We start from the raw sequence: 244,223 nt of genomic DNA on the forward strand, positions 1-244,223 counted from the left end.
GTCGAACCCTCAGGAGATTCTGATAGCGACAACTAATAGTTGATTTAATGCGTTGTGGTTGAGAAATACTAGATGTTGTTGTGTACGTGGGAAAAAACGTCCGGCTGACTGGTCCGGCCGGCTGACTGATGAACCACGTTAATTTGTGTTGCAAAATGTTGTCCTGATCATGTCCACTCAGTGTATTCCTCTTCTGCCGAAGCTACAGAAGCGGCGCCTCACCGAGTTCACTACAAATCGGTTCACGTTGAAGACAACCATCCATGATACCAAGACAGCTTTGGCGTACTCGGTGGTTCACGCTCTGAAACTCGACAGAGACGCGCACTACTCCTTTCCGACTGTTTCACAGACACTCACCTTGTGATCACAGGTCACGCCTCGAACACAACAAGCACAAGAACTCCCAATTAAAGCCTTCTAGCAATCATCTATTTTCTCTATCTCTACTTAGACTCTACGGGACCATACCAATCAGCAAACCCAAGATCGAAGCCCCACAAAGGCGTGTTGATGCGCTTCGCCTTGCCCTTCGCCGCCAGCCCATTGAGCAGCTCCAGCTCCTCCTTGGACAGCTCCACAACCTGCCTGTTGCTCGTGATGCGCGCCTCGCTTACAGACTTGGGCAGCGCGACGACGCCCTGATTCACGTGATAGCTAATCAGCACGGTGGCCGCCGAGGTGTTATGCTTGGCGGCGATCTGCTGGATCTCGGAGTCGGACATGATGGGGGCGCCTGTATTACAACAACCGTTAGCATTATAGCTTCAGACCTGGGAAAGATATCGCAACGCACCGGTTGATCCGAGAGGCGAGTACGCCTCCAGCAGGATGCCGAGTTTCTCGCAGTACGCCCTGAGCTCGTGCTGCGGGAGGTACGGGTGCAGCTCGACCTGGTTGACGGCTGGCACAATCTTCCACGTCTTGCGCAGGTCTTCGAGGTAGGGGATGGACCAGTTAGCGACGCCGATGGCCTTGACCTTGCCGGAGGCGTAGAGCTCCTCCATCTGGCGCCAGGTCTCGCTCTGATCCCAGGAGCGGTCCACCGAGCGAGTGCCGTCGGGGTTGACGGGGAGGAGGTCGCTTGTTTCGTTCTGGGATCGGTTAGAGGATGGGCATCGTGAGGTGTGTTGGGGTGGGAGGGCTACGTACGGCGACCAGACGGACGGGCCAGTGAATCAACTGTTTGACGTTCTGTTAGCAAAGCCGATTGTGATTTTGGAGTGTGATGGAACCCACGTAGAGATCGAGGTAATCGGTGCCAAGGGCATCAAGCGTCTTCTGCAGGCCCTCCTTCGCGTTCGTCTGGTGGGTGTTCCACAGCTTGCTGGTGATGAAGATGTCCTCGCGCGATATACCGCTGTCCTTGATGCCCTGGCCGACTTCGTTCTCATTGCCGTAGATGCTGCGGAGGGGAGATCGTTAGCGGGTGGATGAAGCTTGGAGCTGGAGTTCTCGGATCTTACAGAGCGGCGTCGATGTGGCGGTAGCCGTCCTTGAGGGCGTAGGCGACGGCCTTGCGCACCTCACCGGGCTCAGACTTCCAAGTTCCTGTTGTTTGGAAGATCAGCACTTGGTGCCTTCTTGCTGGAAGGGCTTCTAGAGGAGCGACGTACCGAGGCCGACGGCAGGGATGGTGGCGCCGGTGTTGAGCTTGAACGAAGTTGACGACATGGCGGCCTTTGCCTGTTCTATGTAAAGAGAAGAGATTGAGTGAAGAGTGTATGGTTTCGACCAGAGAGAACGCGTCGGGTCGTGAAGGGATGGGCCAGGGGGATACTCCTGGACTATAACGCCGCGACGGAGAACCCGCTGTCGTCATACGCCGACCGCGGGGCATTGTCGGTTTCCTCCCCTCGTTCTCCCCTCACTTTCCCCTCTTTACGCAAAGATTTCTTTGCGGAGTCATAATCAACTGGAGATGCCGAATAGCGACAGGTCGTGACCAAATTTGCGGCTGGTCTGACGCAGGAAGTCAGAGCGGGCAAAATTGCCGATCTCCCAGCGGTGGGTCAACACAACGCAAAAGGGAATTCGCTCCGCAAGGAGGAATTCCGCCCGCACTTAGACAGGAGTCAGACTTAACACCGACGACGATCTCAGACCCTTGGAACTAATACATATCTCGGATCGGCCAGCTCAAAATGTCCCCCAGCAGCGAAAACGTCACAGAGCCATTCTCGAGCTACATCGTGACCAATACTCGTTCTTTTCCCTGACGACCACCTCCCGCTGTGCTCTCGAATCATCACCATCATGGCCGTCCAAAACCGCCTCAAGCTCTGCCTCATCGGCCTCGGCCGTCTCGGTGCTCTGCGCGCCAAGATTCTCGCCTTCGAGCAGCCGCGCATCGAGCTCGTGGCCGTGTGCGACACCAAGCCCGGCGCCGACAAATGGGCCGCCGCCAACCTCCCGCCGTCGGTCAAGTTCTTCGCGACGCCGGAAGAGTGCATGAAGAACAGCGGCGCGCAGGCCGTCTTGATCTCGACGGCGACGGCCACCCACGCGCCTTTGATTTGCCTTGCGTTCGACATGGGCCTGGTATGTCCCGTCGATACGCCTGCAATGGTATTGGAGAGATTGCTGACGATGACCATGTAGCATGTAATGTGCGAGAAGCCCATCTCTGTGGACATCATCACCACGAAGGACGTTGTAGCCAAGTCTGCGGCAAACCCCCACCTTAAGTTCCTGCTCCCCTTCTCACGGAGATGTAAGTTTCCCTCGGCAGGTCTAGTAATGTAACTCGGCTCACACATTCGACAGATGACGAATCTTATCGCGTCACGAAAAAGATGGCGGAGAACGGCCAATTGGGGGAGATCCACGCCGTAGAAGCTTCTTGCCTCGACCCTCAGGATAAGAACGGTACGACTCCATCCTATGACTCCAGAAACATCAGACTGACCTCTTCATAGCCTTCTACGTCACCTTTTCCGAGCAGTCGGGTGGTATCTTCGTCGACGCAGGCATTCACCTAGTGAGAATCCCCCTTCGCAAACCTCAACGCAAACCTAGACTAACCTGTCTCAGATCGATGCCGGCCGTTACTTCCTCGACGTCGAAAAGAACATCCCCAACCCCGCCAAGCAAGTCAACCGCGTGGTCGCCTTCGGCCAGCAGTCCGTCTACGGCGAGCTCGCGCGCTTCGGCGACGCCGACAACGCCTGGGGCCTCGTCGAGTTCGCCAACGGCAAGATCCTGCACACGCGCCTCAGCCGCACCATCACCAACGGCTTCGAGGCCGCCACACGCGTCTGCGGGACCAAGGGCCACTCCGTCATCAACGGCAACTCGACCCTCAACCGCGTCGAGATCCGCGACGAGCACGGCGTGCGTACCGCCTCGACCCCCGACGCCTTCGCGTTGTATGACAAGACCTTCATCAACGACATTGCCGAGTTCGCTACTGCGGTGCTGGATGACCGCCCGCTATCGTGCTCGCCGGACGATGCGCTTGAGGCAGGCAAGATTGCGTGCGCGCTGCAGCACTCGTTCCGTCTTGGCGAGCCGGTGTACTTTGATGAGGCGGGGGAGCCGATTTTGAAGCCTCTTCCGACGAAATAGATGATATGAATAGAAAGTTACAATAGAGATATTTGTTCTAAAATTGGTACCATGATTGATGATTTGATCGGATGTTTCTAACTCTATCCTCTTTCCAAAGGTATCCTTGTCCCCATTGTCGTCGTATATCTTGCTCTACTGGTATTTGTCATGAGTAAAGATTTAATTCCTGCCGCCAAAGCCGAGGGCTTCGTTTGATACTCTTACTAAATTGTTTCAACCTTTGAAAGGTAAAGTGATGACTTGACGTCTTTATGCAGCGCATCTAACACGGTGAAAGTTGTGACAAGCTTGCTGACTGGCAAATACCCCTAAAGGCAACAAGAGGCATACTAGAACGTAACGAAAACCTCTGATCTCTTTCTGGCCTTCTTCCCTAGCCCATATTTTACCAGAATCAATGCTTGGTTGCACATGGTGTTTCCAGTCACATATTTGGACATGCCACTCATGACCTTAGCTGTTGGCGAGTTCGCGGCAGCTGTTGGATTATGTGGGGTTCTCATCATCCAAGGTACATCCTTTTGTCCTAAAATTCTACCAATGAAAGTGGTTGTATCTTGTCAAGCTTCTGCAATGGCTCTGTATTAGATGAATTGACGTATGTCTTTTGCCGAGGTTCTGGGTAATATCTTCTCCGTCGTAGGGGCCGCCGCATATCCGAGCTGCGGCTCAAAGAGCGCACTTTCGCCCCGCATGTTGCTTATTGGCCCATATGGGACCTCAGGGGCGTATTGACCGCCGGTTTCGGGTGAGGGACTTGTTTCCACATCGTGATATTACGCGGCACGCTCTTTTTTCGATTAGTATTCGACCACATGATTCTAATCTCCTGCAGGAACTGTCATCCCAAAGTGGTCTCCCCTGCCTAATCAGCCGCCGAACCTACATCATTACTGGATGATATTGCCATGCACCCACCCCATGGGGAAACTAGGGTCATGATGGGGAAGACAATCTTCTCTGCCTTGAAACCAGACAGTTTTGACTATGTACGGGGTATTTGCCTCCGCAGGAAAGCTGCCAGGAACCGGGGTCCAGGCGCCTGGGAACTGGGCTAGCGCGGCATCCATCGACCGAACGTGGGAATTCACCCCGTTTATGAACACCAAGTCTCCAAGATGCCAAAACCCCAGATTTCCCCAACCTTCGTCTGGATTTGCGGGGTCCCCGCTACACCACGGCACCGGCACACAGTGCAGAGCCCGGCCCCTGCCCATTCCCATGTTAATGTTATCATCAAGTCGAGATAGGATAGCTCCGTAATTACATATAAAGCTCCGTGTCCACGCACGTCCCGTCAAAGGCTCTTCCCCGTTCACTGCAGAGTCATACGAACTCCTTCCTGGGTTTTCTAACCACTTCCTCTCCTTCTCAATATCACCTCCTCTCCTTTAAGCCAGTCGACATGGCGGACGCCAGTGACAAGTCCGCGGCCGAGGGTCCCTCAGGCAACGGGTACGCTGAACACGATGATAACCCAACCAAGGCAAAGGCAACCATCGATATCGACGTCCTTGCGGAGAGCATCCCATATGGACCCAGTGGTGTGAGAGGCATCTTCTCTTCGGGGCCTTACATGTTGTCTGCGGCATTCTTGGCCTCGCTCGGAGGGTTCTCGTTCGGCTACGATCAGGGCGTCATGGGCATCATCAACGTTCTCCCGCAATTCCACGCCGTCATCCCGGAAGCAGAGAACGAGTTCAACAAGGGATTCATGACGGGTATGCTCCTGCTCGGCGCTTTCATCGGCTGCTGGTTCTACCCGTACATCTCCGACCGCTGGTCTAGGAAGAAGGCGCTCCTTCTGAGTTCCATCATCTTCTGCATCGGTGGTGTCATCCAGACCGCAGCATATAACTACGCGACCGTTGTTGTTGGGCGAACAATTGGAGGTATCGGGACCGGAACACTTGCTCTCGGCGCCCCAATGGTGAGTTATGCCCCGGCGCGTTTAGTTGTGTGAGACTAATGTAGTCACTGCGACACAGTACATCTCCGAAGTCTCCCCGCCTCATCTCCGCGGAACGCTGCTCGTTCTCGAATCCGTCGCCATCGTCGCAGGCGTCACCATCGCGTACTGGATCACGTATGCTTGCAAGGATATCGCCGGCGAGGCCTCGTGGCGCGTGCCGTTTGCTCTTCAGCTGCCCTCGGCCATGATCCTCGGTGCTATGATCCAGCTCTTCCCCTACTCGCCCCGCTGGCTTGCGATGCAGGACAGGCATGAGGACTGCTTGAGCAGCTTGTGCAAGCTCCGGAAGCTCCCGGCGTCAGACGAGCGCGTGCAGGCCGAATATCAGGGCATTCTCGCCGAAGCCAAATTTCAGGCCGTCATGCTGGAGCGCCGCCATCCCGGAGTCCGTGGATTCAAGTTGGAAGTGGTGCAGTGGCTCGATCTATTCACCATCAAGAGCTGGAGGCGGACAATAGTTGGCGCCGGTGTGTCCTTCTTCCAGCAGTTCCAAGGTGTGAACGGCTTCATCTACTACGCACCAACCCTCTTCAGAAACATTGGCCAATCCGACGATATGTCGCTCATTCTCTCCGGCATCTTCAACGCGCTACAGATCGTCGGTGTCTTCATCGCATTCATCCTCATCGACAGGGTTGGCCGCAGACCGCTCGCCATCTACGGCGGTATCGGCAACATGATTTGTTTCGTGGTCATCGCAGCCCTCGTCGGCACTTTCGACAGCAGGTGGGGCGAGAATACCTCCGCAGGCTGGGCGTGCGTCGCCATGGCCTTCCTCTTCATTATCATCTTTGGCGCCTCGTACTCGTCCCTCGGATGGGCTCTTCCTCCCGAGGTGTTTCCCAATGGTATGCGCTCCAAGGGCGTTGCGTTCTCGGTGGCTGTCAACTGGCTTTCCAACTTCACAGTGTACGTATAAGCTACATCCTCGCGAGAATCTGGCTTGATTGAACTGACATCGGTCACAGGGGCGTCGTTACTCCGCCGATGATTGAGAGCATTGGGTTCGGTACCTACGTTTTCTTCGCCTGTTTCTGTGGCTCGGCTGCAGTTTGGGCTTTCTTCCTTGTTCCTGAGGTGAGTTTCTATTCTCGCAACGCAACAATGAGACAGGTCCCGCTAACAGGATGTTGTAGACTATGGGCAAGACCCTTGAGCAGATGGACGAAGCGTTTGGTGACTTAAGTGGCCATGAGGAACAGGAGGTCATGAGAGAGATTTTGGGTGGTCAAGCTGTTACAAGCAAGCGGGACGCTGTTTGAGATGCTGGACACGATGTACTATCTATTACTAGTCCAGGAACTACCCAGGAGGCGATGGCAGATCGACTCATCGTATCACAGTTAGTTGTGAACTTGCATCATACCAGTACTGCACTGATTAATACGAAGTATATTTCGTTTTGCTGAATTCCATTACTATTCAAGATCCATTCAAAGGAATCGGATCCCTAAAGGAATCGGATCCCAGGTTCTACGATCTTCATTGTCGATCCTCAATCTCACACCACATGCAGTGTTTCTTGAGATACTACAGAAACATTTAACCTGAAGTCTTATTGGAGAGACTGGACTGAGCTTGTATGCTTTGTTCAACATACTGATAACCGCCTCGTGTCGTCCCATCATTCTCTACTTATTCAATTTCATGCAGCCCCGAACAACACCAGAATATGCCTTCGCATGTATGAAACCGCCCCGTTACGTCGCTGAATACCCGCCATCAACAAACATAGTCTGCCCCGTGACCGCAGCACTGGCGTCGCTCGCCAACCAAACCGCGACTCCTGCGAAGTCCTCCACGATCCCATTCCGCCCAATCATCGTCCTCGATGCATGTTTCTCCGCCTTCTCTGCATCAGCGAGGACCCCCGCCGTCATCGGCGTCTCAACGATCCCCGGGGCGATAGCATTACAGAGAACGCCTTTCCGAGACCAGGCCTCCGCTTGGGACCTTGTGAGGGCAGCCAGTCCGCCCTTCGCGGCGCCGTATGCCCCGCTGTTCCCAAAAGCACGAAACGCCTGCTGGCTCACGACGTTGATGATGCGCCCCCTCCCCCGTTCCGCCATACCGGGCCCGAATGCCTGTCCCAGCGCAAAAGGCGCCGTCAGGTTTGCTGCAATAGTGAAGTCCCATTGTCCCTGGGTGATGTGCGACAGCGGAGGTCGGTGAGAGACGCCTGCCGCATTCACCAGTATGTCTGGCACGCCATGCGCCGACTTGATCCGTGAGATGGCATGGTTCAGATCCGCAAGATGAGCCAGATCAGCTGATATTGATGTGGTGGGAACACCGAGTTGCTTGAGTTGTTCGACGGTCGCCGCGAGAGGGGGTTCTCGGCGGGCTACGAGTATGATCTTTGCGCCTGACTGGCCCAGGGCGAGGGCGATTTCTTTGCCGATACCTGAGCTGCCGCCTGTTACAACTGCGGTCCTGCCGGCGAGACTGAATAGGCGAGTAAGATATGCGGGCAATTTCTGTAAGTTCTTGGCCATTTTCAGTCGAAGTTTTGACGCCTTCTTCCAAATCTGTCGGACAAAATGGTGCAGGACGATTTTGAGGTGGATGTTCGAGCGAAGAGGGGTTCAAATGGCGAAGCGTTAAAGAGTGATCGCAACAGCCGTTGCCGGCAGGAAAGCCATCGGGAAATGGCGGTTCGAGCCGGGCGATGTCGCATGCAGCTACCGGCGGCGTGTGAACCTAACGGCCTACTAGGGCGGCCTTATCACAGAACCTGGACTTTTCAGCCAAGCTTCACGTGGCGTTGGACCAGTCGATATATCGCGAATGTCGCATTAGGCGACTGAATTTCATCAAAAGTTGGGGTAGAGGGGGTGGGCATGCATGGCTTACAGCTAGCCCAAAATGAGGGGGTCGGCAGAAACGAACTTGGCTTCAACGCCCTGGCAGCAAATGCTACCCATGGTCTAGATACTCCTGCGGGTAGTTTTGCAGATCGTATACTTGATCATGATATCAATGATGAATTATGACAAAAAGAAGCCCAGAGTCAAGTCCGCGTGGTCTGTTGCTGGAATCGGAGGAGCCCGCGATGGATGCCGTTGGTGGCGACAGACGAGCCGTTTCCCATTAGCGCCATGCTTAATGCACGCGATAGCATTCGGCAGAATGCAGAATGCAGACGGCGTCAGGCGAGGTTTGCAAGCGCTCAAGTAGAAATGCGGGGGAGGACGGAGAAAGTCGCTCGACACCACAGATCTTTATGCGGTGATTGATACGATCTGGGCTCATGTTTGCTGGCTGAGCAATTCTTCCGATGCTTTTGAATCAAGCCTTGCGAGAATGTCCAGGAGCGAGGAAAGCAAAGAGCTCGCTCGGCCTCGAACAACATCATTTTCGACGTTTTGCGAAAGCTCCAGCAGAATGCTTCCAACGACGCGCATCAGTTCAATCTTCAAGGATCATGTTAGCTTGTCATATGGCTGAGGTTGATACTACAAGGACACTCACACCAGGCTCTCCATTGGTTTGAATGTACTGAAAAGGGACACTCGTCAGACTATGCACGACGTCCCTGGCAATATTGATCTGCTCCATAGCCAGTGTCAATGGATCATCATTGAGTCCAATAAGACTCATCAGGCCATGCTCGATGCATTGCCGAAGTACCATGATCCTAACGCCATGAAACATGGCAACAAGCCGAGATTTCTGCGTCCAGAAACAAGATCGTTGGAAAGCAACATCATACTGAGCGTCCAGATCGACCGTGTCAGGCGAGTTAAGCCAAGGAGGCAAGTGGTCTAAAAGACTCATGACTTCGATGTACATGTTGGTCATTGCTTCCTCAGTGTCTGACGTCGTTTCTGCTGTCGAGCTGTTGAGAGTGGTGTTTTGTCTCTTCGATCTGATTGCCAGAAGTAGACGACCGGCTGATGCCCAGCAGCGTTGGATCAAGTGGAATCCCACCATAAGGGTGTCCTCAAACGAATCCGGCACATTCCTCATGCTCGGATCGAGCAGAGGAACTCTCGCCGGGTCGCTTTCCTGGATGGTCATGGTTGAGTCGAACAAGGGCTCATGCAAGGTGACGTGCCGATTCGCCAGAGAAATTGCAGCTTTGTCGCACACATAGAGCATCCAGAAACTGTTTCGGAGAAGGGTGGATTCCAACGGGTCGGAATTCGACAGAACATGCTCGTCATGAAGTCGAAGGTGTTGAGCCAGCAGACCGCCTTGGCTTAGAACATGCCATGCCAAGGGCGTCTTGCCAGCTGAATGTTGGAGTGCTGCCGACTGGAAAAGGCGAATAGCCAAAGAGCTTGAATCGGGATACTGTGTGTCGTAATCTTCATACACCTTAATCATCATTCTTGATGCCTGCAGAAAAGGTGTCGCAACCAGATCGCGGTATGCCAAGATTGAGTCTGGGTAGATAGAAGCAACGGCGGCGCACAATGCAGTGAGTAGAGTGAATGGTCTCATGGCAGCAACCCTTTCTTTGTCGGCACCCTCATCGAATACAATGTCATCAACATATGACGCGGATCCAGGAACTGGAAAGTAAGCAGCAGCCATGGCTCGAAGAGTCGGAACATGGCAAATTGGGCACACTGGGAACATGTGCAATACATAGAGAGAAATGCACTCGTCGACGACTTGTCTGATTGTTGGTAACGGCAGTATTGCAAATATTGCCGAGAAGAGATCGCCTCGTATTCTTGAAGGCGTAGTTGCTGAGTCTATCATGAGGTAAACTGGAGTAGGTGTAACGGCTGGCTCACAGTGAGTTGTTGATGTATAGGTAACGTGAGGTCTGCCATTGTCACCACTTCTTGTATGCGGTGAACGAGAGGTCCTCTGCCTGGCAGGCGGCGGTTCTTGGGCCTTTGCACGAGGCGTCTTCGGGCCTCTCATTCGAGGGATCACCTTGAAGGTGCAGTCTAAATTTGATATGCTGCAGTTTGCGCATGGCTGAGTTGCATCGCACTATCGCTTGTCAGAAATAAGCAACGATCGGGTCTCAACTGAGGCGTGCTCAAGTCTATGAAGCGGGCGAGTGAAACAAACTTACTTTCACCTTTCGTTGCCGACATGCATCACACGCTCTTTTGGACAGTGCAGAACTCGGTATGGGCATCGCGACGCTGGTGATGGATGCGAGTAGGTGCAGCAATTTCGCCGCGGAGGAATTCAAAGCGGGGGTATTCGGAGTTGAAGGTCGGAGAATATGTCACCACAACGGGCGGGATTTGTTCATGCCAGCTACGGTCTAAGTGCATTTACGAACTTTATGCAACTAACACCACCATCGCGGGATGTCGACTGTTACGAAAATAAGACTTAGATACACTCAGAGTCCCCGTCACTTTTAAGGGGTTCATCGTGAAAGTAATTAAATGCTTGGAATTCCTCTATCAAAGACCTTGCCACCTAAAGTCTTCCTCAAGTTCAATTTCAGCGCTCAGCACTTCGTCTTCTGGGTCGGCACTCTTGGAAACGATGATGCGAAATGTTCCTCTCCCAGCCAGCCACTGCTCCAACTCTTCGTTCCAATATGACAACGCATACTTGTCAAGAGTGACCTTGGCAGTGACTGTGTCTCCATTCGCAACCCAGACTTTAGTAAATCCCTTCAACTCTTTCCGAGGACGGTCAAACACTGTCTCGATATCTTGAACGTATATCTGAACAGTCTCTGAACCATCTCGAAGTCCAGTATTGCGCACGTCGACGATAACCTCAAATGACATCGCACTACAGTTATCGAAGCGAACCTTCTTCGGCACCTGCAGGTTGGAATATTCGAAAGTTGTGTACGACAGGCCATAACCGAAGTAAAACAGCGGGTGCGTCTTGACCTTCTCATAGTATCGGTAACCGATGAACACGCCCTCGCCATACATGATCTCCCTCTGGCCTTTTCCAAAGGTCAAGAAAGCCGGTGTATCCTCAATACGCTTTGGAAAGGTCACTGATAGACGGCCGCTGGGGTTGACCTTACCAAACAGAATGTCGGCCATGGCATTTCCTGTCTCCTGGCCGCCAAACCAGGCGTGTACAAGAGTTGCACCTTTCTCGATCCAGGGCATAGCTATGGGACATTCGGACTGAGTTACAATAATCTGAGACTAGCACGTTAGGGATCGAGTCCACAGTCGCGGAGATTAACACACTTACAGTGTTGGGGTTTGCCGCAACAACCCGCTCAATCAACTCATCGATCCCCGGCGGCAAGTCAAGAGACTTCCGATCAACGGCCTCACTCTCATAGTCTGCATTTAGTCCAGCTATCACGATGGGTATGTCGACGGACTTTGCCAGTCTCACAGCTTCATCCAAAGCCTGCTCCTTGTCAATCTTCTCACAGCAGCCGATCCTCAATCCACCTGCACTGAGAGCACCAACCCCGGGAATTGCGGCTTCGTTTCGAAGCACTACGCAGACTTCATAAGCTTTTCCGGCCTCAACTTCAACGTCTGCAGTCAGTTCCATGCTTGCTTGGTTGAACATAGGTGTATGCATCATCTTCTTGGGTTGGCTGGTGAAAAGATCGATGACTTGCTTTCCGTCGACATACAGTCTTCCCTTTCCTATAACGCAAAGTCCGAGTTGGACTTTTGCCGTCTTTGTGGCAGTCAAGCACGTCTTCACACGCAACCAGTACGCGCTGGGGACGTCCTTTGGAAGACTATCGGCGAAGTACATCTGCGCCTGTGTCGTCGTTGTAGTGTACACAGGCGTTGCATCTGGGTTCTCTTCAAAGTTCTCTTCAAACCAATCAAGGATGTAACCAGGCTGATTTGTACCAGGAACAGTCACTTTGGACGATAGAAGAGGTGTGAAGAGATGGCCTGCGATCGATTAGCATAAGCATGATAGCTCAAGCTAGCATCACTTACCATGGCATCCTATAGCTGTCTTCACTCTTCCCTCCCCTACGATGTCAACAATAGCATCCAACGGTGTACTGACATAGTACGGTACTAAGTCCGCTGATCCACCACCACTTACGGCAGGCAACCGAACAGCAGGTCCAATTAGACCAAAGATCTGCTCGGAAGACGGATTGAGGGGCAGCACAGACCGTTCGTTCTTCAACAGAACTATTGAGTCGTTTGCCACCTTCCTGCACACCCGCCGTTTCTCTTCAGTATCACCTTGTATACGCTCGTCGCGCCGATGCTTCAGTGCTGGCTGAACCTTGTTGATCAGATTCAACAGACTTCGGACCCGCTCATCAATGGTTGCCTCCTTGACCTTGCGGCACAAAACGGCCCACGTGAGCAATTCGCCCCTCCACCTTGCTGGCCCGGGCATCTCAAGATCAAGCCCGGCATTCACAGCCTCAGAGGTGCTGTACGTCCCGAACCAGTCACTCATGATAAGTCCATCCCATCCCCACTCCTTGCGAAGGATGTCCCCCAAGAGCCATGGATCCTCGCTCGCATGAGTACCGTTAATCCTATGGTACGCCGTCATGAAGCACCACGGGTTCGCGTTTTTGACGGTAATCTGGAAGGGTAGGAGATGCATCTCACGCAGCGTTCGCTCCGAAACTCTGATTGAGTCTTCAATAGACATAGTAGACTGGTCATGGGCGGCATAGTGCTTGATGCTAACCCCCACACCGTTTGTCTGCACGCCGCTGATGTATGCAGACGCCAAGGTGCCGCTCAGGAATGGGTCCTCAGCGAAAGCTTCAAAGCCACGACCGATGAGCGGAGACCTTTGTAGACAGACAGTAGGGGCTAGGATAACATGACAGGCCTTCTCTTTGGCTTCGGCTGCGAGTATCTCGCCTACAGAATGCATCAGTTCGGTGTCGAAGGTAGCGCCCATAGCCGTGGCTGAAGGCAGCAGACACCCCGGAGGCTTGAATGGTCAGAGACGGTGAAAGCTTCAGGCAGAATCCCACGTACTCCATTGAAGAAAGCCGTTCCTCGAACGCCATGTGGCCCGTCGGAGGTCTGAAAAGGTCAGCAATGCCCACATATTACTGGTGGCGCCATACTGTGATACTTGGAATTTTGAGGCGGTCAATCGCATGTGTCGTCCAGGTGTCTTTGCCCGCGAGAAGTTTAATCTTCTCCTCGAGAGTAAGATCCATAATGGTACGTGGCACGTTGATCAGAGCTTTCGACATACTGACGGTCGAGCGGTGAGTTCGGTTAAGACCGATGAAGCAGCTCTTGCAGCAAGGGGTTGGTCATTTCCAAAAGGCTCTAGTAATGTGTTCAGACTATATACTTGTAGTCTTCTCAGATTCTGTCATCGAAGTTTCCCCGTGGAGAAATTGTGGTATGCGTCAGCCGAAGCCTCCACAATTTCTCCGCGGCGGTTTCCATGACAATTACAAGTTTGGCCAAGATCACTCATGAAAGCAGGAATGAGCCGCTCGTAAATCATTCATTCGGTAATCTCTGGTCTTTTACACAACATGAAATATCAATGACTCAATGTCCCGCATTGAACGCAGCCTCCTCAACAAGATGACTGACATCCGCCGTTTTGTTATTTGCCCTTAATCAAACCTAGGGAATGCACCGGAGCGTCACAAATTGACTCTTTGGGGTGACCCACCACACCCAAGAGAAGCCCCAGATGAATCCTATGGTCTTTCCAATTTTCCCGCTCAGCGCGTGGTATACCCTTGGGCAATACGTTTTGAGATAGTGCAGGAACAACGTCTCGAAGGCAATGATAACGAAGTTTGCCACCCACGAGAAGACCTCCCACCAAAAGCCGCACGTAATACCGGCCAGGTAATCCGTGTAAGCGTGGAAGAAACCGCTGATGGTAAAAACAAGGCAGTTCAGCAGCCAGCGCTTCTTGCCCATGAAGGGACCCCTGCCGAGCCCGACGGCCTGCATCATAATCTCTCCAGTGCCGCAGACAGTGCGGTAAATGAGGCGGTCAAAGTACTTGCTCCAAAACCGGCGGATGTTCCATGCTTGGCGGATGTCTCCGAACATAGGGGGCCATTCCTCGGGTTCGTCGATTCCAAGGCCGACAAAGAATAAAGCGCACAACAAGTGAGCTCGGTTGTACCAGTTGTATGCTGCCCACATAGATTCGAAGGCGAAGTAGACACGAACCCAAAACTCGCGAGGCTCGATATGGTCCCCCCTAAGGAAGCGACGGATTATTGCCGACTTGTGGTCCTCTATGTCCGTCCAGACGAAGCCGAGGTATCTGTCGATGACGATGTCCTTGGCGTTGTCTACGATGATGATGAGGAGTATTCGACATACCATTTCCAACATCCACCGAAGACGATAATTTCTCCATATCTTCAAGGCGTGAGTGCTGAATCTCTTCCAAATCTCTACGGCGACTTGCTTGTTCGCCGTATCGGTGACTGGGGCAACCTCGTTGTCTTTTCTGTCGTTCTCGGTGGTGGCCTTCTGGGCTTTTCTTGCGGCCAGTTCCTTTCTCTTCTCAATTACAGCCGATGGGACCTGTCTTTCCTTGTCTTGGTCTTTTATGAGATGGTATACAGGGGCTTGCCGAGCGGTATTGATAAAACGTCCGTTCCATGCAATCTTGTAAGTGGCGCGGGCACGCTGAGGCCATGGGAGTCTCTTCTGCTCCTCGGTGAGAACGAATCCTTCGCGAAGAACCATGACTACCGCGCCCATGCATTGGATGATGATGCCCTTGAGTAAAGTGTCCTTCAAGGCATAGTTCATGTTGATTCCGCTGACATATCGCAAAATCTCGATGCCGGTGGCGCAGAAGGCGAGCACAGAGGGTAAGCGGTACTTCTCCTTGCAATTGACGGCTACGACACCGCACGTCAAACCAACGAGATAGACTAATGCTGGCCAAACCCAAGCTTGCCAGCCTGTGTGATTTGTCGCGGTAGGCAGCCTGTATGACCTTTGTGACATATTTGCGGCATATTGTTCCGTTAACATCCGTTGCACTTCATCGTGGGTGTAGTTGGAGGCTTTCGAAGTGATATTCTTGGCGATCGAAGTCACATTCTTGACGATGGTCTCCATGCCGCCGGTATGTTTAAGGGCTGTCGAAGTCACATTCTCGACGATGGACTCCATGTCGTCAGTTGGTTCTTGTTCGACTCGAACGTCTGTGTTAGTGCATAGATTCAACTGAAAGACCAGAATTGGCAGTTTGCTTCCCACGCGTCTTGGGTGGTGAACGACAGTTGAAAAAGGCAAGCCCCTTAGGACGCAGGTAGCAAAGCTCGAGCGTTGGGTGCGGCGAGTCGACATAGGTTCTTATAATAGTCACCATCAATAACCTTAAGAATATTGGCCATCTCCGTTCAGTTCAGCCATCACGGTGCCTCGTCTATAAAATTGAACTTTACATTCGTGTAGGTACACCCACATCCACCGGGTTCCACTAACGCCCCCTAGCCCGCGAGAGTTTGACCCGGAAGCCACGTCCTCAAATCCATGCCTGGCTACTCCTCGACACGACACAGTCTTCCATTCTCATGAGGCAATCCATCGGCAGTCTCAATTGTCCAAAATTCGCTGCCCACTGCAGTTGCAGCATAAAACACATCTTCAGGGTCCCATTTCTTTTTCAGCTCAAGCAAGCGAGTGTATTTCTCGTCTCCGTAGAAAGATTGCTGAAAGTTTGGCTCCATGCGATCTGACTCCGCCAAGTAAGAGCCAGCACCTGGGGAGACGTCTCTCCAGCGCTGCATGTGGCCATGAGTAAATTCCTCTCTGATCTTGAGAATCTGATCTGCGGTGGCGTTGATAGACCACGATCCCAGCTGTATTGCGAATAGAATGTTATCGCGCCAAGCTGGATTTACCGCGTTATCAGGATCGTCCGGGCTAACCATCTTCATATTGAAGCCAATGAAAACATGATTTGTCTCAACGGACTTCCGGATAGCATCAAAGGTGGCTTGTTTCAGATCTTCAGACTCGAAGTTCTTTCGGGGGAAGAGGCGAGAGCCACTTTGGATATTCACCTTCGCCACTCCCTCCAATGGGAAGAAGTCCTTCCACGATGGGTAGAACGAGTCGTACTCAGTAATATTTGGGGCCAACTTAATTCCCATGTCCGCAAGGTCTGTGAGCCATGGGCCCAGCAAAGACTCCACATCCTTTAGGGTTTTATTGGGAGCGAGAAATGGTGACATTTGAAGCGTAAAATGGCCAGGGCCCGGGTTATTCGCCAGAACTCGGAAATAGGAGTATGTTCCTGCATCTGCGTTGTCGATAAAGTAGTCAAAGTAACTCCGCACGCCCGCCCAAAACGTAAGATTCGAAATGCCGTCTGCCGTGGAGAATTTGAACGCCGCTGCTGTGGTGGTCATATCCGGAAATGCTTTGACAGTTACCGATGTCGCGACTCCAAAGGTAGAGCCACCGCCCCCTCGAAGAGCCCAGAAGAGATCAGAGTTCTGTGTATGATCGGCTGTTATGAGATTCCCGTCTGCCGTCACAACCTCAAATGCCAGAGCTTGGTCTGCACCTGTGCCATAGAGAGAACTCAGAGGAGAATGGCCTCCGCCTTGTATGTATCCTCCCATTACTCCGACAGTCTAATAGAGGTTGTCAGTTGGATTTCTTGACTGGAAATGCGATAGTGAAGAGGAAGATGTTTATTACATACCTGGCCCTCTCCCCCAACGACGACATTCCCGTGCTTGTGAGCTATTTCGTAAATCTCAAACGCCTGTACGCCAGTACCACATTTGAATGCAGCCCCAGCATATCCCTCGATCTCATCTGTTACCTCTGGGATGTACTCGACATCCTTCAAGTAATGCGTCCAGATGCTCAAGGATTCGCCGCCTCCAGACTTGCCAGAAAAGTCATGGCCCGTGTTTTTAACCACCAACCGGATCCCAGTTTCCTTTGCAAACCTAACTCCCTCCTGTATGTGCTTCGGCGAAGTCGCATTGATAACATACCACGGGTATCCGCCCATTGAGCAGTTTCCAGAGTCGTAAACATTGGGAGGAAGACAAGTGAGGCCAGAGTACACAGGCGAGAACATCTCGATAGGGTCGTCGAGATGAGTGTACGAATTGTTCCAGTTGGCTGACATGGTCGCACATGCAGCTGCATCGTACTCAGTCCCCGGATAGCATGCTGCGGCTTGCGGTCGCGGTTTGAGGAGACGATTGTCGACTCGAGCATTGAGCGATGCCCAGGCTTCGTCGGAGGGCCATGCATCATCGCCGGGGTACACTTTGCAGTGGCCCTCTGCAGCCACAACCCCTACAAGGGTCAAACAAATCAAAGTTGACCGTACAATGACCATGATCAATAGATGTTTGCGATCCTCTGCTCTAAAACACCGATCACAGGTTTACAAGAGTCTTGCTCTTATTTATGAAAACCATTCGCTCCCAGAGCATGAACCGACCTTCGCGAGGGGTATTCCCGACGTTGCACAAGAAATGCAATCCCCTCTGCCAAGCTGGCGATCTTCGCCTCGGCAAGCTCACTAGCACCGGTTGCCTGAGCCTTATTCGCCATCCTATGCATACTGAGGGGATTCTGGTGGAGGAAGCGGCATTAGTTTAGAGATCCTGCTGACAGCATGTTTGGTCAAAACAAAGGAATTTGCTTTTTCTACTTGCAATTTCCTAAACCACATTCCTGTTCAGGCATGCACACCGATTTACCTAGTCGTTCTTTTTGAATCTTCCGGGACTTACTCTTAAGCTGTCGGGGCTAATGCCCGGCTGGTCGCCTGAGGTTTGCTTTGATAATCCAGCTACATGCACCTGACCACCACCTACGGTGACCTTTCAGACTGCGCAGATTTTTCCCCCGTGATTCAACGTAGGTTTGAGGCTCTTGAAGAAGTTGCATCCCGATTTACATACTGCCGAGAAACCTTGGATATACATTTAAGACCATCTAACAAATGGGAAGTTCACAAAACATTATCCATAGCCACCAGCTATTCCCACATCATCAGTCCGGATGGATGCACTGCTATACATCTTGCTAGTCTATTCTTTTCGCACGGAAGCCAGCTCTGAAAACTAGCGCTTTCTCGTATGTGTAACTATGCGCTCAGTATGAGGGAGAATCTTCACTGCAAACGCTGCTGAGGACTCAATTGACGCGTTCTCAGACAGGTTCCGTCAGGTGCCACACTGGGCATGTTTCCCTCGCTCTATTTTCTCCCGGAGTTTATTCGTGCACGATGCGGTGCATTTGGATCTGTAAATTTTATACGCGTATCCTCTCGTCAGGCGTCGTATTACTCACGAGAAGTTGCAGGGTTCCCCACCAGAAGCGCCGCCGAACATATGTCAACTGGACTACGGACCTTATGTATCAAATCAGAAGCAGCAAGTCAGGATCTATCGTCCTTTCTTCCACCCCATGAGCATGATAAGGACCGAAGGCACAGCCCTCTGGAGGTGTCCTCGCCATGCTTTCTCCCGACTCCATCTCGATGCCTTGACATTCTAGCTGTTGATCCACGCGCCGTATTCGCCCCGAGTACGACATCAAGTACTGACATGCATTCACCCCAGAATTACCTAAATTTCAATCGCAACGCTGAATCGAGCTGCATCTGCCGAAGTACCCCAGATTTGACTATCCCCAATAAGTCATAGGACTGGGTTAAATGTAGACATGCACCCGTCAGTCATGTGTTCGCTGCTCTCTCCCCGTGTCAACATGGCTGTATGTCTGACAGGACATAAAAGGCAATAGATGCCGGACAATCTCAAACTTTTGCCTTGCTGTTGTCGTTTTATCGCTCTACCTGGCAGTCACCATCGGCCATTCTTATTTTCGATATTTCAAGACATACGTGTTGTAACAAGATTTGCTTTTTGTCTTGTGATTCATTAACCATGCACTATTTGCTTTGGTTGGTGCTCATCACCGGTATCAGCCATGCGTCAATTTCCTTGGCTTCGCTCTCCGGATTCGATGACCCATCAACAGAGTACCGCCCAAAGTTTCGGTATTGGTAGGCACCTTTTTCGCTCTCACTTCCTTTCACTGGAACACTTCTAAGTTTTTTCAGGCTCCCAGATGCCTCAGTTCCTCATCAGTCTGTCGTTGACGATGTTAACCATCTTGCTGAAGTTGGAGCTGGAGGCCTAGAGTTCCTCCCGTTCTATAACTACGGTCTGGGCCCGGCATTGACTGATTGGTCCATGTACGGATTCGGCACAGAAGCTTTCAAAGGGGTGCTGGCGGCGGCTTTGAACGCAACTGCAGCCCATGGTCTGCAACTCGACCTAGCCCTTGGTGCCAACCAAGGTGCCGGTGTTCCCTCTGTGGTCGAGACCGTGGGCCTCGCCAAGGAGCTCGTGTATGGAAATATTACGGTTCCGTCGGGGAAGCTCTACTCAGGGCCAGTGCCAATGCCCGACGTACAGTACAACATGCTCACCGGCTTCATGAACACACCAGAGCCGTGGGGCGCCAACAACCTTGTGGCGGTCGTGGCCGGGAAGATCGTTACCGAAGTCCACTTGACGGAATACTTCTACATGTCTATTCTCGAGGAGGATACGTTGGTTGACCTGACCAACGTCACCAATCAGGGCACGCTCTCGTGGATCCCCCCGGAAGGGAATGGAACCTGGATCGTTTTCGGTATCTACGATCGTTACACAAACCAGAGAAGCTGTGTCTCCATCGCGAATGCCACGACGGCCCTGGGTAACGGTTCTTGGATAGTGGATCACTGGAGTTCTGATGGAGCCAAGAAAATGACAGACTTCTGGGACCAACAGATCCTATCAGATGATACGGTCGCTTCTCTCGTCAAGGAGGCTGGCGAATACGGTTCGTAATTCCTTGTTGACCTCAAGCCCAATGCTGACTCGTATCTAGTCTGGGAAGACAGTATGGAGATGCAGGCCGCTTTGCCGTGGTCCGATGGACTAGCCTCTCGTTTTGAGTCCTTGAACCGTTACAGCATCACCAAGTACCTCCCCATCCTCTTTCATGCCACGAACGCATGGGGTGGGTACCTGCCGCCGTACAATGTCACCTACACCCTGGGTGAGTACGCTACTGATGGGGGGCCTTACGTGCAAGACTACAAGTCAGCCCTTGGCCAGGGATATCTGGAGTATTTGGAGCACTACAAAACCTGGGCCTCAGCCAAAGGCTTGAAGCTCTCCACGCAGCCCGCATACAATATGCCAGTCGATATGGTAAGGGCTTGTTCTTAATATTTCCTTCTTTTCCTGTTGCAAAATGTTGTATGCTGACATGAAGTTGTTCAGACTCAAGCAGTAGCTCATGTGCAAGTCCCAGAATTGGAGTCTTTGGGTTTCTCCGAAAGCATCAACGAGTACCGTCAATTCACCGGAGCAGCTCATCTAGCTGGCCGCAACGTCATCTCAACTGAGCTCGGAGCAGTTCTTGGAAGTACCTACAAGCAGACCATCCCCAATCTAAAAGCCCTCCTTGATGGTTCATTCGCCGCCGGTGTCAACAACGTCGTTCTACATGGCTACGCATATAGCGGGCAGTATCCTGGGACAACATGGCCGGGCTACACTCCCTTCCAGTACGAATACTCGGATATGTGGGGTCCTCGACAGCCGGCTTGGAGACATCTCAACGACCTCATGACATACTCTGCAAGGAATTCAATGATCATGCGGCAAGGCATTCCAAAAGTTGATCTTGCTTTCTACTACTTTGAAGTTCCATTCAAGTTTGGCGCTAGTGTGTACAACAAGAGCGATCTTAATGAATTTGGTAAGATGAAGCTTTCCGTAGAAGTAATGTTCGCTGACAGTTCTCAGGATACACGTTTGAGTATTTGGGCCCCAGCAATCTCGTGTCTGACCACGCTCAAGTTGTCGATGGAATTCTTGCGCCAGAGGGACCTGGATACACAGCCTTGATAATCTACAACCAGTCACAGATCACGCCCAACGCATCTTCGGCACTTCTTGGCTTCGCTCAAAGTGGTCTGCCGATCTACATCGTAGGGACTATTCCGAATGTCACCATCGGGATCAACGGCCAGGAAGAAGTATCGTCCAGCATGGACGAACTCCTGACCCACGATTCTGTTCGTTTTCTTAGCACGGAGGCATTTTCTCCCTCTCTGCTCATTGTCGACGGCGTTTTACCGCGTGCCAATACACATGGAAACTCTAATGCGTCCAACCTCTACACATTTTGGACATCAGACACTTCCTCCCAGAGCAATTACGTCTATCTATACAACACCGGCGAAGATGGCACCTTTGACATCTCGCTTTCCGCGCGCCCAAATACAGCCCCATTCATTCTCGGCGCTTGGACTGGAAAAAGGACCGCTCTGGCTGTGTACCAGAACACCTCTACAGGCATCACGACGAGGGTCGGGCTGAAGGCACATCAAACGCTCATACTTGAACTCTCGGTATCCACTGAAAACAACCTCTTCGTCATTGAACACTCACCGAACGTCGAATCGATCCACATTCCTTCGTCGGAAGACCTTGACATATGGCTCCATGGATCTGACGAGGCATGGCTGAAATTGAGCAACGGAACCCAGATTACTCTCCCTCCTGCGGCCAGCCCAGCTCAAGCTGTCATTACTCTGAGCCCTTGGCATCTTGTCGTGAACTCATACGGCCCATCCGCCGACAATGACACCCTGGAAGGCGAAGTTACTACTATTGATGTTGGTCAGCTGGACAGTCTGAGGCCTTGGACGAACATCTCTGGCATCGAGCACCTTAGCGGGGTTGGCACATACTCCACCAGCTTTGAATGTGTTGTCGACGACCAGGCAGCCGTGACTATCAACTTTGGAACCGTGTTGAATACCTTGAGAGCTTGGGTAAATGGGAAACAGCTTGCGCCGGTTGACCCGACAGACCCCGTTGCTGATATTTCGCGTTTCATCATTACAGGCAATAACACACTGAGAGTTGAAGTGACAACAACCCTGTTCAACTCAGTCAAAGCAAACGTAGACCGAGTCTTTAGCATCGGCTTCGGTCCGCAAACACCAACGTACTACACTGAGGCGGCTTGGCAGAAGTTTGGTCTCATAGAGCCTGTAGAGCTTCGGTCTATCAGGACCTTGACTGTTCCATTGAAATAACTACTGCACTATATCGATACATTGAAATCAACTACTGCACTGTGTCCTAGTCAGGACTCAGGACATGGACCATTCCATCGAAATAAACTACTACACTGTCCCGGCTGTGATCCTTGCTATTGACTCGTTGGATCACCTCTTGTCGAACCCTTCCTGTCTCTTCCCTTATGTACAATCTTTTCTGTCCAATCTTGTCAGTTAACCCTCCTGCTGGGATACTGAGTTGAGCCTTACAGATGTATTTACCTCATGTCTCCATCACTCTGGTGCGATAACCCATCGTTCAGCCCATAATCGACTCAAGTAGAAGAACCGAAGTCAGGTCCAGTTGAGGACGGATCAGAGTCGAGATTTCCCAATTCGGGATACAGAGGCTGCAGAGGCTGGTAGTTGGGTGGGCTCGAACCGCCGGATCCCGACATCTCATTCAATTGCGTATTCTGCAATGCGGGCGTTTGGTTGGGGCGTGTTCTCAAAGGCATAGGATTGGGGGTATCCATATTCGAGTGAGAATTCTGCGGCATAGGGACTTGTTGCGGCACTGTTCCCGAAGTCTGAGGGACAGCAGTATTCATGTTTGGTGCATGATTCTGTGGCATGGCCGTCTGTTGCGGTGCTCCTGGCTGAGGCTGTAGCCTAGGGGAATCCGTCCGCACCCAACTAACGACATTTCTGCGTCTGTGTACGGGTCCTTTTGGACACTGGAGTTCGACGTTGATCCGAGATGGGCGCATGCGAAGAGTTCCCTCGAAGTAACCGCGAATGACGTTGAACTCTCTGTTATTCACACCCTCGACGTAATGTCCATAGTACTTTGTGCGGCCTATCTCGGTCCGGACAAATGACCAGGAAAGGCGCCTTTTGGCTTCCGCTGGCGTTTGTCCTCTGTATCCCCAGAGATTGTAAACGTCTGGGACGGACAAATTCGTACCAATGAAGACCTTCCTCAAGTTATTGTTGGCTGTCATGATGGTTGATGGCGTATGTGTAGGACTGTTACAAGTGGTCGTGTCTCGGTCTGGACTCTGGGGTTTTCAAAATAGTCTTGAACATGTTTGAGACAAGCCTATAGGGAGTGTGCACAGTTGAAAACAAATTCTTTATAGGGCGGGTTGAAAATTCTGTTCGCCTTTCCCGCGACCCATGCGAACCATCTCCACAAGTTCGCCTAGCCCTGCCGTTTAGACTTCAAGGACAGACCGGCTAGTACTGAGAACGAGGCTTCAGGACCTCAAGGTAGATCCGCTTGAGCTTGGGTTGGCTGCCTGGCTCCAGGTTTTGGCATCGTCAGGCCTTCTATACGGCAGGTGTGTGTGATCTTTGCGCATGTGTATGAGCCCGTTCCATGGTTCCGCCTTAGCACATTGGTCGAGCCAACGATCCATCGGGTGGCTTAATGACGACTTCTTCGGCTTCTGGACTCCCTTTTCTAAGCAGGCGTTCGTATTCTGCTGGTTTTCTTGCATTCTGTGGCGCATGTTAGTACGCACCAGACTCAAAGACTGGAGTTGGACACTAACTTGGTTATTATCAGGCTTGTCTCGATGATGCCATGGCTAGGTTTGGGTTAATTGCGTGATGGTTGTTATCTGTTTGTAATTCATGAACTACTCAAAACTCTGGAGCCTTTCCGATATATATGCTCCAGAATGTATTTGGCCCCAAACCGAGGTACCAATGGACTGGGCTTGTTTGGGATCATGTTCTTTGGGGCCAATTTTTGCTGGGGCCGGTTAATGTGGCATTGTGAGAGCGTGGGGCCAATTATTATTTTGACTGCCATTCACCTCATACTTGGGGCCAGTTTCCAGTCTAAACTTCTTGCTGATTTCGGATCGACCTCTCTCAAGATTCCAGTAATATTGGTCTTACATCCTGCATTTCAACATGACGTTGGTGGATCTGATCGCCACTGGCATATTGTCGGCCAAGCAAAGTTTTCTGCCTGACCTGTTCCAACGGGACAAAACATGTCAGCAGATATGTATGATCACAAGTCCAAACTACGAATTTCTATCATTAGTAAAAGTGTAGCATTTTCCTGCCTTTTTGTTCGAATTAGGTTCAGAAATAGTGTCTGAAGCTTGGAGAGCCAAAGACATATTCCTCTTGAAGGGCTAAACTCTTAGACTCGCTCCCTTCCCTTCTAGAAACTTCAATCGACAATTGATGTCATGGTCACCCAAGACACATTCCGCAAGGCCATTGGCGCAGTCCTTTTAACTCTTGTCACTGCGCATGTCCTCAGGCAAGCCGTCCATAGCGACTCGTTATAAAACAACCACGATATCCCACATCCAAGAGCTCGCCGTGCATCTAAAAAAGTGTTTTCCCCCACTTGTATCGCTGCTCGAACTTCTTCATAACTGTAGGGTTTGTGAATCTGTTGCTGAGGATGTATCATGACCTGGCTGTAGCAAGCCGCTCGAAAACGTCAGAAAGAGGCGTCAGACATCCGACGAGAACTATTATGCAAGCAACCTTAACAGTCACTATTGTATTGAAAGCTTTGCTCTCCGAGATGTCAATACCGCATCCAGAATGTGTTTGTGAGATTGGAGGAAGGTAGGTAGGCCGAGATAGAAAGCAGCAACTTTTGGGTAAGAGCTACAGAGCTGCGGTTTTGGCAATTTCTCAAAGCCACACCTCTTTTTCTTCCATTTTCAGTCGCAAAAGCTCGACATACCAGCGATCGCAGCCAGCCACAAAATCAGTGAGAGTAAATGAGACGTGGCACGGAAACGCCGGACTTTGATGCTAGCGGTGAAGGCCCTCCAAACTCCGAGCCAATCATGTCTCAGATTACTAATGATTTCTCGAAGATTCGCCCCGACTTCACCGAATAGCGCACGTTGCTGACCTGACGACTCCGCCCTTCACATTGGTTCGGCACCTTCAATCGCGGGGGAACCACTACCGTTGTTGGCATCGCTAAGTCTCAGCCCTACGAAAGGCAATCACGCAATTCGTTTTCATACATCATCATGAGCGGATCAAGTCTGACGTCGGCTACGGCATTCTCGCCGTCGCTGGAGGCCATCAAGTTGGCCGCCAGCATGTACAACGCTGCGCGCGAGGGCAACAAGACGGTGCTGAAGGAGGCTCTCGAGGACGGGCTTCCGCCCAACTTGACGAATGAGAAGGGAGACACCTTGGTGAGCTTCCCCGAGCGCCATGCTCGGCAGTTTGCAGCTTCACTGCCGGGGGCTTCGGCATATGGAAAGCACGGATGGCGGTAGCTAACATTCGTGGCAGTTGATGTTGGCGGCATACTACGGTCACGCGGACACAGTGAAGCTCCTGATCCAACATGGAGCAGACCCTAACAGGTTGAACGACAAGCGTCAGAGCCCTATCGCGGGTGCCGTCTTCAAAGGCTTGGATGCAGTGATCGAAGTAAGTGAGAACGTCAGAGAAATTGCCCGGCACTCAGCCATCGTGAAGCATCAAAGAAATGTTGGTGCCACGGATATCGGAGCTTGACGGCTGACGAATTCGGAATAGGTCCTCTTGGATGGCGGTGCTGATCCGGACTACGGCAAGCCTTCGGCCATGCAGTGTCTGTCCATGTTCAACGCGGAGGCGAAGTGGAAGGACAAGTTCGAGTCGGCACCAGGCCGAGGCAAGGCGAAGGCCGTCCCGCAGGACGGCGCCGAGGAACGCGCGCCTGAGAGATTCAAGGCATGAATGCCGGTGGGAGAGAGATTAAATCCTCCGCACTTTTGATCACTGACTCATGGAAACTTTGTGACGGATATGGCTTTTCGGGATTCATCGCGCGAGCTGGAGTTGGGCAAGACATTCATTGATTTAATTCAAAAACATGCAATTCGTCTCATTCTAGACGAGTAGATGCTTCATAGACCAGAACGGTCTCACAATAAAATACAGCTTGGGAAGATCATGGCCATGCCACGTCCAGTGTTTGACTTATGACTGGCGCATAGGTTTGTACAAGTCCTGCACGTATCCTAGTTGACTCCGCAAGCTCCAACAGGAGAGCAATAACCCGAGCAGCATTCGCCGTTCTGTCTGCAGGCTGTGATTCGCGCTACGTTAGTAACGAGTAAAACATGGACCAGAATTGCTCCAAGATATCTGAATAGATCGCATGATGACCTACTGTCTCCAAATTTCTTCTTTCCAACACACGAGACAACTGGGCCACGACGGGCCTCGAGCTTTGCAGGGACTGGCTCATTTTGATTGCCCGCCGGGACAGCCGCAGCGAGGGTAGCGAAAAGGAAGAGAGCGTTGATGAACTTCATTTTTATGTTGGTTAAAGAAACAGGATTCTCTTTGTTGTGAGCTCTGGGTCAAGTATGAGAAAGAAAAGCTTAGGTGAGATGGCAACGTTCCAATGCTGAACAAGTGATCCAGAGGCTAGATTTAATTATAGATTTCACGGTCCTTTGCAACGACGCGCTACGATCGGATACGATTAATTGCAATCTCAATTGCAGCAGAACATGCCTAGCTGAAGGAGATGATTCATGTTCATAAACCTTCACAGATTAATTTTGACCGACTACCGTGGACCTGAAGGCTGTAGTTGCGATTGACCTCCGCGTCGATTTAACCGGCGATACAGCATTACGGCAGTTTCAAAATGCCTACGTGTACTGCGCGCTCATTTGGACTGAGCCCATGCAAGCAAGCGCGAACAGCCGCCGGCGATGTTCCAGGCAAATATGTAAGTCGCCGCCGGACATCGGCGCGCCCTAATATTACTGGAGATGCGCCCTGGTCAAATCGCGTGCCAGGATGTTTCACTTGGAATCTGCGCATCAATTGACCCTCCTTATACGACGTTGGCATAGCCTCGATACGAATACTCGTCTTTCATCCACCAATGCCAAAACATCCGAATGTGGGAACCTGTAAAACTCTAGGCGCCGGAGGCTAAGGTTTGATATAGGCGCTGTAGAAAAAGACCTAGATTTGCTGTCTAGCGCATTTATCCAACAAGCTTTCATTCAGTTAAAGTATATGCGGGCAATCATAGAGTTCGACTAATCAACTTGTATTCTTCCGGTCCCCATAATTCGATGTCGTTCTTCAGTTTCCTTTTGTTGCAGAAATGGCTTATAGTTCCCGCGGCCCCCGAATAAGCACGGGATTTGAATTGCGCGGCCAAGATTCTTGGATCACCGGGTGATCTGCTCTCACGTCTGCCGGAAGGCTGCCGAAAAGACACATAGTCTCGGTGTTCGATTTCATCTATTAGACTATTACAGGTAAAGTCGCTCGCTGAATTCCTTTAACAAATACACCCTCACACATCATTCTCAGAGGCCTTTGAGTAAATGTTCAGCAACGAGAAGAGCTCATCTGCGAACTCTGAGCCACGCAAGAGTCGATTTTCACCTGATCAATTGAGTAAAGGTCTATTTCGAAGACAATGAGTACGCACAGTGAAGCTTCTGGTCCGTTCTGGACGCCAGTTCGTCCTGTAGATCAAGGTTTGGGGACCACATCAGCTTTGCAGATCACAAGCTTAATTCAGAAGGAACTGGTTGCTTCTTACCCCGCACGCGCATTCAATTTCTTGGTCTTTTTGTCTGGTCAAGCCGACTGGCGCCTGTCGGCAACATTGATTGGCACAGGACGAGGACTACCATGAACCCTGTCATCCCTGCGCGACTACATTAGGTGTTGCTGGTTTCCAAACCTAGACAGCGGGAGAAATCACAGATTTCAACATCAGGAGGAAAGTAAAGTAAAGAGCACTCTATGCCTTAACATACGAGTGAGCTGAAGACACACAATGCACAATGTGTCTCCCTTCTAAGGGACGTATGATTCGGGCGCGGAGACATGATGTTGGAATTTATCAAATGAGTATGGAAGTTCGTGAGAGAACTACGGCAAGATACCACTAGATCAACTTGAACCAAACAAGCGCTACCCACTAACCTTCTTTGGCCTACCCGCAACACCTCGTCCTGCTTGGCATACGTTGACATGCTTGATCTGCTTTAGATGGTTGCTTTCTGCACCCTCTTTCTCACAAATACACCGGAAGTTGGGCCTGCGGTACGCACAAGTCTTTCCACGAGAGATGTTGTTCAGGTGTCTTCGATAATGATCCTTGCGAGGAGTTGAGTAACCCCGCATCGACACTCGTATGACTGGATTGCTTCTTCGGTATGAGCCTTTGAGCGATAATGACGCCGGAGATCTTTTGGGCTTGAGAAAGACCGGATGCAACTCATTTTGCATGCAAATCTTTGCTTATGGTCGATTTCGGGAAGTAAAGCTGGGCCTCGTGTGCTTGGCATAGCTTGTGGGCTGATAGGTGTTGGTGAAGAAATCGACGATGTCAGGAGCTCAGGCTGACCTGAGCTGTTGTCAAATGGCGTATCTGTGCTGGTCATGCTCATTTCCAGCCTTGGCTGATCAAAACATCTTGCGGCTGCGGGCATGAAATGAGAGCAGTGAAAAGACGGCGATGCGGGTGAAAAAGTTGGAGTCCCAGTATTATTTCCCAAAGTATCCAAATATCTTGAAAAGGACCAATCCTCCGCCAGAAATGACGCAGTTCTGACTCGATGTTCTGTTGCGTGCTTGCAATCGATGAGGACGAGATGTTGTCACTGATCAATTGTTCCTGCACCAACAGGTTATCGAAGGAACTTTCCCCATCTTCAAGGGCGGCTGCGCGGTGGTCGACTGAGTGTGAGGCTTGAAGCAGCGTATCGACAACTGGACATGGTGAATGATCAAAATCAAAATTAAAATCAAAACAAAGTTCTGGATTTTCGTAGAAGTGTGTAAGAATGGCAGAGCTTTGCAAGTCAGGTTCTCGACTAGGCGGAATGTGACAAGCGCGGGGTTCCGAGGTCCCCGCTCTTTGACGTTCGTGACGGCAGAGGTATGCAGGGCGCTGAGAATCTGCAGTGTCTCTAATAGAAAGCTTCGCTAGAAGCAAAGAGCGGTGATTGTGATTTGTTTGAGTTAGTAGAGCTGGTTACAGCTGAGGACGAGTATGTGCTCGGGGTTTGGGCTATTTATGAACGGTGGCATCGCGCTTGCGCCGGTTTGGTGAAGGGCATGGTAAACTGGCCCCAAATCGCTTGGTATTGTGATAGTTCAATACAGTGAGATCTGAAACTGGCCCCATAGAGGCTAGTTGCTCTTGTTGGTGCGGGCTTGGGTCTAGCACTGGGAACATAAGTGTCAGATTGCAGCCTTGTATTCGATAAGCCCGAAAGACTGGCCAATACGGAGACGGATTGTCGCCTTTTTTGCACTTTCATCAAAATGAGGCGACTCGCTTACGTTTGTCTAATTCTGGAATGCAACTCATCGGCAGCAAAGAGATTATTGGTCCATCGTTCGAACCAGGCAGACCCGTCATTTTCACACTTGACGACTTCTGCGTTGATATCCATCCTCGAAACCTCAAAGCGGCTACGGCTGGAACTTCCAAAACCTTCAACTATCAAAGAGATCAATGCATGCTCCGTTTGCTTTGAGCAAAACCGAAAAGCAATGGGCAAAGAGGCAGCACATAAGAGACAGGGCAAAGGTACGAATTAGGGATGACTGAAGTAACTAAACGTTCTATCTCCAGATGGGCGGATGAGGAGTTTTGCTACATGTTTTGCCATTCAATATGTCAATCATTCACTAGATTAGAAGTCGCCCATGCGCTTCTGACAGCAGTTGTGCTGTTTGCGGGTCTCCTCTTATGTGGTACCGACCGTCAGGAACGACCCTTTGATGATCAGAGGGCACTGCAATGTGGTGCAAATGGTGTGTACATAGCCTACTTTTCTCTCCCAAAAGTAAGGATTAAATCTCATAATTCATATCATAGACCATTTTCGAGCCGCTGAACAGACGATTCATCATGTGAGGTTACGATCATCGTGCCACGAGGAGCAAAGGCTGTTTCTCAAGCTCGGGCGTCGGAAGATGCTTAAAATCTAAAATGGCAAGTTACCTTGGGAACAACAGATAGTCAATCACAGTGAAAGGCAGAAAATCAGGATAGCTCTATTCAATCTGGCTGGACAGTATGACCCTCAATTAGTTAGTGCAAACAAAAGACCCAAGCCTCCTTGTCCCCATAATACGGCGCGACGTCACTAAGGTATCTTACCTCGAATATGCCGCATGATCAATGCTGCGTTAATATCTATAGATAATAGATAGAGTCATTCTGGCTCTCTTTGAACCAGGTTGCACTGCCATGCTTTCCAACAGTCGCTCTCCACCTGGTCATACAGCCACTTACAGTATACAGTTCCTGGTCATTCAATCGGCGTGGGAATAACGGTATCAGCAGCTCACCTCGTAAATACCAAGCTGGCATCCGCTGATGCCGTATGGGCTCTAATCGGATGATGTTGCTGAGCCCCGTCGCGAGATCCTGGGCAACAGGTACTGATGTTGATGGGATGCAAGCTGTCTAGGTTAATGTTGTCGGGAGCGCGTTTGTGTCTTTGATTGAGGGCTGGGCAGGGTAGGGTAGCGAGACATACGTGTAGGATTGAGAAAGGCGGCAAACTCAATTACAAAGCATGTACCGCTTGATACCTTTCAATTGTGACAGAACCGGGCGCCAAGAGTCAAGCGTGGGAAGCTGAAAATTCGAAATCATCAACCCGTCTCATTGAGGCCTGGGAAATGGACCATTTAGCGGCCCCACAGCTGCCTCAACGTCTCCTGCGAAGGCACTGGCGCTGTAAGTACTGTCGCTAAGTGGCGCGAACGCTGGCCTCTGCTTTACTTATGAAGGGCTCTGGAAGAGCTCTGCTGGTGGCTTGATTATGTTCATCATCATGAGTACCAACGAAAGGCTCCTACTAGATATTTCCAAGACACCCATATAGTTAGCCTCCCACTAGCGACGGTAACGGGCCGCTCCGGCAGTCTTCGATGCGGTAAGCTGCTCGAATGGCTGATTTGTTCTTTTGAGTAGGCGCGTGGCCCTACGCACAAAAGTCAACACCAGTCCATTCCATTTTGAGGCATTTATCTTCCAGATTGTGCCCTGAGACGCTTTTTGATACCAGATCTAGCGGAAGATTCGCCAAACATTGAGATGGACATGACAAGAAGGAAGTTGTAAGACATGCAGGCTGTTTGGGTAGTAGTTCAGTGGTGCCGGATACGCGATGTGACGGATGACGTGAACCTGTCTTACCATGTTGGGATAAGACTCAATCCAGACATGGTGTTTTAAGGAACTTGACTACCACAAAGTTTAATGCAAGTCGATTTGAAACATTTTCGTAAAATATCCAATCTGATTAGAGTGTGAACGTACCGAGACGGAGCGGATCAGTTTGATGTTTTGACAAGAGCCATCGTCTGTTCTGTTCGCAGTTGAAAGCTTGCAGCTCGCTTCTATGGTAACCTGATCATCGACGATCAACGCCACTTCGAATCAATAAGAACCGTAACAGCTGGTACTATGTGCTTTACACTGAATAATGACGATGCAGGAGAGAGACTTCAACACTGCTTTCTCTAGTAGTGTGGATTATCCGGATCAGGAATCTCATCTCCGCTAGATACTGAGTTCTTCATTTCCAACATCTATAAAGTTGAGAACAAATCAAGCAATGATAACATTATTTCTCACCCAAAATCATTCAATCAATCACTGCATCACCTTATTTGTTTCCCTCAGCACCTTCACAATGGGTTTTCAATTCGATAGTCCTGCCAAAGACAACAACGACGCTTATTACTATAATGATGGTGACATCAAGGTCATTCGGGTTCCGCTTTCGAACGAATTCTATGGTGACCTGCACATGAACCATGAGCAGCTACAGGAGTGGTTCGGCATTAGCAACGATAATTTGCCTGATCTCCCGGCATACTACATCAGCCCCCGTCTTGACCGTACTTCAGGGGATTCAAGCGGAGGCTGATGGAGAGTCACTGGAGACATTGTGGCGTACAAACTGATCGAATGGGTTCCGTCCGTCGCAAGGATTCGAGACTTTCCCAAGAATAGCCTCGTCACGAAAATCGACAATGAGCGGGTGGAGATTACCAACACGAAATTATATGCAAAACCAGGATTCGCTCTGGAGATCTCAGGTGGGGAAAACTTCATGGAAATGAAGGCGGACGCCAAGGCAACAGCGGATGCAAGTGTCAGTTTCGAGCGTGAGGAGTACACTCAGGAAGGAAAGGTTGGCGATGAACCGCTTGTCGAAGTTGCAGTCGGACTCATGCTTCGCGTTGAAAAGGTTTACACCCACAACATCAACATCTGGGCCGATGGCCGAGGACAGGTCAACTCAATGAGCTGGTCTGGTGGTCCCGGGTGGGACGACATTCGGATTCCCTCGCGAGCACTACGTAGGGTTGGCGGTCTCCAATTCTACAACTTCAGCATGAGTGGGACTGGACATTCCTCTGGACTCTATGTCCAAACTCTTCCTGTATTTAATGACAAGAAGGAGTTGGAAGACATACATATTGCACTAAGTAACAAGGGTTGGAAAGACTGGTATGCCTATACTGTTGGGCAGAAAGGAAAGAGTTCGGGACGCCATCTGTTTGCTTACCCGAGCTACAAGCCGTCAACGACTATCATGCCAGTCAACAAGGCGCCTCCCAAGGCTCAGTGAACTGGCACTGGTCTATACATGCTGCATTGGTCACATGTGCAAGCACACGGTTGCCTTTTATTGCATTTACCACCACACTCATTTGGCAATAAAACTCCAGATCCACAATCAGGTACATAATTTAAGCCTTCGATAGCCTTTCATGAGGTCGTAACTTCTGAGCGTTCAACTCCGCCTAATTGATGTGTATGTGTCACAAAGGTTAGGGCAGATTTAACATAGTCCGATTTGTGATAGAAGAATGCCTCACGTAAAAGCCGCTTGTACGATCATCATTATGTTATATTTGTCTCCTAACATACCTGCCATCTAAAGAAGCCTTGATAGGTCTTATTGTTCCTGAGAATTCCAGTTTAAAAAACAACATGTTGAATGAGGTTTGGTTCTCGATGATGGCTGAGGCTTGGGTGATGACCAAGTTCGGGGAAGCACAGATAATCTAATGTCAGGCCTCAAAAAGCGTCGCTTTGAGAACAACCTCGGCTTGGTGGCAATTCTCTTCAGAAATGAAAGTAGAACGGCCAGACTTGATCCATGGATTTGCATATCCAAGAACGTACGAACTCAAAATGCGGCACCGATTGAGACTCGCGAGACCTCAAGGACGACTGAGTGCGGAAAGCTTAGTGCCTGGCTGGCACTAAGACCGTCCTGCTGAGCGTTACGTTCAAAGTTGCATTGGCCCCTGAATTAGAATTAGCAAGACTTTGCCCCAACCGCGACAAAGAGTTGAATAGTTTAAGAAGAGAAAGAAAAAGAAAAGAAAAGAAAAAAGAAAAAAGCAAAGAACAAAAGATAACAGCGCGGAACAGGAAAGATAAGTGAATAAGGCGGTCGTCAATCGACGTCACAGCAAACGTCAAGCGTGTCAGACTGCATAGGACATTGCTTAGTTGTATTTTGAGTTATATTCAAGGTATCATGTTCGTCGTCTATTTACACACAAGGAAACAAATGCATGTAACTCTAGCGCTTTCTCTATCCGTCTAGTTCAATGCTCCAAATCTAAGGAAACCCAGCTTGCTGACAAAAGGAATAGAGTAGAGGATCGGCAGCCATCCCAGAGTGTAGATGTGGAAGGTCATGCGGTCAGCCTTGGTGGAGTGGTCGAAGAGCAGGCGGAACGAGACGTATCCGCCCATCATGACCGGCATGATGTACTCAAGGGGGGTGCACTGCCAGTACGCGCACAGGGCCATGGACCAGAAGACGATGAAGAAGGCGGTGAGGAAGCGGCAGGGGACGTCTCCCATGGCGAGGGGCAGGGTGCGGCGTCCACGAGCTCCGTCGCCCTTGATGTCTCTGAAGTCCTGGATCTGAACGGTGGTGAGGGTGTTGAGACCGAGCAGGGCGCACCACTCGTAGCCGGCGCGGGCCATGTTGTTGGAGTGGGAGGCGACACGGGTGGCGCCGAGCTGGCCGGTCGAGTAGAAGAGAGCATTGATAATGTTCTTGCCCCACCAGGAGCTAGCGCCGACGTAGTCGTAGACCCAGGTCTCGGCCATGAAGGCCAGGGCCTCGGGGAAACCGCCGAGGGCGATGCTAGCGACAAGGAGGAGGACGGTGGCGACGACGTACCACTTCTGGGCGTCCTCGATGCTGAGACGGCCGGAGGGGATGGCGCGCCAGGGCTTGTTGATCTTATCTTCTTCGACGGACTCCGGGTCCTTCTGGTTGCTGAGGTCGAAGTGGAAGACGTAGAGCCAGATGTAGAGCAGGGCCCTCGGGAAAGAGGCCGCGACGTCAGCCCAGCTGGGGGACTTGACGGTGACGCCCCCGGACGCCAAGCTCAGCATGGCGAAGAGGACGACGGGCAGGACATAGGCCTTGATGTTGCTCTCGGTGATGAGGTGAGCAAGAGACAAGGCGTCCTTGACCTTGGAGATGGCCGACGTAGGCAACCTCGCGATGGAGGACGTCGGGCTAAGGGTTTGGACAGCCATGATGCTTTGCGGGAGGGTGAAAGATGACGACGACGACAGAAGTTCAGAGACTCGGAAGTCGAAGACGGAAGGGCCTGATGATGAATGAAATCATGAAACAACGGCGCCAGATTGCCGATCCGAAATCCTCCTTGGACACGCCATCTTCCCAGTTCCCTGGGTCTCTTCATCATTTATAGTTCACGCCAGGTGGATTAATGTGGATAGTCGCAATATCTCGGGAGACTCTGAATCGACCTACCGCTGAAGCCGCTCACAAAAAAGATACGACTGCGACATGGTAATGCCGCCATAGGTCCGCCAAGACTGGGGGGTGTGGACCTCATTTGGCGTGTCGGCCCATCTGGATTCGAGGTTTTTCCCTCTCTCGCTCTCTCTTCATTTTGTAGAACCGATCGTTTCGGGGTTGCGCTCCGCGTTTGTTATATGGTTATTGTATCTACCGTCTGCTAGCTTCTTCGCTTGTTACTACATATAAGATCGAACGCTTTTCCATGATGTTTGGTTCGCGAGTCTGTGCCTTCTGAAGTTCTGCCTCTTCTTCTCTCCCTGACCTTGCTGTCTGTCCCAGCCCCCCGGCTCTGGTTTTGATGGTCACCGTTTTGGCAGGGTAACCAACCCGCTTAGGGTTACATGCTATTGATGCCGGTCGAAGGCATCACGGCATCCTCGGCGTCGGCGGCTAACGTTGCGGCACGCACGGTCTGCGATTCGGGATTCCGCAGAACACATGCGATGATCAGATGGAATCGGGAAGTTTGGTTCGCCCGCACATCCACCTCGATCCTTCTGACTTCCTGATTGATCCCATTCGTTTGGAACCCTTGGCTCGACCCAGAGTTCTTCAACGGTTTAAAGCGGGAAGAGAGTGCGGAATGGGGGCTACTTGCGCCACGTAGCGCCGAAATTTCTGCTATGGGCCGGGGTTGTTCTCGTCGGGGCTCGTTGAAGTGTCGGTGCACTGTTTGTGGAACCGGTAACGGTCAACGGACCAGCCTCCGGTCGACGATAGTCGTCTGCTCCTTGTCTTCTGGCCATCTCACCCCTGACTCTCCCACCATTTTCCTTGCTCTTTCCCTTGCCCTCTCGCCCTCTTCCCTGCTCTTCCCCTCTTTGCTGCTCCTTCTCATCCCCTTGCTAGCCTCTGAGCAGCGTGGTTGACAACTTTGACACTCAAACTGTTTTCATGGATTCAATCCCCCTCACTCCTGAAGTGTGGCAATCTCTCACGTTAGTCCGATGTTGGGATGCGAGATTTCTGACTAAGCCCGAGGTCACGTTTCTGATCCTAAATGCGGGATCCAACGGTTCTAACCATCTCTGCAACTAGTCGCTCTCCGTAATTAATTCTTAGTGGTGTCGAGAGACCCCAGACTCGAACGTCAACATATGCACACGAGCAATGAGCAACTGCAGTCACAGTGCAGCATCTTCCGGCTTCCCCCAGGGCACGAACCGTATCCGCTGTTGTGAACATCTTGGTTGGCCAAGGAAAATCGATACGGATATGCAAGGGGGGGCAAGTGCCGCTGAAGAATTTCTGTGGCGCCTCTTGGGGGTTGCGACGAATGCGGGGCATTTCTGCATCGTTTCTGCGTGTGATGGGTGTCACACTCTGTTGGTTCCAATATGATCCGTCACATTGAGAACCAACACGCGGTGATGTCTGCCCGACACCGCCAATCAACAGGTCATTGACTAGGGAAAAGCGAACTCGTCGCATGAGAGGATAGATAACCAAATATTTGTTGTCGGCTGTCGTGGCTATTCTTTTTTTTATCCATGAAATGGCCCATGCCGCCCCCAGCCCCTTCTCAGCTGCTGCCTGTTGACCTGCATGAGATGCGAAATGCGCAAAATGCCTCAAGATAACTCAGCACTTGCCGAGGAAAGAGTCGTTGATTGTCATTCAAGATCCGACGACCGGCGTTTCTCAACAATGACGGGCTCGAAGTTGCACGTCTGGCATGGCAAGACACGTGGAACATTCGAACATTCGACGCGTCTATTAATACACTAGTAACACTGAGAGGCCCCCAGGGCAAGGTCAAGGCCTCGATGCGAGCAAATTGGGCGGTGGAGTCGGCGTTGCACTGGCACGTTGCACTGGCACGAGTCTCATCCCCCGGGATATGAGACGATTACGCGAGAGTTTTGGCATCTCTGCCTTGTAGACGACCTCTGTTCGAATCAGGCCAACGTCGAATGTTTTCATTTCCCCTTTCGTGGTTCAGGCTGGGCGTTGAAACCCAAGTTGGCCAAGATCATCAGAGAGCGCACGGTCAACCAAACTGCGTACCTTGTTTTTGTTCAGAGCAAAGAGTCTTGGAAGCTGCACCAAACTCTTGACAAAAGAAGACGGCCGGCGGAATGCGGATTGCTCGTATTCAGTAATTGGCAATCGCGTTTACCGACTCTGATCGTCCTGTTCCCAGCGTTTGCCACTTCACGGTGGCCGACCATGCGCTTCGGTATCGTCTCGGCTTCCGTTACAGAGTGCCAGTAGACGCAGCTTTATGCTAACTCTAGGGCAGCCAATGGCCTCCTCTTACTCCAGTAACTTCAAAACCATAAATCAAGCTGATGGGGTTGTCAAGACACGATTTTTGACAGACGAATGCATGCATTCAGTGTAGAATAGCTAGCTCACCCTCCTTGTCGTGAATTGACTCTTCTGTAGTTCCGTGTCTTATGCCAGTAAGTGGACAGGCAAAGGTTCAACGGAAACTCGGGAAACGTTTCTCGAAGACTGTTTCATTCTCGTTATTCCTTGTAGCATAGCAGTATCTTTATAATGTATCCTGATTGTAGGAGAGAGCGCTAGTCAACGTGCCTGTTTAGGAACCCTTTTATGAACAGCGTCCACGCATTAGGCGAACTTGACGTGGTGCCTTGGCGCAGGAACTGCGAAGTTTTCTCCTGCGTCATATTCTCCTAGGTTGAATGATGCGATAATATGTAGCTCCAAGGATGCGTAAGAGCCCGTCTTCCAGATTCTACGTTTGTTGTATTGAGATTTCAAACGCTGGCAGTTGAGAAATCGTTTTAACAAAGGCCGGACTCTCAGTTATACCAAGACTTTGTGTCTATATTACTTAAGTTTGTGAAGTCTAATTTGCCTAAGCCCAAATGGTCTCACACGTAAATTCTCGGGTCCAACAATTTCCAATCTCTACGTGGCAATTCTATTGTCATATGGACTTTGAATAGAGGCATTGTGAGATATCGAGTCGTATTGAACGCCACGGCGGCAATTTTGCTGCAATAAAAGAATAAGGCGTACCACATACTTAATGATTTGTTTACGGCGCCGCCAAACGCTTAAGCCCTTTCTGTCACCGGTCGTTATGATGTGTGATGTTGTTTTCGGAGACTGAGGTGGTCATCCGATGCTCTTTAGGCCACTTGTATCTTGGTTTAAGCTAGTCTTGTAGCTTTCTGAGACGGCAAATAGATACGTAAGTCGTCGATTTGTTTTTTTTTGTTTTGATCTCCTATCTATCATGTATTGACAGCGTTTCAGTATGTGCTATTGAGAGCGCCGTGGTTGCATGTGGTTTCCGTTGACACAAGCCCAGTAGCTTGGATGGTCTTTCCACAGAGCAAATACGCCCTAAACAGAAATTGGCTCATTGCTACTATGGGACTGAAACAGTTTTCCAAGACTCAAAGAGTCGTGCATATCCTGCTGTGCAATATTTCTTGAGAAGCCACTAACTTCAAGGCTTAATGGCCAGCCAAGCTGTCGACAGACTTTTGTCACGGCCTGGAAGAAGCCAGCCAAGACTCTGAAGTCTCTACCGGAATAACTCTCGCCAGTATAAACGCGTCAAATACAATCGCCCACAACCGGTCTCCACTCGATACGTTTAGTCAACCGTGTGCAAGCCTGCTTTCAATACCAACGCGAGTCCCCATCGGCGATCATGAAGACGCTAGAGCGCTCCGGGCCTTCCCACCGCAGAGGCCCCATAGTCTCAAACTTAATCGATCCCGAGCGATCCGTCGACAGCTCGAAATCCTGTATACACGCGAGTTGCGCTCATCCTGAGCTTGAAAATGAATTTGAGGGCAAAAATGACGTTCGGCTACATTGATAAGTCTCACGAACCAAAGATATCAAAGGTGTGTGTGTATCTCGCGAAGCCGTGTCCAATAGAGGGTTGCTGCCAGATGCTCAACCCATGTACAAAGAACCGTCGATATCTGGATATGACCGTGAGACGGCCTGCGATTTCCTCAGTGATGAAAGCACCGTAGCGAAGTTGGTCTGATTCATCGTTCAACAGGACAGTCTCAGCAGTCTGGGAGTATGGGCTGAGAATCTGGTGAGCGACACCACTTGGATACTCCGAACCAAGCCTGCGAGAAACTTTCGTATGAGTTACATTGTTTTTTGGAGTGTCTCAGTGGTGTAAAATTCATTAGTTCTGCTCGTCGTCTTGTGAGCTCCTTCCTCATCATCGCATCTCAGTCACTCATTTCATTCGCTCCCTGAACCTGGGATGATGCACTCTCATTACACTCCTTGGGGATCATCTCATTTGATTCATTGATTACACCTTCGTTATTTCAGTCTGAGCCGATCTTTGGTTACGTCGACCTTTCTTTTAGCCACTTCGGCCACAGTCATGCGCTTTGAGATCTCCTATTCGGGCGGGTAATCAGCATACACGACTACGAGGACAACGACGGAGACCACTGGAACTAGTACGACTGCGATTAGGATGGAGACGGTAAGAGGAATTAGAGTATGAAATTAAAAGAATGATAGAAAAAGACTATTGAACCAAAATAGTGACTACTGGGCCTGACTTAGGTAGTTCTCCGCCAAAAGATCAAACTTCTACCCCTTGGGGCTCAACTGAGCAGAGATCTGAACCCCCCTGCGGAGACAGAAGACGGCGAGCCTACCTACCCATATCGCTTTTACTGCGCGTGAGATCAATGGCAAAAGGGGTCTCAAGTTCAGGGTTAAAATACCCACGGGTATCCCTATGGGTAGTCATTGATGGGTATCCATGGATAGGTCTCTTTCCCCCATGAGTACCCATCAAGAAGACCCCAAGATCGGGTATAACCATGGGCACCGTGGCATTGGTACTTTCAAGCCTACCAGCGAACGTGATATGTAGTCAATTGAACACCCTCTTAAAGAGTCCCTTACCGGATGAGACATTGGTTCAGCCCACAAAAGATAGAAATACTAGAAACGACTCCTGAGTCCGGTGTCAACTCGGCACATTGTTCCCCTTGGTCAGCTCCTCGACAAAAGTGGTATTTGGTGGCCAGTGACCTTCGGTCTAGCTTTGAGGATTCACGGACACAGAAACCGTCATACTAGCAACATCGACGCTATTGTCCAAACCAGCGTGCCGAAGCTCAAGTCCACGCTCGAGAAGAACAAGAAATTCGTTCTCCGAGGTCACCTATGACCAGGCACTGCCCATCCGAAAGACTAGCACAGCCAATGATCCATGGCGAAGCCCAAATCTGTCAAGTTTGACATGATCATTGCTGTTGAGAGATTCTCGGCCCGTGCTCTCAACTGGCTCCTGTGAACACACAAATATTGACTTTCTACATCCTAAGTACGTTCGTTAAAGCACGAAGAACTTTTCAAAGAAGACCTTAGCTAAGAGGAAGCTGACCATCTACCTCCCGTGAACCAACAAGATCAACAGATCCAAGGTCAATATCTTGGTCGCGACTCGCCGCCAACTGTTCATCATGCATCTTGTCCGTTTGAAGTCTCTTTACCAACAGAACTCGTCACTTGTATCCTTGGTGTTGGAATGGTTTCCGCAGTATTATGAATGAAGGGAACAGAAACGACAATACAGAACAAGACCCAACTCCGATTTTTCTGGGCTTGGAACACACAAAATATACAGAATAAGATTTGCCTCATAAACTAGATAGACGTAACACCGGTGTTTCTTTCACACAACGCGGTCCTGCAAAAGCTTATCCTGTTTAAACAAATCACATCAGCGTGAGACGACAGCATGCTTCCCGACTTTTCACGCGGGAAGGACACGGGAGTGACACAAGTTTTCAATCATGACAACTGAACGTTGAAGAACGGGGTGTGAGCTTTCCCTGAAATGATTTGGAAGACAACAGAGATGAAGCGAATAATCTGCCTATGATGGTTTATTGACGTTGGGCAGTAGCTTTGGGATAGCCTGCTTGAGTAGGTCCTTGGACCTGAAATTGAAATTGACACAGACGACATAGTTTCCCCTTGCCAAGCAAGACTCGCCTCACTTCTACAGTCTCGTAATAGCCCCGTTTCCTTCATCGCACTCTGCTAATCGTGAGGGCTGGATAGTCATGCACGTACTTGGACCTCCATGGCTTCGGCAAGTAGCATCATCGACCTTGCTATTGAACGATTGCATTACCCATTTCCCGTGATTACTATTCCAAACATCGGAACTTTTCCACGCGAGAGCAACGTGTGTTTAAAGTGTTGCTTTAAGCATCTTTGATGCTGGTCTTTCCGCTGCGATGACACGAGTAAGGGCCTGCGCTTGAAGCTTTTTTTCGGTGTTTTCCGACTGGTGGGGGAGAATCCGAGTGGTGTTTGATCGACGACGTGGTTGACACTCTGCTGAACTGGTCACTCTTCGAAATAAAGGAGGGCTCATGGACTAAGGCGCATTGGTAGATCGTCAATCTAATTACTGGGGTTTATCAACTGTTGATGGGGTATCCCATCGCGTGCATAGGACGAGTCCTGGTCCGGGAGCGCCTTACGAGTCGTGACATCTTTATTTGACTTCACGCCAAAAGCGCGGTGTGTCTGTTCCACTCGTAGAATCTCTCATGATTCAAGCACGAGGAGTTCTTTTGGATCCGGGCCTCGCGTGGCAGTGCCGGTTTGCGTGCGATTGCTTGGTTATTCATGCTCCCATTTCGCACTGAATGTCCGCAAACTCCTTTCTCCTAAAGCCCCGATCGTTCCGTTTGAAGTTTCGTATAAGTACTCATGGCCGACGTTTTTTGTTAAAGTTCTGTCTCTTTATCGCGTGTGCGAACAACATCAATTCCGATCTCTATCATTCTTTAAGAGAGATCTGTCATTCATTTCCAAATCGTCATTCTTTTACGTCCCTTGAAATATGGCTTCTACTATTATGAAGGGGGCGGCGGTTGCGCTTGCGCTCGCGCATCCCACCCGAGCCGCTGTGTTCCCTGAGAACATCTTCAACCGTTCTGAAATCGAGGCCATGTCGATGGAAAAGCGTGGCTCAATGGCACCCTATAGATTGTGGGATGCCGCAACCGTTCCCTACATCCTGGAGGGCCTCCCCCACGACTTGTCCGACTCAATCAGAGGTGCCATGAGGCAGTGGGAACAGTCCACATGCATCCGCTTCGTTCCCAAGACAAACCAAGAGGCTTGGGTGAACTTCAAGAAGGTGAGAATGGTTTCGAAGTAACTCAAGATCGCCATCTCACAGTTTTAATTTAGTACGATGACGGCTGCTATGCGCAGCAACTTGGCGCCCCTTACTCAGGCGAGATGATTGTGAACCTCGACTACCCCAATGCCTGGGAGAAGTTCATCAGTGTCGGCACCTACAAGGCTTGCTTGGAAGCTGGCACTCCTGGCCATGAGGTTCGTGACAAACATCTTGTGTGCTTGGCTGAAGACTCAATTGACTCGTTTCGCACAATAGCTGGGCCACGTTATCGGTCTCACCCATGAGCACCAGCGGCCCGACCGAGACCAATACATCCGCATCCTGCCTGATCGCATCGACAAGGACCACCTGGATCAGTTCGACATCTGGACCGGCGCCGACACTTCCGTTCCCTTTGACTACAACTCCATCATGCTGTACAACTCCAAAGGCTTCGCAAAGGACACCAAGTGGACATGGCTCGTCGGCGAGAAGAGCATGAAGCACACCATGGAGACGGTGACGGACAAGAACATCGACCCCTGGGACTCCCCCACGGACAACGACTTCACGGCCGTCAACAAGGGCTACGGCTGCGAGGAGTACTACACCCGCAAGGTCGCGGACTGCCTCGCGGGCTCTCTCCCGGCCAACGGCGACTTCTCGTCGTACTCCTTCATCCTCGACTACTTCACCGAGGAGTACATGCGCAACAACGGCTACACCCACGTCGGCGTGCACCAGAACTGCCGCGCCAACAGGAACGACATGGACACGGACAACTGGGGCTTCACAACCCTGAACGGCTGGGGTCCCCGCGCGCAGTACAAGGTCACTACGAACCGCTGCAAGAAGGACTACGACCGCCACGCCAGCCGCTACGAGGTCGCGCTCTGCAAGGGCGACAACGAGGACGCCTGCGATATCAAGTGCGGCCTGCGCCGCGTGTGCCCATTTGACGGCAGCGGCAAGCAGGTCGACAGCAAGGCTATCGACGTGACGGACAACACCCTCTGGGTCTGCCACCCGCACTAAATCCAGGCCCCCCGCTGTTCGGACAGGGGTAGCCCGGATTCAAAACCAGTGGGCAACAGGAGGTCCTGCGGCGTTCCCGTGAAATTTGATCGGTGGGCTGGTTAAGATGCCGCGCAGAGATTCCTCTTCGGCGGACAGGCTTTCTGGAAACCGAAGCTTCGATTTAATCTTGTAGATAATATGAGTTCAAGTCCATATTTCATGTTCAAACAGTTCATCGCATCTTTCAGTGTCGAAGCGTGGTCCCAGCGCCCGTGAGAATGTCGATACGAATTCCGTATGATGTCTGTACCATCGGAAATGCAATCCCGTTGGTCATGATTCGTCAATTTTTCAATTCGAACAGACTGCTTGAAGTTGCAATTTCTTTCCGCTCTCATGCTAAGATTGAAAGCGATCCGTGTTTGTGCGGCTGCGCCTGTGTTGGCCGGGATGGAGCTTGCCCAGAGCGCCCTATGAGATTAAGGATGGTCCAGCTGTGTCATGCTAGGGCTGTCTATTTAAACTTTTCGCGCTTGAGAAGAGACGAACTGCCCCTAAGATCTGGTTCTGTAGTGGAAAGAAGGGGCTATTTTTGGTCATGTCCCGCCTGTCAGGCTGTCACAGGGCTGCCAAGAATTAGGGCCATGCATCCATCATTCATCACACCTTGTGTTGACGACGGGAGCCTCACGGACAACATGGCATTTGCGAAGCCGAATTGGGGATCCTTGTGTATCGATACGATTTTTCGTTGTCATTAATGTGTATTTCGTTCTCGCGTAATCGCAAATTGGTGAAAGAAACCCCACAAGAATTCCCGCCCGGATGGTGAGGAACAACCCTGGTCTAGCAATGGATGTTTCCACTCTACGGCACATGACGAGACTGACGCCTTTTGTCTTATACAAGGACATACCGGCGACTGTACCATCTCATCACCAGACTGGTAACATCACATAACCCTTGCAATTGGCGGCATACGAACGCTACCGCCAGCTTGGAGGTGGTGTTCTTCAGCTGAGGCCGTGATAGATTAACCTTGTTTCAGAGACAATGCCACTTAAGACAACTACTTAACGACGACGAGACGAGGTTGCCCTCTTTAACTGTTGTCGGAGAGTCTGGAATCAGCTTCTCTTTTTGCGATAACGAGAGTCTAAGTGCAATGCTGAAATATTCGGGCCTTCAGTAATTCAGGACATGATGCATTCAGAATCATGCAGCTGCCCGCAAGGGTAGAAGCAAACAAACGCAATTATCATGAAGCATTGAATCTCCTGCCAAGGCCCTCCATCTAAATAGGTTCCGATAGGAAAGCTTGGCAGGAACCACAGATTGGACTTCTGTAGTTCCATACTGTCTGAGTGCATCTAGTAGGAAGACTGGTTGCTGCTGTTGTTATGGAGCAAAGTGATTCTCGTTGCTGGTGTCAACCAGCCCCTATTTTGATGGTGAGGATATGGTTAACCAGCGGAGACAGGCTGGCTAGGAATCATCATGAAAAGTCTCAGTAGATGAGGCAGGAGGAACAGTTCGGTTCCTGCCGTTGCTCTCAGTCTCATGTAGGCCAGCCCTGCTCCCTGCCGACCTCGTGGACAGGTTGTGACGGTAGCCTGCTGACATCCAGGGACACAACTAAGCAACCCCTGCCTTGCGCATACACCCCTGATACTGAATCATCTTCTCAAGGTGCAAGCTTAATCGACGTAAATTCGGGGTATCATCATTGTACTTTGTTAAATCAGCCACTTCTCAGCCTTGTTGGGTATCAGCCTCCTCAGCACATCAATCTGCCGCGCCTGCGCCTTGTGCTTCAAATCTGCCACGCCGCGTCGATCCGTCCGTCTCTGGCCGTTCGCATACACCACGGTGAAGTCGGGAATCTTCTCGCCGGGCTTGATGACGGTGAGGGGCGATATCGTGCAGTTCTACAGCCGTCAGTGTCTCTCTTCTTTCATACACGACGTCGCACCAACCTTGCCAATGATAGCTCCGTGGCCGATCCGAGATCGGACTCCGATCACCGTGTCCGACCCGATCTCTGTGCCTCCTGCCTCGACAACAGCTCCGACTTCCACTATCACGTAGTCGCCGAGCGCGATGCCTCCGCTGGCTTCCTCATCTCCAACTGCGCCAATGTGTACTCGCTCGTGGACGATGCAGCGGCGTCCCATCAGGATGCTGCCGTTTGTAGACTCGAGCTTGCATCGAGGGTGCAGCACGCTTTCGGACTGGATCGTAACTGAGTGCGTCCCGACAAGAATGGCGCTGTCGGACACGGTGAGGGAGGAGGAGAAGTTGACTGGTGGTCGCGGGCCGGTGTTGGAGACGGCGGGCAGCATAGAATGCCGCTTGTTAGACGACATGTTGAACGTTGTGCGCTGGATGCTCCGGCCCAGATGATGTCTATCTTCGTGGCGGTAAAAGACGCATTCTTGAGCTGCGCGACGATCGCAGGCCCCTGCAAGATGCCTGTTATCGACGCGTCGATAATTCGTAATGGACGAGCAGTGACTGACTGCCGTGGGGCAGCGACAGCTTCTCTTCCCCAGAGCCTTCCCCAGTGCATAACCCCGGTTGATGCATGGATAACCTGCACGTGACTGTCTCGCTGACTCAGCGACCCGCATTGGCCAATCAACGCCAACAGAAACTAAGCATCATCGACCCGGCCCTGCAGAGCTTCGCTTCCCACGACGACGAAATCCTCCGACCGACCCAACCGTCCCCATCCACCCCCGACCTCTCCCCTCCAAACGCCCACGATGGCTACCCCGAAGCGGTTACCAGCGCAGGCCGCGCAGGCCGCCCGAAACTTCGCGACAGTACGAACCTATGGCGGACTCAAGGACCAGGACCGTATTTTCCAGAATCTGTACGGCCGTCTGCCCCCGTCTCTGGCCTCGGCGAAGAAGATGGGCGATTGGCACAAGACGAAGGAGATCATTCTCAAGGGCCACGACTGGATCATCAGCGAGGTCAAGGCCTCTGGTCTGAGAGGACGTGGAGGCGCTGGCTTCCCCTCCGGATTGAAATGGGTAAGGTCGCCACAGCGCTTTGGCTTGCGGATTATTTGCCGCGGCAATCAAGGGAAGGCACCGCCGGGTCACAATTGATGCTAACGCATCGCCAAACAGTCATTCATGAACTTCAAGGACTGGGACAAGGACAACAAGCCGAGATATCTGGTCGTCAACGCCGATGAGGGTGAACCCGGAACGTGCAAGGACCGCGAGATCATGCGAAAGGACCCCCACAAGCTCATCGAGGGATGCCTCGTCGCCGGCAGAGCCATGAACGCCACCGCCGCCTACATCTACATTCGCGGAGAGTTCGTGCACGAGGCCGCGGTCCTCCAGAATGCCATCAACGAGGCCTACGCCGACGGTCTGATCGGAAAGAACGCCTGCGGCTCCGGCTACGACTTTGATGTCTTCATCCACCGTGGAGCAGGTGCCTACGTCTGCGGAGAGGAGACTTCCCTCATCGAGTCCCTCGAGGGCAAGCCCGGAAAGCCCCGTCTTAAGCCTCCCTTCCCCGCCGCCGTCGGTCTTTTCGGCTGCCCCTCCACCGTCGCCAACGTCGAGACCATCGCCGTCGCCCCTACCATCTGCAGACGTGGTGGCAGCTGGTTCGCAGGCTTCGGCCGCGAGCGTAACCAGGGCACCAAGCTTTTCTGCATTTCCGGCCACGTCAACAACCCCGTCACCGTCGAGGAGGAGATGTCGATACCCCTGCGCGAGCTTATCGACAAGCACTGCGGTGGTGTCCGCGGCGGCTGGGATAACCTCTTGGCCGTCATCCCCGGCGGTTCTTCCACCCCTATCCTCCCTAAGACTATCTGCGACAACCAGCTCATGGACTTTGATGCCCTGAAGGACAGCCAGTCCGGTCTCGGTACTGCCGCCGTCATCGTCATGGACAAGAGCACCGACGTCGTCCGCGCCATCAGCCGTCTCTCTCACTTCTACGCCCACGAGTCCTGCGGCCAGTGCACGCCCTGCAGAGAGGGTAGCAAGTGGACCGACCAGATCATGAAGCGCTTCGAGAAGGGCCGCGGCCGGCCGCGCGAGATCGACATGCTCCAGGAGCTTACCAAGCAGGTCGAGGGCCACACCATTTGCGGTATGTTTGACTCGCCTCCATGACGTCAATGATGTCAACGATTTTGATTGGACCCAATGCTAACGTGACCGGCAGCTCTCGGCGAGGCTTTCGCCTGGCCTCTTCAGGGTCTCATCAGGCATTTCCGCCCCGAGCTCGAGAAGAGGATGGAGGAGTTTGCCCAGCAGAATGGCGGCGCCAACGCGCTGGCCGGCGGCTGGGACCCCGATGCCCGGGCCCAGGGCAAGTTGGTTGCGCCGGGACAGTAAAAGGCTGAGGGGTTTCGCATGGTGGTAGACTCGCGCCAGAGGGCTTGTATATATTAGTATCGTACATTGTGATAGAGCCCTCACGCGCAGGCGTTCCTTTGTTCAGACAGACCTGGCTTGTACTCTATCAGCGATGTGTTTCAATTCGTTAAATCATGTCTGTTCCTGGGTGCAACGTGAATGTTCGCTTATCCATCCTGGCGGTACACCAGAAGGCCACAGTCGCAGGCACAAATCTGCCGCAGACATTCTTCAGTCCATCGGCGTTAAGCTTCCCACCAATCAGAGGACCGCATTTGATCAGCTGGCATCCGCTCCAGCCAGGATCCCGGTCCACAGCGCCGGACACCGCACGCCTCAAACTCGGCTCAACCCGGTCCAAAGACCCTCCGACCACGGCCACGGCGGGGCGCCTCTTTGTTGTTCAACGACCACCGGGCCTGAAGATTTCACTTGACCGCCTCACAGGAACGTCGGATGAGAATTTGATCAGACACACTGATTGATTGAGGGAGCATTGCAGCGACTTAGTGATTTCTTTCAGGCCCGACCGGAGGGATATCTCAAGATGACCTCGTTCAAATATGACCAGTTCGTCGCCTTTGGCTCGGATAGCGGTGAGTTACTCAGTCTCACTCATTTTTCTTCACCGAACGTTGCAATTTTGGGTTCACTTGAGAACTCAATGAGCACCGTCAGATCCTGAAACGAACCTTCAATCCCCATGCAGAGATATCCCATCTCATCCCGCTCGCTCACGCCCCTCAAACCCCCAATCTCCCCCAAACCGCAAAACTAACATCCTCCAGCCGGCCTCGAGCGCATCCTCCGCGGCCTCCAATCCCTAACGGCAATCCTGACAACCTACCCCTTCCTGCTCGCCCTCCTCCCCGCAGCAGGCCTGCCCCTAGACGCGGCCCTGATCCTCGCCGCCCTCGGCCCGCTCAAGGGCCACCTCAACCTCACCCGCCGCTTCATCCGCTTCTTCTGGTTCCTCAACTCCTTCGGCGCGTCCTACAACCTCTACACCGCCGCCCCTTCCCAGGGCCCCGGCGCGGGTAAAGGCGCCGAAGTGTGGCTTGACATTCTGCGGTTCACCCTCCTCGGCCTCTACGGCGGCCTCGAGTCCCTCACCCTGCCGGACCTGCTCGGCGTGCCCGGCCTCGCGCCCTTCGGCGCCGCGCGCACGAAGGCGTTGAATGTGGAGGCGCAGCGCTTCTGGTTCCTCGCGCTGGCGTGCGGTATCGCGGCGAATGTGGTGAGGATGACCAAGGCGTTTGCGTACGCGCCGGTCCCGCAGCACGGCGAGGGTTATGGTACGGGCCAGAGCCCCGCGGTGGATACCGACAATTTGGGAGCAAAGGAGAAGAAGGAGGGAGAGGGGGAGGAGCCGGAGAAGATGGACCTGAACGCCGAGCGGCAGCGGTTGAAGGCGTTGGTGGTCAAGAGGCGCGAGGGGATGAGGAGGTGGCGGAGGCAGGTCGCGTTCAAGGTCAAGACGCTCGGCCGCAAGGTGGTGTCCGACACGCTGGACTGCCTCATTCCGGGTGTCATTCTGGGGTGGGTTAATATCGGGCCTGGGGCTGTTGGAATTGCGATGCTTGTCACGACGGTGCTGACGAGTAGGGATATTTGGGAGCGGTGCGGTGCTGACGTTGCGGTTAAAAGGGGTCTGACCCAGTAAACGTACACGAGGATCTATTTGCATGGTTCATGGTAGATGTAGATTATAGATTTATAGACTATTTGGAAGGATCTCTGCGCACTGCCGGCACACACACGCTTCCACCTTGTCTACTTGTCGAGATGGCACTAGTCTTGAACAAAGCATCCTGTCTTCACTCTTGATGTTTCCGTGCAGGTAACGCCGGCGCAGTTATTGCCAACTACGAGTTACCATCAGATCGCCGTGTGAGCAGCGACAGACATGGCAGGCCTGCCCCGCTCCGGGCTCTCGGGCAAACGGATGCGGTACTTGTGCGACCCGGCGTCCTCATCGCCCTCCTCATCGTGCGAGATCCGGATCCTGGCCCGCTTCAGGAGGGTAATCTGCTGCGCTACGGCAATCACGAACTCAAACGACCTGTTTCCCACCAGTCAGCAAACCTCACTTTTCTCAAAGATCACAGACAGGAAAAGACTCACGCGACAACCAGGGCGATCGCCCCAATGGTATGAAACGTCTCCCACGCATACCACCGCCCATTCCCGTTCACATTCGTCACCGCAATCCCAAACGTCGTCGAGCCGAGCGCCAAGTCCACCACCGAAAACAGCAGATCCCGCCGGTTCCACTTGCGCGGCACATCCCCCGCAAACCCCATCAGCAGCATCCCAGCCTCCTCATCATCGCTGTCGTCCGGGTACCCGCTCCGGCCAAAGATGCACTTCACAACCCCAAAGTCGAGCGTCACGCCCTTGCGGCGCCCGTGGTGCTGCGCGGGCAGGATCTCCGCGAGGAGCGAGAAGGCGAGCCAGAAGAGCTGGAAGAAGGCGACGACGATGAAGAAGGTGGCGAAGGAGTAGTGCCGCCGGCCCTCGAACTCGAGGACGAGCAGGACGATGGCGAAGACGAGGGCGAGGGCGCGCAGGATGGCGACGGTGCGGAGGACGAAGTTGGCGGCTGGTTTTGACGGGGCGGCGCCGGTGGGGGAGGGTGGCGTGGTGGGACGGTAGACGTTGGGGTGCAGCGGACGCGGCGAGACGGCGGTGGGCGGCGCGGGCGCGGGCGCGGGCGAGGTAGATGTCGGCGAGGCCATGGTTTTGTAGGTGCCGAGACACTTGATGGATGCTTCTCTGGAGATTTCGATGTCGATCGGGTGGTAAGGGTAGGTGTCCTGGGTGGATGATGGGATGGGGTTGTTGAGCTGATTATGCATTGACACGGACTCATCTGATGAACACGGCGGAGGGCGGACTGGTTATATAGCAGATTCCTCTCACATCACTGAGGCTTTGCGATTCAAGTACGGCGTTTCAAACTCGTAGATGGATGGAGGGAACCAAAGTCCTTCCAAGGAGGCAAGCTGGCAGTGCCCCAATTCCAGACTGAACCCCAGCCCCTCCCGTCGAACAAGTCGGAGCCGCAAGCGAGGTATGCAGGAGACAGAAAGAGAGCCGCATCTTTCGCCCGGCTTGACTGCACCACTCTATTGGAAGCATGTCGTCAAAAGCTTGGTGCGGAGGTTGTAGCCAGTGAGGTGTTGTGAAATCTCGGTGCCTGGAGTACGTGCAAACAGCCCCTCCCCTGTGTTGTTGTTGGTGTGGCGCAGGTCGCTTATTGGACGCGAGCGGCGGCTGCGGGGTGTTGGGCGGTGCAAGGGGGCGAGCGACTCTTTTCAGTTCACGCCATTGTTTGACGTTGGCTGTTGTTAGTTAGCGGTCGAGTGTCTAACGGGCTGTGTTGCTGTGATGGTGGTGAGAATACGGCGTTGTCTTCGTGGGAAGCAAGTTAGTGTGGTGATCGACGACCAAAGTCCCCCCTGCTTTGCCTCATTTTCAGCCATGCAGCGTTGGGGTTGACACGCGTACTTCAGCAAAAGGCAGAATCACTTGCCGAGCGGAAATCCAGGAGGAATCGAAAGGACTTGAGATAAGGCTGAAAAAGTGACGATCAAGGCATGTCAGGCGGAGAGCGTGATAGCATCGCTGGTGACAATGACGGCCAATAAATTCATACAGATCTGCTGCCAGACCCATTGATTTCATGTGCAAAGGCGTCGTCCAAGTATATCCGTTCAATGTAGTCCATCTTTCCCAGTGTATGTGCCTTCTCCTTCTAACAGTCGTTACCCAGTGGTATCTTCGCTGATGACATCAAAAAATTGCATCCGTCGTGTCCAGACCAAACGCTGCTCTAATTCCCTTCTCTTGTCAAATCATGCAGAAACCGGCGGGATATGCTAGTTTCAGGGCATTAATGCTGTTGCCTGGCATCAAAAAGTCTCCGAGCGTCTCGCATGCAGTTGGGGTGACGCAAGCAAGACAACCGCTGTCCAAATCGGCTCCAACCGATCGCTACCGTCGCCCGGTTACGCGATAGCTACCCGTCCCGACTGAGACCTTCCACCCGTCATTGACCAGAGCGGCGATAACACCCTGCCTCAGTCGCGAGACGCCTCCGGCGCTATGGAGGCCGCGGCCCGTAACAATCGTGAAGCCCTCCTGAGCCTTTCGCGCCCTGTACTCACCCAGGTTGTTCCACCAGTCCCACGCACTCTCCCGTGCGATCCGGACACCATCGGCCACCTCCACACCATGAAGGTCGATCTCGTTTGCAGTACGCGTGCTGCCGACGTGTATGTCGGCAGCAGCACTCTTGGCCTTGGCGAAGCTTCTTGCTTCCTCGCGGCCGCGCTCGGCGAAGAATCCTGTCGCCTGTCTGTACAAGTGGCCCTTCTTGTAAACCTGGCCGGCGGTGCTGAACGAATGGGTGCTAGCATCGCGGTGAATACCGGCGGTGTCCATTGCTTGTTTGTAAGTGCGGGGCCCAAACGTTGGGCTGTTCATGAGCGTCGGGCTGTTAAGCGGTCGCCCGGTTGGAGACATGAGTGACGTCTTTGGCGATGCAACCTTTTGCCAGCCCTCTGACGAACCCTCCAGTTCCTCATTCGCCAGGGGGGCCAATTTGTAGCTGATATTCAAGCGCTGTGCTGGAAGTTTGCCAAAGTACCGGTTCAACAAGGCAGCAACTTCCTCGGTCCATTGATGGTCGCTACGGGTGACTTCGACGAGCGGGGACAGCAGACTTTCAGGTATATGGCGGTACTGCTTCTTCAACTCGTGTACGTGTTGCTTTCCATAGGCACTGTCACTGTCGTCGACAACTACCCCTTGCTTGATGTACCGTTCCAGGAACTCGATAATGGTGCCTTCGACGGATCCCTTGTGGGAGTCGAACACGTCAGAGACTTCTTCAAAGGGTAGGTCAAGCTTCTCCACGATGAAGAGGATCTTTTCAACTCCTGGGACGAGTTAGTTTCAGCCCTTCATCAATATGCTGTTGAACTTACTGTCATTATCTTCATTGTTTGGCGAGCTGTCATTAATGCTGCTTGAGCTGGACGAGAGATCAGTGCGCAGGTCCTTCTTCTTCTTGCCCTTGCCCCTCTTCTTGCCGGATGGCTTCGACTGCTCCGGCTGGAAGAACCCATCGATGCCTTTGGGCCGCTCGCTGATGGACTCGAGGAACTGAATGTTCAGCAACGTCTCCAGAGCGGACTGGAAATCACCTTGTGCCTTCTTGAGAGCAAAGCTGACGTCGTGGGGTTTCAGGTCGGAGAACATCTCCTGCAGCTGCAGCAGCTTCTCTTGCTCCGAGTCGCGGTCGAAGGTCTTGATGCGCGGGACGTCATACTCCAGCTCGTCTGGGGGAGGGGGGCTCGTGACGCCGGTTCTCGCCGAGTCACAGTCTCTCAGGTGGAGACCGTCAGAGATGTTGGTCGAGCTGTCTCTGGTGTCCGTGCCAGCGTCATTAGAGCTGAGAGCATCGGGAACACCACTGGCGTTGAAGCCGCTGGCCTCTTCAGCCAGAACGTCCTGCGCAAGGCTCTGCAGCATGCCCCGGACGTCGTTGAGCTGGCCGGCATCGCTGAGGTCCAGCTCACTTGCGATTGCAATAACAACTGTGGGGTCTAGGAGGGGAAACTCCGCCTGGGATGCGGTTAACAACAGTCTAGAAGATGTTTGTAGCTTGCAGTGTGCACGCATCAGCCATGGAAGACTTACCACCAGGTCGTCGAGTTTTGATGATGATGCCATTAGATACAGGCAGGCTTCAGGGTTCGAAGTATTGTCGCGAAATCCAAAGAAGCAAGCTACTCATACTGAGACGGAGAAAGACACTGGTGTTTCACTGGGTTGGTCGGGCCAAGACGATAGAGACTGGCCGATCGCAACAGAGGGCGGTTATGCTGTGGTCCTTTCGACGTGTAGTACGATGCGATACAAGTACAGCAAACAGCAATGGACGGCGATGAGGTTGGTTGGGGTTTTGATGGCCGACGCCAGTGAAGTATGACGCTGCGGGGCTTTATCCGATTGTGGGTGCAGACGTCGAAATTTGAGCCGGACTCGCGCTACCAGGCGACTGGAAAACTCAAACACGCGCTCGCGGAAGACGTCGATGATTCATAGGGGTGTCGAAGTCGAGGTGCATGTTTCCCCAGTCCGATTTGTTCAGGGCAGAAAGTCAATGACTCTGCTGGTTCCAGGAGGATGGGTCACGCCGTCATTGCCTTGGGTCGCCTCGATGAGTCTCAGCACGGAGGAAAAGCCATCAGCCAGACTGAAGCCCCGCCATGGCACGTGCGGTGCTGTGGCTGGTGGGAGATACGTGGCTCATACTGCCCGCTTGATGTGGCTGATGCCAGCAGTGCGGCGCCCAATCACCAGCTCGCGGAGTGTTTCTCTGAGGTGCACCGTGGCACGACGTCAGTGGCCCGCTTTTGTGGAGAAGCTCCCATTTGGCTCTAGTGCAACGCTAGCGGGTGCCGTCCCGAGGCCGAGCAGCGGGCAGCAGCAGCAGTTGATCGTCTCGTCCGGCGTCCATGTCCGCTGAACTGAATCTCTGGCAAACGCAGCAGCTACGACCGCAACTGCAACGCTCTTTTCTTTTTGGGACTTGGGGCAGCTGGGATGCCATCGGTTGTTATCTATGCTATGCCACCTACCTTACCCATACTTACCACTACCAGTTACAACACATCACTTCACACTTCACAGCCTCCGCAAACAAGAAATAATGGCGGCGATCACGGCTCTGCAGCAGGGAGTCCTCTGCGAGATCCGTCGCTCCCGAGTGCCTACCTAGTGCCTAGTGCCTAGTGCCTGGTCGTTTCACGGTTTCACTGCCCACCACTGCGACTAATGCCGCCTTCCACGTCTGTCTCTGCCTCCGTCCCTGTCCTTGGATGGAAGCTTGTCACCGGACGAAGATCTGCTGAGATACAATGCGCCGCGTGTTTATTTTCCCAGTGAGACATGCAGCTCCCACACAACTACCTTACACAGAGACAGACACTTACATGGTTGAACATTCGTCAGCGGGAGAGCCAAACCCGAACAAGCTCACGCCAGTCATTAATCTCTGCGGATACACACACACCTTCACGTCGCTTCAACTCATCTCCCTTGCATGACATGACCTTCTGGGCCCGCCTCGTCTCCAGAGGCTCAGTCTCCCGTCAGTACCAAGCAGTTTCTCGCTCGCTCGCTCACCTCATCACCTAGGTTATCTGGGCCCATACCGAGGCCGCGGAGTCCAGAACCGTACCGCCGCACGTCCAAGCAGCAGGGATTTCCCAATGCGGCCGGCCGAGGATCCCGAACTCAAGCATCAAAAAGTCAACCTGAACACGCAACGTCCAGCCTCGCGCCCACTGCATCAGCATTAACACATCCCCAGAGCTTCACTTTCAGATCTACCCGGGAAACATCTTTACATAGTAACAGCCCACCACCGCCGCCGGCATACTGTATGCACACTGACGGTTCCTGCTGATCGTCCCGGCCGACATCCTCCGGACTGGACGACACCCAACGCTGCCATCCTGCCCGTCCGACCCCTTGCCCGCGATTGGATCCCCAAAATCAGACGGCCTCGACCGTTGGAGAGACTGCCCCTGTCCATCCGGCCCTCCCACTCGCCCCTCCCTGACGGTTGGTTCGTGGCGAGCATCACACGGCCCAGGCGCAAACCTGTTGCATGGTCGAGCCCGGCATACGCAGACGAGGGAGGTCCCGGCGCAGCCTGCATCCCAGCGTCAGCCCGCGTCCCATCAACCTTGGTTTTTCTTCTCCCCTTCCACCGCCGCATTAAGCTCCAGCCGGCTAGCTCTAGCTAAGGTATATAAGCTTGTCCCGGTCCGGATCGCCCATCCGTCTCAGAGTATCACATCGCGGGCGCCCAGCCTTATCGAAACCACCATGCCATGTTCATCGGCAACACTGGAGTCTGATCCCGAATCCCAACGACCACCCCCTCACGACGCCGCCGGACTCGGCTCCATCTCCCCTCCCAGTTCGGTCCGCAAGAGGTCCAACATGAGCTCCGAAGTCAGAAAGAAGTTCATCAATTACCCTGTGCCTCTAGCCGGGTAAGTTGTCTCGATTGGCTCTGTTTTGTTGTCAGGCTTCGCCCGTCTTGACCATGTGTTCGCCGCGATGCACGAACCACCGTTCGTGTCGAGATCGTATAAAAGCGCAGGAGACTGACTCGTCTTCGCCAGGCCACCCATTCCGTATAAAAATGAGCGAGGAAGCAATCCGCCCCTGAAGGGCTGGCTCTTGGTGCTGGCAGCATGGGCGTAAGTCCGTCACGCGGCATGGCACGTTCAAGTCTCTGACCGTCACAGCATGGAATATCTCTGGTTCATCCGCGCCTTCATCTGGAGCAACGCGGGCTTTGGCGGCGTGCGGAAGATCCGCAAACACATTGAGGATGCGGAACCGCGCTACGACCCAACCGTCCTGCCCTACCCTATGGACGAGGCGAAAGACCCGGCCGTCCTGCACCGCGAGAGCGCCGTCAAGTCCAAGCCGCGGCCTTTCAAGTATTACTCCGCCGCCGACTATCACGAGATGTACCTCTCGGGCGAGGTCACGCCACTCGCCGTTGCCCGCGCCATCCTGCCCCTGATCCGCCGTGACACCGCCCCGCCAGGGGAGCACTCGATCGCGTGGTTCGACACAAAGGTCACCCAGGTCCTGACCGCCGCCGAGGCCTCGACGAGGCGGTACAAGGAGGGAAAGCCCCTTGGCCCCTTGGATGGCGTCCCGACAGCGGTTAAGGATGAGTACGAGATGGACGGCTACCGGACTTGCCTCGGTTCCCGCAACGACTACACCACACAGGTCGAGCCCGGTCAGTCGATCAACAGCTGGTGCGTCAAGAAGCTGGAGTCTGCAGGCGCTGTCATCCTTGGGAAGCTCTCCATGCACGAGTTTGGCCTCGGTACGCCATACTTCCCCCCTTTTTTGCTACACGGTACTAACTTTGTCAGACACAACCGGTAACAACCCCATCTATGGAACACCCCGCAACCCGTACAACGCGGGCTATTACACTGGCGGCTCCTCATCCGGGGCCGGCTATGCCGTAGCAACCGGCCTCGTGCCCTTTGCCCTTGGCTCCGATGGTGGCGGCTCCATCCGCATTCCGTCGTCTCTCTGCGGCGTCTACGGCCTCAAGCCCACCCACGGCCGTATCTCCTTCCACCCCTGCCCGAACCACTCTAACTCGTGCGCCGTCAACGGGCCCATCGCCGCGGACATCGAGTCCCTCGCCACCTGCTTCGAGACCATCGGCGCCCCGCACCCGGACTCCAACTTCATCCAGGCTTCCCCCTTCGTCCTCTCCCCGTCCGAGAAGCGCGGCAAGATCCTCGGCGTCCCCGAGTCCTGGTTCGCCCAGGCCGACCCGGCCATCCAGCGCATGTGCCGCTCCATGATCGCACGCCTCGTCTCACGCCACGGCTACGCCACCGTCCCCATCGACATCCCCTTCCTCGTTGAGGGCCAGTCCGCGCACGCCATGACAGTTCTCACCGACGGCGCCACCCTCCTCCCGGAAACCAAGAACCTTACCCACGGCAACCGCATCCTTCTCGCCATCGGCCGCGTCACCTCCGCCATGGACTACCTCCTCGCCCAGAAGCTGCGCGGCCTGCTGATGCAGCACCTCGCGCACCTCTGGCAGACGTACCCGGGCATGATCATTGTCACGCCCACCACCGCCTGCGCCGGCTGGCCCATCATGTCCAAGTCAGAGCTCACCCATGGCCTCTCCGACGGCGACCGCACCATTCGCAGCATGGAGTACGTCTGGATGGGCAACTTCTGCGGGCTGCCCGGCGTCACGGTGCCCGCGGGTTACGTCGTGCCGCACGACCGGCCCGGCGGCGGCAGCGAGGCCGGGCCCGACACGGATGGCAAGATTCCCGTCGGGCTGATGGGTATGGGCGAGTGGACGGACGAGCACAGTCTGCTCGAGTTCGGGCTCGACGCCGAGGAGCTGTTTGCTAAGGAGCGGTGCAGGCCGCCTAACTGGGTTGACGTCATTCAGCGGGCCAAGGACGAGATGGCCAAGGATGGGGAGGCTGCGTTGGTAGACATTTAGATGCCTGTCCTTCCTTTTTTTTTCCTCTGATATACCAAGACAATTATCCTATGGTTTACAGCGCATCATGCGGGTCTAAATTCATGCTTCATTATGGGTGAACAGTGGTGATTGTAGTGATGAGGGGTAGTTGTTCGCTGTCACAGGTTTGGAGCAAGGATGTTCCCTCGCGCAGGATCTTACCCCCCTGGGTAGATCAATGCGAGGTAACCATGCGGAAATTGCCATGGAAGGGCTTCAGGCTTGAAGATAGCTTCGGGGCCTAGAACTCAGGCGGGGAGGCCAGATGTAGAGCATATTTCACGCTTATGCTCCCTGTTCTCCTTGACTTCAACCGAGGATAGAGAGAAAAGGAAGCATTGGAGCATCGAGCATTGCCCCGGGTCATCTTAACCGGAGCTTGGACACGATATGCACGTAAGCTGCCTCTGCATAGTGCTTGTTTGCTACACACCAGATGAAAGGCTGCGTTCCAGCTAGAGAGGGGGAACCGGGCTGTGGTTAAATGCAGCGCATGTTCTCCTGGCCGCACAATGCAGACGGTACACGGCTTGAACGGGCCGGGGCTTCTTAACGTTGTGATAAAGTTTGGTTTGCTTACTACGTCCGGACGGATAACGCAAGCTTGGGCGGCCGAGCTGTGTACCATGCGCTGACCGTGCCGTTGCGCGGTGATGCTGCGAGGGAGGCACGGCCGGCGGGGTTGAGAACAGATACTGGGTAAAGGGGCGGTTCACTTGAGAGGGGCAAAGGAGCACCGATGGATCTGAGGACGCGGGGATCTGGCTGGTTGGTGGTGATGTGCATCGACGTTGGGTTCGTTCGTCCGTGCCGAGGAACGGTCGCCGAGCTCCCGCCCGGAGGGATTGTTCCTTCGAGGGAGGCAGTCAGGATGAACGCGGTGCTTGTGCCGTGTCGGTGCTCCCTGAGCTCAGTCGCTCAGGAGCAATTGGGTTGATGGGTCAGTATAGCAGATCGTCGGCCAAAGTCCAGTGACCCCGGATCGTGGACGGGGGTTGGTAATGACATGAGCTTCATCGAACGATGTTGTTCTACTTCTTCTATTCAGCGGCGGCGGCGATCCTGCCGTGCCCGGAGATCGCCCCGCGAATTCGGGATCGGCACCGGAGGTTCAGCGAAAGGATGAGTATTTTTAGAAGACGTTTGCTCTCCAGACGACTACTTCTAGCTGGGCGGACTATAACTCGTAGACAATAACTACAAGCTGATTAAGTTTTGTTACTGTCGTCTTCATCGTCATTATCGTTGTATCATTGTCACTCACAAAATCATCACGCTCCCCTCATTGTTACGCATTATCATCATCCTCCCGTATCGCAAAAGTCTACACACACACACACACACACATATATATATATATGTACACCGTCAACTTCCCAATATTGCATCGCAAATGCGCTTTCGAGTCTCCGTCCTTTCAAGACTCAAGCGTTTCATGGTGGTACTACCTTACGTTACCAGTGCTCTGACAAGCTGGAAATCGACATCGCGGCTGTCACGCCGTGATAGGGACATCCTCCGGGTCATATCTGCATGAATCACTCGGAGTCAGAGACGAAACACCAAGAGAAGTAGATTTTGTGAAAGTAGCAGTTGTAAGTCGTGTTCTAAGGCGCTGGTTGATGTACATCGCAGAATGCTCAACATGCAATAGCAAGCTTGATTTGCTTTCTCAGTAGTTACATGGCCAGTGAATACACTAGCCTGACCTACTCCTCAGCGCAATAGGGCTTTGTCGTTATTTTAATATATATTCAAGCTTGAACGGTCCATTTTCTTGGGTCTCAGTGATGTCAGATCTTTTGGTCGTTCATTATGCAGCCTTGAAGGCACCCTTAAGTTGTACCATTCCATCAATCCATGCCAATGTAAGGAATCTACTTGGACAAATCAGTAGACAAAAGCACCGCTCTCCTCCCGCTAGGTTAAAGTATTCGCCTCACATTAAGAGGAAGTGAGCGACGGCGAGCCTTCTAGAGTCAAGGCGTGACATGCCATCTATCAGGCTTGCTTGCAACGAGCCAAATTGCAATCGTCTTGGACTTTGGATAATGCGTTCGATCAACTGAAAGGACCAGTGAAGAGACACACATTCGGGTGTTGAAGCCATGAAGACTGAGTCCAGTCCCTAATTTTCAATACGTTTGCATGATGCGCGATAGCTGACGATGCAAGGGGCTAATCTCAACTTATGGTAGTTGAACCTTACGACGTAGATTCTAAATTACTTATAAATTCACTATCAAAGACTCAACATACGCTGCCCGACAAAGAGAATGAACATTTCGACGTCACGCCAGTAACCTAGGGTTCTACACAGACCGTAGAATACACCAACGCCTACATGTACCTGAGAACAACTCGCGCAATGCCTATTAGTGTGCATGCACCTTGATCCGATCTGAATAATTCCTTAAATAAACAACCAGGGGAAATGACTAGCAGTAGCCTCAAGAAAGACTGACCGCTGCAGTCTCCAATGGATGGGCATCAGACCAGCGTTCTCTCGGTCCGACGGACCCCGGAAGGACATCACCAAAGAAGTCCATTGGGTTCATGATTACGTAAGGAGATAACGAGACGCAGATTTACGCGCTTGAAAGGATTTCCTCTCGGTGTGTTGGTCATTTGAATATCAGGGAGAAGAGCTGAGATATGGGGAGTTTCCCCAAGGCACACCTGCTCGTCAACGCAGGTTGACGTGGAAGTCAGGTAGGATTGTATAAAAGCTAACCTCAGCCGTGAGCCCATCTTCCACCACACAGAGAATCGCTCTCAAGCGTCGCAAATGACCATGTTTGTGACTGTCCATGCGACATGAGATATGAGATTTGCATTGCTTGCGTCAAATGATCCGGCCTACGTGGTTATTCGTGATATCTGCAGAACGAATAACAGTAGGACGATGACAGATAAGACCGCCGGTGAGTTCGACACTAGTGATGCGTTCCTAGTGGGATTCGGTGGCTGTGGCTGCAGGTACGTTGTCAATGCTATTAACGAGCCTTCCATGCTGAAATGCGCGGACTTTATTTCTGTTCCGTAAGCCAAACTGCAAGAATTGCACAGTTATAACAAATCAGAAAAAGCACGTCGTAGTGGAATGATGCTATCCCACGAGGGAGGTCACGGTGTGGCCTTTCTTCATGAATACGGGAGCGAGGCTCCGTTTAAAGGGGCTTTTGACCTTCTCTTTTTCGAGCTTGATAGACCCAATGGACTGTGAAGAGATTTTCTGATCGGAAAATGGGAGTTTGAGGAGCAATGATGTAAGTTATAATGACTTCTCGGCACAGAACCCAAGGGAAAATTGTGAGTCTTGTGATTCGGTAGTGTCAGGTATCAACTTCATTGATTTGCGATCACGAATACTCATGAGACGGTGAAGATTGATAACAGCATCGAAGATACGTTTGTTTCAATTACATCGTGCTTCAATACCTCTGTGACAAATCAAAGTCGTTCAAGTCCGCCCTACTGTGGTGTCCATTGGGAGAGAACGACGGTTTTGCGGACTTATTTGATAATTTTTCCAAAAATAAGCTTGCTGTTGAAGCGGCGACGTATTCATCTTATATAGATACGGGCTGTCCGCTCTTGCGTCTTTTATCAGGCCTACAATATGAACATTTCTTCAATCGCTCGGGCGCAGGGCATCCTGTTCAGTCACATGTCCACGTGTGTAGCAAGAAACTCCCTTGTTAATATTTCCCTGCAAAGTAAGCAGCATATGTAGCCGCGCAGATATAGAAAAACGAGGCAATCTCATTTAGATATCATCTATTCGGCCTGAAATCCGAGTTGAGATAGCTAGTTTAGCTTCAACGATAGCGGTATACGTAGCTTGATTAAGCATCCAACGAGAGTTGTGGACGTTGAATCTCCTTTATCTCACGCCAAGACATGGGCCTAGGATGCATGCGAGGTCAATGTTTCCTGTGTCTAGCTCTTCCATAGCTCTGATAAGCCTGCTTGAAGAGCAATTAGATTGGCCAACATAGCATAGGCTAGCAAAACAGGTTCACCTCGGACTGGATGACATGACCAACCACAATGTAGAACAGCACCAGGCACGCCAAGTCTAACGCAGGGCCGTTGGCGATTGTGCGGCCCCTGGCACGCAAGTCTGACGTACTAATGACCTCGCGGCGTATTCTTCGCAGCCTTAACGCAGGCTTTAGGCGCAGGATCTAGCTGCAAATGATGGCGCAGGAGAACAATGGCAGCACAGACGTGGAAAGCAGACGGGAGGTTCGTCCAATCAAGTGCAGGGCCGTTTCCAGACACGGCAGACAAGTGATTCAGAGCGGGCGGGCTCGTGTTTTGCAGCCCGAGGTTATGTGCGTGCCGCTCCGCAGCCGAAAGACGGGCATACGGAAGGCGATGCTCGCGACAACTCTCGGGATGCGGAATTGGTGGCCTGTTTGGGGGACTGCAGCTTGCTTAGTTGTTGAATGATGCAAACCAAGCAAGCAATGAGTCTGCGACGTCCCAACAAAATGCATGAAAAGGTAACGGTTGAGAATGAGGGGTACACTGGGCGCACTTAGGAGTGGTAGTGATGTAGGTAGCAGCAGGATCCCGGCGTGTCTCCAATTCGCCTCCAGCTTTCTCGCGTGCAGTGAGTGCATGTTGTAACCCGATGGACTTCTGGGGGGAGCTTCTCCGTATTTTTAGTTCAGCTCCCCCGCATTGTTCAGCGCTGATGAGATGATCCGGGCTTTTTTGCTGCAGAGATAAGGTACCTACTGAAGTAAGCCTCAGTTGAAAAGGGTCCTGTGAGGCTGGCCATTAGCAAGATTTAGCAGAGGAAGAACAGGGAAAAAGAAGAAAGCAAGACGCCCAACACGCGTGAATGTGTCTTAGAAGCAGGCAGAAAAACAGCGAAGAGACAAGAAGAGCAGGTGGATGCTGCTGTGGAAGGTGGAAGGCGGAAAGGGCCTCTTCTGAAGAGAGGTGTCCCAAAAGAGAAGGGCACCATGAGAGGGGCCCCCCAGACCGGGACCAATTGGCTTCGGGCCTAATTTGATCGGCGCATTCCCTGGTCGCCAGAGGCCACATCCCTCCCAAAATTTGGGGAAACTTCCCTTTCGTCACTTTCCCGTTTTCTTCCCATCTCCTGTTCATCGCCTGTCGCGAACATCACCAGACGACGACGGCGCTTGACAGTCGCCCGCTCTCTTCCCCTCCTCCACCCGCCTCTCGTCGACGTCGCCGCCTCATCCGTTGCCTTTACTCTTCTGACGACTGACTGACACGGGCTCGAATACTTATCTGCCGTCACTGCCGTCCAGCCCGAAGGTTCCCGTACCACCGAGGATGAGAGCCTAAGGGAGTGGCGCAACTTTCGAGCGAACCACCGGCGCGCACGAGAGTTTTTCTTCCCTTCTCTTTTTCATATATCGGCTCCCCTCGCTGAACACTACCCATACGAATACACGCGCCGTCGCAGATATGCCCGACCACGCTGGAACGGCCGCCGCTGCGGCGCCGCAGAGCGTGTCGAACCCGACCCCACCAAAGGAGCTCTATCCCATGGTGAACTGGAAGTACGACCTCTTCCTGTGGGTTCTTGGTGTCCTCGTCGACCTCTTCTTCCGCGAGGTCCACCCTCGAGGCTCCTGGAAGGTTCCCAAGACGGGTCCTATCCTCTTCGTCGCCGCGCCCCACGCGAATCAGGTTGGTGACTCCCCTCCCTGTCGTTCCTGTTTTCCACGCTGTTGGGGTGGTTCATGCGACCTCCCTGTTGTCTTTGGTCTGGAGTCTTCCACCCGGATACACTCGACCAGATAGCTGCACTTCATCGCAGCCCATAGCTCTTCAACCTCCTGCGCGCTGCAGGTCGAGACCTCGAGAATGATCTCTTCATGATCCCTGCACCTGCCCCAGTTTTCGTCCATCACATGCTAACCGATTTTCTTCGCTTCGCAGTTTGTCGATGCTCTGATCCTCCAGCGCACCCTTCGCCACGAAGCCGGTCGCCGAGTCTCTCTGCTCATCGCCCAAAAATCTGTCCATGGATTCATCGGCTGGGGTTCGCGCCAGGTCGGCTCCGTCCCCGTCGGACGCGCCCAGGATGCCGCCAAGCCCGCCTCCGGTGTCATTTACCTCCCGGATCCCATCAATGACCCTACACTCATCCGCGGTGTCGGCACCAAGTTCGGCCAGGGCGAGGGTGAGGTACACGGCATGCTCTTCTTGCCCTCTGCTAAGAAGCAGACGGGCGCCAGTGTGGATATTGCGCAAATCATTGGTCCCGAGGAAATTCGGCTCAAGCGCCCGTTCAAGGGCAAGCTGCCAATGGAACAGCTGACTGGCCGTGACGATATCGACGAGAATGGAAACTTCACCAACAAGAACATCAAGGGCTGCGCCGAGGGCTTCCAGGGCACCAAGTACAAGCTCGCCCCCCATATCGACCAGACCAAGGTGTACGAGGCCGTCTTCAACCGCCTCAGGTCCGGCGGCTGCGTTGGTATCTTCCCGGAGGGCGGAAGCCACGACCGTACCGAATTGCTGCCCTTGAAGGCCGGTGTCGCCATCATGGCTCTGGGTGCCCTTGCCGAGTCTCCCGACTGTGGTCTGAAGATCGTGCCCGTTGGCATGAACTACTTCCATGCCCACAAGTTCCGCAGTCGTGCCGTAATCGAGTTCGGCCCCCCCATCGAGATTCCCCCTGAATTGGTCGACAAGTACAAGAACAACCAGAGAAGAGAGGCGATTGGCCAGCTTCTCGACACCGTCTACCAGTCCTTGAGCGCTGTCACCGTCTCCACGCCCGACTACGACACCTTGATGATGCTCCAGGCCGCTCGCCGTCTCTACAACCCCACCGGAAAGAAGCTGCCACTGCCTGTGGTGGTAGAGCTGAACCGCAGACTCGCTATGGGGTACGAACGATACAAGGACGACCCGCGCATCAAGGACGTGATGAAGTCGGTCAAGGAATACAACAAGCAGCTCCGCTACGTCAACCTCCGCGACCACCAGGTCCAGTACGCCAAGATGTCCACCCCCAAGGTCATCTTCACCCTCTTCTACCGCATCGCAAAGCTTCTGGTCCTCTTGATTGGCGTGCTCCCTGGCCTAGTGCTGTTTGCCCCCGTCTTTATTGCATCGAAGGTCACTAGCGTTCGCAAGGCGAAGCAGGCACTGGCTGCTTCGACGGTCAAGGTCCAGGGACGCGACGTCATGGCGACCTGGAAGCTTCTCGTGGCCATCTTCCTCGCCCCTACGCTGTACCACTTCTACTCGGCCATCGTCACGTACAAGGTGTGGAAGGACCACCTCTGGGGACACGTTCCCGAGTGGGTGCCCTGGTGGACGACTTACCTTGTCATGTGGCCGTTGATGGTGGGCATTACGTTCGCTGCTTTGAGATTCGGCGAGGTCGGCATGGATATCTTCAAGTCACTGAGGCCTCTGGTCCTGTGCCTGAACCCTACGTCCAGCTACAACATCCACCAGCTCCGTGCGAAGCGAGCGGAGCTCAGTGTCCAGGTTACCGATCTTATCAACACCCTTGGCCCCGAGATGTTCCCCGACTTTGAGAAGACGCGCCTGGTTGCCGACCCGTACAAGATGGACGGCTACAGACCGCGCACTCCTCCGGCGCGCCGCGACAGCGACGCATCCAGCGCCTACGACTCGGCCACCCCACCCTCTGCGAGGAGGGCGACGACACAGTCCAGTCGTGGCCTGCCCCGCAACGAGTCTTACAGCAACATTGGCGGCGTTGGCATCTTCTCTACGCGGCCTCCTTCCCGGTCCAGAAGTCGCAGCAGCAGCAGTGGTGGCGGTCTCAACTCGGGCGGTTTCCCCATCAGCGGCTTTACCACGCTGGATTCCGCCGGTGGATTTGACGAGGCTAGCAGGAAGATCCGCGAAGCCATGAAGCTGCGTCGGAGGAAGAGCGGAGATCACAAGATGGAGCTGGGTGCTGACGAGAGCGAAGACGAGGAGTACAATGAGGCGTGCAAGAAGAACACATAAAGTATACCAGGTTTCAACAATTTAAGGGATGTACGGGGAGGTGCACGAAATGATGCGACTAATACAAAAACGGGTTGGGAGAGACGTGTTGTGTGTGTATAGACAGCGATGACACTGGACGGTATTGATTCCCATTTTTCGTCTGCAAATTAGCATTAGTTGAATGACCAAACTTGAACCGTGAAGACGTAAGCGGCTTTGTGTTTTGAAACGTGCGGCTCGCAACACGCAAGTTGTTTGTTACGGAGCCAATGGCATGCTTGGAGATGACAACGCCGGCGGTAATGTCACCCACGGGGAATGACCGGGGCGACATCACAGTTAACCCCGGCGATGGAGAAGGAGAACGCCGAGTATCTCCGCCGTCTGGCAGGATCTGATAACTCAAAAGGACCCAAGGCGCACCAGGTCACGGACATTTCGAGACGGTTGGGGGTGGCTGGTATGACGCTATATGAGACGAATCGCACGCGTGGCCTCGACCCGGCACGGAATGCCGGCGCAAAGGCTGTAGTGAGCCACATTCTTTTGCAGATTGTCTTTTGGCTTGAGAAAGCAAGATAAGTCCGAGTCAGACTCGGCGATACGAGGCCCCCATGGGGAGGGAAGCATTAATAAGGAGCCGCGCGGGAGTTGGTGCCAGCCCTCAGAGAAGAGAGCAATTGTCTCTGACCCGGCGATAAAAAAGCAGGAGACGGCCATTGGCTCGGCGCGCGGAGATCCCACTTGCACCGGCCGGTTGAACAAGCCGAACAGCTACCTCCGGATTTCGTTTGAGTCGTGGGTTGTGTTGGGGTTTTTTGTTTGGAGGGGTTGTGCTGTTTGTCCAATCATCCCGTCGGTATTGTTCGTAATTCCCCCTCCACCCCACTTCCCGCCACTACAGCTACGGTAACGGAGACGCACTACTGTGACCTGAGGGTGTTCCAGTGTCCGAACGGGTGGGCCGGCCGCAGTTGCCCGTTCCCCGATCCTTTCTACCCCCGCCACGGGCTTAAGGCAGGCGCGATTCAGCCCTGAGGCGAAGAGGCGGCTCTCGACCCTAAAGGACCTAAGTGTCCCTTCCCCGACTTCCTTTCTCCCTTTTTCTGCTCAGGAGGGGGGTAATTTTCCATTCAGCAATCTTCTTTTCTTCTTTTCGCAAGGGAGACCGACAGACACAATCCCGACGACGACGAAACAATGGTCTTCAAAACCCTCATCAACGGCGCGCGCAAGCTCGCGCTCGGCGAGGCCAGCGTCCCTGCCACGGAGCTATTCGCCAAGACGGATCCGGCCGTCGACGGCGACGAGTGCAAGCACGACTGCGAGAGCTGCCACGTCAAGTACCCCAAGGGCTTCAAGATCGACGAGGGCGACGAGCTGTACGGGCACGTCAAGGGGTGGGCGACGCACGCGCTCGTGGCGACGGGGAAGAGCGACTGGGTAAGGGACGTGGCGGACGAGAAGGGCAGCGTGATGGAGGCGATTGGGAGGGCTGCTGCGCCTAGTAACGGGGTATGTTTGCCGGTGGTAGTGTGACAAGCGGGAGAGGATGCTGACTACCGCAGAAATTAATGCTCTCCGCCTCCAACATCCCCACGCCGACACACCACAACGACTACGCCGAGCCCACGACCGTTCTCCTCCTCCCCGCCTTCGTGATCATCGACCACGTCACCCCGAAGCGCGTACCGGAGCTCATCACCGAGTTCGTCGACAAGGCGCCCACGAACACGGACCCGCTCGCGCCGCTGGCCCTGCCGGCCTCCGTCCCCGTCGCATCCACAAACGGCACCGAGACCGGCGACGCTTCTTCTCTGGCGATTCCCCCGCAGATGTCCCGCCGCCCGTGCCCGCACAGCGCGCTCATCCTGCTCTGCTCGCAGAAGACGCGGGACGCGCGCTGCGGGCAGTCGGCGCCGCTGCTCCGCAAGGAGCTCGAGCGCCACCTGCGGCCGCTGGGCCTGTTCCGCGACATGGACGACGAGAGGCCTGGCGGGGTGGGGATTTACTTTATTAGCCATGTGGGCGGGCATAAGTACAGTGCGAACGTGATGGTGTACCGGCGGCCGGACGCGTTTGGGCTGGACGAGGTGGAGAGGGCGAAGGGAGAGGAGATTAAGGTGCAGCCGAAGGTGGTGCTTCCGGAGGAGGAGGATGTGGGGGCGGCGCAGTGTATTTGGCTGGCGAGGGTGAAGCCGAAGGATTGCGAGAATCTGGTGCGGTATACGATTTTGCAGGGGAAGGTTGTCAAGCCGGAGACGCAGTTGAGGGGTGGGTTTGATCGGGCCAAGGGGTTGATGAGTTGGTAGGGCGGGTTAGGAGATACCGGCGATAGAGAGACATTGGTTGGCAGGAAATGTAGCTGTGGGCTATGAAGTTATGGGCACGCGGTGGTGGCATGGAATTAGAACCGGACCATTGGGTTGGCGTTGGTGGATATAGACACGGATTCGGTGAATCCTCGCAGGCCAGATGGTAATTCAAGATTTAAAGTTCTCCGCCAGCGTCGCAAACGATTATGATGTTTTCGCTCCGAAATTATGGAGGCGATCAGAGAAGAATACAACGCATCTACCAGACATGGTTGTGTTCGCCGAGGGCAACATACAATGCATTGTTGAACAAAGAATCCGAGTCCTACTTCTTTGTGTAAACTCACGAAATATGAATACATATCCTGTGCAACACTGACAAAATCACCATCAACTGCACGTCATGCTGCTAGACCCAGCAGACAAGACCCAGGACCCTGATGACGTTCTGGCGTTGGAAGAACTACACAAAACGAAAGGTCCCCGCCAGACTACAACCTCCGTCTCGACGCCGACTCCGCCGGCGCGGCCCCACTCCTGCCGGGCCGCCCCGCACGAAAAAAAACAGACCAAAATGCAGTGAACCCCAAGCTGCAGGCGCGTTGCACGGCCGATAAGATAAGGCGGGCACGTCCAACGGGGGGGAAGGCCCACCCGTCACCCAGGCGACGGGCCAGGATAAACATCGCTGGCCACCATCGAGCACCTTACCAACCACATTGTACGAGTAGCTCACCGACTACCTACCTTACCACCCACAGCACAGCACCGCACTGCCAGCCCGTCCCGTTACCCGTGTGTGTGTGTCCCATCTTGCCGCCCCCCCAAAATCCTACCTACGCCTCTCCCCCCGTCATCCTCCCCCCGAAACTTTTCTTATTGCAACGACAAACAATAGCAATTCCGCAACCCGGGTCGACAGTCTGGCTTTACGCCAATCTCCCTCTTCCCAAAAGAGCGTTGCAGCATCATCTTCTTCCTCTTCCCCAACAATGGTGTGAGCCGAACGAAGCACCAACAGCTGTTCGGGGCGAGACTTCATCATCACACAGAAAGCATTGGACTTACTGACGTCTGTTGTTTTTACTTTCCAACTGCCGCCCACCCTTCTCCAATATCCTTTCCGCTAGACTGGGCAACGGGCGACGGTCCATCACACGAAAAACTTGGCTAGCATTCCATCCGGGCATTGTTTTCATCCAAACCTGAACCAGCAGGACCCTGTCTCTCCTCCACCACCCCCCCGCGAGCCAAAGCCCATTCCCACGACAATGGGCTCCGCTGTCGAAGGCGATAACAATGGGGGAGGACCAGTCGAGAGCGGCCGCCGCCCCAGGTCCTCCGTTCTCAAAAGCTTCATCCACCGACGTAACCAGTCTGAGGGCTCCGCGCTCTTCACGTCCCCGCCGTCCGTCCAGATCACAACAACAACAACCACCACCACCTCCTCCTCCCAACACATCCAAGCCGCCTACGACCGCCTCGAGGGGAAGATGCTGCCTCCGCCGTCTCCCCTCCGCACCGAAGGCTTCGGCGCCCTCGGCGAGCTGAACGGAAACTCCCAGCAGGGCGGCTCCCCGCGGAAGCTGCCAGACGACGACCGACGCGACCGATCACGCTCCCCGACAAAATCCACCTTCAGCACCCTGTCCCTCAAGGGCCTCACCAAGGAAGCCCGCAAGTCCCGCGACGTGTCCCCCGAGAAGCCCAAGAAGACAAAGTCCAGCACGAACCTCGCCGGCTTCCTGTCGCGCCCCAAGTCGACGCTGTCCCTCAACAAGACCTCCTCCAAGGAGAAGGAGGACGAGCGCCGCATGGCCAAGGACAAGGAGAACCGCACCCCGCCGAGCTCGACGTCGAGCGCCGACATGTCCGCCAACGGCGTCGGCGGGCCCGCGCCGCCCATATACGCGCAGTTCTGCAGCCAGGATCTCGGGAGCACGGGGCTGCGAGGGAAACAGTCGTTTGACCACGGCAGCGGGCGATACGGGAGCGAGGCGTCGTCAAATGACGCCATGGCCCCCAAGAAGCAGCGGCCCAAGTCGTATCATCCGTCCACGGCGATATCGAAGCACGAATCCACACAGGACCTGCGTAGTAGGCCACCGGCTAACGGTCGGGAGCCGTCTTCGTCAGAGAGGATCACCAGCAAAGTCCAGCGGCCAAAGCTGTTCACGGCTTTCTCGGCCATGTCGCAAAAGACGACCAAGACGAAATCACCGGTTGAGACCCCAGACCGGCCAATCGATCCCAAGGAGATCGACCAGCACCTGGAGGCTATGCTCGACCGGCGCAACATCCCCGAGAACCAGCGTTACAAGATGCGGAACCTCGCCGACACGATCAAGATGGAGTTTATCCGCCAAGACTGGGCCGAGATGGCGGCAAAGGAGGCAGCCGGCAACGAAGGCGCCAACGAGCCAGCCTCTGCTGCGCCGAATGCGGGCTCAGACAAGGAAGAGGTCCCGCAGTCCAAACGCAGCAGGGGAAGGAGCTTCACCCTCTCACGCAAAAAGGACCAATCGGCGTCCAGCTCGCCGACGAAGAAGTCCAAGGGCGACTCCTCATCCATCGGCCGCCACTTCAGGAGCAAGTCGACGGAGAGCGTCACGAGCGAGCGGCCAGTGTCGGCGGCGAGCTCCACCGCAAGCAACGGCATTCTTTCTAAGATCAAGTTCGGCCAGGGGCCGGGCGACTATGTTTCGTATCTGCGCAAGGTGCAGAAGCCGGAACTCGTCGAGGTCGGGAAGCTACACAAGCTGCGCCTGCTGCTGAGGAATGAGACGGTCTCCTGGACCGAGGACTTCATCAAGCAGGGCGGTATGGAGGAGATTGTCGGGCTGCTCAACCGCATTCTGGCAGTTGAGTGGAGGTGCGTTTACCCTTTAGTGATGACTAGGATGATGGACTAACATGCAACAGAGAGGAACATGAAGATGCTCTCCTCCATGAGAACCTCCTCTGCCTCAAGGCCCTGTGCACCACGGCCCTGGCCTTGCAGTACCTTCACTCGATTCATGCCGACCTCTTCCCGAAACTTTTGCATATGCTATTCGACCCCGAGAAGAAGGGTCCAAGTGAATTTACCACGCGTAACATCATCACGTCAGTGTTATTTACATACATCGAGTCCGCCACTCCGCCAGAGCGTGTCGTCCGCGCCAAGACGATGCTCGGCTACCTGCGCAACCCCCAGCCCAAGGAAGAAGAGCGGCCCCTCGGCTTCGTTTTGGAGATGCGCAAAGACCGCCCTTATACCGTCTGGAACAAGGAGGTCGTAAGCGTCACCAAGGAAGTCTTTTGGATCTTCCTCCACCATCTGAACGTCATCGCCTTGCCCTCGGAAATGTCAACCAAGGGCGGCGCACCCCTGAGCGCCATTATCAACGGCAGCACTCCCGAGCCTTATGGTTATATGCACAGGCACTTCCCCTCGGAGCGCCCGCCCGTCCCGGCCGCTCCATACGTGGGTGGCGTGGAGTGGGATGCAACGAATTACCTCGCCTCCCACCTCGACCTGATGAACGCCATCATCGCCTGCACACCGACGGCGGACCAGCGCAACGCCCTTCGCAACGACCTCCGCATCTCCGGCTGGGAAAAGGTCCTCGGCGGCAGTCTCCGGCTCTGCAAAGAAAAGTTCTACGGCTGCGTGCACGAGGCCCTCCGCTGCTGGGTCGCCGCCGCCACCGAGGACGGCTGGGACGCGAGGGACGTCCGCTACGGCCCGCCTCCGGAGTCGCGGGGCGCTAGTCCCGCAAAGAAGAGCCCGGTCAAGAAGCCCGTCGAGCCCGCGCCCAAGATTGAGATCCCGAAGCTCGATTTCGGGTTGGACCGCCAGCCGGGACGGACCCCTGCCAAGGAGAGGGACGTCTGGCTGTCATAGGAACGCCGTCACTCCCCGAAAGAGTCACCCGGAAAACGCTCTCAACTATTGTACATCAGATGAATCCGGACCAAAATGAACAAACAGGATGGGGGAGAGAGCTGGCTTGACGTGGTCGGCTCCCCCCTCAGTGTCAGTAATGCCTCGAGAGCACCACCGCCCAAGGCCTATGGTCCCTCGTCATCCTCCGATTGGAGACGAATCGCGGCTCAGCCCGGCGCTGGCTCTGCTAGGAACACTTTTTTTTATTTGATTTGGGGAGATTGGGGGAGTTTTCATGTCGAGTGTGTTTTTGTCTCATGGTCTTTTGGTCTCTTCTCCCTTTTCCCCTCCCGCTTGGTTTCCTTCTACTGTGGGTGTGTGATGTGTGTGTGTGTGTCGTCTTGCATTGGGGTGTTGGGAACATTGGGCAGAGTTTGGTTTTCTTTTCCTTTTCCACTTTTTTTCTTTTATACAAACACACACACGCATGCACACGGAGAGGGACACAACGCCAACGCCAACGCCACCGCCATCATGCTGCCTAATGCTTCTCATGAAATGGGCAACGTTTATGAATTGATGATCATCATACATAGAAAAAGCAAAATTTGCGCCGTTCGTTTTTATGAATCTTGGGTTATTACTTTTCAATGTCGTGAGGTTGATGATGATGATGATGATGATGTATGGCACGCTGCGACGTGTAAGATGTCACGGTGGGAGTCAAGTTCAAGACTAATTGGACCACTGCTGTCGGGCTCAGTAATTGAAGGGTGACGATGCATGTACTGGCGTTCTCAAGTCGTTGGTCTTGTCTAGCTCCGTCACATCGCGGTCTCGGACGCCGCGCCGTGGCTGTCATTGGTACAGAGGTCCACGAAGACAAGCTTAGTGATTGTGATGGCGTTGTTTTAACTCTGTCGCCTGCCGCTGCTGCTGCTGCTAGACTGACGGATGACCTGCTACCTCTCTTGCGGGCTCGTGTGTACTCTGCCTTACTGTCGTCGCCATTTTTGTTTCTACCATCGTCGTCTCAACTGCTATTATTCTTCATCGAAATACAGTTGCAAGGGTACCTTACTTGGTACGCGGGAAAGGTAGCCGGGCAGATGCTAGGAAACCAGGCTGTCTCTAGCGAAGGGTTCGGTGAACATGCCTGTGACAGAGGACAGATGACAGGGCGGGTTTGGTAGTATCTACCCTAAACTTTGGGTTCTTTCGACTACTGCATGGTATCATGTCTGCCAGAGGATGTGATTAGACCAGGCTACGGTCCTCGACGACGATCTTTGCCACATCAACGCCTCTTTCTGCGAGCTACCGGTGCCTTCTGGGTTGGAGTTTATCCAGCCTACGAGACGATTACCCGAGCATCATGGGGCAGTGTTGATGGTCAGGCAAGAGAGCACAGACACGATAACGTCGGGAACGTTGAGCATTATGGAAGAGTTTACGTTACTGAAAAGCTGTACACGGCGGGACAGGAAGGCGAGGATACGGCACCCGAAAAGTGACAGTGATATCAATCTCGGCCCACTCCCCGGAACCATGAGTCGGAGGGATATTAACCAACCCGGGCCCATGTGATCAGGTAATCATGCCAATCGAAACTCTGTCAAGCGAGAGGAGCCTTTTTGTGTGTGCTTTTTTTTTCTTTGAGAGGGATTTTTTCCACGTCCTAGCGCCCAGGCCTCGATATTATTCCCGTCGCTGGGAATGTGATATCTGACAGGTACCCTGGAGACCCTGGTGTGTTGGAACCCGACGACGAGGGCCCAGATGCCGAATAAGCCGGCAACAGTCGGGGTTTTGGGTTTGGCAAAAGGGACCTTTGGGACTCGGTAGGGTTCATGGGATGGATACCAATACACAGAAAAGATCAGTGCGTTCCTTGGGGCACCGATGGGCGGGCAGGGGATATAGGGTTGTAAGCGGTCTTGGCTGGTTGGGCGGAGACGGGAGGTTTTTCGGGATGGACGTCTTTCCTTCAACTACCTCTTCGGGAGGTGATTAAAACAGGTCGATGACGGAGGATCAACGGCACAGGAGCGCGGTGACGGACACTCGAGCTCTGAATGGACAAGTCGGAGGTGGCTGGCGGGATCTCCTTCGTTCAGAGCATGTTTCTGTTGTCTGACCGCCTTATTCAAACACTTGACTGCATAATCCAATCATAACCTGCAGCAGTAGCGGACAGGAGCTAGAGGTTGCTCCGGTGAGCCTTGAAGGCGTCAAAGACGCTCGTGCCTTTCAGCACGTCTTCCTTGACCTTGTCGTCAGCTGCCGTCAGCTTCGGCAGGAGCTCCAACACCTGGTCGGTCTTGTCCTTGGGAATGACAACGACTCCATTGACTGGGTCAGCAAAAACGAGATCGCCAGGGTTGACGACTGTCCCGTCAACGGCGATTGGCACCTGGACTGCCCACGGCGAGCTCTCCGCCCCTGCGCCGACGGTGGACATGCCTCGCGACCAGATCTGCAGTCATTTAGCCACTGTTGGTGCTGTCCGCCCGGACGCAACATGAATCGACTCAACTCACGGGAAGGCCCGTACTGGTCAGTTCGTCCAGATCCCTCGCACGACCCACGACGACGACCGCCTTGGCTTGGCGGACCTTCATCCTGACGGCCATAATGCCCCCGCAGACGGCGTTCTTCTGACCATCGGGCTGCCTGATGATCACAATGGTTCCTGGCTCGGTGATGTCTGCCCAATGGGTGTCTTTGGGGATGTTGGCCGGGGGCGACTCCAGCTTTTCACCCTTCCTTGCAAATAGTATGGTGGACGCCGGTGCTATGGTAATGGGAGCATCTGCAGGGGTTGATTGGCCGAGGAGCTGGAGGTCGGGCAAGAATCCAGCCCCAGGGACTTTGAGCTTGACGAGGGCGTCTGATATGTCACAGGCGGTGTATTTCTGGAGAGCTGCGATGCGGGCATCTTCCGTGGCGGACATTATGACGTAAAGCGACCAATAGGCAACAACAGGTGGACAGCTGAAGAGGAAATGCGAGAGACGGCCGAGAAAGTTGGACTTTGGCAATGGCGTTATCAAGACAGCAGGATCGGTCAGGCGATATTGATAGCAAGTATTTGGAGAAGGATTCAGCAACAACAACAAGCGTCAACCATTGAATGGCGTTGTTGGCTCTCTGAAGTTGGCCGCGGCTACGGTACGGGGCTCGGGGATCCTCGACGCTCGGGAGCCGCCGAGGCAGTCGGTGCCCAATCAGAGGCGGTTCCAGAAGCCAGTGTGGACTTGCTGGAATGCAGGTTGGAGGCTTATGTTTGGTGGGGGAGACGGACGTGTGGAAGGCACGTTGCGGCAGGTTCGAACAGATGCAGTGTCTCCTTGGCGGGTGCGCGGCCTTCCAGGTGCTTCGCGCAATTGTTCCCTGCAGGGGCGTTGGTCGACGTTTGTTGCAGCAGCGTTGGCCTGGTAAAGGCGGCCTAGAGGGGAAAGCAGGCCGACGACTCCTCCGTTGTGGTGCGAGAGAGGTGACCCGACTTTGGTGCATTGGCTTCGAATAAGGCGCTGCTGAAGCAAGCGGTGGCCCGCTGCCCGTCAACCGGGTCTAGGGGACAGACGCGGACCGGAATAGAGTCCGGAAAGGCATAGGCGCGGGCGAGCACGAAGTGAGACTGTGGAGTTGGAGCGCAGTTGCAACTTGCAGCAGCATCGGGGGCTGCTGCACTGCTCAATTGGACATGACACACAAAGCCATTGGCGGATTATGTCCGAGAAACGTGTGTTGTGTGTTGCGAGCCGTTCTTGTGTAAGGTATCATCCGTCCTTGGCAAGCTTGACTGGGTGGTTGGGCGAGTCGCAACTCGGTGGTGGTGTAGGTGTAAGTGGGAGTGGTTTTGACACTGGCTGTTGATGGCAGTGAGGTTTGTATGGCGGGGGGAATGCGCAAAGTCGATATTCTGTGTGCGCTCGCTTCCCATGCAGCTCGCTGCGCCGCACGACGAGATTTTGTTGGAAGTATCCGTAGTCGAGTAAGCAGACGGGGAATCAGCCAAGCAAGGTCAACGAGTCGAGAGGTCGTCTTCGAAATGGACCGTTGCAAGTGTCCGAGATGGAGACTGTGGCCCGGGGAACGTCTTCCTGTTCCTGGAAGGGGGCGGGCAGAACCTGCACCGAGCAGAAGCAGAAGCAGGCGGACCGGCGGTCAAAGTTGGAACAGACGAATGAAGAGACGAAGAATGAGTTGGCTGGTCCAGGGCGGACTCGTCTGGATCCGCTGGTGAAAGTCGGGTACCTCTGAGGTATTAGATTTTACCTCGTTTGGTTGTGGGAGTTGCTGCGGCTAGATGGAGACGAGCAGCAACACACCCTGCAATTCCCGTCGTTGGCGGCCAGGAGCAGTTTGTCGCCCCTTCCTTTCTGTGCGAGAGCAGAGCCGAGCCGAGCTGAACTCAATGGCGGTGCAGGTACAAGAAAGCAATTGGACGGATTGGATCACGGGATGCAAGCAAGGCAGGGAAGAAGACTGACTGCCTTAGGTTCCTGCCTCACTTGCTTGCTCCTGTAGACATGGAAAGACCTACCTTACTACATACGTAGAGTCCATGTTCTTGCCTCCGAGAAGAAGAATCTTATCGTGCCGGCCTCACGTGGCGATAGGCGGACGCACCTGCAGCTCCACATGCACCGCACACTTCATGATTCCAAGCGGAAGTCACCACGGAGTGCAGGCAGTTGCAGTCGCAGTTGCTGTTGCAGTTGCACTTATCACATCCACCAGCAGGAGCAGCGGCTTCCCTTCCTCCCCTCCCCTTCCCTTCCTTTCCTTTCACAGAAAGAAAGCGGTTGCATCGGGTGTTGGCCAGGTGCCGCCCCTTCCATTTCGTGCCATTCATGGAGTAAGGTACATACCCAGGTAAGTTGTCCGTAGTTCTTGCCGTGACTTGAGGTAATCAAAAGCAAACGGAAACAACGATTCAATGGGCCTGTCTGGAGGTACCTACCTGGAATAGCTGCGCACGCACACCTTCGGTAAAGGCCAAAAAAGTAAAGGCAACTTCGAGTGCAGTGTGGTATCCAATCCAATCTCATCCCAGGACTTGCCGCGGAGGGTCTTCCCAGACAGAGTTCTTGACCGAGATCTCAAATGTGATGCGATTGCTGTCGCCCTCACCTCACCGGCCTGCAATCTGCAACCGCTGCACCTGGTCTTCTAAATCGACCTCGCCCATCATTGGCAATGCAACACTGGCCTCAATTTCTGGCCCTACCCCTCACCAACCACAACCAATCGCGCATCGACGGGAGATACCAGGTCGCCAGAGACTCCAATGACATGACACGGACTCTCGTCACTGGCCCCATCGACGTCCTCTCCTCCAGAGCCCGTCTGGTACCGTCAACCACCTCCAGTCTTGCTCCTCGACCTCCACTCAACCAGGGCCTGCTTACGCCCCCAGAGATCTCCGTTTGTTGCCGGGTTCTAAGCGGAACGACGCCCACGCTCACTCGCCAGGGACATGGACATGGACAAGCCCTTGGTGCTGGACATGCCCAGGGTCCAGTCCAGTCGACCAGTCACTGGATCGGCCAGCCATGTTGCCGAGCGAAACACCTCGTTGGCGCCCATGGCATGTCCCTCGCACTGCAACCGCAACCGTAAATCTGCCCCCATCATTGGAGTCTCTCTCCAACGTATGGCCCATCGATGGTGCATCTGTCCCAATGCCAATCGACATGTCAAGGAATGTCCCGGCCCGCTGAAGATCATCCTCGTGTCTGACGGCAAAACACTGGACGACAACCCGCTACCCCTACTGAAGAGTCTAGAGACCTAGAGAAGACGCAAGAGTTGAAAGGGCGTCGAGGGTTAAGCTGAACCTGCATCTGAACCGCTGCCATTCAATTTACGAGTCAGCACCCAGGACTCGGAGGCGCGCGAATTCTTTCTTTTTCCAAAACACGCAAAATGACTTGACAACTCTGGGATTTGTCCGCATGAGACAAGCCGCGCCACGCGTTGCGTCGGCTTGAAGGCGTTGGGGCGTCGATAGCCGCCACCTTACACTCGGAGGCCGCTACAGAAGCCTCAGGTCTAACACTAGACTTGTGCCCAATATCAGATTCCTCCTGGTGTCTCTTCGTCACCCCAGATTGGTATCTTCCCTCGCTATCAAGCCGTCATCCTCCTGCGTCGGGTACTTGTCGTCTGCCCTAGGACTTCGTGAGCTTTAGGCACCAAGACAGCGACGTCCCTGGATTCACATGACGGCCATCATCTCGGCGAATCCATCAGCGACATGGTTCACTTCCATTCTGGGAAATCCGACGAGACAAGCTAGACGCCCATGCCTTGGCACGAAGCAACAAACGGAAGCCTCCATTGACTGTCGTTGCAGTCATGGTGAAGTGCGGCTCACCGAGCCAATCCAGACGTGGCGGCGGCGACATCAACGCAATGCTATGCCATGCGACGGCCTGCACATGACGGCTGCCCCTCGCAGACCTTGTTTCAAGACGAGGGTTCCTGGCTCAAGTTGGGTGCGAAAGGATCGGCGCGTCCATCCCGAGGTCCCTAGTTCGCAGGCCATCGTACCTTTGCAGATACAGATACACGACAGAACGCCTACCTTCGGTCGGTGCGGATAGGTAGTCGCGACATGTTGTCTCCGGTTCTGCGGTCTGCGGTCTGCGGTTACTGTTGCGACAAGGCCTGCCGGGTATTGGAGATTAGAGATCCCAACCCCAAGTCATGACGCCGTCCTCGGTCCTTAGTCACGTCTTATTATCACGGCAAGCAATCAACATGGACATGGCTCCCCGGGAGAAGGGACGGGGCAACTTGAGCACCTTTTCCACAAATGCGCCGCCAGGCAGGTTGGCTGCGGTTCGACTACCACGCAGGACGTCTGGATCAGATCAAGTACAGACCACGGGCGCTGTCGATTGGCCGGCTGCAGGGACGACGTCGCCTCAAGCTCCGCATCTCACCAAAATTGCATTAACAACGGACGTGGGACGCCATGTATGTTGCTGCAGACGCAGTGTGCGCGCACAGGCACAGAAGCCAGCCCAGGAGGAGACACAGGATAGTGGCCGCTACAAAAAGTAAAGTCTCCCAGGTTCTGCGCGTGCAGCGGTCGCACAGAATCGGCCCAGCCAACCCCGGCCAAGCGCCCAGCCTATTCGTCCAGATTCTCTGGGCTGCAGCAGTTCTGACCAGCAGGGCCCATGTCGCTGGCACCTCGTCCACACCTCTCTCGCTGCAGCTGCAGCTGGCGGACGAACGAGAAGGATTCTATTCGCACGGATACCAAACTCTCCATCATTCTTCATCTGTGGAAAAAGGTTGGGGACAAGCTGGGGCAGTGACTTTTCAGAGAGCTTCTACTGCCAAACAAACTCTGGGACGCAGTAAGCAGGCAGGCAGAGCGGTAGATGGAGAGAGAGAAAAAGATGATATGTCGGGAGCAAACAAGTGACAACCAAGCACCAGGCATCAAACAACTACCAGTCGATTAATGTCGTCGTCACTTCCCGTCCATGCCGTAAAAATCCAAAGCACGGTGCCGCAGCCAACATTCTCCAGATTTAGACCTAGAACCAGACCCAAACCCAGAACCTTCAGACCAAGACCCCCGACCCAGACAAACAGAATCAGAAAGACTCAGCCATACAGAGACACCAGCCAGTCACCTCAACCTGGGAGCACTACCCACGCCCTCCGTCCCCATTGGATCCGCCCGTTCTGTGCAGTCTTCCGTCCGGGCACCGCTACCGCTGTCTATCCGGGCAGCATTCGTTCGTACCGCCAGGTACTTCTCGTCTCCTCCCTCACCTGGTCCCGTCACCTCCAACAAGGGCACGCACTCGTACATCACCTTGTCACCTTGTCGACCTTATCCGCATCCACGCCCATCTCACCTCAGGTTGATGAGCGTCGACTGCTACAAGCTTGCCTGCCCGCCTGGCCATCCCATCCCATCACACCATTGTTTTGTCTGTCGCGGCACCTGCCCCCACCTCTATTACCTACGCATCCGAACTTCCCCAGCCACCGTCGTCTTACTAGCAGCTTCGGACTGTCGCCCTTCTGAGGCCTAGAGGGGCAGACAGACACACCACCTACTAGCAGGCAGAGCAGAGCAGTACCTCATCCAAACGTCTGCCTTGTTCCAACCTCAACTCCTACTGGCGCTGTTTCTCCAAGTATCTGTGTACCTGCCTACCTCTATACCTCACGGCTCACGCAACTAACCCTGCCGGCCTTAACCCTACCATACCTTACCTTGCCGACCTGACTTTCACCTTGCCTTACCTTGCCCTCTTTATCCGCAGCTACCTGGCGCTATCGACCGGCCTCTGCTTCCTCCCTCTCTCAACCTGTATCAGAGTCCAAGGCCCTTCACCACCACCCGCCAACGCCGCCGACGCCGCCGACGCCGCTGCCCAGAACGCGGCACCACGCCCACTGCTACTAGGTACCTCCCCTGTGCCTCAGGGATCCACCCCACCACAAGCATCCAGATCTCCGAAGCTTCTCTGCAAGCCCTGCCGCTACCGACCTTGCCCACTCCCACGCAACCCTCAACTCGCTGCTGAGACGAACTAGGAAGCTCTGCGCTGCAGCTGCGAGAGCCGTTCCCCTTCAAAATGTCAATAAAGTACGTCCCTCCGTGTCCGGTCCTGTCCTATGCCTCTACTCCTGCTTCTGCCTCTGCCTCTGCCTCCCCTTCACCCTTCCGTCCCACGCCGCCCAAGCCCCATCACCACGCCGGCATCCCGGTCAGAGTCCGTGGTACCCCGCCGTCGACCTTCTCTGCTCGCTCTCCCACCCCACACTGTCCCCGTCCACCATGACGGACCAGTATCTGCAAGAGCAGCATGCCCTTACCATTGCCCGCACCGTCCAGAGGGAACGAGAGCTCGCCCAGGCCCGACTGGATTCTGACCATGGCGATAGTTGGGTCATGATCACCCAGACGGGTGATATCAACCCTCTACCTCACGAGCACATCAGACACAGGTCCAATGCGAAAATCAGCCTCGACCTGTCTGTACCCAAGGCTTTGCAACAAGGCCGGACGCCATTCACGCAAAAAAGCAGTGACGGGACGGTATACATCACAACGCAACGGGTACGTATTTCGCGATGGCCTCCAAGACATGGCGCTGGCTGACGAGCTCTTTCCAGGTTATCTACATTCCCGCAAGGCCAACCCCCGAGTTCAAGTCGTTTCACGCGCCTATCCTCAACTGTGTCGACACGTATGTGGGCTCGCCATTCTTCGGCGCGTGGTACTGGTCTGCCACCGTCGTGCCGGTCCCGGGAGGTGGCGTACCTGCCGACATTCCGAGGGTCGAGCTGAAGCTGAGCTTCAAGGAGGGAGGGCACAGCGAGTTCAGGCAGAGGTTCGAGGAGCTGAAGGAACGATTGGAGCACGTCAGGCGACTACAGCAGGAGACGGGGCAAACGGTCAACATCCCGGACGAGCCGCTGCCGGCCTACGAGGCGACGGAGGGTGGAGGCGCCGAAGCGTCGAGCAACCTCACCCCTCAGCAGCCGGTGAGTAGGTCAGCAAGCTCGGGCAGCCAGAACCGACGACCGGACGAGCCGCCACCAGATTACGACGAGGCGCAGGCGCAGACGCTCAGCATGCGACTCGAAGATCACATTCGCGAGGAGTCGGACAGATCATGATGGGTTGCCGGGACGGCTCACGACTAACGTTTTGCATCGATACCTTGCTGTATTCCGCTCCCTACAGAATTGTACTTTTTTCGTTTTACTTTCCTTCTCCTGACAGCATCTACACTAGCGGCGGCGGAACCTGTGTTTCTTAACGAACATCAAAGTAGAGAATGGATATGGCCAAGCAGACGGTGCATGCCCCAGGGCAACTGGCACTTCTATTGTATGTATGGTGACTTGTAAGAAATAGCTGGTCGGGGCTGCCACGACCGGCTCTAACATTGGAGCTTGTACGCAAGCATGCGCGACCACGCGATAAGATTTCCTGTCTGGGCCGCGCTGCGCAGCGTTCTTCATGTGACGATGACAGTACATAGCTTGGAGCTTTGAACCACGCAAAAACTGAGGCGCGAAATGCAGTGCATCCAAGGTGGTGGCAGCTGGCGAGTGTTGTGGCTGGCGCTGCTGGTCTTCTGCGCTTGTGGCTGCACCTCAACTTCCCGCTTAGTCATTCGTCAATGAGCCATTCCACCGCAGCCAATCAAAAACGACCAATTGGGAATAACTTACGAGCCGATTCAGACACCCAGTTTTCGTCCTCAACCAGCCGAAAGCCCCCGACCACCTTTTCCATCCACCCCATCTACGACGACATCACGTCAAGCCATTGAGTGAGCCGCACAACCTCTGCCACAATGGGTATCTGGGACACCATCACCGACCTCGCCGAGGCCGCCATGCCGTGGGCCACCGTCGAGGCCGAGGCTCCTGCCGCCGAAGAGGTGAGAGAAAAAAAAACACCAGAGACGAACTTTCTGCGCAAATTGCTGCCGTGGCCCGGAGTGAAAGGGCGACCCTTGCGGTTCTCGAACGATCTCGATCACGCAGGCTGCGGCAGCTATTTCGTGCAGTTACAGTGCTACAGGGCATCCGCTAACCACGTCCGCAGGAGGAGACCCCCGCCGAGGAGACCAAGGACGACGAGGAGGAGGAAGAAGAGGAGGAGGAGGAAGAGGAGGACGATGACGAGGTCGTCGATCCCAAGGACACCATCGAGGAAGGTCGGTTTTCCTACCCCGCCCCCCGCGGTCGAACCCGAATCTACGCATCGCGATATCAGTCGATGACGCACATGAGCAATTTTGCGTACATGCCGCAATATCGACGCGGACGTCATCGGACCACCGCGCAGACGGGCTGAAAACACCACATCGCATTGGAGGACATGAGAAATGCTGACATTTGGGCGTGTGCAGCGTGCAAGGAGTCCAAGGCTTGCGCACCGGCCAAGCACCACTACGACGAGTGCGTCGAGCGCGTCACGGCGGCCGCCGACTCCGAGGACGGTGCCCAGGAGGACTGCGTTGAGGAGTGTAAGTTGCGAGGCGGATATTCAATGAGGCCTCGGAAACGTCAAGAGGCCGTCAAACAGGATCATAGCTGACATGTCTCCCAGTCTTCCACCTCGCCCACTGCGCCACCCAATGCGCCGCCCCCAAGCTCTGGGCCCAGCTCAAGTAAACGTGCCTTCGCATGTCACGATAATCAGCGGTCGTCGGCGAAGTTTCATCTCACAGTGTCGGTTATGACGATGCCAATGGGAGCGGCATCGGCATTTAGATCTTGATAGAAGGTGTGGGCCGCAACGATGTGAAGACGTGGTGGCGGATGCCGCGACGAGACGGAGACGACCGTTTTAGCAAAGCACAATGTCGGTCCCGCCTCCTCCCCTCCCCCGCCGGCGGGATCCGACAAATCTGTATTGCAATAGGTGTGTGCGTCGAGCTTGGCCTGCGGCTCTGTTACGGGCCCGGCTGGTTTGATGCGGCGCCAGTACCCCTTGTCTTTTGTACCATAGGCATCGCCCGCAATAGATTCCTCTTGATTTACTCGCGGCCATGTGGATGGTGAGGAGCAGCATCGCCGAGGCCGTTGCTCTTTGTCATCATGGAGCAGGGTTGCTCGGCGCCTTCGTGAGATGAGATGATGATCCATCATCAGTGATCACTCGATCAGCTACAAATTGAGAAGGACGACTTGTAAGTTGTTGACTTGGCATGAGACGTTGTCCGCGATGAGATACCACGACTGCAAGACCGAATCTGGAAAGTCGTATGATTGCCTGGAGCGGCTGCAGAAGGTAGATCCCTTCAGCGTAAGCCCAGATGAGCATCAATGGCGCGATGAAGGAGCGAAGAAATGGAGCCGATGGCAGGGCATCTGCTGCCCTGCGGCAAAGCACCGCAACGATGGCCTCTGTCGAAAGAATCCTCACCCCAAGACTCCTCCCACCGTATCTTCAAACTATGGGCATGTTCATTCCTGATATCAATCATTCTGCAACGACCTCCAGAATAAAGCAACTGCATATCGACAGCACCAATAGTTCCCGTCGTAGCAATGGCGCACAGAGTCCAGACCAGGCACATTGAAAAAGAACTTCAGTCTTCGGCAAGCCTGCCGTTCCCTGCTGACCCTCCCCCCTCCGTCCCTCCGCCCGGAACCCTCCCCAAAAGCGATCAAATCGGCCGAGAAGCGGGCCAATCACGCAAGCCGGCCCCCCGGTCTCGTTCCCCGCAATGTCGAGCTGGTTATGCCCGTTTAGGCCCGTCGCAGGACTTCGGTTCCAGCCAACGGACGTCTTCTGCGACGGGGCCATCTGACGCCCCAATCTCCTCGGCTCTGAGTGTGCTGGTGGTGGTGGTTGTGCTGTTCTGCAGGTGGTTTCATTACACGACATGTGAAGCGTGAGCATCTTATCTCTCTCTTCCAGCCCGCTCACACACTGCGAGGAGCTGTCTAGCATTTTGGGTTTCTGGCAGCGGTTCGAGTGTCTTTATGCAGCGGTTCGTGTCAGCGATCATGGTCCATCCCCCTTTCGCATGAACATGAACCGACCCAAAAGCCGTTCCGCCTCACTTGTGGTTCTGCGGTGGTCTGTTTTACAATGACAGCCATTTTAGCGCCGCCCCAGAACGCTCTTTTTACTTACGAAATCGAATCGCAGTCTAATTGAGGGAGAGGCGAGGTGGGTTCGAACCGGGCGCTAGGTCCCCTGGTGAAATACAGATTCCCAACTTGGAGCGCAACCGTCCGGAACGTGCTGCTGCTGCGGGAGAGTGGGCGAACCAAACCAACCCGTCTCTCTATCTGTCTACCTGTCTGGATGTATGTATGGATATGTATGGATACCGTACACTATGCTTCAGCCGTCTCGGTTCCAGACTCTGTCAATGTGCATATCGCTATTCTGCCCAGCGCTCCCATGGATCATCTCGGCTACATGTGCAAGACTATTCCCATACCAGTACGCTTCCCCCGAACAGTCAAGACCACAGATGGGATGCAACACCAACAAAAGCACCATGCAACTGCAGGGCCCTTTTTTCACATCATCCCCCCTTCCCCCTCCATCCCCTGTCCATCTATCTTCAGCCCTTTTTAAACACCTTTATCACCCAACCCTCCCATCCTCTCTCTCTTGGCCTTCCCTCCCCCCTCCGGCTTGCTTCTCCCATGTTTCCCATCGCCATCTGCGCCGGGAACCCCATCTCCCGCCCCCCTCCACGACGCGCCGACCCAGAACTCTGAGACGAAGGCCAACATCGGACGCACGCAAAGTCAAGGGGAGAAATCGAAAAGCGCACTCAAGGACCACCCCCGCCAAGACAAGCCTAAGCTCATCTCCCGCGCCCGCGCCAATCCACCGCCCTAAAGGACCCCCCCTCCCCTGCTTTAGCAGTCGACCGCGGCCTAGGCTCAGACCCAGATTCCGCGTCTTGAAAAATGCCCTTCTCCCTCCGTCCCAAGACCTCAAAGGTCTCACCCGCCACCGACGACAACAACATCACCGACGCCGCGACGACGACAATCACGCAGCAAGACGCCTCGATCACGACGTCCGAAGCGGAGAAGAGGACCGCAGCGATGCCGAACAGCGGCCTCCGCCCCGCCGGCCCCGGCTTCGGCAAGCTGGGCGACGAGGAGTACGAGCTGCGCAATGTGGACACGCCCGGATCCCGCGACAACGCCCCCGGCGCGGGGCACCACCAGCAGCCCTACTCCGATGCTGTCGCCGGCGGCGACGACAACGGGTCTGTCATGGAGGGCACGGCGACGGAGTACCGCACGTACAAGCGCCGCTGGTTCGGGCTGGCGCAGTTGACGCTGCTGAATGTCATTGTGTCGTGGGATGTAAGTGTTTCTCATGTTGTCTCTTTACACTCATCTGCCGTCTCAGACACGGGGATCGATGCATCGTGATTCGTGCCTGCGCAAGCCACATCTACTTAAAGATCTCACCTCACTTGTAACCGAGTAAGAGCATAAACTAACCCATCACAGTGGCTCACCTTCGGCCCCGTCGCCTCCACGGCCGCGACGTACTACAACGTCTCCGAGTCCGCCATCAACTGGCTCTCCACCGCCTTCATGTTCGCCTTCGTCGCCATCTTCCCGCTCACCATCAAGATCCTCCACCGCGGCCCGAAACCCTCCTTCATGACCGCCGCCGCCCTCATCCTCATCGGCAACTGGGTCCGCTTCGCCGGCTCCCACTCCAAGTCCCCGACGGGCGGCAACTTCGGCGTCGTCATGTTCGGCCAGATCCTCACCGGCCTCGCCCAGCCCTTCGTCCTCGCCGCGCCCACCCGCTACTCCGACCTCTGGTTCACCACCCGCGGCCGCGTCGCCGCCACCGCCCTCACCTCCCTCGCGAACCCGCTCGGCGCCGCCCTCGGCCAGCTCATCGTGCCCTTCTGGGTGTCTTCGCCGTCTGACATGTCCAACGGCGTGCTCTACGTCTCCATCATCTCCACCGTCGCCGCCCTCCCCTCCTTCTTCATCCCCGCGCGCCCGCCCACCCCGGTCGCCCCCTCCTCGCGCACCCTCAAGCTCGGCATCCGCGAGTCCTTCGCCATCGTCTCCCGCTCCCTCGAGCTGTGGCTCGTCCTCGTCCCGTACGCCTTCTACGTCGGCTTCTTCAACTCCGTCTCCTCGCTGCTCAACCAGATGATGCAGCCCTACGGCTTCTCCGACGAGGAGGCCGGCATCGCGGGCGCGCTGCTGATTGTCGTCGGGCTGGTCGCGTCGGCCATCACGTCCCCGATCCTCGACCGCACAAAGGCCTTCCTCCTCGCCATCAAGACCGCCGTCCCCGTGATTGGGCTCGCGTACCTCGTCTTCATCTGGATGCCCGAGACGCGCAATATCGCCGGGCCGTACGTCGTTCTTGCTGTGCTTGGTGCCGCGTCTTTCTCGCTTGTCCCCGTCGCCCTCGAGCTGCTCATTGAGCTGTCGCACCCGGTGTCCCCCGAGGTCACGAGCACCATCGCCTGGGCGGGCGGCCAACTCCTCGGCGCGATCTTCATTATCATCTCTGATGCGCTGCAGGCCCCTGAGACGGCGTCTCCGCCGAGGAATATGAAGAACGCGCTCATTTTCCAGGCTGTTCTTGCCGTTTTGATTGTGCCGCTGCCAATGATGTTGGGCCTGTTTGGGCGTAGTGATAGGGTGAGCCTCCGCCGCGTCAGGTCAGACCAGGCAGGCACGCGGGCGGCGTAGCAGTAACAGTAGTAGGAGCGTGTGTGATTAGCATTATAGTAGTAGTTATATCGATACCCCGTCATGAACATTGTAAAATTCTATGCTTTCCCGTTAGCCTGCGCCGTACCGCTCGTGCCTCCGCGAATCTCCAAAAACTCCTCCCATTGCCTCCTTAACCGCTCCATCTCCGCCCACACCTTGCACCCCAGCTCCTCAAAGTCCACAATCTGGTCCGGCGTGAGGTCCCGCGCCTGCGGATGCCGGCCCACCACCTTCCGTAGCACCCCCGTCGCCGGGTCCCGCGCGAGGCTCTCCCGGTCCTCTACGGCGCCCTCCCATCCCCACCCCTCGACCTCCGTCTTCTTCACCTCCGCCCGTCCCGTCACGCTCGCCGCACTGCCCCACTTGATCTTCTTCGCGTCCAGCTCCTGCAGCGTCTCGTCGTCCTGCAGCGCGAGCCACACGGGTGCCACCGCGCCGCCGTACCACGTCACCGGGTGCCACGGCGAGCCCAACCACCGCGCGAGGTACAGCGCGAACTTGTATGCATAGAAGAGGATGAAGGGGAACGGCACGGGGAAGAGGTTCGAGGCGACAACGCCCGGGTGAGTAAGGTAGAAGGATGGCCGCACGGGGAGGCGCTGTGCAGTCTCCTCCTCCTCGGGCGTGAAATACTTTTCTGAGATTCTCCTAGTCGACGGCAGGTGCGAGGTGAGGGCCAGCACGTCCGTAAGCCGCTTCGAGCTCTCATACGGACCCTCCGTCTCAACACCTTGGAAATCGTCTAACCTAAAGTGGCGCGCCAGCGGCTCGATGCTGCTCGTCCATACGACGCGCCCAGGACTCTGGTCAGCAGACTCGCGGCTCAGCAGGGGCAGCAGCTCGTGGGCGAGGACGTAATGGCCAAACACGTTGGCGCAAAAGACCTCGCCGAGGACAGGGGAAGAAGGCTTGGTATCGTAAGCGGAGGCGACGGCGAGGGGGTTATCAGGGGACTCGTTGGGTACCAGGTCGGAGCGGACGGGTCGCTGGTTCAGGACGGCGCCGGGGCGGGCGAGCTTGAAGCTCGGCCAGGTGAGGACGGGCAGCAGGCCCTTTGTGAAGATGGAGGTGAAGAGGCCGGCCCAGTCGAGGCCGGTCCAGCCGCCGAAGCCGGCGTTGAAGATGAGGGAGTCGAGGCGGGGGATCTTGTAGGGGTGCGTTTCGGGGGCGGTCGGGTCGGCGATGTGGCCTGCGACGAGGGTGGTGGCGCAGGCGTAGATGGAGGGCAGGTCGCAGAGGTCGAGCTGGACGGAGAGCAGGTGGACGCGGGCGGTGGTGTCGTCGGGGTGGTAGTCGGGGCCGGCGCGGGAGCGGAGGGCGGAGGAGGTGGTGGCCGTCTGGGCGAGGTGCTGCTTCAGGTGGAAGATTGTCTCGCGGGACTTGCGGACGGAGCGGGTCGTCGGGATGAGGATCAGGTGGGCGGAGAGGGGGCGGGTCGCGAGGAAGTCGTCGATCAGGCGTTCGCAGATTCCGAGGCCAACGCCGCTGGTGGGGGGTATTGTTAGTTGCGATTGCGATGCAGTCGGGAGGTCAAAAGGGGGCATGTCACACCTGTTTGCGCCGGTAACGAGGACGAAGAGCTGTTCGTGGGGCGGGACCTTGTCCCAGGGTGCCGCAATCATGGTTGTCTCGGGTCAATTGGGTCTTGGTAGAAATGGAATGACAAAGAAAGATTGTGCAAGAAGAGAAGAAGGAAAAGCGCAAGAATGGATGTCGTCGGGTTTGAGGTTTGGCGGTGAGACTGCAGAAGAGAGTCTTAATTATCGGTGCACACGCTCCAAATTTCGGACGGAACGTCGGCGACGGGACGTAGCGGCGCCCAGCCAGGGCCAGCCAGAGCTTTAAAAGGTTGCTTCCCCTTTGGGAAGTCGCATCGAATTGCTGTGCTCAGTGCTTTCGCAGTGTTCCATGCTACTGTGGGTCCTTCCAGGCCCCATGTTTTGGTGGTCGAAGCATCACATGTGTCACTCACTGTCACTGTCAAAACAGGTGACGCACAGCGGCCGAGACTGTTCCGCGTCGTTCGACATAAGCAACACCGAGGACGCAATACCGGGATCACTCTCTTCCATATCGTGCCATTTGGTTTCCGGCCCTAGATAAGCTGAATTGAGGCGCAGGAATCGGTGCCTGTCAGATTCACCCTGCAGATCCGATCTGTTGATGGCGCTGGTGATTGGTTCCGAGGATGCCGAATAAGAAGAATGCGAATACGGATTCGAGGTACTTGTGGTTGCTGTTAGTGCCGTGGCGCTGACCACGCCGTGGGCAACGCGAGCAGTAAGGCAATTAAATCACTGAATTGAGCAGGTTCAACAGGAGACAGTCTCTGAGATAACGGTGTAGTTCGCTGCCGTTTGAAGCTTGAGGTTCTCAGTCCACTTGTTAGTTGTGGCTGAATCAAATCAATCAAATCGCCGAGGGGCAAATCGAGAACGATTTGATTTGTTTGACAATATGATTGGCATTCAGTCCCCAAATCAATCAATCAAGCCGACGTCAAAAAGTCCGAAGCCCCACCACCTATTTGGTTGATTGTTCGATTTGTTAAGAGCTGCCGAGTTATCGGACATACTCGAATTATTTGCTTGATTTGATTTGACTACTTGACTGACTTGATTGACACTACCAGTTGATCGCCAGAAAAGATCCAATGGAATCTTGCCCGGCAACATGCACACGCTTCCCTAAAAAGTTCTTGAAATTTGGTCAAGCTGGTAGGGCATAAAGAATGGTGACCCCTTCATCTTAACTCTGCTTTGCTTGTTCGACAAGCTCAAGCAAGTCCATTGATGATTGGCTTGATTGGTTGATTCGATTGATCCGACTTGCTCGGGAGGTTAAAAGTTAGGTTTGTGGTTTCGAAGGCTTCAAATCCATAAGAGCATGGCAAACTATTTGCTCACGCGAGAAGACTATCGTGAGCCTCACCATCTTCCCAGATCCTCTTGAATCATTCCACTGAGGCACTGAGAAATCTTCAGCCGTCCGCGCAGAAACCGCCACCAATCCAAACTCTATAGTCATCCCATGCGGTGCATTGCTACAACTACAACAGAGCCTCTGAGCCCCCGCCTGCCACCTCAAAGCTGTCAAGTACGAGCACAATTCCCTGATGACATCGTCGGCCAAGGCTGCGCAGTGAGCAACAATCCCAACGGACATATCGGAAGTGCCGACAGTGAGGGGCTGGGGCATACACAGGGGTGCGACAAGCTGAAAAGGCATGGCTCCGCTGGTGATGTGTCGCCCGTACGCATTATCTCACCGAGATGGCCAGTCTATGACAATTCTCTTGATAATGACTGCAGAAAGTCTTGCATGATGCCGACGCCCGGTTTCATAGCCTCGTATGTTGGTCCTGTCTTCTTCGCTCACGAGGTAGCGGACGTCGCATCCTACTGAAGGTAGTGCTCAGCAACAGCACCACCTCGGAATGACTGGATAAAACCCACCTGCTGGCTCAGATACCCAGAGTGTTCATCTGCAGGATGTTCTGAAATGCCTGGATATCATCAAATGGGAGCAGTGAAGTCCTCGTCGGCACACAGCTGCAAGAACACGGCTGAGACCAACAGTGCCAGCACAAGAAGCACTAGCACATCGAGTATGAAGGTCTATCTGCAGCCGAGCCTCATCAAATTGTTTCAACTCTCTGCCACATGTTTGCCAAGGGTTTCCTCCACGCACTGCATATCTTAACCGGCCGGACGCATGGCAAGCGATCGTGGCTTTGAACTGACCCTAGTAGCCTGTTGTGGGTGGCTCTGTCATATCAGGGCCAATCTCTGAGGCTCTGCAAGACTTTTTTGACTCACACAACTACTTGAAAATGACGCGATTAACCCGAAAGGGGCACAAAATTCGATAGAGGAGGGCGTGTTGGCGACATTGCTCGGGGCGGTGTTAGTGATTTTCTTGCGCAATCACATTAGATGGTGAGGGATTGGGGGTTCTAGAACACCGATTACCTGCTTGTTGCACTCGTGTGATGAAACATTTGAGACCCCGCCAGCTTATTTGTTGTATTTCGCCTCCAGCCCTGAAGACTGGCTCTGCGGGAGAAGTTCAGCGTGGTTGGTTTACAAGACAGCTCTGGGCTTACATTCGAATTCTCCACCCACCAAATCGGATGTCCAGAGAGACTTATACGTATGACGGCCGCATCAACTGACGGTGCGGCTGAAGTGACGTGTTGTTGCGATGGGCAAACGTATTTGATGCATGCTGAGTTGGTCACGGATCCGCCAATCATTTGGCGATAGTTGAGGTGGCTGGCAAACAGGGCTAGTATTTCACACCCAATGGGTTCTTGAAGGATCTTGAAACAGGATCTGATCTGCTGTGTAACCACCTAAGCCTTGCTGACTGGGAGGGCAGCCATGTGGTGTTGTGATCACGCGAACCATGCGACCGGGCCGAGCTGAGATGACTGACTGTATCAACAGAAGTGAGAAGCCTTTACACCCATAAACATTGCCCGGAGTTTGAAATAAAAGTGATTTGGTTGGGTAGTAACGTCCAAGCTATGTCAATTTGGCGTTGGCTATGATGTAGAGGGCTGGAAGCGTGCGTGACATGGGCATCCAACGTTTTCTCGTCAGGAGTGAGAGCCCCACGTTGAGCACACATGTGCTCATCTGTGTTCGATTTTGGAATTTTGGCATGAAATTCAATGTGAATTGACACTACTTTGCCTTCTTTTCACTTACGGATTGTGTTCTGAGGAAAAAGAAGGCCAGGTTTTCGTATCTCAATCAATTTGATTGAATTCTCGAATCTTCCTGAGCATCTGACTAGATCTTGAATTACATTGGACGAAATTGGACTGCAAACTTTCGCTCTGTTCATGCCCGCAGATAAAGACGCTGCACGAAGTCGGTGCTGTGCTGAAAGGAAGTTGCCTCGCCTCTATTCCCCTCTCAGTGCTTTCTCTAAACGTCTTCATGCATTTCATCATCCGCTCGGCCGAGATCCAGTGGAAGAATGTGTGAGTTCACATAAAGATGGGAGAGAAAGGAGCCAGCAATGATGGCCAGTGGTACTGCGGGTAGGATGTCTCTGACCATGGACTTAGCATCATCGATGAGTTTAGTCGAGATAGCGAGTGCGATGATGATGGACCAGAAGAAATATCTACTAATGTCAAAATTGTCCAGAGATACAAAATTAAATTATTTCGGGTGATTTACCGATATGCTTGCTTCGATCTGATACCCCAATACGCAGAGAGTAGGCATCCTCCAGTCATAGCAAAAGTCCACAAGCTGTCCGTTTCGGTAAGTTAGTTTCAGAAGCTGGTGCTGCAAAAATTGAAAATTCGAGGCAACTGACCTCGTCCATGCAGTGTCGTTGTTTGCGACGCGTTCCTTCTCGATCAAAACGTATATTGAAGTTGTCACGCTAAGGATGGCAGCTATGGCACTCGATACTGAGCAAAGATGAGCCTGTCCACACATTTGAGCTCTGCCGGCCTGTAGGATGAACCTGAACGCTGATTAGATTTCGTTCCGATGACTTCAAGAAGTGAAGTACTTACCACTCTGTGATGAGAGCATATCTTGGTCGCCAAGACAACGTTGGCTGTGACGGATTGGCAGGTCGAGAATTGAACTGTCCCATGTCTGCTTAGCAAAGAAGTTACTTGGCAATCTTAAAGTGAATCAAGATGGGAATTTCTCTCTCGAGTTCTACTTCAGAGACAGAGAAAACGCAGGTCGAGGGATGGCCGGCTTTTTCATGTCTAAATGGGTGTCGGTATGAGAGAAAAGAGAAAACAAACGTAAGCAATGTTGTTTCGCTGTGTACCACTCGCATACAGATCTGTAGAAGGCGAGAGACAGACCCAGGACCTCTCCGGTAGAGCCAATCATATAGGATTTGACTTTTTACATTTTGAAAACAGGGCTTAACGTGATGCCGTTGGGCAGCGTTGCAGCAGTCCGATGGGAGGATTCTATATGCCAATTGTTCTTCAAGGCTTGATTCTTACCGGCGTTTTGTCTAGCACCGCAGCCGCGCTTGTCTCGACTGACATAACAACCCAGTCCCCTTGGATTTTGTTTTTTGCCCCCGGACGTTCGGCCTTTTCGCCATCGCTTCCTCTTGCAACACTCGCCCTGGAGCTTTTCAAAGGCTGCTGCTTGAGGATTCAACACTCCTCTTTCAATAGAAGTGGTCGAAACTTACCATCATGGCACCCGAGCATAGCAAATTCGCGAAAACGTGGAGTTGGCTCGACGTTGAACCGCATCTGGAGTATGCCCTTTCATATTATGGCGGCAGCTATACTGATGAACGAAGCGCGGATTATTCAAGACACCAAGAGACGAGAGCGAGGTATGTGGAATGTCCACAATTCTATATCAGTATTTAACATAGCACAATACGATAGCCTCGATCCTTGCCACGACCCTTGCGAACCCAGCCATTGCGAACACCATTCTTATGGTAATGGCATACACTTCAGAGCAGAAACGTTTCACTACCCTGCACAGGTTTTTTATTCGGGAAACAACCTACGGCGCGTTGCTCGGGCTGCTGCGTACACCTGTGCCGTGGGAAGCTCAGCCTCATTGAGCTTGTGTGCTCATCAACTTCAGGACTCTCACTCTTGGGACGATGGCCGAGAGCCTCAGAATGTAAGTCTATATCTAGATTGTTACCCCTCCTTCACCATAAGGCATCTGGATGTGGGCATATCATACGATATCCAACTAAACGGAAACATGTGATACTGGGCTAATTGTGTGAATGACGGGACAAAGGCGGCATCTTTGGCGTTGGTTCCGTCCATGATCGCTTACGGAACCAGCACTGCCGTGATATACCACCTCGCCCAGTCGCGAGACAGGTATCAGGCTAAAATTCTAGCCTCATCAATCTCACTCGCGATGATCTGCGGGAGCTTCAGCGAGACCAGCGTTTCGACGCTTATTCTAGCTGTTCTTCCGTGGACAATACTATTGGGGCTGTTATTGAGCGCTATTGGGCATTGGCTCTGGAATTCGCGAGATGTTATGTAGCCCAAGTCAGTGTTGCTTTGACCGGTCGGCAATATTTCGGGTAGGAAAGGGGCGGTGGAGGAGGCATGGATGGGCCGAGTGCCAACACGGCATGTCTCTATGGGGTACTTTGCTTCTATTTATATATCTCCTTTTATATATGCACTTATGTTGTTGAATGATTCATCAGATTAAACAACGTGAGACTTCTTAGTCTGGACAGGTGTCCTCTCTATCTTCCTCCCGCAGATGTTCGGCCTAGCCGTTCTCCCGCTGGACCATGTCCTGATCGGAAGAGGTTACACCATAAGGTACAGGATCTCACCGTGGCCGACAGGTCTTGTTATACCCGAACTCTCGTCTGCCCGCAAGGGGATGGCCGATGGCAAGTCGCAATGAGCCTTAATCGCCAAGGACTTGCTGGGTCTTCTCAATACAAGGCGAGATGGTATCCGCAAACAATTATGACATTGGTAAGACCGGGCGCGATGGTAAAGTTGTATGTGCATTTGTGAGAGAATCTAAATACAGACGTAAAGAGAATGTTTGAGGAGTACCCCTAAGTACATGGTAAGAGATATATCTACAAGCAATATATATACTTTGAAAAAAAGCGAACGACTGTTGGCCATATGTGCGAGTTCAGATCGGTGTCCATTCCGACCAGGCCAAATATGTACGAAGTTTTGCCCCACATCTATACACAAATATTTTCAGTGTAGCAGGACCTTGAATGGCTTTAGTCAAAGGAGTGAAATGAGATAAAAAGAAGGAAATTCCCACAGGCTCTCGATGGCGAGAAAGGGGTTGTCGTATGGCAAGTCGACGTGCTTGAATTTGCTTGCCTCAGGTTGAGTTGGTGAGTGTAGTACCTGTCAGCTCTTGCGGATGGTATTCTTGTTCAAAGTCGCCTCCAGGTCGAGAATGAGAAGTTCTGAAGTAAAGAGAAGACATGAAGGAACCAGCGGTGATCCCAAGAGGCAACACTGGGGGGATTGTGTTGATCGTTGAGGCTGATTCACCCAGAAGGTGTCTGATAACAAGTAAAGCCCCAACAATTGCCCAGAATAAGAAACTACAAACATGTCAGTGGCTTTTAACAAAAGGAGAACACGGATTTCTGATGATCAACGCACATATGGGCCTGTCGAGAGTTGAGGGACCAGATGAGGCACAGCAGAGCACTACCAAACATGGCAAAAACCCAGAGGCTGGTTATTCGTTAGTCAAAATCTGGTGTATTTGTGGATTTCGGACGAACCCTAGCCAAAGCTTGTCGTCGAATCCACGAGTATCTCTTTCCAGGCACAAGAAAACCGAGATCGCCATCGTTGATACACCCATGACGGTTTGCACGATCGTCATCCATAACCAACGGTTAAAGCAGGCTCTAGCGACTCTCGAGCCGCGGCAGAAACTAACACCCAGACATAATATGTCAGTGAGGAGTCCATCTAGATCCAGAATTGTTACTTGGATGGGTGGAGAGAGCATACCGCTTCCATGGCAAAAGGCTCCCACTCCAGAACGTGGATGCTGTGGTGAAGCGCAACGGAGGAGACGCTTCCGAGATTACTGGGGCGGTCCCATTCATGGCGAAGCGAAATTCTTGGACAGTTTTTCGATAAATTAGGCGGAGACAAATGTATCAAAGGAGGAAGGTTGTAGGGCGGTCTTGGAGGGCGCGGGAAACTGGGAAACAAAAGAGGGTGTGGTCCATAATACCGAGAGAAAAGCGCAGAAAAGTACAAGACGCGGTGTCACAAAGGCAACATTGGAGGCCTCTTAAAAGGGTCCAATGGTTGAGTTTCAACTGAGACAAGCGCTTGAACTGGACGAAGCTGGCTTACCAGACATCGGCAACCATTGGCTTTGAATAAAAGTCAGCAAGGCCCTCTTTGGGTCTGGGAACGCACACAGAAACCCCATCTGCGGTCAAAGAACTTTGCTGCCACGAAAAATCTCAAGACCAGCTACACGTACCTCAAATCTCACACCATGAGCCTTGAAGTTGCTGCTTTGGCCCTGGGTATCATAGACTGCATGGTAGCGCTGGCACCCAGAGCAACGACAACACCTAGTGAGAATTGGAAGGTGCCAACGATACCGACGCCAACAGCACAAAGAAAACCAGACTTATCGGAGGGATTCCAAGACGTGGAGAAGTTCGCCGAAATCTTCAACCGCGCATCTGGATTGGAGCACCCTAACGACGGCATCGTGACTATTCCCAACTGCGTCATGGAAATGAGAGGATACAAGAGCGAACTATTTCGCATGGAATTGGAAGAAGGCTGGAGCCAAGAGCGGTATTGCTATCCCAAATGGAACTCATCCGAAGAATCTGCTGACAAAGTCGTATCAGTGGCCCATCAAGGGCTGTCCCAACACAAGCAACGAGTAGGATCATCGCGAACATCTTCGTTCTGACAAGCTCTTTGTTTCTGGACTATTATGCATTGCACCGCAAGGAACATGGCTCGTTTGAACTGCCAGTGGGAACTCCATGGCCACCAAGCAACTCATTCGTAAGGGGAAATTGGATCAAGGTCAGAACTTCTTCAAAGCAAAGCGGAAGATATATTTTTGACATCCATATTGCTATATGCTAGATCGACCATCTCTTGTCCGAACTTCCCCCAGGCATGCTGGTTGTATTACTGCTTGTCTATGGGGCATCAACATCGACGATTTACCACATGAACCGAGGCGATAGACTTCGAGACGTCACAACAGGGGCGGGTATAGTTATCGGCGTGGTGCTGGGGTCTATTTCTGGATACGACACAGAGGCAGTTCTCCTTCGCATGCTTCCTTGGTCCATATGGCTAAGCCTCTCGATCAGTCCGATATGCCATCGCTTCGTTCGCCTTTCCGAGAAGGCAGCTAGGAAGAGACACACTGAAACTGTCTTGGAAGATCTATCTTTCAAAAGTACAACGATATAGACTGGGAAGAACAAGTATTGTTGAAGCTCTCGGTGGCAGACTTGGCAGATGCGTAGGATGTTGTAGGTTTAGTCACACCTGCATGGAACGATACTGAGCCTTGGGGCAAGAAGATTGAATTGTATTATATACGATTATGAAACGCTATGCAAAGTAACTGCCTCTTGTCATCATCACTCGTCCTCCCCCAAACATCTACGCCTTGCACAGACGTCCGTCGCTCTGGACAGTCCAGTCGTCGCTGCCGACACCGGTCAGAGCGTAGAAAGTGCTGCAGGGGTCGTAGATTCTCTTGATGGCCTTAAGCTTGGCGTAGTTGCCGCCGTAGAAGACGTCCTGCCAGTCGGCCTGGTTGCGGTCGGCCTCGTTGAGGTAGGCGCCGCCGCCGGGGGTGAGCTCGGCCAGGATGGGCACGATGGTGTTGGTGACGGTGGTCTGGCCGGAGACGAGGGTGGAGAAATCGGCGCGGTCATAGGCACTGCGTTCCGTTAGTAACTAGCTCTTAAGGGGGTAAAGATAGGGGTAACTCACGTTCCGACGACGGCGGAGAAGAGGGCCGTACGCCAGGCGGGGTTGACGGCGTTGGGGGTGGCGCTGGAGTCGCGGGCAACGTTGATGGTCAGGCCGGAGATGATGGCACCGTTGTCGAGGATGGACTTGAGGGCGGTGGTGAGCGTGGTGGCGGAGGCGTCGTCGGCGACGAGGGTGCGGGGCATCAGACGGCCGCCGATGTTGAACTCCGTGACGGCGGGCTCGGGGTTCATGTCGTTGTAGCTGTCCAGGTACGTGTCGTACTGGTTGATGTGGTAGTCTGGTTCACATTAGCCCAATGTACTCAACAAAGTTCGGCAGGATTTCTTACCGTAAGTGATGCCAGCGGCGTCGAGGGCATCGATGGTGGGCTGGAGCAGAGCCTGGAGCTCAGCCTTGGTGAGACCGGGGGCGGTGGTGGGCTGCATGAGGAAGACACCGGGGCTCATGAGCCAGATGCTGACGGCACCGGCATCGACGATATCAGGCAGAGTCTTGAGGTAGGTGGTGACAGCGCCGTAGAACACGTCGTCGGTGACACCGGTGTTGGTGAAGGTCAGGTTGGCAGATGAGGTGATCATGTCAGGGTAAGCCTTGACGGTCATGGACAGAACAGCAGCGTAGACACCGCCGCCGCCACCGCTCAGAGCCCAGTAGAGGTCAGAGTAAGCGGTGGGAGTCGCGACAATCGTCTGGCCTCCGGAAGTGACAACCTCCCACTCGAGAACCTGGTCAGCTCCAAGACCGTACTTGGAAACAAGAGGGCCGTGGCCACCGCCTTGGGTGTATCCTCCCGCGAGTCCAACAGTCGGGCTGTTACCGCCGACAACAACGAGTCCCTGAGCGTGAGCAGCGTCCTGGGCCTCACCGGCTTGAACACCAGCACCGACCTTAACGGCCTTGCCGGTGTAACCAGTAGACTTGTAGTCAATGACCGAGATATCCTTCAGGTTGTGAGTCCACAGAGCAAGACCACCGGCACCGGTGGACTTTCCAAGGTAATCGTGGCCCGTGTTGCGGATGACGAGGCGGATGTTGTTCTCCTGGGCGAACTTGATGGTGGCGCTGTAGTCCGCAGCGCTGGTCGCCTTCACAGCGTACTGGACGTAGGTGCCGATGATGCAGCGATCGGTGGGCTGGTTGAAGGGGTCGCAGCTGGAGTTGGCGAAGAAGGCGGCCATGACGGACGAGGAGGTCTGAATGTGCGTCTCGGACTGACCCCAGGCGTTCTGCAGCGCCGTGCACTTGGCCTCGTCATACGAGCCGAAGGAGCTGTCATGGCAGACGGCGCCGATGGGCACGGTGGCGATGAGACGGCCGCCGACGGTGGTGTTGAAGGCGTCCCACTCGGCTGCCGTGGGCCAGCAGTCGTCGCCGGGGAAGCAGCGGCAGGTGGCGTTCGAGTCCTCCCTCTCTTCGAGGGGGTTGCCGAAGGAGCCTCCCGGCTTGCCGACGGAGAGAGCGGAAACGACCGCCGGAGCGAGTGTGAGGAGGTTAATGAAGGACACCATCTTGAGACTGGGAGAACCGCCGCGAGCACAAAGGGGGTAGCGAGAGACTGGAGGTGAGGGAGGTGAGGAAGGGAAGGGAAGGAGACTTCACGATGCAACTCTAGGTCTTGAACGCTACATATTTAACTTGGCCCAAGGGCGTCTTCACTCACGAACCATAAACAACGCATACAGACAGGAAATGAGATGCCGACCAGACCGGGAGACTCTGACGATGGGTTTGATTAGCACCCATGTTAATATTGGCTCTTATGGCCCACGATGCCTACGCCTGTGCGATGTTTGGGGAAAGAAACTTTTCAGCTATTGGGACGGAATGGTCCTACGCTGCGGCGGGCCTGACTCTGCTCCCTGCGCAGGCTGGCGAGTTCGAGAGAAAGATTGACCGTGGCAGGGCCGGGAGACGGGAGCCGCGTGGCTAAGTCGTCAGTTGTGCATGCCTTGGACGGACTGAAGCGGACTGAAAGAGGGGGGAAAGGACTAAAGAGAGAAGAAGAGAGGGAGCCCGAGGGGCCGAGTAGGTCGGGCTTGCCGCAACAGACAGCCGGGCCACGGAACAGTTCCCAGATGCGGAGACTCACAGACGGTGGCTCTAGGTGGTAGGCATACGACTGAGGTTCCGACAGCTCATGTGAGCTAATATAGGCAGGTAACATCGCAACATTGCTCTTTAAGGGTCGTCCCTGACACGCGTGTTGTGGGATGAGCAAGGATTGAACGTTATCTGCCAAGTTGACAAGAGCAGACAAGAGACTCTTTTGCACTAACACGCATCGGATCCGGGCAGGGGACCTCGCTGGTGGTGCATGCGTACGCAGCACGCCAAGCGTCCCCAGTGGTGCGGCCGCCTCTAACTGCAAAAAGCTGTTAGAACATAGTGCTAGAGAGGAAGGAGAATGCTTGTCATACGGTTCATCCAAACGTGCAGTGTGTGTGGTTGCAGCAACAAGGTTGAATGCAGGTGGCAGTTGGACCGGGTGGCACCGCATGGAGGAGGGTTTACCCCGGGCCCTCCGGGTTGACGGACGAGACCCGAGCCCGCAACGGCGAGGACAGACCAATAAGCCGGCGCCTCTAGGCCCCGTGTGACAACTACATCCGACCGCCGATGAACACCAGCCGACTGGCACACTAAAACACCGAAGAGGAGGGGAGCTAAGTGATCCTTCCCGTCTGACAACATCGAAGCCAAATCGCATCGTATCGTCTCGTCCAAAGCTAATGCGAGTGAATTCTGTCGCTAGTCGGTGCCTTTCCTCCGGTAACTCTACACTAAAGCAGGCTGTCATGAATAAGTGTTCATCCAACGCCCCTGTTGTTGCGCTCAAAGACCCCGGCCTCCCGCGGGCCGCTCCCTGCCACTGCGTGACTCGTGACCCCTGTTCAACCCAGATCACGCACGTCAACTATTCGATAACAACCTCTCGCCCCCTCAACTCAATCAGCATTCGCCCGAGTCTTATCCGCGGTCCTGTCCATCTCCATGACTCGCACTCGACAGCATTGGCAAGGGTTGCAACTTGTTCCTCCTGCCACAACCAACTCCTTCACACACGGAAGCAAAGGGCAACCCGCCGCAAGAGAGCCCGGGAAATAACGCGTTGCCAACAGGCCCAGCAAGCCCAGTGAAAGTGACAGTCCTCCGTCTCATCAGTCACTTCTCACACGTGCTCCAACGACACGAAACCGTCACCACCACCACCAACTGCACCGCCGAACAGCGGCAGGGAGTACAGACACACCGTCCACAGGCACCACAGCCTCCATGCCCGGGCGTCCGTTTCCGGCGTCCTCGTCCGGAGCACCCCGACAACCACCAGGGCGCCAGACACCACCGGCAGCAGCACCCCCCACGACCGGATGCCCCAGAAGTACACGCACACACAAGACCACGCCGGCACCAGCACCGCCAGCGACGCCCGCGACGCAAAGTCCCCGAAGAATAGGGGTATCGTGTTGCGCCCGCGCCCCGCGTCGCCCGCCTGGTCCTTGAGGTCCTGCACCTGCATCGTCGTGAGGATCACCGCGCCGATGATGCCCGCCCACAGGTACCCCTCGCGCGTGATGCTGTTGCCGCCCTCTGAGGCTGTAGCAGCGGCGGCGGCAACGTCTCCAATGGCGATCTTGAGCGAGGCCGTGTTGAAGAGGAAGTACGCCACCGCGATGATGGCGTCGCGGGCGAGCGTGTCGCCGCCGCGGAGGTCGTTGTACAGCCACGTGAGGATAAGGATGAAGACGCCCTCGCTCCAGACGCCGAGCACGTAGTTGAAGACGAGCACCGCGGGGATCGCCACGAGCATCGCCGCGCGCGTCTGCTCCTGCGTGACCTTGCCCGCGGGGATGGGCCGCCACGGCTTGTTCGCGCGGTCCTCCGCCACGGACTCGGAGCCCCTCTGGTTGGCCAGGTCGAAGATGAGCACGCTGTACCAGTTGAAGGCGACCACGAGGGGGAACCGCTGCAGCACGGCGAGCGCCGTCGCCTGCCCCGAGGTCAGGGGCGAGCCCGTCAGGCCGCCCAGGAGCCCGAAGGCGGTGTTGGGCACCACGAAGGTGGAAAAGTTGCTCTCGGTAAAGTCCCAGATCAGACGGGGGACGCTGAGGAGGGTCTTTACCGTGCTGGTGGCTGAGGAGGAGGACGACGACTTGCTGGGAGCTGCGTCGTCTTCAAACGCGGCTCGTTTGAAGGTAAGGGGAGAGTGCTCCCCAATACCCGGTTGTGACATGATGGGTAATGTTTGAGTGTATGCGAGTGTATGTATGTCTCCCGCGGTGTCTTGAGCTTTGTTCAAGGGTTGGGAGATGAGATGTGGACTGAGAGTGATCCGACAGTCTGGTACGACAGCTCAGAGGAGATGGAGATGGTTCTATTCATATGTGCCCTTTGGAAGAAGTCTCCATGGGCTCTAGATAAAGGCGGAACCTCCAACAAGTCGGGTCTGGACTGGACTGGACTGGAACCCAAGAAGGCGACTCTCTCCATCGTCGGCCATTTTGTCCCCGGGAACCGTGGCAAAACGTCCACCGCTTCATCCATCCAACCGACGTCCATGACACAGTCACGGTCGTGATGAGAGCCCGAGTCCTCCAGGAACGACCTTCATGTCTAAATTGTTAGGGGGTACATCTGGGTCGTCTTCATCTCCCCCCGGCCATGAAGGGGTCCTCGCGAGGGCATACGCAGAACCCGCGCATTCCATGGATGTGATGGGCACCGCAGCCAGCAAGCCAGAGCGGGCAGGCGGCATGGCAATATGCAAGAGCCCCCTGAGCGATCATACCTCGACGAGGTGAGGCAAATAACCTCGTGGACAATATTGAGTGCAGCAGAGCCATGGGATGGCATGTGGCATGGCGGCATGGCTAGCATGGCATGCGCATGCGCAGTCGTGAAGCAATTACCAACATGGGACACCGTTGGGAAACGTTCCTTGAAGCGGTTTCCGTTTAAGAGTTCGTCGCATTTGGCGCGTGGATTTGGGTTCGAAACTCCACCCCGTTCACATTCAACCTGGCTACCTTACGCCGGGGGCACGCATTTCCAAAGTCTAATAACCGCGGCCTTGGTTTTCTTGGTTTTAGAGTAGGGCCATTGTGGATGTCGTTGTGGGTTTCGTCCTCTTGGATTAAAGGTGCCTCTAGTGATGCGGTCAGTCTCCATGGAGATCGCTTGAGCTTCACCGGTAGTGCGACACCAATGTCGTAGCAAGCGTGATTAAACCTCGACCCATGGATGATGCCGCGCGAAGTAGTCGTCGAGAGCCAGAGAAACTCGCATGTTTCTTAGATAACACGATCCATGGACGTCTAAACTATGTTGAACAGGGCAGGTAGTGGGAACAATTTACCCAGATATGTGGAGAAACAGACACACACAGACTCAGTTCGTCTCGTTTTCGCAAGGTACCCGCGAAACGGGTATTGGTAAAAGGGACGTGTGTAGGTAAATCACACAGACGATTCACGATATGGGGGCCTTCCGATGATCTCTTGCCTCTCTCTCTTGCCTTCTCCTCTTCTCTCTCTCACCTTATCCGAGACTCTGCGCACGTGTACCCGTCGGATGCGACCATGGCTGCCATCGCCGTCCCGTTTGCTTTGACTATGTAAGCGGGGGGCCGATAGCTTAACCGGAGCTGTTGACAAAACACACGCCGCACGCCCAGCATTTCGATTCATTAGACTCGCCGTCGGGATATCCTGAGTGTGAGCGGAGGTGGGTTACCCCCGCCGTGGTTTTGGGTCCCTTGGGTTGCGTGTGCGTAGCCTGGCCCATCCGCGCGCCGCCCTCTTTCTCGCAAGGGAGACCATGTCCTGGGGACGAGAACCCCTCTGGGCGCCAACCAAAGTCAAACTGCCGTTCTCCGAAGCGGTGATCGACAGGACCGTGGGTGCGGTTTTTGGGCCTGCAGCTGGCTTACTTGCCTGCCCAGGTGGCCTCTGTCTGCGGGTAATGGGAAGGGGGGTCGATTTGTAAATCTCCCGGAAGTCTTTTTTGGTCTGTGTTCTTCGCCGTGTCGGTGCTTAAGGGGTTTGATGCAAGCAATCTGAGATCCTGGCTGTGAATCATTGGGTATTTGTGTGTTTAAGGAAAATAAACTACAACAGGTTAGGAATAAAAGTTAAGGAAAAACGACAAAAAAGAAATAGAGAAAACTGTAGCAAAGAAGATGAAACGTCAAGAAGTGGTAATATGTACAACATGTCTCGTAATAGAACAATCATCCCTCATATCCAGGCTATCCCGCACAGCCTCATATTTGTCTTCTCTCCCACGAATCTTGTGAAGTGGTAATGTCCTGCTGGACGTAAATCACCGGCCGGCTATCCCTGGGCGCGTCGGCGCCGGGGGCGTAGTGGCACTTTGTCGTGACGGCGGGGTCCTTGCTGCCGCGCTCCAGGTCGACATACGAGACATTATCGCCGAGCTTGTCGTACGTCCTGCGCGGGTGGTGCACCCGGCTGCCCTGCGTGCTGTTCAAGTCCTTCAGGTGGATGTTGCCGCGGTCCGTCGACGGGTTCGTCAGCTTGGAGCCGATCTTGGAGACGGCGGGCTTGACGTAGGTCTTGAGCAGGGGGCCGAGCGTGGGCAGGCAGGCGATGATGATGCCGATCCAGAGCTCCAGCAGGCTGATGAGGCCAATGTCGTGCAGGTTGTAGACGAAGTCGAGGTCGCCGATGGTGGTGACCGTGTTGATGAGGCGCCAAACCATGATGGCGATGGTGCTGCTGGGTGTTAGTCGAGATTCGATCGGTATAGCGCATTTGTATGCGACTTACGTGATTCCCATGCCAAACATGGCGGTGACGGCGACCTTGTTCCGTAGAGGCATCTGGAGACCCCAAAGCGCGGGCATCGGGAGGGCCGTCATGGCGATGTCGACGACGATGTTGATGGTCACGGAGACGATCTGGTCGATGGTGATGTCGCGGCAGTGGCCGCCCTCGACGGGTGCCCACTGCTGCGACATGGGCGTGCAGCGGCTCATGAAGAGGATGAGGAACGCGACGCCGTACGCCCCCACGACGCCCATCAGGATGCGCGACCAGCGCTTGAACTGGGCCGTGGCGAAGATGCGCGTGTACATCCACAAGATGGCGAACTTGATGAAGATGGTGCCCAGGAGCCAGGTGACGCCACTGGCGAGGATGAGCTAGTTGATGGTGTAAGTCGAGCCCGGGCTATGGAGATGTGGATGAAGTGGAAAGCATACCTTGAACTGAACCGCATACTCGGGAAGAGTAAGTTCGTTGGTGTGCTTGCCCAGGCCGTTGTAGATGGCCCATACGACAACACCCTGAAGCGCAATGATGTTTGCCTGTGTCCAAGTTAGCCAGCGCCCAAGCAGACTGACAAGACATTCATCCAACTTACAAATGCAAACCCAATCATTCCGTCATCCCAGTAGAAGCCTCTGCGCATAATGCGCCCGGCCCAGAAGCGCAGGGCCAACGCCACGGCGTCAATGACGGTGAAGACGACGATCCATACCAACAGGGCAATGCCCCTCGAACCAGCGCCAGGCATGGTGGGCAAGCAAGCAAGCACGTATTATTAGCAGCAGCGAAAGCCGAATCCCAACCAACGGGACAAATTGTAAGAAGCGCGCTTGCGAACGTCTGTTGGTGCGAATCAAAACCTTCAAAGTTGAACAATCTTCTCAGCCGACAACCGCCGTGGCGCAAGACCTTCCGGGTGGGAGGGGGAATTCATCCAACTTATGGAGGGCGCAAGCGATCTATCTCACACACACGCACACAAGCAGGAAAAGACCCGAACACACTTAACACACTATTTCTCCCGAATCCATGGGCCACATCTCACACACCCGAGAGAAGCGATGGGGGACGGGCTGGCTTAGCCTTGCTTCGGCTGCCCACCACAACCATCCCACCAGCAGCACCTTCTTTCGAAACGTGGACTCCGTGACTATCAATCACATATCGGTAGAGGCGCAGAAAAAAGAGTGGACGAGACCGGTCGATGAGACACCAGTCGATGTGACCCTATTCGCGGTAGTTCCCAGCTTCGGATGTGGTCATATGAGATGCCAAGTACCGCACTTGCATACTGTACCTTACTTTGCGGTGCCATTAGTTCCCTAGCGCTTGCTTCTTTTTTGCCCGCCGTCAAGGTAAAGCTGCAGGAAAACACCTCCTTCCATGCCTCATCTGATCGAGACACAGCTGCACTAGTGTTAAAGAAAGATGGGATGACAGTGGGACATGAATCAAGACAATGCATGCGCCCATCTCCACCACGCTTGCCTCGCCGACGACTTGCACTGCGAAAAGCAATACCAGTATCTCTAGTCCTTTGGAGGACCAACCATCCGCGTGGTGTTGCTGCACGTGTGGATAATATCGATATGGGGGATCATAGATTCCCACTCTCGACGAGGGGAGAGGGGGGGTCCATCTCTGCGTTCTCAGATGTGATCGGGAAACGCACGGCATGATGTTACGTGATGGACCTGGTCCCCTTTCTCTTGAGGCCGGGTTGGGAGAGAATAGATAGAGCAGAGAGAGGGATCACTTTGTGCAACTGCCCACAACTCTCGCAACTGACCCCGGCCCACCCCCAGGGTTGCGACGTTCAAGGCCCCTTGTCTCTTTCGTCAACTTCCAGTCTCCGCTTTAGACAGTTATTGCAGGGGTGGGAACCCATTCCAGGAAGTGCTCTCTCAGGTTTGGAGGTGGGGGGGAGTTTCAAAGTGGAGTCTCTGCGAGTTGATATATCAGAGTTTCCTACCCTTGTCCAACGAAGCTGACCGAGATCCACCCACATGTGAGAGAGGAGAAGAGGGCTGGCTGTCTGCAAGTCTTCGCATGCAGCAGCGACAGGCTAGCAGCAACACCACCTTCAGCGCGTCTGCTGTCCTGTTACAGCGAGCCATTTCCCAAAGCCTGTTCAACCGCGGTAGACCTTCTAATCAAATGCCGCGCCTTGCCTCGAAGGCCGCTGGTGGCGTCGCACCGAATCCGAACGGCCGCCGTCTGATGCGGTGCGTCTCCGGTAATTTTATGCAAGGCACAGGTGTCACTGCTGAAGAGTTTCATCAGCAGCAGCAGTGCTCCCCTCCCCTCTCTCTGCCTGCCTCGTTGGTATTGGTCTATGTTTGTCAGCGGGGATGTAGTTACTGTCGTCAACCGGTCAGCACCTTGCGTTGGCGACCATCAGACCAATCCAACAGGCGCAACGCTGGCTTATTTCGACGCCGCACGCTATCCCGCACCAAAGGCCTTCCTGTCGGGCTGTGTTCTGGCACCGTCGCTGCGTTAAGGCACCTCCCAATTGCTTAACTCCGTTCAGCGTGGGGCTCGCGGGCTGGGCAACATGTGCTTTTGAGTTCCGTTTCCTGGGGATAAAAGACGGGCCCTGGACTCGCGATGTTCTATTCGATTGCATCCCATCAGTGATAGCTCATTGCCCTCCCCCAATCTATCGACTCTTACCTGAATATCGCCACTTCCAGGATCCAGACTGCCTCGGTCGTTATCTCCGTTGAAATCAGTTAGTCGAAATGCAACCCCCTCTGCCCTCCGCCACGCCGACATGGCACAACGACACCTACGATGCCATATCCCCCTCCCGGCCGGAGCTGAGCGCAGCGGGGAAGACGGCCGTCGTGGTCGGAGCGGTACGTCCTCTCATAACCCCCCAGTTCATCCCACAGCTTTTGTCCCGATAGAGACAGCTCCAGCCCCCCTCCATCTGTATATCATCAACTCTAACTCTTGTGTTCAATCCCAAAGGGGAGCGGAATTGGCCGAGAGACTGCCCTAGCGTTTGCTGCTGCCGGGGCGGCCCGAGTCATTCTTCTTGGCCGCTCAGAGAGCGCGTTAAGCACCACCAAATCCTCTCTGCCGCCGTCTGTTCAGTCCGAGACGTTCGTGACCGATATCACGAGTGAGGAGACGTTGATCAAGGTGGCAGCCGCGATCGGCAAGTGGGATATTCTTGTCCTGACCGCTGGCTACACCTCGCCCCCGTCCACCATCGCGGGGTCCACCTCCGACGAATGGTGGCTGAACTTCGAGGTCAGTTGTGACTCTGCACAGGTCCCCACGCCAGCTGCGACTCCATACTCACATGTGACAAAAAGACGAACACCAAGGGCACATACCTGGTAACCAAGTCGTTCCTGCCCACGGCTAACCCCTCACATGCGTCTGTCATCGCTTTGACGACCGGCACCACGGCACTGCCGGTGTCCATGGTGCCCGGCCTGTCGCCGTACATGGCGTCCAAGCTGGCGCAGACCAAAATCGTCGAGTTCCTCGCGGCGGAGAACCCGAATCTGTTCGCCGTCAATCTGCACCCGGGCATGGTAGAGACCGACATCTTCAAAAAGAGCGGTGCCAAGGCGGAGGCCCTGCCGATGGATAAAGGTGCGTGCTGTCCCTGTCAGATACCCATATCTCACGACCTGGGTCGCTTTCTTTCGAGCTGCAACTCCGCTGTGGGCCGACCAGGCTAACGTCCGTGCCATGATGAAGTCCAACTCCCCGCCCATTTTGCTGTGTGGTTGACCAGCCCGGAAGCTGCCTTCCTGAACGGACGCTCGGTCTGGGCCAACTGGGATGTGGAGGAGCTCAAGAAGAGTGCGAAAGCGATTGAAGCTGGCCCGCTCTACACCAGCGGCATCAACGGGTGGCCATTTTCCCCTCTCGCTTGAACATTCAGCCCAGGGGTTGTTCATATCTTGATTTAGATCATGTCCAGTGTGTTTAAAGTGTATGCAGAATGATAAAACAAGAAAATGTGTTTATGGCAATTTGGAAATATGACAATAAATGTACTGAGAGGCTGTGTAGTCAAGCGTTCCGTCTATTCATAGCCCCAGTCACCTCAACTCGAAACAGAGAGACAAGGGGCCGGGGTTGGAAGTAAACTGATCCCGAATGTCGTCAAAAACCCGAGTTCCAGTCTCACCGGGAGCAAGGCGAATGTGATATTTCTTGACCAACCTTGCCACCACGAACCTCATGGAGTCGGTGGCCAGGAAACGCCCGAGACAGCTGTGATGACCTGCAGATGCACGAGTTAGTCTCCATATCCGGCAACCACCACACGCGGGAGGGCTCCATACCTGTACCGAAAGGTGCGAAGGCGGATGCATTTCGGACCATCTCCGGTCGGGTGCTCCATCTCTCGGGGATAAACTCATTCGGCCGCTCGAAGCAATCCTCCCCTGAAGCAATAGTCAGTTTAAGAGAAGGCCTGAGCGCGACCAGACTCGACTCACTTCTGGAAATAACATGCCGAGGCGCAATGATGGTCGTGTTGGGCGGGATAAAGGTGCCGCCGATGGTTGCACCGTTCTCGGTCGTCTTCCTGGCTCCGCCCGTGAGCAGGGCCGGGTAGAGTCGGAGACCTTCGTTGATGACGGCGTTGAGGTGAGGCAGACTCGTCAGGGTCTTGAGGTCTGTCACGTCAATGTCCTTCAACTCTTCGTAGACCTTGTCAATGTGCTCCGGGTGCTTTGCCAGCTCGCAGAAGATGCCAATCAGAGCGGCAGCAGTCGGTTCGCTGCGCATGTTAGTTATTGATTGCCCCAAACCCGTCAAAGTATGCTCACCTTCCGGCCACAATAGCAAGCAGACTATCACCGAATAGCCAGGTCAAGCGATCCTTCATCTCAGTTTGTCCATCGTCCAGTTCCATCAGGTAATGGGCGAGGTCAGGGACAGATGGCTTGGGAGATGCATCGTCTAGTCTCACCTGCATCTGACGCTCGCACCAAGCGACCATGTCGAACCAGTCCTTCAGAACACCCACACGCGGAGCGAGCTTGAAGCCAACCTGAATCAACCACGGCGTAGGGCTGAACGGCCCAAGAAGGGAAAGGGCACGCTGCAGACGCACAATGATGTGGTGCCATTGCTGCTGATGCAGCATGTCAAAAGACTTGCTGAAGACGAAGTCGCCCATGACATCAAACCCGAACCAGAAGAAGAGGTCCCGCACTTCCGAAGGCTTGTTTGATTTGGCATTGGCCTCGATACATTGATCAAGTTGCTCAATATACTTGAGAATCTTTGACTCGTGCTGGACAAGGGCTGCAGCGCGGCACGGCACGTCAGATAGGCTCACGATACCGAAGATCTATGGAGACATACCTTGAGCCGAGAAGCCACGGTTCCATTCACGACGTCGAGCAGCATGAATTGGCTTGACGCGGGTGGTAACGAGGGCGCGATCGGGATGCAGAATGTCATACCACTCTGCCTTGATGCACTCCGATCGGGGGCCATCCACAGCCATGAAGACTCCGGGGTGGAAGACGGTGATTTCACTGGGACCTTTGAAACAGTCAGTATTGAAACAAATGGTCATGTAAAGTCGTTTCTCTCACCTGTTCTGACAAAGTCTCCATATTGCTCGTGCAGGTCCTCCAGAACCAGGTGGTTCTTGCAGTCTCTGCATGCCCATACGTGCCAGAGCTTCGTGATACGGGCGTACCACGGACCACGGAAGCCAGACAGACGATGGAAAAAGATTCTGTAGAGAGTGATACTGGCCAGAAGGCCGAGAAGATAGCCAGCAAACAGCGTCAACAGACACCGAGAAAGCTCGCCAATCAAGGTGTTTTTGTAGTAGATGCTTGAAGCAATGAAGCAAAAGAGAAACCAAAAGTGGCCCAGAGCAATCTGAGGTGCTTGCACATGCCACTCTCCGTGAATGAAGAGGGCATGGTGGACGGCGAAACCGCAGAGCACTCCAAGTCCGGAGACGAGGATGCCTTGGTAACTAGAGTCAAAGAGAACACCCATCATGAAGACAATGTCGTTGATGCAACTTTCCAAGTCCAAAGTCGACGGCAGCCCGCTCGAACACCTTCTTTCATGTCTGGACTCGAGCTGGCTTACATCTGCCGCCCTCGAGCTGTGATAGAGCTCTGCATGGCTCTAAGTGCTGGGTCTAGCCCCATTAGTCGCCATCCGTGGCAATCTATCGTGAGTTACCTGAGGGGTCACAGATTCCCACGGCGACTGACTAGTGTCCAATGGCCGGATGGCAAATCACCACGATCGTGTAACGCCCATCATACCATCGAGAAGTTTGTACTGATTGATGTAAAGTACAAGCCCGTGTCGGCTCCGCGGTGATCCTTGGGGCATCCCGATAACCTTGATATCCGGGTACCTGCTGGGAGGCCCCCGGTCAGTGGTGCGCGACTCATGGACTAGGGGTCCCGGAGAAGTGGATGGGTCTGCGCCAAAATGCGTCGGGTCCATGGTGCAGAAACGTCGTCGTACGAATGCAACTCTGCGGTGGGACCTGATTCAACGGTACCTAAAACGGCTGGTCGGGGCGCCGTCGAGAGTTGGTCTAATACGGCGGCGCGGGGGAGATGCCGGAAGCATAGCTCGGCGCGATGGTGATTGTTGCTATGCACCAACGTCTGTGCCGCAATGCACACGTACCGGTCCCCTCGGGCTAATTGTTGGTTCCTTCGGGCTGATGATTTAACACTGGCTGAGCTCCGCTGAGCCAATCCTCCTGGCCTGCTGTTCACTTGTGTTGCCCAAAACTTCATATCTTTGTCAAAATGTCTGCAAAATACGACTTCGTTATCGTCGGCGGTGGTGTTGCCGGCTTGGTGATTGCCTCCCGTTTGTCTGAGAACCCCGATATCCAAGTGTTGGTGTTGGAGGCGGGCGAGGACCAGACGGCGGATCCCAGAGTCAATATTCCCGCACTGGGGCCCAGTCTGGTCAAGACACCATCTGACTGGCAATTCAAGACGGTACCACAGGTGAGTCTCTCCAACAATGTGGTCGGATGCTTCTTGCATTTGGTTCTGACTATTGATGCAGAGTGGCCTCGGTGGTCGTGAGATTGGAGTGCCTCAAGGCCGCTTGCTAGGTGGTTCCGGTGCCCTCAACGGCCTGTCGTTCACTGTCACGACTCGTGCCAACGTTGAGTCCTGGGCTAGCTTGGGCAATGAGGGTTGGGACTGGCCCTCGTTCAGTGCTGCCCAGAAGAAGGCTTACTCTGTTGCTTCTGATGAGGCACAGAGCGGTCCTCTCAAGCTGTCTCTGCCTGACAACGCCGATTCTTTCTGGCCCAAGGTCTGGCAAGACACCATCCGCGAGTTGGGCTTTCCCAATGTCTGCGACCCGTTGAGCGGGCAGGGCGTCGGAAGCAGTCTCACGCCTGACACTGTCGACTCTGTGACAAGAACGAGGAGTTACGCCGGCAGCGCGTATCTGCAAGCCGCCAAGTCCAGGTCGAACTTGACCGTCGAGACCGGAGCGCTTGTGGAGAAGGTCGTCTTCAAGACTGGCGCTGACGATATTGTCGCAGAGGGTGTCCAGTACACCAAGGACGGCGAGAAGAAGGTCGCTACGGCGCAAAAGGAAGTCATCCTCAGCGCCGGCGCCCTGAACTCCCCTCGCATCCTGGAGCTTTCTGGTGTTGGAAGCGCTAAGCTTCTCGGCGGGCTCGGCATCGACGTTGTGCTCGACAACCCACACGTTGGTGAGAACCTGCAAAACCATGTCATGGTCGGGGCAGCCTTTGAAACACTCCCCGAGCACGACACCATGGACGGGATCGTCCGCCAAGACCCCGCGGCGGTCGGGGCAGCCATGGAGGCGTACGGCAAGCAATCGGGCCCCTTCTCCAGAAGTGGGACTTCGGCAACGGCACAGCTTCCGCTGCCGGCTACCGAGAATGCCGGGGAGCTGTTCGATAAGCTCAAGGCGGAGGCGCCGAAGACGAGATCGACACCTGCGTTTACCGAAAAGCTCGAGTCGTTCGTCCGCTCGGTCCTCACTTCCTCATCGGAGCCTTCCGGCTACTACCTCTCATTTCCAGGGTACGCCTTGTTCAACCCGGACGGGACAATGGCGGCGCCACCTCCCGGCGACGAGAAATTCTTTGCGTTCGGCCTGCTGTTGGCTCACCCGCTCTCGCGAGGCTCGAGCCACATCACGTCGGCGTCGTTGGAGTCGCCAGCGGTGGCCATTGACCCCGGGTACCTGACTCACCCCCTGGACGTGGAGCTTCTGGCCAGACACGTCCAGCAGATTGAGAAGATTGCATCCACGGAACCTCTCCGCAGCCAGCTCAAGGCGGGCGGAAAGCGCGTCCCGGCCAAGCCTCTGACCGATCTGGAGGAGGCCAAGGACTTCGTTCGCAAGACTGCTGTCGGTGCTCATCACTTCACGGGCACCTGCTCCATGATGCCCCGCGAGCTCGGTGGCGTGGTCGACGAGAAGCTGCGTGTTCACGGCATTCGCAATCTGAGGGTGGCTGACGCCAGTATCGTCCCCATCACGGTGCGGGCGAACCCTCAGGCGACCGTGTACGCGGTCGCTGAGAAGGCTGCTGACCTGATCAAGTCGAGCCTCTGAGGGATCGTATCATGTTCGCGAAGTGTCATGTACGAAAGTTTGGATGCAGACCGGCATTTCTTGGTGGTTTTGAAGCGAGACGAATTCGCTGTGCGAAGAGAGATTGATTATTATAGGAATTAGTGGGGCAATATGGTCGGCGTGATTGAATCAAGCAGCAGTAAGGGCGACATGATGCATGGACGATCAGGCCCTTAGAGATTGACAGCGTCCGACGAAGGAATCAAGAGGGCAGCAGATGGAGCTGTCGTTTGTAGGTAGTTGCAATAAAGTTGCTAGCGGCTGCGAGTTGTTTGATGGCCCGATCCGCGTCGGACCAGCTGCCAGGTACCGCGACTTTGTGAAACACCTCAGATGCCACAACTTCAAATGTATCTGTACTTGTTCACCCGCAATTGCCCAGTCGTACGTGGGCTCCATATGGCTTTCTCGAACTTCTTTTTGTCGGCAAGTGTGTTGAGAACGAGGCAATAGAAAGAAGATTCTCGAGATAGATACGAGCGTCGCCATCGTAGTTGGAGAAGCAAATCTTGAAGTCCTCGAAGGGGGTGTCACCCCGCGAGGAGAGAGTACGGCTCTCATCGTCAAGAACCACCATAGAGGCAATAAGGTTCGTCTCTCCAAATAGGCTTGCCATTCTAGGCATACGGTCGACGGGCAGGTGAGTGAGTGGAAATGACCTTGGACGCATCTTCTCTAATCTTAGGCGGCGCCCCGCCGATTTTGAATTGTGTAAAATTGTGGGTAGAAGAAGGACGGTGGACAGCGCGACGACGAGCCATTGAGGTCGCACATGGAGCGGAGGGCTCATCGGAACTCGAGCTGGTTACACTGGAGATGATGTGAATGACTGGTCTTGGTGATTTCTTCTGTTGTCCTTGCTATCGTCCGGGTCCTCGTTGTCGTCCATAATCGTCGTCCATGATTGTCGTCCGTGGTCGTCGTCTCAGTCGTCCTTGTCGTTGGGAGCTTTGGCTGACAGGTGTCACGCCCAGGCAGCGTCTGTACCTGTCAGACGCCCGTGCACGGGGCGCGCTTTTAATGGCCAAGAACGCGCTAATAGTATGAGTTCAGCTACCTACCCGGGAGGGGGGGGTCTGGAACGTAATGTTCCCTCAGTACTCTTTTCACACGTTGGTCTATTAGATAAGCGTTAGTCTATTATAGTAGGCAGGTGCTACTTGCCCTGTGCCCCTAGGGCTCTATAACTAAGCGCCTAGGCCTACTTAGACAGATTAGTTAAGCGGAACTAACGAATTATGTGATATGCTGTAGTCATAAGATTATAGTAAATATTCTAGAGGTCCTAAGTTTAAACTCTGAAAAAAAGTTTTCTTTAGTAAAAAAATTCAATTACTTTCATAATAGTAGTATAGATTATAAATATAATTTTTTGAATTTTTTACTTACTTTATTAATATACTATTTATAGTGAGTATCTTAATATAATATTATAGCTTATAATAATATTTTGCTGTTCATAGTCGGTTCATGACTAAGCGCGAACATAGTGCTAAATTTCCAACATAATGCGAACAGACTGCCTTCATTCTGCTAGCGCACCCTCCCCCCCCCCCCCCCCCCCCCCCTTAGGTAGTTACTTATTCCACTGTGGGGTTTGCATACATATACAAGTACCTCAGCGTAACAACGTCATGTGCTGCAGTGGTCAATTCGCGTGTGGTGTAGTGGGCCTCTGTTGAGCGCGTCAAGCCCAGTCGCGTCAACCAGGGCAAGAAATATCGCTGCAACCTACACAACCCGGACGGCAACGACCACGACGCCCGAGGACAACAACGCCAACGACAACGACAACGACCACGACCACGACGACGCCCACGGACGACGATCACGGACGACGGCCACCACGCACGACAATCATGGCCGACGCCAAAGGCCTCTTTGCAGAATGCGCCTTTGCATTCGTGCCGTCCGCCTACTTGGCGCCTAAGGAGATCAGCGACCTTACGGAGATCGTTATAGGCCGCGGCGGCGAAGTGCTCGACCCGAGGCGCGACGGCTCAATACGCCTCGAGCAAGTTACTCACATTATCTCCAACACAATCGACTTCCCTCAGTTCACAGAAACCCAGGCCTTCATGATCCCTGTTGTCGAGTCCAACTGGCTCAAAGCCTCCATCCACAGGAACAAACAGGCCCAGGTCCGGCCCTACTCGCCCGATCCGCGCATGTTCTTCTCGAAAATCAACATCACCTGCGCCGACCTGCCCGAAATCGACAAGGAGACAATCATCGGGGCGACTCTTGCTATGGGCGGTATGGAGACTGCCGACGTCACCCGCCAGACCACACACATCTGCGCGCTGTCTATGGAGCATCCCAAATGTGTCACTGCTAAGGAGAAGGGACTCAAATGCAAGATTGTTCTACCACACTGGTCAGTTGCGTCCATCTTGGTTCCTTCCGTTGTTGCCTGCTTACCTATCGTAGGTTCGAAGACTGCTTCAAACTCGGCAAGCGCATCGACGAGGGCCCCTACACCCTGCCCGACCCCGAAATCCTCAAAAACCCCGAGCTGCAAGCCGAAGTGCAGATGCCCAAGTACGATCACCTCCAAGGAGCAACGTCTACCATGCCTAACCAGCTCGTCGATAGCACACGCAGGGCTGCCACCATATTTCAAGGAAAGAGCGTCATGTTCTCGTGGGACCTTAGTATCACCCCGAGATCGTTGGAAATCGTCAAGCAACTCGTCATCAATGGAGGCGGCAGAGTGGTCCAGGATGTTGACGACTGCGACTACTTCGTGTGCCAATACCGCGACGGCGAACAGTATATCAAGGCCGCTCAATCGGGCAAGGATGTCGGAAACCTCTCGTGGCTCTACCACCTCATCACTCACAACGAATGGACCTCGCCCCTGCGACGACTACTCCACTACCCTGTCCCCCGAAACGGCATCGAAGGCTTTGAGGACTTCAAGATTTGCCTTTCCAATTACGGTGGCGACGCTCGTATCTATCTCGAGAACCTTATTCGGGCAACTGGCGCCACGTATACCAAGACGATGAAGGCCGAGAACACCCATCTCATTACTGCCCGCAGCAGTAGCGAAAAGTACGAGGCGGCTAAGGACTGGAACATCGAAACCGTCAACCACTTATGGATCGAGGAGAGCTATGCCAAGTGCGAGAAGCAGAGCGTTACCGTGGCCAAATACTCCCATTTTCCCGTTCGTACAAATCTCGGCGAGGTTATTGGCCAGACCTTTTTCGACGAATCCAGGTTACGAGAGACGTACTACCCGGGTGGAGAGGAGCATTTGTCCCCCGGTGCCAAGCGTAAGCGCAGGATTCTCGAAGCCGCCCAGGACAACTCGTACAACTACGGCCCTGCCGAGGGTGTCGTTATTGGGAGGCAAGAGGAGAAGGACGACGGAACCAAGGATGATGCGGTCGACGACAGCTTTATGACGCCTATTCGTCCCAAGAAAGGTGGTGCCCGCGGCAAGGAGAATGACACGCCCTCCGTTATGTCCACAGGAAGCGCAAGAAGTGCCAAGAGCAAGGCGCTTACCAACCTTCAACGCATCGCACCAGACATTGCTCTATACGAGAAGGAGAAGAAGCGGGGAGCCAAGCAGGGCGGCCCCTGGGGTGGCAAGCGTGCTGCGGACCAAATTGACAAGGAACGGGGACGGACGTCAAGCCCAGCGCAGGCGGACGACGGCGACGGCGACGACGACGGCGACAAGGACGACGACGAGAGACGCCCGACGAAGAAGCGGAAATCGGCAGGTCCAGAGGTCGAAATGAGGGTTGTATTGACCGGATTTACGAGATGGGTCAACAACAAGCACAAGGAGGATGTCGAAAGGGTTAGTTGTCTCAGTTCCTCCATTATTCTATACCTAGGTACTAACACCCCACAGCGTAAGCTTCGCGATATGGGTATCCTCATAGTTCAGGACGACAAGCCCTCCGACTACCTCGCCGCCCCACACATGGTGCGGACAGTCAAGTTCCTTAAGACCTTAGCCAAGGGGCCCACGATTCTCTCGTCCAAGTTCATCGACGAAGCGCTCGATAAGGGTGAAGCTCCTGACCCCGAAGACTTCCTTCTCGACGATAAAGAAAACGAGAAGAAGTTCGGAGTCAAGATAGAGACGGCTGTCTCCCGGGCTAGGGCGAATCTCGGCAAACTCCTCTGGACGGTACCGGTCTACTGTACCGAGCACATCAGCAACGGTCCCGATAGCTACAAGGCCATCGCTGAGGCCAACGGCGCAATGTTCAAGCTCTACCGCGCACGCAGCGGCACCACCATCAAGCCCACGACCGCTGAGGAAGATGGCGGCGCCGCACCTGAACCCGTCTATCTGCTAAGCTCCAACAGTCTGCAGGAGCGCGCCCTTTGGCCCAAGTTTGAGGAGATGGCCCGCAAAGGCCACATGGAGCCTCGTATCGTCGCCGCCGACTGGCTTCTGGACGTGGCCATGACCCAGCAGGTGACGTTTGATGAGAAGTACCTGGTCAAGAACTTTTTCGAAAAGTCATGATGTTTTGCTGAATATTGCTACGCTCTTGTACATAATAGCCACGCGCGCGCAAGGAGTTGAAGGTCATTGCATCGGGAAGTAGAAACGCCGTCCTCCGTCGGTGTCGGTGCCGTTGTCGGTGTCGCTGGTGTTGATCGTTGCGGAAGTATACGGAGGTATACGGATGTATAATGTATGAATGTCGTTACGTCTTCAAGAGAATCGCATGGGAGAATAGCTACATCGTGCCGTCGTATCGTCGATCGGTAATCAGAAGAACTTGACACCCTGGGAGTCCTCCTGTCCAAAGATTTGAGCCTTGCCTCGCTTGACCAGGACCTGCAGCGCTTTTTGCAGTAAATCGGAATCGAGGCCGTGAAAATCTGTGAAAATTCGACCGTCAGCGGTGACTCTCCCTCACATCTCGGAACACCCAAAAAAGACTCACCAGTCCCCCTCGTGCCCTCGCCCTCAGTGAGCTCATACAACGTCAACACAACCCCCTTCTGCGCAGTTTCGTCGATCCACGCCTCGATCGCCGCAGCCCACTCGTCCGGCGTGCGCCAGTACACCCAAAACACGTCCGGCGAAGCGGGCAGCTGCTCCGCGCGGCCGTCCTTCTTCATGAACTCGAGGACCTCGCGCGCGTCGGCCAGCGAGAGGCGCTTATTCAGCGTCTTGTTGTGGAAGAGCTCCTCCGGGCCGGCGGCCCCCGATGTCGCAGTGGATGTGCCGCCGAGGGTGGAGTCGATAATTGCGATGGACGGCGTGGATGTGTTGGGCAGCGCGTGCGGGAGGGCGGCGGTCGGCGCGGAGGGGATGGCGGCGTTGAGGGAGAGCTTGAAGATGCGGTTGTGGCGGCAGTAGGCGAGGATCAGGTCGGACCATTTGACGAGTTGCGCGTGGTGTGTGGTGAGGTTTGTTTGGCGGGTGAAGAAGGGGGGAAAGGAGTATTCCCGCGGGAAGGGGAAGGGGGCGGGTGTTGTCATTTTGGGGGCGGTGGTTGTGTGGTGGAGGATGGAGGTTTGAAGTCGAGCTGAGGCGCCCGGAAGCTTGGATGGAGGGGTTGGTGGGGTAAGGTACCTTATCTCGGTCGGGTTCGGTGTGTTCGGTGTGCAGCCAATCGTTGGATTGGCATGTCAAAAGAACAACTCCATCGCGCTCGCAGCCGTTACTGCTGTTTCACATCACAACGTCACTCAACTTGGCCATCTGAAGCGATGTATTTTCTACTATGACATACGACGAAAACGAATGAATGAGGAGACAAAATGACCAAAAAACAACGCAAGATCAATTTCCCAGACTCAATCCCGGCCTCTCCTGCACAACAAAGTCCAATATCGTTATTGATTGACAAAGGGTAGCTACGCTTATCAAGTGTTCATCGAGATAGCGGCACCGGCGAGCAATTCTTTCTCATGGGTCTTCAGTCTGGTCTTCATGGAGCGACTGATTCGATGGCCGATGGCGCTGACCGAGAGCGCGAACAGGATCGCGCAACCAAATGTGTAAAGGACAAGTGCTTCTTCGTTGTGTCGGACGAGTGCCCCGCCCCCGAGGCCGAGTATCATTCCCGCCGCGAGAACTCTATCTTGGAATCGGTCTTTATGATTGAGATGATACATCATGGACACGCCGGCTCCAAAGGCGAGCATGGTTAAGGGAGAGACGCCGGAGGAAGGTTTCCCGAGAATGTCGCCGATCTGCCAAATTCGATCATCAGCTCTCTGTTTCCAGCGAGCGTCACTTTCACTCACATGTACTATGAAGTTTCCCCCTAGCCCTACTTCCGAGGTCGACAGTCCTTCGAGCCATATACCTTCAATATGGCGTGTGTCAAGCCCTTTGGTGGTCGAACGGCTGGCAATGGCGGCTACGCTTGTCAAGACGCATAGGTGACCGCTGTTATCCTTTTGCGATCGACTCATTCCCAAGATCTCCTTCTTCCCACCACGCTGCTTCAATTGTGTTTGTCCGGTGTTCTGATTGATGACGATCGCGTCCGAGGATGGCTCCCTGTGCGTTCACATTAGCGACAGCTATTCTGCTGACTTCCCTAACATCGGTTTGCTGTACCCAGAATCCCCGACTTTGTATCGTGCCTCTGGAATTTCGACATCGTGCGATGCTCCCAGTCTACCCCAAACATAATCGGACCCCTCAGAGGAGCCGGTCTCGGGAAATTCGTCCATCATCGTCGCAGCAGCCGCCATTTCGATGGACAATGCACATACCCATCCTATTGTGAAGGCTTCATGTTTGATGTCCGATGTTGCCATTTCGAATCTCTGTCGGTCACTTGGATTGTCGAGATTGCTGCCTCCGAGGCGTCGTGTTGAATGCTATGGGGAAGAGTCTAGAGGATTTGTCCGAAGTTTTATTCATCTGCACAGCTTACTCTGATTTTCTCTAGCCTGGTAGCACAACCCCAATCGACAGGGGCATGATGTCTCTTGACGTGGCTCGCATTCTGCCATTGGGCGGCGGTCCGAGTGGCTTCAGCCTGCATGCTTAGACTTTTTATATTTTCAGTCCGATGGCTGTAATACAGTACTTCTCTCGGGTGTTGACAGTCCATATCTGGGGCGACCCCGCTTCGTCCAGATTCTTCTCTTCAAAGAAGTGATCATCTGACTTCTCTTACGCAAATCCACCACAAGGCATTCAAACGTTTAGTGCTTCATTGACGTTGGGTTTGATTGAGAATGAATGCACTTGCTGTTGTCCATCTCCCTCTTCCAGCAGTGGCACAACAACCTCGAATCAGAATATTGGCCACAACCTGGGTCTGGTATGTCCTCTCAGTTGTTTCTTTCTGGTTTCTTCATTTGCCTGTGGAAAGCACATCCTTATATGATTACTGTCGATCGACAACTAGGCTCGCATGGATATTGCAAAGACCAGGTCACCTACCTCAGAGTGTCGACTGGGGAAAACTCTTTCGAACTATTGCGGGAATATCGACAACAGTGTTATCTTTCTGCTTGTGGAAGCAAAAAGAACAACGTGGATTTGAGGATAATACGTGGCTGGGGTCTGTTATTTGTGGTCTTCACACCATTCGAGCGGCTAATGATGTTCGATTCTAGACTGTGGATTCTTGCTGTTACGATCAGCAGTCTTCTTGCTTATGTATGGTGTAAACATACGAGACGGACGGATAGGTATGCTCTCGAAAGACAATCAAGTTCTCCATTACCATCTAACCGGGCTTCATCCAGATTCATTCTTCTCGGCTTTTGCGTGGCCATGTCCTCCCTAAGGACACTTCTTGACGGATCGGGCCCACTGATCGACGGAATACCGGCATCCCTCCCACTTGGAATCCTCTTGGGTTCATTCTTGGCCTCCCTCTTGCTGAGTTCTCAGGTAAGTCTGCCGTAATGTTGCTCTTTTGGGTTTTACTGATCAAATTCGAAGTCGTAATAGTCGGGATACTACACAGTTCGGGCAGAGATGGCAACTCTCAGAATACTGTCTCGCGCGACGGAGGAATAAACTACATGGTACTCGCTTGGTCATCGGTATATCTCTAGACGCCATACGTGCGGTTCTAGGAGGACCCTACAGCTATTGGCTGTTTCACGTTTACATTGGATTGGCATCGCTGGTGTCAGTACTCAAGACGTATGTTGCGGATGCAGTAACCGTCCTGATAGAACTTTTCCTGTTATAGAAGAGCGTCTGCAAAAGTTTCCTTGCTGGAGATAAATCAATTTAACTAGAGGTGTCCCTAAGCTGGACTCAAGTCTGGTCTTAGACTGTTGAAGTTGGCCTTTAGCCGGTAGTCGAACATTTAACCCGTGCAAGACTGCGTGCTCCATATTCTGCACTTGAGTTTCTGTATCTATGTATTCAAATAATTCCCTCCCCCCCCCCCCCCCCCCCCCAAAAAAAAAAAGAAGAAAAAGAAGACAAAAGAAAAGTATTCGACTTCTAAACCTCCATCAGAAGCCGAACACCGCCAGGCTTCTTAGTCAATTCCTGACCCCGTGCACTTTGCTGATCTTGACTGAAGTCACAGAGACTGACTAGGAAATAAAACAGACCCCCCGGTTTCTGGATGATAATATGAAAGAATTCAACGTGAGACTTAATAAAGTTCTAATCCTCGTCTCCGAATCATGAGAGCAATAAAACTGTTCAAACTTGCAAAGGTTGGCGTCGTCTCGCTATGACATGGATGGCAGCGCTCGCCGATAGTATCAATAAGATCGTCCCCGGAAGAATTCTCAGTAAAGACACCATTGCTTCATGCCCACAAAAAGTAGCTGCAACCCATGTGAGTGTTATGCCGGCGGAGAGAAAGGTGTCTTGATGTCGATCGCCGCGGTTGAGATGGTATATCGAGCATGCGGCTACTCCGTAGACAATAGTAGCTCCGTAAAACTTCGCAGTCGATATGTCACTTGGACAAGGACACGGCTATTGATCGTTATAATTAGTTTATTCTTGGGAACAATAGTCAAACTCACAATTTCTGCATCACAGCGCAGTTGAGAATTGGAGCCTGATCCGTCCCAAGTTCCCATGCACCCCGAATGTTCATCGCCAGGCGACGCGAAGTTGCATATGACCGCCGAGCTCGTCCAGGCACATGCCTTTGCAACAGCTTCTACGGCGACTCGACTGGTATCATTGGTACTACCACTCGATGGACCCCATGTCGATGATGCCCCCAATCTTTCTGTCGGTTTGTTCAGGAAGTAATCGCTATGTGAGACAATTAGGTGAGATGCCTAGTTGAATGGAATCTTGTTTGCGGTACCTCTTCTCTTTGCGCGTCTCGATGGACCTTTCATTTTCCTCGCCTACTCCATCACGCAGAACGTTGGATGGGCCCATCGGTCGGGTATCATTCGCAGAGCCTGCTTTCGAGTCCCCAGAAGTCGCGTCTTGATCTTGCAAGTTGAAATGCCTTTCTCTGTAGCCCCATATCCGGAAAGACGAGCGATTCCATCTCAATTGATAGCGGCTGCGAATGATGATTGTCAAGAAGTCGAAGGCTGCAAGCCAAAACCACAGCGCTGAAAACGACATGACTCCAGTCTCTGTATGTAAAATATGTCTCAAACTGGTAATTTTGAATAACGAATAGACGTAGACTTTGTATGCGCGGCGCCGAGCTCTGTCGTCCAGTTATTGAGGGAGGCGAGTCAATCTTCCATTATTCTGAGGTGCGGCCATGCCAGCTAGATAATTGTGTTCTCGAGCTCTAGTCGACTGCCACGTTCTCAGTGAAACTGCCTGTTGGGTTCCGTAAGGCCTTGTTGGACGCTTATGGCGGCGTCGAAAGTGCCCAAATTGATAGCGAATTTGGACGTGGTTCGCTCCCGGTGGCAGTCAGCCGTGTGCCCAACTATGCCCAAACACTGCACAGCCATCGCCACAACAGCCCAGCGTGAGATATCACCTTCTTTTTCTCCCAACTGAGACGACTGAAACAAAATTCAACAGACTCACCGACTCTTTTCCCAACCTGACCCTCGTCACATCTGGCACAATCACACTAGGGACAATGTCAGAACCTCGACCGTCTCTCCCCAGCCTACCTCGCTCATCATCGTTGACTCCCGAGGGCAATCCCCGAGTATCCGCACAATGGACACAATGGTTCGCATTTACTGATATTTATTCCAATGATTTGTACTGACAAAGGCGATCTTCAGTTGTATTCCTCGATACAATACTTTCGTCCGCCGCTACAACTCCCATCTCAGAATTATACGAGCCCTGCTCGCTATAGTCACTTTCGCAACATCCTTATTCGTGGCAAATGAAAATGATAACAAAGGAATGCAAGACACAGTTTGGCAAGTGTACGTTCATGTGTCCTCTGATTCACAGGCTAGACCCTGACTCTTGTCTTTAGCCTATGGTCAATCTCCATGTTCGCAAGCTGCGTCCTGTGTGTAGCATGGTCCCTGTCACTAGAGACTAGGCGTTTTTCCGCGTAAGTATCTTGCTCATTGCTTTTGAAACGATTTTTTCGTATTTACATCCAGTAGCTTCTACTGTCTGACTATCATGTATGGTCTTTTCATCCTGCGAACCTTGCCACAAGGACCCGAGCCCAGATTGTTGGCAATCCTTCCGGTACTCCCTCTTGGAACTATCGCATCTTCTTTCCTCGCATACCTTGCCATGAAAGCTCAAAATTCATGGTCGGGTATCCGTACGAATTTGAGGTCAGCTATTGAGCTTCAAGACATAGAACTCGGCCGAAACGGTGACGAGTCACACTCCGCGTAACGCGACATACGTTCAAATCAGTGGTCTGGATACCATATGATACTAATACTTGGGAATATTAAGGACAAATAAGAGGAAGGCGTAACGGAAACGTCACATAATGTCACAGGTCGGAAGACAACTGATTTTCACGAGAATTCCTTGACAATTAGAGCAGTTCCGGTGCAAGGGATAGACGGGAATGCCAAACAGGCTCATGGTTAGCAAGATTTAAAGGCGATTTAGTGGTTGTTTGCGAAGGGTTCCTTTACAACATTGACCGTCATTTCCTTATACAATATCAATCGGCTGAGTGTTGGGGTCGCTTGGCCAGCGTCTCGAACTCAACGTTTTGCCCCTTTGGATTTTATGACAGACGTCTTGGATCATGTCGACAAAGAATAGAACGCGGATTGAAATCTTCACTGAAGTAATAGCCAGGCGTAGGCATATATGAGTGTTTTCAGCCCGCACCATGCGGCCCGCCATACTGCAGTCCTATGCAGGTCCAGGAGAGTAAGCGGACACTCTTCATTCATAAGTATGCAACCAACAAGGCGATACAAAGCGTCAGCCATGTAATCCACATGAAACTCTAAGTAATCTTGCCGGTGTGAGCTTCAACTTTCAAAACCCAAAGACTTTGAAAGAAGGCAAAAGATACATCAATCCGGCCCAAGCACACCAAATCCTCCAAACAACTTCATCGTCATCCACCGTTCTTCTCCAGAGCGTTCCACAGACCATAGACAGCCCAAGTCCTACAACGAGCGCGTAGCCCGCCCAACCGAGTCCCCAGAAAATCGGAAGGGATACAGACCACAGCATCACCCCCACTGCCAAAGTCCACCTGGCTACTCTATCTCCGTAGACTAGCGGCACCGTCTTCCTCCCCCTGGCTCTATCGCCAACGACGTCTGGCAAGTCCTGGGCATGTACCGTCGTGAGAATGACGGCACCCGTCATCATAATCCACATAACTCCCGTGTTCGACAGGACATACCCCACCGTCCCGCCCGTAATTGCCAGGGCTCCCGCAGAAAAGGTCATGTAGCCCAACGCATTCGTCACGTTCCGCCACCATATGCTCGCGTTGGAAGCGTCAAGATCATTGTACATCCACACAAACGAAATGAAGCTCGTCGTCTCACGGTAAGCACCGCTGTACGCCCCGAAAATCATGAGCGCTGGCACGAGATGGAGCGCGATCTGTCTGGTTTGGTCTGGTGTAATCCGGTCCGATGGCAGGGGGCGCCAGGGCTTGTTGGCGGCATCTTCGGTTATGGAGCCCGGAAGACGTTGGTTTGCGAGGCTCTGGAGGAAGAGGTTGGCATAGACCCAGATTACGGCGTGGATCAGAGGCTTGAAGAAGGTGGTTAGCGTGAGAGGAGGCGGGGTGTCGGGGTCCCGGAAGCCGTTGGTGAGAATGCTGGAAACTGCGAAGAGCATTTGCGGAAGGACGATTGTCTTGAAGTCGCTTTTTGTGAAGAGGTAGACCGTTTTGAGATGGTAAAGCGGAGATGAACGGGACCTTGAAAATGTTTCCTGCAAGAATGTCAGTTTGGTTGAAATGACGAACTGAGCTGGAGTTTTTAGGTTGAGATGTCGTCAAGGAGTCACTATTGCCTAGTACCTTTTCATCAAGATGGAAGCCCATTGATTTTTCTTCCATGACGAGCATGGGGCAGCTTTCGATGTTGGCTTTGCTCATTCTGCCAATTCTTCACTCACAATGAAGACTAGGGGGGGTTCATCCATCTAAAACAGCCTGCATCAAAGCTATCCGCCATGTCCAGGAATCCTTGGGCAGAAGAGGGGTCTTTATACACACTGTTTAGACTGCCTCGCACCTTGGTCTTACCTGTCCCAAGGAAAGGACAGGAAGTACCGCCCAACTCTCCACTTCTCAGGAAATGCTGAATCGCAACCCGGAGAGGAACTGCGTTGGCATTGCAGCGGACTCAGTCCGCGCAGAGGGAAGTTATCATGTTCCCTCATCCCCGCCTATCACGGTTCAAGCTTCAACTGGGATTGGGAACAATCCATGTGCTCTCGCCACGAGCAGTCACAGGGATCTTCTGTCAGCATTGGCCTTAGATGGAAATTTCAACCGTTTCTTCATGCAGGAAACCTAGTTTCGACTCCGCTTATGTGCGTGCGTGGGGGCGTAAGGATACGCCCGACCACAGCCTTATCCACAGGCTTGTCAACTTCAATACCGGTCCAATGAATGGGACACGTTGGGAACATCTGAAAGAGCATGAGAGTTACGAAAACAAACTTACAGGGATCGGGATGGGCGCTTAAGTCCAGCCTCGTTGGAGACCAGTCGACGAGCATGTGTTGAAACGAAGGAGTTGGCTCGTCGTCAAGGTTTGACGACTGACCCATACCATTGTAATGGAAACACCATAAGAGACATGGACGGTAAAAGAACAGATTCCAGGGCTCTTGCGTTCTCGAGTCTAGCTGAAGGTATCTTAGAAGAGCTCAGGACACACTCCCGCGTCGGATGGGTTGTGAGGGACGGAAAGTTGTACTTAAGAATATGTCTCGCTACATATTCCAATACCTGGAAGATAGATTATTTGGGTTAGTATGGTTGACGTCCAAAATTTAGTCGGCGCTGAGCTTGGTTTCCGATCCATTCTCAACTCATCTTGCCTTCAACTTTACCTCACCTTACCTCGTCAACTCCCGCCCTTCCGCCTGCTGCCTGGAAGCTTGATAGAGAGTTCGGATGCCTGGATTTCCAACAGCGCTATCGAACTTGCCTCCCATCCAACTGGCTCAACTGGTCAATCGGCCAGTGGTGTGAGTGGCTACCAGGGATCACAGGTTCGGAGTCCGGTCCTCTCCTTTCTTCTTTGTATTCCCTTTCTTTTCCTTACTTTGCTTCTTTTTGAGGCTTTATACTCTTTTCTCATCCTCCTATATCTTCAAGTGGGCGGAAATGAGGTCTAAAGTTGGCGGGTGATTCCCAACAACCTATTCCAGACCACGGAAACAAGGCCCAAATATATAATGACGAAGACCAAAGCAGAGAGGTGGTTGATCTTACTGCAATATTCTGCGTAAAGCATCTTCTACGAAGACACGGAAGCAAAGTTCAATGGCGGCGACGACGACAATGACAACACGGGTCACGATAAACAATATCAGCTCTTTGTGGGAACCTCCCTTTTATACCTAGTACGTTACCAAAGAGCAACTGCAAAGCGTCTGTCTGTAGCTACACAACGGCGATTCCAGCCCAACTTTGTCTGGGTATTCTTGGCCCAACTGTCCATACGCCAAACCTGAACCTGTTCGTCCAAAAGCGAGTCTCAATACATGTAGCCACTCGGTCCAACCTTTACTCCCGTTGCCAATACTCTGTCGTCAAAGTTCCTCCAAAAGCAGCTGCCAGCGGCGGTGGCCTCTCACTTGTCAGCGGCAGGCTTGCCCTTGCCCTCGGTCTCGGCCTTGCGCTTGGCATCGTCCATGGCAGCGAGCTTCTCGGCGGCCTTTGCGGGGACCTTGATTCGGATCATTCTGCGGACGGGCCTGTCAGCATCCTTGTCGTCGGTCTTGTTGGACTCCTTTTCGAGATTCTTGTCGACAGCATCATCGGTCTCCTTGTCAGAGGTCTTGACCTCAGTCTTGTCAGCCTTCTTGCCGGCAGCCTTCTTGGCAGTGGTCTTGTTCTTGCTGCCAACGGGTCTGCCTCTGCGGCGAGGCTTCGTCTGAATCTCGGTCTCGGTCTTCTCAGCAGCAGGCTTGGTGGCACGCTTAGGCTGAGGGTTCTTGCGAGCGCGCTTGGCCAGGGGCTCATCCTCTGAGTCAGAGCTAGAGCTGGAGTTGACAGAGTCGTCGACGACGATGACCTCAAGGGGCTGCTTCGGGGCGGGCTTGGCAGCCGGCTGGGAAGCATCGGGCTGGGGAGCAGGATGCTTAACACCAGCCGTAGAGTTGGCTTCCTTGGGCTGCTCGGGGGCGTCCTTGGCGGCGGAAACAAGGACAGGATCCTTGACACCTGCGTCGGTGTTGACGTACTTCGATCTGGCAATGATGTGGGCAATGCTGTTGTCGCCCGGGGGGTGAGCGGCAGCCTTCTTCAGAGCCTCGTCATTGTGAACCTTAACCAGGGCGCTGCCAATCATGGATCGGAACATATTGTCAAAGGGTCCGCCCCTGCGTACGGCAGGCAAGTACCACTTGTCTCTGCCGCCGAACATGGCACTGTCCTCGCGATTCGCTATAGCTCTCGCGGCCCCCTCTCTAGCCATTTTCCCCTCCCAGACGATTCTGTTCCGGACAAAGGAGACGATATCCATGGGGGCGTGGGCATCGTTCTTGCCGTACTGCTCCAGGTGCTCTACCCAGGCAAACATCATCTTCCAGGCGGTCCACTTCTTGGCGACATACTCCTCCGTATGCCGGCCTCGCATGAGAGGATGAATGTGAACCTTCAGCAATGGGGTTCCCTCAGGACCGATAATCCAGCAGTCGAGGTAGCGGCACAAAATGGGCGAATGGGGGTTGACATGGACGGCTGGGTCCATGCCGGGAGGCAGAGGAACCTCCCAGGGGCCACAGCCTTGGAGCTTGGGGGCTTCAGCGATGCTGCCGTCGTTGGTGTTTCGAATCCAATGGTCAAGAGCGACGACGACGGGGTCGACTGGATTCTGGTCGGACTGGCCGATGGGTCTTCCAACAAGGTCCATTTGTTGGCCGAGGCCGTTTGCCAGGAGGCTGGCCGGAGCGCCCTTCTGGGCGGTCTGGATGATGTCATGAGAAGGCTTGGGGGTGAGAAGGCCGTTGGTGTTGATGGCTGTCGAAGCAGCTTGCTTCAGCGCAAGGCCGGAAGAAGAAGCAATAGTGTTGTCAGTGTTGATGGCCAAGGTGACGGGGTTCTTGTCCTTCTCGGCGGTCTTGACAATGTTACCGCCATCGGCGGCCTGAGAAAGAGGCATCTTGCCGACAGTGGCTTTCTCAGAGAGTTCCTCGGGCTGAGTAGAGGGAGACTCGGCAATAATAGCGGCGGTATCAGCCTTGGCCTGAGTCTTCTGGCTCTTGGCGAACCGGACCTTCTTCTTGATAGCAGCAACAGGAGTAACGGGCCTGCGAGGGGAGAGGGGCGAAGCTGGCTGGCTTCGAGTATGGTGTCTTCTAACGCCGCTACCAACACCACTGCGACCGGGGCTGTGTCGAACGGACTTGTGGAAGGGCATGTTGGTGTTGACGAACAATCTTGTGCAAGTAAAGGAGCGAATGTGTGTCTGATAGTATGTTAGAACAGCATTCTGGAGGTTGATCTCGCCGTCCTTCGCCTCAGCACTGGGACTTTTGGACAGGAAAAAATAGTGGGAAAATTGACCACAGAAAAAACAGGGGGACGCTCAAGTTGACGCCTAATCTGAAGATGGAAACGATGAAAGCAATAGCAGAGATGAAGCCGACGAGACGCATCGCCGACGGTTGAAGCCGTCAACGCCACGTCGACATCCCCCAAAACCGCGACCGCAATAAAAACTTGACGTAAAGAAAAATGACTGAAGTCGAGAATACCACTCGGTAATCCAGATCTCGTGGGTTTGAGGGGTTTTTCTTACCTTGTAAGTCCGTCGACTGGTCAAGACAACGGGTAGTGTTTGCTTGGTTTGTTTGCCCTCGACAGCAAACAAGGCAAGATCGCGACGTGTTTCTGGAAAATGATCGAACTCGCCAGAGAGAAGGAGAGGATAAAAAAACAAAAAAGGCATTGACTGCTTGCTGGACCCGCCAGCAACCCTCCTCACCCCGCGGGGTGGTTGATCAAGGGTGGTGCTCAGCGCTCACGATGTCTGCCCTAATAGTCTATGGAGGCGGGTGCCAGTCTTATCCATAGCAGTTACTTCCTTCCTCAAATAGTCAGAAAGGAATTTGCTGATGGTAGAAGACCATTTGGACAGTGGCCAGGTAGATAGAAAGGCAGCTAAACGATGCGAATAGGGGTAATAGAAGGATTGGGGGAGGGCTGGAAGAGCAGCCAGCCGAAGTAGATTCTCTTCTACAAAAGGAGTCACAATTTTGCTGAAATCATTGAAATCATGAGTGTTCTTTCATAGATTTGCTGGAACTAATGCTGCGTATCATGTTTGGATTGGAGCGCCGCCAGTCTGTTCATTGTTCTGACCAGACCGACGTTCAAATATCATGTGAAGTCGACGATTTTGCGGGATAACAGAACTCATGAATTTGTTGTCAAGAACCAATAATCGAAGGATATTCCGCTATTCAGCTTAGGTATGGGACAGGCATAGTGGGCGACGTGCAAGGAAGGCCAGGAGCACGGAGAGGTCGGGCAGCAGAGATCACCATTCTAAGCAATCGTCGATATTTAGCGGAGAGTCCAGAGACCCTCCTTTTAGCAAGCTGTGACCTTCCTGCTGCTTCTGACGAAAGTGTAGCTTTAGGAGACACTGAGAGTACTGCTTTAGAACAAGTAATGTTCCATCTTGGGTGAAGATCTGAGACATCAGGAGCGAGAAACACACGTCTGCAGAGCCTTCATCGCTCTCTCCAGCTGGACATGGTTATAACAAATCACTATGGGTCTCTTATGATAAAAAGGAATGCCCTTTTTATGACCTTGAGTGCCGCCCCAAAGAAGAAGGACAAGACCAAATCTGTCGGAACGAAGGCAAAATGCAAAAAGACAAAAGAAAAAATGAAATAAAAAGTGAACCGACCCAGAATCGAACTCAAGTCCTGAGAGGATAAGCGTGATCTCTGTGTTTCAGCTGGTATATCTGCTGTACCATTACTGGGCATATTCACGGCCACTTACTCCTGCTCGGTTGTTGGGAGAACAGGTCGTCAGCCGCTACATCAACCCTCTCGGCAGCTTTCACCACAGCCATCTTTCGCGTGCGACCCAGGGAAACCACAACCTCGCAATCCCGTCACCACACAAATGCATCATCAACTCCCGGCCCCACGATCGCGATCACGATCCCCTCAACCCCGGTCCACCACACCGAACCCAGGACCCCTCGGTGAACCGTCCCATCATCCCCACAAGGGTACCCCATGAACACTAAATGGATCCTCGGTCCCAGAACCCCGAAAGACCCGACCGAAACCCCCACCCAAAAACGCATCTCGGAAAACCGCAGTCGCAAAACCACTGCAAACCCATCACAAGGGACCAAAAAAAAGAAAATATGCGCCTCCCCAGAGCAGCTGCAACTGCTGCTCCCCAATCACTCCCCAGAATCCAACGACCCCTGGCGATCCCCAACACCAGAAACCCGGCCCGGGCAACGACTGCTACTCCAACTCCACACTCACCGAGGCCGTCTCCGACAACGCCGCCAGCGCCGTTGTCTGCTCGCCCGCCATGGCGTCCTCTTCGCTGTTGCCGTCCCGCGCTACTCAGCAAGCAGCCGTTGAATCGCAGCAGCAGCAGCACATGCAGCGAGACACAACAGCACGCCCAGCAACCCCTCAATTCTTCCTCCAATCACACAGCCCCGCCCGCTAACCTGCCCGACGTCATCCCCAGTCCGCGCCAGTCCGTCCGAAATTTGAATTCGACTACCCTGGCGATCCTGAGAAAGCATGCGTCTATTAGCACAACTAGCACCACAGCCGCATATTGCTACCACAACCACCATCCCGGTTCTGAGGCCCCACGACTAGCTGCTGCTGACAGCTCCCGTCCCATCCACACCCTGACCTCTGGCTCTGCTGCATCAATCCAGACCGAGCTGCTCCATCGCAGGTCCCAGACCAGCGGGACGACGCGGGCCACGCCTCCCGGGAATATCTCTCACCACCAGCCTCGGCCGACGGCGTATTTAACCAGGTACTTGCTTCAACTTTGCCTCTTCCCCGTTTCCCCATTGTAAAATTCCCACGCCCCGCCATCCAAGTCCATTGCTTCCGCGCTTTCAAGCTAAATAACCCCCATCTTCAAATCTGCATCGGCGCGCGTGATACCCCCCGTTCCCCATAGCCCCAGCTTAACTCACCTCTCCTTATATCCCTCCCTCCGTTGCCCTCATCCTGTCGCGAATCTCCTCGTCTTCCCCAAACTCACACAAACCAACCACAGATCCAAACACACAATGTCCGACCAACGAGACCCCAAACGCGCCCGTGTCGCCGCCGCCGAGGGCGAGCACCTCCCCGCGGGCATCACCGAGACCGACGAGGAGCTCCAGAAACACTGGTTCGTGGGCAGCATCGACCAAGGCACCACCTCCACCCGCTTCCTCATCTTCAACGGCCTCGGCGACCCCGTCGCCATGCACCAGATCGAGTTTGAGAACCACTATCCTCACTCAGGGTAAACTCCCCCCCTTCCTCCTTCTACTCTCCTCCCGCCATCCTCACTAACACACCTCCCTCACCAGATGGCACGAGCACGACCCCCTGGAGCTCCTCTCTTCCGTCGAGGAATGCATCTCCGCCGCCCTCGCCAAATTCACCGCCCTCGGCCACCCGGCCTCCGCCATCCGCGGCGTCGGCATCACCAACCAGCGCGAGACAACCGTCCTCTGGGACGCCCGCACCGGCGAGCCCCTCCACAACGCCATCGTCTGGCCCGACACCCGCACCGCCCCCCTCGTCCGCGACCTCCGCGCCCGCCCCGGCGCAGACGCCCTCCAGCCCCTCTGCGGCCTGCCCCTCTCCACCTACCCCTCCTCCGTCAAGCTCCGCTGGGCCCTCGACAACCTGCCCCGCGTCCGCACCGCCTACGACGAAGGCCACCTCGCCTTCGGCACCGTCGACTCCTGGCTCATCTACCGCCTCAACGGCGGCGCCTCCGCCTCCCCCCCAATCCACGTCACGGACTCCACAAACGCCTCCCGCACAATGTTCATGAACCTCCACACCCTCAAATACGACCCGACCCTGCTCTCCTTCTTCGACATCGACCCCGCCAAAATCGCCCTCCCCAAGATCGTCCCCTCCTCCCACCCGACCGCCTTCGGCAAGCTCGCCTCCGGCCCCCTCGCCGGCGTCCCCATCGCAGGCTGCCTCGGCGACCAGTCCTCCGCCCTCGTCGGCCAGTGCGGCTTCCTCCCAGGCCAGGCCAAAAACACCTACGGCACCGGCTGCTTCCTCCTCTACAACGTCGGCCACGAGCCCGTCATCTCCAAATCAGGCCTCTTCGCCACCGTCGCCTACGACTTCGGCAACAACCGCAAGCCCGTCTACGCCCTCGAGGGCTCCATCGCCGTCGCCGGCTCCGGCGTCAAGTTCCTCGTCAAGAACCTCAACTTCGTCGACTCCGCAGCCCACATCTCCGACCTCGCCGCCTCCGTCCCAGACAACGGCGGCGTCGTCTTCGTCACCGCCTTCTCCGGCCTCTTCGCGCCCTACTGGATCGACGACGCGAAGGGCACCCTCTTCGGCATCACCCAGCACACCCAGAAGGGCCACATCGCCCGCGCCACCCTCGAGGCGACCTGCTACCAGACGAAAGCCATCCTCGACGCCATGGCCAAGGACTCGGGCCACGCCCTCGAGTCCCTCGCCGTCGACGGCGGCCTCTCCAACTCGGACCTGTGCATGCAGGCCCAGGCCGACATCAGCGGCATCCGCGTCGACCGCCCCGCCATGCGCGAGACCACCGCCCTCGGCGCCGCCATCGCCGCGGGCCTCGCGCTGGGCGTGTGGAACGAGCTCGACGACCTGAAGAACGTCAACCAGACCGGCCGCAAGGTCTTCACGCCATCCGCCGAGCGCGAGAAGAACCTGAAAATGTTCAAAAAGTGGGAGCAGGCGGTTGAAATGTCGAGGGGCTGGGTGCGCGACAATCTAGAGTAAGAATCTGACCTCGAATGTTTTTTTTTTTTTTTTTTTGTTTCTGGAAACTGGAGTTGGATGTATAGAAGAATAGAAAAAGCGTGGGATGATATCAGGAATGTTTGGTTAGATGGATACCTATCAAGTCAGTTGGTCTGCCCACTTGGGGAACGTGCAATGTCATTCGCCAGACCCGACAGTCGTTCGACACTCGCAGGATAGACGCATAACACACACACACACAACGCAATAAGATCTGGGGCGCAATCCACAGGTATCGTCTTTATTGTCATCTGTCTCAGAGGTAGCCCACAATTCGGGCCCCTCCGTGCACGGCTGATCTAGGCATATCCATCACGGGCATGTTCCTCGATACCGTTCTCTGCTTTCGTAGCAAATGGGACAATCATCTTCCCAAGAAAAAAAAAAGCTGTGTGAAAAAACATTGCAAAGCCAAGTGCTTTTCGTGCTCGCCCAATGGATTCCCCCTGCCGACGCCAGCCAAAAATGTAAAATGTTTGGTTCCGCCCCCCATTTCTTTAAGCTCGAGACTCGTGAGTGGAGTGGTGAATCGTGTCGCAACTTGGAATTAGAAAGTCGATAAGAACAGGCGCGCAGACAAGAAGTGTAAAGAGCTTTGCTGAAGGGGGGCGCCTCGGGGATATGATCCGAGACGCCTGGTATAGTTTTTCAAAGTTGAGTTTTGGTTTTACATGATGATGGCGGGGATGTCGACGTTGGCCTTGATGCTCTTGTGGGGGAGGATGCTGCCACCGTTGACGTAGATCTCGTCGCCAATGGTCACGTCGTCGCCGAGGACGGTGACGTTCTCCAGGCGAGCCCACTTGCCGACGGTGCTGTTCCAGCCGACGATGGTGCTCTTGACCCAGGCGTGGTCCTTGACCTTGGAGCCGGGCAGCAGGACGCATCTTTGCAGACGGCAGCCGTCGCCGATGACGACGTTGGGGCCGATGGTGACGTTGGGGCCAATTTTGCAGTTCTTGCCAATCTTGGCCGAGGGGTCGATGAGGACGTTGCCGGCGTGGACGTAGGGCTCGCTGGGGGGAGCCAGCAGCTTGGAGCCCTGCTTGGTGAGGGAGGTGAGGTACAGGCAGGTGCCGGTGAGGAAGTCCTTGGGCTGACCGACGTCCATCCAGAAGCCGGGCAGGTCGAAGCTGTGCAGCTGGCCGTCGCGGACGATGGCGGGGAAGGTCTCCTTCTCGATGGAGGTGGGGCGGAGCTCGATGCGCTTCAGGACGCTGGTGTTGAGAATGTACATGCCGGCGTTAATGCGGTTGCCGACGAACTCGACGGGCTTCTCGACGAAGCGGTCGATCTTGGTGGCGTGGCCGGGCTTGTGGACGACGACACCGTACTTGGAGGGCTCCTCGACCTTTGTGACGACAATGGTGCCCTCGTCTCCGTGGTTCTTGTGGAACTCGGCGAGGTCCTTGAAGGGGAAGTCGCAGATGACGTCCGAGTTGAGGACGAAGAAGGGGGAGTCGTCCTTGGCGAGGATGTTCTCGGCCAGCTTCAGGGGGCCGGCGGTATCGAGGGGCTCGGTCTCGACGGAGAAGGTGATGTTGAGGCCGAACCTCTTCTCGTACTGTTGGGGAGGATCGTCAGTACAGCTGGCTTCGGAGGGGATCGTCAGCTCATGGGACCCACCTCTGCCAAGTGCTTCTCCATAATCTCAGGGCGGTAGTTGACAGCAAGGACGACATCGGTGACGCCTGCGGCGGCGAGGGCCTCGATCTGGTGCTCGATCATGGGCTTGTTGGCGAACTCGACGAGGGGCTTAGGGAGGGTGAGGGTCTGGCATTGCGGTCAGCTTGGGTGTTACTTTTCGCCCAGTGTCTTGCAGCTGGAGGAACTGGCGATGGTCTTCTCCTGAAAGCCGCGCGTCAAGCTGGAAAGGGGCAGAGAGGACATACAAGAGGGCGAAGACGGGTGCCGAAGCCACCGACGAGAATAATAGCTATTGCGCGCGTCAGCATGCTGCATCATGGCCCGGTGCAGAGGCCAGCTGGGGCGTTGGCTGCACAAGGGGGCAGGAGGCAGGCAAGACTCACCCTTCATCTTGGAGGAGTTTGGGGGTTGTGGTTATGCGTGAATCGACTCTGGGTTGGTGAAGAGCAGAAAGGGAGAGGCGATTGCTTTCCCTTGAGGTGCGCGCGCGGAAACAAGCGAGTGTACGAATTGGGAAAGGGTGTAGAAGTTCTCGAGGCTGGTGGAAGGTGCGACGAGGGCGAGGGCGAGGGCGATGCGATGACGATGGTTGACAACGAAGGGCCGAGCTTCAACGACGGTCGAGGACGCGAAGGGGGGAAGGAGAAAAAATTAATAGAGCTGGTACAAAGAGCGAGCCTTCCTTCCTCCGGAGGATGTGCTGAGGCTTTGGGGGTGAAGATCACGGAAGCCTGGGAGAGGGGTTGTGGAGCGGCAGCAGCAGGTTGAAAAGTTGCAAGAGCGAGCGCAGTGAATAAAGTAAGGTCAACGAGGGAGGAGGAAGCCGGGAAGATGAGGTTGCGAGAGCTGGGCTTTGAGTACCTTAGTAGGGACCTGGATGGGATGAGATGGGGATGGGGTTGGATGGGGATGGGACGGGTTGGGATGGATGGCAAAGGGAGGTAGGTGCAGGTGCGGTACTTGTCTGGTACGCTACAGAGTAAAGGTACCTTTCAAAAATGACACGACATACCTTACCAGCACAGTAAAGAGAGTACCGTCTCCTGAATCCTCTCGCTGCTGGCTGAGGTGGCCTGCCTCTGGTGATGCGCAGCAAGGCAAGAGCACACACAGCACACAGCACACAGCACAGAGCACAGGGCACCGCCTCGAACCTGGACCCCCAATCCCGCCAACCGGCCCATGTCTCCCCCCCTGGAACAGGCGCGCTAACGGCCGGGCTTCTGGACACTACTGCGCAGCAAGGAGCACTATGGGAGCCTCCAAATGTCTGACACATTCCCGTCCCTTGACTCTCGGAGCAGCGTCAGGTACAAGTCCCAATCAAGACGACGAGGGGCTGCACGTTTACGAGACACCGACTCGAAGGTGATGACAGTCCAGATGTTTGCGCCCGAACAAGAACACCTCTGCTCCCCATACGAGGTGCGCTGAACAGGTTCATTGCTGTTTTCCAGAGGTACACACACCACACTCAACCGCCCACTCGCATATCCCATGTACTGCGCCACAAGCACGCGGTACGTACCCAAAGGCCAATGCCCATTCTCATCCAATCACCGTCCTCCCCTCCCCCTCGGTGGTCCCCCCATGTGATCTCACGATCCAATCCCGTGTCTTCCCCCAACGGCGGCCCCCCTTGTGGGAAAAGAGGCTAGGTAAAGGTACGCTACGCCCAGCTGTCAGGGGCCCCCTCTCTCTCTCTTCCAATTCCATCCTCTCAAAGACGCTGGCTGGCCGCTGGACAGTTACTACGCAGTAGTACCAGACTGGGGCTTGTGCGGCGGCGGTTGTCATCGTCCCGTCGTCGTCGTCGTCGTCAGTTCGTCAATCGTGCCTGGCCTTGTACCACCGCACCGGGGACACGCCTCGCCTCGGCCCTCCGAACCATCTGCTGAAATGTGCAATTGACACAAAAGCGGGGAGCCCCGACCTGCGAAATCGACAGACCACGGCTCCCCCAATTTCCCTGGCGAAATTGTTAATGCCAATTCCCCTTCCCCCTTGCTTGTGCCTCAAAGCCAGCCATGGCACTGAACAGCCTGCTCAGTGTCTGGACTCTCTCTCTCGCTGGATGGATGGATGGATGGGTGAATCAGACGGAAACCGTGGCATTCAGTCAGCTGATCAACTGTTCAAAACACACTTGAACAACTCTGCTGGCCAAAAGGACCGCCGCCGCGCTCCGGTGACCGCGCGTATATCCGCCATCACACACTCTCTCCCGGCCGAGCACCTAACCTCGAAACCGGGTCCCTCCCTACATGGGACCGACATCTGACCCGTCCCCCCTACTCAACTCGCGACCGCCGCCTTCTTCGGGTTGCCTCTGCTGACGACCTCGTGAATGGGGGCAGTTACGAACTGACGGAGCGGTGCTGACAAGCAGTTGCAGTCACAGTCACATTTCGCAGTGCAGTCAGGCAACCAAGCACAAAAAAAAAAAAAAAATCTCGTGTTATGCCGCCGCAAGAAATACTACCCCCCGGAGATTTTCCTCATTCCTCGTAACATGGGAATTCTTCCAATGTCACCTCTCTCCCTTCCATTTCCTCCCTTGCCTATGCCTTCCCCTCCGATTGGTGACGCCTAAAAATACAACTTTGCCAATTGCCATCGTCAATGCAGGAAGAACAAGTCACCAACATACCGAAGCAACGCATGTCCAAGTTTCCCATCGCCTCAAAAACGCCTCAGTGGGGACCCCTCCATCGCGGCATCGCCATAAAAAATCACCTCCTCGTGACCACCAAAACAACGGGTCCAACCCGCAAAGCCACACTTGCTTAACGTCAGTCTCGCCAACTCCCGTCTTCACCACAAAAGCCTCCATCCCTACACTTCAATCAAGAGCGCGGGAGAAAGCCCGGGACGAAGTGGGAACCCTCTTGCTCAACTTGCGACGTGACGTACGTGTTCAGTCCTCTTTATCCGTAGGTAGGTATCCAACAAACACGGCCGCGTGCGCCGTCCACATCCCGGGACCGTCCGGATGGCCCTCTGTGACTTTTTGCCTCTGAGGCCAGCAGAGAAATGATTCACTGCGAAAAACCTGGTCAAGTTGAAGGGTGATCGCACCCCCGTCAAGTTGTAACAACATCCGCAATCCCAGCACGCCCGTCCGCCACACGGACTCCCGTCCGGCAAAACCCCTTCCCATCTGCCACGCGTGTCCCGACTTCCGATCCTCTCAATAAGAAAAAATCATCCGAAAATGCCACCTGCAGATAAAACTCAAAACTCAATGGCATATGCAATGAAAAACACCAGACAAACACCTCGGCAGACCTACATCCCGTCATCCCAACCACCACCCTCCAAATCAAACCACGAGCAAAGCTCCCCTGATTCAGCCGCATCCCCAAACAAAACACGTTGCCTCTTGATGTGAAATCACGCTAGCGAAACAGTCTAACAGACAACTCAATCAAAAAAAAAAAAAAAGTGTCTAGAACACAACGACCCGCGTGGGATGCCAGGAAGCACCTTCTTTACTTTTTTCCTTCTCATCCGTCCTCCTCACTTCTTGGCTTCCAAACCCGTCTCGAATCCGCGCCCGCTGTAAAAGTGCCTGCCCCCCCCCCCCCCCCTTGCTTCGATCTCCTCCCCATCATCCACGGGTACCAAGCGTGAATCTAAAATCTAATTTCTAGAAAACTCAAGCCCACTCGCCCTAACCCAACCCAGCCCGGACCGCGGTTGCCCAGCCTTGGTAGCTAATCAATCTGATCATCTGCCCCGTGCGATCCCGTGTATACATACGCATGTAAAGTGCGGCTTTGTCTCACGCTGGCCCCCGTCCCGCATCCGCGTCCCTCCCGTCCGCCCTCCACATCGGCTCCGGGCCACCACTCCAGCCCACCACCATCCCCCGAAACCCGCGCGGCTGTCCGGCGTCTTCCGAGTCACACCACCACCACGTCCACCATCCCTCCAACCGCCATCCCGCACCTAGACCTGACAGTTCCAGGGTACCTATGGGCGGGATGTGAGAAAAGGGGCAACAAACTGGACCAAGTCGACATCATGTAACGCTCGCCTCTCACGTGCGCATATAAGCAATATCAATAATTGTGCCAAAAAAAAAAAAAAAAAAAAAAAAAAGGCCGCTGAAATGCTATTTATTTATTGATTTTTGTTCGGTCTTGGAAATATCATCATAAGCTTGTCGTAAAGTCTTGGTGGTGTCATTATTCATCATAGCCGCGTGTCCGCAGATCAACGCGTTGGAAAGGGTGTCGGTGGTGATTCCCTTCATCAAGTCCACATCTCCTGCATTCCTCCTTCCATCTTGTCCAAAATCCCCCATCGGCCTCGCTTTCACAAACTCTTGGGGCCCAAACACTCTCATCTCCCCGTAGGTTGGCGGCAAATCCCGCCCCGTCCCAATACATCCTCCGCCCTGTCGCTCTCTTTCTCTCATGGCGTAAAATCAAGATGCCAGTCCAAACCAATGTTCCCGCGCTGGTCCAAAAAATGCAGAATAGAAAATGCTTCGCTTTTGAGGCACATCAGACGGGGGAGAGAGAGTGTGTGGCTTGTCGCGCGTACGCATCGTCCAAAGCACTTCTCTCTCTCGTTCTCTCTCTCCCCCGCTCCTCCTTTTCCTAACATTTCCCAATTTTTGGTCTCATCCTTCTCTCTGTCTCTCTCTTTCTCGCTCAACCAAAGAGTCTAGCATCTCCCGCCGCGGTCTTTTTTCGTAGCAATCTTTTGTTGTGTGGAGGGCTCGTGTCATCAGAAAACAAGAAAGATAGCCTCCTTCGTCCCTGGCCCCATGATGGAAAGCAAGATCATAAACCTCCAATGTCCAATAATGAGAAAAAGTGAAAGTCGGCCGCCAGAGTCGCCTCTGGGCATGGTTCCGGTTGAAAGAAGCAGGGAAAGGCAAAAGCGGCTGGTACTGTACAATCCCCAGCCAAAGCGCCTGGTCATCAAAAAGGAGAAGAAAGAGAAAAGGTCTTGAATAATAGAATGCTGATTCTGGAGGGGAAGAAGAAAGTCATCAAGCCCAATGGCCTTGTCTGGAAAATCAAAAGAGTACCGGCCGGGTTGCAGAGGGAATGAAATCGAAATCAGAGGTGCCGCGCAGGAAGCCGTAATCTAGGTCATAAAGTCGTCATGAGGTCGTCGCAGATGGAAGTTATGCGTCGCTTTTCCCACTCCTTTGGCCCACTTCTTGGTACCAATATCTTCGCTTCTTTTTTCCTGTTCCCCTCCTCACTCGAGCTCCCGAGGACGGTTGTCGTCCTCCATGCTGTGACCAGAGTGCGTCCAGTCCCTTTTATCTCCGCCATGTGTCGCTGCCGGGACCGAGAGCCTACAGCTGCCAACTCATCATGCAGCAAAGCTGTCCACTCAGTCGAACGAAGCCGTGGAAGAACTGCTGGAGTGGTGCCCAGATCGGCGGTGGCTGTCCCTGGAGCCGTGACTCGAAGACGTGTGGCGACTGCTCTTCTTGGACCGGCGGGCGGTGCCGCTGGTCTCGGTGGCGGGCAGCCCCTGGACGATTCCGTTGCGGGCAAGCATGCCGCCGTTGACGGAGAAGTTACGACACACCATGAAGGCACGCATGGCCGCGTTTTCTTGCGCCAACGAATCCGATTCGTAGGCGAGGTCCGTCTGGTACTCACGGCCGTTGACAAGAACGAGGCACGTGTAGCCACTGGGATCACGGTAGCACTCGTACGAAGGATCCCTCCATCCTCGGCGCCGGCAAAGACCTAGATTGGATTGATTAGCCCTTGATAATCTCTGTATTCGATCATGACGCAGCTGAGAGATCAGCACCCTCGGTGAAGTGAGGCGAGCTGCATTCCAGCCCAATCCGATTCATTTCTCTGTTTTCCCCGTCTTTGAACACTGCAACTCGTACACTGGGAGCCGCAACATAAAGCTGACGTCGATCCCGCGGACACGACGCCACGTCCCGACTCGCCAGGCAACGTCAGGGCCCTGGGAACAAACGCATGTCATTCCCAAGATGCAGGGGTAGGCACACACGATCTGACCCAGTTCACCAGGGCTCATCACGGCTCAGCCCCATTTGTACGGACAATTGATGATGGGAACGAGGTTCAGGGAAGCATTGGGTTTCAACGACGTGTCTGGAAAAGTCAATTGACCACTTACTCTCAAGGTACTGCATGTAAAATCCTCCCATGTTGACCGTTTGTCCCCAATGGGTGGATTGTATGCGGCGGGTCGAATCTTTTTTTTCTTGGTCCTAGACGTGCAGGGTCCCCGAGATACGGATTCGGGCGCAGGGGGAGATCGATGTTGTCTCAGACCGAAGAAGGAAAAGAAAGTGAAGCAACTGAAGAATAGGCAACTGCTGTCCGGACAATAGGACCAAGATCCAGGCGGCCTTGGGATGCAATCGAGCCCAACGGTGAGGCGAGCGAAAAGTCTATGGTCGAGGACGGCCGGGGGGTCTCGCACGCGGACTTCTACGCACCACACGCCAGAGCGCTCTGGGGTGTTGTGATGTAAGGCGTAGGGCAGAAATCCGGGGTGGGTTCGAGTATGTATGGTAGCTCAAAGAGAATGAAAAAGAGGTGGGATCCGGACCAAGTCTTGAGCTGTTTTCGTGGTTTTCCAAGCTGGGAGAATTTGAGCCTGATGAGGTATGGGGGGACAAGATGAAGAAAGTCGGCGGAAGGGGTGGTTGATGTGTTGTACTGGTGAAAGTGTGTGTGTGCGTTGTGTGTGTGTGTGTGTGTGTGTGTGTGGACGCAGGTGGGTGTGGGAGGTGTTGTGAGTTAAGCTACGTATCCAGGGCTTCTTCCGTCTCTTGGGTTGCAGGAAAACATCAGAGCCATGGACGGAGAGACATGTGTGCTTTATTGCAGAAAAAAAAGGGTTGCCCTTTTTTTTTTTTTTACACCTTCTCTCTGGCTTCGACGATGAGCTAGTGCGGGGGCAGGGAGGGGGTGGAGGGGTGGTCCAGCAATAGGTCAAATCCAATCCAGGGCCAACATCAACAACATATGTAAAGGTACATTAGATCATACATGGGGACTTGACAACGATCGTATGGAGGTAGTGTGCAGTTGCAGCGCGTGTGGTAATAACAAGCTGCGGCGGCAACGGCAGCGGCTGCGGCAGGAAATGAGGGACCGGACAGGCGAGAGGAGGGGGGACAGTACTTTGGACCGGTACGGAGAGAGAGAGAGAGAGAGAGAGAGAGAGAGAGAGAGAGAGAGAGAGAGAGGAGAGACTAGTAGAAGAGGGGACAAGACTCGGAGGGAAACAAGAGGAGAGTAGACCAGGGACGTGGAAACGAACGACCTGCTGGTTGATGCACTTGCTGTTGCTTTGCTTTGCTTTGCTTCTGCTTGCTCCGTCTACTGGAGAAACTGGAAAGACAAGCGCCGACTGGGCAAGGTATGAAAGTTCTCGAAAAAAAACGGGCTCGACGAGAAATGGAACAATGGGATGGTTCTTTGAATTTTTGGTTCGAGATGCAAGCGGCGATGCGGCTCTCGAAAGAGTGTGACCCATGCTTTGCTGCGTTGGCTCGTCTCGTTGCCAGTTGATAAAAACCGCTGGAGACTAGGCCACCCCACCGCGACACATTGGGGAGGAGGGGACCGGGAGGAGAGAGGGGGGTACCAGCATCATCGCTGGGTCATGGCCAGGAGCAGGGCCAGGGCCAGGGCCTCCAGGGCAGCCCAGGCGAAGATCTGCCTCTGGCTGAGAGCTCTACTCCCCATGTATTGTGGCAGTCGCTTTCTGGTAGACGTTCCAAAGGTATCTCGATAACATCGTCCAGCACGGGGGTTGGCCGTGAGCGGATAGAGGCCTCGGAAACCACAATACCATTGCAGGTTTGCTGGCTTCTGAATGCTCGTGGCGTTTGATGGTCTAGTCGAGTAAAGCCAATATGGGTTACCCTACCGCCGGTGATGCCGCCGACTTAGACTTCGTTCTGTTTTGGATCCAGTCTGTCGCCCACGACATCATCGTCACAAGCAAAGGCGCGCGCCTCTCGAAGCATGTACGGATACATGCAAACATACATGGCCGAAACTTTGGACGAAGTCCCTCCGACCATGTGGCCCGCTCGGTCGCAGGTTGGGCTGCTTTAGCTCCTCTAGGGCTACAGCAGTCCAAGAGGGCAAATTCGAGACGAACGAGCCTGCAGAGGAAGGGAAAAAAAAAAGTAAGAGAATGACGAGGGCTGCGAATATGCAAAGCCGGTGGCGAAATGGAACCATTCAGAGAGTCAGGACCCAATCTGGCGCGCCGGTCTGGCCTCGATGGATGAATGCAATCGTAACCGCGGCGCGCAGCTCTCGGAGACAAACCCTCAGCCATATGTCCGTATACGCGCCAAGTAACTCTGGACAAGGCATACGCTGGTCCCTCGGCCAGGTTTCCTTGGTCACTGATGGAATCGTTCCGGGCTGACGGCGAGTCAAAACGCCAGAGCATGCTTATTTGATTCTCTGGTGCTTCCGTGGAGGGATGTGCCCGGTTCGAGTTGCGAGGCCCTATGCCTGTCTGGTACGAGCGAGGAAGAAACAAAGGACGACCTGTCGATGTGAAATCGAACGTCCGAGTTATCACTATGTGGTGTTAGCGGCGACTAATGCATCTGCAATCAATCAGCGCGCAAAGGGCCGGTTAGCAGTCGTAGCATGTGTGTGGACAATTCGTTAGCAGCATGTCAGAAGTGCGTCTTTTTTGCCGTTGGTGTTGTTGCTCTGTCGTTGTCGTTGGTGCTGCTCATGCCTCCCACCGCCAATTGCTCGTCTCCTTGTCACGGGCCGAGCATCGTCTCGCATTCTAGAGAGTGCCAGTATCGTCATGTATGTACGGATGAGGCCATGTACATTGGCTGCTGGGCTTGCGTGCATGTACTGACTGCGGTCTACGACCGTTACTGCGGGGGCAAATGGAACCGGACTCGGAGTCGAGAGGGACAAAAAAAAAACAAAAAAAAGACCCCCGCCAACAACGTCGAGATCGAGTGCTTGCTCCCCCTGTGGCTTTGGCTTGTCCCTTGTGCGTTCCCTGGCCCGCTTGTCGCTTGCTCGCTTGTGCTGCGAGACGCGAGGTCGGGGATTGGAAGGACAACGCCGGCAAGTTGGAAGGTGACATTGTGAGACCATGACAGAAGGACGAAGGAAAAAGAAGCCGAAGAAGCGGCAGCCACAGAACAACCCAGGTTCGTCCGTCTGTGTCTGTGCCATGTCAGGCAAAGGTCCGGCCATGCTATGCGATGATGCTAGCTGGGACAGGGCAAGAACAAGGCCAGGCGCCGGGGCCACGTTTGGGATCAGCCGGTGGCTCCCAATGATGTGCAGCGATGGCGGGCGATTCGCACGGCATCATCAAAGTCAAAACGGCCTGTTGGCCAGTCTCGTGTCGTAGTGTAGCTGCTGTGCCCAGTCAGAGATGGCAAAAATGACAATTGCCCTGCGTGCGCTGGACGAATCAGCGGCCGAGGAAATGGAGAAAATTCCCCGTAGAGTGATGTACACCGGTACTCCGTACACCGTCCAGCTGTTCCTTGCGGTGATGGAACCAGGCCGGAGCAGCGAATCAGCGCTTGTTGCCCGGCCGGCCGTTCGTTGGCTCGGGGCGTCAGCATGGGTGCCGACTAAAATAGGCCATTTCAACTCCGAGTGATGTGTACGCGAACGAGCGGAGCGGTCGGCGGCGAGACGCTGATTGAAGATGATTTCTTGTGGTTTTGGTGCTGCCGGTGCCGTTTAACGCCGGTGCTGGCGCTGGCGGACTGGAGTATCGGGACTGGCGTCGTTCTTTTTGGGAACTGAATTCAACGGCACATGAAGGACTCAGGGCAGGCGTGCGGTGACCAACCAACGCTGAGAGCGTAGCCCCATCCCCGGCGGGCGGCAGAGCGGACGCGCGGGCGAGATTGCAAGGTCGGTGAAGAGGTCATCTCTCATCTCTTGTCGCTGTGAGAGACGAGGGAGGTGGACGACGTGCATGAACAGTTGCCAGCGCCGAGAGAAGACTACTGGAAGTGGGTTCGACGGGGGCGAGATCCATTGACATGGGGAAACAGACAGCGAGCTTCTTTCTGGCTGGACTTGGCCCTTAAGGTGGGATGAGCAGCATGGTATGGCCAGAAGAACCTGGAAGGGCGAGGGGGGCGCGGCGTTATCGTTGCAATAGGCAGTTGTCCATCTGCAAGACGCATCTGCATCTCTCCATTATTTCCCCCCGTCAGTCTGTTGTTTACTGCGGATGCCGCAGATTGCCAGGGCAGGGCGGTGCAGGGCACGCCAGAGAGGCCTTCATGGACTCTGCGGTGTGGGTAGGTGAGGCCAGAGTAGCAGGTAGATGTGCATCCGACGATGGGCGGAATGGGTGCGGAGGGAAGGGCGCAGATGGGCCGAGAGAAGAAGCCAAAAGCCACGCGAAGGCAGACCGTTGGATGGCCCAAAGGGGGTCGTGGCGGCGACAGGACCGAAAGGTGTGGGAGATCAGAAATGAGGATCGCGTTGGCGAATGGAGGCGACGTTCTGAATGGACGAGGGAGAGGGACAAGCCGAGAGGTCAAGGTGAGGTGTGGAGGGGGAAAAACCGTGGCCATGGTGAGGGCCTGTGGGCGCGATGGTGGTGGTGGTTGTGGTTGTGGTTCAGTGTTGTTGGTGAGTGAGGAGGAGAAGAAGAGCGTGGGGAGGAGTGGAGAGTCGAAATGTACCCCTGGCAAGAAAGCGATATGGAGAGGTACTTCTACCGGAGGAGTGTTCGTACCAAGGAAAGAAGTACCTTACTGAGGAAGAGGAGTCGTGGACGGTGGTGGTGGTGCTGCAGCATTAGCGACAGCAGGCAGATGCAGCGCTGCAACTGGTGCGCGCGCGAAGGCAGAACTAGGCAAAGAAGCGCAGGGCCAGAGCGTTAGCGATGCAGGCCATGCAATGATGAGTTGGCAGTGCCGCCAGAGGTGGACGTCCAGTTTGTTCCATGCCTCGAGATGCTACCCAGCTTGCCAGCCATATCGCTCTTTCTCTCTTTCTCTCGCTCTCCCTTCCAGTGAGATTCGTGATTGCGAATGGCAAGCCAGGTACGGTACTTTTCTCATAAAACGACGACCCTTACCTTGTCTGACCGTTGACCTCATCATACCCTCCCCGGGAACGTACCCTGTTCTGCACATTGAAAGCGCAGGTAGGCAATGTAGGTAAGGTAACCATACCTGAGGCGCCTACGCTTTGCCGACGTGCTTGTACCAGTACTTTTGACGTGAATCTGCGATTGCCGCGGACGAACTCTTCCTCATTGTCCGGATGGAGTTGAGTTCAATATTCCGTTGAGGCAAGAAGAGGTCGGGGAGGCGCCGAGGCAGTGGCCTTGACAGGCGGCAGCTGCGGTGCAGGTGCATCATTTGAAGGTCGTGCTTACCTTAAGGAGGGGCGCCAAAGTACGGTGGCAGGTAAGGTAAGGAACGTGAAGCGAATCGCCCGTGCCCTCCTGCCAAAGATCTACCTTAATCAGAGTCAAAGAGTGGAGGACAATATTGAACTTTGAAGAGAAGGTGCCAGCGGCTCCAAGTCTTCGTGTCTCTTCGATACCAGGAACCCACGAGACATGGCGCCTGCTTGATGTGGTGAGGTGAGGTGAGGTGAGGCAGCTTTGGCAGGTGCGACTTCCATCTTTTCTCTCATCGCAGGTGCTGCCCCCTCTGAGCTCCAGGTTGCCATCACAGCTTTACTAGCGCCGCTGTAGACGCCGCCCTGTCTTCTAATTCGTCAATTGCACCTTCCAGAACCCTGTCTGGTCCCTTCCGTCTCTATCGACCGCCCCTCCGACGTCCCACCGTCCCCACAACCCCTCAAAATCGGCGCCGACCTCATCCATAGCTCTCCCACTCGCAGCTTCCCAGCCCCAATGTAGGCAGACAGCTACACCCAACCTAACACCTCACTGATGGAGTGCCGTCCCTAGGTAGGGCCTTACCTTCAGACGCCTGCCTGCTCATGCTGCTGCTGCTGCTGCTGCGCAAAGTCCCCAGCGGTGGCTGAAAGTGACGTGACCTTCACGGCTACATACATCAGCTTGTCTTTTTCCGTGACACATTGCCATGCCCTCGACAAATAGGCGTCAACGCAAATGTCTGCCGTCAATTACCGCAACAGAGCAACACCAGATCCAAACTCTACTGCTCATCAAGCATCGGGCTACCCCCAGTCATCCAAGATCCGGTGATCAAACGACCCATCCGGACTACGGCCGTCCATCACCAAACCGGACCACCGACAAGGAACATGGACCTGGGGCATACCCTCACGGCTTCCGGAACCTCTCCCGAGACATCTGTCTTTTGCGCCTCTTTTCTTCCGCAGCCCTGCCAACACTGCCAGCGCTACCTCGAGCCCCCGCAACTCTCGTCCTCTCTCGTATCATCCCCCGGCCCTCCACGGCCCATTGAGGCCTCACCAGAGCTCGTGACTCCCCATCATGGGCCTCACCGTTCCTCTGTCCCTCGACGCCCGTTGCACAGTCTCCATCTCGTTCGACTCCAATACCCACCGTCGGGTTGTTGTCACCACCGCCTGCGGGATCCGGTGGCTCGGGAATACAAGCCCATGATTGCGCTGCTGTCCCTTCTTGTGTACCGTCTACACCCTACCTGCCCCGACACCCCCCTCCCTCCGCAGAGCTTCCCTCCTAGGGTTCCAATGTTGGCGATAAGAGGTGTGAGGGGCGAGACATCAGGGACCTGTCCGAGCCAACCTTCTGCCACACCCCGCTAGAAAGAAACAAACATGCTTAGCCTTCTTTCAACGTCATCCGCTCCAAACATGCTCCTTCGATATCTGCCATTGGACCCTCGACGGTCGCGAGAGAGGACGCTTCTCCAGACGCGATGCACAGAATGAGAGATTGGCTCCTCTGACTGGACCCCGCGTTGGTACGTTGCACTGCAGACCAGACCGCCGTTCTATCGTTCTGCTCGCAGCAGCCATGGCCACGCCATCGTCTGGTCCAGCATGGAACCAGTCTTCCCCTTCACGCAACGCCCGTGAGAGAGAGAGAGAGAGAGAGAGAGAGCAGCGAACGTCTAGCGTCATGCTGCTGGCCGTCGACGTCCGCCCGGTCGGGACCCAATCTAACGTCGCTTCGTCGACATGTATCAGCCGACAACGCGTACTTCCTCCCCAACGATAAGTGGGAAATATTATGTCTCCTTGAGACACAAAGCGGCCATGCTTTGCGGCCACAACACGGCATCCGGGTCTTTTGATATCGGAGCCACAGAGAGAATAAGAAAAAAGAGGGGCCACCTGCATCTTGTTCATGTATGACAGCAAAGACATCTGCGCCTAGGCCCTGCACAGTTGCTGTAAAGCGAGATGCGCCAATCGAGCCTTGCGTGGACGCCATGGGTTAGGTCAGTCTACCGGGATCATCCACCATGCGCGCAGAAAATGTCTCTCTTCAGCCTGCCGCTCTGGTTACCTGGGAGTATTGTCCGAGTCCCAGGGCTGGCTGGGCTGGTCTGCCTCGTGTCTCAGATTTGCCAGCCGCCCCCCAAGACAATCATCCACGTCGTTCTCAAACCGTCAGCTACTACAGGCGTAGGCGGCCACGCACAAGAACCGCACGGCAAGGCATCAGAGTGGCGTGTTGCAGGAACTCGCAACGCCAGATTGGCCCGGCCTGGGGATGATGTGCATTTGCCGCCACCACGCAGTGGCGCCGAGGAGACAGCCTCTTCCATCGCGATGCTGAATGTTGAATGCGGGACGGGAGGAAAGGTGGGCATCCCATTGACAGTACGTGCCTACTAATGAATCTGGCAGAACATCCTCGGAGGGCCACAAATCGTCGCTTGCGTTGTATTACCTGCCATTAACAGACTCTTCCTTTCCCGTGCCATCATATGTCGATTCGCGTGCTGCAGATGGCGCACGGATTTGCCATGCACCTCGACCCTTTCGGAGACCCAGTCTGGAACTCAACATGTACAACCCGCGCAGAGTGGCCTGCGCCGTTATATTGCCGTGATGAGTTGTCCAAACCCTCCGCGCACGATCCCTGTTCAAGATCTCTTACGCCGGGCCTTCGAAGCTGCAGGCCCGTCGTGTTCGTTCCGCAATTCCCACCCCTTTTAATGATCCGCCGTCGGTAGGCGCGTCGCGTTTCAACGGAGTCTAATTCCAACGGAGGACCTCCGCCCACGGAACCGAACCCCTATTCATCTCTGACAACCCACGTGACACAAAGAAGCTCCGACGCATTCTCCTGACTTATAATACAGAAGGGGGAGGGCGGTCGCCTCTCCGGCGGCCTGGTGGCGCCTGCTGCGTCCGAACTCCTTCCCCCCCTCTAGAATCCCTGCCTTGCCGCAAAATACGCCTTCATGTCGTCGACGCTCTCCTGAGGAATGGTGTAGACGGGGTGGATCGTCCCGACGCGGTCCTCCTCGTCGAAAATCTGTGCTCCCTCGGCGCAAGGCGACACCACCCACTTGGGCTCTGGCAGAATCGTCTCGTCTTCATTGACGTATGTGAGGTCCCACCGATGCTGGGCCGAGCTCAGTCCAGATAGCACATAGCAGGTGTGATATGCGTCCGACGGCCTGGCCACATTTCATCGTCAGCAATCAAATGGCGGCAAACGACTATGGTTCGGATGAGGGAAAAAAAAGGGGGGGGAGGGAGATGTCGCCTACTTGCTCGGCTTGTCACGAAGACCGCCACGTTTGCTACAGTCCTGCCCGCAGCATAGGATGTATCGGATCAGCCCTTCACGACTGTACAGACTGCCTTCCGCGGGGGTGGTCCGCGATTGCTGCTGCTTCTGCTGCTGATCCGCAGCCGCTGTCTCTTCCTCCTCGAGCTCACTCGCGCCCTTCAGCACGGCGTCGATCAGCGGCCAGCACCCACCGACCCAGTGGCTATAGCAGCCATCAACTAGCTTGTTCGTGCGCCCACTGAAGCCACCCTCCGGGGCATACTGCCGTGACGAGAGCCAAGAGATGAGTCGTGGCACGTCAAGGTATCTATTTCGCAAGCAGAAATGTGCGTGCGTGTGCCCCCCTCCCCTTTACCGGGGCAGGCAGGCCAGGCACACACCAAAAAGGTCAGTTTCTCATTATTACTTTTGAAAGTCTCATGCAAGGTGAGCGGTCTTTTTGTCTTTCCTTCCCGTCCGCTTCCATGTCACTTTCTCAGTGGACCGGAGGGGATGCAAAGATCCGGACATCTGGCCGCGTCTATGCGGGCGCCGGAGAACGAGGAGGAAGAGGGACAGGAGAGGTTGGGGGATTGATACGTACTTTGGAATGATGCGATGCGGAGTATCGAGAATCGAGAGGCAGCCCAGCGCGCAAAAGGCGTAGGCCCCGTGTGCTTCACCATCCGGCTTTCCCGATATGCCTCCCTCGAACGTCTGGCCTTGAGAGTAGTGGTGGTGGTGTGAGCGATGGAGCGATAGAAAGCAGCGTCCTACTGCTGCGGCTGCTGCAGGCAGGCAGGCAAAGCAAAGCATAGCAAACAAGACTCATACACATACACACACGCACATAAGAAAACGAGGCAACCGGGCTAAGGTATGACTTACATCTGCGTACATAATCCGCCAATCCGGTGAAGAGCGTGGGCCGCTCAGGCGTCCAGGCCGGCGAGTCGGTAGAGAGCTCGAGCGGGAGGTTGAGGAGGGTCACTATGACGGCGGCGCAGTATGCTCCCCTGAACGGCTCCTTGCGTGGTCAGAAAAAGCAGGTGTGACAAGGGACTTAACCCCAAAAGTAGAGAGAAGCTTGAATAGTCCGCCATCAAGAGAAAGCAAAGCAGAAACTCACCTCACGTCCACCTCGCCGCCCAACGTCATCTGAATGCCCCCATCCCGCTGCTTCAACGAGCAGATCCACCGCCACATCGCCCTCCTGTCGATAACCTCGTACGCGTCCTCGCCGCCGACTATCGCCAGCGCGAGGACGACGGCATACGTCGTCGCGAGGTGCGAGTTCTGCCCGTGGCCGCCGCCGAAGCCGCCCCCGGGCAGGTTCTGCATCGTGCGCACCGTGGCGATCAGGTCGTCGCGGTAGACGGCCGTGTCGTAGCCCAGCAGCGCGAGCGCGTTGAGCGACCAGTACAGGAACCACGGCCGGCTGGCGTCGGCGGCGACGTAGGGCGCCGGGAAGCGGCCGAGCTGCTTCTCGAGGAACTTGACGTGGTTGTCGCGCAGCAGGGCGGGCACGCCGTGCGCGTTGCGCGCGGGGTTGGCGGCGGTGCTGCCCGGGTCGGCGGCGAGGAAGGGCAGGCACTGGCGGAGGGTGTCGTCTTGGAGCTTGGAGGTGGCGGTTGGGAGGGCGTCGCGGACGGGCGGCGGCGTGGTGAAGAGCGCTGGGACGGCGGGGTTGTGCTGGCTGGTGGGCGAGGGTTCGGGCTCGCTTTCGTAGTCGATGAATTCCTCGTCCACGTCGCTCTCCGGGCGGTCCTGGGGTTGGGATGCGGCAGCCATGTCTGCTGCTGCGCGCTTGAAGGTGACTTTGGGACGGCGTTTGAGAGGTTTGATGCGGGGTCTCATCTCACTCTGGAAGAGGATGCGGGGGGTGTGGTTTTGTGAGGCTTTTTGTATAAAATTAGGACGTAAATGCTGTGGCCATCGTCGGCGGGGATTTCGTAGTGTCGTATATCGCCGTCTGGTTGTTGGATCGTGAGGCAGCTTGACGGGCGATGAGAGGGCGGTTTGGTTATGCCCCTCTCTCGCACTCACTCGCTGCTGCCGCTGCTGGTGCTTGTGAAAGGAAGTTCGATTAAGTGGGTCTTGTCCGGTCTGATTGGCTGCTTGGTCTGGGAGCTAGACCCCTGTCGTCCACTACCGCAGCGGCCTGAGCTTCTGTCACCACCAAGACGTCATCTCACGATGTTTACAACGAGGTTGTAGGTTCGTGTGAACGTCTGAACGTGCAAATACCGTTCTCCTTTTAGATTTGGTGCTCAAATGACTGTTTCAAGATGCAAATAGGTCTTGAGTGAAAATAATTGCCATTTCGAAAAGAACGCTTCCGAGAGCGCCGTGGAAGCGGCAGACGGAGTGGGGTTCACCAGGCACTCGTGGAATCGGTCTGGGCTTGGAAATCTCAAGTCGGTAGCTGCTTAATCCATGCTTCTTGTCAATTATTGAGATTTTTGATGTCCCAGCCAGCCCATGGAGTTGGGTTCTTTGAGGCGTCAGTTCTCCCCCGTTCGTGAAATTCACCTAGTATATATAGTCAGTTTCTACAGACAGCTGTTGCAAATCGTGGCGACACGCCTTCAAACAACACACATGAATTAGAGTGTTGAACTGCGCGTGTCTTCCGGCTCATCAAAGTCAGCCAAACCACCATCGAATTGATTACACGGCTTGAGAAGCAAAGCCCCAGATGCCAAGTCTTCGCGGTATCACCAAGAAGGCTTTATTCTTTAAATAAATAACGAGGAACGCCAGCTGATTATCTATCTAAAGTAAGATTCTTGAAATTTCAGAGGGTATTCCATGGTCGTAATGAGATTCAACATCACCGTGTTCGCCGTGCACCGTCGACCGCCGCAGTGGCGGGACGAGGTAGTCCTAGGCGGGCTCAAGGCGTACGCCCTACCGCCTCGTGCAGAATAGAATCTCCTCAAAAGTTTTAATTGTATCTATGTTTACCTACGAAGGGTCTACGGGGGATAACGCTCAAGCCTGTAGACATCTTCATCGAAGGTGCAGACCGCCAGCTTTGCTCCCTGTTCGAATTCCGTCCGTCCTTGTACGGCGACTGCCACGGTCTTCTGTAATCGAGTCCAAAACTCACGAGTCTATCGTCTAAAATCATTTGAAAGCTTAATACCGCATGGGAAAGTGACTCGGTTTCAAAGCATGCTTACAGAGGCCTCCTTCAGCCATGACATGTTCCCAGTTGACCAAGAATGTGTCGAATACAGTATTTGAGAATATTTTTGCTAGTTGGGCAGTGTTACCTGTGGCTTCAATCGCAGCGCACTCAATACCTCGATCGGGCGCGCGTAGGGCCTCGATGATAGGGATGCGATGACAATAGCGACGATGGACGATGATCCAGGTGACTAAAGACGAAAAGACGACGACGACAGCGAGACGTAGTCGCTTTAGCACAAGGGGGAAAGAAGGGGCTCTCAGCAAGACACGCGAGCTGCACACCTGTGTATGGACACTGCCCGGATAGCCAAAGTTTTTGGGAACGAGGAAAGTAACGTGCGTTTGTATCTCTCCGGTCAAAAACTCTTTCTCTGGAAGAGCCCTCGGAGCTTCTGGTTATGTTGGTGATTGTTGAGGGTCCAGGCAAACGGAGCATGTGAGATGGGTAGTACGGACAGGAAAGCCGAGGCAGACACGCAGGCAGAAGGGCCATCTATTCCAGAAAGCAGCTTAAGTGCTTTTCACAATTGAACAATGATTCGTAACGTTCCTAACCAAGGTATTCAAAGTGCAATCGCAGCACTTTGTCGGCCATCACCAGACTCCCAACCGCGAGATAGCACTGACCCAGAGTCCATGCCAAGAGTCTCGAAGCAGACCTTCCGAGAGACACTACCAACTCGAGGCTCCATTTGTGGTTATAAGATGGGGACCTTCGTGTTGTAAATGATTGAGTGAAGCGGTCCATGAGCCAAGACGCAAGCAAACTACTCCTCACCTTGGTCCGAATTTCCCACAATGATCCCAAAGCTTGCCCCGGTCGTGTTGAGCCTTTCGGTTCCACCCCGATTCTACATCCGCGGCGGTTGAACCTTGTGCAAGAAACTCAATAGGTATCGAATGCGCTACACTGCCACTGACAAGATGTATAAAGCTCTCGATCCAGGTATGAAGTGTTTCTGCTGGAGAGTGCGCATAACCCTATGATCCAGAAGAGAATGAGCTCCACAAGCGTCCGAGTGGCAGACAAGTCCGCCCCAAGAGGTCCATTGTGCTTCACAGAGAACGCTTCTGCCCTGAGAAGGGAAAAAGCATTTTTGCACCGCTATCCATATCGAAGGAAATGATGAGTAGACCAGCAGATTATGCCAACGGTGTGATGGGGGACCGTTGCATACACCCCCAAGAACGTCTCTTCTAGCAACAGAGACGGTATTTTGAGACGACGGCGGGCTCTGAGACAACGGCTGCAAACCAAAACCAGCAGATTTCGCAGGCCAAAGAGGACATCGACGATCATCACTGACACCCAGAAACCCAACTCTGAAATCTACCATCGACCCGACTTGAGTACGTTCGTGACAACCGCAATCACGCAACATCTTGCCATGCTCAAGGTAAAGTTCACACACCTCACCCGTCATCCGATCCCTCACCTACACTGCGTTCATCTCATCGAAGCCATGCGAGATGACAACCGCACATGAGCCGAACTCTCAAAATCTTGACTTCCACTCCAAGGCAACGAGACCTCACAAAAGCCAAAAAAAAAAGGCATCAACTCACCTCATTCACTCACAACTAACAAGCACACACCTCTCTCACGTCCCTCACATCTCACAAGGAACATCCCCATCCTCTCACACGAACTCCAGCACCCAGAACCCCGAACTGCTTCCCTCTCCATATGACTCACAAAACCTTCCGTCGGGCATGAACCACCACACGCCCGTAAGGCTGTCGACCACGAGGGAATAACCTTCATCAAACCGACAAAAAAAGAGACCCAAAGTCCCATAACCCACAGCCAGCGCACCGGCCATCGCCAGGAACACGCACTTCGTCCCGCGTGGAGCTCGCGCTGCACACAAGACTAACCCTCATGAAACAGCAATGACACCTGCGCGCGGCCCGCGGCCCCATCCAAACAAATCGTCAACCCACCAGCACAGCTCATGATGCAATCGTGACCGCTCCGGACCCAGCGGACCAACACACTTTTATTCTCTCTCCAGTGTCTCCTTCAACCTACCAACCGGAAACGATTCCAATGATGGGGAACGACGACGCCCCGATTGAAGATTCCCATCAACGTGAATCATCAATCCACATGGGCGCGAAGAACTTCTTCGAACCACGAGTCCTATGGGGAAAGCATCGCGAAAGAAAAACGCAGAGGACGCAGCCTCGTGGCGTGACTTGCGAAACGCCCCCAAATGCATGCGTTGGCCATGTACCCCCCTCCCTGGGCGGTCAACTCTGCCTGCCCGGGATGCGACTGGAGCCAACACATCGTTATCAAGGTTGCATATGAAGAGGCCCCAGAAAATCCATTCCTGGATTGTTTTGGAAAAGCGAGCGCTATTCAAAGAACCCATTCTTCAGCTGGACAATCCGATACAATGAAAAGTTTAATCCGGTTTGCTTGCCTTGAATTGCCCCTCGTACGACCCCTCCAACCCCTCCTCCCAGAATTGGGCGACGATGGGAGAGAGGCCTGACGTTGAGGAAACTTTTTCCTCGCTCTCAGCTCCGGGCACCACTACTCAACGCGGAACAAGCGGTCAAGACTTCTCATGCTCCGAGCGTCCCACTAAGGGCGGACGGTTCCGTGGATTTCGACGCCGGCTGGTGCTCGGACGGTGAGACCGACCTACCCACCATCGGCCGTGCCTGTGGCCGGCGATGGGCACCTTTCATCGCTAGGTCTCGCCAGATATTGCATGGCTGGTGAGGTCAGTCGAGACAACCCCTCCATGCCTAATGTCGAGAGGGGTTTGGCATAATGTAGGATTGCCCCGCGTTTGTCGGACTAGTGGACGCTCCCGACAACCGCTTGGTATCAGTGCCTCACGCCCGCATTCCAAGATGCATCGAGATCGTCTCGCCGAATTGAGTTGTTCGCAGCCTGCCACAAGGCAAGTCCAGAACCATGGCTGGATTACAACGAACCGATCAAATTCTCGATCGCCCCAATGCGTCGCCAATGCCTTCTGGCATCTGACAGCGCCTAGCCTCCTGTCTCTCCAGAGGCATTACTTGCATCACGTAATGCAAGGAAGACGTTAGGCCGACAGAGCCCTCGGACGAATCCCGCCAACGGCCGATATTCACTCGGGAATATGGCAGGTCATTGGCTGATGCTGCAGTCCAGGCGTTTTCAATCAAACAGAAAATCTCACACCGCACATTCGAGATTCAGGGGATGGCTTGCAGCCGGTTTCTTTTCCCGTCCACGAAAGCCCGGGGCATGGCGGGGAGACGCGACTGTGCCTGAGCGACCCCTTGCTGGTACCGGAGATGCACCAATAGCAGACTCAAAAATGACTCTCGCTCGCATCGCTGCCGGACGATTCGCTGTCCCATTGCCGCCCCCCACACGGCGCAGGTCGGGTTTGGCCATGGAACTGATTCACCTTAGCTGCTTAGCATGAGGTTCGCAGCTCAGACGAGACAGACAGCTATCTGGCAGCATGGGATTCTAGGCTTCGTGCGACGTCGGCTTGTGCGGATGTCTGCTTCATACCACGCGCCAATTCGATTTTCTGGGTCTCGAACAAGCGTGCGGCCGGCGTGGGGAGCAGCCAACCGCTGACGAGTGCACTCATAAGAAACCGTCTTGGGGTCAGAGGTAGAGTATGCAAGATGATGTGCCATTTTTCATGCCTTGACTGCAGGCTGCCGAGAGCTGGAAGGTGGCACGAATCGTCGTCCAGAATGGCAGCTCTCGGGGTGGGCACACCGGATCAACTATCGTCTTGTCCGTCCACTATCCGAAAAACGACGCAGGGTGCAGGGTCTGGATGTCGTCGTAGTCTTCGCCCATATTGGAGGGAGGGGAAGCTGGGAACGGCCATCTTGGTGTAGATCTGATGTGCCTTAATTGCAGGCGAAGCCAATAAGGGAAACGTGCGCTCGCGGCAACGAGGGCTAAAAGAACCTCCCGCCTGCGACGTTGATCGCTCCGTTACGGCAAAGGACATTGTTGCGTGTGTCGAGGTCGGGATGTACCTTGATTGCTAGCCAGTCTCGCAATATCGCGAGGCCCTCTTCAGACATTATCCGTGATACGGGTGGGGAATCGGGCGTCGTGTTAAACTGCTGCTGGCCGCTGGCCGCTCACTGCTGCAGCGCGATAAGTCCGGTCTTTTCGTGCAAGATGCCTGGACCCTGTACAGACTACAGAGTGCTACTGTCCGTTTCGTCATCTGCAACTGGCTCGTTTGACAGGCTGCGGGCTGTGCACCCAGTGCCCCTCATCGTCGTTCGAGCTAGAGGAGGGAGATCTGCTGAAGCCTCACCATGGTCTTTGCACCGGCTCTCCGCGATCCACCGCGTGCTCAGACTGAAGATTGCAGCCAACCACCGGGAGGGTGACAACCGTGACAGCGAACCGTCGGACCACTGGACACATGATTCAGAAATCCGCCAGGAAGAAACTATTCCCGCGAGAGATTCCCCACCAAACGGTAGACTTGGTAACCCGTATCGAGGCGGCGGCGGCGTATCGCCAGGTCGCAATACTCGGCCAGGCATCTAAATTCGAGGGACGGCCAAGGACGAGGGCATCGTTGCATTCGAAAATAGCCCGGCTGATGCAAACCAACAATAACAATGCAGGAGTCGTCGTTGTCGAGGCTCAGATGCCTGAGCCCAGCAACAGGCGGGGTCTGCAAAGAGGAGAAATCGGATGCACGTCGTCCCCACGTCTGTGGGGAGACAGGCGCGCCGGAAACATCAGTTCTGAAGTTTGCGTCGCCGTCGTGGTGAGAGCGACACCTGTGGCGAGCAAGCAAGGCAGGGCCTGTTGAGCCAATGCCAATAGTGGCATCGTCTATCTGCAGCGGGGACTGGGGCGAGGACCGCGAAGGTAGGGCCCGTCTGTGGTCTATCGGTCGAGGGGTACACGACAAACAAGTTTGTACGGGAGTGTACAAGGGGCGGTGGTGGTGAGGATGGTGGTTTTGTTGAGCCGGCTACCACAAGCGCGAGGGCGGCGCTGTCGTCTCTTGGGTTGCGTCGTCTGGCGTCTTGCGGGCATCAAGTAGGTACTCGCATGAGGTATCCGTCCACTACCACGGCAGGTGCAGGCGTCTGGGCTCCAGACCCAGAATCGACTGGAGCCCGTACGAGAAGATTTTCATCCTTGCGTTTGCCAATGCTGCCATGGCAGATCTGCGGCAACTTGCGATCGAAGGCTAGCGCAACAGGTGTCCTCTCAATGGCTGGCTCTGGTCCTTGTTCGTGGGGCTCTGTTTCTGCGGTGGTAGGGGGCGGCTTGAAAACTCCGAAGGGTCTGGTGAGAAGTTGTGGTCCGTCCTGACTCTCCCCCAGCCACTGTCGCCTTGGCACCATGTTGGGAGCAGTGGGAAGCCAGGTTTTTCTCTCCCCGCGGGCGAGGGTTTAGCAAACGACCGAGGCTGCTAGCGGGCAGTTGTCCTCTTTGGACGCTTGTAGTCGGTGTTGCCGCTTGAGGAAACATGGCAACAATAGCATTATATCCATAGTGCGTGTTTTTCCCTGAGTCGATTGACCCAGTTCTGGAATCAATCATCCCACTCTTTGAAAACGCTGGCAATACGGACGTTACGGGTAGTGGGCTCCAGGACTGGACCCTGGGCGGAGGCTGACTGACAGGTGAGAGGGGATGGCCGATGTGCCGTTGACGGGAGGTGCAGATAGAGTTGGCCGCTGACAGCCGATCCAGTGCCGTGTGAGCTGATCGTTTCCCCCGTTTTGACGAAGCAGCAGCAGCAGCCGTGGGCATGTTTTCCCGCGCCGTTGCACTGTGCGTTGTCTCTGGTGCATGGCGCACACGTCCACAGTCCACAGTCCACACATGTTGTCGCGGTTGCACCGCAGCGGCGACAGCCACCAGGCCACAGCACGTAACTGTGAATGGTGAATGGTGTGTAGTACGGTAGCGAGCACGGTCGATTGCTGATCACCTCAGTAGAGTACTACTAAGTAGGTAGAGCAGAGCAGAGCCTTGGCCAGGCGCCGGCCAACGTCCGTGGGCTGTCTCGTCCGTGTCGTCGCACAAGAACAGACCAATGCCTCGGGGCTAGCCGCCGTCTGCGGTCCTGCGCACGCACAGGTGCCGCTGGTGATCGGGGGGAACCTCGTCAGCGTGATGAATGCATGATGCCGGACGAATTTTGGTGACAACCGCTACTGCGTAGTAGAGATGGCCGGTGGTGGCGGCTGCAGCAGCGTGAAGCGAGAGGCAAGATGGACAGACGGTGGCAGTCGCAGGCGAAGTCGCCATCGCGGTCGCCGTCGATTTGCAGCAGTGCAGCAGCAGCGGCGCACGAAAGATACAGTCCAGGCTCTGCGAGGCCTGCAGACTGCGTGTGTAGCGTATGCGTGCGGTTTGCAGGGCGAGCGGGCGAGTTCGCGAGGTACCTCACTCTGGTCGCGTATCCGAACCGGTCGTCGGTTCCTGCAACTGCCGATGTTCCTCCAGCAGCTCCATCCAGGCCCAGGTAGCTCGGTCCCAGCTCGCGCAGCTCGGGGTCTGAACTGGTCGACTGGTACCTGGCAGGCCTTGGAGATTGAACCCTTGAAAGAAGGCCTTGCTGCTGGCGTGCCTGGTTCGGAAAGAGAGGGACGACGAGGAAGACGACCAAAGGCCCACCAGACCAGAGCAGATCGCCATCCGGAACCTCCTGTTTTAAACGATTGACTCTGCGGGCAGCGTGCTGCAGGCACGAGGAGGGCTCTGGAATGTGGGCGCTGGATCAGGTAGGCAACTGAGGTCTTGGAGTCTTATTCCAGGGACAGGTCGACGACACAGAGGCCAGCACGACAACAGCTGCGCCTGTAGCCTGTGGAGCTATTTGGATAATTGGATGTCTTGTGTGTGCGTGTGTGTTCGCCGCGAAGCCCATGAGTCGCGGGGTGGATGATGGGACGAGTGTGGTTTGCCAGCTGCGTTGCGCAATGGAGGAGGGGCAGGATTGGTGGTGCCAGGTGGTGGTCGTCACTGGTGGTGGTGGTGGTGGTGGTGGTGGGAGTGGTGACCAGGTTGGTTGGGTGCGCGTGGGTGTGAGTGCGACTGTGTGTGTGAGACGATAGCCAGACTTGGTCGAGGACGAGGCAAGACGACGAAAGGACCTAGCAGCTAGCTGCAACCCACTGCAACAGCAGCAGCAGCCGCACAACAGGTACAGCATCGTCACCTTGCACGATCCCTCCGGAGATGGAAGATGGAAGTCATGTTTGCTTGATTCTTCCACCGCGAGTGTCTTGAGCGAGAGCATTAGCATGACATCTCGCTTCGTAGGAGCCTAGAGGAAGAGGCTCAGTAGACGGTGGACCGCGGAAAGGGCAGAACCACATCTCAGAAGCTCGCCAAAGGCGGAAAGAACGTTTCCATTGTCGCTTCGCGGCTTCCATGGCTGGGGTACGTACTCCATCTGATGGGTCCCTTAGCGTCCGTTAGTCTCGTCTCTCGCACCGTCTGGTCCAATATCTGGGCTTTTCAACTGGGCTCGCCAGCCATTTTCAACGGGGGCTCTTCGTTCAGTAGCCGTCGGCGCTAAGCCCGTCTGGGCCTGGTACCATTCACGACGTTTAACACACGTTTTGCAACCGCCAGCCCACTCGCTGCTGCCAGCCAGTCTGCCACTGTGGTGGCCGTTGACTCGCCCGGCAAAATACGGTGCTTCTTCCCTCGAGACACCGTCTCCCTCGCACGGTGGCGGCTGGTGATTGGCCCGTCCACCGTCCGTCTGCCACCCCCCCGGTGCCCCCGTCGCAAAAAGTGGCCCTCGTGAACAAGCCTCCCCCCTCCATCGTCCTCCACCTAAACCCACCATGCGTCCCCCAAGACCCCCCCCCAACACTGTGAACTCCAGTCTCCCAAGAGCTCACCACCGGCCGCAGCAGCTTCCATTGGAGCAACCACCCCGGCCCCCCCCGCTCCACACTCGTGCAGCTGCAGAAGGAGCACCGGCCCCGTTCATTGGCTCCTCCTCCCGGCCGGGGCTGGACGTTCGACTACAGCTCTCACCGCTTCTTTCGCGGGCTCGTCGTCCTTCCTCTTCACCCACGCATGCCCGCATCTGGGGCGCCCCGTCCTGTTCTCTCGCCCTTCTGACCACCCGAATCCCATCCAGCCCACACCATTCCTCCCCCAAAACCTCCTTCTTCCGCAGAAGAAAGGGTCAGACAACTCCTCCATCCACATCCAGACGCCCCCGACGAAAGAGCGGTGTCCTGGGGTCCAAGCCCATATCACTCCTCCAAGTCCCGTTTCCTCGACTTACACCTACCCGTTCGATCTTTTCGAACGACTGATACCAGCCGCCCAGCCCAACCCATCATGAACGTCAACTTCGATTCGAGTGGAGGCGACCTCCTCGACCTCTCCTCGTTCGACCAGCGGGACCGATTCTCCTACGCCTCCCAAATCCCCTCCTCGCAAAACAGCCCCCAGAGCGTCGCAAACATGCCCGCCCAAAGGATCTGGCCCATTCCTCTCGATATGGCCTCGAATCCCGCTGTCTCGAGTCCTCCCGAAGACCAGCAAGCACACTCGCCTTCCCACAGCTCCTCGCCTCTCAGCCAGCACTCCCATCACTCCCCCTACCAGCAACCCGTCAACTCCTTGACCGACTGGGCTCTTCAGCAACACCAGCACCAGCAGCAGCAACAGCCTCACATCCCCGTCCAGGACTTTTCCCAGTTCGTCTCCGATGCCTACATGCCCGTCACCTACAACCCCTACGCCCCGGGTTTCCAGGCGAATACCATCGACTTCCTCCCCGCGACGACTCAAGCTTTGGCCGCAAACTTCCAGCTCGCATCCGCTTTCAACACCATGCCGCCTATGGACGAGACTGTTCCCGCCATGAACTGGAACATGGGTATGGAGAGCTGGCACGACATTCAGGCCGCCGCTTCCGCTCTGCAGATTGAGGGTCTCTCCCACAGCATCGGCAGCAACTCGCCCACCGGTACTTTCCTCGAGGTTCTGTCTCTGCCTAGCTCTAGCAACGGAGAGGGATGGTCAATGGTTGTCGAGCAGGGTTCCGGTGCCGGCTTTGACCACTTCCAGCAGCCCCAGCCCAACGCGGCAATTTTCAACCCCAGCCAGACGTTGCATCTGCGAACCAACTCGGACTCGTCGGATGGAGCCAACTCGTTTGAGCTCGGCAGCTATGAGGAGATTCCCCCGTTCCCCATCTCGCCCTTCTCCCCCGAATCCGATGGATATGTCGACGCAGGATCCCACCGCAACTGCTTCGGCGACAACCACAACCACGCTCACAACCACGACACAGTCAGCCCTGCGTCCGCCGTTGCTCCGATGCCCATCAAGACGACGACGACCACCACCCCGACCCGGCCTACGCCCGCCAGCGGCTCCGGTGCCACCTCGCCTCCCATTGTCAGCGCCCGGAGGAACTCGGGCCAGAGACGGAGCCCCGTCACTGCCAAGTCTACCAAGGCCGTCATCCGCCGCACCTCCACCGGTAAGAAGGACGGCTCCGAGGTCAAGAAGGTTGGCCGCAGAAAGGGTCCTCTCCTGCCTGAGCAGCGCAAGCAGGCCAGCGAGATCAGGAAGCTCCGTGCTTGCCTCCGCTGCAAGTTCCTCAAGAAGACCTGCGACAAGGGCGAGCCTTGCGCTGGTTGCCAGCCTTCTCACGCCCGCCTGTGGCAGGTTCCTTGCACTCGCATTGACATCAAGGACATTGGTTACTTCATGAAGGACTGGAAGGCCGACTATGAGCGTCACCTTGGCCGTGGCGTCTCCGTCTACAACGTCAAGGGCTTTGCCCAGAGCGAGACTCTCATGTGGATCACTCACGGCTATGGCTTTGCCCTCCCTGTCTACGTCCGCGAGGTCTTTGTCGCCGACGACAGCTGCTTCCAGGCCGACTGGGTTGAGTCTTGCCTCACCGACCAGGAGCCCATCGACTTTGAGCTCCGCACTGGTAACCTTGACGTCGGTGCCAAGGGCGTTTCCGTCGAGGCTCTGTCCGACTACCTCGACAAGCACATTGACGGCGGCTTTGAGGACTTCATTGAGGACCACTTTGAGGGAACCCCCTTCATCACTGAGATCCTGAAGACCGCTCACCGCTACTACGTCAAGGAGCGCATGCCTGTCATCCGCAAGGCTCTCAAGCTTGTCCTGGCTTACAACCTCACTCTTCACATCACCCTTGTTGAGAACCAGGGCGAGGAGGTCAGCCTTGACGGCCAGATCGACGACGAGGACTCCAAGTACTACGGCCGGACCGTCGCCCCCGTCATGATCAACTTCCAGATCAAGTGCGCCATGGCCGACATGTGGCGTGAGCTGCAGAAGGAGATTCTTGAGGAGCTCTCTGCCCTGTACTCCAGTGTCTACAGCGGTGAGCGCCTCAAGAACTGGCCCACCATCTTCATGCTGGCTTCCATCCTGCTTGCCGTCTGGGAGGAGATGCAGTTCGACTGCCACTACCGCGTGCCCGATCCCGCTGCCGTCAACAAGTTCTGCAGCGACATGGAGACCACTCCCGTCGGTGTCATTGTCGGCCTGTTCCACGCCATCTCCCAGAAGCTGCCCGCCTTCATGGACTGGGACACCTCCAAGCACGGCCACCTGTTGAACAACAACGTCGCCGTCTGCGAGGCCATGACTGAGGTCCGCGAGCACGTCATCAAGCATGGTAAGTCTCATCACACTAGGCATCCAAAAGCGACGATACTAACCCCGCCACAGAGTCGTACTTGCGCACTCGCCCCGAGGCCACCTTTGACCGCAACGACTTTGACTGCTTGTCCAACAAGTTCCTGTCGAAGTTGGTCATCCGCGCCAACTAACCATCTTGTGTCATAATTTGCGATATATGTTTCTCGGAAGGTCATTTAAAAGCCCCCGGGTGGGCATTGTTTCCTATGTTACGGGTCACAGCGACGGCGTTGAACGAGACACTACACATGATCTCCCTCAGACACACACACACACACATCCTCTGACTTCACTTCTTTTTGCGGCTGGTCACCTCTCAACACGATTCGTCTCGATGTGTTTACGACCCTTTTTCATGATTCATTACGAATGTATGACTCGAAGCTTTCAACGTGGTGGAGAGGTCTGGAGTTGCGCGTTGGCTAGACGGCTGCGCTGCGGCGAAGAGAGACGCGACAAATGCGCTATAAAGAATATTTTTTGTTGTTTACCAAATTTAACGGAGACGATTATGCCGGCACGACAGGCACGGAAATGAAACAGCATAGCATAGACGATTACGATATGCATTTTTGGAATTACTGGGTGGCAGAAGGGACCGTTTTGGATGAAAACGCCTTCTAGAATTTTTGGAGAGGCTCTGTTTGGCCGAATAGGTTCGGCATTTTTATGTCCGTTGTAGTTAGGCCAAAATTCGATATATCGAAGAGATTGTTTCTTGCCCTTCACATCAGTTACACCTTGAAGCAACCAACGTGAGTTCCTCGTTGTCTCTTGGCCTGTTTGTCGACCACGCCATGCGGACACGTGTCCTGACGCGGCTGTGACAGCCAGCGAGACAACAAGAGATGACCTTCGCCGCGGCGGTCTCTCCAGGCTTGAAGAGCAGGACGGTAGCACCCAACACCAGCGTCACTGACCAAGCAAGTCAGAACAGCCACGTCTTGTGCCAATCTGCTCGGTCCGAGGAGCGAGGGCCTGGCAGGTTGCATTCGGACATGGACGGGACGGGCAGACGATACGCCCTTTATACTCTACGAAGTTGACCGCAATCACCCCCCTTCACGATGCGTTGAAGCGGTGAGCCAACCCGCAATTACGGGCCAGGTCGCCAGGCCCATGTCTTCACAGACAGGTCTAGTGGTCCCAGGAACTGAGAGGCCCCAATCTTGAGAGTAGCGGAGAGCAGAAAGCGCTGTAGGGAGATGCCTGAGATTGCTTGTTGCTGTCAACGCTCTCATGGCCGCCGCATAGGTTCTATCGAACCACTGAGCATATACTGCGGTTCACGATGGTCGTGCAGCTTGTCTCGCAGTGTCTGGCACGTGGCCTGATCTAGCGGGACCCTTGCAGTCAACACAGCCCTTGAAAGTAACGCTGTGAATCTAAGGACAACATTAGGCTTTCCAAGGCTAGATTGGCTCCTGGATCCTCAGTCAATTGGCCTCGCCGTTGATCATAGAGGTCCTGGTCTATTGCTCCGACTGTAACGGCGAATCTTCCCGACGGTGCACTGGTTGATGCGATTCGGACAACTGCTGCTGACTGAGCTCCCCATGCCGGTCGCGGAATTGTTTCCAGGGACGCTCACGGGATCTCCGCCCGTTGAACAATTTTTTTGACTTCTGTCGACATTGAGTTGGAACTATTGACTGACCTTCATGGCCTGCTGACCGCAAGAACGCGAACGCCTGCGGGGTTAAGTCGGGGAGGGGGACCCTTATCGGAGCAAATCAGAGACAGCGCTGGCGGTTTGGCACGTTGAGGCCAAACCAATAAGACGGTGGCTGGCTGCGAGGAGTGCAGTTGGTGGTGTTCGTCTGCTGCAGACATGAACTGCCAGTCTGCCACGTTCGCACTTTGGTGCCACGATGTCGGTCGGCTGCCCAATACGGGCTCTGGCGCCGACCGTGAGTCGTCGTGACGAGGGCCGAGCGTCGAAATGGCGATGTCGCAATCCCTCTGTCTCGTTTCTCCGACAAAACGAATGCGTCACTGGGGAGCATTCTCGACTGGATCTGATCGGTCTCGTCCTGCCATGATCCATGTGGCTTGCTCCCGAAACAGTGAAAGAGACATTGCTTCACACACCCATTCCTCCCGGGTAATTTATTCAAAGGACATTGTTGGGCAGGCAGGCCGAAGAGGTTGCAGTTTGTCGGTCGGTCTCGAACGATGGTAAAATCAGGGTCGGGCGCTCAAGAGGTTGGGAGGAATGACGTCTGGCGTCATCATGCGCTAAAATGCGGGGGTCCAGCGATAGCGATACCGGGGTGAGCTGTCGGGGTCTGGTGTGACTGTTCGGCGACCGCGGGCGCGCTGAGATGTGGAAATGAAGCCATCTTGGGCGAGGCCAACGCAGGCAGACGGACAACCGATGGAGTCGTTGGAAGAGGTAAGCGATGAGGTCCAGAGAAGCTTTAGAGGCATCGGGGGATTGGCAGGCGATTCTTCGGACGAGGAAAAGATTGACTGGAGGCTCTCGAGTGGCGATTAAGGTGGTGGTAGTGACACATTGCACGCGCTTTGCCAGTCAGGCGTCGCCGTGTTTCTGAAAATGGCCGGCATCCGGGTGGCGGGTGGGGCGCCACTGCATTCACATTGTCAGTGCCTGGATGGTAGTGTGTGGCCTTGAGTCGGTCTGGCGTCTGTGAGTTGGTTGAGTTTGAGCCATCCATCGTCAAGGTGGTGTTCTCGGTGCGGTTGGGTGAGACACGTTCCTAGCCCAGCGTCGAGAACGAAGACAGCCAGTTGTTTAACCGCCCGCCTTCTCGGTCTGGCAGGTTGGTTCTTCCGTGGGGGAAAACATTCCAGCCTCCAGCTGTGGTGACCTACTCCGTGAATGCTCTCGGCGACGCTTCTCAGCCATGACTGAGTCGTCTGCGATGACGACTGACGAAGACAGTCCGAGGTGGACGGCAGAGGCGGAGCAGGTGCAGGGGTTGCGAGTTGCGATGGGGCGGCGACCCATCGGTGACAGACTGCCTAACGCTTAAGGCTCCGGGGAAACAGTAAACAGTGGCTCCCTCCTGCGCGAGACGTTCTTGCCGACGGGCCCCCGAGCTCGCTCCCGCCTCCCAGTTCTTTGAAGATTCGCATCTCGCAACTGCCATTGATCACAAACAACAGATCTTTGATCTCTCGGCAGCCACTCGTCGAATGGCGTCTCGGGGCTACGGCGGCATGAGTGAGGCCATCTGATCAAAGAAGCGGCGATGGCGAGTGGCCAACCGTCGTGGTCAGTGGCCAGCGGCAGGTCCAGCGCTGCGAACTGAGACATCAGGCACAGCAGAACTGGGTTCCAGCCTTTCCAGGTCGGCGGGAGAGGTGGCCCGATAGCGCAGATAAGAAGTGGCGAGTACATGAAATCAGCACCCGTCCATGCCTGACTGGAAGGTACTGGCTACCTCCCGCACCCTCCTGGTCCACTTGGTTCTGGAGGGTTCCGGCTTGCTCCTGCCTACCTTAGCGCTCTTGCTTGCTGATGAATCATTCGCCATTCCCCCAGACAAGGACACAAGGCATATCCGTACTGCCTCAGTGCACCGCATAACCGTCAGGTAAGGACGCAGTAAGGTACCTTCCAGGTTGGTTCTCCACCTGCGCCTGCGCCCCCCACTGCCTTCCCTTACCTTGCGTTCGCCGCGGTCAGTCACCACCCGCCTCCTGCCTGCCCAGTATCTCCTCTGCCTCCTACTATTTAACTGCTTCAACCTCTCCTCCACCACGCTTATTCCTCTTCCTACATTCATCCGCCTTCCATCCCACACAAGCACTCGTCCATCAGCGACAACTTCTACATCCACCATCAGTTACATCAATCACATCACAACCACTCAGAAGTTGCCATCATGCAGATCTTCGTCAAGACCCTCACTGGCAAGACCATCACCCTCGAGGTCGAGTCTTCCGATACCATCGACAATGTGAAGTCTAAGATCCAGGATAAGGAGGGCATCCCCCCCGACCAGCAACGTCTTATTTTCGCTGGCAAGCAGCTTGAGGATGGCCGCACCTTGTCTGATTACAACATCCAGAAGGAATCTACCCTTCACTTGGTTCTCCGTCTCCGCGGTGGCATGCAGATCTGTAAGTAACCGACTTCCTTGACCCTACACCACCCAGTACCGTACTAACAATTCCCAGTTGTCAAGACTCTCACTGGCAAGACCATCACCCTCGAGGTGGAGTCTAGCGACACTATCGACAACGTCAAGTCCAAGATCCAGGATAAGGAGGGCATCCCCCCCGACCAGCAGCGTCTCATCTTCGCTGGCAAGCAGCTCGAGGACGGTCGTACCCTCTCCGACTACAATATTCAGAAGGAGTCTACCCTTCACTTGGTCCTTCGCCTTCGCGGAGGTATGCAGATTTTCGTGAAGACCCTGACCGGCAAGACGATTACCTTGGAGGTGGAGTCGTCAGACACAATCGACAACGTCAAGTCCAAGATCCAGGACAAGGAGGGCATCCCCCCCGACCAGCAGCGTCTTATCTTTGCTGGTAAGCAGCTTGAGGACGGCCGCACCCTCTCCGACTACAACATTCAGAAGGAGTCGACCCTCCACTTGGTGCTTCGCCTCCGTGGAGGCCAGTAAGCGGCGGCTCTTTCCTCACCGGCGTTCATGGGTTATGGGTTACGGCATTGGCATGATGATATCTTAGTTAGGGCCTGGTAAATCAGGCACCATGCGCTCAATAGCGCCAATACAGACCATTGAAGTCTACATTTGTCCCCTCTCGTGATGTCTGTATCCATTGTCGTCGTCCTTGCCCTTCTTATCGTCCGTCATCGTTGTCCGCCGTCGTCCTGCGTCGTCTTCTTGCGTCTTCGTTCTGCTTCGTCGCGCAGCTTCGTCCCCTCTCGTGATGTCTATATCTGTTGTCGTCTTCGCCCTTGTTGCCCGTCATCATCCGTCATCGTCGTCCTGCTTCGTCGTCCTGCTTCGTCGTCTGCTATCATTGTCGTCTGTCACTATCGTCATCTATCACCCGCGTCCGTCACCCTCGTCCGTCACCCTCGTCCATCACCCTCGTCCGTCACTATTGTCTAACACTGTCGCCTGTCACTGTAGTCTTTCAACGTCACTGTCGTCCGTTACCGTTATCCGTTACCCGTTATCATCGTCCGTCTCTAGCGTCTATTATCGTGTGCTGTGGTCGCCAGTCACCTCCATTTGCCATCGTTGTAGTCTTCATCGCTGCAGCTTTCTTACTTTTAGATCGGTTCTGTATCCATCGGGAAAAAGAAACACAGCGCCTGCAGTGACAGTCCAGCACCGCTTTGATTCGGCCGCGAAACGCAGGCGCCTTATCAGTGACGTGACCAGTGGACCCGTGCCCGCGGTGGGGTTCCATTGTGGGGGAACACCTTCCACAGAGACCCTGCACCTAAATTATTCCTCCGAAATACACCCCCGTCCACTCGTTGTTATGAGCAGCTTAAGCAAACCTTACGAAGTGCTTCGGTGACAATCGTTCTACCTCCATAGTACAATTCGTTTCTATACCATCACTTGCTAGCCGATTTGCACGCCGGCCACTACGACAGCACCCACAGACGAGCGTCAGCCCGCAGGGTTGCGAAAGGCTATGCGGTCCTTCTTTTACCACTTGAAATTTGAGCTCTACCCGACTCCCAGCCCAACGGACGGCCAATCTAAAGGCAAGACACATACTTCTTCGGCTGGCAAAGAAGTTTGGCTTCCGCCGAAAGGGATCGACATCTTCGACGAGCTTCCGACACATTCTAGGAAATCCGCGAAGAAATCCTACGTTCACAGACCGCAACCCTCGCCGTTGCAGTCATACGAAACACCCCTTCCCGCCGACACCTACCGATCGAACACGCAAGCGCATAATACCTCCGGCAACGCTGGCCTGATTGACTGCGGCCCCTCGAGAACACCTGTAAAGGAGGACAGTGGTGGAAACCTCGAACGGTTGACCGAAAGGCAGTGGAGAGCGCGCACCCAGAGCTTTCCACCTCCGCCATCGTCCGCCGCGATACGGCCTGAAACGGCTGTTAGAGACTGGAGATTTGGGCAGCTGAGCATACAGAGCATCGACTTGCACGACGAGCGTCAGCGAGAGCAAATGACGGCGGAAGCGGCCAGCTCGTCGGCGGCGCTCGGCGTGGGCCCCACGTTCGCGGGGACGTCAACGAAGGCGAAGTACGTGCCGCTAGAGACGAAGAACACGGAGGTTGGCTGGGGCGTGGTACACTTCTATCGCGAGGAGGAGGAGACGCCAGAGTTGGGTCTTGACCCGTCAGAAGACGATGGAGTCAAAGAGGTAGACTGCACAACCCTCTGCATACCGGCAGTGCCGAGCTACCTCACACCTGGAGATTTCCTAGGATACGTGGGTGAAAAATGGCGGAACGACATCAGCCATTACCGGATGGTCATGACCGCCAGGATGAACCGGTATCTGGTCCTCCTCAAGTTCCGCAACAGTGAGCGCGCGCGGAAGTGGCAGAGGGAGTTTGACGGCAAGGTCTTCAACAGCATGGAAGTGAGTAGTCATATCGGCATAGGACGTGGCGGTCGTACTAATATGTTCCAGGCCCAGGTTTGTCACGTCGTGTTCGTCAAGTCTATCACTTTTGAGACGCCGACAAAAGAAAACCGCACGTTCCCCGACCTCAACCACGATCCGTTTACACCGTCCTCTTCTGTCGCCGCGTCGAGCAGCCTCAAACCCTTCCCTCCCCCTACACCAAACCTCGTCGAATTACCTACTTGCCCGGTGTGCTTAGAACGTATGGACGATACAACCGGTCTCATGACGATCCCCTGCCAGCACGTCTTCCACTGCAACTGTCTCCAGAACTGGAAGGGCTCAGGATGTCCCGTCTGCAGACACACGAACCCTGAAACCACATACGACCCGTCGAACCCGTATACCCAACCGTTTGGTTCCTCCGTGTCAAATCTCTGTAGTTCATGCGACTCACCAGACGACCTCTGGATCTGCCTCATTTGCGGAAACGTCGGCTGCGGTAGATACAAAGGTGGTCACGCAAAAGATCACTGGAAAGAGACGGCACACAGCTTCGCGCTTGAGCTCGAGACGCAGCATGTCTGGGATTATGCGGGCGATACCTGGGTCCATCGCCTCATCCGCGACAAGGGCGACGGCAAGGTCGTTGAGCTGCCAGGTAGCAATGGACAGCACCACCGACCGGAAGGAGGCTACGAGGATGTAGTGCCGCGGGCAAAGTTGGATAACATCGGTCTGGAGTACACCCACCTTCTCACGAGCCAACTTGAGTCGCAGCGGGTGTACTTTGAGGAGATGCTCAGCAAGGTGGCGGACAAGGCGTCAAAGGCCGCCGCAACGGCAGAATCCGCCTCCGCACAGGCTTCAGCCGCGCTGGAAGAGAACGCGACTCTCAAGACAGAACTCAATCGTCTCAAGACACAAGTCATCCCACAGCTAGAACGGGACGCAGAGCGAGACAGAAACAAAGCCACCAAGTCGCAGGAACTCGCACGAAACCTCGGCAAGGCTCTACAAGAAGAAAAGGAGGTCACTCAGGGGCTGATGAAGCGCGTGGAGCACAACAACACCGAGCTCGAGGCGTTGAAGAAGAAGGACGGCGAGTACAAGTTGCAGATTGCGGATTTGGAGGAGATGAATCGGGACTTGACCATGTTTATTTCTGGGCAGGAGAAGCTCAAGGAACTGGAGAACGAGGGCCAGCTCGAGGCTGGTGAGGTCGCTGAAGGCAGCGTTAGCGTTGCGAAGAAGGGCAAGCGGAGAGCCAAGAAGTGAGGCTTTAACGTGCTGCCATGGCGTTTATGGTGCATCTTCGAGGCGTTTACGGGGGCAGGTATGATTGAAGCTCAGCAGTACTAATTCAGCGATACCTTGGAATTCACCAGCGATTATTCTATCTACACACAGTCTCTGGCCATGCTCTGTACTCTGGCTGCAAGGCCACTGCAATCTGCCTGGCTGTTACGCTAGGTAGTGGCGTCCCGGTCACGCCTTTTGACACGGAGCTGTCAGTGGTAGGAAGACTTGTGCTTGCTCTTGCTCCAGGTATTTGGGCTGCTTCGTTTCGCAGTCTTGTGTTGAGGTAGGACACTAGTCAAGTGGCCGGATGGGTTCGAATTTACGATGCAGGACCCCCCGCGGCATGAATATCCTTCAATGATTACATGGACGCATCTCTGCTGGAAATGAACCTCCGCTCGTTCAATGAGGCGGTGATTCTGCCGTCAATTAGCTAAGGATGAAGGCCAGCGACACCGACATCCAAAGCTGGAAGACAAGGGGTGGGAGTATAAGACCCGGGAAGGCACAATATGTTGGGCAAGATTGACCCTACTTTCCTCAGAAGCGGGCGCTCAAGCGGTCGCGAGTCCTTGTGGCTATTTCCCGTGTCGGACATGCGTCCTTTCTAGTTGTCAAGATCTCATCTTCTCAGTTCTCGTTTGTTCCATCTTCCCCATCCCAAACCTGGAGACTTCTCTTTCTCGTGTCTCTCGTGCCTACGGCAGAAATCCCTTCATCGGATCAAGTGTTGTCAAGCTAAACAGGTGTGACGGAGGTGGTGTCAAATGACAGCCTGATGCTGGCTCCAGTTGGCGGAAACGAGTTTATTATACAATAGCAGGTTTCCTAGTACTGCGCGCTCTTCTGCTGGTTCTTTTCGTTTGCGTGGTCTGTGGGTTCGTTTTGTTTGCTACTATTGTCTTCTGCAACGCCAGGTCGGAGAACACTTATCTTCCGTCTTTTCGAGGGATCCAGTAGTGGAATTTTCGAGTGCGCATTTTCTCAACTGATAGTGTTTAAACTTTCACCTGAATTTCTCTCTGCGTGGCGCTACAACCCAAGGGTGGATGCCCAAGGTACGGTTCGTTTGCACCTTGTGCGGTCAGAGTGTATGGGTATTTCTTTAGTTTTCCCTGCCTCGGATTTTGGCAGACATCTCTCACCTCCTGCTGGACACAGACCGACATTTTCATTCACGTGTGTTGGCAATAGCATCATCATGGTGTCCGCCAAGTTGCACGATGCGCTTGCGAAGTATACCGCAGGTAACAACATGATACTTCGGCCTTTCCCGAACCCTGGTGCCCCCAATTCTCACAAGCGCAACGAAACGACACCCGACGGCCGCTCGTTCGAAGAATTGACCGCTCAGCAGCCTACCAACTTCGATCCGACCATTCAGTACGAGGATGACCAACTACTAAAACTCAATATTGTTGGAACGATCTCTGGCGGAGCGAAGGAGGACCGGCAAATCCTCCTTTGCAAGGTCGACGAGGCCCCTCGCACAAACCTTGGATATTCGCCTATTCCCGTATTTGGCAACAAAAAGCAATGCATCGTGGCCATAGTCGTTGATGCAGTTTGCTACGGAGACTCTGCCATGGCCGACTGGCATCTTAGTCGCCGGACTGCTGCCCTCGAACACCTTCACAAGTCTACTGCAACCGGGTTTGGAACCATTAACCCTGAATACTGTGGCGCATGGGTCTTGGAGGTGTACGATAGTGCGGCGAACCTTCCCGGATATAAAAGATATATCGGTGTTATACTCAGGGAGCATCTCGAGGGCGAGAGCATTCGCGGATTGTGCGAACGCGAAGAAGATGATGAGGGAGTCGGCAGGCTCACTGTACGTCCGAACCCAGTCTTACGTGCTGCAACCGATGGCGGAGTAATCATGGTTGACCCCAGTTACCAAGTTCGCCATGAGATCACGATGCAGCTCACGCACGGCGTCGTCACTAATGAGCACCGTGGCGCACGGCAAACAATGTTAGACGCCCCAGACGTCATGGTGGTTTTTCGACGTCGTGGAGAGCGTCTGGAGACACCGCAGGCGGTGCTGCTCGCTACTCTGCACACCGAAGTGCGGTCCACGCGACGAGGTGACAAGCCTCTCCATCCGTTTGACCGATTTACACACAACGACTTCGAATTTCTCGACGGCTGGTATGATGTCGACTGGTGCTACGAGAACAGATTTAAGCTCGACGCATGGATGTTGAGGCAGTTCGGGCTCATGGATGAACCAAAGGAGCAACGCCGCTATCTTACTTGGGAAGAGTTGAGAGATGTTGAGAGAGACGTTAAGGGGGGCAGGAATAGCCGCTTGATAAATGCCTTCGCGTTCATTGCCAAAGGAGGAACTCGCGGATTCCCTGATTGCAGTCTCCCAGCTATTCCAAGCCGACCTCCCCCGAAGGCTAGCAGCGTGATCACCCCGATGTTCGGATACTTTAGACATCAGATTATGGCCAAGGATTTACAGGCCCGGCACTATCGTCGATCTGCTTTGTGGCAGGTTCTCGAACAAGTCATAACGGATGTCCCCCCAGAATTGAAGGAGCTGGGGCTTGAACGCAGAGCCGCGCTTGCTCGGGTGGTCGCTACTCATAGTCTTTCAGCAGCGCACATCGATCCCAACCATGGAGGTCTTAAAGAGCGTGTGCTGACGCGGTTCCACGAGATCTTGGCCAGTCGTGGTCAGAGCGAGTCGCGGAAGAGGAAGAGAGATGAGTCAGACGATTGAGCACCCAAGGATGCAAGCGAGGAGATGTTTGAATCATTAGATTGAGTGTTTGTCTATCAGCGGTGTGACAGCTTTGAAATTATGCTGGAGTCTAGGTGCATCCACGAGGCGTTTTCGGGAGAAGGCATTACTAAAACAGTAGTAGTTCAGTGATACCGTGGAATATATGAGACCGCCGTCTTTCCCCGTGCTAGAGCTATTGAGTTTTCTGTGGCTATAACTCTACCTTGCCTTCGTTGTCGTTGCCGTTTTTGTCGTTATTGCCCCCGTCCCCGTCCCCGTCCCCCGTCTCCGTGCTTATGATTGTCGTTACTACTATCGCCTTCGATAGGAGACATTGAGCACACAAGAAATGCAGCTGAGCAGGGACAGGAAGTTTAAGCGGTCTTTATTATACACGAGCGAGTATTTACTCCAAAGTTTTATGCACAGCAAGGCAGAGCTTAGCCTGGTTTCTTTATTTGCCTGAGGGAATGGCATGTAAGTCAGCTTCAGCCTGACGGCCAGGCTTCTCTCCATTCTAAACTTTTTAGCAAAGTGCACCGGTTATATCCTGACAACCTCGTCCCTGTCGTCCCTGTCGTCCCTATCTACTCTATTCTAATCTCTGTCTCTATCCCTGTCCCTATTGTCGTCGTCGTCATCTTCTTCTATGCCGACTACCCGCCCGAATAGCTGAAAGTATCCGCTCGGATAGCAAAACTCATCAGCAAATATTCAGGCGATAAAGGCCTGTTGTCCTTGTGTGTTAGGCCCTTCTGTAAGTTTTGACGGCAAAGGCCTTTCAAGGTCCCCCTTGACCTTTAGTGGACGATCTTTCGGCCACATCTTCTCTCTTTTCCGGGCTTCAGGCAGCCATACTGTTCGAAAGTTTTCAGTCCAATGGTGCTTTTCCTCCCATTCCTTTGTTGGCACCATTCAACAACGGAGGTGCTTCTGTGGAGCACTTGCTGGGCTTGCAGAAAGTTGCAGCTTCACTGCATGGATAACCGGCGTGTCAAAGGCTCCTATCTGTGACCATTGACATAGAGCTTTGATATCTGAAAAGCAGCATGCAGACGTTGGCTTGGGATTAAGTCTACTTTTCCAAGCATCTCTCCCAACTACCTACATTTCTCTTCCTCATCTCCAGACTCCGTGTTTTCTTCTTGTTTTCTCGCAACCAGTCCTCAGAGAACCATGATCATTTCAACCTCTCATTACTAACGGCATGGCTGCCGAAGCGAGCGGCCTCACGGCCAGCTTGATCGCGATATCGGAGCTATGCGTGAAAAGCATCGCCTTGTACCGGACAGTCAAGGATGCCACCAAGGACAGAGCCCGACTGGCGGCAGAAATTCAGTTCTGCAAAGCCCTCATTGACGAACTCCAGAATGCCTCCGCGGATGATGTATGGAAGGCGACGATGGAGGTCCTGGTGGGGGATGGAGGACCTCTGAAGCTATTGGAGGAGACTCTGCTTTCTCTCCATCAGAAGCTGACTCCGAGAGAGGCTAGTCCGAGCAAGGGGTTTCGTCACGGCCTGAACGTCTTGAAGTGGCCTTTCGAGGAGAAGGAAATCAAGAAAATTCTCGACATGATCGAACGTCAAAAGGCATCGTTGTCGCTGGCCTTGGACAACAACAGCAGGTTAGTTCGTATACATCCAAGAGCATCAACGATTCATGCCCGCTGACCAACGTGTTTCCAGGATTTGGCAAGATAGGGTAGCGTCCGAAGTTGGAAACAACACGGAAAGTCTCAAAGAACTCAAAGGTCTCTGCGGGACTTTGTGTCAGGAGATCGACAGTAAGCTGATGCGGATCTTCGAACGGTGTATTCATTGGGCTAACCATCAAACTCCAGTGGTGAAACGCAGCATACAACAGGGAGAAGATCGCGAGGCGTTGCACTGGATCACGAGACTCAATTTCGGTCCACGTCACGAGAGTATTCTCCAATCGTGGGACAGGGATACTGGAACACGGGCACATGGATTCTTCGTCACCCAAAATTCAACAATTGGCTGAAATCTCCATCTAGCACCTTGTGGTGTCATGGACTGCGTATGTGCACCAAACCTTTCGTTTGAGCCACTAAGAACCCTTCTTACTAACTGTGTTGTAGCGGGAGCTGGCAAATCAGTGATTGCGTAAGTTGCTCCTGTAATCCGAATGATCTATGGGGATTTGCTGATGACATCTAGCGCAATTGTCTTTGACTACTTGAACAACACCTTTTCTCAATCAAACCCGAACATGAGCGTGGCAGTCTTGTATTGCGATCATCAACTTCAGGCAGACCAGACATTGGATGAGCTCGAGCGAAGTATCTTTCATCAAGCCTCGGTCGACTATCTGACATTTCCCGAGGAGCTGCGCCAGCTTCACAGAGACACAAGGAAAGGATTCTCGCCTTCACTTGAGAAGCTGCGCTCAGCTGTGAGATTGACATCTGGGATGTCTCGTACACCTTTTGTAGTCCTGGATGCCCTGGATGAAGCGAACGAGAGGGTACAAGACCTGATCGTTGACAGAATCTCGAACCTGCCCTTCAAAGACATCCGTCTCTTCTGCACCTCTAGAAGCCTACCGAAGTTCAGGCATATGTTTGCAACGACGGACGAAATCGAGATTGCTGCGTTCGACGACATCTCAATCTTCGTGCGGAAACAAATGGGTCTCCAGAGTCGGTTGCGCACAATCATTGGCTCGGACTCCGGGCTCGAGAAGTGCTTAGTCGAGAAGGTCATTGGAAAGGCCAACGGAAGGTATGCAGATACATGAGAATCTTAAGACCGCAATCGCTGATTTTGAACTCCATAGCTTTCTGATGGCGAGCCGTTACATGAGCAGCCTCTTGCAGGCCGATTCAAAGGGACACCTACTTCTAACCACAGACTATTTGCGGGTTAACGATGCTTACGATCTTACGATGAAGAGGATTCAGGAACAGCCGGAGGCTGACAGAAAACGAGCCGAACAGACGCTTTCGTTGTTTTTTGGGTCGATTTGTTTCTACAACTACACCCCACAGCTAGCAATAAAAGAAGTTCAACATGCATTAGCGACTCTTAGTTATTCCGACTACGGCTACGATGTGAAGTCGGACGATCTACCGGATATTGATCTCATCATTCAGTGCTGTCAGGGGCTCCTAGTTTTGGACGGCCACTCGGTTCTTCGTCCATCCCACGACACTATCGATCAGTACCTTCACCGTAGTCAAGTCTTGGAGACCTACCTTCCTAACGCAAAAGAAGTGCTTTCCGCTGCTTGTTGTTACTACCTCTCCCAGGATAGTTTGCATCATGCCATTCTCGCAACTATCTCGCCTGCAGCTCACGGTAGGCAAGAGCCCGAAGGAGATTACTGGAAGCTCAGTTATGACTACAAGAAGCGCTCCGAAAAGGTGTTTGATGAATTTCCATTCTTGGAACATGCCTCTGCTCATTTTCACATCTATTTGTGGAAAGCGTATGGAAAACGATTCCCTGCCATCCTAGCTGAAGAGTATGGCGGGATGACCAAGTGGTGGAATCAAGTGGTATTCCCGGATTTTTGCGCCACTAATGATCTCGTTAAACGACAACCTGTTTTCCGATTGTTACATCAATTTGAACAGGAGGCTAGGTCTGCGGACTTATTTGACAACATTGCATGGCGCGAGCTTTGCCGAGCAGTGGAAACCGCCGACACAATATCCATTGATGTTCTTCTTAGATTCGACGACCTGAGAGTGGTTTCGAACGTTCAAGACTTGACTCGAATTCTGACATTGGCAATCGACTCAGGATTTGATTACGTGGTACGACGGCTGCTCGAGGGGGACTGGGAAGTGATACCGCAGCTTCCTCGGGAGTCCATGAGAAAGCTCCGAATGAAGGCCTTGCGCCGTGCTAGATCGGTATTTGGGACATCGTGGCCAGACGAGGACCCCCGTATAAGGGCGCTTCAGTGGCTCATTGCAACCGAGCATGGCTCGAGTCCTAGATCCGGGCGAGACCTATGTGACCGTGTTCTTGATTGCGCCAGCAATAAGGCATCGTACAAGATCCTTGGTGTTCTCATTCAGGCAGATATGGATATACATGCTGCGGATGCCGATGGCAACCCTGTTTTGCGCAAACTTCTTCTCAAGGCAGCTGAATACGGTTGCGATCCTCTCCTGGATTGTCTCGGTCAGGAAGTGGCCCATGGTTCTGTGTTTAGGTCCGTGGAAGTTTTGCTCGCAGAATTTGCCATCGATAACGAGAACCCCTGCTTTTTCTTGGCGCTGCTACCTAGGATGAGTTCTCTCCCTCGCGAACTCCTGGTATCCCGGTTCCAAACAGAGAGTCAATCGTTCCCCAGAGCAATTATCCATGCATTTACCGTTCTTCTCTCGGCCCCTTCAATTGAATGTTTAGGAACTACGACAGACGCAACAGGCCGGACTGCTCTTTCTTGGTTGGCCTCAACTGAACGTTGCGTTAGGAGATTCGGATAATGTCAGGAGGAATTTTGCGAGGAGGACACGGATCTCATCAAACAGCTGCTGGGACGAAAGTATGCCACGGATGTGAACCAGACAGATGAGTTGGGCAGGAATGCAGTCTCATACGCTACAATGAGCTCTCACCCTTGCCGGAGCGTTGTTTGTAAGCTGATCGAACATCACGCCGATGTCACAAAACGAGATGTGGATGGCATGACACCAATTCTCTACGCAGCTGCCAATGCAAAGGACTATCATATGCTCCGGGAAATGATTTCAGCTTACAAAAACGCCAACGGTATGGATGAATTCAACGGCTCCACCACCCTTTGTTACTTCGCTGACTTGACTCTGTTATCCGACCCCGATGTCCCCGAACCAACACAGAAGGTGGCATTGCCTTGAGACTCATCACTAAATCCTGGCCGATCAAAGATCTTGACCGCATTCTGTTAACCTTCTGGCGGTTTCTCGAAAAGGCTGATTTGGATCTCCAGAGCGCAAACAGGCGAACGCTACGGGCTGCTATGGCGGACGCGGAATTGGCTGATATCCACATCATGTCGAAGGTGTTGTACTTTTGCAGACAGTCTGTGGATGAAATAGATCTAAGGCTCCCAGAGCAGTGGCGGGCTGTCAATCAACAGCAGGTCGAGGCGCAAATGGGCATCGATGAGGTTCGTGGCAAGACTATCAAGGGCGTCCTCTCTGAATACTTGACAAGCAAAATGAAGGAGCTTTGCGGCAAACGGGAGAGGCAAATCGGCGAAGCAGCAGGGCCAAGCATACCATGATGTTTGGGATATGGATGGATCGCTCTTGACATTGGATGTCTGAGAGGAGGAACTGAGCAAATGTAGAGGAATGTGACAGAACTTTTATTCTATTTACACGGCATCGCTCGCAAAAGTCGACGCCGGCTCTAATCATGATTATTTCGCGTACCAAGCTCTTTCGTCTTCTTAGTGGAAAAGAGCAACTTCTTGTCCGGAAGTGCAATGCTAACATGGAAACTGCTAAATCATACCAACCACATCCCCTTTAATACCCCATCTCTTCACAACGATGAACCGAAAACGTTATTTTGGGGGATTCCAAAACTCCAGGGCCAAAAGAGCAGATTTAAACGCGGGGCCGCCAGCAGACTTAAAAGTCAAACTTGACGCCCTTCTTGCTGGTGATGTCAATCATGCCACCGCGGTAGCTGCCGCGCTTCTTCTTGTTCTTCTCCTTGGTGAAGCCCTTGCCCTTGGTGACGATGAGGTCCTCGTGGGCGCGGTTAGAGTAGTCGTTGGGAACGTACTCGTTGCTGGCGAAGCGGGGGTCGATGTGGACCACGTCAGGGATACGAGAGAAGGGCTTGTTGGGGACCTTCTTGCCGTTGGCGGTCTTGCCACGGTTGTTCTGCGCGCGGAAGGCGACGGGGTCGGGAGGCAGAGGAGGGTCGGCGGCGCTGTTAACTTCGGGCGAGGTCTTATCCAGAGTCACGGACGAGTTCGAGGCCGAGTCCGCTTCCTTCGTCTTGTCTGCCTTCTTGTTTTTCTTCACCTTCTTGTCGTCTTCGGACTCAGACTCAGACTCGGAAGAGGAGGAGTCGGAGTCGGATTCGGGGAGGGGCACCTTGGCTGCCGTAGAGCCGTCGGAGTCAGAGTCGGAGTCGGAAGAGTCCGAATCGGAAGATTCGTCAGAAGAAGACTCCTCGCTGGAGCTGGAGGAAGAAGAATCGGAGTCAGAAGAGCTGCTGCTGGAAGCTTTTGTCTTTTGCTTCTTGGCCTTGGGGGCCTCGTCTTCGGAGCTGGAGTCGTCGGAGCTGTCAGAGTCGCTATCGCTGCTGCTCTCGCTGCTGCTGCTGTCGCTGTCGGACTCGGGAGCCTTGCGCTTCAGCACCTTCTTGGGCGCAGGCTTCTCGTCCTCGCTCTCGCTGTCCTCGCTGCTCGAGTCGCTGCTAGAGCTAGAGCTGCTGGAGCTGCTGGAGCTGGAGCTGTCGCTCTCAGCGCCGGCGTCAGCCATGTCAACATCCTCCTCGTCGCTGCTGCTATCGGAGCTGGAGCTGGAATCGCTGCTGTCGTCCTCCTTGGCCGCGGGAGCCTTGACGGTGGACTGCCAGGACTGGAAGACGGCGACCAGGCTGGGGCTAGCAGCCTGCTTCTTGGAGGGCTTCCATCCGCTCTTGGAGCGCTGCTTCTGGAAAGCCTGGTGGGCGGAGGTGAAGGCGTTGTCGGAGAGGAAGGCGTCGACGAGGTCCATCAATTGGTCGGGGGGCGACTGCTTGGCGGGCGCAGCGGCGGCCTTGCTACCCTTCTTCTCCTTCTTGACCATCTTGTCTTGGGTTTGCGGTGTCGCGGTAACGGGGGTAGTCGCAGAGGCTTTTGAAGAATTATTTGAGAAAAGCCAAGAGGGAGGACCAGAGGCTGACATGTGCGTCGGGTTCGTGGGAGGTTTGGTGGTGTGGCGTAGCCCCAAAATAAAGCAATTGAGTCTGTAGTCGCGAAGCAAGTTCCTCGGTGAGAGATGGAACTGACGGCGGCGGTCTTCACCTGGGAAAATTTCTGTGGATGTCGGCGAGTCGGCGCTCCAAAAATTTTGCGGCTTCCTTATCCCAGTCCCTCATCCCTGCCCCGCGACTTTTTTTTTTTCCATCCGAAAGAAGTTCTTATCTTATCGTGAACCTCGATACATGAATTTATGCACGTAGGACCTCATTGGTCCAGAACGTCCAGTTGCCTGTTGGTTGCTCCCCTCCTTAGAGTGCCACGCGACAGGGGTGCAAGCTCATTGCCCGATCAGCAACAGCCGTTTGTTGACTTTCAATGTGGGCGGCTACCTCTGCGACTAGCGACAAAGCACCGTCCTATTCTTGGGGCCCGTTTCATAGTGCAACACTACGCAGATGACGACTCAGCCTTCGTTCGAACACTAGAGAGTCGGAACCGTCGTTCTCGCAAACTGGATTGTTCTGTGGTCGACTTCATCCATCTCGCCATCATCCGTCCGATTCTGTAACGAAACCTGGAACCGACGTAAACGCCGACAGCCGCTGTCTCATCGAACCACTGACTCAAGATGAACGCTACCAAACGAAAGTTCAATGCCCTGATCCAGGGGATGGGCAGGTCGTCGACGTCGACCAAGTCCAGCGATGACTTTTCCAGTCTACCGGCCGAATCTCCTCGCCCTTCGACGACGTCCCTGCCAGCCTCGACCGCGAGCACATCGAACACGACGAACACGAATACGGATTCAAACGCCAAGATGCCCTTGTCGATAGAAGAGGATATCCTGCTGAAGCGCCGGCGCCTGCAGGCCTTGACGGAGAGGGCCACCATCAAGAACACCACAACCGGCGTTGCCGCGACAAAGGTATCGAATGTCGTCCTGAAAAAATGGACGCCCAACTCCAAGGAGACAGTCGTCCAGGTCTCGTCAAAATACGCCCCGACCGATCGAAACGAGCTCCTCAAGAGGCTAGCAAGCTTTCAAGAGATTACGGACTGGACGCCAAAGCCAGACAGGGTCAACGAGATCGAATGGGCGAAGAGGGGCTGGGTGTGCCAGGGAAAGGATCGTGTGCGCTGTTCGCTCTGCAACAAGGAGCTTGTCGTCAAGCTTAACAAGCGTGAGGTCGACGGCAAGGAAGTGCCCGTACTGGTCGCTTCCGACGTTGGTAGGTCCACGGTATCCCTTGCTGAACTCTGGTATTTAAACTGATTGGTAAAGCAGAGGAAGCCTTGGTGGAGAAGTACTCCGACTTGATTGTTACAGCACATCTTGATCAGTGTCTTTGGAGGAGACGGGGATGCGACGGTAAGTCTTTCCAGATGCTGGGTTGGGCACTTGGCTGACTTTTGTAGATTCATTGCTGCGACTGTCTCTCACGAACGCCAAGTTGAGCATGGAGGCGCTGCGACAAAGATACGACGAGCTCTGCGCCAGGAAATCGTTCTTGCCGTATGAGTTCAACCTAAGGCTTCCCGAAGGCTTGAACATCGACAGCGTTCTTGCTCAACTGCCAGAGGATTTCTTCACAAACCCGCCGCCCGCCAAGGATTCGCCAGACCCCAAGCGGCCCAACAAGGTCGCTCTCGCCCTTGCTATGACAGGCTGGCAAGGTCTGACAAACCCTCGTATTGGTGCTGTACCAAACTCCGCCTCGTGTCACACGTGCCTGCGAAGACTTGGCCTGTGGATGTTCAAGAGCAAGGAGGTGAATGCCGACGGCGAGGTCCTCGTCCCCGCACCAATGGACCACCTCGATCCCATCAGGGAGCATCGCTTTTTCTGCCCCTGGAAGAACCCGGTCGCACAACGCCTCAGCACCGCTAAGCCAGGATCCGAGTCGGACATGGCGGCGTGGAAGTGCTTAGCGCAGGTGCTTAAGAACGACGCCTATCTACGTGGAGCTCTCGACGACCGCCCAAAGAATAAGTCTTGGCACAACAGAGGCGCGTCAGTACCTTCCACACCTGTTCGTAAAGGTGGCGGCGCACCCACGACCCCGGGCGGACCATACGACTCTCCCAGTGCGGCTACGGAACCAGCTGGCAAAGATGACGAAAAGTCCCGAGACGCAAAGGACAAGGAGCGGTGGGCTCGCTTGCGGAGAGTCAAGAGTCTGTTCGAGTCGAAGAATGCGAAGAAGATCCGTAGAACGCTTAGTAGGCCGGGAACGGCGCGTTCGACTGCATCGGCAGCGACGGTGGCCACGGCGGCTACCGCTGCTACAACGGGGCAAGAAAAGGAGACTGAGAAGGCTTGATGGATCGACGATGGCCGTAACACTGTATTATATAAGTCACTCACTTGACTTTCTTTCTACGATGGGCGGAGTTCTGGACGGGTTGCGAAGGAAGGATGACCCACGGTGTCTTAATTAGCTAGAATACCCACATGAAGGAGCTCGTACAATATGCTTCACGATTTGCTCCTTGCCACAGCCAGCCGTTTGCCAACCTATCGTTGAAATGATAGATGCCCTATCGTTCGGATCCAAACAGTGAGTTGCATGTCTTCTAGAGGGTATCTAATCCATCTGGGTTCCCACACACCATCGTACAGGTATACCAGCTCATGAGCTCCAGTCTCCAAACTTCTTCTCCAGCTCTTCGAAAGAGATGGTCTTCCCAGACCACGCCCTAGGATCACTCTCCATCGCTTTCCCAGGCTCCGCTACCCTCTTCTCCTCCTCCTGCACCGTCTCCTTCTTTTCCACCGCTGCCTTCTCCTTGACCTTCGTCGACGCAACAGCCTGCCTCAACCCAAGCATCTCCAAAATCTCCATCCTCACGCCCGCCATACCCGCCGCGTTCACCGCAAACGTCCTCCCGTCCTTCACCCTCTCCATCTTGGCCGCGGTAAGATACACCCTCGGCACCCACAACCCGGCTCCCAACCTCCCAAAGCACCGCTCCACCTCCGCGAACCGCCGCACGATGCCCCCGTCCTTCTTCCTCTCCCGCCCGCGCCCCGCGCCGCTGACCTTGTCCAGCTTCGTGAAGACCACCACCACAGGGCGCCCGCTCGCCGCCAGCAGGCCCATGACGGCCTCGTCCTGCGCGCCGACCTTCTTCTCCGCCGAGAGGAGCAGCACCGCGCCGCGGAGCATCGTGCGCTTGTTGACGTACTGCGTGATCTGCTCGCCCCACTCGCGGCGGCTGGCGTGGCCGTACCCCGGCGTGTCGACGAGGACGAGCCCGTGCTGCCGCGCGGCGTTGGCGGTCTTCTCGTCGGGGGTGACTTTGCGCGAGTGCGTGGGTGGTTTGCCGACGCCGTAGGCGTTCATCATCACCGTCTTGCCGGGCTTCCAGCTTTCCTTGGCGAGCTCGGCGACGCCGGTGAGGGCGTTGACGAAGGAGGACTTGCCGCAGTTGGAGGCGCCGATGATGCAGAGTTCCGGGGTGGTGGTGTTGATCGGGTGCTGCTTCCAGAACTGGGCTGAGTAGAGGAAGGAGGCCGGGGGTTGGCGGAAGAAGGAGGTTGCGTCTGCGTGGGCGGCGGAGAGTCTGCTGGTGGCGGTGATTGTACCGCTCTCCGTAGGGGTGTCTGCGGCAGGAGTGGGTGGAGGGGTGGCGGCGGCGTCTTTTGGGGGGAAACCGAGGATGGCTGACTTGACATCGTCGGATGACGGCGTTGCGGATAGCTTCTTCCGTTGGGGCCTCGTCGGTTTCGGTTGTGGTTTTGGAGGTGCGCGGGGCGGCGGCACGTAGTACATTGTGTTGGATTCCCAGATATCTTCGGGTTTGCTGATTTTGTCCAGTTCCTCTTGGGACAAGAAGTTGTCGGGGACTTCAAGAGTATTCGATGGCACCCTCTGCCGGCTTCCAACGTCCTGCGGTCGCCGCTCATCTCGCACGCCATCCCGGCTACTTCTAGGGCCCGGACGGTTCATGCGACTCGGTAGTCCATCGCGCGCGCCCTGGAAGCGCGACCTCGCAGCATCTTCATTAAACCCGCGATGCCTTCTCACATCGCTTTCTGCACTGCGATAGGAGGACTGATCTTGGCGAAACCGTGTAGGCCGGGCGGGAGCGCTGGTGGGAGGCCTGTCATCAAGGGCTCGACGTCTCTGCAAATTTTGCGTGGCGGGCCTGGATGCGAGGCGCCGCGCTCCTGCGACTGACCTCATGGCTTTGGCGTATAAAATATGAAGTTTTGAATTTCTTGATTAGTACGAGGTCAGTTGGATTAATGGGCGGATGAAAGTCATGATGAGAGTTACTAGGTTCACTTCTAAAATTATGCATGTACGCAATTTTGACGTTTCAATACTTGCATATCCACTCAACTTGGGTCATCACAAATGCGCATTTCACAAGAAACGATACTCTCGGCTTCAATGGCCTCTATTTTGTCTACCTTCGTTATGCATGGTTAATCAAAGCCTCATCATGCATGCCAACTCCATGTTGGCTCGCGCATCCCAGAAAACAAGAAAAAAACCCGTCCAACGCCCTTCATCCCAACTGCGAGTCGTCTAACCACCGGCCTGGTAGCGGTAGTAGAAGTTCTTCTGGTTGTTGTTCTTCTCGCTGACCTTGTAGTCTCTTCTCTTCTCGTAGCGGGTGGCGGCGCTCCGTCCTCTGGTAGCCTCCTCCTTGACGACGCGCTTCGCGTGGTCCGAGACACCAGTCATGCCGGCAGCATCTCTGCGAGCAATCGCGCGGGCGTTGCGAGACTTGGGGTTGCTAGTGTTCGCCACCTCCTGGCCGTCGACATCCATCTCGTCGCCGGAGCCAGCCTCAATCGCCAGGCGCTCACGCTCAGCACGCTCCTCGGGAGTGGGATAGTTGTTCAAGTTCTGGCGGAAGTACCGGTTGTGGGCACGGTGGCCGACTGACTTGCCGGACGGGAGATGCAGCTCATAGTCGTCGTAGAACACAGCACGGGTGTGCTTGTGTGCGTGAGAATGCCAGCCGTCCACCTGGTGATGAGCACGAGGATCCTCGCGAGAGTGGTGAGGATGTTTGTCCAAGCGCTCGAACTGATCGTACTTGCCATCCGCGGTAAAGGCAGTGAGGTCTTCAGAGTCGAGCGATGAAGCGTCGCTGTCCGTCTCCCAGCCCTCGTCGGCTCCGTCCTCAACCTCCTCGCCGTCCTCACCAACCAGCTTAGTGGGACGCTTCAGGCCCAGCTTCGCTCCACCGTTCTGGTCAGCCTCCTCTTCATCGTCTGAATCGCCACCATCAGAGTAGGTGCTTCGGAAATCGTAGAAATCGCCAATATCCAGCTGGACCTCCTCGGTATCGTAGGGAATCTTGCAGTGACCCTTGTCGCGCATGTGGGTCTGAACAGCGAATGCCGTCTTCTTGGTCTTGAAGCAGTACAAGCACTGGTGGCCCTCGTGGACGCGCTCCTGAAGGTGCTGCAGCAGACCCTCGAGGTCGACCAGGTACTGCTTCTCGGGGATGAACATATCGTGGAAGCGCTCCATGTGGTTGGCGTTGAGGGGAACGGACGGCGACTCGTAGTTGCAGAAGAGACAGGACTTGATAGACCAGGCGATCTCCTGCTTAGACGGAACAGGGGTGGCGGACTCGGACTCGCGGTTCATGTTGACGTCCTCGCCAGCATGCTGTCCCTGAGCCGACAGGTGAGGGTTCGAAGGGCGCTTGACGGGAGAGGGGCGCTCGTCCTTTGCCTCATCGATGTTGGCCTTCTTCAGGCCCTCGACAACGGCAGTGAATTCCTCTTCGGCCTCGGAATCCAGCTCCTTCTCGACAGCGATGGGCTCGCCAAGGGAGAAGGTGGAGCTCATGACGGAGCTGGCATCGTCGACAATGGGGCCCTTGCGACGGGCGATGGCAGCGACGCGGACCTTGTGCTTCTGGCTGGTGAGATGGTTCTGGAAGGCGTTCTCGCTGGAGTAGGACTTCTGGCAGGCCTCGCAGGTGCGCTCGAACATGGCCTTCTCGGCCTCGGCGCTCTGCGCAGCGCGGGCCTGAAGGACCTTCTCATTGAAGATCTCGGAGGCGATGGGAGGGAGGGAGGCGACTCGGCGCTTGAGGTTGTAGCGACTGCAAGGATGATGTCAGTTGGTCTAGGCGTCATAGCGGGGTGATGAGAAAACAGAAAACGGCAACAACAAACGAAGCAAAGCAGGTGGGAATATGAGGACAACTTACTGCCAGTCGCTCTTCATGTGGCCTCTCTGGAGATCGATGTTTCGATAGGCAACGGCGCAGGTGTTGCAGGTGTAGGGGTGCGAAGCTGCGGTAGCCCCTCCATTGGGAGGAGAGGCACCAAGGGCAGCGACGTCGACGCTCGCCACCTCCATGGTGAAGTTGTCGCGTGCAGGTAAAGTGGTCTCTTTTTTCTGGTGATTGAAATCGGTTCTCGACTCTTTGATCGGCTCTTTGCAATAGGGAGAAAGCGCACGCAAATGTGATTTTGCAGAGTGCGCGCAAGAAAAGAAGAGGTCGAGGCAAAAGATTGGGCGACCAAGGGTGATGGGTGTCGGAGGCAACGGAGGGGAAAATGAATTTAAAAGGGAAAATTCTCCAGGGCTTTAGTGGGTTAGCGCGGGGGTTTGGAGGGCAGTGATAGTTCAGGCACGTCACTTAGCCCAGAGCCCTGGCTTGAGTTGATCTGAGGAGTCTGGCCACTGGGAAGGCTTGAACTCTAGCGCGTCCCGTCCTGGCAGTTGGCCATGGACCCTGGAGAGCGGGGGTCTTTCTCGCCGGGTGCGTGCTGTTTCTGCAGTGGAGCCACTGGATCTTTGAAGGCTGATGTCCAGGTGCTTTCCTCCCGAACATGAGATAAGACTCATCAAATGCAAATGCAAACCGCATGTAAAAAGATGGAACTAATTAGATGCGAAACAAGTCGCCTCTTAAGTAATTACCTTTGCGCTCCTCTTGATTACGTTTCTCTTTCCTCGCTGTTTGCCAACGGAATGCTACGACAAGAACATTGTTGAAACCTGCGGATGACCGCATTACAGCTGTAACAACCTCGTTCTCATAATCCTCGGCCTGCCAATCATTTTTTCTGCCTTTCCTTCTTCCTTTCATTCTCCTAAATCCGCGATTTTGGACTCGTGGGTTATGCTTTCGTAAGCACAGCATTTCGCTATCCAGTGGCACGCTTTGCTGACTTTCGGATGAGGAGGGTCTGCAGTCATCGGCGCTGGGTACCAGGATAGTGGAGAGGCCTCTACACTCAACCCATGGGGTGCACAAAGGGGGGTCTCGCTGGCTTACCTTACGAATACAGACGCAGCTTGTCGGCAGAGGCAACTGCTTCTCCCCATAACATCACAGACACTTGATCCTTTCCTTTTCTACAGGCCCCGATCCAACTCCACGAGTGCGTGGGCATTAGCGCCGTACAGATACTTAAGTTATACTCGTCATAATCCATCCGAATTATCTACTGCCGTGTCAAGAGGCTCGCCGCCGTCGCCGCCGTCATCGTCGTCGGGGTCACCCTCACCCTACAGCAGGAGGCCCAGAAGAAGGGATATTTCTCTGCCTTTTGTTGGCACACCTCATCCTCCAACCCCGAAAACGATGCCAAAGCCCGACAACAACTTCGATGCCGATGTCCTTGCCGGTCTATGGGAGGACGCGCCATTTGCGCGCTTGCCTCCCGATGCGCCCCCCGAATTGAAGGACATGGTCCAGAACATCGAGAACCCCAAGCGCGTCTACGCCATCCACCGTGCCAGTCGCCGGCACAACTTCCAGATCCTCGTCGAGATGTAAGCCGCCAAAGTTGTCGCTGCGACCCTCCTATGGTGCACGAGCTGACTGGGTCCTTTACAGATACATCCTCCAGCTGCGATACGGCTGCGACTCCAAGACGTGTACGACATCCACCTGCTTCTCCTGTCGCAAGCGCCTCGCTGGCAAGGCCCCCATCAGACGATACAACACCACCAGTGCGAGGACATTAGCTGTCTACTTGGCGAGCCAGGACAACCCAGAAACAGGACTGTGCCCAGACCTCAAGCCGTCCAAGGAGCCACCAGCCGCCGTCAACTCGCTGATATTCTCACCAAACCCCGCTGCCCCCGCGTTTACCGATCCATTCTCGAAGCGGCCCTCTACCCCGAAGGAACCCCGCCGTCGGAAATCAGGCTCTGCTGTTCGCGTGAACGGCGAATGCAGCAATTCCAACAAGGCTTCCACGGATGCCGAGGGAAACAGTCGTCCGGGACCTGCCCACAATGGACGGTCGCATTTCGACTCCTCCACTGGCACCGCTCAAATGCCCGTCAAGGTCACCGAGCGACCCATCAGCAAAGACTACCGCTCTTTCGCCGCCAACGTGTTCGGTAGCGTTGCTTTCAAAATGCTGGAATGGCTCACTCCAGCTGGTCTGGACGCCATGTCCCAGAAGGTTGCGGCACTCGAGGCCGACGCTGCGCCCAGTCCTGGCAGGGAGGAGTTTTTCAGATCTCAAAAGCCGTCCGGACAGTCGACACCGATTCAGGCGATATCGCCAGTGATATACGCCGATACGAAGGATCAGAACGACTTGCCGGAGCCAACGGTGGAACAAGGGCCAGACGCTGCCTTAGAGCAGGCCTCCGACAAGCTCCATGCTTCGAACCCAACCATGCCCAACTCGCGACCAGGCAAACCTAAGAGGAGCTCGAGTGCGAGAGTGCGTGCCAACTCAAAACCGAAAAGGAAACTGTCTATCGAACCATACCCGACGTCATCGTATTCGGAGGATGTCACCTCGGGTCTAATGTCTCCCAGGGTAAATGGTAGTCAACACGAGAAGCCGCCTAGGCCGCCAAAAGCATCACACATCAACCCTTACGCTATTCCGGAGATTCCGTCAACACCATCATTCTTCGACAACGTCCCATCACAAAACCGACCAGTCATGGTTCAGGAACCAGAATCAATATCTAAACCGGTTTTGACCAACGGAGAGGCTCCCTCTCAGGCACCAAAAGCGGAGCCTGAAAGTCCTCCGCAAACCGAGCCAGTCGGCACTGAGGCCCCTGCCGACGACTGCAAGAAGATTGAAGAGCCTGTCGAGATGTCGATGGCCGACAGTCTGCTCCCGCAATCCTTGACGTCTTTGAATGTGGAGGTCGTCGACCTGTTATGCGATATTCTGCAAGACGACGGCACCTCAGAATTACACCTTCTGGATCCTGCCAAGATTACCAGCACATACTCTGGACTCAAGGATCGGCCAAAGATGCAAAGGAAACGGACATCTCGGGGTAACTACCCAAAGCGATTGCGGAGGCAGTGGAAGTTATTCATCGAGCAGACCCTGTTCAACATCCTCAGCGACCCGCAAAGCCTCGTCTCATCCTTTGTCAAGGACGATGAACTTCTGGACTCTCATACTATCTGGTACTGCATGTTGCGACTTACCCGTGTCGCTCCCAGCCTAGTCTTCCACAGCTTGTGGCTGGCCGCTGGTAGTCTCTTTGGCGCGCCAAAATCGCTTCAGTCGCTTCGTTCTCCTACCACAAGAGTCTTTCGTCGCGAGCGATCACTTGCCAATGTGGAGGCGGGCCAGCTTTTGTCAATCTGCTTGCATGCTCTGGTTGCGGCAGCTCCGTTGATCACCGATTCAAGGACACTCTTTGATATGTCTCGTATCCGGTCCAACGGCCTCACTCTGGCTGGAAGTGGTGCTCTGGCACGGCAGCCAGCTTGGCTTTGCCTTCTCTACGATGATGCCTTCTCGAATGACCTTGCTCTGAGGCTAGCGAGAAGATTGTTCGCAGCGATCTCAGCTCGCAAATGTTTCGCAGAAATGGTTGCTCAGGATGACGATATTGATGACGACGATCAGGAACTGGATGCTCTGCGACCTCTGCTTACGCAGTTGGATTCTCTCAACGGAGACTTGGCATCAAATCCCGAGCTGGAACAACTTGAACGAGCCGGACATGAGACCAGGGTTTCTACTCTGCTTTTGGATTGGGCCAAGACAGTGCTGCTCCAGGAATGGGATGGCAAGCCGGAAATCTCTTGCGACGGCTCTTTTGGCGGAGCCTTGTCGCTCATTGCCGCCATGTGTAAGTGCTACATGAAGCAGCGGCATGAACGTTGCAGCTAACTTTTGACAGATCAAAAACGACAGTCCCTTCTAATTGGAGACGCCCACTTTCGAGTGGATTATTTCGCCGACAGGCTGGACTCAATCAACATGCCAGTTGCCTGGCTCTCCCATACATCCCACAGACAAAAGAAGCACCTTCTGGACTTTCCCTTCATCTTCGACCCATCGACGCTGGTTTCTTACTTCCGATCGATTAACTTCTCAAAGATGAGCCGAAGCTACGAAGAATCAAGTTCTCTTCAGACGAGGATGAAGGCGATAGTTGCGCCTGGCGGCCTCATCACCAATCCTCATCACAAATTGGTCTTGCAAGATCTTCTCAAGACGGCGTCTTCAAAGTACCTAATTCTCGAGATCAGCCGTAAGCATGTCATCAGAGACGCATTCGATCAGTTGTGGCAACGCGAGGACCGAGAGCTTCACAGACCATTGAAGATTCATCTTGGTGAGGAAGGTGGCGAGGAGGGCTTTGATTCTGGTGGTGTCCAGCAGGAGTTCTTCAGACTTGCAGTGGCCGAGTGTCTCAACCCGGACTACGGCGCCTTCACAGTCGACGAGCGAACGCGTATGGCCTGGTTCGTCCCCGGCTCCATCGTACCTGTGTGGAAGTTCGAAATCCTGGGCTTGCTCATGTCACTGGCCGTATACAACGGCCTGACGCTGCCAGTCACGTTTCCCAAGGTTCTTTACCGCAAGCTTCTGGGTGAACCCGTTGACGAGTTGTATCACATCGCCGACGGTTGGCCAGACCTTGCCATGGGCCTCACGACTCTTCTGGAGTGGGACGAGAACAACGGAGCTGTGGAGGACATCTTCGCACGCACCTATGAGTTCTCGGTATCCATGTTTGGACAGCCCGTGTCAAGAGAGATGGACGCCAAGGCTAGCAGCTGGCCGCAGTTTGACGCAACCGCGAGGAAATCACTCACAAGCGAAAATCCTGAGGACGCCCCTCTGGTCACCAACGAAAACAGAAACGCCTACGTGAGCGACTACATCAGATACCTCACAGACGTCTCTGTTCGCCCACAATACAAGGCGTTTGAGCGTGGCTTCCGCGCTTGCCTACACCCGAAGGCATTGCAACTGTTGACACCGTCACTCCTCCAGTCTCTGGTTGAAGGTGTCCAGGAGATTGACGTTAGCGAGCTGCGCCGTTACGCTAGATATGTCGGCTGGGACAACAGCCACCGCAGTGTCCGCGACTTCTGGTCGATCGTTAAACGCTATGATGAGAAGATGAAGAGGAAGCTACTGGAGTTTGTCACAGCATCGGATCGTGTCCCGGTGGGAGGCATGAAGAACTTGCAATTTGTCGTGCAGAGGAACGGAGAGGAGGAGGGCGAGGGCGGACATTTACCCACAGCGTACACATGTTACGGCACATTACTGCTGCCCGAGTACAAAGACAAGGAAGTCCTGAGAGAGAGGCTTTCTATGGCATTGGAGAATGCGCAGGGCTTTGGTTTTGCTTAAAGCAAATAGGAGAGGAGACTTGCATTTTAGAGAAGCAGTCGTAAAAAGCATGGATGAAGGGATGGAGTTCTTCTTAGGCTTGATATCCTCGGTGCTCGTTAGTCGACGAAATGAGAAGTTGATCTTTGGTGAAGACAATTTGCTACACTCGGCTATCACTTGCACAACGCGTGGGGTCATGGAACCTTGATGGTTGTTACGAAATGATGAGTTGTGCGAAGGACACTGAGCTTTCATGTGCTACGAATTTTGTAGAAATGGATGCATCGCGCAACGTCAGATTAATGTATGAACATTTCAATCGTGATCCGCACCTCTATGATGATGCTTACCTCTCGAAGATGATATATTATATGGATGACATAGAATGGCGCAAAACACCGAGGAAGCCCTGGCGTTGATTGCGGTCTTTCCGACGGCTTCCCGATCGTTTTCCCATGAGAACCATCTTCACGTAAGCACCAGAGGATGTTTGGCGGCGATGATTGGGCTGTTTCCCTACGAATTGACTTAACAGGTTAGCAACAATGTCGAGCGACGAATTGAGATCTGTATCTGACTCTTCTGCTAAACCGGCTATGAAGCATGAATGATCGGCCTTTCAGCAAGACGTTATGAATGGCCGATAATACGTTTATCCATTTTAAAAAGACCGATCAGACTCGATATGGGGGTGGCACCAGCTTCATACGTGGTCGTCTTTTGCAGTGCCAAGTAAACTTCATCTACCAACGAGCACCAGCAGAATCAAGCACTGAGATTGGATACGTGGTAAGGCAGACAGACACAGCCTCGACTGAAGGGGCCTGGATTGGAGCCTAATATACTACGCCTTCGAACCCGTCCTTAAAAGTTTGTCTCCTGATCGGATCCAACATCTCGTCTGCTCCGTTGCTGTTGCCGGCATCTTTCGACGATTCGCTTCAACAGCAGGATGATCAACTGGCACGCTTCAACATGTCGTCGACCGGATCTTCGTTTCCTACCCGGTCTAGAAGCTCAGGCGTGCTTCAATTGCGGAGAAATTGAGACAGTCGCCGAATCTTCCTCTGCGAATGTGGCAAGAAATTTCGACCTTCGTTGGCCCACTTCTTTGCCCTTCATAGACGATGCTGCCGACGATAATGGTCCAGTAGGCCCACCGAGCCTCATCAGTTCTGCTTCAAACTCAGCTGTTGAGGGGGTCGTTCTGGAAACAACAACTGCGGCAACTGATATCGGAAAAGACACAACCGCCCTGGCGAAGACGTCATTGTACACGTCCCTATACGCGCGAAAGATTCGCCTTCTACGACTCCTTCCCGGCAAATACAACGATCCTATAACCTGCGATATACGAGTTGTCGACTTGCAAAGCAAACCAGAATACGAGGCGCTTTCATATACCTGGGCAGACTCCAATGGGGATACTTCGTTGTCAGAGACACTGCACATCAAAGGCCATCATAGCATCCTGCGCATCACTACAAACTGTGCCAAAGCCATCCGGCGGCTTCGTTTTCCCTCCCTGAGTCGAGAGCTGTGGGTCGATGCGATTTGCATCAACCAGGATAACAATGCAGAAAGATCGCACCAGGTTGGAATCATGCAATATATATACGCCGCCGCCGAGAGAGTTCTCGTCTATTTAGGCGAGGAAACAGGAGACCCTGACCCAGAAACTTTTGTTCCATGGAAGTACGAAAACCAGGGGAATACACTTGACTTGAGCACGGATCTAAGAAAGCAACCTTACTTCACCCGAGTGTGGGTGATTCAAGAAATTGCTTCAGCTCGGTCCGCCTGGATTCTTCTTGGAGCCAAAGGGGCTAGATGGGACGACTTCCTCAAACCCCCAGACACCGACGACATCGACTATAGGTCAATGTGTATCATGAACTATGAGTTCCTCAAGGCTCATCATCCATGGCTTCAACTTGTCAGTCAACCAAGACACAGGAAGCTGAAGGAGCTGTGCAGCTTTCTGTTTGCAACGGAGCGGTGCCAGGCGTCGGACCCGAGAGACAAGGTGTTTGCTCTATTGGGCCTTTTCACCGGTTCAAAGGACGCCGGACTTGGTCCTGACTATACTCTCAGCCTCTCTCAAGTGCTCGTTGGCCTTACAGCATTCCTTTTCCGGCAGGATACTCATTCATGGCCGCTGCTATTCGCCATGACCAGTCCATCTTCTATGGGGGATCGGCCTAATTGGGCAGTTGACTGGTCGAGACCAACGAATAGAAAGCAGGTTATCCCGGGTTTGCAAACCCTGCGCCCTGCCTTTTCCGGTGCGATAGCAAGATTTTGCAAGGACGGCGCCCTTGTACTGGAGGGCATCCCTCTGCTGATTCTGGCAGACTGCACTTTCACAAAGCAGGCAGCAGAAGCCCCCCCTGGAATCATCAAGGGCATTCGATATGAGCCATACTCCCCAAAGAACAAGCGCTGATTGCAACTTACTCCGAGTTGGGCTCGCAACGGTGACAACCTGTACACCATAAGAGGTCTATGCGATCATCTGCTTATCCTCAGGCCGTCGAAATGCACAAACAGGCAGTCTTTTGTTGGTATTTGTGAGAGTGTCAACACAGAATTATCCGCCGTGCTGGTCAATCTTCTGGACCGGAAAAAGGCCCTCCTTTTCTCGACCTGGAATGAAATTTTGGACCATAGCATCGAGGATTGGTCAACTCCGCAGGCGTGGAACGATCTGAAAAGCGTGTGTCGCCTAATCCAAATTGGGAAGTGGGCACCGACGATGAGACATTGGGATAAAGAAATAGCAGACTCCCTTTCAAATGATGAGTTCGTCAAGGGCCCCCGCAATATGCCAAGGACAGTATGGAAGCACTATAGGTACAAGTACTACGAACACAAATCACGACGCCGTCTAGGTGTGTACTACAACGGGTATATGGAGCAGGGCCAACACGGAAGCTCCTTGTCATATTCCACTGTCAACCAAAATCCCTTACTGGTTCTTCGGCAAGCTCTGCATCAGGATCGACGACGACGAGACAACTCACGCAAACAATACATCAAACCGGGCTTCAGAGACAGCTGTGCCTAGCGCATTAAACCGAAATCCCCGTGGGCACAGGATCAAATCGAAATCGGTCTCACGGATTTATTGCTCCCGATATGTTGGTACTATGGAGAAGACGAAAGTCTCAAAGATGAAGAGTCTTTGCCAAATCATTACCGGAAATCTGAGAACGAGTCTCCCTGGCGTCCTGGATACTTAGAGAGTTCCTCGGCCGAGAGGTTTTGGCAGCGGTTGGGGACTGCATTGCGATCAGAGGTAACTTATGACAACTCTAAATACGAATCCGCACAGAGCTTCCTCCGGCGACTGATCGGCCAGAAACTATCGCCCAAGTCCAGAGAATTCTAGGAGCTGCTACGCTACTATTCTCACAGGAGTTTAAAATGGGAGGAAGAGAATACCTTGCTCCTTAGATGGATCAGAAACTCAATGGAGCTTGTTCCCAACCGCGACTGGCAGCCAGAATGGCATTTCAACAAAAGTGAACCGAAGACATGGGCTCGCGACTTTTGCGAAATTTGGGGGGTGCTATCTTGGCGGCCTGGACTGGATTCTGATGAACCTCCGAAGCAGATGGTCTATGAGGGGCATACTGGACTAGATTCTGATGAACCACCGAAACAGATGGTCTATGAGGATCCTGAACTGGGGTCTGGTCTTCATGAACCACTGATACAGATGGTGATTGACAACTTTGAGAAAGAGCTTAATGCTGGAAGATGGTCTTTCAAAGCAGGATTCGAAGAAAGAGCGTGGCGTACGCTTTTTGAACTTGAAAGAGAAACCACAGCGCATCTACTTCCCCTCGAAAACGCGTTTACGGCGCAGCGTGGGGGTGCAACTTGCGCGAATAAGACGGAAGAGATGAAATGGGAGGACGTGTATATTATATAATACCTTAGCTTTTAGATTTCATGTCGTTAAGAACCCACGTCGTTAAAACTTGGATCAACAATGAACGTAGTTGCGCGCTCTCGTGAGCTGTCTCTAAATCTCCTATTCTTGTCACTGCAGATACCTACATCGAGCTGCCTAGTTCTCATAAGACTATAAATACCAGAGTGGGGTCAGTAGTAGGCCCAAGATATTAGTAGTCTTTCACATGAAACGGCCTCTCTTTTTGTGCCTGGACGATTACGTTTCCTGTGTGCTTGAATACTCATATTACGGACCACAATAACGACGACGACGACGACGACAACAACAACAACAACAACGACAACAACAACAACGACAACAATAACGACAACAACGACAACCACGAAGACGATGACGGTAACAAAGCAGAGTAAGGTGTATAAACACAGAAAAAGTAGTTCCTTCAGCACAGGGACAATAGGCTGTCTCTTTCAAATAGTCATTGATAGCACAGTCAAACGTATATACAACATATGGCATAAGATGATACAGCGCAGATATTCAAACATTACTACATTATCCTCATATACTTTTCATCGCCCCTTAATGCATTTCCCAGTCTAGCACCCACAAACGTTGAACTGCGCCACAGAGGGGTCGTGGTCACTAACAAGGTTGTCGTACAGCTCCCAGGAGTTGACGTGGATGTGCTCGTAGTGCGTCTGGTTCGCCTTGGAGAGCGCGGGGCTGACGAACATGTGGTCGAGCTGCTGGGCGTTCATGTCGTAGACGTAGGTGTAGCGCTCGTTGACGGGGATGCCGACGACCTCGTCGAGGTCGAGCAGGCCGGACTTGGAGGCGAAGGTGGTCAGGGGCTCGACGAAGGTGAACTCATTGAAGTCGCCGCTGGTGATGATGCGGGCGTTGGGGTCCTCGGCGAGGATCTGGGCGATAAAGGCCTGAGTCTTTGGGTTAGTCTTGTTCTGGAGTGAGGGGTGACGGGGGGAGACATACACCAGTGACCTCGGCCTGCTCGATGCGCTCGTCGACGCCGCCGTTGTTAGGAGGACGGGGATCGCCGTGCAGAGAGGAAGATCCGCCCTTGGACGCCCAGTGGACGTTGACGGTGAAGAAGGTCTTGTTCTGTGGGCCGTTGATGGCGCGCCACTCGGCGGCGAGGGGCTTGCGGCTCGCGCTCCACGCGCTGCTGGCGGGCTCGATGCGGCCGGGGTTGTACTTGAGCGTGGGGCCGGCCAGGACCTCGTTGGCATCGGTGCTGCCGCCGGGGTTGGGCTTCCACAGCTCGACGACGTCGGGCCTGTAGAGGTAGGCGACGCGGATGTTGCCGCCGGGCTGGCCGCCGTCCTGGCCGTCGACGGGGTCGATGGTGACGAAGTCGTAGACGGTGCCGTTGGTGTGGCTCTCGATGGCGGCGGTCAGGGTGGAGAGGGTGACGTTGGAGGAGACAACGCCGTCGTTCGTCGGGCCGGTGTTGTCCTGGATCTCCTGAACGAAAATAAGGTCGGGGGTCTTCATGTAGTCGGCGATGTGGGCGGCGATGGAGGGGAGGTGGGCTGAGGTAGGAGCGAGATTCTCGACGTTGTAGGCGCCGATGGTGATGCCTCTGCAGTCGCCGCTGCTGGTGAGGGTCGTGGCCGGGGCGTTGTTGGCAGCCTCGCTGACGAAGGTGATGGCGGTCAGGGGGAGGATGCGGTAGAAGCCGAAGGCATAGGTGACCACACCAGTGATCTCGGTGAGCTGGTCGCCCATTTTGGACTCGGGGTTGCTGGTGCCGTCGAGAGGGGAGCCGATGACGATGGCCTCGGGGTTGGAGTCCTTGGCAGTCATGGTGATGCCGCCGTGCTCGTTGCGGCCGGTGGCAGGCCAGTCGCCAACAACCCAGGTGTCGCCATACTGGTTGGGGCGAGTGACCGCGACGGGGTTCTTGACAGTCACGAGCTCGCCACTCAAGCTCTCCCAAAAGTCGAAGCCGTAGGACTTGGGGTCCAAGACAGGGTTCTCAGTGGAGATGTTGGCGGCGGCGTTGGGCACGCCGTAGATGTCGCCGCCGTCGAGGCTGGTGTACTGCTCGGTGGGAGGGTTGAGGGTGTCAACGCCGATGACGAGAGGGGTGACCTCGTTGCCCTTGGACACGACGACGACGTTCTTGGGAGAGCTGATCTCGGTCAAGTAGATGTAGTTGGTGGCAGACCTGTAAGGGTTGTGAGCTGAGAACGCACGAGAGAGTAGCCGCGCAGGCAAGCTACATACCTGTACTCCGCCACCTTGCCGTCCAGAGTAACAATGTCGCCAACCGTGAGGTTGGTTCCGACAGAGCTGCCGTAGACGTAGACAGCCTCGGAAGTGGCGTCGTCGTCGTCAGGCTCGGTGGAACGGATCCAGATGCCGCTGGGACCCTTGGCAAGCACCAGACCGGTGACGTTGGTCACGGTCTGGTCCTTGTACGGGGACAGGAACTTGTTGCCGTTGATCTCGGCAATGGTGAGGGCCGAGACGGCGCCAGCGGCGGAGAGGAAGAGGGAAGGAATCTTCATCTTGAAAGGCACGAGGCGCGGCGCGTCACGAGTCAAAAAAAAAAAGTCCCGATTGAAGGCGCGCAGAGGCGTGTGGGAATGCGGTCACAAGGCTCTTCCTCTGGATCGGCGTCCCAAGCAGAGAGAAAAGATCATCGCAGCGGTTGCTCGTCGGGGTCCCGATCCTTATGTACAGCGATCGAGCTCAACTTCTTGGCATTCTGCCGCATCTGCCCCTCGTGTCCCCCCTGGACGAGGTCGTATCGAAGGCGCGAATGGAGTCGTGCATCGCTGGGTCCCACGGCGCACCCGCCCTTGCATCGCGGAAGCTGCCTCCTTTGCATGTGAGTCTGGCGTCTTGGCGGATGCCATTCTTTGGTGCTCTGTGGATTATCGATGACGACTCAACGGCCAGCTCCGATATTGCAGGTCTCGAGAGATACTCTGACTGGATGAGAGCATCACGGGCATTGTCTATCATGGCAGGGGGCGTATCAATTGGCCTCTTAGAGCTGGCGGTGCCTGGCACGTTTTCGCGGCATTCTCTCAGCCGTTCAGGAGCAAGGGCGTTGCTCGATCGGGAAGGTGAAGGGTCGCTGCGAGCGCGGGAGAGTCGCCTAGCTGGTGTCTAGCTCCAGTGGGGAAATATTAAGTCTAAGAAGAAGGGTGTGGGGGAAAGGAAATAACGTTCAAGGCGAAGAGAAGCATTTGCTTTTGAGGGTGGCAGGGCAATATACAGCTGCTGCCCGTCGACTCCATGTGAGATCCGAGTAGCTGCTGGACTCGGCCTATGAGAATAAAGGCAATGAGTCGCCAGTTCGACGACACGCCGGGCCAATTCCCTGGCTGGGAACCCAAGGTCGAGTGGACGCGTGGTGAGTTGCTCTTGTTGGCCGAGAGTAGTGGGAAGATGTTGCTGTCGCGGTGGAGGTGCGGAGGAGATGGCAGGATATGGCCGGAGCAAAGACCAGCTTTCGCAGGGGTGCAATTGATTGAGTGATGGCGCTAATCTGTGCCTTATCGCCTGCCAATCACTGGCCTCACGTGCTGGATGACTGCGAGCCGACCCCGGAGCAGCATCCTGGTCCCTAATTCTTAACGACTGCCCCTGTCTCCCTAACGCTGTTCTCACTCACTCACTCACTCACTCACTCAACTCACCACCAAGTCACTCACTCATGACCTAGGGCCCTCATCGACTTTGACACAGTGCTCAGACTCCATCTCCGTCACAATCCCCGAAATAGAAGCCAAACACCAACAGCACGCGCTCACACAATGCAACTCATCTGTTGTATGAAAAACTTACTGTCTGATTTCCGTTTTTCTGGTATCATATCTATCATCACTAAAACAAGACGGTCCGGCCCTTGAAACTACAGTGCACGCCTCACTCAATTTCCTAAAACTCCCCCCTCCAAGGCCACCCACCCATCCATCCATTTACAAAGTTGTAACCCAGAGATGAACATGACGCCTTTTCGAAGTAGAATTCCGTCCATGAGTGATATCCCCCGCAGAAGCCTGATCCAAAGAAATAATCACCGTCTCAAACCCATGACAATCTCTCTGTTCTCGGCAACGACAGGAGAAAAACAGCCGCTGTTCATCTCACATTCTGAGAATTAGCTAGGCTATTTGCGCGCACCACAAAAGAAAAAAAGTGTTTCCGTTTTCCTAGAACACACACACATGAACAACGCTTTTGGGCAACAGCTCTACCAGCGTAGCTGCCTTTTCCTCTGGCCGTCGGCAGCCGAAATCCAGATGTCTCCGGCTCGGCCGCATCCTCGTCCTTGGACTTTGGCACCCAAGAGCCCCCCCGGGAAGCATGAAATGCTCCCGTTTACTCCTCGTCCTCAGCGTCGTCCGCGGCTTGACGGGCCTCGACGTGGCGGTCCTCGAGCTCGGCACCGTCGTCCTCGACTTGGCGCTCCTCAACGTCAGCAGAGTGCTCGTCACGTCCGAGAAGGCCGTTGAGGAGAGCGAGAGGGTCGTTCTGGCCAGCACCACCAGCAGCGGCGTTGTTGTTGCCAGTGAGCTGCGGCAAGAGAGTTAGCACCCGTCATCATCAAGTGGCATGAGTTCTCGTCATGAGAGTGAGTGACTTACATCACCGAGAAGGCTGCTGAGGATGTTGTTGCCACCGGCAGCGTTCTTCTTTCCAGTGGCTCCATCGGCGGCGTTGGCGTTCTTGCCCTTCTTCTTGCCTCCAGCGTTGGCGGTTCCGTTGTTAGCGGCGGCACCTCCGGCGGCGGCGTTGTTCTTGCCCTTAGCCTTGGCCTTGGCTCCGGTAGCCGCATCGGCGGCAGCGGCGGCGTTGTTCTTCTTGCCCTTCTTGCCTCCGGCAGTGGCGGTTCCGTTGTTCGCGGCACCTCCAGCGGCGGCGTTCTTGCCCTTCTTTCCGGTGGCCTTGGCGTTGGCGCCCTGGGCCTTCGCGGCCTTGGCCTTCTTGCCCTTCTTCTTGCCTCCGGCGCCGGCGGTCGCGTTGCCTGCAGCGGCTCCGGTGGCTCCTCCAGCAGCGGCGGCGTTGTCCTTCTTCCTGGCGAAGAGAGCGGCGGGGAGGTCGTCCTCTGATATCAGGTGTTAGTCGGGTCTGTCCGTATGATTTCGAAGACCACAAATGTCAATATGCTTACCAGTCTCGTCGTCCTCGGCGACGTCACGCTCCTCGATGTCGGTGACTGCGGCTCTCTGGCCGCGGCGAAGCTTGGGGCGGACGTCGATGTTGGCGGCGAACTCCACGTCGCGGACGGGCAGGGTCACGGAACGCTCCTCGGTCTGGGTGGGGAGGGCGATGACCTGGGCGGCGATGGCCGCGATGGAGAGGATGAAAGAGCTCTTCATTTTGAAGGATTGTGTGTGTGTGTGGTGTGAAAAAGGCGGAGGGAGGGAGAAGGAAACGGTTTGTTGGTAAATCTACAAGAAAAAAGATGGTTCACAGAACCAAAGAGAATGAAATGAGATGAAGGAAAAAGCTGGACCAGCCAAAGAGAAGGACCTGAACCAGAATTGTAAAGTTGTTGATGGACTGAAGAGTGCCGAGAAGAAGAGGCAGGAAGGAAAACGGATCGGGATGGGGATAGATATAGAGTATAAGCTTGCCTGCGAATCTCCCAGTCGGATCTGGTGCCTGGATCCCCCTCCGGAATAGACGGCGAGCCCTGGCTACAACCATGAGGTCACAGTGCCAAGGAATTGAGACGTCTTGTCAAACAAATGAGGTGAACACTATCTAGGCCCAATGTCACCATGTCAAGCCATGTCACAGACTTGTGATCCTGCTCCATCGGGAGGGCAGTGCAAGAGAGATGATGGGCCTGGCCTATGCTCCTCTTCCTCTGCCGTTCTCCTCCTCCATGTCACCCCCCTTCCTTCCCGCCTGCCTGTCTGCTGGGGGGCCATGGGGCGGTGGAGTCAGGGGAGTCTGGACAACGAGATGGAAGGCCCAGAGCAGAGACGGACGGGGGAGGAGAGGGACGTTTGAGGGAAAGGACGTTGGCGAGCGAATGGGATGTGCGTGTGCCAAGCATCACGACGGCGCCATGTCGCGCCAGCACCCCGGAGGAGACGTGAGCCGGGGAAAGCGGAGACGAGGCAATATCCCAAAAATACGACGCAACGAGCAAAAGCTGGACAAAGTAGCCGATTGATGATGGGCATCGCTACCGTGCGTCTGCGGTTGATGGTGCCGGGTTCACGGTGAGAGAGCCGCCATGGAAGGGCGACGGTTGATCAGACGGCTGGTGATTCAGAACGGCCCCGCCGTAGCGGGTTTCTCTCTCTTCATTCTCTTTCTCTGTGTATTTGCGGAGGATGTACTCTTTCTGGCACGGTTAGCAGCAAACGGGGGGGTTCGAGTGGTCCAGTACAACATGGAGGTGGAAACGGTAGAGACCGTAGTGGTGTTCGGTGGCTGCCCAGGTGCGGCGACAAGCACTTAGAACCATGCACCCTGGCCCAAATTGGTTGGTCGGCAACCCTTCCAGCCCTGTCTATAGTAGGGACTCGATACCATGATGCGATTGCTTGGGTGCTGGGACAAGCCACCGGGGGTGGGCGTGATATGGGACTTTGCTGGGAAGGGAAGGGTTTGGGGGTTGGGCGGTTTGATCGGAGGACAGGTTGTCAAACCTGGGATGAAACACGCCCAACACGAGCGCTTGGCTGCTGTCGCGAACGCCATTTCTGTCTCTTGCAACCACCAATCTCACTCACACACACTCTCTCCTCTCTTCATCCAATGATCCAATGATCAATCCGCTTCTCGCCAGAGTGGGTTATTGGGCCATGGATGATGTCTGAAGGAAGGGCATGGACGAAGCGAAAAAGTCTAAATTTCACAATTACAACGGTGCACCCTGGGCTGTTTCTTGACAAGCAGGGGGATCTCTCGCGACGGAGATCAAGCCCCTAGATGGTTGCAGAAGCGAAAGAGAGCGGCATGCTCTTTGCTCTTTGGGCGAAAATTCTGGATTCCGCGGCCTGCTGGTCTACCGTCTACCGTCTGCGATTGCAACACAGACACACAGAGAGATAGAGACAGACTGGGTAGCTGGGTAAACCGGCTGCGATGGCCGTTCGCGGTAGGATAGCGTGTGTCAAGTAAGACGCTCCCCCACGAGCTTGTCTTCGGAGCCGCACTACTGTACGATGCGCCGATACGGTGAAGCTTGGCTTTGACGTCCCCTGCCGGGGTCCTTCTTCCTTGATCAACGTAGCAAGTCATCTCCTTTCTGCTGCAACATTGCTCGCTCGCCTGGTGCAATCAAGAAAAATTCGGGCATCCAACCGTCAACGTCCTAGCGAGATGCTTGTTTGCAATGCCGCGGTTGCTGCGCCATTCCGTCCCATCCCGTCCGTTCCCTATTCCCCTTTTCCTACATTAAATGCCGAGGGCTAGAACAAAAGGCGACGCTGCAAAATGGGCCCCCTCCCCTTCCCCTTCCCCCCCTGTCACTGGGCCTGACCTGGACAGAAACCGGTCGAGCCTGGCGAAACCTGGCAGGTTGTGGAAGAGACAGACAGAGAGAGAGAGAACGAAGAAAGCACGGTGTTTCAACTCGTGCATCGAAATGCCAAGGGCTGCTGTCTCGAAGAAATGAACCAAGGTTGGGGGTCGAGATGGTCGCGCAACACGGCCAAGACTCGCAAGAGGCTGAGAATGGGTGCGGTCTGAATAAGAGAATCACAGAAAAAGGCTAAGAATGGAAGAGCCAAGAAAACAGCCCCCGGCGATGGCGATGCTTCTGGCCTCATTTGTGGTCTTGTCGAGTCTCAGCCTCCGAAAAGAGAGGCTCGGTTTCCAAATGCTTGGGTTCGATGTCCCTCGTCGAGATTTTCCTCGGCGCCCGAGGCGAGCGCCGCCAGCAACTTCCCCCTTCTCTCTTCCTGGCATATGATCCCACAAATCCTCGAGCAACATTCTGGGGATCACTGGGGCGCTTGGGAATGACAAAAAAGCCAAGTTTCTTAGCGAGGAGGGGATGAACGGATGTGCTGCGATCCTGTTTGGGAAATCATGGAGAATCAGGAGGCGGGAGCACATCAGCGATGATCGGCGAGCCAGAAAATCAGACAGCACCCAAGACGCAGGAGAGCATGAATGCTGAGGGTCATCCACCGCGTCCACTCTTCCCACTCTTTCCACTCTTTGCCACAGGTTCCCCCGGGTGCATCCCCCCATATGGGAGAGAGAGACAGAGAGACTGAGGGAAGAGGAGAGACGTGCCGTGCGGTGCTCAGGGTAGTTCGCTGCCGTGTAGCATCTCCTCTTTTTTTGCAGTGAAAAGGCCCATCTTTCAGGCTGTGCTGGCTGACCCGAGAAGAGGGAATGCCCCAACGGATCCCGTCTTGGCGTGTCTATCAACTTCACGTGGCGGCCGTCTATCTGATTCCTCCGACCGTCATCGCCGTGATGCTCAGCTCGTCATGGCCTCAGTGCATCACGAAGGTCACGTGGGAGCTGACGAGTCCTCTACCTCAGAATAGGTCGGGTCTTCCCTTCTTATTCACGTCGTTCCCACGTGTAGGTGCTGGCGTTCGCCGGCAACGCCAGCAGTCCTGACCAGACACCCATTCCAAATGACTCTATCCTCCGCAAACGCTTGTCTGGGGTTGAATCGTGTGAGTCTGTATTTAGCAAAAGACGGCCACCCACCCACCTTCACGACTTCAGACGACTGATGAAGGCGATAACATGCCAAACCGGAACCGAAGCCCAGCGACTATGCCTAAGGTGCTATGCCAATCTTCAGAGCGAGCTGATAGGTGTTCGCCTCGCCGTTTTGCACACGCCACCCGCACTTACATGAGACCAGCCTCGGTCATCCCAAAAAGTCATCTCATCAAGATGAACCTCCCAAGACTCGGACGGTTCTCAGACAGTTGATGCGCCCGCCGGTCCATCATCGTCACTGTCATCGTCACCCAGACTGCACTGCACTGCACACCCGCAACAGGACGGCCAACGTCGAAGTACCGATGCCGACTCGTCTGATGCTGTACTTTTCCCGCGCAACGCTGCCTTATTTTCGGGGGTGTTCTAGGCATCCAGCCTCTTCGTCCCTTTTCTTACCCGACGCTCTCGCGCTTTGTACCGTTGTGTATGCAGGTAGACAGACGGAGAGTGTCATCTGGTCCATCAGGCAAAAGATGAGACCGCTACCGCTTTAGGCAATTGGCAGGGTGGCTGTGCAGCCTGCGCTGTGCCGCCTACCGAGACGTCCATTATCCTGATCCTGATCCTGGAAAGGCACCCGACACCATCGGAGCAGCGGCGCTGTCACAACGACGGAACACTACGGAACATGGCGAGCTCTGCCTAAGGCTGGTGCTTTATGATTACGGTGATTGCATGCAATTGCAATTCGCAAAATACGGCGGCTGCATGATGGCCTGCCTTTCTGCCATGCTGTTCCAACAGATTCTGACTCAAAAAAGATCTTTCGTTTGAGCCGTTTTCTCCTTTTAACCCGAGGGAAACCTGAAATCCCATCTCTCAGTGAAGCAATTGTGACACTCCCTTCTCTTTTACCAACGGACCCCAAATTACTCGCGACGAAGAGACCTCGAGTAAACGAAGTAGCAAAACGTTACATTCGGTCGTTGTTTTGTTTGAAGAAAAAAGAGATCTGCTACGGGTACCGCTCCTGAAGTAAATCTCGCTCCCCCTCCCCTTTTCAGTCTCTTGAAACACGAGGTGAAGCCGCTGTCCCGTTGTTAGCGTGCCGTCGCTCGCACATGTGGGGCCCGCAACCGGCTTGTCCCGCCGGCGTCGATGACTCTCTCGGCCCGTGGGCCGGAGACGAGTGCCGGGGCGGCTTCGACTTTACGCTGCTGTTCGAGGAGGCCGTTCTCGCGGTTCCCCTGCATTGTCTGCTGCTGCTGGTCCTTCCCGCCTGCGCCCTGCGCCTCGCCGGGGCCGATGTCAAGGTCGTTGCCAGCACCCAGCGTGCTCTCAAAGCTGTTCGTTCTGCCGCCGCAAACAAATTTGACTTTCCTGTCAATTCCCCCTCGGGTGTTCTAGCTGACGAAAAGCGTGCAAAATAAGTGTACATCCGTCTGCTTGGTAGCCCTCAACCTTGCTCTACTCGTTCTCTGGGCCACCACTTCGTCTGCCGCCATCACGCACACCCGAGCAACGATTCCAGCTGCTGTTCTAGGTCTGCTCGCCTCGCTGGGAGTCGGCTTGCTATCATGGCTCGAACACGACCGGTCCGTGAGGCCGTCCTTCGTCCTCTCGACGTACCTCTTTCTGTCCGTCTTGCTGGACACCGCCCGTGCTCGCACTCTGTGGATGCTTGGCCCGAACCAGACCATCCCGGCCATCTTCACCTGCACGCTGGCCTTGAGGGCCGTGATGATCCTGCTTGAGTCGACCGAGAAGCGCCGCATCCTGGTCCCGCAGCACAAAGGATATTCCAAGGAAGTGACCAGCGGCACCTTCAACCGCTCCGTCTTTTTCTGGCTGACGTCACTCTTCATCAACGGGTACAGAAACATCCTCAAGCTAGAAGACCTGTACCCCCTCGACCCGAAGCTGGCTTCCGAGCCGCTCTACAAGAAACTCGCGGACGCGTGGGACCAAGGTAATTAATTCCCCGCTGCCACGGCCACGTCAACGTCGTAGGGCCGAGAAAGATCTTTCCGCGGGCTAATCTATCTGCCAACATGAAAAGTCCCCGACAAGACCAGGCCCGGCGCTCTGTTCAGCACCTGGCTCCGCGTGTTCGCGGGACCCATGTCCGCGGCCGTCGTTCCGAAACTCTTCCAGATCAGCTTCAACTACGCACAGCCGCTGCTCATCCAGCAGGCCATCGAGCTCGCCGGCCTGCCCCAGACCCGGGAATACCGCAATCGCGGTTTTGGCTTGATAGGCGCTTACGTCCTCGTCTACACCGGTATTGCAGTGAGTTTGTTCGGAAGGGAGTTCTAGAACTGGATGTCCAAATTTGGATCCTTCGATGGCTCTCTGTTGTAAGTAACTAACACGCTGCGTTGCAGGTTTCGACGGGCCAGTATGAGTGGCGGACGCATCGTACGGCCGCCATGCTGAGGGGCAGCACCACCGCCCTCATCTATCAGAAGGCGCTGCGTTTGGATTTGACTTCGCCCAACGTCAGCCCTGCGGGTGCGCTGACGTTGGTCGGGACCGATAGCGAGCAGATCAGCCAGGGCGTCAACCAGCTACACGAGATATGGGGTGGTCTCGTCGAGATCGGCATCGGCATCTACTTGATCTACAGGCAGCTTGGCGCCGCGTGTGCCATGCCAGTCGCTCTCGTGTTTGGTACAGTAGTTTCATTACTATTCTTCCACGGATGTGACAGCTAACCGGCTTGAAGCCACCATAATCTTGATGGGATTCTTGGCAGTTCCTACGGGTAAAGCATCCGCGCAATGGATCAAGGCTTCGCAGGACCGGGTCACGACGACCTCCAAGACCCTCGGCAGCATCAAGTGGCTCAAGGTATCCGGCCTCAATGATGTGGCATTCTCCGTCATACAGAACCTCCGCAGCACCGAGTTGGTCGTGTCCAAGAGGTACAGAGTCCTCCTTGGCATCTCCATGATGTTGAGTAAGTCCACACCTGTCTAGTTGTGAACTGCTCGTGGCAACTTACACGCAGAAAAGTGATTTGCACCCCGATATGGTCTCCGATCCTCACGCTCGGCACATTTGCGGGAATCGCCTCTGGATCGGACGATGTCTTGACAATCTCCAAAGCCTTCACGGCCATTTCCATCTTGACACTGGTGAACCAGCCTCTGGCGGGCATCATCATGGCTCTGCCCATCACGGCGACTGCGGTCACTTCTTTCCAGCGCATCCAGGACTTCCTGAACGGAAAGGAGAGGGCCGACACCAGAGTGGCCACAATAAGCGAGAAGAGGCGCTCGAAACCTCTCATAACTCCAGAGACCTCAATGAAAATTTCCCCGCCGATTCAGGACGTTGAGCTCGCAGAGGTCTGTAAATCCGAAACACGCAGTGAAAGCCTCCCACAGAACGTCGTCGCCTCCGTGAAGGGGTCCTTTTCTTGGTCTGACGATGCCAAACCTGTCATTGACATTGAATCTTGGAGCATTAGACGTCGGGCGTTCACGTTAGTTCTGGGGCCCGTTGGGTGCGGCAAGTCGACGCTACTCAAAGCTCTCCTAGGTGAACTTTCGTCTTTCAGGGGTATCATCCGTACCAACTTCTCAGGGGCTACCTACTGCGGTCAATCGGCCTGGATTCCAAACGCTACGGTGCGTGATATCGTCATCGGCCACGGCGCCTTTGACGAGTCTTGGTACAGGAGAGTGATTACTGCATGTGCCCTCGAACAGGACATCGCGAGCTGGCCAAATGGCGACGGAACAGTAGCTGGGACGAAGGGCATCTCCATGAGCGGGGGTCAGAAGCATCGCTTGGTACGCTCCTTCCTTTCCTTTCACTAGTGAAAACACCCTGCTAAACCATCACAGGCCATTGCCAGAGCTTTGTATGCACGCCAAGAGCTTCTTCTACTTGATGATGTCTTTAGCGGTCTTGACTCTGGCACAGAGGAAATCGTGTTCGGCAACCTACTTGGTAGCAACGGCTTGCTTCGTAACAATGACACGACCGTCATCCTAGTCTCATCAGACTGTCAGTTACCGCCTCTGTTCCTTGCGTCACGTATTAGCTGACACAAAATTTAAAGCCCATCGCTTACCCTTTGCCGACGATGTGGTATTCCTCAACGATGACGGCCAAATCAAAGCCGCAGAACTCGCGTCTACGGCCAGCCAACTCTCCAGCTTAGTAAAATCAAACGTTGTGTCAAATAATTTGAAAGACGCCACCATAGATACATCTGGTCTGGGGAATGAAAAGCCCCCCGAGGCGGTCATCAACGCGCTGGAGAAACAGGCGGATGCAACCCGTCAACTCGGCGACTGGGCCATGTACAGCTTCTATGCCAAAGCGGCGGGATGGTTTAGCCTGTCAATGTTTGCCGGCTTTATGGTCGTGTTTGCATTCTTCGACTCCTTCCCCGGTAAAGCCTTGGCCACCATTTATCCACCGTCTTCCAATCACTAATCCAGAGCTCTGCAGACATCTGGCTCAAATGGTGGACAGAGGCAAACGAACAGAGACCCAACCAAGATCTCGGCAAGTGGGTGGGCGTTTACGCCGCTCTCGGCGTGGGATCGATTGTCTCGTTCTTTATCAGTATATGGTACGGATACCTCTTTGCCGCGACCACTGCTCCTGCTAACCTCTCGCGACAGGTTTCTCTTCATCATCATCATAAACCACTCTGGCGTCTACTTCCACAGCGTTCTTCTGGAGACTACATCACGGTAAGTCATCCCCTACACTTGACTCATCGAAACTAACAAGTCCAGCGCTCCCATGACATTCCACAGCTCCGTCGACAGCGGCGTCACCGTCAACCGCTTCAGCCAAGACCTCCAGCTCATCGACATGGAGCTCCCCGCCGCCGCTCTCGGCGTCGCCGTCGGCGTCGTCTTCGGCATCGCCCGCTTCGTCATGATGTCCGTGTCCTCCCGCTACATGGCCGTCATCCTCCCCTTCCTCGTCCCCGCCTTCTACGCGCTCCAGCACTTCTACCTGCGCACCTCCCGCCAGATGCGCCTTCTCGATATTGAGCACAAGGCGCCCCTCTACACGCAGCTAATCGAAACTCTGGAGGGTCTCGCTACCATCAGAGCATTCAAATGGGAAGACGCTTTCGAGGCGGCTAATATGCATCGCCTGGATGACTCGCAGCGGCCCAGCTATCTCCTCAGCTGCCTCCAGCGATGGCTGACTTTCGCTGTGGACATGACTATTACAGTCATCGCTTTGATCCTGATCGTCCTCGTGACTACTCTCCGAGAGCAGATCGGGCCTGCGTTCATCGGTATTGCTTTGAACAATGTTCTCTCCTTCAGCGGCGTGATCAAGGCGCTGATTACGTCTTGGGTTATGCTCGAGGTGTCGCTGGGTGCGGTGGCTAGGGTGAGGAACTTTGCTACCAACACGAAGCCTGAGGGTGCCTCGCATGAGCTCCGTGAGCCGGATGGAGAGTGGCCTGGTCACGGGGCTGTCGAGCTTCGGGATGTTACTGCATCGTATTTGTAAGTCCGTCTCGTTGCAGCGAAATGGATTTGACACTGACTTCATCTCTAGGTCAGGGGGCGCCGTTCTCAAAGGCATCTCCATGTCTATTGAACCTGGACAAAAAGTCGCCATTTGTGGACGAACCGGCAGGTGAGCAATTGACCCCGTCCTTAGTTCAATCACCATGTGTCTAACACGACCAATAGCGGCAAAAGTTCCATAGTGCTGTCCCTCCTCCGCATGCTCGATCTAGACGGCGGTTCCATCATCATCGACGGCATCGACCTGTCCACCCTTCCCCACGAATACGTACGCTCCCATCTCGTCGCCGTGCCGCAGGAGTCGTACATCTTCGATGGCAGCGTGCGGCTCAATATCGACCCGACCGAGACCGTGCCAGACTCTGATGTCATCGAGGCCCTCGAGAAGGTGCAGCTCTGGGGCAAGGTCGAGGAACGAGGCGGCCTCGATTCCCTAATTGACGACAAATTCTTTTCGCAGGGCGAGGCGCAGCTTTTGGTCTTTGCCAGAGCCATGCTGCGGAAGGGCAAGGTCCTGATTCTCGATGAGATCACGAGCAGGTGCGTGATCGTGCTATTTGTCTCCAAACTTATCAAATCGCTGACGTTTTTACACAGTTTGAATGACGAGTCAAGTCACGTCATTGATGAAGTCTTGCGATCCTGGTTCCAGGACTGGACCATCATCGCCATCGCACACAAACTGGAATCCATTGTGGACTTTGACAGAGTTGCGGTCGTTGATGCCGGTGAACTGATCGAGTATGGCAGACCGAAAGAGCTCCTTGGGAGGAATTCGGCGTTCAAGGCTTTGTATGAGCGCTCATCTACTACGTCTGACTGAGCCGGAAATGTTGAGAGTGTAAGACTAGTGGCACATTTTCTTGTACAACATGCGGATATCGCAGCTCCATTATTGTAATCATAATCAATGATACCCCTTTCTTCAGATACCGAACATGAGTCCTGAGTGTGATCAAACTTTCAAAAATGGAACATTTGTCTTCCGTCGTTATCGGCTTGCTTCCTCGTGAGCACCGAACCCATTACCCTTTCGATGCTATCCTCCAACTGGTTTTCGATGTGTCAGTGAGGCGTGATCAAGAAAGAGACAAACAGATGCTTACCCTGCTGTACTTGAAGAGGAGCCACACCGCCGAAGTGAGAAAGATTGTGACCCCGGCAAAGGGAAGATAGTAATACCACGGGGGTTCAGTTTCTAGGATATCAATGTTCATACCAAAACAGGTCTGTGAATACATCAGATTGGTATGTGTTCATGGAGCGTACGAACGGGATCACTTACTGCTATGAAGGTCAGAGGTAAAAAAATGAACTAGACATGCGGTTAGTATTCACAGCCCCCTAGTGCACATAAATTTACTCACCGTGATCCAACTCAATCTCTTCAAGCTCGCCGCCATCTTCACTGACTGGCGCGCCTCATTGATAGAGACCAGGTTGAATTCCTGGATGTTTCAAAATCAGTGTGACTTGTGTTGACAGATACAGCATATGCACTTACCATTTGAATCAGATCCCTCGTGATTTGATCTAATTGACCGATATAGTTACCAACATCGTCAGAGAACGTCTCGATCTGCTTCAGAAGCCCGTCAAGGTCGGCAACCTCGTCATGGCGGTTGCAGTAATCAGTCGCAAACTTTTGTGCCTCGGTAACGGTGGTCTGTAACCGGCGTCGATAGTGGACGGGTCTCAATGCGTCTTTCAGCAACGTGCCTAGGAGGTTCGGATCACTGCCGTTTGCCTCCAAAACCTCACCGCGTCGCTTTCTCCTTGTTAGCCCGAAATCGAATATCCCAAGAAGGTTCGAGTGCATACCTGTCCGTTTATGTTGTTGATGGTATTCCTGACAATGGAGCTCCACCGCTTCTGAACCTCCGAGACTAAACTTTGAAAAAGCTCGATGCCTTTTTCAGGCAACCAGAGCCTCTGCAGGTTGCTCAAATGCGCAGTTGTTCGCCAGGATTGCAGCCCATTTTTGTCGGTGTGGGACGTCACATTCCAACAAATGTGAATCTCATGGTCGCGACCTGCTGATGGCAGCGCGATCTCCAGGTAATAAATCCAAACACTTCCTTCCTGTGTGGTCTCCGTGAGCTATTCTACGCGAAGCACAAACGGCACCGATTTCTCTCTCTTGAAGCCCAACAGGTGGTCAAGCCCCAGCTCCTCAAGACCAGGAATCTTCTTGGTCAACTTCGAGAGGTTCCTGTGATACCAGTGAGCTTAAAAGGCCAAACTCAGTTTCTCATTTGCACCGTTCACTTACATGGAGTAGCGTCCAGTGTCAGCTTGCATAACCGACGTCCACGAGAACTCCCTCGGAATCTGCCTCATAATCTTCGTGCCATGATGCCTGTCCTCGTATATCTCAAGAGAGTCGCCGGCCTGCAGACCAAACACTGTTCGGATCTTTCCTAGATCAAGGTCCTTCGTGTCAGCCTGGTTGGCCACCAGCATATGGATGAGCTCATAGTTGCGCATCTCCATGGCTAGACTGAGCGGCCGCGTCCCGTTGACATCCGTGGCGTCGACATCGGCCCCGGCTTGGATTAGCCGCTCTGCCATCTCGACATCCTTCTCCTTCGTCGCAGCGTGCAGTGGCGTCCACTTCTCGATGTCGGTCGTGTTGACGTTGTACCCGACATCGAGCAGGAACTCGACCAGAGAAGTCTGCTTCGCGCGGATGAGGAGGTGGAGCGTGACCTTGTCCTTCTCACTGAGCAACCGCGCTACTTCTTCTTGGTAGTGTTTGGCTGCCCACCATAGCGGTGTCTCGCCATAACTATCTCTCGAGCTCGCAGGAACCCCAGCGTCTAAAAGACGGATCGCTGCGTCTTTGAGTCCGAAGTAGGCCGCCAGATGAAGCCCAGTTACATCTCTGGGGAACTTCGGGTTGTAGCCACTGTGCTCGTATGTGAGCGTCTGGCATATTCCATCAAGTCTGACCCGGTCTTGCAAGAGGTCCATGATGTTGTCATCCATGGGGCACGATCGTGCATGATAACCCCAGTTGCATGCGGCATACTGGAGCAGCGGCTGTACATGCAGTTTCTCCTCGTATTCCCTACCTGACCTGAAGAAACCCTGGTTGGCCGGCATCTGTAGCTTGACCTGGAACGGGTTGTGCTGCGGCCGGTAGGAGTTAGAGTACGACTGAGATGAGTGGTATAACTTATCCATCATGCGAGGGAGCCAGGGACTGCGGGATGAAGCCTTCTCGGAGGTCGCCTCGGATGACTCGGGTTCGTTGTGGGATGACTTTGAGGATGGTCTTTTGGGCTCATTTGAAGAGTCTTCGATAACCCAGTTGGCTTCGCTCGGAGCTGTAGAGGAAGAGATAAGTATGTTTCCTGGGTAGAACATTTGTTTCCGAGCCAGAGACAGTCGATTGGGAAGAGTGTGCTCATTGTTCCTTGTCGCCTTCTCCGTAGGTAGTCATGAATGTCGTCGTCCAATAAAGATACAGTAGCCGAGCGAAAAAGTACTCTACCATGAGAAGGAAATCTTACTCACATGGAAGACACGCAAATGCCAGTATTCTGACACAAGCCTCAGTGATCATCTCCTGCGCGTTCGGGAACCGCTCAGCGTGCTGTCGGAAGTACTCTCCCGCCGCCGAGTGAAAGAATCGAACGACTCCTGTGCCCTTGTCGACTTGTACAAGCCCTCTCAGAGCCGATAAGATTTTCTTGGGATTGACGGTGTGATACAGAGGCTCGACGGCCTGGTGGAGAGGCTCTTTCGTGTTCCAGAGGTGCCTTGTGGCATTGGCAGCCAACGCATGTTGAAGCTCTCGCATCGAGAGTGGCCTTTCAGTGTAGACCAGCCAGTTGAATGCGCATGAAGCAGTGCTGGCATCCGGTCTATTCAAGATGTTGTCCAGAAGCCTGTCGAAGAGAGTGTTGAGGCTGCTGCCCAAGGTCTTCCACGCGTCGGGGCTTCGGGCGTCTGAGTTGTTCGACGTTTCTAGCACGCAGTCCACGATCTGCGTTGCGAACAAGAATCTGGGAACTTTTAGCTGCCTTTTCTTTGTAATTTAGGGGATACTCACATTCCCTCCGCACCTTGTATTATAGAGGGCACAAACTCTGCCGATCTATGCCACAACTCTTCGTTGTCTTCAAGACGATGCTTGACGTATCGTGTCAAGTCATCGTCAGTGTCTTTACTGGTAATCTCCAGGGTGCCGGCGGAATCGAGGACCTCCAGCTGCGGAAATATGCATCTTGAAGTGATCAGAATGTTGAAGTCGTACTCGTCTTGAAGCATTCGAACCGCCGAGATTAGATGTAGCAAGCTGTCGTCTCTCAGCTCATGTATCCCGTCAATGATCAAACAGGGACTTTTCTGGTAGCCATTCTTGCGTCTTACTAGATCCAAGGCAAATCGCCTTTGGCCCTCGTCAAGAACACTCTCACCAGCCTCTTTGACCAAAAGTTGCAGTTGGGACAGGACGTCTGTACTGGCGCCAATATCCCCCGCAAGATGTGCTAGGATGCATTTGTAAAAGGAATCAGCTGTCGCGGCGGGTGACTGGTCGCAAAAGAAGTACGCGACTGATCTCAGCCCACGGAGCTCTTCGATGACTGCAGACGCTAGGAATGACTTTCCTATGCCCGGAGGGCCTGTAATAAAAAGAGCTCTGCCTTCGTCCTGTTCCCACTCATGGTACGTCGAGTTGCCAAATACCCACTGACACGTCTCTGGATGCGTGACTTCGACGTTTTGATGGTGCCGGTCGCTGTGGTCTGAGAAAGACCAAAGGCCTTCAATGGTATCTTCCACTGTTTCCATCATGAGTTGCGCCAATCGTGACGAGAGAGCATCAATCGAATCAAATCAAGCAGAGAAAGTGGATGAACGGGGACAGAATGATGAACTTGGCATTGGCAACATGCGTGTTGGTCTCGACTTCAGCAGCACTAAGCGAGGCCTTGTCTAACACGCCTGCAGCATGCGCCTCCCAGGCTTCCTCCGAGGCTTACTTGCAGGAGACATCTCGTGTGTTTCTATTGGCCATGCTAAATCATTTGTGTAATTTGTGTAAGACATACTGGAAAATTGGCTAAGAATTGGAGATCAGCAACCACAGGGCCAAGTGCCCAGGGCCTGATCCTGCGGGCTGGGTTATGTGTTCTTGGCCTTGTAATCCCTTGGAGCGAGGATGACGTTGTACTCGAGTTCGAGCTCAGCCTTGTCGTCGCCCTTGAGAGGTTTGAAGTCGCACAAGAGATCGTCCTTGACTGCGAAGACGGTGTCGGTTGAGAGCCAGGGATCGTCGTTGGGGTACAGCTGGGTGGTGCATCCCCTGAATTTTGGATGTGTGACCTGTTTCCATCGCGTAAGCTTACCACCTTGAATCACTTCAGGGAAACATGCTACTCACCATTATATGAATATGCGCCGGCCGCATCGGGTGCCGATCCATCATGTTCAACAGCTTGAAACTAGGTCCATCGCGGGGAAGACTGTACGCCGTCGGATGGTAGCAATAAAACCAGTATCTTCCCTCCTCATCCGCGCGGAATTTGCCTCGAAGGTTGTTGGGCGTTTGGTTCTCCGGGTCCTGGAAATCATAGCGGCCGTTCGACGACGCCTGCCAAATGTCAAACACCGCTCCTTCGATGCCCTTCCCCGTGCTGAGATCGGTGATGGTGCCGTGCATCTTACAAACCCGACCGCCAGGCGCTGGATCTTGGATGATGCTGTCGCCCAGCTCACGGAAGGGCGCATCAGGCGACCAGAAGGGACCGAGAATGGACGACGAAGTTGGGTCGAGGTCGCCTTCTGTGACGATTTTGTTCGCAATCTCATCAACGAGTCTTTATGTAGTCTATTGTCAATCACAAGACTCAATTTTGGGCAATGACTTCAAACTCACGATTCGAGACCGAGGATGTCAGACACGCGATGGGCTTCGTTGCGAGTCTTGTTCGATATCTGACCCACGAAGTTGACGAAATGGACAGCCGTCATCCATTCATCCATCGTCAACTCGACTTCGCGCGTGAAATCGTGAAGGTGGCGGATGAAGGAGCTCATGATCTGTCGGTTTCGAGGGGTCACGTTGGGACCCATGGTATCGATGACACGTTGGGTGAATTTAGGGTCAAATCTATGGGCTGGAGGCTGTTTGTTGCCGGCGCCATCTTTTGTCGCACTCGAAGTCCATCTTGCGCAGGGTTGTGTTAGTGACAAGAGGGTTGTGAGTTGCGGCCGTTGACGAAGACTACGTGTTGCAGCTTGACGGCAACTAAACACGAGTGTTCTTGAAGAAGATGCGACCAACATGTTGCAATCAGAGCTTAAAAGTAGGCAAAACACCGAAATCACAGAACAGACCAAAACATCGCAACGGGCAACGGAACGGAAGCATTGAGTTGATTAATACTTGCGAAGTGTGTTAAACTTTGTGTATGGCGGGTCGCAATGGAACCACCCTCGAATCACCCAAGACAAGACACACGAGCCAACGTTGCAGGGGAAGAAAGTCAATTCAAATGCTGGTTTATGCCGATGCCGTTGAACATATGCTTGAAGTTGTCGACGGCGAAGTCTTCGATTGTCTCACGCACACAACTTCTTATGAGATGAGTTCCTCTAGGTAGCGAGCGTCTTTGCTCCCCACCACACTGCTATTTGTCTCTGCCCGAACCTGAGTGGCTGGCTTCAACCACACTTGCGAAGCTAAGATGGAGAACCCGGGGGAACAGGGGGTTTGGGTGGGGATACAATGAGAACCTCGGAAGACTGACTAGCCATGGCTCCGCTGACGGAGTCTTTTCGACCGACAAGTTCCTGTCCAGCAGCCGGGTGTCACTGCCGTGTCGCCGTGGGTACGGGGAGAAACGCAGCTTGCAAGAGGTTCCTCACCGCTCGCTGGGCCATGAATTTCGAATCATGACACCAATGCCGGCCGAGCCTTGGGTAACTCCAATTGAAGACAGAGAAAAACATACTTCAGATGATCGCCGCTGTCAACCTACTCATACAGTACATGTTGACATACACATTATGAGAAGCCCCGATCAAATCGAACGAACCAGCCTCGTCTGATTATAATCCACCCATCACCACCGGACCGTGAAATCATAATTCCTGGAGACGGCACGGCAGCAACGTCTCTAGGGCGAAAGACAACCCAGCTCAGGCGGAGGAAGAACACTCTGCCGGAAAGCGACCTCTCAGCACCCAATTACCGCCACATCTCCCGAACGGCCCCTCCAACTCTCCAAAAACCCCACATCCCAGCGGGTCGCCCTTCTCCAAGCGCATGCCAACCGCTGCCCCTCGTCGTCCGGGGTTCGGAAACGAGGGGCAGCATGAGAGAGCTTCTTTCTTCTCCCCCTTCTCTGGCCAGAAGAGCTTTGCGATGCAAGGTGGAAACCTCTCATAATCATTAGCCAGCTAGGACGGAGCTCTAAGGTACTGCTGCTTCGGTGGGACTCCCCGGTAACCCTCGCTCCTAGTCATTCCGAACCGTAAAACCACACGCGACTTTTCTCTTTTTTCCCTCCTCTTCCCTTTTTTCCCCCATCCCATTTCACGTGTTTCCTCTCTTACATCCTTTCGCGCCTCAGTGACGCATCCAGCCCATGCTCCTGTCGAGAACATCCCGCCTCTTCACACGTCATCGGGCATCTACATACACCAGGTCCTTCTCGACAACGCCGCTCAGAATGACCATCCACCACCTCATGATCGGCACCTGGACGCCCCCGGGTGCCATCTTCACCGTCGCCTTTGACGACGAAAAGTTCACCCTCGAGCTCGTCAAGCGCACCGAGATCCCCCAGGAACAGCCCATATCATGGATGACCTTCAGCGTGAGTGACTGAACCCTCTCTCCTTTCGGAGTGTCTGTCTGCCATTAACCAATTGGCTTACACAACCCGTCCGCAGCATGACAAGAAGAACCTCTACGGCGCCGCCATGAAGAAGTGGTCCAGCTTCGCCGTCAAGAGCCCCTCTGAGATTATCCACGAGGCCTCTCACGACATGACCCATGACCGTATGCTCACCTTCACCTCGTCTCCCAGAAACTCATCACTAACACCCGTCCCCCACAGCCAACGCCGCCCTCTCAACAACAAACACCCGCGCAATCTTCCTCCTCGCGGCCCAAAAGCCGCCCTACGCCGTCTACTGCAACCCCTTCTACAAGCACGCCTCCCACGGCAACATCTTCTCCGTCTCCCCCACCGGCAAGCTCGAGACCAACGTCCAGAACTACCCCTACGACCACAACACCGGTATCCACGGCATGGTCTTCGACCCCACGGAAACCTACCTCTACTCCGCCGACCTGACCGCCAACAAGCTCTGGGTCCACAAGAAGCGTGCCCCCGACTCCCCCGAGCTCGACCTCGTCGGCTCCGTCGACGCCCCGGACCCCGGCGACCACCCCCGCTGGGTCGCCCTCCACCCCTCCGGCGCGTACCTCTACGCCCTCATGGAGGCCGGCAACCGCCTCTGCGAGTACGTGATCGACCCCGCCACCAAGCTGCCCGTCTACACCCACCGCGCCTTCCCCCTCATCCCTCCGGGCATCCCCGGCGCCAACAGCAAAATGTACCGCTCCGACGTCTGCACCCTCTCCCACAGCGGCAAGTACCTCTTCGCCACCGCGCGCTCCAACAGCTTCGACGTGACCGGCTACATCGCCGCCTTCAAGCTCGACGACAACGGCCACATTGAGAGGCAGATCTGCCTCAACCCCACCCCGACGAGCGGCGGACACAGCAACGCCGTCAGCCCGTGCGACTGGAGCGACGAGTGGCTGGCCATCACCGACGACCAGGAGGGCTGGATCGAGATCTACCGCTGGCACGACGAGTTCCTGGGCCGCGTCGCGAGGTTGCGCATCCCTGAGCCTGGTTTCGGCATGAACGCCATCTGGTACGACTGAAGAGAAGGAAGGATGGGTAATGTTTGGATATAGAGAGCCCCGGATGCTGGGTTCACACATCACATACGACAAGAATACAAAAATTTGATGATAAATATTGAATACCAGATTGATGCGATGGTGTGTAATATGCGCGGTGCCGTTGTATAGGTTACAGAAAAGGCGTACCGTGGTAGCCGCTCAAATTACTATCGATATCATACAAGCACGAAATTCGACGAACCCCTACGCACGTTTCCTCTATTTGTTACCCTTTCTCTTCTTCCGTCTGTTCTTCTTTTTGCTGGCTTGTTGGCCACCAGTACTTGTACTCGGCGCTGTACTTGATGCTTCGCCGTGTTCATTCTCGTCGTGTTCCTCGGATTCCTGACTAGACAGGATGTTGGACTGGCTAGTGGTACGCGAGCGGTGGCCAGAGGAGCCCTTAGATCCGTTGTCCTCCGAGTCGGAGCTAGCGGCCTGGATGATGATCTTTCGCACACCACTACTTGTCTCAACCACGTTCTCGCTGATACTACCGCTTCGAACAAGAGGCCTACGCTTGGGAGTCGAGGATCCGTCCTCAATGACGCTGGTGACGCTGGGCGAGTTACTGGCCTTCCCGGGTGAAACAATAATCGTCAAATCCGTGCGGCTGGCCTCGGGGCTGCCGCCGCGAGTAGCCTCGGGGCTGCTGCCATTCTCAGGCACAGTCGGAGGCAAGTCCACCTGATCGGCTGCCTTGTCGTCTTCGTGGTGAGGTGAGCTGCTGGCGAGCCTGGCCTGAGTGTCGCTCATGCCCGCGACGCCGTAGCTCCTACGCACGGCGTGGACGCCACCCTTGCCGGTAAGCTTGGGTCGGATGAGCGGGGTGTTCTCGTTTTCTTCTTCGTGCCTTTCCTCGGAAATGTCGCCAGCAACGGAGGCAGGGCGAAGACCGGCAGATGCAGGCGGAGGGCTATGCACCTGGTGCAGGGGTGCACCAGTCTGGACGGGCTTGATCTTGACGGTAGTGGACTTTGTGTTCTTGGGGTTCGATGCGCGGTTCGAAGGACCAAGGTGCTTCAGGTGCTGCTTGGCCTCGTCGAAGGTGGCTTTCACGGGTACGGCGGTCGAGGTCAGACGCCCATCCGGGCCGGCGGAGCTCCTGCGCATCAAGAAGGTCGTCATCTTTCCGGGGCTGCTGGACAGGTGCTGAGGCGCGTCGCTCATAGCACTGACAGAGCCATTGCGCTCGTGGGGAAGTTCGCGATCGAATTCAATGAGATCGCCGTTCTCAGGAATCACCCGGGGCGACGGCTCGGTGGATCGCTTAATGGGTCGGGCCTTGGGCGCAGGGGTCAAACGGCGGATGGCTTTGTGGACATCAATATAGACATCAGACTCGTCGATGATTTCCCTGTGAATGTGTTAGCACAATATGAGAAGCGCCAGACAGAGATCACTCACTCTCCAATGAGCTCTTCGATGACGTCCTCAAGGGTGACGACACCGATGGCACCATAGTCGGCACCAGGGTACTCGGAAACAAGGACCATATGGGACTTGCCCTCCTGGAAGAAGTTGACAATGTCCAAGCAGCTCGTCTCGGGGCGTGTCTCGGGAAGGGTGGCGAGAGGAAAGTCCTTGACCTGCAGGGCGTCCTCGGGGTCGTAGGTGATGAGGATCTTGACGAGGAGCATACCGACAAAGTCGGTGGGCTTACCGGTGGCGTGAATTGGAATGCGGGAATAGCCCTCGGACAGAATTATGTCCATGGTCTTCTCATCAAGCACGGTGTCCTCGGCCATGGTGAAAACATCGCCCATGGGGGTCATGACGTTCGCGACAGGCTTTTCCTTCAGGTCCAAAACGGCGCTGATGATGGTGACCTCGTCCTGGTTCAGACGTTCACCCGCCGCGCCAAGAGACTTGTGCAGAGTGACAAGCGTCTTGAGACCGCTCTTCTTGTATGTGGTGCCGTGGTCCTCGCCGAGAGCCCAGTCGAGAAGCTTAGCAATGGGCCAAGCAATGGGCGCCATAAGCCACATGAGCAAGAGCACCGGCTTGGACATGAAGCCACCGATCGGAAGACCGTAACGGACGCAGACGGATTGGGGAACGACTTCGCCGAAAATGACTGCGCAAATGCTTAGCTGATGTTTAGCTCGGAGTCGGGGATTTGCAAAACTTACCGATGAGAATGGTACTGCCAACAACGGCGGTTACACCTCCACCGAGACAGCGGTCCAACACAATAGGTAGCGATTCGTTGACGATGACGTTGGACAAAAGCAAAGTAACCAGAACCCAATGCTTTCCCTTCTTGAGCAAATCGTAGACGCGTTTGGCGTTCTTGGATTGGGATTCGTCGGGATCGCCAGCCAGAACCTGGAGGTAGATGCTATCCTGTCCCATCAGGCTGTTTTTGCCAAGGTCAGCAACTAGGTACGGGGGCAATCAGTAGTAGGAGTTGGATTGATAACTTACGCAATGGTCAAGCCAGCGAAGGCGCCTCCGGCGAGGACAAGAATCATGGAAGCAACGTAGAGAATCCAGACATCGTCGCCTTCTGCTGGACCCTCGGATTCGCCTTCGCCTCTCGCGTAGATGGGGGCAGCGGCGACGGAAGAGATGCCCAGGGTCAAGGCCCTGGACATCCCAAGGACGCCGGTGCGGATGGTGCCAAAGGAGCCGCCATAGCTTCTCGGCCGTGTCGTGGCCATAGTCGGCTCGTCAATTGAAGAGAGATTCGGTAGTCGTGGTAATAGACGTGGAGTGTGCGAGTGAAGAGGACGCAAGGTCAAGCGCACATTTTATGCGGCGGACGCGGGCAACAGAGAAACGGGGCAGCACGACCTCAGGCTGTAGGTGGATTCTCGGTGCACTCAGGGTGGTTCGGCTCCACTCTGTGTTTACCTGCAGCTGCGGTGCGTACGCAAGTGTGCACCAGGCAAGGCGGGTGAGCTCCACTGACGAGCCAAGATCGGAAGCCAAGGTGGGTGTCAACAGTGGGTGGTGGTTCGAGGCGCAGGTATTGCAGCAGTCGGCAAGCAATGGGGGAGCGATGAAGAAGAAAATATCGTAGGATTGTAGGTACGGTAGCTGGGTGTTTGAGGTGTAGGTAGGCATAGGCCGGTAGGTAAGTACCGGAGATGGATGAGAATTAAGAAAAAACAAAAAAAGATCAGAGAGGTCTGTTCAGTGTTTGTCTGTTAGTGGAGGTCGACTGCCACTGCCAGTGCTCGCTGCCGGAAGCTTTCCTCTGTCGGCGGGCAGCCAGCCAATCAAGACCTGCGGAGGCGCACAAGCTTGGCGTCATCAACGGTCGAGGGGGGCGGGCTGCAGCGATGTGAGGAGCGCGAATGATGCATCATTGCCGCAGTGACCTTCAACCTCCCGCACCGGCACTGGCAGTGGCATGTATCCGTATCTCTGCTGTAGACACAAGGGTTAAATCTGACTGGCATGCACTGTTGGACTTGCGCTGGACGGCTATTCGGCTGGCGCGAGAAACCCAAAAAGCCCATCCTTCGTCTCGCTTGGCCCCCCCGCCTTTCTTTTGGCGCAAGAACGGAAAATGTCTCGTCATAAGGCATTTGTGCAGAATCCGGGGTAATTGAATGTGCTGTGCATACCTGCCTCCCGTCGCTTTGAGTCTTTTCCAAAGCTGACAACCTAAGGTAAAGTAGCTAAAAGGTAGCTATAGCAGACGATAGACAGACAGCACATGTCTTGGCCAACCTACTACTAATCCTTATCTCGGGTCGTGCTCTGCATGGACACACGAGAGATAAACAGACACACACGTCTGACAGAGCTAAAGTGCTGACTGACACAAGATCAGAAGCTTTCGACCCGGAGTCATGGTTAACATTCAGTTCGGCGCGATTGGGGCTCCTTGTTAGTGGCCTGTCCCTGACCCCGAGTTCTCGACTTTCAGAGGGCGGCTCTGGACAGCTTGCCAGCAGGTACCTCACCTTAATCGCGTGGTGCAGGGGTACAAATTATGCATCCATGGATGAGATGTCCACAATCCAGGTACATAACGGCTTGCATGCTGTGGCCTACCTTTAAGTGACCCGACCTTATCTGAGTGTCCACTTACATGAAAAGTGCCCACGTGCCCAATGAGCTGTCCAGACCAAACTGACATGGAGTCAGCGAGTTGTCACCAACCTCGGACCCTGCGTCATTCCCTCACAGACCCTGAGCTGTGAACGATCCCCCTTCTAGAAATCCTCCGCGCCACCTGCTTTTTCTTCTCTCGTGCGTCCCGTCCTTTGCCGGGCTGTGGGTTGTCGCAAGAGTTGCACCAGCCGACGGAGGCATTGAGCCGGGCGAAACCCAATCAGAAACAACGTTGCGTTGCCCGCCTTCTGCCGGCACCCGAGCTCAATCTTGTCAACTCTCTCTGCAACACGCAATTGCGGGCTTGATGATGAGAGATATGGTGGCACAACCTGCATCGGCGAAATTGCCAAAAACCTTGTTGCTCAGGGTTCCCGTCTACCTATCTAGTTAGGCATTCAAATGGCCTTGTCTGGGTCGCGTTTTTTTCTTGCACTGCCCTGCGCCAACAGTCTCCAACTTGTCAAGAGAGCCCCTCAACTCGCCAATAGGATGTCAACCTTTGCCAAGCTCCGCGAACTCGTGGGGGGCCACCTCACGTCTCAATGAGAGCTCCTGCAGCTGCTCAAGTGGCTCCTCGCAACTGCAACCCACTTGACCTTATTCTCCTCAATTGCGGGCGCCCTAGAGACAAGCTCTCACTTACACACATAAACACTCATCATCACCACCACCACCACCACCACACCAACGACACCTCCTCACAGCCTCACCAAGCTCACATTCAGGATTCCTTCGGCTCGCTGCAAATCCTCCACAACTCCACCACCAATATCTCCCTTCACACCCAAGATCATGAGAGCTTCATTGCCGCCCTCTGCTCTCCTCTCCTCCCCGTCCAAGCTGGCCACCTGCATGAAGGTGATGTTAATCCCATGCCGTCCCAGCGCCGTGCCGACACCGCCAATCTTGCCCGGCTCGTCATAGTTGTGCAGCACCAGCAGCGTCCCCTGCGGCTGGAACGTCGCACTGAAACGGTCCAGCTTGGAGATGTATATGCTCTGCCCCGACACATATCCCTCAATCACCTGCTCGCCGTCCTCGCCGTGCGACCGCAGAGTCACCAGACTAGCATACACCGCGTTCTTGGCCTCACCGCTGTGCGTCTCGCTGATGATCATGCCCTTCTCCTTGGCGATGAGGCTGGCGTTAACGATGTTCACGTCTCGCCCGCCAGAGTCGGTGATGGACGACACGAGACCCTTCACCAACGCCGCGAAGAGCGGTCGGGTGTTGGAGGTGCCTGCTAGGTCGCCTTGGTAGATCAGTTCGAACCTCCGACCGCCCACCATGCCGCCTTTGCTGCCGACAAAGTGTTGCGTATACAGCCCACCCATCTTCTCAACGAGCCGCACGAACGGCTGCAGCTTGCGATACTCCTCTGGCATGATCAACGGCGCGTTGACGGCTGCCGTTGGGAGACCGCCTCGGAGAATCTCAGCCACCTGGGTGCAAACATCCATCGAGACGTTTTCTTGGGCTTCCACGGTCGACGCTCCCAGATGTGGGGTTGCAACCACCTTCGGGTGCTTGGTCAGTTCGGCTGCCGTCGAGTCTGCCTTCGGAGGCTCGGAAGTGAACACGTCGAGACCAGCTCCAGCGATCCAGCCTTCATCCAAGGCTCGCAGGAGTGCTGCTTCGTTGTACACGCCTCCTCGAGCGACGTTCAATACTCGCGCCGTCTTTTTCATTTTTTGAAACTCCTCTTCTTTCAACAGGTCCAGGGTACTGGCCATCAGCGGGGTATGGATCGTCAGGAAGTCGACTACCGGCAAGAGCGTCTGAAGGTCGGCCACGAGCTCGACGTTGGATTGACGCGCAATCTCGTTGCTGGCGTACGGATCTACCGCCTTCACCTTCATCCCAAGGCCAATGGCCATGCGAGCAACCTTCATACCCACTTTGCCGAGCCCAATGATTCCGAGCGTCTTGTTTCCGACTTCGACACCGACGAGCTTGCCTCGCTCCCACTTGCCGTCTTTCATCGTGGTATCCGCGCGTCCGACGTTGCGAGCTGTTGCGAGGAGGAGGGCAATCGTGTGCTCTGCTGCGGCGAGAATGTTGCCCGCAGGCGAGTTTACGACGATGATGCCATGATTGGTGGCGGCGTCCACATCGATGTTATCCACGCCTACGCCTGCTCGGGCCACGACGCGGAGCTTTCTGCCGGCCGCGAGAACGGCAGCGTTCACTTTCGTCTCGGATCGGACAATGAGGGCATGGTAATTGGGAATCGCTTCGACAAGCTCGTCTGCGGACAGGCCAGTGCGGTTGTCAACGTCGTACTTGTCCTTCAATAGGGCAAGGCCATCGGAAGACACCTTCTCAGGGACCAGAATCCGGGGACGGTCGGTCGCAAAAGGGGTTATAGTCGAAGCTATTTTTTCGATTGCCGACGGTGCCATGGCAAAGGTTTGGCACAGCGTGCAGTATTTGGTTCAATTGGGCTGGCTTGGTACGAAGTGGTTAATACTGACTAGAACAGAACGAAGGCTGGCCAGTAATCGTGGGTTACCATCAACTTTATTTCATCACACACGCGACAGCCGCTAAGCTTTTATACAAAGTAACCCCCTCAAAACCCCTCATAGCAACGTTGACCACGTCCGATGTCCAGGGAGCTACAAAGAACGGGAAGCTGCATGTCTCGTTCGGATCCGAGGAGAGCTATTCCGAGGTGGCAGTGACTCGTGAGGCGATATCGAGCCCCTCAACGCAGTCAATGGCAGCCCCCCAGCTAATGGTATGTGCTAATAGGAGCTGCACTATCACGTCGCAAGGCGAACAGACGCGGGTTCAAGAGCACACCCTACCTATGACGAGGCAGAATCGCCCGGCGATACACCAAGATGCGACGGATTAGAGTGTAAGTTGGGCGTGAGGACGCGCGACCCCTCACTTCCCCCACGTTCTACTACTGCAGCGGCATCCCGCCCCCGCATCTTCACTGGTCAGCCTGAAGAGATCGATGTTTGGGGCAGCGGTCTGCGTGCGGCCATTGATGCCGGCTGAGTCAATTGCGGTAAGCGCTGCCGGTGCCCTATACGTTGGAGGAGCAGCCTCATTGCAACATGAAGAAGCAGTCGGAAGGGATCCGGCCATGTCCTCGAGGGTCTCGGTTTTCGCGATTGGTGGATGTTTCTGTGAGCTGGATTCACAATATGCATCTCTAGGGTCTTCCCTACAGAAGATGAGGACCTGGATGGGAGACTTGACTCTACTCCAGTGATCGTCATCTTACCGTACTAAGGATGTGTGATTAAAAGTCGCCGTGCTCGGAGTTTATGCCAACAGTGACAATTCAATCAATAGCAAATTGTGACCCAAAAGGTTTGGTCCTCGGAGTCCGAAGTTGGAGCGAGTTAGTAGAATCGTAGACGTGTCATGGAGCCCATAACCCAATGAACCAGTTCCGAAAGTTGGCCTCTTTTTTGAGGGGGGGAGTTGCCTGTAGTGATAAAGAAGCCAGGTCAGCAAGTCTTGCGTTTCTTGAATATTGACTATGGTAGGCAGCATTTTAGTTCTAAAGGCCGTGTGTAGGCACCGGTAATCCTGATGCAGTCACAGTTGTCTGCTGAGCATGCGATGGATCACCATTGGTTGGAAATCCCGTTGCCTGTGTGCCTGGGCTGTTGATGATATCAAAATGACAGAATTTCACCACATTGAGGGAATCCGATTCGAGTACGAGATTGAATCTTAGATCCGTTATCTGATGTTTATTTGGTTCTTCCACACAGAACCTTCCATCTTCCAAACTATGCTGGCAGGTCAGAGCGTGCTGTGGCCAAGACCGCCGCCAAGCCTTGCGCCTTTTGGGTTGTTGTAACGATGTGTTTCCTCTGGTCTTGACTGGTTGAAAGACGGAGAAGTGAGCTGCGATTAAGACGTGAATGAAGGTCAAATAAACCGAGAATAAAACGCTTTGAAGGCATTGAGTGTTACATGTGTAAGTGGTCCAGTGACAATTCGGTAGGCCACTGAGTGGCACCTGTCAAATGCTACCGCCACCTGTCCGGCCATTCCCGTCTGCTAGGTAGGCACTTTGCAGTATTTCCGCAGCCGTCCAGTGGCCACTGCAAGCTGAGAGGTGAAAGCCACAGCGAATAGGACCCCACCTCCACTGCCGTCATCACTGCCTTAGGCAGGGACGATTTGTACAGTCTCGACCCCCAGTTGCCCCTTACCTGGCTGGTATCAGCGCCGCGTGGATACGGTTAATTCATAATATTAATCCCAGGCACACGACGTTTAAGACCCAACCGACAGGTCATCTTTGCGATCTTGCGCCCTCCTCCCCTTTCTCCGATCGCACCTGCTACGACTACAACACCTCGCCCGCCGATTTGCAACTCCAATCGCTCGCCTCAATCCGAACAACCCATTCTTCAACTCGCGCATTCGAACAAAGGCCACCATGTCTCGAAGACCGCCGCCCAATCCCGCCGCCGAAAGAGCGGCCCAAAACTCGCAGACCATCAAGAGTCTGTTGAAGCTGGAGTGCAACAAAGTCTGCTCTGACTGCAAGAGAAACAAACGTGAGTCTTTTTCCGTCGTCTGATCCCCGACCACTCAAGTCTGTCCGCTGACTCTCGCGCTACGACAGACCCGCGATGGGCCAGTTGGAACCTCGGTGTCTTTATCTGCATTCGTTGTTCGGGCATCCACCGCGGCATGGGCACACACATCAGCAGAGTCAAGTCCGTCGACCTCGATTCCTGGACCGACGAACAACTCCAGAGCATCCTCAGCTGGGGCAATGCGCGCGCAAACAAGTACTGGGAGGCCAAGCTGGCGCCCGGCCACGTTCCCTCCGAATCCAAGATTGAGAACTTTATCCGCACCAAGTACGAACTCAAGAGATGGAAGATGGACGGCCCCATTCCCGACCCCGCCACTCTGGACGCCGACGGCGACGACGATGTGCCCCTGAGCATCGTGAAGGAGAAGCAGAACGTGGAGAGGCGGGAGTCGGTTCGCAAGAGTTCGGTTGGCAAGTCCGCCGCCCCTCCCAGGAGCATCGCTGCCCCGCAGCCGCAGGTCGATCTTATCGGCGGTGATCCCATCCCCCGGGCAAGCACCGCCGGCCCGCAGCCCGGAAAGGTCGTCCCTCCCAAGTCTGATCCGGCTCCCCCCAAGGCCACGAGCACGAAAGATTCGTTGTTGGGCCTGGACTTCTTCGGAGAGCCCGCCGCTCCGCCACGACCTGCTAGCACTAACAATGCCGGCGGCATGGGAGCCCCCTCCAGGCCAGATCTCAAGCAGTCGATCCTGTCGCTCTACGCCTCTGCCCCGAAGCCGCAACCTCAGCAGCAACAAGCCCCTCAGGTCCCAGGTGGGCAGTTTGGCAGCATGCCTTCTCCCACCTTTGGCCAGCAGCAACAGCAGCAGTCCTTTGGTGGCATGAACGATGCCTTCAGCAGCCTCAGCTTCTCTAACACCACCAGCCCCAAACCCGCCGCAGCCGACCCGTTCGCCAGTTTAGCCAGTCCCGTCAGCAGCAGGTCCCCGCCCCCAGCTTCCTCGAACGCCTTTGGCGGCCTCGGCGGAGGCAGCTTCTTCGACTCCAAGCCCGCCGCCGCTCCCGCCCCTCAACACCAGAAGCAACCATCAAACAGCGGCTTCGGTGGATTTGGCTGGTCCAGCTCCCCGGCCCCGGCACCGACTCAGCAACCAAAGCCCGCCCAGCCAGCGTCCTCCGGCATGGGAGACCTGTTCGATCTCTCCTCGCCCTCTCAACCCGCCGCCGCCCCTAGCCCTGCTCCCGCCGCCGCTTCCAGCTCCGTCTTCAACCTCTCGAACCAGCCAAAGGCTCCGTCTCCTGCGCCCAACCCAACAGCGGCTGCCACGAGCACCATGAACTCGGGCAACTGGTCAGGTTCTGACGTGTGGGGATCCAACGCATGGAGCACACCTGATACTTCCGCGGCGGCAGCGCCCGCTCCTGCGAAGGCCCCGGAGGCTCCCAAGCCCTCTGGTGGTTTCGGCGGCAGTGCCGATATTGGCGGATGGGGTGCCTCTGGCTCTTTTGCCAGCACGCCCATCGTCCCCGGAGCATCTGGTGGTTTCAGCACCGCGCCCAAGGTTGCGGCCGACGAGGAGTTTGGAGGATGGACGAGCAGCACAACCCCGCACGCCGGATCAGGATCAGCCAAGCCCATCGGCGGCAACGAGGATCTGTTTTCCAACGTCTGGCAGTAAATGGACGGGACATGGTCGAGTTGCAGAGCTATTCGCGGCCAAGGCGGGAGATTCAAGAGCCCTTGAGCGTTTCGTCACCAGTCTATAAACATTTCAAAGTAAGGGATGGCATCACGGACACGCGGACGGGGAGGTTTCATGTGACATGTCTGTATTTCGGATGCAAAAGCGTCATAGATGAATACTCTTTTTCTTCATTTTGCAAATAAGACTGAGCAAGCCAAGTTGAACATTCATGATACCATATAATGTATTGTGTGCAGTGCTACAGTAAGTACCACCGGCCAGTCAGTAGTCATTGTGCTATTCCCCCAAAGTGTCCAAAAAAAGAGAAAAACTCCGGTATCCATGCGCGCAGGGTATTTGAACGTCCACGCCCAACGTCCTCGCCATCATAACAAAGTTTTTGCTCGCCGTATGTTCTCTTACGCGGTCTCCATTGCGCCGTCGAGAGGGTCCGTCTTTCCAGCCCACGGTGACCTCCGGAAATCAGTGCAGCCGGCGCCGTATTCGTCTTCCGCCCAGTGTCGTTTCTCTTGGGTCCGTTGATCATGCCCCGCCGTGGTCTATCATACCAGCCCCGAGAACAAAGAAAAGAGCACCCGCCCCTCTTCCCGTCCAAAGAATCGTTTCGAAGTCGTTTCCTTCAAAAGAAGAGTTTGGAGATGTAGAACAGGACGATAAAGATGCCGATGATGATGCCCGACAGCTTGAGGATGGCAACTTTGTTGCCGGAGGCGGCCATGCGGGTTAAGCGGCCGGCGGAGCCCTTGAGCTGGGTGGACATGGAGGAGAAGGTTTCGGACTGCACGGAGGGGGGGACGTTAGCGATTATGTCTCTGGCGGTTTTCACACGCGGAAAAGGGGAGAGCGAGGGTAGCAGCAGCAGGGGCTGGACGTACAGTGCTGTCAATGACTTCGTGGGCGCGCGCGTTGTCGTAGATGTCGACGGTGACGCCGCGGAGGGCGGAGACCTTGGCGGAGAGCTCGTCCAGGCGGGCGTTGTTCTGGCGCTCGCGCTCGTAGGCTTCTGACATTTTTGCGGTTTTTTGGTTTGGTGGTGTTTTTGGTTTCGGGACGGATAGGGGGTCGAGCGGGTGCGATCACGGCGTTCGTGCGCTCACGGAGAGTTCAAGGCCGGAGAGTATCGGAGACGTCTGGTCGGGTTGCCGTCGAGTTCGGCGATGAGGGATTGTGTTCCGGGTTGGAAGTTGACTGCGGCGGGATTGCTTCGTCGTCGTCGTCGTCGGTGTCGCAGGACGTATTATCGCCTCCCGTGCAGATTGGGGGAATCTTGGGTTGTGGCGGTGTTGTAGGGGAAGCGGTGCGCAGATGTACTTTTCTTCCCTTGCCCAGCTGATAGTTTCGTTTGTTTCGCGCAGTTCGTAGGTTTGTAGGGTTGGAAGTCGTCAAAGGGGGTTGCGGCGGGTGTGGTTGGTGTTTAGCTGGCGGCGAAACAATGACGATGGCCGGCCCGGGCGTTCTCAGAGGCCAGTCGAGGCGAGCGAGGCTGGACGGGCACCTCACTCTTCGTCGCTGCTGCAAACCACCACGGGGCGGCGGGATTGACGGGGGCCTAGAATCCCGGGTAGGTAGGTTCCTAGCTGCTTACGAGCGTAGGGGAACCTAACCTTGAACGGGTCAGGTCCAGTGTCACTGCTCGGATCGGTACCCTTGCTGGTGGGGGTTTGCGCGTCAATTCCTGCGCCACAGTGGCCATGGGCCACACGGCCCCCCGAACCCGAGCCAGCAGCGGTGCCCCCTCCATTTTGTCTGGTCCAGTGCTGCGTGCACCACGAGCCACTGGACGTCAGTACCCCGCGAATTTTGCACTAGAGGCGGCAATTACCTCACTGTCAGCGCCGCAAGGTACCACTGCCACTGGACCGTAGCAGTGACATGGAAGCCGGAGGGCTGAAAAAGTGACAGGAGCTTACTGGACACTTTTTTCCCGTCTGTCTCTTCCGGCGATCCCAGAGCTGGCTGCACGTTGTCAGCTGGCACCCCAATCCCCAGACGAAACATAAACATCGTCAAAAGAGCAAGATGCACCAGCTGGCTTATTCCTTGACAAGCCGGGAGCCCAGCAACGTGCATTTTATGAAGCAAGCCCCGTAGCGTCGTCCAATGGCTGCATGTTTAATCTAAGGTAGTTCGGCCGAACAAGTAATGAAATTGAAGGAAGAAATGAAAAGGTTAAAAAGCAAGGAAGACAAAAGCCATTAAGAGTGCCGTGTCCCGGCGCCCACGGCCTCTGCCCGACGAACGAAAGAGCCAAGCCCAACACACAAACACCCAATCCCAACCTAACACCACAATCAAAGCTCCCCCTCCTCCCCCAAGGCGAAAAGAAGAGGCGCAGGCCTGCCTCGGCGGCTCTTCACCTATCGGACCCCACTAAATCACTATTACGTGGAGCTGTGGACTCGCTCTTCGGGTCAGTGGTCATCACAGACAGGCGCAGCTGCGGAATACACTACGCATGTACCTTGACCTTGGACCTTGGACCTCCCACCTAGGACCTGCCTTCCTAAGGTAATCACCTCCAAATACCCATCCAGGCACCTCTTCGTGTCCGTGAACGCTGTCTTCCTTCAACCTTTTTTCTCCTCAACCTCTCTTCCTAACTGAAGGAAACGACGCCGACTCTCCCGTACTCTCGCGCCGTCAAGCATCATCGTCATGGGCCTCCACAACCCGCTGCCGTCGTCTATGGCGTGTAAGTCCACCTTTTTCTTCCTGCCCTGTGCCGGTGATCCCGCGCCCCGGCGCTTCGCCCGTCATCACGACGAGAACACACGAGCTGACTCCCCTCTCTCGAACAGCGGAATGCAAAAAGTGCGGCAAGATCTTGACCTCCTTCATCGACCCGCGTCAAGCATTCAGTCCCGACAAGATCATTCCCCCCTCGATCCTCGCCAACGCAAAGGTGAGCCATATTCCACACCCCGCCCTCGCGATCCTTCCTCCCCGCCTTGGCGCACAAACGCCAGCAGGAGGCCTCCCGAGAAAAGACTCTCCCCAACGAAAGAAAACCACAGTACAATACAGATTGCTGATTTAAACACCGTGGAACAGGGCCTCGCGATCCTCACAGTCCTCAAGGCAGGCTTCCTCGGCTCCGGCCGTTTCGGCAGCGGTCTCGTCGTCTCGCGCCTCCCCGACGGATCATGGAGTGCGCCAAGCGCAATCGGCACCGCAGGTGCAGGCTTTGGCGGACAGATCGGCTTCGAGCTCACTGACTTCGTCTTCATCCTCAACGACGCCAGCGCCGTCAAGACCTTCGCCCAGGCCGGCTCCCTTACCCTCGGCGGCAACGTCTCCATCGCCGCCGGTCCCGTCGGCCGCAACGCCGAGGCAGCAGGCGCCGCCTCCCTCAAGTCCGTCGCCGGAATCTTCTCCTACTCCAAGACCAAGGGCCTGTTCGCCGGCGTCTCGCTCGAGGGCTCCGTCATCATCGAGCGCCGCGACGCCAACGAGAAGCTCTACGGCACCCGCTACACCGCCGCCCAGATCCTCACCGGCAGCGTCCGCCCACCCTCCCAGGCCGCGCCCCTCATGAACATTCTCAACTCGCGTGCTTTCAACGCCGGCCGCACGGGCCAGGCCGACGACGCCATGTACAACGACGTCCCCGTCTACGACCAGGGTCACGATGACGTAGTTTGGAACGGTCGCCGGGGAAGTGGATACGGTGAGGGGGAGTTCAACAACAACCGCAGCAGTATGTACGGTGGCGGCGCCGGCGGTGCCAGTGAGTTTGGCGGACCGAAGCGATCCAGCACATGGCAGGACGACGTCTACGACCGACCTACCGGCGACACCGGCTTCGGCGGGGTTTCGCGCTCCAACACGTTCGCGTCAAGAGGGGCCGACAGCTACGTCTACAGAGACAACCCGTCGCCCAACTTTGGTGCGGTGCCGGATCAGAAGACCGGCCCGCCAGGCAGACCTGCGGCGCCGAAGCCGAACTTTGCGTCCAAGACGGCTATGCTGAAGAAGAACGAGGCCGTTGCGCTGTTCACGTTCGAGGCTGACCAGCCCGGCGATCTTGGTTTCAAGAAGGGCGACGTCATTACGGTACTGAAGAAGACCGAGAACGAGACTGATTGGTGGTATGTATCTCTTGAATATTCGTTCACATGTACGGCAAAGACTGACAACCTGCGCAGGACTGGCATGATTGGAACGAGGCACGGCATCTTCCCCAGCAACTATGTCAAGCTGAAGGAATAAGATTCGAGAATCGTCGGGGCGATATAATGCGCGCTTGAATACCCCAACCCAAGTTTCAGTCATTTTGGGTCACTGCCCGGTCAAATTGCATCTGCAGAGACGGAGGACACACAGAGGAGGGCTTTTTTTTTTCTTTCTTGATTATTCCATGATACTCCGGATGGTATTTTTCCATCCTGTTTTATCCATGATTTCCTGTTTTCATGACGAATGGTTTCTCTCCTAATCATCCACGACTTCTTTGGCGTTTTTGGAAAGGGGCATGTCGGACTACCCCTTATTCTTCATTCTAGTCTCACAGCATAAACGTCGGTTTTGGTGAGAGGTGGGAAAAAGAAGAGCTTCCTTCATTTTGCACATATGCCCTTTACTTCCTGGCTTTAAGCTGCGTGTGGTGACAAACTGGTCTGCGCTCCCCCCCGCCCGTCGTCAGTGAGAGGTCCCGTTGTTGCACAGACGCGGGCACGGGTGCATATGCATGTCACTCTTTGGTGTTTAATGCCCGTCGCGTTTCCCCCGTCATGCCGGGATCGCGAGCCTCGGCTTGTTGTGAGAGTCGACGGTTGCGACGACTATGGCACGACGTCAGATAAAGGCAGGGAAGGGGGTTTGGGTGATCGGCGCTTGCCGCTTGCCGGCGGTTACTGGGGAGGATCCTGGGGTAGATGGGGGGAATGTGTGTGTGTGTGTGTGTGTGTGTGTGTGTGACTGTGGTTCGCATGTTTCATGAGACGACGATCCGGGGAAGGTTGGAGATGCGGGTTGAAACGTTGTTTTGGGGGGCGTGCTGAGTCAGGTGGTTGACGTTGAACATCATTCGTCTTGTCAAATCGCATGTTTGATGCGTTTCAATGGCTTGATATTCATATAAGATTATCAGGTTTAGAATGCTGTTGCAGAAAAGGGAAACGGTTTGGTCTTCTGGCCAAGTCATTCAGCAGCCTATTGATTCGTTGTTGGTCTCTAATGAGGCCTGTAAGTCCCCCAGTTTTGGACTACGTGCCATTGGAAACTTCTACGCTTGTTTCATTCATAGATCGATTCGAAGAAACCGAGGTTACGACGGCGAGCTCCATGAACTTCACAGAGAAGAATGAATTCAACAGGAATATAGTTACACAGAACTGAACAACCTGCTCTGACCCCGACCCCCTCCATATCCGCTCCCCTGGCGTCCATGACCTTTTTCGTCCGTCATCACCAGTCCCGGCAAACACTAGGTCGAGGACTAGAATGGCGAGAACAGAGACGAAGACGACGCCGCAGAGGAAAAAGAGAACCCCTCTAGTGCTTCACCAGATAAGCCACGAACAAGCCGAAAGTCGTCAAGGATATCGTCAACGGTGTCGTTGCGTTCTGCATGTCCGGCTGCTTGTCCCCAAGCCCAAACCAGTAGACGAAGCAGAACGCCAGTGAAGGCGTGAAGGCCACCAGGGCGTATATCAGCACCATCATTGCTGAAACCTGTTCTCGGGCATGAAGCCCCCAGAAGGTCTCCCTGTTGTTGCTGAGCTCGTCGAAATGGGTCAGGCGTTGAGGGATCTTGGGAACCGTGTCGGTTGGTAGGTTGCCATCGATCTATTTCTGAAAGAGTGGGGGGAGTTGCTTGAAGAAACGAGGCCAGTAGAAGGAGGCTTGTCCCATCACTGTGAATGGCTGGTACCACGTATCAATCTTGGCTGCTGAAGTCTTTCGGTAGTGGTAGTAAATGTGTTCGAACTCTTTCGGGCTAATTGGAGTTTTGGATCTCGCTGGGCGAGGCTTGTAGTAGTATTCTTCGGTATAGGGGTACTCTTCACGGGGCAATCCTGGCTTGATGTCTGATATACCGAAGAGACAAAATTTCTCAAATTCGAAGAAGTCGCAATGCCAAAATATGTAGATAGAGAACCAGTAGCGCCAGAAACCTCTCAACTTCCGATAGTTGGCTCGAAGGTCCGCAGCAAAGGTCTGGGTACACTGTTTGGAAGAGGAGAACTGCCGAAACTGCAATGATCCTGAGGATCCCACCAAGAATATGTACCGCTCTCGCTGAGTATCGAAATCTGGGTTGCCAGTATTGACTGAAGTGTGCTGTACGTTGTTGTCCGAGCTTGCAAGGGAGTTGGAAGTATCGTCGATTGGGGGTGTAGTTCCTGAGGCTTTCGTCTCGAGGCCCTTGCCAGAGGTTTGACACTGATTGCCAGAGGAATCCTGCGCCTGCTGTCCGTTTGAGGCCCTTTCGGCATTCGCTCGCTTCATTATGAAATCGGAGGCGGCGATGCCAAATTTTAAGGGGACATTTTCTGATCGTTGTTCTCCGCAGCACTAGACATTGTCAGCTCGTTTACTAAGAAGCCGGTGCAAGAGCCTGGCATAATGGTCTTACACAAGTCCAAGTCATGAGAGCATCATCGGCTTTGAGGGATCGAATTGGAGCATTCATTGGCCACCAGCTCCATCGACTTCCAGTCAAGTCCTCGAGCCCTTGTTGCAACCGGTCCTTCCACGAAGTATGAGGACACATCACCAAGTCCAACGACGAGGGCTGAGAATGAATCAGTTCGTCTACAAGGTATGATAACTCTCTGTTCCCTTCGGCGAGTTCAACTAGAGCTGAATACTGGGCTTCAGCCATGCAGCAGGACTCGGGTAGCGAATGAAGCCTGTTCCGCTTTTGGATGAGGGAATCGAGGTTAGGACGACAACCATCTGGTATCACCTCATCCTCTGCAGAAGACACGGAACTGTTGCTCTCGCCAGAGAAGTCCGTAGGCATCCTCGAAAATATGTCGTCTTGATCGGAAGACGAACTTCCTGAACTACCCAAAAAGCTTGCCGTTTCAAATGTGTCCTGCAAAATAGATACGAATTTTATGGGTTTGCGCTTGGAAGAAGTCCCCATGGCTAACAACTTTTCGCTCACCTTTCTACTGGCAAGGAACTCGAACCCACGCGACTCCAAAAAGTCGTATGACGCAACCATGATGTTGAGAACTCCCAACTGACTGCCTCTGAACCAAGGTGCTTCGATTGACACAGACACGAATTCCAGTGGAGTAACATACCCAAATTCTGTCATGATGGCAAGCCTAATCGAAGGAGGCATAGGTGATGTCTTGAACCTCAGCCTGGACCCTACGGATGTGGAAAGAAGCGAAACGTTGCACGATGTGTCCAAACGAGTCATCATGGGCTGTGAATCTGTCATGACTTCTGCTGAATAGATCCAGAGAGTTTGTATCAATGGCGGTGGAGAAGGTTCGGCGAACCAACGATTCGGTCCGGAGGGCCGTCGTTCAGTCGCATCTGAAAACGACCTGGCTTTCAGCTTGCTTCTCGGACGGGAGCTTTTCTTCGACTTGCGAATTGAACTCGCCTCTTGCTCTCCTTTCGCGACTATCGTTGTGATTGTTGATTCAGGGGTCGATGGGACGCCTGTTTCGAAAGTTCTCTCTTGTGAATCATTAAAATATTGGTCAGACTTTTCCAGGGTAGTTTGGCATGTACCTGCAACCTTTCCGATCAAAACGCTGTTGCTGGGATTTTCTGGCTTGAATGATATTCCATGGTCGGGTTTGTCGAAGGGACTGGTTTTGGAATCGATACCGTGATCTTGCCAATCTAAGTGATCATCTCTCTCAAAGTTTCTGGGTAAATCGGCGTTGGGAATGCGTATTGGGCGCTCTTCTTGGGGCTCCTTAGGCTGGTTGTGGATGAAATCGCGGCCACAACCATCGTGGGTCAGGACTACTGGTAAGGAGCGCCAGTTACCCTTAGGATGAACCTCAGCTTGCTCGAGGGACGGACAGGTATCGAGTTTTGTGACGTGGCTCTGATTCGAATTGAGATGGGGCAATGCCCTCGGCTGCCCCTTCTGTGCCTCCTCATGGTCCTTTTCAGTGGTGAAGTTGCCTTTCATTGAAACAGTTGTGGCACCTCAAATGGCCCTGGATACTGCATGAGATACAATCTGGATTGTGCGATGAACTGCTCTCTTGGACGCCGCATAAACAGGTGACTTCTCCTTGCTTGCCGGCCGTTAGATTGAGTCGGACTATGGGGAAACCTAAGCCTTGTATGAATTACGATCACATGGCTGGAATCAGGCAGCAAAGATAGGCGGTCGCGGTCTAGCATAAGCCAATAGCGAGAGCTAGATTTTGGGATGCAGGCAAAGGCGCATCGACAGACAAGACAACCGCTTGGGTCAGTTGAGCTTTAATGCGTCGCACACATGGTTCGCATCGACTGAATCTGGTTAAAAGAATTTGCAGCGCCTCGTGGAAGATTGCCTCCCGCCTATCATACCATTCTCTCTCCGTTCTGCACCCTGCCGCTGCTTTTCATCGTCCGCCCGGTGCCAATAGATGCACATCATGGCCTAAGCTGCCAGGACCTATAAATATGAGCTGAAGAAATACAACGGCAGAGAATTTCATTCCACCTGTCCGTTTGTTTAGTAGTAGAGATTGTCTCCGGCGGTGCAGCCGGAGCTGGTACAAAAGAATCGGCCCCACACCGAGGCCCCCCCCCCGGCCAGAGTCGATGACAGTCACGTCGGATATAAACGCCGTGTTGCTAGTTTTCGAAGATCTTTTTATCTCAGCCGATAAGATTGAATGGGATATGCTACCACATGACTCTTGATGCACGGAAATGCGTACACCACCTTGTCGGAAGACTTGGGGATATCCTAATCTTCATTTCCAAACATGGGTGTACTTCGTGATCTCGAACCAGTATACAAAGCAGAATGCTAGCGAAGGCATGAAGACTAGCAGGGTGTATGTCAATACCGTCATTGCTGAAATCTGTTCTCGGGCGCGAATGCTCCAGACGCGTTCTAGATGGCTTCCTTTGGTTGCCTGGAAGCACTGAGGGGTTCGAGGGAGAGTGTCTGATGGCAGATTGCCCTGTGACTTCATCTTTCCGGCCGGGGCAGGACCCAAGTGATCATCATCGTTCGATGCCTCAGAGCTGACGGCTCGAGCTGTGTTGAGATTGGCCCAATCGAGGCGTTTTCCTTTCTCGAGTCCCCTGGACAGAGAGTCGTGCACAGGACCGTTGCCATTGTAAGAACCTGACCCGTGCTCTCCGGATTTATCATCCCGCAGTTTGAAGGTACGCCCGAACTCGCTAAGGGTTTCCGACTTGGCCGATGTTTTTCTGTCTGATTCGTTGGACCAACTGACGCTGGAGCAGTCGTTCCAGTTCAAGGGGTCCTTTCTCTCGGATCCTTCGGTCAAATGGGTGCTTGCTTCGGAAGAGCCCAGACTTGAGTCGTCTCTGTCGAATGGGTTGCCGGAAAGACCTGTTGCGCGCTGGTGCTGAACGTCTTTGCAAGAATAGTACAGGGATTCTGGGCCGTTTCTTTCCGTTATAGATGACGCGGATGTTTCTGAGATTGTTGGACGCCCATCAGAGATGGCGGCTGGATTGCTGACACCAAGTTCCTCAAGTTTTTCGATGATCCTGCGTCCTGCCAGTAGCTCAACGCCTTGGGCTGCGATAAGCCAATCCTCGGCGATGGCAATATTGAATGTTTCAGGTCGAGAATCGCCTGTCAAAGGCGACTCAACGGTGATGCTGACGAACGCTTGGCACTCGAGTATACCCCAGGTTGTCTTGATTGTTCGTCCGGTAGGCTTATTCGGCAAAACTCGTAGTCCTAACCTGTTGACGGCAGATCTGGTAATGAGTGACTGCTCACTTGCTGGTTCGTATTTGGTGACAAGAGGGACAGGAGTGCCAGAGTCTTTCGGTGGTTTGACCCATAGCCTCGAGTTAAGTCTCCTTTTCGTATGAGACCCGACGTCTGATCTGCTCAACGCGGTGGTGTTTGGTTCATGGCCTGAATCGTGCGAGTCCCCAGCAACCCGGTTTTGGAGGAACGTTTCGGTTTCTCCAAATGTTTTCCGTTGAGGGGTTGGGAGCTCCGCAAGTGGCGCGTCTTTTATTCTCAAACTTGCAATCTGATCTGTCTGTGGCGATCGCTGTGTGGTGGCCGCATCTTGGACAGTCATTTGCGTTCCGAAGCGCAGATTTTCGCGAAGAGCAAACTGAGATGGTTTAAGTGGTGGGCAAGTATTCGCTCTCGTCTCAACGGTCTGATTGGAAACGGGTTGGGGGAACATCCTCTGTTGTATCTTTGGGTCCTTAGGTTTCGATATGGTCTCCTTCAATCGTGAAGTTGTTTAACAATGGCACCGTCGTGTTCGAGGGGTTTGCGGATCCGATTGCGGTTACTCCTTGCTAGTCTCTTGTCGAGCTGTTTTGGACTGTAAGAACACCTACATTTTGCACAAACCTCTGAATCATAGTGTAGGGCTTGAAATTTAAGGCAAGGCGTGGCTGTTGAGGCCCAATTCTCGACCTTTCTGCATAATGACCTGATCCCCATAAAATTGTATGCGCTGGCCTACAAGGCATGCAAGATCTCCCCACTTGGCTTCGGATTGAAGATTGTGACAGAGGCTACAGAGCTGAACATAGCACTCTCATTCCTGTCAACAACAGTATCCGACTGAATGCTACCAAGAAGATGTACCCGTCTAGTGGGCTTGAACCTCCAACGATACTCTGAGAATCACCTACTGTGCTTCTTGTGGCAGTACTTCCCCCATAAATCGTCGTGTGAGAGGGCATCGAGCTAGTCTTGGCCGAACAATCGATTCCGTGCGTGTGAGGCCCTCGTCTCTAGAGATTGCCCTTAGCCAAGGCTGGTAGTGATTCACACATCTCGCTCCTTGAAGCGTCCTCGTTGAACACAGCAGCTGTGGCCAGGGGTCAACGTTGTATATGATTCTACACTTAATAGGCCTTCTAGCATGCTGAGAAACTCTCGCGAGGCATATTTTGATCTCACATAGCGACAAAACTGTTTCTATCAAAATGAGTCTACGGCCGCTGCGGTTTGATTCGCTGCCCCAAGCCGCTGCATCTCACGCCAACCGTCGAATCATGTCAATAAAATCCCGAGACCAATTATGGCGATTACCATTTCGATGCTGGCCCCTCACGTCCAAAGTTCCAGCCTAGTAAGTTCATACTGAACTGAGCTTGATTGTATACGGCCGCCTGGCGCCCTCAACCGGTTGATGACAGTTGTGGTAAGAGGTAGGCGTGTGAATACGTTTGGGCAACGAAAACACCAGCCTCAGCCTCATATGCTAACTGATGAGTCGTCGATGTACGAGTTGATTCTCCACCCAGAGGTCACAGTGGTTATTTAAGTCTCTTTAACCAGCTTGCAAGCACATTCATGTCTCATTTTGAAATCATCTAGAGCATATCAATTGTGAAAAGAATACCAGATGAACCGGATCAGATATTCAAGCTGTCGAATTTCAAACATCTCTGTAGTAGTCATGATTTTCAGCTTCTGAAACATGTCTATGGAAGTAAAGAATGATTGAAATGAAGTCATCACGGGCTCGGGATGGGGTACCTAGGCACAGCCGGCAGTCACAATCCTGATCACCTTTTCCGGACATCTTCACGCACACAATTTCCTAGCAACCCAACACTTCAATCTTTTGGCGACCCCAAATCTGGCATCTGGAAGCCCCGTTGCCTTCTCATTACTTCCCTATGTATCAGTCACTGGGTATTATAGGAATATAGAGCTTATACTGACTAGATGCTCTGAATGAGATCTGAAGTGTCAATTCCTCCGATTTCCAGGAGTGTACAACCATCTCACTGTCGATGAGTACCGAGGATCTGTTTCATTGGCCAATAGATGAGGACAAATCTCTCTTGTCTGATTACGCTTTTTGGAAGTGAAGACGAGGGACCGATCCTGCCTTCCAATTGGTCAATGTCACTCTTTCAAGAGAGGCAGAGACCAACAGAGGCCAATGGATCTCTGAAATTTGACAGTCATCTGGAACAAGGCATCTGAATCTGACCACAGTCTTCAATACGAGATCCGACTCTCTCAACGAAGGCTCCCGTTCGTTCATGGGATGTGCACTGCCTCGCTGCGGCGTAATGCAACTAAGCGTTTCCGGTGTGCCGCGGATGGCGAGCCAGGGTCTACGTGAAATTACAGTATGTGCTGGCAAAGAAACGCCCCAATCTCACCCTGGCGAGCAAACCACCGATCAGACAAGGCAACCCCGTGGGGGCGGTTGGACTTTAATGTATCACAAGCGTGGTCCGCATGGTTCGAGTCTAGATCGTCTGCCTGCAGAGCCGCATTTCACGTTCAATTGTGCCGCCCGCTCTTCTTTTCTGCAGCCTGCCGGTTCGTAGTCCGTTCGCTGTCGACCGACGCACATCACGAACTAGTCTAATAGAGTCGATGGTTTGAAAAATCACGGATCTGAGAGACAGGTTGAGACAGCTTCGTTTGTGTATACATCTTTCGCGTGCGCGGGAGCTTGGCTCGGAGAAGGAATAGAACGGGAATTTTAGGGGCCGGAGACGGAGCCGGGGCCGGAGCGGGGCCGAACCGAGACCGGAACGGGCCTCCTTTTCTGCTCGGGCCGTCCACAACCTCCCCAAACAACAGTCTTTTCCACGGCTTGTCAGAGGGTTAATCTATATCACGCCGCGCTAGGACGATCGGGAAGACAATTCGTGAATGAAATGCTGGGGATACTAGGATCATAAGCTGGAGGATTCACACGTATATATCCTGACTGAATTTCATTCTGTTTCATTGTTTTGAAGTGGATTTAGTGTTTTTGTGTAAATTTAATATCATCGGCTTCACATAACGAAGTGTTTTATAGTGCCACTGCTCATCCTCCACCTCTCAGCTAGTCCAACTGCTGAGGAGCCCAGAGAACAGAGCCTGTGCATTCATCCCGATGAAACCAGTTCTGCGTCTCCTTGCTCCACTTCCAAAACTGATGGGCAGGATCAGCTTCGAATTCTCTCTGAACGGGACCGACTTTGCTATCCATCCTCGGTTTCGTATTGTCTTTCTGATCTTGCCTGGCTTCCTCCGCTTCAACCCCCGCATCCGCGGATGGCTTTGAGGAGTCCACCGTTGGAGATGTTGCGGACGGTTCGTCGCTCCATCTCGTCAATGAATCGGAGGGCCCCGATGATTCGTCAGAAGAGCTATTCCGACGTTGTGATGGCAGCTCGGATGACGTTGGGACAGTTGATGGTGGGCCAGAGGCCGACCTCGATCCCAGCGGCCGCTTGTAGCCATTGTCCATGTGTTCAGAGGTTGGGTCTCTTTTGTTGGTCTAAGAGTCATCTATGATTCGTAAGCTCTTCGTTTGATATGGGTTCTAAGACCCGGTATGGGAAGCTTACAGGTGAGTAGGTACAGATGATCATGGATGGTGCAGTCTGATGAGTATAGAGGAGCGTAAAACAGCTGTGGATGCACGATTTGAGAAATGAATACAATACTGATATTTTCTGAATGAAGTCCCCGAAGTTAATGAACTTTCAGCGTGAGGAGTGATGATCTCCGCAGGAATTTATACCAAAGGCATGTACGGTTATCCTACTGCCACTATGTATCTTGCAAGGATTGCCAATATGTATAACTTGCAAGGACAAGCATCTTCAATATCAATACGAAGCGAGTGCTGTTATTGGATAAGGGCGTAGAATACACTTGTTAAGGTGACTCCTTTCCGCAAATATACGCTGTCATGCGGTGAGGGTAAAAACGGGGCTGCATGGGGTCTATTCGGGTTCCTACCTTCGAGAACCCCTTGCATTTTGCTCAATTGTCTGACAAAAGTACGACGTGAGCCT

General features: G+C 54.5%; 60 protein-coding genes across 60 annotated transcripts; 30 read left to right on the top strand and 30 right to left on the bottom strand.

Moving 5' to 3' along the window:
- Window positions 1-446: 446 nt before the first annotated feature.
- On the bottom strand, window positions 447-1,674 carry COL26b_000672 (uncharacterized protein; the record flags this gene model as incomplete). The annotated part of the gene is made up of 5 exons (XM_053173637.1): window positions 447-736; window positions 797-1,094; window positions 1,240-1,405; window positions 1,467-1,551; window positions 1,617-1,674. The coding sequence occupies 5 exons, from the start codon at window positions 1,672-1,674 to the stop codon at window positions 447-449; spliced, it is 897 nt and encodes a 298-aa protein (XP_053042194.1).
- A 582-nt stretch (window positions 1,675-2,256) lies between these two features.
- COL26b_000673 (uncharacterized protein) lies at window positions 2,257-2,745 on the top strand (the record flags this gene model as incomplete). Its single annotated transcript, XM_053173638.1, is given in 3 exon segments — window positions 2,257-2,541; window positions 2,602-2,713; window positions 2,732-2,745. 3 exon segments carry the CDS (start codon window positions 2,257-2,259, stop codon window positions 2,743-2,745), a joined length of 411 nt encoding a protein of 136 aa, XP_053042195.1.
- A 50-nt stretch (window positions 2,746-2,795) lies between these two features.
- On the top strand, window positions 2,796-3,567 carry COL26b_000674 (uncharacterized protein; the record flags this gene model as incomplete). The annotated part of the gene is made up of 3 exons (XM_053173639.1): window positions 2,796-2,868; window positions 2,919-2,980; window positions 3,034-3,567. The coding sequence occupies 3 exons, from the start codon at window positions 2,796-2,798 to the stop codon at window positions 3,565-3,567; spliced, it is 669 nt and encodes a 222-aa protein (XP_053042196.1).
- Window positions 3,568-4,975: 1,408 nt separating this feature from the next.
- COL26b_000675 (uncharacterized protein) lies at window positions 4,976-6,804 on the top strand (the record flags this gene model as incomplete). Its single annotated transcript, XM_053173640.1, has 4 exons — window positions 4,976-5,500; window positions 5,559-6,451; window positions 6,511-6,619; window positions 6,679-6,804. The coding sequence occupies 4 exons, from the start codon at window positions 4,976-4,978 to the stop codon at window positions 6,802-6,804; spliced, it is 1,653 nt and encodes a 550-aa protein (XP_053042197.1).
- A 4,116-nt stretch (window positions 6,805-10,920) lies between these two features.
- On the bottom strand, window positions 10,921-13,345 carry COL26b_000676 (uncharacterized protein; the record flags this gene model as incomplete). Its single annotated transcript, XM_053173641.1, has 3 exons — window positions 10,921-11,628; window positions 11,684-12,357; window positions 12,406-13,345. The coding sequence occupies 3 exons, from the start codon at window positions 13,343-13,345 to the stop codon at window positions 10,921-10,923; spliced, it is 2,322 nt and encodes a 773-aa protein (XP_053042198.1).
- A 692-nt stretch (window positions 13,346-14,037) lies between these two features.
- On the bottom strand, window positions 14,038-15,564 carry COL26b_000677 (uncharacterized protein; the record flags this gene model as incomplete). Its single annotated transcript, XM_053173642.1, has 1 exon — window positions 14,038-15,564. The coding sequence occupies one exon, from the start codon at window positions 15,562-15,564 to the stop codon at window positions 14,038-14,040; it is 1,527 nt and encodes a 508-aa protein (XP_053042199.1).
- Window positions 15,565-15,935: 371 nt separating this feature from the next.
- On the bottom strand, window positions 15,936-17,545 carry COL26b_000678 (uncharacterized protein; the record flags this gene model as incomplete). Its single annotated transcript, XM_053173643.1, has 2 exons — window positions 15,936-16,895; window positions 17,108-17,545. The coding sequence occupies 2 exons, from the start codon at window positions 17,543-17,545 to the stop codon at window positions 15,936-15,938; spliced, it is 1,398 nt and encodes a 465-aa protein (XP_053042200.1).
- Window positions 17,546-19,322: 1,777 nt separating this feature from the next.
- Window positions 19,323-22,543, top strand: COL26b_000679 (uncharacterized protein; the record flags this gene model as incomplete). Its single annotated transcript, XM_053173644.1, has 5 exons — window positions 19,323-19,441; window positions 19,499-20,268; window positions 20,317-20,642; window positions 20,715-21,195; window positions 21,243-22,543. 5 exons carry the CDS (start codon window positions 19,323-19,325, stop codon window positions 22,541-22,543), a joined length of 2,997 nt encoding a protein of 998 aa, XP_053042201.1.
- A 2,984-nt stretch (window positions 22,544-25,527) lies between these two features.
- COL26b_000680 (uncharacterized protein) lies at window positions 25,528-26,230 on the top strand (the record flags this gene model as incomplete). Its single annotated transcript, XM_053173645.1, has 3 exons — window positions 25,528-25,698; window positions 25,799-25,939; window positions 26,048-26,230. 3 exons carry the CDS (start codon window positions 25,528-25,530, stop codon window positions 26,228-26,230), a joined length of 495 nt encoding a protein of 164 aa, XP_053042202.1.
- Window positions 26,231-32,196: 5,966 nt separating this feature from the next.
- COL26b_000681 (uncharacterized protein) lies at window positions 32,197-33,141 on the top strand (the record flags this gene model as incomplete). Its single annotated transcript, XM_053173646.1, has 2 exons — window positions 32,197-32,404; window positions 32,585-33,141. The coding sequence occupies 2 exons, from the start codon at window positions 32,197-32,199 to the stop codon at window positions 33,139-33,141; spliced, it is 765 nt and encodes a 254-aa protein (XP_053042203.1).
- A 986-nt stretch (window positions 33,142-34,127) lies between these two features.
- Window positions 34,128-35,084, bottom strand: COL26b_000682 (uncharacterized protein; the record flags this gene model as incomplete). The annotated part of the gene is made up of 1 exon (XM_053173647.1): window positions 34,128-35,084. One exon carries the CDS (start codon window positions 35,082-35,084, stop codon window positions 34,128-34,130), a length of 957 nt encoding a protein of 318 aa, XP_053042204.1.
- Window positions 35,085-42,211: 7,127 nt separating this feature from the next.
- Window positions 42,212-43,531, top strand: COL26b_000683 (uncharacterized protein; the record flags this gene model as incomplete). The annotated part of the gene is made up of 3 exons (XM_053173648.1): window positions 42,212-42,511; window positions 42,565-42,711; window positions 42,773-43,531. The coding sequence occupies 3 exons, from the start codon at window positions 42,212-42,214 to the stop codon at window positions 43,529-43,531; spliced, it is 1,206 nt and encodes a 401-aa protein (XP_053042205.1).
- A 1,718-nt stretch (window positions 43,532-45,249) lies between these two features.
- COL26b_000684 (uncharacterized protein) lies at window positions 45,250-45,879 on the bottom strand (the record flags this gene model as incomplete). Its single annotated transcript, XM_053173649.1, has 2 exons — window positions 45,250-45,441; window positions 45,490-45,879. 2 exons carry the CDS (start codon window positions 45,877-45,879, stop codon window positions 45,250-45,252), a joined length of 582 nt encoding a protein of 193 aa, XP_053042206.1.
- A 399-nt stretch (window positions 45,880-46,278) lies between these two features.
- NUO51 (NADH-ubiquinone oxidoreductase 51 kDa subunit, mitochondrial precursor) lies at window positions 46,279-47,886 on the top strand (the record flags this gene model as incomplete). The annotated part of the gene is made up of 3 exons (XM_053173650.1): window positions 46,279-46,551; window positions 46,651-47,638; window positions 47,714-47,886. The coding sequence occupies 3 exons, from the start codon at window positions 46,279-46,281 to the stop codon at window positions 47,884-47,886; spliced, it is 1,434 nt and encodes a 477-aa protein (XP_053042207.1).
- Window positions 47,887-48,454: 568 nt separating this feature from the next.
- Window positions 48,455-49,570, top strand: COL26b_000686 (uncharacterized protein; the record flags this gene model as incomplete). Its single annotated transcript, XM_053173651.1, has 2 exons — window positions 48,455-48,503; window positions 48,696-49,570. The coding sequence occupies 2 exons, from the start codon at window positions 48,455-48,457 to the stop codon at window positions 49,568-49,570; spliced, it is 924 nt and encodes a 307-aa protein (XP_053042208.1).
- A 215-nt stretch (window positions 49,571-49,785) lies between these two features.
- On the bottom strand, window positions 49,786-50,765 carry COL26b_000687 (uncharacterized protein; the record flags this gene model as incomplete). Its single annotated transcript, XM_053173652.1, has 2 exons — window positions 49,786-49,969; window positions 50,032-50,765. 2 exons carry the CDS (start codon window positions 50,763-50,765, stop codon window positions 49,786-49,788), a joined length of 918 nt encoding a protein of 305 aa, XP_053042209.1.
- Window positions 50,766-51,903: 1,138 nt separating this feature from the next.
- On the bottom strand, window positions 51,904-53,646 carry COL26b_000688 (uncharacterized protein; the record flags this gene model as incomplete). Its single annotated transcript, XM_053173653.1, has 3 exons — window positions 51,904-52,850; window positions 52,899-53,538; window positions 53,614-53,646. 3 exons carry the CDS (start codon window positions 53,644-53,646, stop codon window positions 51,904-51,906), a joined length of 1,620 nt encoding a protein of 539 aa, XP_053042210.1.
- Window positions 53,647-55,812: 2,166 nt separating this feature from the next.
- COL26b_000689 (uncharacterized protein) lies at window positions 55,813-58,003 on the top strand (the record flags this gene model as incomplete). The annotated part of the gene is made up of 4 exons (XM_053173654.1): window positions 55,813-55,982; window positions 56,115-56,192; window positions 56,241-56,839; window positions 56,889-58,003. The coding sequence occupies 4 exons, from the start codon at window positions 55,813-55,815 to the stop codon at window positions 58,001-58,003; spliced, it is 1,962 nt and encodes a 653-aa protein (XP_053042211.1).
- Window positions 58,004-63,478: 5,475 nt separating this feature from the next.
- Window positions 63,479-66,016, top strand: COL26b_000690 (uncharacterized protein; the record flags this gene model as incomplete). The annotated part of the gene is made up of 2 exons (XM_053173655.1): window positions 63,479-63,703; window positions 63,956-66,016. The coding sequence occupies 2 exons, from the start codon at window positions 63,479-63,481 to the stop codon at window positions 66,014-66,016; spliced, it is 2,286 nt and encodes a 761-aa protein (XP_053042212.1).
- Window positions 66,017-67,198: 1,182 nt separating this feature from the next.
- COL26b_000691 (uncharacterized protein) lies at window positions 67,199-68,310 on the top strand (the record flags this gene model as incomplete). Its single annotated transcript, XM_053173656.1, has 2 exons — window positions 67,199-67,513; window positions 67,567-68,310. 2 exons carry the CDS (start codon window positions 67,199-67,201, stop codon window positions 68,308-68,310), a joined length of 1,059 nt encoding a protein of 352 aa, XP_053042213.1.
- A 1,274-nt stretch (window positions 68,311-69,584) lies between these two features.
- On the top strand, window positions 69,585-72,199 carry COL26b_000692 (uncharacterized protein; the record flags this gene model as incomplete). The annotated part of the gene is made up of 2 exons (XM_053173657.1): window positions 69,585-71,185; window positions 71,236-72,199. 2 exons carry the CDS (start codon window positions 69,585-69,587, stop codon window positions 72,197-72,199), a joined length of 2,565 nt encoding a protein of 854 aa, XP_053042214.1.
- Window positions 72,200-74,381: 2,182 nt separating this feature from the next.
- Window positions 74,382-75,135, bottom strand: COL26b_000693 (uncharacterized protein; the record flags this gene model as incomplete). Its single annotated transcript, XM_053173658.1, has 2 exons — window positions 74,382-74,657; window positions 74,722-75,135. 2 exons carry the CDS (start codon window positions 75,133-75,135, stop codon window positions 74,382-74,384), a joined length of 690 nt encoding a protein of 229 aa, XP_053042215.1.
- Window positions 75,136-81,002: 5,867 nt separating this feature from the next.
- Window positions 81,003-81,847, top strand: COL26b_000694 (uncharacterized protein; the record flags this gene model as incomplete). The annotated part of the gene is made up of 2 exons (XM_053173659.1): window positions 81,003-81,284; window positions 81,341-81,847. The coding sequence occupies 2 exons, from the start codon at window positions 81,003-81,005 to the stop codon at window positions 81,845-81,847; spliced, it is 789 nt and encodes a 262-aa protein (XP_053042216.1).
- A 686-nt stretch (window positions 81,848-82,533) lies between these two features.
- On the top strand, window positions 82,534-83,359 carry COL26b_000695 (uncharacterized protein; the record flags this gene model as incomplete). Its single annotated transcript, XM_053173660.1, has 4 exons — window positions 82,534-82,620; window positions 82,788-82,899; window positions 83,095-83,211; window positions 83,295-83,359. The coding sequence occupies 4 exons, from the start codon at window positions 82,534-82,536 to the stop codon at window positions 83,357-83,359; spliced, it is 381 nt and encodes a 126-aa protein (XP_053042217.1).
- A 2,265-nt stretch (window positions 83,360-85,624) lies between these two features.
- Window positions 85,625-87,400, top strand: COL26b_000696 (uncharacterized protein; the record flags this gene model as incomplete). The annotated part of the gene is made up of 2 exons (XM_053173661.1): window positions 85,625-86,032; window positions 86,183-87,400. The coding sequence occupies 2 exons, from the start codon at window positions 85,625-85,627 to the stop codon at window positions 87,398-87,400; spliced, it is 1,626 nt and encodes a 541-aa protein (XP_053042218.1).
- Window positions 87,401-87,480: 80 nt separating this feature from the next.
- On the bottom strand, window positions 87,481-89,046 carry COL26b_000697 (uncharacterized protein; the record flags this gene model as incomplete). Its single annotated transcript, XM_053173662.1, has 2 exons — window positions 87,481-88,909; window positions 88,976-89,046. 2 exons carry the CDS (start codon window positions 89,044-89,046, stop codon window positions 87,481-87,483), a joined length of 1,500 nt encoding a protein of 499 aa, XP_053042219.1.
- Window positions 89,047-97,571: 8,525 nt separating this feature from the next.
- On the bottom strand, window positions 97,572-99,418 carry COL26b_000698 (uncharacterized protein; the record flags this gene model as incomplete). Its single annotated transcript, XM_053173663.1, has 3 exons — window positions 97,572-97,854; window positions 97,908-98,187; window positions 98,239-99,418. 3 exons carry the CDS (start codon window positions 99,416-99,418, stop codon window positions 97,572-97,574), a joined length of 1,743 nt encoding a protein of 580 aa, XP_053042220.1.
- A 1,661-nt stretch (window positions 99,419-101,079) lies between these two features.
- COL26b_000699 (uncharacterized protein) lies at window positions 101,080-102,141 on the bottom strand (the record flags this gene model as incomplete). The annotated part of the gene is made up of 1 exon (XM_053173664.1): window positions 101,080-102,141. The coding sequence occupies one exon, from the start codon at window positions 102,139-102,141 to the stop codon at window positions 101,080-101,082; it is 1,062 nt and encodes a 353-aa protein (XP_053042221.1).
- Window positions 102,142-104,169: 2,028 nt separating this feature from the next.
- COL26b_000700 (uncharacterized protein) lies at window positions 104,170-105,443 on the bottom strand (the record flags this gene model as incomplete). The annotated part of the gene is made up of 4 exons (XM_053173665.1): window positions 104,170-104,641; window positions 104,696-105,069; window positions 105,130-105,234; window positions 105,291-105,443. 4 exons carry the CDS (start codon window positions 105,441-105,443, stop codon window positions 104,170-104,172), a joined length of 1,104 nt encoding a protein of 367 aa, XP_053042222.1.
- A 1,996-nt stretch (window positions 105,444-107,439) lies between these two features.
- COL26b_000701 (uncharacterized protein) lies at window positions 107,440-108,594 on the top strand (the record flags this gene model as incomplete). Its single annotated transcript, XM_053173666.1, has 4 exons — window positions 107,440-107,556; window positions 107,672-107,956; window positions 108,022-108,307; window positions 108,416-108,594. 4 exons carry the CDS (start codon window positions 107,440-107,442, stop codon window positions 108,592-108,594), a joined length of 867 nt encoding a protein of 288 aa, XP_053042223.1.
- A 168-nt stretch (window positions 108,595-108,762) lies between these two features.
- COL26b_000702 (uncharacterized protein) lies at window positions 108,763-110,692 on the bottom strand (the record flags this gene model as incomplete). Its single annotated transcript, XM_053173667.1, has 5 exons — window positions 108,763-108,947; window positions 109,009-109,448; window positions 109,498-109,978; window positions 110,039-110,221; window positions 110,275-110,692. 5 exons carry the CDS (start codon window positions 110,690-110,692, stop codon window positions 108,763-108,765), a joined length of 1,707 nt encoding a protein of 568 aa, XP_053042224.1.
- Window positions 110,693-111,471: 779 nt separating this feature from the next.
- On the top strand, window positions 111,472-113,281 carry COL26b_000703 (uncharacterized protein; the record flags this gene model as incomplete). Its single annotated transcript, XM_053173668.1, has 2 exons — window positions 111,472-111,678; window positions 111,740-113,281. 2 exons carry the CDS (start codon window positions 111,472-111,474, stop codon window positions 113,279-113,281), a joined length of 1,749 nt encoding a protein of 582 aa, XP_053042225.1.
- A 1,880-nt stretch (window positions 113,282-115,161) lies between these two features.
- Window positions 115,162-117,800, top strand: COL26b_000704 (uncharacterized protein; the record flags this gene model as incomplete). Its single annotated transcript, XM_053173669.1, has 3 exons — window positions 115,162-115,679; window positions 115,733-117,119; window positions 117,174-117,800. The coding sequence occupies 3 exons, from the start codon at window positions 115,162-115,164 to the stop codon at window positions 117,798-117,800; spliced, it is 2,532 nt and encodes an 843-aa protein (XP_053042226.1).
- A 249-nt stretch (window positions 117,801-118,049) lies between these two features.
- COL26b_000705 (uncharacterized protein) lies at window positions 118,050-118,768 on the bottom strand (the record flags this gene model as incomplete). Its single annotated transcript, XM_053173670.1, has 2 exons — window positions 118,050-118,162; window positions 118,228-118,768. 2 exons carry the CDS (start codon window positions 118,766-118,768, stop codon window positions 118,050-118,052), a joined length of 654 nt encoding a protein of 217 aa, XP_053042227.1.
- Window positions 118,769-127,435: 8,667 nt separating this feature from the next.
- COL26b_000706 (uncharacterized protein) lies at window positions 127,436-129,226 on the bottom strand (the record flags this gene model as incomplete). Its single annotated transcript, XM_053173671.1, has 1 exon — window positions 127,436-129,226. The coding sequence occupies one exon, from the start codon at window positions 129,224-129,226 to the stop codon at window positions 127,436-127,438; it is 1,791 nt and encodes a 596-aa protein (XP_053042228.1).
- Window positions 129,227-132,106: 2,880 nt separating this feature from the next.
- On the top strand, window positions 132,107-133,814 carry COL26b_000707 (uncharacterized protein; the record flags this gene model as incomplete). Its single annotated transcript, XM_053173672.1, has 2 exons — window positions 132,107-132,327; window positions 132,395-133,814. The coding sequence occupies 2 exons, from the start codon at window positions 132,107-132,109 to the stop codon at window positions 133,812-133,814; spliced, it is 1,641 nt and encodes a 546-aa protein (XP_053042229.1).
- Window positions 133,815-134,502: 688 nt separating this feature from the next.
- MPG1 (mannose-1-phosphate guanyltransferase) lies at window positions 134,503-135,872 on the bottom strand (the record flags this gene model as incomplete). Its single annotated transcript, XM_053173673.1, has 4 exons — window positions 134,503-135,399; window positions 135,462-135,608; window positions 135,728-135,771; window positions 135,866-135,872. 4 exons carry the CDS (start codon window positions 135,870-135,872, stop codon window positions 134,503-134,505), a joined length of 1,095 nt encoding a protein of 364 aa, XP_053042230.1.
- A 4,968-nt stretch (window positions 135,873-140,840) lies between these two features.
- COL26b_000709 (uncharacterized protein) lies at window positions 140,841-141,645 on the bottom strand (the record flags this gene model as incomplete). The annotated part of the gene is made up of 2 exons (XM_053173674.1): window positions 140,841-141,205; window positions 141,615-141,645. The coding sequence occupies 2 exons, from the start codon at window positions 141,643-141,645 to the stop codon at window positions 140,841-140,843; spliced, it is 396 nt and encodes a 131-aa protein (XP_053042231.1).
- Window positions 141,646-149,792: 8,147 nt separating this feature from the next.
- Window positions 149,793-151,931, bottom strand: COL26b_000710 (uncharacterized protein; the record flags this gene model as incomplete). Its single annotated transcript, XM_053173675.1, has 4 exons — window positions 149,793-150,045; window positions 150,745-150,862; window positions 151,029-151,156; window positions 151,270-151,931. The coding sequence occupies 4 exons, from the start codon at window positions 151,929-151,931 to the stop codon at window positions 149,793-149,795; spliced, it is 1,161 nt and encodes a 386-aa protein (XP_053042232.1).
- A 9,730-nt stretch (window positions 151,932-161,661) lies between these two features.
- On the top strand, window positions 161,662-164,150 carry COL26b_000711 (uncharacterized protein; the record flags this gene model as incomplete). The annotated part of the gene is made up of 2 exons (XM_053173676.1): window positions 161,662-163,996; window positions 164,050-164,150. The coding sequence occupies 2 exons, from the start codon at window positions 161,662-161,664 to the stop codon at window positions 164,148-164,150; spliced, it is 2,436 nt and encodes an 811-aa protein (XP_053042233.1).
- A 5,461-nt stretch (window positions 164,151-169,611) lies between these two features.
- Window positions 169,612-171,798, top strand: COL26b_000712 (uncharacterized protein; the record flags this gene model as incomplete). The annotated part of the gene is made up of 1 exon (XM_053173677.1): window positions 169,612-171,798. One exon carries the CDS (start codon window positions 169,612-169,614, stop codon window positions 171,796-171,798), a length of 2,187 nt encoding a protein of 728 aa, XP_053042234.1.
- A 1,225-nt stretch (window positions 171,799-173,023) lies between these two features.
- On the top strand, window positions 173,024-174,556 carry COL26b_000713 (uncharacterized protein; the record flags this gene model as incomplete). Its single annotated transcript, XM_053173678.1, has 1 exon — window positions 173,024-174,556. One exon carries the CDS (start codon window positions 173,024-173,026, stop codon window positions 174,554-174,556), a length of 1,533 nt encoding a protein of 510 aa, XP_053042235.1.
- A 1,210-nt stretch (window positions 174,557-175,766) lies between these two features.
- Window positions 175,767-177,450, top strand: COL26b_000714 (uncharacterized protein; the record flags this gene model as incomplete). The annotated part of the gene is made up of 5 exons (XM_053173679.1): window positions 175,767-176,185; window positions 176,247-176,344; window positions 176,663-176,687; window positions 176,742-177,305; window positions 177,435-177,450. The coding sequence occupies 5 exons, from the start codon at window positions 175,767-175,769 to the stop codon at window positions 177,448-177,450; spliced, it is 1,122 nt and encodes a 373-aa protein (XP_053042236.1).
- A 2,707-nt stretch (window positions 177,451-180,157) lies between these two features.
- Window positions 180,158-181,330, bottom strand: COL26b_000715 (uncharacterized protein; the record flags this gene model as incomplete). Its single annotated transcript, XM_053173680.1, has 1 exon — window positions 180,158-181,330. One exon carries the CDS (start codon window positions 181,328-181,330, stop codon window positions 180,158-180,160), a length of 1,173 nt encoding a protein of 390 aa, XP_053042237.1.
- A 744-nt stretch (window positions 181,331-182,074) lies between these two features.
- On the top strand, window positions 182,075-183,767 carry COL26b_000716 (uncharacterized protein; the record flags this gene model as incomplete). The annotated part of the gene is made up of 3 exons (XM_053173681.1): window positions 182,075-182,675; window positions 182,732-182,815; window positions 182,863-183,767. The coding sequence occupies 3 exons, from the start codon at window positions 182,075-182,077 to the stop codon at window positions 183,765-183,767; spliced, it is 1,590 nt and encodes a 529-aa protein (XP_053042238.1).
- Window positions 183,768-184,076: 309 nt separating this feature from the next.
- COL26b_000717 (uncharacterized protein) lies at window positions 184,077-185,396 on the bottom strand (the record flags this gene model as incomplete). The annotated part of the gene is made up of 1 exon (XM_053173682.1): window positions 184,077-185,396. The coding sequence occupies one exon, from the start codon at window positions 185,394-185,396 to the stop codon at window positions 184,077-184,079; it is 1,320 nt and encodes a 439-aa protein (XP_053042239.1).
- Window positions 185,397-185,981: 585 nt separating this feature from the next.
- Window positions 185,982-187,781, bottom strand: COL26b_000718 (uncharacterized protein; the record flags this gene model as incomplete). The annotated part of the gene is made up of 2 exons (XM_053173683.1): window positions 185,982-187,521; window positions 187,630-187,781. The coding sequence occupies 2 exons, from the start codon at window positions 187,779-187,781 to the stop codon at window positions 185,982-185,984; spliced, it is 1,692 nt and encodes a 563-aa protein (XP_053042240.1).
- Window positions 187,782-189,015: 1,234 nt separating this feature from the next.
- Window positions 189,016-193,021, top strand: COL26b_000719 (uncharacterized protein; the record flags this gene model as incomplete). Its single annotated transcript, XM_053173684.1, has 3 exons — window positions 189,016-189,206; window positions 189,271-191,501; window positions 191,553-193,021. The coding sequence occupies 3 exons, from the start codon at window positions 189,016-189,018 to the stop codon at window positions 193,019-193,021; spliced, it is 3,891 nt and encodes a 1,296-aa protein (XP_053042241.1).
- A 4,503-nt stretch (window positions 193,022-197,524) lies between these two features.
- COL26b_000720 (uncharacterized protein) lies at window positions 197,525-199,459 on the bottom strand (the record flags this gene model as incomplete). Its single annotated transcript, XM_053173685.1, has 3 exons — window positions 197,525-197,863; window positions 197,919-199,116; window positions 199,176-199,459. The coding sequence occupies 3 exons, from the start codon at window positions 199,457-199,459 to the stop codon at window positions 197,525-197,527; spliced, it is 1,821 nt and encodes a 606-aa protein (XP_053042242.1).
- Window positions 199,460-201,284: 1,825 nt separating this feature from the next.
- COL26b_000721 (uncharacterized protein) lies at window positions 201,285-202,285 on the bottom strand (the record flags this gene model as incomplete). Its single annotated transcript, XM_053173686.1, has 3 exons — window positions 201,285-201,479; window positions 201,551-202,011; window positions 202,078-202,285. The coding sequence occupies 3 exons, from the start codon at window positions 202,283-202,285 to the stop codon at window positions 201,285-201,287; spliced, it is 864 nt and encodes a 287-aa protein (XP_053042243.1).
- A 4,395-nt stretch (window positions 202,286-206,680) lies between these two features.
- COL26b_000722 (uncharacterized protein) lies at window positions 206,681-211,898 on the top strand (the record flags this gene model as incomplete). Its single annotated transcript, XM_053173687.1, has 14 exons — window positions 206,681-206,909; window positions 207,013-207,528; window positions 207,619-207,848; window positions 207,944-208,229; window positions 208,285-208,518; window positions 208,575-209,356; window positions 209,411-209,573; window positions 209,776-209,964; window positions 210,024-210,147; window positions 210,200-210,271; window positions 210,317-211,051; window positions 211,104-211,184; window positions 211,241-211,615; window positions 211,673-211,898. The coding sequence occupies 14 exons, from the start codon at window positions 206,681-206,683 to the stop codon at window positions 211,896-211,898; spliced, it is 4,242 nt and encodes a 1,413-aa protein (XP_053042244.1).
- Window positions 211,899-212,038: 140 nt separating this feature from the next.
- Window positions 212,039-212,894, bottom strand: COL26b_000723 (uncharacterized protein; the record flags this gene model as incomplete). Its single annotated transcript, XM_053173688.1, has 5 exons — window positions 212,039-212,125; window positions 212,182-212,304; window positions 212,361-212,390; window positions 212,443-212,523; window positions 212,580-212,894. The coding sequence occupies 5 exons, from the start codon at window positions 212,892-212,894 to the stop codon at window positions 212,039-212,041; spliced, it is 636 nt and encodes a 211-aa protein (XP_053042245.1).
- Window positions 212,895-213,175: 281 nt separating this feature from the next.
- COL26b_000724 (uncharacterized protein) lies at window positions 213,176-215,350 on the bottom strand (the record flags this gene model as incomplete). The annotated part of the gene is made up of 4 exons (XM_053173689.1): window positions 213,176-213,287; window positions 213,348-214,404; window positions 214,595-215,085; window positions 215,133-215,350. 4 exons carry the CDS (start codon window positions 215,348-215,350, stop codon window positions 213,176-213,178), a joined length of 1,878 nt encoding a protein of 625 aa, XP_053042246.1.
- Window positions 215,351-216,208: 858 nt separating this feature from the next.
- Window positions 216,209-217,159, bottom strand: COL26b_000725 (uncharacterized protein; the record flags this gene model as incomplete). Its single annotated transcript, XM_053173690.1, has 3 exons — window positions 216,209-216,409; window positions 216,468-216,903; window positions 216,963-217,159. The coding sequence occupies 3 exons, from the start codon at window positions 217,157-217,159 to the stop codon at window positions 216,209-216,211; spliced, it is 834 nt and encodes a 277-aa protein (XP_053042247.1).
- A 1,601-nt stretch (window positions 217,160-218,760) lies between these two features.
- On the top strand, window positions 218,761-219,989 carry COL26b_000726 (uncharacterized protein; the record flags this gene model as incomplete). Its single annotated transcript, XM_053173691.1, has 3 exons — window positions 218,761-218,907; window positions 218,984-219,092; window positions 219,151-219,989. 3 exons carry the CDS (start codon window positions 218,761-218,763, stop codon window positions 219,987-219,989), a joined length of 1,095 nt encoding a protein of 364 aa, XP_053042248.1.
- A 240-nt stretch (window positions 219,990-220,229) lies between these two features.
- On the bottom strand, window positions 220,230-222,673 carry COL26b_000727 (uncharacterized protein; the record flags this gene model as incomplete). Its single annotated transcript, XM_053173692.1, has 4 exons — window positions 220,230-221,367; window positions 221,418-222,087; window positions 222,143-222,369; window positions 222,438-222,673. The coding sequence occupies 4 exons, from the start codon at window positions 222,671-222,673 to the stop codon at window positions 220,230-220,232; spliced, it is 2,271 nt and encodes a 756-aa protein (XP_053042249.1).
- Window positions 222,674-224,779: 2,106 nt separating this feature from the next.
- COL26b_000728 (uncharacterized protein) lies at window positions 224,780-226,483 on the bottom strand (the record flags this gene model as incomplete). The annotated part of the gene is made up of 1 exon (XM_053173693.1): window positions 224,780-226,483. One exon carries the CDS (start codon window positions 226,481-226,483, stop codon window positions 224,780-224,782), a length of 1,704 nt encoding a protein of 567 aa, XP_053042250.1.
- A 2,012-nt stretch (window positions 226,484-228,495) lies between these two features.
- On the top strand, window positions 228,496-230,279 carry COL26b_000729 (uncharacterized protein; the record flags this gene model as incomplete). The annotated part of the gene is made up of 2 exons (XM_053173694.1): window positions 228,496-228,616; window positions 228,685-230,279. The coding sequence occupies 2 exons, from the start codon at window positions 228,496-228,498 to the stop codon at window positions 230,277-230,279; spliced, it is 1,716 nt and encodes a 571-aa protein (XP_053042251.1).
- A 646-nt stretch (window positions 230,280-230,925) lies between these two features.
- On the bottom strand, window positions 230,926-231,316 carry COL26b_000730 (uncharacterized protein; the record flags this gene model as incomplete). The annotated part of the gene is made up of 2 exons (XM_053173695.1): window positions 230,926-231,084; window positions 231,182-231,316. The coding sequence occupies 2 exons, from the start codon at window positions 231,314-231,316 to the stop codon at window positions 230,926-230,928; spliced, it is 294 nt and encodes a 97-aa protein (XP_053042252.1).
- A 1,645-nt stretch (window positions 231,317-232,961) lies between these two features.
- Window positions 232,962-234,515, top strand: COL26b_000731 (uncharacterized protein; the record flags this gene model as incomplete). Its single annotated transcript, XM_053173696.1, has 4 exons — window positions 232,962-232,998; window positions 233,105-233,208; window positions 233,358-234,394; window positions 234,452-234,515. 4 exons carry the CDS (start codon window positions 232,962-232,964, stop codon window positions 234,513-234,515), a joined length of 1,242 nt encoding a protein of 413 aa, XP_053042253.1.
- Between the last annotated feature and the right edge of the window lie 9,708 nt (window positions 234,516-244,223).

The sequence above is a fragment of the Colletotrichum chrysophilum genome (genome assembly GCF_026319265.1).
Source record: "Colletotrichum chrysophilum strain AFK26 chromosome Unknown scaffold_3, whole genome shotgun sequence".
NCBI lineage: Eukaryota > Fungi > Ascomycota > Sordariomycetes > Glomerellales > Glomerellaceae > Colletotrichum > Colletotrichum chrysophilum.